The 288,358-nt window shown below is 47.8% G+C and overlaps 2 protein-coding genes and 1 long non-coding RNA gene across 7 annotated transcripts; 1 reads left to right on the forward strand and 2 right to left on the reverse strand.

Moving 5' to 3' along the window:
- Positions 1-4,954: 4,954 nt before the first annotated feature.
- MDFI (MyoD family inhibitor) lies at positions 4,955-44,863 on the reverse strand. Of its 2 annotated transcripts, none has more exons than XM_038380098.2 (5): positions 44,156-44,863; positions 43,680-43,784; positions 22,180-22,395; positions 8,583-8,852; positions 4,955-6,875 (listed from the first exon to the last, which is right to left on the reverse strand). In XM_038380098.2, exons 2-5 carry the CDS (start codon positions 43,771-43,773, stop codon positions 6,622-6,624), a joined length of 834 nt encoding a protein of 277 aa, XP_038236026.1. In that variant the 5' UTR covers positions 43,774-43,784; positions 44,156-44,863; the 3' UTR covers positions 4,955-6,621. The 2 variants fall into 2 exon arrangements, with proteins under 2 accessions (XP_038236026.1, XP_043356408.1); XM_043500473.1 differs by having other exon boundaries at positions 4,958-6,875; positions 44,152-44,567.
- On the forward strand, positions 11,334-27,872 carry LOC119846429. The gene is made up of 4 exons (XR_005289879.2): positions 11,334-11,625; positions 13,296-13,522; positions 26,788-26,904; positions 27,783-27,872. It is a non-coding gene; the product is annotated as an uncharacterized LOC119846429 (long non-coding RNA).
- A 24,794-nt stretch (positions 44,864-69,657) lies between the features above and the next one.
- On the reverse strand, positions 69,658-203,270 carry FOXP4 (forkhead box P4). 4 transcript variants are annotated; one of them, XM_038379963.2, is made up of 17 exons: positions 202,766-203,270; positions 159,460-159,658; positions 137,823-137,912; positions 118,207-118,329; positions 115,701-115,787; positions 103,201-103,351; positions 101,857-102,061; positions 101,339-101,446; positions 95,295-95,382; positions 91,997-92,080; positions 90,352-90,553; positions 90,186-90,262; positions 88,637-88,738; positions 75,349-75,470; positions 74,074-74,140; positions 72,729-72,889; positions 69,658-72,061 (listed from the first exon to the last, which is right to left on the reverse strand). In XM_038379963.2, the coding sequence occupies exons 2-17, from the start codon at positions 159,640-159,642 to the stop codon at positions 71,917-71,919; spliced, it is 1,995 nt and encodes a 664-aa protein (XP_038235891.1). In that variant the 5' UTR covers positions 159,643-159,658; positions 202,766-203,270; the 3' UTR covers positions 69,658-71,916. The 4 variants fall into 4 exon arrangements, with proteins under 4 accessions (XP_038235891.1, XP_038235892.1, XP_043356290.1 ...); XM_038379964.2 differs by having other exon boundaries at positions 101,339-101,443; positions 202,766-203,243; XM_043500355.1 differs by having other exon boundaries at positions 101,339-101,443; positions 103,201-103,348; positions 202,766-203,220.
- Positions 203,271-288,358: the final 85,088 nt, after the last annotated feature.

Raw genomic sequence — 288,358 nt, forward strand, 5'->3', positions numbered from 1 at the left:
CAGCACACAGAGTGGAGCTCTTCTGAAAAACTAGCCCCAATTTTGGGTGCTGAGCCCTTGAAAATCTGGCCCCACAGCTCCCAGACTTCCGCCACAACCAGCGGGTCGCAGGAAAGAGAACTCGAGGGCCAAGGCTTTGGCCGAGGGCTCCTCCCTGCAGAACCATTTGGAAGACGCACAGGTCTGGTGTCAAAGTCAATGTTTCTCACCTTCTGCTTCCTTGGCTGGAAAGCCAGCTCCCGGGGGACTCCAGGACAGGCGGCGCTTGGGAAACAGTAAATCCCATATGAATCCCAGGAGCGCTTATCCCCATGTCCGCTCTGTTCAGACCCTGTGGCTTCCCTCCTGGATTCTATTCCACGGGCCAGTGCAGGGTTCCTCAGCTGCCAAAGGAGAAATCACAGGGTTGGAGCTAAGACTGGCAGGGAGGAACAGAGGTGTGTGATGAGTGTCAGCTGCAGCCCCCTGGAGACAACAGGCTATAGCTTTGCTGTGCAGGAAAGGAGCCCGCCAGATCTGCAATTGCAGTAGACCCAATTTTTAAGCCTTGCCTTCCCAGAAGGACCTGGCAAGCTGTGGTGTGCGACCGGCCGACAGTTGCTCTCAAAATCCTGTTAGATTTCAGGGATAGTCCATCAGTGCTGAAGCAGGCAAGCGAGGTGAGAGTTACACCAGAAACCAGCTGGTGAGCTGATGCCAGAAACAAGAATGAGGCCCCTATAGCTTTCTGTTTAATATTCATGAGCCAAATTTCCTCTGTGAGCTCTGGAGATTCAAGCCCCATCCCAAGCTGCTGGGTTATTAGGGAAAGGAATGGGGATAGGCTTGCTGAAAGACCGGGAAGGATAACCAGCTTAATTAGTGGGAGCGGCAATTCTGTATCCAAACTTGCTCTGAGAAAGGATGAGAAATTAGGGAGATGGTGAGAAGAGAAAGGAAACGAGGGATTGGGAATAGAGTCTGGTAGTTAGAGCAAGGGAAACGGGGAGACTGAATTTCTGACTCCACCACTGTTTCACTGGGTGACTTCGGCCAAGTTACTTGGTGTGACTTTGGCCCACTGCTCTGTGCCTCAGTTTTCCCATCTGTAAAACAGTCGCATTACTCTCTTTCATCGAGAGATTTGACATTTTCTCATGAAAAGTGCTAGGTGAGTGCAACTTGTTACTCAAAAGGAGGAGGAGGAGGAGAAAGGGAAGCAGGTGAAAATGAGCCCAGAAAGGAGCAAGAAAACCCAAGATGGGAGCTAGAAAGAGAAGAGCAAAGAGAGTATAACGCAGATCAAGCGGGAGAGAGTTGGGATAAGAGGGAGAAATCATGCCGAGCTTGCAATGGCACACAAAAGCTGGGGAGAGGCATGTCCTCTCAGGTTTTATACCCTGGCTCTCTAAAAAGAACACCTCCTGACTCAGAAATGCTGCCCTGTGGTGTTAATTCAGCATTGTTCTGTGCTTTGTATCATCATTTAAAGCTATAGGTTTTAAATGCCACCAAAGGAGAGCAGCAGCATTTAACACCCACTTCGCACACGTGTAAATGATGACACCAGTTGCACTGCAGTAGTGAACCTGTATGTATTCACAAGCAGATCTGCTGACTGCTCTTTACTCCTGTGAACTCCACAGAGCCGGCTCGGCTTTGGGTGGGCGTGAGCCGGAGTCTAGCATGGTTCGTGCACTGTCAGCAGTTCTGATTGCTGGATCGGAGCAAGAAGGAAAGAGGCCAGCCTGCCTCTGTGCAGGGCTGGCTGGTAGGAAACAAACATTTTTCTTTGCAAGCCAAGTAGATTTGATCTGGAGTCACAGAGACACAATAAATCTGGAGCCTTCTGATTAGAGCCGGGAGAAAATCTTTGACACAAAACTTTTTTCAGCAAAAAAGGCAGCTATTGCAACACTGCAACGTGTCACAAATTTGTGTCAGTTTCATGGAATTATTCGTTTGGACACCAAAACAAAACAACAAGAACAATAATCAGAAAAAAACCCATCAAAACGTTCAACGTTTTCAGAATGAAACATTTGGGTTATTTTGGTTTCAAAACATCCTTTAACGTTATTAAAGAAACACCCAAGAACATTAAAAAAATGGGCAAAATTGAAAGGAAACCTTTTGTCAAACCGAAACACTGCCTTAGCCCTGAAACGATTTTTTTCTTCCACTTTTCCAAATTGCCAATGAACCAAAAAATGTGTTGTTTGCCCAGCTGTGCTCCTGAGAGCATTTTTACAGTGTCACTTTTCAGCATTTAGCCTCACTTTCACTTAGGCCCAGCTCCAGTGAGCAGTGATTTTTATTTGCATTTTCTAGTGCAGCCGTCACTATAGCGTATGTCGGCGTTAATATCACATACATTTAGAAATACATCATTCCCCACCACACAGAGAACCCAAACTCCCCTTCCTTACTCACGAATTTTAAGCCACTTATTTAAGGGGCTGATAAATCAAGGTGGCTGTATATGTGTTTGCCAGAAGATCCCATTTGCTCATGAACACAGTAACATCAGAGGTATTTAAGGGGACAGGATTTCAAGGGCTCATCACCCATAATTGGTGATGTACTTGCCACAGAGCGCAGCACCCAGCGTGTTGAGCTCTTCTGAAAATCTGGCCTCTTTCTCGTTAACATGCGTGTCAGGGTGTGTGGCTGGCGTGCATGCTGTTTTTACGAAATCAGGCTCAGGGTTTTTAACCCTGCACACAGGAGAGGCAGTATTGACACAAGGGTGGCCAGGCTAAGCTTCCATCTGAGAACGGACAACTACACCACCTCGGGGCTGGCCAGCGCGTAAATGCCTCTCTCTGCATACAGCAGCAAGCGATGCAGATGTGCAGAGCTCGGGAGAGGCACAGGAGGGTGGGAATGAGTGTGGGGGGCGGCGGGAGAGCGTGGTATGTGCTCATTCCCACCCTCCTCTCGTCCGTCCATCAGACAAAAGCATGCACTGTGCTTCTGACAGCAGACCCCGGTTCAGCTGGAGAAATCTGTTCCCCATTAGCGTCTCTGGCAGAGTTCGTTACCACAGCTGGCACGCTGGCCGGCCGAGGGGAGAGTGCGGGAGCTGCCAGCAGTCACTAATTAGCACCACAAGTGAGGCCGGGGATTGGGGGGCTGGGGAAAGGCCTTGTCCCGGCCCCCCTTGCCAAGGATGCAGTTTCAGAGCTTAGGGCCTGATCCAGGGCCCAGTGGACAGGCTCTTGTTTACGTATATGGACTTTGGAGGAGGCCCTCCAGGAGTAGGGTGACCAGACAGCAACTGTGAAAAGATGGGATTGAGGGTGGAGGGGGTAATAGGCACCTATATAAGAAAAAGTCCCCTTTTAAAATGGGACATCTTGTCTCCGTATCCAGTAGCAAGAACTGCCTTCGGCTCTTCGATTCCATCCCCACCTCTCCCCATCTAAGTTCTACCCTGGTCCTCTACTGTGGGGCTGAGGAGGGCTCTCCAGCCCAGCCACAGACTGTACCCAGCTTCTGTCTGCTACGCTGGAGATGGGATTGGATCGGGGTGCCAGGACGAGCCTGGGGGTCAGCTCAGAAGGCTTGCAGAGCTGTTCTGCCCAGCCTCAGGGGCTGTGCCTGCTGCAAAGCCCACCAAAATCAAGTAGCGTCTTTCCATTGGCTTCAGTGGGATTTGGATCAGGCCCTTGGTGCACTTGTAGCCTTTCACTTTGCGAGGCTCGGGCTTAGTGCTGCATTCAGTCAGCACTAAAAATAAGTTGGTTCACTGAAACTTTATCCCCAGAGAGCAAGCAGCCCAGAGCGCAAAACCAACGTGTCACTCTGGCCAACTGACCCATTTGGCCCGGTTTCCCCCACCCCCGAGATGAGTTTGAAACCAGGCCACCCTTAGGCTTTGACTTCGCTATATGCAGAGATCTCCAAGGAATATCCAAGCAGGGAGTGGTGTGGGGGATTCAGTAGGGAGAACTCTCCCCTCTGAATGATCCAATGTCCCTTCCAAGGTACTAGGGGTTGCTGGAGGGACTGTCTTCCAGCATGCTCATGATCTTTATCCCCTGGCCCCTTTCTCAAGAATTCAGGGTCTTAACCCCAGTGTCTTGGTCAGTGTTGCCAACTATTGCAATTTCACGGCAAGTCTTGCAATATTTGCTGTTTTCCTTAAAGCCCCAGATCCTGGAGGCCTGTGATTTTGTGAGAAACTCAGCTTGCATTTTTTAAAAGAAACGTTCTAGCCTTTGTGATGGCAGAGAAAAGCTAGAAAACAGGCTCGAACCCCAGAAGGCAAACAAATCAAATTCAAAATGCATCATTGAAAACTCACGATTTTTAAGCTAATCTCATGATTTTGGGGGCCTGACTCATGCTTTTTGAATGCTCAGGGTTGGCAACCATGTTATCTCCTGCCTCCCCAAGTTCCCTTGCAACTGTTTTAATTGCAGCCGCTGTTCGTGGCTTCCCCTCATTCAGAAAACACTGCGTGCACCATCATCGCACAGACCAGCTGTTGCGTTGCAGCCCCCAGAGGTGGGTGAAGTGGCACAGGTACAGAGCCTGGAAATAGAGGCTTATTCCCTGACTTCCGTAAAACCAGTTCACCTTTCTGTGTGGCCGTTTCCAAACCCTAACAAAGGCAGATCCAGTGGAACAACCCATGGAAGTGTCTAGATAGAACCATGGGGAGGAATCCCAGGAGATATCTAAGCAGGCATCCATCCCAGTACCCTGTCTCAAAGTGGGGGACAAAATACCAGCAGTTCTGTGCCCTGGGGGCTCTCCCTTAACACCCCTACCATGATACCCAGAGGAATAAATCCCAGCGGGCTTCTCTGTCCAGCCTCCCTCATGTCCCTGAAGAGAGAAGAAGGAGGATACACTCCAGACTGCTACTGTGGCCCCACTCAATCCCTGACCCCGTCCTAAGCAGGGACAGAACCACTGCTCAATGGCACTGAGGATGGTGGGGGGCAAAGTTGTCCTGGGGGACGTTTGCTGGGCTCTAGGCCTTGGTCCCCTGATGCTGCCCCAGGCCAAGCACATGACACAAGAGACGTTGGGGGTCAGAAATGCAGGAAGATCTTTATTTACAGTAACAAGTCAAATAGACAAAACCTCACAACCCCCCAGCCTTTGCAGGGCACATTTCCTCTCGGCCCTGCAGCTGAAGGCCCAAGCAGGGTGGGCCGGTATAGCCTGTGCTCCCAGCGGGAAAGCGAGCCGGAGCCACTGGCCCTCCCAGCAGGTGCAGTGTCCAACAGCCGCTGCTGCATGGCTTGCACCTTTGAGACAGGCCCGGAGAGCTCTGTCCTTCCCCTTTAACTAGGTGGCCAGGAAAGAAGGCGTTTCGCAGCAGGGAGAATCTGGAATCTCCTCTCCCTACCAATTTGTGCACGGACATGCAGCTTCTCTGCGGGGAAGACTCTTCAGGGCATCCTTTGTCAACCATCACAGGGGCAGTTAAGGAAAAGGCTCTGTGCAAAAGTGTGTTTGTGTGTGTGTGTGTGTGCATGCGCGTGCACCCGTGCACACACGCGTGTGAGAGCCCAAGTGCTGGGGCCACAAGGGAGCAGCTGGTTGTGTTTATTGCACTTGCCTGTCTTCCTCAGCACTGAGAAGGGGGCGGGGAAGCCACTTCCAACTGCAAAGGGAGGCCGAGGTGTTGGAGCTCCAACTTCCCACCACAGCTGGCCCCCTGAAGTTCACGGTACCTTGCTGCCCAGCACCACCGCTTCCTGCCCGGGGCGGGAGGATGAGGCTGGTGCGTGCGTTTTGTGCCATGTCTTGGGTCCCGTCGCCTGAGTCTGCAGGGCGTGAGGTTAGACGGGCCTGTGGGAACCCTGTGAAAAAGTCCTGTCTTTGTACTCTGGGTGCTGGCAGGCCAGCTGCAAAACCCCTGTGGGCTCACAACACCCAACTGCTGGCCAGGGGACACCAGCCTATTCCTTTGAGTTGCAAACTAGCCTAGAATACCAGCGAGCGGGCACCAAACCCTTGCAGTAGTTGTGCACCAGGAGCCTGGGTGCGCCTGCGATAGCTGCCAAGCAGCTGGCACCCATGCACCTGGGACACTTTTCTTTGCCAGCCAAGGGGCACCCGTGCCGCTACAGCACTCCAGCAGCCAGCCAGTTGGGGGGGAGGGTGGATTCCTCAGACAGCTGGTGGCTCAATGCACGTCCGATCTTTGGCCCAACAAGGCAGCTCAGGGTCTCTGCCAGATGGGGCGTACGACTTGCTCTCCTGCTCTTGGCTCAGACGGCAGGGAGCAGCTACCGCTTGGGGTTACCGAGCTGGACAGCATGGGGGGGGGGCGGGAGGTAGAGAGAGAGCGTGTTTGGGTCCTGCAGGTATCCAATCAATCTTCCGCTGTCCCATGGCTCTAAGGCGGTGACTCCCATCCCCGAGTGCTTTCCAGCCTCAGGTTACCGGCTCTGATGGGGTCTCTGGACTCCTCCCTTTTCCATCTCCCTCTCAAGTGTTGGCTCAGGAAACCGGCAGGATCCTCCGAAGACCCCGACGCGGGGCAGGTCAGGGAAAATGAGAGCCCAAGGAGTGGCCGGGGGGGGGGGATCCCCAATCCCAGGAACTCCTGCCCCGCCCCGTCCCCTTCAGTTTATGCCTGGGCGAGGGATTGGGCTCTGGGTTCCTTGCCGCCCCGCTTCAGGAGGAGAAGCACAGGCCACAACACTCCATGCAGATCTCCAGGCAGTCCGCGGACTCGCAGCAGGCGTCCACGATGCCGCAGTCCATGTCGCAGGGGAGGTCGCAGTCGGCGCATTCCCCAGAGCCGCAGCAGCAGCAGATGCAGGAGTCCTCGGAGCTGCAGGAGCCGCAGGTGGCGCAGTCCAGCACGAGGTTGCAGAGGGTCAGGAACTCGCAGAAGAGGCAGGAGAGGATGCAGTGGACGCAGCAATCTGAGAAGGGGGACGGGAGAGGCGAGGAGGGAGCGTGGCGGCGGGGAGGGGGTGGGCGGGAGAGGACAGGAATGAATGACACTGTTATTCACGGACACTGCCCGGCACAGCACCATCCCAGGGCTTGGATGGGAACGCTCCCAACAGATGTTTGAGGGTTCCAGGTTTAACCCCCTGCCCCCAGCTCCCACAGAGACCACCACAAAGAAATCGCTTACACTCGGGGCAGAGATCTGAGAGCAGCCCGGGGCTGCTGGCTCGGGGTGGTCGGTTATTTGGGCCTTTGGCTTCGGCAGACACACAGGCAGGGGTGGGGCCCGCGAAAGGCACTAGAGGGCCGACCAGGGCTGCCCGGGGAGCTTAGAGACTCCATGGAATCCTCTCGGGTCTTGGCCATTGCTGATGATTGTGTGTGGAAGGTGCCCAGATACTACGGTGATGGGCAGCAGAATAAAACCCTGAGGTAGGGCGACCAAAACCTGAAGCCAAACAAAAAACTCTCCAAAAGTCAGCAGTGAGAAATGGACGGAGCGTTACCAGAAAGGGCTGTTTCATTTAAAATGGGGGTGGGGATGCAGGAATGGGGAAGAGCGCATCCCAGAATCTATGGGGCAGGTGTGAGGCCAGTGTGAGGGGGAAGAGAGCATCCCAGAATCTATGGGGCAGGTGCAGGGCCAGTGTGAGGGGGCAGAGGGCATCCCAGAATCTATGGGGCAGGTGTGAGGCCAGTGTGAGGGGGAAGAGAGCATCCCAGAATCTATGGGGCAGGTGCAGGGCCAGTGTGAGGGGGCAGAGGGCATCCCAGAATCTATGGGGCTGGGGTGAGGCCAGTGTGAGGGGGAAGAGAGCATCCCAGAATCTATGGGGCAGGTGCAGGGCCAGTGTGAGGGGGCAGAGGGCATCCCAGAATCTATGGGGCAGGTGTGAGGCCAGTGTGAGGGGGAAGAGAGCATCCTGGAATCTATGGGGCAGAGGTAAGGCCAGTGTGAGGGGGAAGAGAGCATCCCAGAATCTATGGGGCAGGTGCAGGGCCAGTGTGAGGGGGCAGAGGGCATCCCAGAATCTATGGGGCAGGTGTGAGGCCAGTGTGAGGGGGAAGAGAGCATCCCAGAATCTATGGGGCAGGTGCAGGGCCAGTGTGAGGGGGCAGAGGGCATCCCAGAATCTATGGGGCAGGTGTGAGGCCAGTGTGAGGGGGAAGAGAGCATCCTGGAATCTATGGGGCAGAGGTAAGGCCAGTGTGAGGGGGAAGAGAGCATCCCAGAATCTATGGGGCAGGTGCGAGGTTTAGTTCTCCCTCCTTAGTGAAGGGGATTACTGGAGGGCTGGGCGGGACATTACTGGGACTGAAGAGGATCCAAAAACTATGTGAGGGTCATGAGATTAGAGGGCAGGGGATCCCAGAACTAACAGCACCAGAATGAGGCTCGAGGAGGTGGGGTAGAGAACCTGGCAGGGAGGGGGAGGCCAGCTCAGAGCAAATAGGGAGAATGTGTGCGGGGGGTGGAATCGGACCAGGATCCACACATCTCCCTGGCTTGAACTGTAGCATGGGACAGTCGGCACAAAGCAGTAACTGTGGGCATCACCCCTTTCATCCTGGGGGCTCCCATCTCTCTCTCGAGCACTGTAGCTCTTGTTCCCATTAGTGGACATGGAGGTTTGGGGAGCTGGGGGCTGGAGGGGGGGGGCAGGGACAGCCGGTACCTTGCTGCGCCTCCACAGGGATCTGAGAGGAGGCAGATTTGGAGCTGCCTTTGCTCTTCTTGCTGCCCTGGCTGTTGATGGAATAGTGCGAGTGCAGCTTCCGATGAGGCTTCTGAGAGCTGGGCAGCGAGCCGAGGACGCCGTTCCCTGCATCTCGGTTTGCGCCGCCCAGGTCTGGGACACACCTGGCGCCGTTCTGCAGCAGAGGGGTGCAGTCCATGGGGCTGGACGGCTGGAGACCCCGCAGGGGTGTTCGGATCTGGGGCTGGCCTGCGGGCAAGAGACAGCAGTACGTTGGAGAAAGCTGCACTCAGAGGAGCATCCCGCGTAGCAGAGAAAAGACCGGTCCTGGCTCTAATGCATATAAAGGGGATTCTTACTGATGCTGCGGGACACAGAGGGGGTGTCTAGGCTGCACTCTGAACCCGGGTGTGTGGATGCATTTCCAAGCCAGGCTTGAGCGTCCACACTGCATTGTAAAGCTGGGTTAACAATTGCTGGAAGGGTCTCGCAGCCATGTTAACGCGTCTACACTGCACCACGCAGACCTTCGGACTTGGGTCTATGGCTTGAGCTGCGTCCATGCTGCTAAATGACAGGGCTTGGACTCGAGTCACAGCGGAACTCGAGCTCTGACCCACACCCCTTGCCCTGTCCTCAGACCAGGGTTATTTCTATTTAGTTTAAATCGATTAGGAACATGTTTAAGCTACATTGAAATAAACCACTCAGACCCAAATATTAGTGGTTTGTGCGGGTTTAAATAAATCGGTTTAAAATCACACCTTGAATTAAACTGATGCAACTCTGCATGTAGCTACAGCCCAACCCTGTGTGCTCACGATTGGGCCAGAGGAGGCTTTTTTGTTCCTCATACAGCATCTAAGGCTTTGTGCTTGACAGCCTCTGCAAGGTTTGTCAATCTCCTGGCAAACATGGATAGCAAACACTGTAAATAAGGTGACTTCTTTACAAAGCTCAGAATTGGAGTGGGTAGAAAAATATATAAATTCTAGATGGGGAGAGGAATGGGCAGGGAAAATTTCTCCCCGTCGAAATGCAGTTAAGCCTGTGTGTAGACATGACTAAGTTAATCAAAGACATGTTTGAGTGGAAAGTACAATCCAGCTGGGCTGGCTGAAGGCTCTGCACATCTAGGGGGAAGTTTTATAAAGAGAACGTTAAACAGCCCTGGTCCAATGGAACCATCTGGGAACATTTTACTTGAACTGCGGAGACACGGGAGGGTCCTGAAGCCATTTTTTGGCTGGAAGGTATCTGGAAAGGCCATTTCTACTGGGTTTAAAGGCCTTTCACAGAATCACAGAAATTTAGGGCTGGAAGGGACCTTGTGAAGTCACCAAGTCCAGCCCTTGGCACTTAGGCAGGACCAAGTAAACCTAGACCATCCCTGACAGGTGTTCGTCCAACCTGTTCTTAAAAACCTCCAGTGACAGAGATTCCACAACCTCCATTGGAAGCCTGGTCCAGAGCTTAACTACCCTGAGAGTTAGAAGGTTTTCCCTAATATCTAACCTGAACCTCCCTTGCTGGAGAATAAGCCCCTTACTTCTTGTCCCACCTTCAATGGACATGGAGAACAATTGATCACCCTCCTCTTTGTAACAGCCCTTCAGAGACTGGAAGACTTATCAGAGTTTCCCTCAGTCATCTTTTTTCAAACGAAACACGCCCACTTTTATTAAGCTTTCTTCAGGTTTTCTAAACCTCTGATCGGGTGTGTTGCTTCCTCTGGGCTCTCTCCCAATTTAGCCCCATATTTCCTAACATTTGGCACCCAGAATGGACACAATACTCCAGCTAAGGTCTCAACAGTGCCAACAGAGCAGGACAATTACCTCCTGTGTCTTACATACAACATGCCTGTTAATGCACCCTAGACTGGTACTAGCCTTTTTTGCAACTGCATCACTTTGTTGACTCACATTCAATTTGTGATCCACTATGGCCCCCAGATCCTTTTCAGCAGTACGACCCCCTAGCCAGTTATGCTCCATTTTGTAGTTTTGCATTGGATTTTTCCTTTCTAAATGAAGTACTTGGCACTTGTCTTTATTGAATTTCATCTTGTTGATTTCAGACCAATTCTCCAATACGTCAAGGTAATTAGCAAAACTCGTTGCCTACTCTGTCCCCATATCTACTCTAGCGACACCATCAGAAGACCAACCACATCAGCCACACCATCAGGGGCTTATTCACCAGCACATCTACTAATGTGATCTATGCCATCATGTACCAGCAATGCCCCTCTGCCATGTACATTGGCCAAACCAGACAGTCCTTATGTAAAGGAAGAAATGGACACAAATCGGACATCAGGAACGGTAACATACAAAAGCCAGTAGGAGAACACTTCAATCTTCCTGGATATTCTATAACAGATTTAAAAGTAGCTGTACTTGAACAAAAAACTTCCTAAACAGACTTCAAAGAGAAACAGCAGAACTAAAATTCATTTGCAAATTTAACACCATTGTGTTGAATAGGGACTGGGAGTGGCTGGCTCATTACAGAAGCAGCTTTGCCTCTCCTGAAATTGACACTTCCTCATCTATCATTGGGAGTGGACTACATCCACCCTGATCGAATTGGCCCTGTCAACACTGGCTCTCCACTTGTGAGGTAACTCTCTTCCCTTCATGTGTCAGTATAATAATGCCTGCATCTGTAATTTTCACTCCATTCATCTGAAGAAGTGGGTTTTTTACCCATGAAAGCTTATGCCCAAATAAATCTGTTAGTCTTTAAGGGGCCACCGGACTCCTTGTTGTTTTTGTGGATACAGACTGACACAGTTCCCCCCTGATGCTTCAGGTCATTTTGAACTCTCACCCTGTGCTCCGAAGTGCTGGCAACCCTGTCCCAGCTTGGTGCCATCTGCAAATTTTATCCGCGCTCTTCCCTCCATTATCCAAGCCATTGATGAAAATCCTGAATAGTATCAGACTCAGGACTGACCCCCATGAGACTTCATTAGATAACCCCCCCGGTTTGAGAGCGAACGATGGGTAACTACTCGGTGAGTACGGTCTTTCAACCAGTCGCACACCCGCATAATAGTAATTTCTTCTAGACTGCACTTCCCTAGTTTGCTTATGAAAATGTCATGTGAGACCTACTGCTTCCCCCCATCCACTAGGCCTGTAACCCCATGAAAGGAGAAAATTAGCTTGGTTTGGCATTATCTGTACTTGACCAATCCATGCTGGTTATTCCTTATCACCCTTTGTGGAGGGCTGTCAGCAACGGCCATTTCCAGATTGTGAGGCTCTCTTCCTTCTCAGCCTAACCAGGCAATCCTCTGCCTCCAATCCACCCCGATTTCAAACAGGGAGATGTGAGGCTGCTGGAAACTAGATCCTCCCCTGGTGTCATTGGTGCAGCCCCATTGGCTTAGCTATGCTGATCTGGCCTGATGCATCAGGGAGGGGGAAAGGGAAGCATAAAGGAGGGAGCCGGAGAAAGGGAGAAGATGACATAGTAGAGCAAGGGGGACAGGAGGAGGAGGGAGGAGAAGGGATGGAAAATAAAGGGACAAGCAAGTGGAGTCCTTTGGTGGAAGAATGGCCCAGTGGTTAGAACACTGACCTGGGATGTAGGAAACCTGGGTTTCACACCCTGCTCTGTGTGACCTTGGGCAAGTCACTTAGTGTCTCTGTTTCAGTGATAGCCCTGCCCCCTCTCAGAAGGGGGCTGTGAGGATAAACGCAGCCCAGATTGCAATGCTATGGAGATGGGGTCATCTAAGATATTCATGCCAACAGGACGGGAAAGAAGAAAGCCCAGAAAGCAGGTTTTTAAGAGTGCTCAACACCAAAGAGGCAGAGCTCTTCTGAAAACCCGGTCCATATAAAAGGATAAAAGCCTACTGCTGCTACCAAATAATGAAGTTACTCCTTTGGTGGAGGCGCTGTCCACCACCAGTTCAGCTCTACTGACGGCAGTAACGTGGCCGGACTTGGGCTGCCACCACTGCTCAGAGAGGGTCTAAATGACACCCTGGATAAAAACTCCTTTGGACTGAACTATGCGAGCATGACCCTCAGAGCAGCTGCCCCCACGGGGTGATTTCCCAAACCAGGCTAGCACAGACACAGCCCAGGCTGGTCAGCTGTTTGAGGCACACAAGTGGGCTGCTGACCTCAGGAAGGAGTTGTGTGTTCACATTGGAAAATCCAGGACAGATCCCATCTTGCTTCCCCCCACCCCAACCCCAGGGGCTGAAAGTCAGGAGGGAGCTTGAGAAGACGATGCCCCGTAAGGAAGCTGGGTATGGATCTCTCTCCAAACAAATTAATGCCATAATTAAAGGGATCCACAACCTCTGGCTGGCCGTCAAAGGGGAGGAAAACAAACATCTGCTTTAGCTGCGATTCCCTCTTGTCCTCGCATTCTGCAGAAACAAGGCAGGCTTGCGAATCTCCCTAGCTGGGGCCAAAGGGCTGTACTTTGCCGTGGCCGAACAAGGCATTGTTGGGGGGCAGCTGGAGAATAATTTAATCCTGCCTTTCCCCCCATGCCTGGTTAGTCGGCCTGATTATCGACCACAGACAGGATTTGGAATCCAGATCAGGAAGGGTTAAACATCAATCTCACCAGCCCGCAACATAACCAGATAAATAGAACTCTGCCTGCCCTTGTCTGTGCCAAATCTTGAATTTCTCTCTCTCTCGCTCTCTCTTTCATCAGTAAACAAGTGATGATTCAGCAGAAAGGCTTGAGGGCAAAGGCACCTAGAGCCAAGCCGGGGAACAGTAGCCGCATTCTGTTCGGGGCGTCAGTGGGACAGGGAGCCTGAACTGCAGGGACAAGAAGGGCCGGGACTGCATTGAGCAAGACCTCCAAACACAAGGTGCTTCTGTCTCGCGTTGGCGGGGATGCCAAGCCGCTCCCAGGCAAAAATAAAATCGATGGAGGTAAGAAAAAGCATCTTGTTTTCCTAGCCTGTGTATCCTAGCAGGGCTGCGAGCGCTACACTCGGTCCGGCTAGCAGAAATGTGGAAATGGCTGGCAGGGAAGTAGCGGGGCTTGCAAAGCAGGTTCATCACCCACAGAATAGTGGGGGTGGGGGGGTCCCAGGCAGTCACTAGTGCTTAAGGCTAGGTTTAAGAGCATGAACGAGGCCGGGGGGGGGGGGGGGAAGTTTAAGCAACTGGATCTTAAAGGAGGGTGATGGTGTGAGAAGCTTCATGGCACAGCATGCTGGGAAAAGCGGGACTGAAAACAGAGGTGAAAACAACTGGGTGAAGTGATCCAGAAGGAGGGGGATAGATAGAGGAGGAGTGAGAGGGGGATAGGAAGGAAGGGGAGGGGATGAAAGAAAGAACAAACCGAGCTTGGATTAAATCAGACTCCCGTCCCACAAACTTTTCCTCTTTGAGGTGCTTGGTGATTTTCACTTTCAGTTTTCAGCTAGGAGGAGAAGTGCCAGAGAGCACACGAGCACCTTGTGAGATCCCCAGCCTGAATGTACACACCAACAGAGAGGAACAGGATCCGAACTTTCAGCTGATTCTCCAAACCAGGAAACCTTTAGATGCTCTCCCATTGCCACAATGAAGGCCTGTGTTGAGGGGAAGGATGGTCTTGTGGTGAAAGCATCAGGCTGGATTCAATACCCATTTTTGCCGTAGGCTCCCTGTGTCATCTTAGACCAGTCATTTAAAGGAGGGAGTTCTCAGCACTTCAGATAAGCAGGCCCTTAACTCCTTCCCCATCTGTATAGGGACTAGGGATAACACCACTTCCTTTCTGCCTTGTCTAGTTAGACTGTCAACTCTTTGGAACAAGGACTATCTAGTACTGTGTCTGTCCAGCACCTATTACATACAATAGGGCCCCTATCTCAGTGGGGGTCTCTCAGTGCTAGCATAATAATAAAATAGCCACACACGGACATACATTTATATCCTTGCCTAAGCTCCAAGTGAACTTCAACAGTGGAGTTTAAATCCGCCCGAGAACATGGGTTTGCGCTGACATGACCTTAACCCCAGTGGCAGGAGTGAAACTGCTCATGACCGTTTCCCCAGTTCTCCCAACACGCTCTCCCTGCAGAGGCTGGGCTCATGGCTCTTCCCCCAGGCGCACCGCTCACAGGTGTGATTTGTTAGAACGGCATCTCTCCCGTCATCAAAGGGACGAGAAGATACAATAGCCCAGGGGGCGGGTGGGGGTGTTTCAGGACTGTCATGAGACTAGTGTTCGAAAGGCAGGGAGGGTGCAGTCCTGCTCGACCCTAACTCATGTCTGGGCCCAGCCCCTCTAAAAGGCCCCATCTTCAGTTCAACCTTGTCCAAAGCCCACTGCGGCCAACAGAAGTCTTTCAAGCCCAGAGTCAGCCAGTTACAACCAATGATTGTCCCCTGATCTTTTTGCAACTTTTAGCCTACTTGTAACTAAACTATTATTTATCGTACGATCGCACATAGAGAGACCCCACCAGCCAAAATCCAGGCCCCATTGTGGTAGGTGCTGTACATACCCAAAGTAAGGGACAGTCCCTGCCCTGAAGAGCTTACAGTCTAAACAGAAACACAGAGAGGGGAAGTGAATTGACTGCGGGTTAAAGGCAGACCTGGGAATTGAACCTACGTTTTCCAAGTTCCTAGCAAAGCACCGCATCCACTAGATTACTCTCCCTCTTCTAATACACTAATCTTTTTCACCCAGTTACGGGAAAACAGTCTCTATTGCCCTGTTGGAACCAGGTCCCCGCCTTCATTTGGTGTAGACAGAGTCTAGCAGTGTGTGTTCCAGTATGATTTTAGTATGCTAGGCTTCAAAAATCCTGCTCAATCTGATGCAAGAAAGGCCCATTGGGCCCATAAGTCTGACGCAGTCCACAGAGAGAAAATCAGAAGCACAGGTCAGGAATTTCAGACATGCCTCTCCAGCCACTCCCCACAAGCTTCAATCGTTAAATGTTTTTTGAAAATGGCAGGGTTTAAAAAAGTGCCTGGTGTACATGGTTTGGCTTGCTCTGTTTCTGTGCATTCCTCAGATTAAATTGTTTGTAAATCAAAATCATTCCCTGATTCAAACAAGCACTGAGCAGCTGAGAAGCCAGGCCAGAATTTCCCATCAGAGTTAGTAATAATATCTTACAATTATAGGGCGGTTTTCTACTCAAAGGAACCCAAAACACTCAAAAAGAGATGGAAGAATGACTTCATTCTACCTCTGACATGCAGCCGCCTCTGGGGTGGAATGCAACAGCTGTTTAACAGCACAATGAAACACTGCACGACATGTGAGTCCAGGAGGGTCTCGTATCCAATTTCAAGTTCAAGGAGAATTTAGAGAGTTAGAATGCAATTAACTAGTTAGAAATGGTCCAGGAAACTAAGACCAGTGCCCCTATTTTGGGGACATTGTCATTGAATATTTAATGGCCTAAAGAGGCCAGGACCTTGATTTTAATTCCTATATTCCTTTAGTAGCTCTTAGCACTATGTAGATTCGGCTCTAGTCACGTCACCAGGAACTTTGAGTGGATTGAGGATTTGACCACAGCAGTGTCTCTTCCTGCTAAGACCAGGTTTTAGGAACAACAATCAACTTTGCTGAAGGTCATTTTTCGGAGTCCCTCACAACACTGGGATAATACCAGGACCATGGAACAATTCTAAAGCCCCCTTCCCAAAGCCCCCTGCCTTCCCCCATAAGTGCTAACTCTCGGATAATAAATTACAAGATCCCAATGCTATAACCATTCCTATACTTCACAATGCACCATTTCACCTCCTTCTGGTATTATCCACAGGGGGATAAATCAAGATGCACCTGAGATCTGTTTGCCCTGCACGACAGATCAGATTTTCACAGGAACTCAGCCCCCAGCTGCTCCCATTGTGATGTTTATGGCCAGACTTTCCCAATAACTCAGCACATTGGGTGCTGAGCAATTCTGAAAAATCTGGCTATTTACTTAGGTACCTAAAAGGGAACTGAACTGTTTGGAAAAATCTGGCTCCAATTCTGGGTCCTGAGCACTTGGAAATTAGACCTGAGCTCTTTGAAATTTGGCCCAGGACTTGAAAGCCTGAAGATATTTGCAGCTCATTGTTGTTTCATCATTAGGGAAAGACCTACACCTTCCGGACAAGGGATTTTTGATTGGCCATTAGCGGAGGTCATCATTAAAACAAACATTCACCACCTTACTGAGATACTCCCTTTACTTCCCATTCAAAGCACAGTGAATTACATGGGTGTCTCAGATAGCAGCGTGGGGTAACTGCTGGAAAATGATGACTTTTTAATGGCAGCTTCTGGTAGAACAGGTTTCACTGTATTTAATCCCCACATGGTAAACATGAAGTGTCTGTTTAAAGGTCCACCCTGACTGGTTGTCACACGCTCCGGCGTAACTACCCCATAAAACAGCATAACTGGAGAGTGACAGAGTTGGCGCGGCTGTTGGAAAGAGCAGCTGGGAGAGGAATTCATCAAAGAAATGCAGGGCTGGACGGGACCTCGACAAGGCATCAAGCCCAGCCCCCTGCACCGAGGCAAGACCAAGTGAACTCAGACCGTCCCTGCTGACAGGTGTTTGTCCAGTTCTTAAAAACCTCCAATGAGGGGGATACAACAGCCTGTTCCAGAGTTGAATGACTCTTCATTGAGGTTTAAGGCAGATAGATAGCCTCACTCTTAGAGCTCAAGTTTCCTGGTGCTAGGTGAGAAGTTACACAAACAAATCCAGTTCATGGTTGCTTGTCCCCCACACCCCACCATTATATCAGATTAGATCAGAAAAGGAGGATGGGCCAGGGGTCTGGGTGCTAATCTAGGGGTCAATTCCCTGCTCTGCCACAGATTCTCTGTGTGACCGTGGGTAAATCAGTTAATATGGGATTTCCAAAGCCACCTCAGTGGGCTAGGCACCTAACTCCCATTGAAGGTCAATGGGTCTTAGGCACCTAACTCACTTAGGAATTGCCTCTGAGCCTCAATTCCCCACCTGTGTGATGGGGATCCTAGCAGTCCCGTACTCACACGGGTGCTGGGAGGATCAATATGTTAAAGATTATGAGGGGCTCAGATATTACGGTATGGGGACCAGATAAGTACCTAAGATCATTGTTCCGTCCAGTCCAATATCATCCTTCCAGCTGCATGGCTGGAGAGTCAGAGGAAAGATTTAACTTCATCTCAATGCAGTTCACCAATGTTGTATTTAGCGGGGAAAATTCTTCCTGACTCCTGCTGCAATCTGATGATGCCCTGAAGCATGAGGCTGGATTCCCCCCTCGCACCCCCAGCCTGCGTACCTGTCCACTGCCCTATTGTTGTTCATCCACTCCAAAGGGAGCTTGCTCTCTTTCCAGGTAAGCCACCTAGGGGCTGATGTGGAGGCCGCACACGTGAGCCAATCCACGGCAAAGAGAGGGGGACGGAGAACCTGCTCCCCATGCAGGGCACAGTGACTCGGACGCCTGAAAGAGTTCCAAGCTACAGTACAGGAAGCACGTGATCTCTTCGCTCCTCATACTCTCATCCTGTCCATCCATCAGCATCAACCCTACTTCGCTATCCCTTCCCCGGCTGCCCTCCAGCCTACCCGCTAGTCAGCACCACGGCAATTTGTCCACTGCACTGAGAGCCTCAGCCCCCACCGTCCCTCTTTCCAATGGGAAGCCTCAATCCATTTCTTGCCCCTGGAAATGTAAAGACTCTCCTGAACTATCTAACGAAAGGGGATTTACTGTTGCGTGCATAAGGGCCAGACTGAGGGCAAGAGCTCAGATCTCAAGTTTGAAACTGCAAAAAACCTGAGTGTCTCTGGATTAAGTTTAGAAGTGTGAGCAACCAGGGTGATGTCGTGGTGGGAGTCTGCTATAGACCACCGGACCAGGGGATGAGGTGGACGAGGCTTTCTTCCGGCAACTCACGGAAGTTACTAGATCGCGGGCCCTGATTCTCAAGGGAGACTTCAATCACCCTGATATCTACTGGGAGAGCAATACAGCGGTGCACAGACAATCCAGGAAGTTTTTGGGAAGTGTAGGGGACAATTTCCTTGTGCAAGTGCTGGAGGAACCAACTAGGGGTAGAGCTCTTCTTGACCTGCTGCTCACAAACCAGGAAGAATTAGTAGGGGAAGCAAAAGTGGATGGGAACCTGGGAGGCAGTGACCATGAGATGGTCGAGTTCAGGATCCTGACACAGGGAAGAAAGGAGAGCAGGAGAATATGGACCCTGGACTTCAGAAAAGCAGACTTTGACTCCCTCAGGAAACTGATGGGCAGGATCCCCTGGGAGAATAACATGAGGGGGAAAAGGAGTCCAGGAGAGCTGGCTGTATTTTAAAGAATCCTTATTGAGGTTACAGGGACGAACCATCCTGATGTGTTTCAGAGTAGCAGCCGTGTTAGTGTGTATTCGCAAAAAGAAAAGGAGTACTTGTGGCACCTTAGAGACTAACAAATTTATTTGAGCATAAGCTTTCGTGAGCTACAGCTCACTTCATCCCGATGTGTAGAAAGAATAGTAAATATGGCAGGAGACCAGCTTGGCTTAACAGTGAAATCCTTGCTGATCTTAAACACAAAAAAGAAGCTCACAAGAAGTGGAAAATTGGACAAATGACCAGGGAAGAGTATAAAAATATTGCTCGGGCATGCAGGAGTGAAATCCGAAAGGCCAAATCACACCTGGAGTTGCAGCTAGCAAGAGATGTTAAGAGTAACAAGAAGGGTTTCTTCAGGTATGTTAGGAACAAGAAGAAAGTCAAAGAAAGTGTGGCCCCTTACTGAATGAGGGAGGCAACCTAGTGACAGAGGATGTGGAAAAAGCTAATGTACTCAATGCTTTTTTTGCCTCTGTCTTCATGAACAAGGTCAGCTCCCAGACTACTGCACTGGGCAGCACAGCATGGGGAGGAGGTGACCAGCCCTCTGTGGAGAAAGAAGTGGTTCGGGACTATTTAGAAAAGCTGGACGAGCACAAGTCCATGGGGCTGGATGCGCTGCATCCGAGAGCGCTAAAGGAGTTGGCGGATGTGATTGCAGAGCCATTGGCCATTATCTTTGAAAACTCATGGCGATGGGGGAAGTCCCGGACGACTGGAAAAATGTAGTGCCCATCTTTAAAAAAGGAAAGAAGGAGGATCCTGGGAACTACAGGCCAGTCAGCCTCACCTCAGTCCCTGGAAAAATCATGGAGCAGGTCCTCAAGGAATCCATTCTGAAGCACTTAGAGGAGAGAAAAGTGATCAGAAACAGTCAGCATGGATTCACCAAGGGCAAGTCATGCCTGACTAATCTAATTGCCTTCTATGACGAGATAACTGGCTCTGTGGATGAAGGGAAAGCAGTGGACGTGTTGTTCCTTGACTTCAGCAAAGCTTTTGACACGGTCTACCACAGTATTCTTGCCAGCAAGTTAAAGAAGTATGGGCTGGATGAATGGACTATAAGGTGGATAGAAAGTTGGCTAGATTGTCGGGCTCACCGGGTAGTGATCAATGGCTCCATGTCTAGTTGGCAGCCGGTATCAAGTGGAGTGCCCCAACGGTCGGTCTTCAGGCCAGTTTTGTTCAATATCTTCATAAATGATCTGGAGGATGGTGTGGATTGCACCCTCAGCAAGTTTGCAGATGACACTAAACTGGGAGGAGAGGTAGATACGCTGGAGGGTAGGGATAGGATACAGAGGGCCCTAGACAAATTAGAGGATTGGGCCAAAAGAAATCTGATGAGGTTCAACAAGGACAAATGCAGAGTCCTGCACTTAGGACGGAAGAATCCCATGCACCACTACAGACTAGGGACCGAATGGGTAGGCAGCAGTTCTGCAGAAAAGGACCTAGGGGTTACAGTGGATGAGAAGCTGGATATGAGTCAACAGTGTGCCTTTGTTGCCAAGAAGACCAATGGCATTTTGGGCTGTATAAGTAGGGGCATTGCCAGCAGATCGAGGGACGTGATTGTTCCCCTCTATTCGACATTGGTGAGGCCTCATCTGGAGTACTGTGTCCAGTTTTGGGCCCCACACTACAAGAAGGATGTGGAAAAATTGGAAAACGTCCAGAAAAGGGCAACAAAAATGATTAGGTGACTGGAACACATGACTTATGAGGAGAGGCTGAGGGAACTGGGATTGTTTAGTCTGCGGAAGAGAAGAATGAGGTGGGATTTGATGGCTGCTTTCAACTACCTGAAAGGGGGTTCCAAAGAGGATGGATCTAGACTGTTTTCAGTGGTAGCGGATGACAGAACAAGGACTAATGGTCTCAAGTTGCAGTGGGGGAAGTTTAGGTTGGATATTAGGAAAAACTTTTTCAGTAGGAGGGTGGTGAAACACTGGACTGTGTTACCTAGGGAGGTGGTGGAATCTCCTTCCTTAGAAGAGTTTAAGATCAGGCTTGACAAAGCCCTGGCAGGGATGATTTAGTTGGGGATTGGTCCTGCTTTGAGCAAGGGGTTGGACTAGATGACCTCCTGAGGTCCCTTTCAACCCTGATATTCTATGAAGATCCTTAAATCCAGGCTCAGGGCCAGGGATGCAGTCTGGTGGCTATGCCATCACGGCTATTCATAGCTACGCTCACTCGATTAAAGCTAGTGTGGGTAGGCCTGCCTGAGCTGCAGTGACCCTCCGATTGCAGTTCAATAGCATGGCCACAGACAGACAGAAATCTGGCGATCTTCCCACTGTGTCATCTGACCCTTCACAGAGCCAGCTTTAGACCATACGGTGCTAAAAACGCTCTTGACCTGCCTGTGCCACAGCTTTCGTCATTGCTACCCCAGCTGAGCAGTACCCACCACTTTGTGCCACCTTGTGTTGTCCCTCTGCAGAGCTGCTGGTATCAGATCTCTCTCAAAGGACGTGACCCGTCTCTCCTGTGGGAACTGCAGATCTTCATCCCTACTGTGACCTTAGCTGTGTTTGGGGCAGTCAGAGAGATGCCCTTTAGCCTTAAACCCACAATCCCTGCAGGTTGGTTCTGCCACGTCTTCAACTCCTAGTTGCTTAACTCACCTACATGCCGGTGTAGGAGGGACAGTCTGTAACGTTAGCGAAAACCCTCTCATTTTCCCCTTCTGTCCCTCCGGGGAGCTCTCCCTGTCCGGTGCATTTCACAGGAGTTAGAAGGCATGTCCCGCATTTTTCTTCCCACATGTCCCTGTGTATAACTTTGGCAGGTAAGGTTAACACTACTGACAATAGCAGCAGCAATTACCCCCTCACTGGATGCCACTCCTACTTTCACCACTCGGACTAATGCCACATACTAGTGTACGGGATAAAAATACAGCTCCCTGCTTTTATCTGGGAGCGGGAGGATAATGGAAGAACAGGGATAGTGTCCACTCTTGCTAGGAGCCTCTGACATTATTTTTGTCTGTATTATGGTATTTCCTACAAGCCCAACCTGGGACTAGGCCTATCGTGCTAGGTGCTGTACATACCGAAAATGAAAAGACAGTCTCTGCCCCAAATTGTTTATGGGTTTCTTTGAACCCATGACTGAGGGGAGAGGGACCATCATGAATTCAAGAACCCGAGCCCACAACGCCGATCCTGCCCCAGTAGAACCCATGGGAAAGAAGCAGAGACTTACGTGTCACGGCTTCGGGAGTGACCAAGGACTCTGATATGATCTCGCCTTTGGGAGGTGGTGTTCCATTTGCCAGGAGGTTCGGGGACTTATCTTCTGGCAGTTTCTCCTTCTCCTCCGTTGCTGGGGCCTGAGAGTGAGGAGCTGAGATGTGGCACAGAGCAGATGGTGCTACCGCTGGATTCTGCGCGGAGGAAGCGCTCGAGATCTCCTCCTGATCTGAGAAAGACAGTAGAGTTCTAATTATTATATGTGCTTGCATACCACGGACCAGGATCCCATTTTGCTAGGTGCGGTACAAAGACAGAACCTAGACAGTCCCTGCCCCCAAGGAGCTCACAATTGCAATATAAGACCAGAGACAACAGATGGAGTCAGACAGACTGAGTGGGGAGTCCCAGGAAACAATAAGCAGCTCTTCCATCACCCGTTCCACCTTCACAACCCTTAAACAGTGTGAAGGCAGCAGGCTTCCCAGATTCTAGCCTGGGCACGCTATTCACAAGAAAGTTAAGAATCCTAGGGCCAGATCCTCTGCTCGCATAAACAGGCACAGCTCCATTGAAGCCAAGGGAGCTACATCGATTTACACCAGTTGAGGATCTGGCTGTTTTGGGTGGCATTTTCAGAAGCGCTCAGCACGGTCCGACTCTGCTCCTCACTTAGACTGTAAGGGCAGTAGAGACCATCATGATCACTTAGTCTGACCTGCTGCACATCACAGGCCACAGAACCTCACCCAACTATGCCCGGAATAGACCCGTAAACTCTGACTGAGATACTGAAGTCCTCAAATCATGATTTAAAAGACTTCAATAAACATCATTTTGAAAGTCCCACAAGATTTTCACAATTCAAATTTAAAAATCATACAAAATGTCTCAGGTGTTTTACTCAGAAACAGGCTGGTGTGTCGTTTGGTTTGGTTTAAATCCACCCCCTGCTTATTTTCTAATGTTAAGATGTTGTGTGTATATGAAGGTCAGTTTGCTCCTGGGAGACATGCAGCAATTTGAAACGGTCATGAGGTCTGAGGTCCGATGGGCTACCCTGTGAAAAGCAAAACTACTCTGTCCCATACGCGGCCTGCAGCAGTGAGCTCCCAGCCTTGGCCTTGCAGAGCTCACATGAGCGCTCTCCGAGTACCCCCGTAGACAGCACTTTGAAGTTATGGCTCCAGCCCTGAAGCCCATTTCCCGCCCCAGGCTCCAGAGCCTGAGCTTCGGCCCAAAAGGCAACAGCGACGCAGCTATGGTTAGTGTGGTAGCATGAGCCCGAATCTGTTGAGCTGGGCTGGGAGGCTCCCTGCCGCGGACAGGGTAGACATACCCATAGCGGCCTGGTATGAAATTGGAAAGATGGGTATTTTCCGCATGATAATTTGTGGAAAAAAAATATTTGACGTTTTTACTCAGAACCTACTGGAGTCCCGCCTGGATACTGCTGGGAGAAAGCCCACACTACCAAAGCTCCAGCTAGCAACCCTCAGGGCACTGCTGTGGGGAAGCTCACACTGCCAGGGGTTCTATCCAGCAGGGATAGGGCACTGCCGTGTGGAAGCTCCCTGGGACTCCTGCAGACTGCACTGCTTTCTCACAGCAGCATCCTATCACAGGGTGAATAAAAAGCCCCATGCTGTGGGAGCCTTCACCGGCATGGGCTTTGGGCACTTCCACAAAGAAGGGCCCCGGAACCGTAGCGGGCATTGCAAGGGCACTGCTCTGAGGAGGATCTCCCCAGGGTGATCCCAGATGGGGGGAAGAGAGCACTGAGTGATAGGCAGCCCATGCTGCCGCAGTCCCAGTTGGCACCCATGAGACGCCACTGCACGAAAAACGTGGGAGAGCTGTTACCGCAACTGAACAGCGGAAAAGAGGAGGAGGCCATCAGGCACACGCCATCTGCTCCCAAAGCCTGCTGGAAAGGTACATCTCCTTCGCACCCACACAGACTGAGCAGCCGGGTGTCACACATCCCAGCTTCAGCCAGAATCCTCTGGATTGCCAGGTTCCTGAAATTCCCTTGGCTTGGCTTTTTTCTGACAGGTCTCTGTCAAAAGGGCCTGGCCCACAGGAAATGGACAAACCAGACCTCCAGCCCTCGGCACTTGGTGGAAGGTATGGATGAGGTAGCCTCAGTGAGGCGGACCTCAGAGTCCCTTTCTCCAGATGGGGGAACAAGATCAGGCAGGGGTGTCAGTTGGTGTGCAATGGCGTTGACAGACGGATCCCCCAAAATCCAAGCCCTGTGCAGCCTCATCCTTACCACCTGTCTGGGGCCCACTGTGAATGAAGCGTTCGGTTAGCTTGATGGCCAGAGCGGCACTGTGGGACAGCCCGATGAGGACTTCATTCGGCTCTGCTGCTGTGACACGACACGGATGTCCAGCCGCATGGGCCGAAACACGATGGATCGGGCACTGTTCAGCTTCAGTTCTGGTTAGCCCTGGGGATGGGCGGGAACCCTACAGCAGCCAGGCGCGGCTTGCAGCACCCTGAGATGGCTTTGGTGTCTGAATGCAGGACGCGTTAGAGGGATCGCGTGATGTTAGACACGGGTCATTCCTCTCGTGCAGACAAGGCCGTTGGAGACCCTGTGAACGTGAGGAGATGGCCCCTTTCTGCCGAGCCCCCCTCACTTTCTTCCACTGGCCTCCCAGTCGGCCTACCCACCTTCTACCCTCTCCCATGCTCCCTTGGTTCCCAGAATAGCAACCGTTTACACAACGGGCTGGAGGTGCAGCAGCATCGGGGAGGAACCACACTTTATATAAAGCTAAATTATACCTTCAGAGGATAAAGCTAGACCAAGCACCCATAATTACACTGACCATAGCAAGAGGTCCTATAGGCACGCGGGCAGGGGCAGAGGGCAGGGAGAGAGCAGCAGGACATGGAGCCCTCATTATACTCAAGATAACAAGAGATCCTTCATGCAGGCAGACAGGGCAGGAGGCAGACGGGGAGGAAGGGAGGCAGACCTCACACATATAATTATAGTGGCCATAATGACATGAGGGAGGAGAGCCTGATCCAAAGTCTGCTGGGGTCAGCGGGACTCTTCCCTGACTCTAGGGGACTCTGGACCAGATTCCGAGAGGCTGATGGAGAGAGAAGCAGGGGAAGAGCGCAACCTCATACACACAAAGCTATCCAACAAAGAGAGTGGGGAAGATGGCTCATTGGATAGGGCATGAGCTTGGTGCTTGAAAGACCTTGATTTGACTCCCAGCTCTGCTACAATTTTCCTGCATGGTTAACTCAGCTCCCCATCGGTAGAATGGGGATAACTCTTCCCCACCTCACAGGGCTGTTGAAAGGATAAAATCCATTCAGGATGGTGAGGTGCTTGGAGATGGATGGGGGCAATATAAACACCTAGACAGACAGTCAACAGAGGCACGTAAGCTTTTGGTAGGAAAGGCAAAAACATGCTTGATGCTATCCTGGCTGAAAAATGCAGCTGAAGATTCTTGAGCCTTTCAGCCTAGCTAAGCCCTACTTTTAAGTTCAGAGGGATTCCACCGAATTTAACTCCTCCGGTGCTTGGAGGTGGAATGTGCACCCTGGAGACTTTGCTTCCCAGCGGTTTTCAACGTACCAGCAAATCTGGACTGGTTTATGGTTTCACACGAACATCAAGATTAAATCCCCTTATGGGACAGGCCATTTAATAGACAGAATTTAATAGAAAACAGTGATCTTTCTAGATGTTTTTCAAACCACCCTGTAGAATCCAGCAGAGAATTCTCTCCCACCTTCATTCTTTATGAAATCTTTGAGTCTGTTAGAGTAATTTCTGTAGAACCCTGTTTTCAGCCCTCTTCCATTCTATCAGACTTTCCCGCAGGCATGTGATTTTGCCTAGTTTTGATGTGAAACCAGGAGAAATTCAGCAGCTTCAGGAAAGATTTGAATTGAGAATTTGGGTCCAACACTCAGAGTGAGCTGGGGCAGGAAGTAGAAGTGTGTGAACTCCTCAAAGCAGGGCAAAGGGGAGGAAATGTTCTAATGCTTCCTTGAAAACCCAAGTCCTGGGAGAAAGAGGTGCATGCCTGGGTGTAAATAAAATAGTGGCCACACAGAGCTAAATGCTGCAGTCATTTGTCTGGTCTCAATCATGCTCCTCTCCTATTGGGAGTTTGGCCTGAGTAGGACATGCAAAATTTGCCTTATAGGCCTGATCTAAAGCCAATGGCAAAAATTCCATTGACTTGAGTGAGCTTTGGTTCAAGCCCTTAGTCACGCAGGAACCTGAGGTTACCTTTCAGGCCATGTGATCATAAGGTTCTCCATTGCATTTGTGTAAACCCAGAACTGATATGAATGGAATTACACTGTCATACATTAGTGCTATCAGACAAATGGATCTGGCCCAGAGGTTATTATTCACACACTTTGATAGGGTGCCCTAAATAGACATAACACTTCAAAAATTAGAAAAGACATGATTGCCTACTCAGAAAAGCTTACAATGTAATATATTATCAGGGGCTCGATGGTCACATACACAGGTTTCCCCCCCTGTAACTTCACCGACTTCAGTAAAGTCATTCCTGGTTCACCCCAATGCAAGTGACTAAAGGATGGGACCCAACATCTGAAAAATTAGTCTTCCAGGTAATTGGGGCCTACCACCTGCCAGAAGATGAGAGAAAGGATGGCTTTGTGGTTAACACCTCCTGTGGGAGATCTGGTTTCAATCCCCAGCTCTGTAACAGACCCCAAGGTAAGTCACTGCCGCAAATATAAAACGGGGATTGTCCATTTAGAAGATAAAGTCTTTGAGGCAGGGACAGTCTCTTATGATGTGCCTGCAGTGCCCAGTACAATAGAGGCTGTTGACGCTAATGCAGAACAAGTAATACTGACAGACAAACAGATAGCTGTCTGGGCGGCACACTGTTCATACGTGGTTTATTACACCAAACACAAGGTCTCCTATACAGAGAGATGGAGGGAGGAAATTGGCAATTAGATTCATTTCCATTGGAACAAACAGGCCAGACAACAGGCAGAAATATAGAGCAGGAGAGAATTTGGACAAGTTGGTTCTCCCCTGTGTGAGATGCACTGACTCACTCCCTGGCATCTCTTCAGCTGCGTGCCCACACGTGAGACCCGCTGTGATGTGCTTCACAAACATTCCACAGAGCACTTGAGCTCCCAAAGCAGGCCAAAACCTCTCCTGGCACTGAGACCGAGTGGCAGGAGTTGCTCCTACTCTCTGTGGTTCTGTGATTGGCATGATGCGGCGTCAATGCACATGTCTAATCGTTAACAGCTCAGTGCCTCATGAGCGTGGGCACCTTTGCTGGCTGGAGCTCAGACAGATTTCCTTGCAGTGGTGTCAGGGAGACTGCCCAGACATGCTCACACTTCAAACAGGCTCGAGGGACCCTGCAAAAAGGCAGATCAACGCCTGCTTTGATGTCCCTCCTGCATCTTCTTCCCTGCTGGGAGCTTTCCAGACCCAGTCAGGGAAAACAATACTATTAACTAAACACCCTACACTCATACAGCAGCTTTCATCTCAGGATCTCAAAGCACTTTAGAAACAAGCCTTGTGAAACAGACAGGCGGGTAATTATTATCCCCATTTTACAGGTGGGCAAAGAGAGATGATGTAACCTCCTTATGTTTGCATGGCGAACCATCTGCAGAGTTGGGAGTAGAACCCAGGAATCCTGGCTCCTAATCATCCCTTGGTGAGGTATCCCAGGAGTTATATGCCTTCTGGGAGGAAGTAGCAATGTGTTACATATTATTTCAGTCTCATCAAGTATAATGTTCAATAGAACTCGCATACTTCTTGCATCACTGAAATAGATACTTGGCATAACAAGGTGCCCAATATTGTATTGCAAACGTATGGGTTTGGTGCCCAGCGGGGGTCTGTCTGGATCAGATGCTCTATGAAGACAAGGAGCTAAAGACATGTTTACAGCATTTGCTGTCCCACACAGTGTTTGTGAGCAGGTGGCTTCTACCTATCCTTGTTCAGCCCTGGGGACTCTGATCTGCTTGACAATCCTTTGCACAACACACCTGGGGAGACTGATGCTACAAGGCGTTGAGCAACCCTCAATGACCCCTGAAATCCATGCAGATTTACCTCTTTGCTGTTGTAATTATTTGTATTATTGGCAGCACCTCAGAGCCCCAGTGTGCTGAGGGCTGGAGGCACACATGGTGAGAAACCATCCCTGCCCCAAAGGGCTTTGGGCCAGATTTTTTGAAAATATTTAGGCACTGAACTCCCACTGAAATCAATGGGAGTTAGGAGCCTTAATGTCTTTAAAAATCCCACCCTGACAATCTAAATAGACACGACAGACAAAGGCTGGGAAAGGAAACTGAGGCACAGAGTGGGACTTGCCCAAGACCACTCAGCAGGTTCAGCGACAGAGCCAGGAACAGAAGCCAGCTCTTCTGACTCCCAGCCTAGAGCCCTGTCCTCTCAGCCACATTATCCTTCACTTAACACCCCCTGGCCAGGAATTGGTTGTTTTCCTCTCACGCAAAGCCAGACATTCCATTGACCTCCAGGGAGAGAGCTGTTCACGGCACTAGAAGCAGACACCAGACTGAGGCTGCCCTGAAATCTTCTGGGGTTCTGAGTGATCTCCCCGGGAAGCTGCTGAGCCCCTGCAGCAGAATCCAGAGTCACCCCTGACAAACAGCTCTGAGCAGACACGGACTAGATGCTAGCAACTAGGGATTGATGCATTAAGTGCTAACAAAATGTCAGACATTTTGGGATTGGGGATTGCCTGATCCTAACCTCTCTCATTTCCTAGTTACATACTGATATGTATATGCCAGATAGCTGCTGCATCCACCGGCCTCCCTTTACCACATGGGGCATCTTGATATCACCTTTCATTCAAGCCTCAGCACCCAATAGGACAACTATTATCCTCATTTTACAAGTGTGGAAACTGAGGCAGAGCATAGCACCCAGGGGTCGTGAAGTCCAGCCCCTTGGTCTAATCACTGGGTTACTCTGCTGACTAAAATCTCATTTCTGCATCTTCCCCAATTTCACTTTTATACAAATGCTGATACTGTCTGCACCTCAATCAGGCCCAAGATCAGAGAGCTCGTTGCTTAACCAGGATAGCACGCTGTCAATTGGCCTCATGCAGTTCAATGGATTTCCCCTTCCATTTTACAAGTACATGCCTGAGTCCTGCTTAGATAACAAAATGGAGACGTAGTGAATCATTAACGAAGCAAACAACATAACTTCTGCATAATATTTTTAAAATACATTGGAGGGGAAGAAAATGAATGCCAACTGGGCATAGGAAACCATTTTTGTTTAAAAGCACAGAAACAATAGGATGCAATAAGCATTCAAAAATCATGAATCAGGCCTCAATCAATCATGAGATTGGCTTAAAGAGTGAGAGATTATTTTTAAAAAAATGTTCTTTTCAATTGCTTTCTGGTTTCTGAGCCTTTAGGATGCACTTGGATCCTATTTTCAGGATTTTTTTCCTTCAACCACAAGGACTAGAAACTTACTTAAGAAAAAAGGAAAACCGAAATGTTCATGACATCATTAGACTCCAGAAGCTAGGACTTTAAGAACAAACCCAGGATTTGCAGGAAAAACAGAGCTGGTGACACTGAGTAATGTGTCAGCCATGTATCTTCACCTAGTTAATTGGGCACCTTGTACCATTCATTCAATATAAGGTGTGCAAAAATAATACCTGTTACAAGTAGAAGGGCATTCCATTCATTGGATGGATTTATTTTGTGGTACTACATTCCCACTGGAGCTCTGAAACTTATGGGCCAACATTTGGGCCTGGTCTTGAGTAGGATAAAAAGGTGTGTGTGTGTGTGTAGGGGAGTGGGGGGAGTTAGATTATGTTTAGCTATCATGATCTAGTCAACATGTCATAAAACTCTTTTGCAAACAATTGGAAATTGCACCCTGTCAGCAATTGGTGGTCAGTAGTCAAGGTTTAGCTGAACCAGGACGGAACTCAGTTTAGCTTTGAGTATAAACAAGGGACAAGCTGTAGTCAGCACAAGTTCAGCTAACCCAGGTTAACCCTTGCTCTGTCTTCAGAATGACCTCAGATTTCATACAAGTCAAGGGTCACGAGGACAACTGGCATACTTTCTTAGATTCCTCTTTGTTTTCTTTTGTTCTTGTGGACCACAATAGAGGAAGTGTCCAAGAAAGACTCTTATTGCCAACATCCCAATTGAAAAGCGCTAAGAAGTTTGGCTAAGGGTCAGAGGAATTGCAGAAATGTATAGCTAGAAGATACCTCAAGAGGTCATCTAATCCATCTCCCCACACTGAGCAGGAACAAGACCTAGACCATCCCTGATAGGTATTTGTCAGGAATGGTCTACATATACATAATCCTGGAGTACTCAAACTTGTGGGTACTTAGCTGAATCCCTTAGAGGTCTTCCCATCGCTAATTACTTAGTTGCCCCAAGCATGTCTGAAATACAACATAGGAACGACCTTACTAGACCAGAGCCGCAGTGGAGCTAGACCAATGTCCCATCTCTAATGGCTAGTGGTACCACCTGCTACAGAGGAAGGGGCAAGAAATTGCCTAGTGGACAATTCAAGAATAACTTCCTGACATGTCAGAGGCTAGTTGTGTCTGTTTCTACATTACTGGAACGTGCTCAGGCTTTGGTGATGAGGGCGGTACAAGAAACTATATAAAATTAAAGAGGGAAAGTTTCTCCCTAATTCTCTGAGCTAGAGGTTGCCATGTGCCCTGTAGTTAGAGATGTATTTTGATTGCCAAAGTCCGAAGCAAACCTCTTCTTTTTGCAAAACTTGGAGTATTTGGACCTAGAACATTGGTTTGACCCATTCCAAAGAGGACAGGGAGGGGGAGTCACCATGGATGGATCCAGATTTATGCCCTTCCAAACTTGAAGGGCATCTGTATCTGGCGTGTTGGCTAGAGTCCATATGGATGAAGGCATGGATTCTCTTGCGATTTTTGTCTTCATCTTTCTCTTTCCTTTAATCTCTCAGGCATGACTAGTCAGAGGAAAGATGATGGCGGGTGGAGAGATAAACAAAAATATACTCCAGTGAGGTACTTGCCATTATCAACATGCTACTGTGCAACAATATATGGTTTTGGAGCTTTCTAATCTTTTTTTTTTTTTTGCAGATAAAATGATTAAGTGATCTCTCTTGCTTTTTCCACGTATACTGCCTCGTCCATCCAGGTGGTTTACTGACCTCCCCAAATGACTATTTTAGAACTTGATTAAGCAATTTAGAATATGGTGGAGGGAGTGCAGAGAAAAATCCTCCATTCCCACGTGCCAGATTGGAGAAGGGGAGAGAGAGAGAAAACAAAACAAAACTCTGTTTTGAAAGTTTGCTTGACTGGGAGAAATCCAAATGGCTTATTTACATTCAGTCTGAAATTAATGCACTAAAGCCTTTCAGATTCAAAGATATTCAGAGAAAGGAGGGGGAGAGGGGAAGAGAAATGCCCAGAAAACCTCAGCACAGCAGAAGCTAATCAGTGAGCTCCTGACACATCAAACACAGCTTTGCTTTCACCAATTTCCATACCTCGCTGGTTACACTGGCGATGTTTGCCCTAGTGTCTCTCGGCATGCTTGGGTGATGGTTTATAAAACATTTTGGCTGCTGGACCATGAGGCGTTTGGTCACAAATGTTTGTTTCTATGAAAAGTTACTTCCTTAGCAAAAACACAAATAACTCGCCAGCTCCACACCAGGGTTATTATTATTTGTTATTTATAGTGCTCTGGTGGGTAGAGACATAAAGGCATAGGAACAGACAGACTGGTCGGCCCACAGGCCCCTCTCTGACAATGGCCAGTGCCAGCTGCTTCAGAATCACTGCAAGAACTCCTCTCATGGACAATTTTGTAATCCGTTATGGGCTGCAGCTCCCCATCTGTGAAATGGGATATTAAAACAACCTATCCCACCCCCTTTGTCTTGTGGACTGAGGTTGGGCTTTTAAAGGGCATTCAACTCCTACCGAGTATAAAATAGAATCTGGCCACTTTCCTCCCTTTGGCTCCTTGAAAATCCCACCTTCAGACTGTATGCTTTTTGGGACAGGGAGGGTCTCTCACTGGCTATATACAGATCACCCATGGAGCCCTGAGCTGAGTAGCAGCCTCTAGGCACTGCTGTGATACAAATAAACAATCAAGGTTAATCCATTCAGGTGACTTGACCCAAACCATGTCCCACTCCCAGCATGGTACAAGGAAACCCTTTTACCAAGGAAGCGCTCACAGTTCGAGACATGGCAGAAGTCTCATCATGGAGAGGTATGAGAGGGAGAAGTCTCAGCCACGGTATTAGAGGGAGAGAATGTTTGTGGGTCTTGGAGCAGACCTTCCCCCTCAAATTAAAGAGAAGGAAAGTGAAACCAGCATGGCTAAATGGAGACCCACATAGCTAAAACACCAGCTGTTTGAACACACAACACAACATATTTCAGGACAGGTTAAAAACTGGAAATAAACTCCCATATGAGACACTTCATTCTTCCGCTACCTACAACAGCTAAAACCCCATTGCAATTCCTCCTGATTTTCAACACTGTCAGTGGCTATGTCTTCACTTCAAAAACAAAGTGTGTCTTTACATGGAGAGAGCTACCTTAGTGCAAAATCCTCGTGGCAACAAGGCACAGGTAGTTTGTCTCTTTATTTAGCGAGCTGAGATCAAACCTATCTCCCCTACCTTTCTTGAGGTAAAAACACACCTTCATTTGCAATGAAGACAGCCATTGATATGAGAATAAGTCTCCATGTGACAATCAGCGAGCCAGACATGAACAAAAATAATCGTTTCCCAATGTATATTTGAAGCAATAAAGCTGCCTGGACATGACTAGAGACCCGGGCCCCCAAGGAGAGAAGGTTTGGTGGAGAATTAGAGAGGATGATGTAGTAGCAGAGGAGTGAGCTGAATTCTTTTACTGTGGAAAGTCATGGGGAAATTCCTATTCAAAGGATATTTCTTACAGGAAATCAGAATGCAGCCTTATTACTATTTATTTGTATTAGAGCAATGCTTAGAGACTTCAACAAGCTAGCTGCTGTACATGCACAAAGAGACAGTCCCAGCCCTGCTGAACATGCAATCTAAACAGACGAGAGAGGGGTTCTCTATGGAGGAGCTTACAAAACATCTTGAGATGCTGAAATGCAGTAAGGTCCCGATTCAGCAAAACATTTGTGCACACGTTCAGCTTGTGAATGGTCCCTAAGGGCTTTGCTGGATCAGTGCATGTGTCAGCAAGACTGAGGGTTGTGATAAAACCAAGGGACCCAAGATCATAGAACCACAGAAATGTAGGGCTGAAACAGACCTCAAGAGGTCATCAAGTCCAGTCCCCTGCACTCAGGCAGGCCAAAATGCACATCATTATTAACAAGAAGAATAATTTGCACCTATCGAGCACCTTTCATTCGAAGATCTAGCTAGCCATCTTAGGGTTTTGTACAAGGGCCCAACTTTACAGTACCTGATCTCAGCGCACTTTACATTCATACAATCTCATGCATGTATCAACAACCCTGTGAAACAGAGAGTTATTACTACTCCTACTCTACCAAGGAAGTGAAGGGGAAGCCAGAGAGATGTCCATCCAAGGCAACATAGCGGCAGAGCTAAGAACAGAATTTTGCAGTCCTTAATCCCAGCTCCCCCTCTGCTCTAAGAGTAGACGACACGCCCCTTTTAGAAGAGGGAAGAGAATCCAGAATTTCTGGGGCGGTACTGAGTATAGACAGATCAATCTGGGCCTGGGATCATAACATTTACCTCAACTGGGTCAGGGCAATATGGAAATAAACTCCTTTTAAAAAGGCAGCACAAAGCTTTTTTGGGCCACAGATTACATAGTTGTTGATCTAATGACTGCAAAGCAGTCCAATGATTATGCCATTTGGGTGGAGCAAGTCATTTCTCATGAAGACGTTAAATTGCCCAACTTGCTTTCTGTGCAAATTTGCATTGGCTCCTGAGAACACGTTGCACTGGGTTCTTAGCCTTGGAATTGAAAGTTGCCAAACTGGGTGAACACAATCCTGCTTGGTGCATCAGAATTGACACTGGTTGCAAGACAGGCTGGACTGACGGCTGTGCAGCCTGAAGTCGTCTATTTATCCACAAAACAGGTACAGCATGGGAAGCAACAGGGCCAGATTTCCCCACCCTGCCAACATGCCTGAGTCCTGATCTGGAGCGGACACATATAGTGAGGTAAGAGCAGTTCAGTCTCCAGCAATGCCTGTCAGTGCCACTTGGGATGGCTATTTCATGATGAGGGCCCCAGCCCACTCGGAACCGAGCCCTGCCATACATAGAGAACACCAAACAGTCATCATTTGATACCATCTTTCTGTCATTCCCAAGCAGGGCTAGAGTTAGCCCAAGAGGTGAGACATTCCAGCTCCCATTGCTAATTCCCTAATCCACCCAGTCCCGGCCTCTGCATTCCTCTTTCAATCAGATTATTTATCCTGCAGCTGAAACAGTACCTAACAGGCTGGTCCAAGAGTGCCCATCAGCAAAGCCAACAATAAACAGTGGTCAATTTGGGCACAAAATTCCAAAGCTCAGCACAAGAAACTATTGTCCTACATGAGACGCTGCAGCCCGTGACCTCTACTGATACCGCGTTCTCTTTAATCTTCAACCTCCTTATCCAGGGGAGACATTACAGCCAAACCTGGAATGTACAAGACAGAGTGTATTCCTGGGTGAGAGGGCAATAAACATTCCAGAATGATATGGGTGTTAAGGTGCTTATGCAGAGTTTGGGGGATTAGACGAAACCTACAAAGCACTGGCCAAAGGTCAAGCAGAGGCCCCTTTATCTCTCCCTCCCTTGTAGGGATGAGAGAAGCTTAGTTCTCACCAGATTTCTCTGCTGCTGGTTGGAGACATCCCAGGGAAAGCTTTGCTCATGTTCTTTTGGGCACGCATGTTTCATGTCATCTGAGATGGGCCTGAACCGAAACACGGGGTTTGGACTTCAAGGTATTTGGAATCTGCACCTTCTTCTGGATTCATCTATCATCCAGAGCCTCAGTGGGTGTCAATCAGTACAGTCAATCAGCTCTGTTGAAGTCAGTGGCACTATGATAGTTGCCACCCGCTGAGGATCTGGCCCTAGCTCTCCAAATGGAAACAAACCACAGATCTGACTAGCCATGAGCTCTGGAAGCTTGAAGCCTGGGTTCAAGGCTTGGGTTCAGGACTTTCACAAGACCTCGCTGAAAATCAGAAGTGACCATAAAAAGCCACAAACACTGACAAGTATCAGAACATTTCAGAACCTCAGCAAAGGTTTGGAGAGGATGAGAGAGAGGGTGTTTCTCCTTTTCTTCTTCTTCTTTGTATTAGACCTACCCCAACCAAGAACAAGGCCCCACTGTGCTAGGTGCTGTCTGTATTCATATGCTACATCTATACTGCACAAAAAAACAACCCCACAGCAGTAAGTCTCAGTGCCCAGGTGAATTGACTCAGGCTCATGGGGCTTGCGTTGCAGGGCCAAAAATAGTAGGGTAGATGTTTGGGCTTGGGCTGGAGTCTAGGCTCCGAGACCCTTCCCATTACTAGGTTTCAGGGCCCAGGCGAACATCTGCACTGCCCCGCTTGTTTGTTTTTGCGGCATAGACTACACGTAAGGAAAAGTCTCCACCCCAAAATGCTCACAATCTAAATAGATAAGAAAGGCAAAAGGTGAGAAAAAGGGAGTATTGTCACCCCATTTCACAGACGGGGAAACTCACACACACACACACACACACACACACACACACACACACACTAAAGTAGGCCAAGACTTTGCAAAAATGATGAATGATTTTGGGTTTCCAGCTAGAGACACCTTTAAAGGGACCTGATTTTCAGAGATTGGGTGCTCAGCTCAGTCAGGAATCAGGCCTCTTTAAGATGTCTCCAAATAGGGTGCCCCAGAAATGGAGGCACCCCAAAAGACTAGCCACTTTTGGAAAATATTGGCAGCTGTGACTTGCCATGGGGCACCGTGTGGCAGTGTGAGCTACTGAACCAAGAGCTACCGAGTCGCATAGTAATGCTTCAACCAGAAGACCATGTTTGGTCACGGCATCTCCACCACACTCCCATGCAGCCTGGCATTGAGAAGCCAAGGACAGGACAGCCCAAGCACAAAGCAGGTGAAAGAAACGAACGATGTCCTGTACGTAGGTCCCATGTTGAACCCAGTCCCTGACACAAAATCCCCCAAGGAGGGATCAGGCTATGGGGCACTCAGATGGAGAGATCACAACCGCCATGCACATCTTGTTACACTACGGGGAAAATATGAAAAACTCCAGAAAAAGCAAAAGGGGCGTTATGCGGTTTCTGCAATTCTCGGAATCTCAGCAGGCGATTTCAAAGGAAATTCAATTAGAAGCTGGAGGAAGAACGTGGCGCTCTAGGGGCAAAAAGCAGATCCCAGTTGAGGGATTGTTTTGTTTTGAAACTGGAATCTTTGAAAATGCCAAAAAGCATCTTTTGTTTGTTTGTTTTTTTTTAAATTTTAAACAAATGCAGCAGTTTCACTAATTGCAACGAAACTTGGAGAAGCAAAATATAGATGTTTGGCGCGGGAAGTTTTTTGTTGTTTCTTGGGGGGGCAAAATAAAAAAAACTGGTTGGTTGTTTCTAATTTTTTTTGTAAAGAGGCTGTTTACACACGCATTTTGCAATCAAGTTACTTAAATTGGTGCCAACTTTAGTGTGCCAACTTTCTTAATTCAGTTTAAAAAAGATTTATTTTCACTTAGTTTAAACCTGTTCCTGATCTGTGCAATAAGTGACATGGCAGGCAGGCAGAGCTGTAGAAAGAGATCTTCACTGTGCATGCAGAGAGGCCAAGGTTACATACTGAGAGGAAAAAGAAAAGGAGTACTTGTGGCACCTTAGAGACTAACAAAAGTGCCACAAGTCCTCCTTTTCTCTTTGCAGATACAGACTAACACGGCTGCTACTCTGAATACTGAGAGGACTGGCCACTGGTTTGCAGTCCTAAGCTCCGAATGTAACACAAAACTAGGTCCCCCCTGAAATCTGGCCCTCCTTCTCTAGTTTCACTCTAATATACAGTCCTACATAATCCTCCAACATAAGCAATTTAAACTAAATCACTGTAAGAGCATCCATACATAGATTTCCACCAGTTTAATTAAGGGTAGGTCTATACTGGAACTGGAAGTCACTTGGTATTGCACAACGTTTTGATTAAAAAACTAGAGTGATATATAATTAATGGGTCACACATTAAATGGATTAAAAACTGGCTAACTGATAGGTCTCAAAGTGGAATTGTAAATGGGGAATCGTCATCAAGCAAATGTGTTTCCAGGTGGGTCCTGCCAGGATTGGTTCTTAGACCTTACGCATTTAACATTTTTATCAATGAGCTGGAAGAAAACATCATATAATCACTGATGACGTTTGCACATGAAACAAAAATCAGGGGAGTGGTAAATGATGAAGAGAACAGGTCATTGATTCAGAGCGATCTGGATGGTTCAGCAAACTGGGCACATGCCAACAATATGAACTGGAATACAGCTAAATGTAAATGTGTACATCTAGGAACAAAGAACGTCGGCCATACTTACATAATAGGGGACTCTCTCCTGGGAAGCAGCGGCTCTGAAAAAAGATGTGGGGGTTAGGGTGGATAATCAGCTGGCCACGAGCTGCCAGTGTGACACTGTGGCCAAAAAAGCGAATGTGATCTTGGGATGTATCCATGGGAATCTCAAGTAGGAGTACAGAGGTTATTTGAACTCTGTATTTGGCACGGGTGCAACCGCTGCTGGAATATTGTGTCCAGTTCTGGTGCCCACAATTCAAGGAGGAGGTTGATAAATTGGAGAGGGTCAGAGAACAGCCACAAGGATTGATTAAAGGATTAGAAAACCTGCCTGATAGACTGAAAGAGCTCAATCTATTTGGCTTAACAAAGAGAATGTTAAGGGGTGACTTGATTACAGTCGGTAAGTATCTACATGGGCAACACAGATTTAATTATACACTCTTCAGTATAATTAGCAGAGAAAGGTCGAACACAATTCAATGGCTGAAAGTTGAAGCTAGACAAATTCAGACTGGAAATAAGGCATAAATGTCTAATGGTTAGAGTAGTTAACCACTGGAATAATTTGCCAAGTGTTGTGGTGGATTCTCCATCACTGGCAATTTCTAAATCAAGACAAGACTGGATGTTTTTCTAAAAACTCTGCTCTAGGAAATATTTTGGGGAAGTTCTCTGGCCTGTGTTATACAGGAGGGTAAACAAGATGATCATAATTGCCCCTTCTGGTCTTGGAACCCATGAGTCTACCCAGTGCTAGCTCTGATCAAGCTAGTACACAATAGCAGTGTAGTCGTGGCTGCATGGGCCGTGCGATGGGCCAGTTGTGTGAAGACGTACCTAAGCTTTCAGACAGGGATGTAATTGGGGTGGCTAGCTGTCCTGCCACCTGTACAGCTGCAGCGATACTGCTATTTTTAGCACGTGAGCTCAATCCGTGTGGGCGTGGGTATAGCTACCCGAGCTGGAAATTGCACCGCCAACCGCCGTGTAGACAGAACCTAAATCGGTTTCAGGCTGCACCTGGCGTTAAACTGGTGCAACTCAGCAGGTAGATGAGTCTTAAGTACAAATTTAGGGGTGAGGACAAGTTGTCAGCCCATCTGACAGAAGGGTAGGTGGACAGAGCCCACCAAAACAACAAAAGTCCCCGCCCCTCAGTCCCCAATACTGTTTGTATCCCCGACTGTCAGGATCGTGCCAAGCAGCAGGGCTTTCCCCATACGGCCTGACAGCAGTTTGAAAGTGGTGCTGGCTTGCTAAAACCAAATGATTCTGGAAAGGCATGATGGGAGTTGTTAGTTTGTCCCCAAGTCCCAGGATGCCAGCAGGTTCCAGACGGTACCTGACCATGCAACACGAGAAAAATCCCTGAAGGCAGAGAATGCAGTGGTGGAATAGGGCACCAAGGGAGATCTGCCAAGAGTGCAGTTATTTTGAAAAAGCACAGAGCTGCATGACTCACAAGAGAAGCGGCTTAAGCCGGCGTACACAAAGCAGTGTGGATGCAGTCTCTTGGCATAGTTACACCAGTCGAGCTGTAGTGGAAAAATGTATCCTGGAAAAACTCTCCCATGTGGACAAGGCCTCCAGTCCCAGTGCCTCCTCCATTGCTCCTGGCTGCGGCATGGGCAGGACAACGGACTGGGAAGAGTGACCTGTGGTTTGCGCCCCAGCAAACCCAGCTCAGCAGAGCTCCCATTTCCAGATAAGTTCCACTCCGAGGGAGGTGTCTGCTGCGCCCTCTATGAAAGAGGCATTGTCTGGGCCTGTCACAGGGGCTGGGCTTGCAGTACAGGTGGGCTGGGCTGGGGCCTCGAGACAGAACTGTTTCAGCCCCGTGTTATACCTCAGGGCAAACTCATTGTAAATGATCAAAAAAAACCATTGTGTGTGCGCACGCTCACATGGTGAGTACACTCCCCCTTCCCCAGCTCAGACTGAAGTAGCCACAGAATTGCTGGCTACTGTAGCCAAGCCGGGAAGTGGAAGTCAAAGGGGAGCCAAGAAATGAAACACCCTGGGCCAAGACCTGCTCCCAGTTGTGCTGGGGTGTCACCGGCAGCTGGGCATGCCTCGGATAGGAGCAGAGTCGAGCTCACTGGGTCTGAGATGCTTACAATGAGTATGGAGTGGCCAGAGAGACTATCTGGGGTGCACAGGACAAAGAGGGGAGGAAAGGTTTTGTGTGTCCTCAGGAGAAAGAGGGCAGGGGAAAGAGAGAGAGGAGGAGCGTAGAACTTGTCGAAATTTTTCCATCAAAACCAATTATTTGATGGAAAATGGCTTCCCCCCCCGCAAAAAAAAAAACCCTCTCAAGTATTCCGGTTTCAGAGTAGCAACCGTGTTAGTCTGTATTCGCAAAAAGAAAAGGAGGACTTGTGGCACCTTAGAGACTAACAAATTTATTTGAGCATAAGCTTTCGTGAGCTACAGCTCACTTCATCATTTCTTTTCTACATTTTTCATTTTTTCTTCAACCCCTCCCAATCTTTGTGTCAGCTGTCTCCTCCATTTGTTCTATTTTGGAAAAGGAGGAGGGAAATGAAAAATCAAGAAACTGGAGATTTTTGTGGGGGTGAAACAATACATTGTTTTAAAGTTCTCTTCAAAAACCAAAAAAAACCTCCAACCCACCCCAGATTTTCTTTGCCCCTAAATGCCACATGAGAAAATAATTGATATTTTCCAACCAGCTCTAGGGAAGTGAGGGAGAAAGAGAAGTCTGTACGGTATTCATGGTAAAGTAAGGTCATAGAAAGACTGGCCCGTACGAGCCAACCTGCTGCCATACAAAGGTGGCATCTAACTGTGTATGGACTGCCTGTGTTTACTCGTTCACTACTGGACATGAAACCAGAGCATTCTCATCTTTCTCTAGTGCTGCCCTCTGGTAATTCAAAGGGTTTGCTTTGTTGGTACCTAGTGGGAGCTGGGTCCAGCTCTCCTTGCGGTGAGAAGAAGGTTGTGATAACCTGGGATCCATCTTCAGAGATGGCCACTAAGAGAGGGGACACAGATCCCAGAAGAAATATCCAGGTCACGTCATTTTTCACAAGGTAGAAACCACATGGTTTCATGGTCAGGAATGGGACTAAGAGTGGGGAGACCTGGATTCTGTCCCCAACTCTGCCACAGGTTCGCTCGCCTTGAGCCTCCCTGCACCTCAGTTTCCCCACCTATTTTATCAACTCAATCTCACCAAGTTAATTTGGCTTTCTTAATTATATTTGAAAGGGTTATTGGGTTCAAATCCCCATGATCACATCCTAGATGTAGGAACAGGGAGGCAGACTCGCCGGATGAAACTTCCGAAGAGACGAGGCTTCTGCACTGAACTGTCAGCAAACAATATTGTGTGGACAAACTGGATGCCGTCCCCAGAGTGCCCTGCAAACACGGATGAAAATCCTGCAAAGTGAAAGACCGCAAGGAGCAGCTGCTCTTACCTTGATGGATAAAAAAACAAGAACAAACATCTTACCTCAGTCCTCAGCAAAGAGCGGGAATGGACTCTTCTTGGTGGAACTCTGGGTCTGCATGGACCAGTGAGCATCTTCTGGTAAGCAATGGCACTTGGTGCCTTTGCAAACGGGGTAGGAGCTTCTGGTGTTTTGAAAGCTGAGAACTCTTGCCCTGTCAAACCTCTGCTATGTAGCAATCTAGAGCTAGGCCAAAGTCCCATGCCCCAAAAGCAGGCTGTGAAGAGTGGTGAAGGTGCTAGCATGGGACATTGAAGACTTGGATTCAAGTACCAGCGGAGGCTCGGGCTAACTTCCCGAGTAAAACCCACCCAGCCCCGCAGCAGTTGTTATGGACTGCTCACCCACCATTGAAATGAAGCCACCTCTGGGGTGGAACATGTCAGCTGCTGAACAGCAAACAGCAACAGCACACAAGAGTGTGGGACAGGAAGTGGGGAACACAGTATCCAGTAGGAAATGTTGGGGGAACATAACAAGGGAATGTATTCTCTGAAATCTGGGCCCTGGCACATTGCAGGATAAGTCCATCAGTGGAGTTACACCAGGAATAAATTTGGCCCCTTTTGTGTCTCATTCTGACAGCACACACAGACTGTGTTTCATCTTTAGCTGTCGGTTTCCTGCTCTGACCCATTCCTCTCACTCAGCTCTTCAGTCTAGTTTCTCCATGTAAATATCTGCAGAAGCCAATTGCGTTGATGATGGAGGTCCTCCAACTGTGCGTGACATTCCCCGGAAAAAGCCAAAGACCCCGGCCCGATCAACATTCTCATTATGGCAAATGCAAATGAAGGCGTTATGGTGTTGCCATAATACCGACAACAGGACAACATTTCCGTAGAGTTAGAGTTCTACAGCAGGTAACATTGCATTACAGGAGACCTTATTATGTCTACAACAACTCGCTCAGAGTCAGCTGGTGAAGAGTCATCATTTGGTAGCCTGGAAACCTCTTCTGGTCCAATCGATTCCCCTCCCCACACACAATAGCTACGCTCCAAGAGGAGGCTTTCGCAGAGCCAGCACATTGCAGCTAACGTAGCACGATGCATGGAACCAGATCAGGACTCTCACGGGGAGTGGAATTTCACTGGATTTGCTCCAGGTGGGAGGAGGAGATGGAGGCAATCGGGGATCTAGGGAACCCACTTATTTAGGGCCTGATTCTGCAGCCCTGACTCCTCTTGAGTAGCATTTACTGAGCGATCTTAAAGGCATCAATGGGACTCAGCACCACGTGCCATGAGCAAGGGTGGCAGGATCAGGCTCTGATCTGCCCCATGGTCTCCCAATGGTTTGCCACCGGAGCACCGATCTTCTCTGATCTTTGGCCAGTCCATGGGCATTGGATGGAGCCCCCTACATACAGCCACCTTCCGACTGTGGGGCTTGACACCCGATCTGGGGAAGGAATAAAGGAGACAGCTTTCTCCGGGTACGGAGCAGGGGCGAGAGAATGTTATTAAATTTAATAGGATCAGGGCCCAGAGTGAGGGAGGGGGGAAGCCGCATCTCGCAAGGAGCTGGCCCAGGCCCAAGAACACGCGGCGGCTGAATAGAGACAAAAGTTATTGTGAGAAACCAAAGCTCTAGTGCAGCTGCATCAGGGCTCCCGCTGTATGGTCTGCAACACAGGCAGGAGGCAGCAGAAAGAAACCTAAGCTCCCTTTCCCCCCCCTCCAGAGAGGTTCCATCCCACACAGCCAGCTGTGTGAGAGCATAATAGTGTCTTTGGAGAGAGAGAGAAAATGTGAAAGGAAGTAGTGGGCTTTAAGCCTGGCGGTGAGCCCCTCGCCAATAAGTCTCTGCCACATTTAGTCTGCCTGCTCTTTAACCCTTTTGGCTCTGGCCTCTCCCCTCCATGAGCCAGGAAAACAGCTCAGCAAGCACCTTTAATCCCCAGCGCCCTTGCTCCCCCGACCCTGGCTCTTGGTGAAGTCCCATTGGAAATGGGAAAGTTGCAGAAACTTCACGGGAAAGTTTCACACAAACTTTCTTGTTGTAGTGGCACCATCCCCTTCCACACACCCACAGACCATCAACTGGTGTGGTTCCATTAGCTTCACTGGATTTCACCAGCTGGGGTTCTGATGATCCCCATTGTGTGGTGGATATATGCACATGGCGGCTGGTGTAAAGCAGCCTAGCTATTTTAAGTCCAGAGGAGCCATGCTGATTTCCACCAGCTGAGGATCTAGCTCACATTGTGCTCAGCCACAAAGAACTACAATTCTCTTTCTAACCCAGAAAGTTGGACAAAGACTTATACTTAACAAATAAAAAGAACAGGGAAGTCTAGGGCTCCTGCCAGTGGCCAGAGAGAAACAAGTCCCTGTAAGTTTAAAGTGAGAGAGACAAAAGCCCCTTGTGCTTACCTGTGCTAGTGGGCAGGAAGGGTGTCTGATCCGGCATGGGGTCTCCATTGAGTGAGTCAGAACGGCTTGAGAGATCACTTCTCACCTGGGACATCTGACTGGGACCTGCCAGACACACCACATGCAGAGAAAGACAGCGAGAGAGAGAAGCTCACGGAAGATGGCTAAACAACCCAGCCACGAGGAACTCTCACATGGAATGAATCAGCATGAAGACGTTAGGTGGGGAGACAAGAATGAAACCACATAACCCCAAGAAGGGATTTCTAACTCACCCAGGCAGGACACCTCTCCCCAACTGTCGCATCAACATGCACAAAAGTTTGCTTGATTGTTTAGCTGCAGGAAACTCCAGCTCTGCATAAGCTTCCCTCCAGACACATTTCAGTCCCAGCTGCGCTGAGGAATCCTGTGATCGGACAATTTCCCCCCCTTCCCCCCCCCCAAGAATACAGAGACACATTGGAGAAACTCACTTTTTTTGTTTACACTTTAATGAAGCTCCCACAAGTGGGGTGTCATCCTATCATCCTCTCCATGTGAAGGTCTCCTTCAGGTCTTTGCAGCTGCTCCCTTCTCCAAACACCCTACTCCTCCAGCCCTCTTCAACTAGATTTCTTCAACTTGTCTTCCTTCCTTTGTCTTTACATATTCCTTCAAAGCGTCCTGTCCTGCCTGGTGCCTTGTCCCTGCCAGGAATGTCCTGCAGTTTCAAATAAAGAAGACACTTCACTTCTCTTTATCTGTGCAGCTCTTTCTTCAGGGCAGTGTTAAGTTACAACTGGACAAGTTTGTGCAGTCTATCTCCAGACTGTAAGCTCTGCCTCCCGTCTCTCACACAGGAAATTGCATTCAGGACTGATTACCCAGTTTCCTTCATGCTGGAGATATTTGGAGTTCATGCAGCCTATAATAAGCTGGTTGGCACTACGATTTAAAAAAAGCAGCGAGAACAAACAAACAGACACCACAATCCACAAAGCCACTTTAAAAAGGAATGAAAAAAAAAAGTTGATTTCTTTTTTGGGGGAGTGGAGCTAAGCAGTCAAAGTATGGTGTGGGGAGAGGGATACGTGGGACAAGCATGGGCTTACTATATCCCTCTGCCAATGCTCAAGTCTTTGAGCTCCACATTTTTAATCCACATTTGTTTTTCTTTAAACTCAAAAGATCAATTTTCAAACAATAGCAAGGGAGCGAAAAGGAACAGCGAGCCTAAACTGAGAAATCATCAAAACCTCCCTTGCGTTGCATGAACAGAAACAATAGCCTGTCTCCTCCAGCGCTAATGCTCCCAAATACCGATGTAGATGTGGCCCAATATACTTACACTACGACTACATATTCTTGTGTGAAGGATTGTCATGGAACTAGGACACACGCCAGAAGTCAGGAAAAAACAATTTTATTTCTATCTCTGCAACTAACTCACTGTCCGTCCTTGGACAAGTCACTTTCCCCATCTACAAAATGAGGACAATATTGGGTTTTGTGGTTTAACTCACTGGCTTTGAGATACTCGGATAGAGGGCAACATATGATTAGACTTATCAGTACTACTGTTTAAAGTGACAGAATGAAGTCAAGTCTCAAATTCCCTTTCCTAATGTAATATTTTAATTACAGGAGCAGTTTACATTTAGAGTCACTGTTTCCACACTCACTCGCGATATTACTTTATATCTTGTTTTAGTGGAACTGACTTTGTAATGTTTTTAGATAAAATATCTACTGCCACATTTTTTTTAAGACTGCTTTTTACACCAATGGCTTTTTCCTCGAACCTGACAATCCAATATTTCCAAGTTTATTAAATAGGCCAGATTCTCCACTGGTGTAAATCTGGAGTAACCCCAGTGATGTCAGTGGAGTTATTCTGGATTTAAACCAGTGTCAATGAAATCTGAATTGACGCAGTGTCAGTAAGTGTGAATGAGTGTGGGTGTCATTTCCATGTAGTGGCTAGCACAGATTTATAATTTAGAGAGAGTCATCAGTGTGGTTCAGTGGATAAGGTGCTGGCCTGGATTCAGGACCTCAGCCACTGCCCTGCTGTTACCACGTGTGAGTCATGTCTCCTCTGTATGTCCCTCTTTCCCTTCCCACCCTTTCTCTTGTGTATTTTGTGTGTGAACTCTTTGGGGGCAAGGGCTGTCTTTCTATGTGTATATACCGCACCTAGCACAACGGGGTCCCGTTGCTGTAAGCACCTCTAGCCATTGCTGAAATATGACAGCTACTAACTGCTGTTCCCAGTACAATATACATAGGCTATGGTCCTGTCCAAAGAGCAACCAGCACAGAGTGTTTGGATTGGAGCTCTTTATAAAATCTAATTCAGACACACAATCCACGGGAGAGAGATCCTGGTGGAAGAAAAGTCGGAGGTGCTCTTGAGGAAGCAAGCATCTAAAGGAGAAAGGGCGAGAATAGTATAGAATTTAGCAAGGATGGAGGCTGGGGTTTTGAAAGGCAACTCATTAACTGAGGCTTCTGTGAAAATTCCAGCCAAGGTGTATAGAAATTAAACAGAGGTATGAAATTGCTCTAAAATCTAACAGGATCCAATAGAGAACGAGGCCCTCTCTATGGAGGTTTTTTAAATTGTCCTTCATGGCGATAGAATTCTCTATTCAATTCTACAAGGTGGTGCATAAAAAAACCTAGCAAAAGTTGATCACTCTTTAGTGATCTATCCTAATTGGAGAGCACTGCTTTACCACTGGTATTGCAGGAGCACCCAAAACACCAGATAGGGCTGTGCCCCGTTGTGCTAGGCACTGTACACACACAGAGTGTGGGAGATAGCATGACCTGAAGAGTTTACAATCTAAACAGACAAGCCCGACAAGAGAAACATTATTATCTGAGCTAAGAAACTCCTGGTGTTTGAAACAGTGGCTATGTTATTCCTCTGACCTGACACCGCTCCGGCCAGCTGCTGCACTCGCCATAAAGACCCAGCCAGTTTTCCACTAGGGTTTGTTTCAAACAGCTACAATAGAGGAACTGGCCTCGCTCGTGAGTTGTGAACACCTGGGGAGCTGGACGTCTGACCATGTCTCAGTGGGTGTGCCTTGAATTTCCTGACTATGAGGCAGTGAATCACTCTAGGTACAGGTCAGCCCTGTGCTTTGGCAGGAGCACATTCCTGTTTGCTTATCTATGCCCCCATGTCTTAACATCCGCTGCTTTCCTCCCATTTCTGCCGGGGCAGGGGGCTTCATAACTGACATCAGAGCACGAGTTCCCCCTTTACCACGCCCATTCCCAGGGGGGGATATATGAGACCCTCACTCTACCCTCCTGCTTCCTGGTAGCTACAGATAGGAAGTGGCCCAGGTCCATGAGAACGAAGGCCGACACTTTGATGATGAAATGTCAGCGCTGCACTTTCATCCGCTTGTAAGATTCATGCTGACAAGCAGGTGAATCCACTGGGTTTTTTCCTTTGGCCCTGACAGTTCTTTATTTATGCCAAGAGGAATCTGGGTGTGCTCCGCCTCTTTATAATGATACTTTGCAGCTATCCAGCACCTTTCATCTGAGCACTTGATAACCATTCATTAAGCCCACACAGCCCTCCTGTGAGGTGGGTAAGTGTTATTATCCCTGTTTCACAGATGGATAAACTGAAGCACCGACAGGTTAACCCGGCTGTCCAAGGTCACGCAGCAGATCAGTGGCAGGGCTGGAAATAGGATTCAGGAGACCCGACTCCTACTCTTTTACTCCAAACATCAGACAACACACCTTCCCGAACTGGGAACAGAACCCCCAGCTCCTGACTCCCAGGTCTCTGCTTTAATTAGCAAACCCCACTCTTTCCCCAAAAGGTGGGGAAAGAACCCAGGAGTCCTGCTGGAACACTCGCTGAGAGTCCGGACACCACGTCCTCCATTCCAACCATTTCTCAGTTCTTTAAGAGCAGCATTTCCTTCCCAGCAGAAAGCTCAGTCTCAAAACAACTGGAGGGGACATTGAAATGGAATCACAATTTCATTATCGTTCAATCTAGAACTTACCTTGCAGAGACTTTGAAAATCTCCTCCTTGGTCATCCATTCAAATGGGAGCTGCATTTCTCATATCCTGTCCTATCTCACAGGACCCAGGCTACCTGCATGCCTGCAGCGGTGGTGAAGTGATCCTTGAACACTGTGTATAAGCTCCGGTGCTCCAGCACCCTTTGGGACGAAAGGTGCTATGTAAATGTAAGACAGTATTATAGAGGGGTCATAGGAGCGGTAAAAAAACAACCAGCAGAAAGATGCTTTCTTCAAAAACTGAACTTTGTTAGACTAGGGGAATAAATATTACCCTGAAAGCTACTCTGTTGAGCGTCTGCCTTGAACCCACGAGTGGCCTACCCTCTGGGGATAGCAGCTCCCCCTTTGCAGTTCGCACTGCCATGAGAAAAAGAACTAAAACTAGTTTTCTTAGGGCTTAAAAAACATCACAGGCCACATCTAAGCCACCCCCCAGTTTCCCAGCGATTCCCCTCCCTTGATCTCAAATGATTTCCTCATTGATTTTCCAATGGTTTTTCTCACTGACTCCAAATGATTTCTCTCCTGATTTCCTCCCAGCAATCCTGGTTCAATTTAATGGAGATACAAAGGTGTAGTTTAGGGCAGGATTTGCTCCTATGAAATATCTTTATAGCAGCCTTCCCCTTTCTGCCCTCATTCCATCTAAGTTAATCGAAGACACCTGTCATCCTGGTATCTGATCTAAAGGCTGCTCTAAATTCCAGCAGGAAGCCCAGCACACTCCCTGTGCCCCGAGGGGCACATCCAGGACAAGTCACAGAGGCTTGGGAAAGCACAGAGAGAAGGACTGGAGCAGGAACAGACAAAGGGATGGCCCAGCCCATAACCTCACACAGCTGAAGATCTGGCTTTGCGGGAAGGGGGGCAGGGAGGAATTTTCAGGGCATTCCAGCTTCCCAGCTCCAATGTGTAGAGCATGGGGCTCAGAGCAAGATTCTGAAAATCGATGCTTTTCTCCCCTACATCCCACCCCCAACGGAAAGCCAGCCTGGGAAGCAGCCACCTCACCCCAGCCCTGACATTTTCAGGGGGTTTCCCAGAGTAAAAGATGTCCCTGCAAGGCGGCTGGAAATCATTCTGCCACATCAAAGCAGAGGCACTCATTGAGAGGAAACAAATAAATCCGTCACTGAAGGGAAAACGGCTGCTTGTGGGTGGGAAAGTGCTGGGGGTACTGGGGCGCTGGCAGGGAGAGTGGTCCAGGGGATAGAGCTATGGACAGGGAATCAAGAAAGTTGGGCTCTGCCACTGACCAGCTTGGTGACTTCCCTGCTCTGTGCCTCAGTTTCCCTCGCACCCGTTGCCTGCCTTATCTATTTAGACTGTAAGTGCTTTACGGTAGGAGCTGTCTCACTATGAATTTACAGTCCCAAGCATGATGGGGCCCTGATCTCAGCTGGGGCCTCTAGATGCTGCTGTAATAGAAATAAATAATAAGGGTGGGACGGACAGTGGATTCAATAAGACACACAAGGAATGAGACAGGCCACCCAGCAATGCCCGGAGTTGCCTCACACCACGGCCAGGGGTGAGCTCCCCACACCAGCTGCTCCCCTCTGTACGAGTCGCCCCCCTCCATAGACAAACTGCTTATTCAGGCTGAAGATCCCAGCTCTAGGGGTGGAGCAGAGTGAGCCAGGGCCGGTAAAGGCCAAAGTCAGGTTTGTTTCCTATGGTCCACACCAGAATCCACTCTGCAATCTCTGCACTGTCTTAGACCCTACCCAACACCCTCCTCCCACCCATGCTTCTCCAAGTATTTGCCCACAGGCATTTGGAGTCAAAGCTTTCTTCCCTATCTTCATTACAATCAGCAGCAGGAGGGGAAACACAGCCAGCACATACATACAGTTTAACAGGAGCCTCTCATTAACACACTAAGCCAGGGTATTAGAACAAAAAGCTACAGTCAAGCGTTAGTAGACTACACTTGAAAATTCTCATAAAAATGCCTGTATTATTATCATTACCTGGGAGTGGCTATCACTTCCCAAAACTACCTGCCACAACATGTGTGGCCCAGGCTTCATGTTTTACCCCAGCAGCTAATTATCTGAGTACCTTACATGTGTGTTAATGACAGTACCAGATGTTTTGATTGGTAGATTTAGTCAAATGGGGCAGGGGTGGGCTCAGAACTGAATATTTTAAAAACAAAACCAAAATTAGATTTCAAAATCCATTACAAATATGCCACCGAATTTTTTTAAACAATAACAAAAAGAAAGAAAGAAATCAGTTCCTTATAGAAAACTGAGAACTAAAACGAGCTCCAGAATTTTCACAGAACTGATTTCGTTTTTGAAAACTCGCTCTAATTGCTAACATTTAAGCATTTTCTTAAGAAATCCAAGTAGATACTTTGAGGTTGTTCCCTTCTCAACACCAAAACCTGTAACAAAGGAGTGACACATGGGAATGCTGGAAACCTACATTTGGTTTCCTGGCCGTAGTCACCTGGCATGGATTAGGGTTACAGCCCATGACTACGGTCAGGATCTTCTCTTCTCAGTGGCTATGGTTCTATCGTCCCTTATTCAAAATAAAATAAAGTTCAAATAAAACACAGTATCAACCACAAACTAATTCAGCCAGTTACATGACACACACAAATAAAGGCCTTAAAGATGGAAGTCAGAGTAGATTAATTTAAATCATCTCCCCCCGACTGCTGAGAGGATTTTTTGCGTGTGCGCTGTATTGGACATCTGTCAGTAACGTCTTGATCAGACAACCACTTCTTGGTCTTAACACAACTTCTTCGGTGGTGGCCTATTCAGAGAGAGAAGCGCTACTGCCACATGGAGTTCGCACTTGCTGCTTGGGGTGTTTTTCGCTGCCTGCAAAGAGGAGCTAATCAGTGCCAATGCGCCTGCCGGTTTTGTGAGGAGTCTTACGCGTGCCGCAAAGGAAGCCATCTGCAGCACCAGCAACAACAAACTTCATTGGTCCTACCAAATCCACGGCCAAGGCTACATGTTCTCAAGCGCCATCTACAGGTGCACGTCCTATGCACGAGCTATTTACAGCGGTACAGACACGGAGTGCTCTTGTAACAACACGGACACCTGTTCCGATACTACTGGGAGGGGTTTAAAAATCCCAAACACTTGAGGTGGGCACCACAGAGGGTGAATATTGGCCCTGCGCCTCTTTAATACAGAGGACAACTTGAGACGTTCCTTTATTGCGGTTTTGCACGTTCCATAGACTGTGGAGGGCCTGTCCCTCTAGGAGCAGAACGTAGCTGCAGCCACGTTGAAATAAGGCCTCAGTGCATTAGCTGGCAATTGTGGCAGGCGGCCATGCTGTGTGGAGCAGGCACAGAGCAGGATGGGTAACCCCCTTGTCAAGTATATTACACAAGGATCTCAAAGCACTTTCCCAACTATTAACAAACCAAACCTTGCCACGTCTTACTACGTTGGGATGCCAACATTGTATTTCAAAAATAAGAGACTGTTTTCTTAGCACCTCTGCCCCACCCCTCCTCCTGATATTATTTATTAATTATTATTATTAATAATAAGCAGCACTCACCTACATTCGCCAGGAGTTTCTGCTGCTGCTTTTTGTGGCACTCAGCAATTCCTGATCTTGTTGTACAGAGATGAAGAAATAAGGGACTGTTGGCAACTGAGGCAGGTGAGTATCATCCTCATTTTATAGGTGGGGAAATTAAAGGGCAAAGATGTGAAAGAAAATTTGCAATCTGGGTGAGTAATGTTAGACACCTACATCCATACTTGGATGCCTAAATAAGCAGTGGGATTTTCCAGGGATCTGTCTTCACTGCAGAATTAACTTGGGGTGACCAGCATCCAGATCTTAGCCTGCCATACTGCACAGTCCGGCCTGAGTTACTTTGTCCTCCCTAATACTATGCTCTGCAGTGTGTGTTGCTAAGATTTCTGGAGGCACATCGCGTGGTCCTTTGTGCTGTAGTAAGCTGAGCCAGTTTAGGATTCTTTCCCAGTGAATTGTGGGAGAAACTCTCTGTCCTTCTGAGTACTTGAGTGATTTAGCCTTCATCCTGGGTGGGTTGCCAGCCCGAGTGAGAGATCACTTGGCATGGCAGGTCTATAGTCCCAGCCGGGCCAGCTAGCTGGGGTAGAAAACACCACTTAACTCAGGTCAGAGGGTTGTGTGTGTGGATCAGAAGGGGGCTCAGGATAATACCTAAGTAAGATCTGAGTTAAGTCTGCAGTGAAGACAGATCCCACAAAAATGCACCAGTTAATTGTACTGAAGCCAGTGGAAGCTGCAGGTGCTCACACCTCTGAAAACTAGGCCTCTTATTTAGGAGGCCTACTTTATAGATACACGTTTGCAAATCTTGGCATAAGTGACTTGCCTAAGTCCACACAGGAAATCTATGGCAGAGCTCAATTAAGCACAGCTCTCCCAGGGCTCAGCAGTGAGTTAGTCACAAGACTGTCCTTCCCTTCTACTTCAGGGTGGTATTTTGCACCTTATCACCCTGGAAGATTTCCTCCTCTGGACCACATCCTCAACTGGTATAAATCAGTGTCGCTCCATCAAAGTCAATGCATGAGTCAAGATTTACACTAGCTGAGAATCTGATCCTTCCATTTGTCACAAGAATTTAGCAACAGGACTTGACTTTTCGTTTTACAGGATGTTTTGCAACATGCTCTAAATCTAACCAGAGGCAAATTCTTCTCTGTTTAAAAAGAGAGAGAAAAAACAAAACCCAAACCAGGCCATCTGAGAAACCGCACTGCAGCAAAGCGGTTAACCTCCCATGAATGGTGCCATACATTTCAGTCTATGTCTCAATACAGAGAGGAGTTGTAATAGGCTGAGTTGTGTTTGAGTAGGGCCCATGCCATAACTGATCTGTCTACATAATTACCGTTCTTTGCGTGCACACAAACTCTCTAAACAAAATTACACTCTCAAATCATTCTGTTCGGGGCAGGATGGGGTGAGGGGTGGAGGGAATGCGGTTTTCAAGGTTTTGAGTGAATGACCCCACTGTTTTATATTTTCAGTGAAAATATTTTGATGGATCACGAGTTATTTCTGTAAATAGTTTTTTTTTTAAAAGGAAATAGACAAAAAAAAATTTAAAAAAATCCTCCTTCAGATATTGAAAAATTACTTTGCCCCTACTGGCTTTGTGCGGAGTCTTCATCATTAGAGAGGAAAGACAGAGCCATACAGAATGATGGCAGAGCAATGTGCCTGGTGCAATAGGAACATCTCACAGTTTCTCAGTTTCTCCCAGCACGAGTCATTGTGGGGAAAATGATGCAGATGACTAGCAGTGGGAGGAGCTCTCAAGCTGGAATCACTGTAGAGAATATTATTCAATGTTATTATTTGTATTATAATAGGGCCTCCATTGGGGTAGGTGCTGTATAGACACATGGTAAGAGACATCCCTGTCCCAAGGAGCTTACAGTCTAAATAAACAAGACAGACGGGTGAGGAAAGGAAGAATATTTCCTTTTACAGATGGGAAACTGAGGCACAGAGGAAGTAAGTGTGGAGAAAGTAAATTATTTACTCCTTCTCATAACACAAGAACCAGGGGTCACCAAATGAAATTAACAGGCAGCAGGTTTAAAACAAACAAAAGGAAGTGTTTCTTCACACAACACACAGTCAGTCCGTGGAACTCTTTGCCAGGGAATGTTGTGAAGGCCAAGACTATAACAGGGTTCAAAACAGAACTAGATAAGTTCATGGAGGATAGGTCCATCAATGGCTGTTAGCCAGGATGGGCAGGGATGGTGTCCCTACCCTCTGTTTGCCAGAAGCTGGGAATGGGCAACAGGGGATGGATCCCTTGATGATTCCCTGTTCTGTTCATTCCCTCTGGGGCACCTGGCATTGGCCATTGTCGGAAGACAGGGACTGGGCTGGATGGACCTTTGACTTTAAGAACGGCCATACTGGATCAGACCAATCAGCAAACCTATGGCAGAACTGAACCCAGGTGGTCTTGACTGATACTCAGACCCTCAGTGGTTCAGGAGCCAAGTTAGAGATCAACATTACCCAAAACAGCCACCGCAATGCAAATTCATTGCTTTATTTACTCTCTCTCCCTAATTATCCTCAGAGCAACATGACTGATCAAATAGTCTACAACTGGTTAATAACAGACCAAAAGCATCCTGATTAGTTAATCATTAAATCGCTCAGTGTTTTAATATCATGTGCTGCAAAGAGCCGCAGGAGACATATTAAAAAGCCACTTGTGGTTCCCGAGCCTCAGTCTGAGTATCCCTGCTCTAGTGTATTAACCACACTAGTGTCAATACTTAAAATATTGACACTGCCCAAGTACTCCAGTCCCAATTTCTCACAACTAGGTGTCCCTGTGGAAAAATGGTGCAGGCAGCCAACTGCATGGGGGAACGCTTTCCTACTGCAGCCCTGGCCTATACCAGCAGGAGGCACTGTATGGAACTGGTTGCATGGGAATTCTGGGCTACGTCACTCCCAGCCAGAATCACCATCGGTGATGGGTTGTATTAAACTGCAGATCGATTTTCAATGGTTTTTACATTCCCCACAGATTGTGTGTGTGTGTGCGTGCGTGTGTGAGAAACTTCACAGAAATGTCACACACACAAACAAAATAAAAAACAAAACACTCGACAATTTGGCTTCAAAATTTAGACATGTCTTGTGTTTTCAAAGTGGAAAAAAAAATTGACAGAGCTCATTTTCCCTGAAAATAGAGGTACCATTGCAATGAGATATGGAAGCGATCAAGTTCACAACACTTGGACTTCCATTGCAATTACTTTTGCCCACATGTACTGCAGACGAGAGTATGAGTGTTGGTTTTGGGCGGGAGCTCACATGTGCTCCGGTCCCCACCTGTACCAGAAGGAGTGAATAGAGAATCAAGAATTGATATAAGAAGACTGAATGTGAAGAGCTCTCACAGCTAACCCAGCCCCAGCCTCTTCCAGCAGGAGGCGCTGTAGAGAATCAGAAATTGGTGTAAGAAGACTGAACGTGAAGAGCGCTCATGGCTGCTCCAGACCCAGCCTCTTCCAGCAGGAGGTGCTGTAAAGACTCAGAATTGGTGTAAGAGGAGTGGGTGTATGGGCAGGTATCAGCTACTCTACGCCCAGCTTCAACCAGCTAGAGAATTAGTAGCTGACTGAGAATCATTGACTGTATGGAGCTCACAATTACTCTCCGGCCTGTTTCCCAGTTCAGAAAATGGAGATTACGAGACCTTGCTACAAATGAAATTGAAGGATCAAAGCAAAACCCAGTTAGGTTCGGGACATAACAGCGTGAGGCCTGTCAGGTGCTTTCTTCATGCTCAGTGATCATGCAAATCCCCTCTGTAAAAACTCACAAAGAGGCTTGCCTTCAGCTTCAGAGCAACCATTGCCATGTCCATATCCCTGAGGGCTGGCTGAACCAAACACTGCCTCATGACCCAACCTCCCCTGCCCACCCCCAGCCTCCACCTCGGCTGCCCAGCGCACCACTTCATCTGCTCTGTTCCCCCACTCCCTCACAGCTGGCATCTAGGAGCCTGGGACATTTAGTCTGAGCGCTGCGTGTTTGCATCACAGATGAGAAACCTGCAGGTTCTCCCAGTTCCGGGCTTTGTGCATCACAAGGGAGCTGCGAGAGAGTGGTTAATTCTATAGGTTTCTAATAAGTTTTTTGGTTATGATTATTCTGTGAGAGAGCGGGTAGCAGGCAGTGGTGGTAAATTAAAGAATTTATACACATTCTTTTTTCTATTTTTTAACAAAGGGCTCATTAAGAGATTATTCTCTTCTCCGATCCTCCCAATTTTACCAGCAATAGCTCTAACCATACAGTCTTTACTAAGGGGGAAAGAAACCTGGTTTTGCAGGCCAAATTTTGCCTCTTGGCTTCACCGGTGTAAATCCAGACTAAGGGATTTCCATGGAAATCAGTGGGGTTGGTCTGGCATGCCATAGTGCAATTGAAAGCAGAATTTGGTCTAAATGCAAGATTCCAAGAATCCATCCTTTCTCCATTTTGCACAAAGTGACATTAATGTTCAGTTTGGTTTGCCACCTGGAGACTCACATCCACAGTAAACCCAGCATTGCATGCAAATAGCTAGACACAGCAAGCACATACCCTCCTAATTCTATGCACATACCTCGTGTGCATATTCACAAGTCCTTGCCTACTGTGAAATCCCCATCCTTGGCATACTGAGCCCCTCCAACTCTAGGTGCAAGAAAAATAGTTCCATCCCTCCACAGAAATAACATGGGCCAGATCCACAGATCACATAAGTTGGCATAGCCTATATCAACCCTCTGCCAAGCACTAGCAAAAATTTCAGGGCCTTGCAGTTCTGCTTGCCAGTGGAGGAGAAATCGGAGCATAGAATCTGGGTATATTCTTAGCATAGTTTACTTTATGTTTTACTATATACACCAGTCCTTGAATAGAGGTGGTCATGAAGGGCACACAAGCAATCCCCTCTTTCTGAAATTTTGGCCCAGCCATTGCCCATTTCTCAGGCCCTAAGAATTGACTCTAGTTAGCGAGATTAAGCCAGAGAACAAACCCTCTTGCTGTTTGCAACAGCTCCCCTGCAAGAAACTACATCACGAAACTAGTAACAATACAGTAGGTCTTCAAAGACTGTACCTGCTTGCAGGCTGAAAAAGAAATTTGTCAGACCTTGTGCGCCATCTGGTGCCTCCTATCATAACAGCCTTATTGAGATCAATGCTGCTTCTCTGATTTACATCAGCCAAGGACTGATCCTGTGTGTATCCACCATCTCATGCCCCATAACAGCCCAGCCAGAGCGGGAGAGAGGGAAAGCTTCAGAACTATCCCCCATATGACACCCTAAAGTTAACTGGCTTCACCCTGATATAGCTACAGATCAGAGGTAAAAATGCTTTTGCTCTGACATGGTCATTGAAGTCCTCTGTCATCCATTTAAAAAGGTGTTACTAGATGAAATCTTGGACCAAAGTACTGCTTTCCTTTACAGATAAACTCACTGCAACAATCAAGCCCTGCCCAGACCCTCCCCTGGTCTTTGTTCAGTGCCTCTTGTAGCAACACTGGTAGACCAACTACAATACTCAGAGTTCAGAGATGCAGCTGTGTTAGTCTGTATCCGCAAAAAGAAAAGGATTACTTGACACTTTAGAGACTAACAAATTTATTTGAGCATAAGCTTTTGTGAGCTATAGCTCACTTCATCGGATGCATTTGGATACTCAGAGTGATAAAGGAGGCCAATAAATCAGTAGAGAGCCGGAATGAATGACCCTTTGACTGTAAATGAACTCCAAGTGAGAAATGATGCTTGCTCAAAAAGCAGGGAGTTGATCTGAAGCAGGAAGTATCTTGGGTGGGAATTTGCACTCATTTGTTACCACAGGCATAATCTGTTAATTGAGCGACGATCGGCAATGCAATGTACTAAGAGAATGAGACTGGGGTCATGACAAACAGAAGGGTGAATTCGCTGGCTCAGATGAAATAAGAATCAACTCCTCTATACTGTGCTCTGAGCCAAAGTCTAACTTTTCTTTCTCGGGGTCAAAAAGTAATAATCCTATTTGCCCTTCCTCCCAAAGTGCTTCTCAAAGCATATGCTGAGTCACTAAAACACAGCCACCATTGGGGTGCAGGGCAGTCCCTGAATAACAGGCTGGATAAAAATGGCGGGGGGGAGGGGGGAAGAGATTTTGGTTAAGGGTACAGGGGCAAGCCCTGTATTCGTACATACGGTTTGGGATTATCACAGGCAGTCAACACTGGCCCAGCTCTGCTCCCATGGAAGTCAATGGTTCAAACTTCCATTGGTTTCAATGGGAGCAGAATTAGAGCAATACTGAGTGTTTCTGAAAGTCCATCCCAAGGGGCAGAGAGTATTTGAACATCCACACAGGCAGAACCTTGGTCTTTCATGATGTGGTGATCAAATGAGATCTTGAAGTCCGAAGGGCATCTAAGATAGAGAGAGGGGAGCCGGGGGCCTCCAGCTGCCATTTTGCCAGCTCCTGGTTTCATTCTGGCCCAGGTGCTGGGAGGGGGTTGTACTCCAGTCTCCTTCTTGAGCCAGACACTGGTTTAGCAATCAGACAAAAAGAGCTTTCATGTCTCAGGAAAATGTTTATGGTTTGACAGTTAAAAAGCTCTTTCTCCAAGCGTTAAATCAATCCAAGCCGTACATTTCCCACAACAACTGACAGTCTGTATGGAACGAAGAGCCCCCCTTTGCCATGTGCGTGATGCTGAATGGTACACATGAAGACGGGACCCAATGTGAGGTTGGGCTGAGTCTAAATTGTTTAACAGCTCTATGGCCACATAGGGCACTTGTTTAGGAAAGCTTGTGTATGTTTGAACCAAGGGATCCAGGGTGAACAGGTCTAGTAAGGCACCTGAAATACTACGTTCAATTCCAGGCACCAAAAGGAAGATATTGGCGAGAGTTCAAAGAGTGCTAAAAGCAACCATTGGGCTGGCAGGGTGGATTTAGGAGGAAGGATTTAAAGAGCTGAATAGACACAGCTTGACTAAAGGTCAATTGAATGGGGAAAGAGTCAGAACAGTTTCCTAATAGTGGAAAGGTCTAAACACTGACAGGAAATTGTTATCTTGGTGCAAGCGGTGCGGTGTAAGCACGGCTCATTGGACGAAATTCAGAAAAGGAAACAGTTCTACATTAGGCAAAAGTTCCCAAGAGCGTGTTGTTCAGCTGTGGAATAGGCTCCCCCCAGGAAGTGGTGGAAGCCCCATTGCTTAAAACTTTTCCATTTGCACGCAGGGTTTCAAAGAGCTCAGCTTGTTCAGTGCTGGGTGCTTTTGGAATTCTGACCCTTACTTCACAGCCTCAGTGGGAGTTGAGCTCTTTTGAAAATCCATCCCTGCTTGTCGGTGCTGAACCACTGGAAATTTGGGCCCTAGATTGAACAGATCACTAGGGGGAAAAAAAATGTACTATAGGGAACAATTCCACATGAGCAGAGGCATGAAGTAACTGATCTGATCTTTTCCAGCTCTGTCTTCTGGGATCCCATCTTTAAAAATAAGGGGGGGGGGGCATGAACCAAACTTTTCCAAACTCTGATAAAGTTTTGGGTCAAGTTTAAATGTGAACTGAAGGTTGGTTTGGGTTTGTTCTTAGTTGTTTATCTGAACTTGGAACACCCCCACAAAAACGAAAAGTTTATTAGAAATGTTATTCAGTTTCTAGAAATGCCCCACAATTGATGAAGATGCTTTCATATCAGAGAAGCTTAAAAAAAAAATACAGAAAAAAATTGCTGCCATTTTGTCATCAAACCTCTGAAATTTTTGTAATTGGGTGCCCAACTCTCATTAACTTCTAATAGGAGTTAGGAGCCCATGTGCTAGGATTGCCTTCGAAAAGCGCCCCCTAAACGGTTTTCTGGTGTGTTGGGAGGATAAGTTAGAAGGGTCCCCTCCCTCATTTTATATTGTTATGCTTTTCCCATGGCTGTTGATAGATCAGTGAGGTGACGCTGCTGCTTTAAGAATAGGGTTATTTTGGCATTTAGGCATGACAGGCAGGTTGCACTGTAACAAACATACATTGCTGATTCAAAGCTGGAGGTTTAAAATGATTTTTATAATCAAATTTCAGCACGCTCGTCAGCGTAGCATGAGCACCTTCCAGTGGCATCTTGAGCACGGCAACTAACAGCTGTCACCTTCGGTCTCTCATCCCCTCCTGTTTTAGATGGTTTTAACAACATACACAAACATAGCGCAACATGTGCGTCAAGAAAACAAGGTCAAAGACGCGCCCCTTGCACTGACAGTGGGAGGTGGGGATGTTTGTAATGGGCCTTTGACCCAAATCCTCAAAGGTATCTAGACTCCCAACTGCCACTGATATTAATGGCCAAGTATCTTTGGGGATCTGGGGCATAGTTCCTTGGGGGAAGTTTATTGCTGTAGTCTTGGGCCACCTTTCCTCTGCAACACAAAGTCTGCTCAGCTACAGTGTTGACAATCATTGCTGTCAATGTCTTAAAGGATATGTTCTGACCCCTCCTCCCTCTTCCTTACCGTTTTTAAAGACGGAGTGGATTTTGATTCATTGAATGAAACAAGTGGGATTCATTTTTTCTCCTCCATCCCTGCTCATCAGGTGTCATGGGAAATAAGGGCTGGGTGGCTAAGCCCAACAGTGTCCTCTGCTAGGGGGCCATGGAGCAAGGCTGGAATTGGCAAGAGCCCAGCTGTGGAGATTGGCAGGTACTTCATGCTGTGTGGGGACTCCAGCTGATATCCCTGTGGGCAATTCCAATCTCTCACCCCTCTGTCTGTTGTACCTACCTGTTGTTTCTCATCTCATACTTGGAATGGAAGCTGTTTGGGGGATGGCCAGTCTCTTTGTTATATGTTTGTACACCTGGCACAGCAGGACCCTGCTCTCTAGGTGCTACTGTAATACAATATATATCAGGAGGAACTTTAACTGGGAGATGCATAGGGCCTTACCAAATTCATGGCCATGAAAAACGCCACAGACTGGTCTTCCCCCATGAAATCTGATCTTTTGTGCGCTTTTATCCTATACCATCCAGATGTCAGAGGGGAGACCAGCGTCTCTCAGATTGGGGTTCCTGGCCCAAAAGGGAGTTGCAAGGGGGGGGGGGGGTCACAAGGTTATTTTAGTGGCAGGCGGGGGGGGGGGGGGGAGAGTTGTCACAGTATTGCCACTCTTACTTCTGCACTGCCTACAGAGCTGGGTGGCTGAAGAGCAAAGGCTGTTGGCTGGGTGTCCAGCTCTGAAGACAGCGGCACAGAAGGAAGGGTGGCAATGCCACACCAGGCCACCCTTACTTTTGCACTGCTGCCCGCAAAGCTGGGTGGCCAGAGAGTGGCAGCTGCTGACTGAGGGCCCAGCTCTGCAGGCAACAGAACAGAAGTAAGGGTAGCAGTTCTGCAAACCCTCCCACTCCCCAATAACCTCTTGACCGCCCCCCCACCGCCAAACTCCTTTTTGGGTCAGGACCCCTACAATGACAACACTGTGAAATTTCAGATTTAAATAACTGAAATTATGAAATTTATGATTTTTAAAATCCTATGACTGCGAAATTGACCAAAATGGACCGTGAATTTAGTAGGGCCCTAGCAACAGGCCAACGAGGAATCATGCTAGTAAGAGTGGTGGGAGCCCCAAAACTAGTCAGGACATAGTTCTGTTTGTACAGCATCTAGCACAATGAGGTCCTGGGCCATGACTGGGGTTCCCAGGCCTTACAATAATATAAAAAAAATCATGACCCCCACAGCAATGGACTGGATGATGCAATCGCTCTTTTCCCACTTCGAATCGCTCTGGTTCTGTCATGTAGCTGTACTAGGAACGGGGGAATTCTGCTAAAAACACATCTGTCTGACATCCCTGTGCGCATTGTCTGGCGTGTTCAACAGCTGAGGCGATTACCAATTACGTGTGTTTTTAAAGGCACTGCTGTGAGCATCCAATCCCAAATAGCCCTAAACCCCTGTAAACACCAAGAAGATAAGAAAGTTCCCCCCCGCCCCACCCCACAAAAAGCACAGCCAATACATTAGCATAGGTAAGTTATTTTATTGCATTTTATAATGCCGTTGTCCATACAGATTACATGCAGCTAGATCTACTGTACAAGGGTTTACCGTCTGCCAAAGCAGACACACGGAAGTTCAGAGTACAAATACACAGCAATGCTATTTCCTTTATACAGCACGGGCATATGGCAGTGATGGGGACGGCGGGAGAGGAAGGAGTCAAGGTTTATGCACATCCTCCCGTCACCTTCCCTGTCCCCTCCCCCATCTCATATCATCCCACTGACCAACACTGAGGAGGAGGAAATAATAAAGTTACCATCACTGCAGGTCTAAATCCACCCCCCCCGACTTTCCTTTGAACCAAGAGCAAAGAGGAATGCAGGCTTCACGGTCTGAATCGCGGGTAGCTGAGCAGGCAGCTGGAACCGTAGTTTGGGTGAAACTCGGAAAGCAGGGTTGGTTTTCTCCTTATGCAACAACGCCACCTTTTCCAAAGGCTAGGGACTGTGACCAGGGAGAACAAAGTCCCTTTGCAACCGAGGGTGCTTAGAATGAGGACGTGCCGTGGCCATGGAGGGTACTACAAGTGCAAGCTGAGGTCAGGTCAGCTCAGCAGACCCATGCTCCCTCCTCCATCCACCCACTGAGACCAACAAGCCACATCAGGGTCTGGCTTCATGGCTTGTGCAGAATGGCTAAGCTGACACTGATTAGAAGTCACCAGTCATTGGTTTTTGGGTGTTCCTGCCACCTGAGATTCAGCGAGGGGTTTGGAAGACTATTGCCAGGGTTGTGCAAAGATCAGAGAGGCAGAGCTCTGACTGCTGTGGAGGGGGAAATGGGGAAGGATGATGGGACAACTGGCTAATTGTTCTTCTGTTACAAGTTTGGCAGAAATTCTAAAAGGGTTGGGGGAAAAGGCTGAGCTGCCAGTCCCCCCTTTGGCCAGCCCAGGTTTCTCACGTGTAAAGGCAGAGGGTGACCCCCTGCAGATCTAACCACGCCTTGGGGTGTTCCAAATCTCAACGCCCAGCAGAGGCCCCTATTTTGCAGATGGTGCCTATGTTTACAACAAACTGAACCCTCCATCCGAGTATCCTGGAACTTTGGGGTCAGTCAGAATCCAGGGCACAAAATCCCGCAGCTGGGTCCCATCTCTTATTTTTTAAAAGCTTCCAAGAACATAAAACATTTTAAAAAAAAAAGGTGACACTGGATATTTATGTAAACAAAAGACCTTTGGTTGAATTAAACTTCAGCTGTCTCTGTCCTCCCTTCCACCTCCTCTAATTCCCAGTAAACACCGACTGGCAATGGTTAGACCAGGGAGTCCAGTTCCTTTCTTGCACTGGTTGCTCTGCCCCCTCACCTCTCTACCACTACAAGCTAGTCGCACAAAAAACCCAACAAAAAATAAAACCCAAGACAACATGGAAAAATCGAATAATCTCCAAGCAAAGCCAATGAGAGATACCAGAAGAGCGCCCTAATTTACAGAAAGGGGTTCTAAACTTTCTGGGCTATTCCCTACCCAGAATAATGCCATTAGAGAAAAAGGAACCAACAACAGAAAAAAAAACTCATGGTAGTAAGTTTAAAACCAGTATATATATATCTCAATATATACAGACACACACACTTCTGCCACACCTTGCGTTTGGTCCTTTAACCCTCCCACCCCTGCATTGACCGTGTTTTGAGGTAACAGACATCGAATTTTAAAAATTCAATGGGTGAAAAGAAACCACCCCCACTTAAGTACTGTACGTCGTTTGGGTGAAACGCAAGAGAAGGTTTGTGTGGTATTGTACCTTAATTATACACAACTCTGGAAAAAGGCTGGGCCAGGCAACGAGGGGTAAGAGAATGAAATAAAATTACCCGAGTATCAAACTGGACACATTTAATGTGACACAAATACTTAATGTTGTTTGAACGATCGGGGCAAACAAAAAACAGGAGAGCTTGGAGCTGTAGGATATTCCAAACCTGCAGAGAGTTTAAAAAACCCTTTATATTTATATATATTTATATATAATTTATATAGTGCTCTTCTGAGCCAGATCATGGCATAACAACATACAAGGACACACATTATGTTTGACGAGCAAAGAAAAAAGCACCACAAGTCAGTTGCTTTTTGGTAACAGTACTTGTGTGCATCCTACGGGCGGCTGCGTATGTGTGTTTTGCATACAGTGGTTTTTTGTTTGTTTTTGTTAAGTAACATCATCAAACTACTAAAGTAATAATAATGAAATTGAACTTTTTTGGCTTATCTAGAATGAGGTGGCAATGTGCCAGGGGCCTACCAACTTTCAGGATCAGGCTAATGTTTTGGCAAGGCTGTAACACAAGGACAGTGCCAGGAGATAGACAATGGTGATCTCGGAGAGGAAATTACAGCTTTGGTACCCATTGTGTCAGGGTGTGTTCCCTGTTCTGTGCGCACACATCTTTGGGTGGGTGTTTATTTCCAAGAATACAGGATCACATTTTGCCCCATCTCTATAGCTTGATATGTGTCTGTTAAGGAGTGCTGCCCACCCCCAAACTAATTTCTGCTACAGCCTTGTCTACACTGAAAAAACAACACATTTTATTAGAGCTAACATGAGATTAAGCTCACAGGGTTGTCACTCACACTGGTGTAACTGTGCAGACTTTACTGGAGTTACTCTGGATTTACACCAGTGTACTACTATCCGCATCTGCAATGTAGACAAAAAGACGTTGGGCCACATCATCAGATGGTGTACATCCGCATAGCTCCACTGACTCTTTGCCTACCTGAGCACTAAGTCATGTTAGTTAACATGTTCTAACATGATGCAGTTTCTCAGGGCAGACAAACCATAAGGTGGATGCATCTGTTCTAGGAGTTCACATCTTTGTTGGCACTGGGCATCTCAGTTGGGAAGCCCCTCTTTGTTCAATTCCAGATCCGATTTTCAGGGGCACTGCAGCTCCCACTGGCTCCAGATAGAGCATTTTCAGAGTGCTCCATGCCTCGAAAAATCATCATATCCTAAATATCCGAGTGGAAACTGGCATGTAGTTTAGTTCCAGCCAGTTTCAGGTGTGCTTTTTTCAAGGGGGGTTTGGAATTTCACTAAACAGAGCCTCAAAACTATTTTCATACAATTATTTTGGAGAAAAAAAGTTCAAAGAGCATGAGAAAGTGAAATGGACCATAAACAGAAAGTAAAAAAGGGAGCAGGCCAGTTTCACTCGCCAAGCTGAATGAAGTGCCAATATCAATATACAAACAGCATCCATGATGAAAAAAGTTACCAGATTTTGAAACTCCCTTTCAAAATTTAATCATTAAAAGGGGGTGGGGAGAAGGGACGGGGACAGACTAATTAGACTCACTGGAATCCATACATGGGAACATTCTTGACAGCAATTCTTTAAGGAACACACTCACATTTCGATGAAGGTGGCATGAAAGTCACAACTCTTAGCCAGCAAATTTGTAGCCCATGAAAGAGACATGGCTTTTTAAAATCCAATTGCAACTTGAGATTCTGAAGCAGGCCAGACCTATAGGGAGCTAGGAGACAGGAAATCTCTTGTCTACAGCTTAATGAACACAAGAGCCTGTTTGGAGGCTAGATCTTGCCACTTGATCTGTGCAGACAACCCATGAGGTCATGTGAAACCTTGTTAATTTCCTTGTGACACAGAGGTTGGGGCGCAAACCCAGATGCAAAATCTGCTCCTAGGAGAAACATCAAAAGTCATGCTTGTTCAGGGCATCTTTGCTCCGCAGGGATAGTACTGCGTTGGTGACACATCCAAATGTTACAGGGAGTGACGTGAGACTCAGACAGTGCTATGAGATGAGGCAAGATAACCACATCTCCCCAATGAGCGACTATTTAAAATAAAAGCAAACAAACAAAGGAAAAAGAAAGGAAAGATTGTTCTGCCAGAGCTGTGAAAAAATGCCTCACGCTCACAGAAGCATATCCGCTTTCAGGGTAGGTTTTCCTCATGTCACACAACGGCCTCTTCTGACTCCTCACAAAGATGTCCCACCATGTTGCCGTCCATGCAAGCTGATTTCTCAGGAGAGCCCAAGCAGGGATTTTACACTCATTCATTCATATTCTCTCTCTCTCTCTCTCTCTCTCTCTCTCTCTCTCACACACTCACACACACACAATACCAACTTCTGTCTCTAAGGCAGTTAGAGGATTTTTTTTTTAAACCCTTGATGTGCTGTTTTAAAGCTCCAGTCAGTTGCACAGCACGAAGACACACCTCTCTGGCACTGGGCCCGCAGCGGGCTAAGGATCACCCTAGGAAATGAGCATTTTATAGAATGTCTCCGTGGCCTGTCCCAGTGCATAGTCGCCTTACTGGGAATACCTGCACGGGTGATATTTCTGAATGCAAACCCCATTGAGGGTCTGATCCTGCTCTTATTAAGGACAGTGGAAGGGTTCCCACTGATGTCAAAAAAAAGCAGGATCAGGACCCTAAAAATGGTTAGATATGGGGTCTGACTTGATGCTAGAGAGAAGCCCTATTTAGACTTTCATGGTGGGGCCAGGCAGCCTGGCTTGAGATGCAGCAATGCATTCTGGGACCCGTGGTCTCCTCCTACACCTCTGCATATTGAAAGTGGCTGGAGCCTGCTTCCATTTTAGTCACATGAAGGGTCTCATCCAAAGCCTGTTTAAATTAATGGGGCTTTTCCTATTCGCTTCAATGGGCTTTGGATCAGGTCCTACTGCTCCTGACAAGATGTCAATGTGCCCCCCTCTGCTGGGCAAAGGTCAGGCACTGCTGCTTTAGAGCACAACAAATCCATCCTTGCCCAAACCTCTCCTGACTGGCTTGCAAGGTTAGCGCTATTCCCCCAAGCACTGGCACGTTCCCGTAGCCTTTGGTTTAACCCACTCGAGGGTGAACAAACTCAGACCGAGTGGCAGAGACTTTGGTTTAAACGAACAATTCTACTTCGAAAGAGAAATGTCTCCCTCGAATGGGGATGATTACAGGTCAAATCCTCACCACCCTGACTGCAAAGTACCAAGAGCCACCATATTAATACACCCATGTCTGTAGTGGGCCCCGCAGAACCGGCTGTGGGTGCCCAGTGCACACAATGGATATTGTACCAGGCAGACAAATAAAAACGAGAACAAGTAGAGACAGAGGTGACCACGCCAGGAATATGGTTTCAGCTTGAAAGGATAATAAAACAACCGCGGTGGCAGAGAGAGAAACTCCGGAAGAAAACAGTGCTGAAGTTTAAGCTCCCAAACCTGGTGCGATCAGTTTACAAAGGAACCAACTGGCCAACGCATCCAATGCGGGACACGTTCCGAGTGGAACAGCAGCGCGTCTCGTAGACCTGGGCTCGCACCTGCACTGAAGTATCTCAAGTACTGATAATGCTCGCCACATCCTCAACAGAAGCTACAATGACCTCTCGGCCAAACTGGCTGCCCAAAGCAAACGGGAATCTTTGCTAGAGAGCAAAAGAAGAGAGAGAAAGGATCCCTAATACTTTGGGGGGGGGAATACAAAATAAAGGGGAAAAAATAAGCCCTTTTTGAAATAAAAGAAATGTTACATTCCCCAAAAATGAAGCAAAATCCCCAGGGAAAATCTGGATGTATGCAGCAAAGGCAAACACTGAGGGGTTTGGGGTTGAAATGAGGGGGTTACAAAGACCTATAACAGACAAGGGTCAGAGATGTGAGACAATAGCAAGAGATGGCACCCTGGAGACAGATGAAATGGGAGCCATCCCCAAGCCCCTCTAGCACACCCTTTGTTGAGAACACAGAAATACAGCAGTAATGCACAATTCCGGTCTACCTTCATAAAAATGTACACACAGCACCTGTAAACTTTGGTTTAAAACAATAACTTAAAAGTCAAAGTCATGGAAAGGGAAAAAGCTCTGCAGGCCTCTTTTTTTGGCTGGCAGATGGGACAGAGCAAAGTGAACGTGCACACACACACACACACACACACACACACACACAAAAGAAGTTTAAAGGAAAAGTTTTGGCTTATGCTTCTGGCCCAGGAAAAAGTCTTTGGTCAACAGTTACGCCAATTGCAAAACAGCCTGTACAGGGAGCTGGGGACGGAGTTAAGAGCGATCTCAAGCTGAAGAGGATAGGCCAGGTGTGTGTGGGTGGGAACCTAGTTAGATTCTCAAAGGTCCCTATTCCCTAGCTGTCTCTGGAAGGGAATTGTGCCCAAAGGAATGCAGAGAAGCCTGGGAGAGGAGCTGAGGTTTTATTCTCAGTTTCTACACTTCGTCAGCAGGTTGTCTATCAAACATGGTCACCTTTGTATTTTTACAAGGGGGGGAGGCCTGGGGATCAAGCTTGCTTCCCATGGCTATTACAGTCTCCCTGGATGGCTCCAAACAAGTAGCTGGAGCCCGAGTAGTATTACAGGTTTCAGAGTAGCAGCCGTAGCTGCAACCCTTCTGGAACTGCCCCTCCCACTCTTGCCTTTCCCCACAGGTGTGAAGCACTCTTTCTCTGTAAGGCATCTTCTCCCCTCTTTACCCCCCCCCCCCAGAACTTTCCAATCTCTCTGCAGTTTCAGAGAGACATACTGGGAAGCAGTGGAATGGGGGAAAACTCGTACGTTCAGGGGAGACATCTAGTGTGGGCTCTGGGGAATGCTAGCAGCAATTCTGATCTGGGACTGTGGCATTTCTTTCATGAATACCAGCTGCAAGAATAAAAGAAGAGACTGGTTGTCACTCCCCTGCCCCAGACTTTGTCTAGACTGGATACATCTCCATAGTAAAGCAGTCAGAACATAGGTTTCTGTGACACAGAATTTAACAGAGAGGATGAGGAGAAGGGAGATTCTGTTGCAAGGTGGATAATTTTCGTAGGTTACTGTGGGGAATCCTGCTGCTCGCTGATCTTAAATAGCCATTCACGACTTTGAAAACCTGGGAGCGGGAATGCAAAGTTGACCAAAAAGCTGGGTTATCTACAGGCTGATGCTCAACAAGTGCTTTTAAAAAGCAGGGGCCAATGGTGTGAACCGGGTAACACCTGGCAGTTATATAGCACTTTCCCATTTTAGGATCTCCAAGAGCAGCAATAGCAAAGCATGGGAATCTGAGTTCTAAACTCTCGTCTGGTCCCTTGCTCATGGATGGGCAGGGAATACAGTGGGTGGGAATTACTAGTGTCACTCTCCAATGACCCTTCTGGTCAATACTGGAATCACCCTGACTGGTTCGGGGCAGGGATTCATCCTTTTTGCTTGATTGGATGGTCAGCTGTTGCTCTATTAGGCAGCAGAGAGGACAGGGATTTCTGGGTCCCAGCTGTTGGTGGAAGGAGACTCTAAAGGGATTTAACAGGAAAGACAGATAGACGGAAGGTTTGCGACACCTAATCTGGAAGCTTCTTCTGGAATGATTCAGTCTGGGCTGTACGGAGGGACCGAGCGCCAACTGCTACCCACCTATCTCAGCAGAAGAGAAGGGGCTGGAGTGGGGAATCAGGCTATAGAGAAAGGGTTGTCGTATATTCTTGGGTTACCGAGTGTCCATTTCTGTGCATGCTGCCTCGGGTGCTTTGTATTTGAATCACATCATACAGGAGCGGATACTCTGCATGGGGCCCGTCTGGAGGGATCCCAGGTAAAAGCTTGCGAGTGGGTGGAGATGGGGGGATCCGAAAGCATCAGCTGCCATTAAGGAGCCGGGGGGGGAATGAGGGGGAACGGGGATGGAGAGGGAGGTATTAGTTATGTCCAACCCATTTCCCTCACGTGATCCTTGTCAATCCCCCAGCATCCTCCCCAATCCTGACCCCGCTTGCCCCAAGCTGAGGGCACTTCCCTCGTGAACCGTGACTCCATCTTGCATTCTTAAAGAGAAAAAGACCGCAAAGCGAGACAAAAACTGAATTACAGGGAGCACAGAGTTATTTGCCACAAGCCCCTGGGGCAGGGTTGGGTGTGAGAGGATTGATTCGACAGAGAAATCACTTTCAGTTATACCCTGCCGATCTTTGAAATGGGGATATAAAGAGCGGGCTAGGGTTTTAGTTCCATCCAGACATGCTGGAGTGGGAGAGGTTATTCGTGGGGCAGAGCATGGTGAGGGGAGATTTTGGGCAAGCTTGGATCTGGATCCAAACTGTGAGCAGCTGGGTCCCATCATCACCCAGAATGCATCGTTCTATGATGTCCCTCAATGGCACATGGTGTCTGCACCAGGAGAGCGTAGGAGAACCAGCACCGAGAGGAACTTTAGAACACGTTAAAACGTGCGTTGCCACGCCGACTGCCGCTTGCGGCCTGCATCAGTAGGAGCCATTGGGTGTCTGGAGCTGCACTTAATTCTGCATTCAGCTTGGCTTTTGCAATTTGCCTTTAGGAGATGGAAGGGAGGGGAGGGGAGGGGAGGGTTGGGTGTGAGGGAGAGAAAGGCTGAGGTGAGGCAAGAACCAGATAGGGGTGCCGTGCTGGCTTTGGTGACAAGCTCCTTTGCTGAGATAAGCTCCTCGGGGTAAATCCACTGGCCTGAAAGAGCTTGGAGAAAGTCCCAGAGGAGAAGCAGGTCTGCTCTGGAGATGCACCAGGAGACTAAACCCTCTCAAAAAACACACCCACCTGCCTCCATCTCCCAACACTCCCCAAACAGGATCCAATCCTATAACCAGACAGTTCAGCTTGCCAAAGTCTCATTGGTGCTGGAGGGTGGGTAGCAACGTCCCATCCGGGAGGCTGGACAGAGGAACCTTTGGAAGTTTGCTGCTTTCTGCAAAGAGAAAAGCCCTTGGGCAGTGTGACGTGAGGTAACAAATAACCAACTGACAAAAATCAAGAGGGGAGAGAAGGGGTTTGGTGTTTGGAATTTTTTTTCCTTTTTTTTGGCATTAATACCGTCTGTTCACCTGAACTATGGACCTTCTATCCCTAAAAATCTTTTGGTATCTTCCTGTCTTGACAAAAAACAGCTTATGCCCAGTTCGCCATGGCTCTGGGCCCAGGTCTCTGACATGGTGAGGGTGGCGGGACCGCAGGCTGCCCGCTGTCCAAGCCAGTGGGCTAACTGGAGCCAAGTGCCTGGGTCTGTCTGGCCACAGCCGAGGAAGGGCCCCACGGCTACCTTTCAGTACATATTGCTTTAGGATTGTCCCGGTCAGCTCAGGTGGCCGAGCTCCTGTTTTGATTCATAGAGCCGAGCCAGACCCCACGCCCGCTCCTTTTGATTCTCCTGTCTCGTCGCGCTCAGCTTCACTAATACGAACCAGCACACATGATAACCCAAGCCAGGATAGCCCAGGGGACGTCTCTTCCATTCACCGCCCTTTCCTTAAAATGCCCTGACCCTGGGAAGGGAAGAGGGAGGCTTCACAAAGTAGGCACAGACCCTGCTCAATGTTTCACCCCATGAGAACTTTTCATCGGCACAGAATGGGGATGGAAGGGGAGCTGGGAGGAGAAGGAACCAGATCCATTGTTCGGCAGAGAAGGGCTCAAGTCTTTCCCTGAATTCAAACTGGCATTCGGCCCTCATTTCAATCTCCGATGCCTGGACCCCGCTGCTGTCCTTCCAACATTTCCACCACACGAGACGGGGCGGGAGAGATGTCCTTTCTTCATTTTCAAGGGAAACAAAACTCAAGGGCAGAGTATCCGCCCCTGCTGTGGAGTGTTTGCGTTTGTCCGGGTAAAGTGGACCGCCACCATGATGCTACCATGCCACTGTAGAGCAGGGCAGAGAGGGAACAGGCGTCAGGAAGGAGGGAGATAAACCCAGGTTGGCTATTCTGTTCTCCAAGTGGTTTAGCATTTGGCGGTAAGATCCGCTGGAGGCAGCAGCATGATGGGGCTGCGTAAGGTTACGCCAACCTCAGGCTCCTATGGACACAACCGATTCTTTTCCTCCATAGCCAGGAAAGGAACCAAGATGGGGATGAGTGGAACTTCCAGGCCAGCCACCGGGTGGATATCTGCAGGTGCCATCTGTGAGGTGAAAAGTTTCTCCTAGTGCAAAGCCCACTGAGGGGGAGAAAGACTGGTGGGTTCCTGGCATCACAGATGATTTTTTCCAAAAGGGAGGTGGCAGTGGGGTGGGGTGGAGTGGGGGGGAACGTTCACGGAGGGGTGTAGCTTGGACGTTGCCTCCGGCTGCGCGGAACGTTGCTTGGGGAGAACCTCGCACGGAACAGAGTAGTCCCGTCACCACTGGAAAAGCCCAGAGCATGGACCGAGACCCACCAAAATACTGAGAAAACCAACGTGACAGGAGGCGCCTTCCTTTTGCCATGAAGTTGGAAAACGGGGGGAGGGAATAAGGAGAAATTTTCGGACAGAAACAACCTACCATCCTCGTTCACCAGTCACTAACCAAAGGGAGAGGGATTGTTGTTTTTTTTTTTTTTGTTTCTCTGCACGTCCCCCATTATGGGAGTCTTAAGAGTCACCGGGACAGGGCTGGGAGGGTCTGGGGGAGGAGGGACGTGCCTTCAGCAACAGGTTGCACCGAAGAAACCCTTTTTGCTTTGTCAGGTTAATGCTGAAGGTCACCTTGAGGAGATGGGAGCCGATGCTTGGTCTCCGCCTGGGGTGGGGGGTAGGGGGAAGTGCTTGCCCCTAGGTGAGGAGGGAGAGCCCTTAAGACAAGTCTTCCACTGGCAGCTCCTCCTCCAGGTCCCTGTCCTCTGGGATCGTCACATTCTGATTGGTGGTAGCCATGAGAGAGATGGGCCTGCTGTCGTCCTCAGCCTCGGCAGGTTCTTCCTTCACGTGGACTTGATGGCTGAAGAGAGACAAGGGAAGTTGAAGCTTAAAGCCCGTGCTGAGGGAGTGAGATGGTTTGGGGGATGAGAGATAGGGCCTGTTTAGCCTCCGGCAGTCAATGCTGTGACCAAAGGCAGTTACTCTCCAACTATTGTCCCATGGCCTGTATGAGATGTGGTGGCAACACCCTAAAACCCCCACAATTTGCACTCTTTGACACGGAGGCTCATCTCCCCCATCTAGAATAGGTGCCCCTCCCAGCTGGGGAAGAGACCCAGGAGCAGAGAGAAGCATGCACTGCCATTGCACGGGCTGAATGAGCTCTGTGGATGGCCAGAGGCTTTCAGTATCCAGAGCTGTCAATCCGGCACTGCTCACCAGCCCTATGTTCGCTTGAAGTCCCTCAAAGCTCTACGCTAGGATCCTGGCTCTGCTCATTAACTGCAGAAACGGACCTGAAGCAAAACCTTACCCCCGACCCCTCCTGCACGCAGGCATTCCAACATCTAGTTCTGCGGCATGGGCCCCTATCGATCCACTCCCTGCTCCGCCTCGTCCTCTTGGCTTACGGAGTTTCATAAAAGCTTCCGATGTCTCCCCTTCCCGCAGCTCTGCGTTCCCACCTTCCTCCTGCAGTGTCCACGGCTGTGACCGTGGCCGGAAAGCACTCAGGAACCGCTGCTCACCTGTACTGCTGCGGGGAAAGCCGGGGGCTGCTGCTGCCGTTGACTTGTTCCACGGTGCTGCTCACGTCGTCGTGGCCGATGTGCAGCATGCCGCTGGTGGAGCTGGTGTTGATCATGGTGGGGCTGTTCAGGAGGGGGAAGTTGCTCTCTGCCAGGGCTGCCTGTAACAGAGGGACAGAGAGCAGGTGAATCATAGAATATCAGGGTTGGAAGGAACCTCAGGAGGTCATCTAGTCCAACCCCCTGTTCAAAACAGGACCAATCCCCCAATTTTTGCCCCAGATCCCTAAATGGCCCCCTCAAGGATTGAACTCACAACCCTGGTTTAGCAGGCCAATGCTCAAACCATTGAGCTATCCCTCCCCTCTGACAGCAGCACCGTATGACAGTGATACAGCAGGGCTGGCCAACGACATACGAGTTTGGGCGCCGTGCGGAGAACAGCTAGACGAAGGCTACGTAGAAGCTGGCTATGCCATGCCCCACCTTGGCTGCCATCCATTAACAGCTGCTCCCCAACCTACCATGGGCCCAGGAAAAGGAGAGAAAGACTCCGAGGGTCCAACGTCTCTGCGATGGGCAGGACACTGGGGAGGCTAGGACGCCCAGCTTATTGGTAGCCAAGGAATAGGGAATCACTGGGATGATCCAGGCGCGCTAACCCAGGAGCAACCAATCGGGGGGCTCCAGTGTTATGGATCACGGGAGACAGGGCTCTCAAATGATTGGTATTAAAAAACAACGTGTTCAAAGGGGTTCGCATTCAGAGGCTGAAGAGTTATGGGATGACTGGTGTCAGTGACCCAATAGTGCAGGGTTCTCAAACATCATTGCACCACAAACATTTTCTTTCTGACAACAAAAATTGCTACACAACCCCGGGGGGCAGGGGTGGGGGGGGGGTGAAGAGGGTGGCAAAGCTGAAGCCCCCAGGTGGGGGGGCCTGTAACCTGAGCTCTGCCACCAAGAGCTGAAGCCCAAGTGCTCGGGCTTCGGCTCTGGGCGGTGGAGGTCAGGCCTCTGCCGCAGGTGGTGGGGCTCAAGCTTCAATCCTGGGCCCCAGGAAATCTAACACCAGCCCTGGTGACTGCATTAAAATGGGGTCCGGACCCACAGTTTGAGAACCACTGCAATAGGGCAAGGTGTTAATAAACCCAGCTTAGTTGGTTTGATAGCTGCACTCCACGTTTTTCTCTTGCTGAGCAAAGTTGTGGGGCTTGTGGAGCGTGTCTCTCCTGGTTTGGTTTGGGCCATTGTACCACAGAAAATCTCTGGCAAGGAGGAGAGGGTCTGGCAGGAGCAGAGGACAAGCCCAAGCTTACTGGTATCAGTGGAGGGGCCTTACCTGGTAGCTGGCATTAAGTGCTCCGTAACTGAGTCCTGAAATCATGTTTTTGACTAAAGTCGGACTCCTGCAAATGAGAAACAAAAAGAAGTGGCTCTTAGCTTCCGGCCCAGGGAACGGCACGGTCAGAGATGGGGCTCCACTGCGGAGGGCAAAGCAGTAGCAGACTCCTGGCACTTCAACTTCCCCATGGCGCTGCCCTGCCCACAGGCCAGCCTGGACACATGCCCTGCTGCCAGCAGAGGGAGGCAGGGAAGGAATGGCCATTAGACATCTCACCATTTTACCATCTCTCCCTTGATCCACGCTGGGCTTGATCCATCCGAGCAAGCCCGGATCCGCTCGTGGCTTGTTCCTGCCACCCACAACTTTCGGATAAGGAAAGGGGGTTGGCCATCATTTTAAAGGACAGTCTTTCAGGCCCATACCCAGTCAATAACAGCATTTCCTTTACATTTTTGTCTCCTTCCCTCCCTCGTAGGTTTCTTTTTCCTCCCTTTGTCAGTTTCTTTCCACCCCATTTCTTTATCCGTATTGCTCTTTTCCACCCCTTAATTCCCTTCCCCTCTTCTCCTTGTTTCTTTGTCTTGTCCTCTTCCTCTCGGTCTCTGCTTTTCTCCCCTTGGCCCTCCAGGAGGCTGCCAGAGGCAGAAGATTAGCAGTCAAGCCCATGCCTCTGTCAGCAGCTCTTCCCTGACAGTGCCGGCAACAATGCCTTCACACAGCTAGGGATTCTCTGCACGCTGCACGGTATGCACCCCAATGCACTTGCAAGGGTGAGCGTGGCTAAGCCCATGTACAAGCTGATGAATGCTCAAGTCGCACGTTGGCAAGCGTGAGCATTGTGCATACATGCCCGTCTGTGAACGTACGAGGGGCTGAGCATGCTTGTGAGCAGTGCATGGGGTTTAGCTTCAGAAGCTGGGTGCATGCATGGGAAAGAGGCATGTTCAAGGAAGTGCCAGGGTGGGTCAGTACCAAAGCCTGGGTCTGAAGATCCCCAAGCTGTGGGGGGTTTCTGATCCAGACTTGGCAGTTCAGGCCCCATCTCAGGGTTAACAGGCTAAGGGGTGGATTGCTGAAAGAGCACGTGCTAGGTGAGGCTTGTCATGGTGGAAATCCTGGGGCGGCGCACTGCAATGATTCCTGTGTGATTGGATTCGTCTGCCACGTCTCCTCGCTAGTGCCCTGGAGGCAAGCTAGGATCCTGCCTTTGCAGCTGAGCTCCCCACAGAGGAGGTTCTCAGGGGCAGGAGGGCAAGAAGAAAAACCCACCCCGTCATCTTTGGTGGCCTTCGCTTTTGGTACTCGACTTCATCTACCGTCCAGACGGCTCCCTTGACGTTCTCCACTCGCACAAAGCACTTGTGCAGGCTCAGGTTGTGACGCACGGCATTCTGTAGAGGGGACAGAAGGGAGAATCAAAGCGGATGAAAGATACGCAGCAGACACCTCCCTGCCACCCACAGCCGGCTCCGTCAGCCAGTACGCTCCTTCTCCCCTACAGCCCTGCTCACCAGCAACCGAGCCTCCCTAAACCCACTTCCCATGCTGATGGGTGACTGGCAGCAGTAGGGGTGGGGAGCTCTCAGCCAGCCACGTTCTGCTCAGCAGCCACTCAGGGAGGGTGGGGGACAGAACTACACACTAACAGCGACCACTGCATAGAACCACACAGAGGCTGCTCTGGAAACAGCTCCCTCGCAATTTATAAGTGGGGTGGACGGCAACCTACAGCACTTGCCGAGCTAGATAGTCCTACCTCCGGGATCGTCCCTAGTTCTGGAACATTTGCCATCTCCACCTGCGTGCTGGGCTGATCTGGGGGGCTTTAAGTGACAGTAGCACTCGTGAATAGCGTGGCACCGACAGCCCAGAGATGGAAGCCCTCCAGACACTACTTGGCCAACATCAGTGCAGGCCTCTCCCACAATGCAATTCTCCCCTCGGGGCATCATCTCCAAGGAGGGGAGGGGGCAGGGGTGGCGGAAGGGGTTTAGTCTTCATGGCTACTTGAGGTGTTTGGGGATTTTGTTTCATGCCAGTTTGCGTGGGCACCTCCCTGCCAGCATCTGGCCTGAGAGCCATCCGAGATGGTAAATTCTAGTCATCGATGGCCTGCCCACCATAGCCCACTGCCGATCGCTGAGCCCCAAATACAGTGCACTCGGCTAGCCATTTGAGACAAGGAGAGTCTCACGCTGCTCTGCCGATGGAAAGCGGCATCCCCCTCCGGGCCCCTCGCACTGAGGCGAGGAGTAGGCTTGGGGACAAGCCCCTACACTATATCTCACCCCTCCAAGGCAGGCAGGCGGCACCCTTTCCGATACCCTGCCCAGATAGCCATCTTAGGCCCTTCTATGGCCCCTGTGACCCTGGCATCCCAGTCTTTAATGCACTTCTCATCACACCCCTGGGAGGCAGGGCAGGGCAAGAATCCCCCTTCAGCAGGTGGGGAACTGAGAGGCACAGAGACTAATTGACCTGCCCAAAGTCACACAGGAAGCGAATCATCAAGCAGGGAACGGACCCAAAGTCTCCCAAGTCCCAGGCAAATGCCCTAACCACCATACTCAGCACCGCCCTCTAGTCACATCCCTTAGAGGGGATATATGACCCCCCTCCTCCCCAACCCCCTCAACAAAAGCAATTGCTGCATCTTACCCCAGCCAGGGAGAGGGGGAGGAGAGACGGCGGGCAGGATCCTGCAGAAGGAATCCCCACCTCCCGACTTCTCATCTCAGCCAACCGGCCTGGGAATAAAACAGCCTCCCCCCCCAGTCCCCGTCATCCTTTTCCTTCCCAAGGCCCAGCAACCTTGATCCTGTGAGACTGCCCAGCACCCCGAGCTCCCACTTGCACCAACAGGAGCTGAGGGCACTCAGCTGGTGGCAAGTTGGGGCCCTCCACAAGTCTCGGCTCAGCCAAATCCGGAGCCATTGGCAGGTGGCGGAGGGAAAGGAAAGGCAGATGGGGACAGGGAAGGGGTGAGCTGCATCAGAAAGGCACACAAGAAGCAGTTGTTGCCACTCTTAGCTTGGAGACGCTTGGCAAAGCAGGCTTTTTTTTTTTTTTCCCCAAAAAGTCTGTTCCTTCCCTTTTTTCTTTCTGTCACCCATCTTTACATTTCTAAATGTAAAATAAAGAGACACACATGTAGGCAGACGGCACAGCCCCGAGAGACACCGGCTCCCCCTTTCCCCTTCCAACTCCCTGCCATTTGCTACTGCCCCTATTTCATTACCAATTTTAATTTGCCTCTAATTAAATCCTGTGTATTTTTCCGACTCACTTGCTAATCCATGAGGGAGGCAGGAGGCTGGAGTGGAATCTCTCCGAGCTATAATTACAAAGGGCCTAATCATGCCGGGGCTCTGCCTTTGAATAAATTTCCTTGCATTAAGGTTCTCAGATTCTCTGCCTTGCAAATGAGAATGACCCCAATTTCAGGAAGTTGGCCTCAGAGGGTTTTTTTTTTTTTTTATTTCGAGTCCTGATTCGTGATGAGAGACTAATTCGTTACGCTAAAACATTAACAGCAATTTAAAAGGTCGAACAGGGGCCGCATAAACAAAGGAACCAGCCAAGACAACATGGCAAAAGCAGAGACAGGGACCGGGACCAAAACCTGCTCCCTGGAAAGTGTTACAGTTCCCGAAAACTCATCCAATTGGACCGTTTCCTCCTTTTTGCATTAAAAAACCCCCCAAAAATCAAACAAAAAGTGCGACTCCTCCCCGAGCCCTGAACAAATGCATCTGCTCTTGCCAAAGCAACGCCATTACCCGATACATCCAGGGTGGATGCTGGGTCAGCAGCCTCTCTGCATTATTCTTATTTCTAGTGCAGTACTGCCTGGAGGTTCCAACTGAGATCGGAGCTTCATTGCGCTAGGCGCTGTACACACAACCAGCGGGAGACAGTGCCTGCCCCAAAACAGATAAGGCATGGGAGAGAGGAAGGATTACTCCCCCTACTTCACAGATGGGGAACTGAGGCACAGGGAGATTAAAAGTAGCATTCTCAAAAGCTGGGCATGTTTACACTGCATTTTAAAATCTCTGACAGAAAGTCTCAGCGCCGGTGTCTACAGACTCGGTCTCATAAGGTTCACGCTACAGCGCTAGAAACAGCTGTACAGACAGTGGGGCTTGGCCTCTGAAGCCTTGGAAGGGGTTACAAGAGTCTACACAGCTGGTTTTCAGTGCTTTGTTGACCTGGGCTCGGAGACTTGCCGCTGCAGGTTTTAAAGTGCTGTGTAGACGTATCCCTAACAAGCCAGCAACCTTTTCCTTAGGAAAATCAGACTTAGGGCCTTAGGAGAAAGTTAGTGGGACTTTAAGTTTCTTGGCGACTTTTGAAAGTGCGGCTTAGGCTCCTAACTCACTTTGGGTAAAATATTCAGAAGTGCCTAAGTGACCAGTCGAAGGTCACTCAGGGAGTCTGTGGCAGCACAAGAAATCGAACCCAGATCCCTGGTCCAGTGCCTTAACCACAAGCCCGCCTATCTCTACAGAGGTGCAGGACCTGCATTTTATTTCTAATGTGGAGACTGATCCATGCTCCTTCCCCATCCCCTTCCGCAGCTGCGCCAACACTCATGGGAGACGGTTCCCACTGGTGCCTCTCAGGTCTCATATTGCTGTTCCCACAAACAGGAGACACATGCAGCAAGCTCGTGGCCACTGGCAAAGAAAAACTCTGCCATTCTCATTAGAAACAAATTTGGGGGGAGAACGAGGGCGGTTCTTTCACTGGGGTTCCCGTACTTGAGGCCTTTGCTGCAGACACCAAGCAAGGGGCTCAATCTGCAGCGAGCCAAGGTCCCTCTACTGGTTCAGGAGCCCCAAGAAGTCGCTTTGGGAACCTCTTGCCCTCAGCTCTTCCATACAGCAGCACGTCCCACTGAAAGAGACTTTGACCAGGGAGGCTTTGATGAAGAGGAGTTTGGGTTTCTTGTCTCAGGAGGTTGGATGCTCGGAGCGGGATTTTTTTCCCTTAAGGTGTCACTGGCAGATGGGATCTGCACTGGAACCCACTATCCTTCAACCCATGCCCTCTGGCTAGCAAACAGAGCTCTTCCTTTAGCACACAGCAGAATGAATAAATCTCCTGGACAGCTCCCACCTCCTCCCTTCCTGTGTGTATTTGGGATTCCTCCTTCAAACAAAGACCAGATTAAAGGAGGGAGGCACAGCAAGGCCACAACCCTTATTAAAAAATAATATCCCGGCACTGTACAGTAATGACTCAGGAACCCAAATGTAAGCAGAATCCCACCATTACTGTACAATGCTGTCATGGGTGCGTGTGTATATATATTAATAGGGGCACGAAGTGGGAGGAAAATGAATCAAAATCATTCGGAGGGCCAGGCTGCGGGGAGAGTGCTGAAGAATTGAATGGAAAATAAAAGAATTTTGTTTTGTTTTTTTAAAACCATTCTATGTAATTTAACAGAGAATTCTCTTCCTTGCTGTAGAATTCGACAGGAGGGTTCAAAATACCTCCAGAAAGGATCACATTCTCCATTCAGTGCGGCGGGATTTTAGGGTAGAACCCCCATCACGGATTCACCCCTACTGACTTCAACGGGCTTTTCCAAAAAGGAAATTTTGCTCTGAGGGATGCAGATATAAATCCACGCAAATCAACAGAGTACCCAGATCACTGGCTGAGAGTCGAATGGTGCCAAGGGAGTTGAATGGTATTTGAAACTAGGCCGCCCATTCTGCTAGGTGCTATACAAACACATAAGGTATGTACAAAAAAACCCCATAGCAGCGAGTATTAGAACCTGCGTCAATTGATTTGGCCGCATGAGGCTCACGCTTACGGGCTAAAAATAGCAGGGTAGAGGACTAGGTTTGGGCTGAAGCTGGGGCTCTGAGACCCACCTGGCCCCCTCACTAGATTTCAGAGCCCGGGCTCCAGCACGAGCCTGTACATCTAAACTGGAGCACAAGCCTTAAATCAGCTGATCTGGGCTCTAAGATTCACTGACATGGGTGGTTTGGTTTTTTTAAGTGTAAAACGCACACATAGCGAGACACAGTCCCTCCCAGAACCCAGCTTTCCTGATTCCCAGACCAATGTCCTAACCACTAGACCAGCCTGGTTCTCAACAAAAGCAGCTCCTTAGACAGTGACTTGTATGCAAATACATTTCAACACAACACCCCACAGGTAGGAACAATGTGGCCTACCCAGGAACAGGTAAATCCTCTCTCTCCGGAAAGCCTACCATGTCTATCTAGGTGCCACTCATGGCTGGAGCTCCCTTTTGTCTTCCACCGGACAAGGATCCAGATCCCATCACCTAAAAAGCTGCATTTTAGGGCATAGCCCAGTGTCAGGGCTTGCCTGAATGGGCTCTTATAGGAGATGTCTACACAGCAGCACACATAGGCATATCTGACCTAGATTTGATCGAGCTCGCTCGCTACAAATAGCGGTGAGGGTGCAGCAGCGCGGGCGCTGGCACAGGGTAGCTGTCGGAGTACAAGCCCAACCGATACGACCTAACACAGGACACTGTGGCTTCTCTGCTAGCCCACCAAAATAGCTCAACCAAACCTAGCTCGGGGATGCCTACACATGCTGCAATCATGCACCCTGACTGTAGTGTAGATAGACCCACTGTGGCTGTTATAACACATGGGACTGCAGGCCAAGAGAGCAATAACCCCTTGGAAGTGCATGGCCCCGTTAAGAACTCTTAATGATTCTCTTGTGAAATGGACATTGGGATGGGTGAGGAAAGCCAGGTTGAGATACAAAAACCACCTGGGCAGTTTATTGGCAGGGGTCTGACATTGCTAGGTCCAGACTCCTACAAGAGGTTAAACCACCCAGTGTTTCGAGTACACCCATCCTGGGGTAAGGTCACACGCCTGCTTAGCCGGGCTGGTGTTGGGGTGCTGTTTGAGGTGGGGGGAGGTCTCTCCCGCCTCCTCTCAGATCCTCTGCTCTCGGGCAGCCTCCTTGCCTTATTGTGATGTGGCTTTTGCATTTTGACAGAGTATTTATTTAGTGCCAGGCTTGGCTGCTCTGTTTGCCTCTCATCTTTGCCTTGTCTAATGATGTTTGCTTTATGCCCCGGCCCTGATTTCCCTCCCAAACCCCATCATGCTCGAGATTTCTCTGCTGTTGCAGCTGCATGCACAGTCACGCCGAAACACGCCACTACCCCTTCCTCGCCTCTCTCTTCCTTGCTTCTCCGTGCGCTTTGCGCTTGCCCAGCGTCTCCTACCTGCTGATCAGCGGGGATTCTAGGAAAGAGGTGAAATGTCAGAGCTGGTTGGTGGGGGGAATGTAAGGGTTTTTATTATAATGTTTCCCCTCCAAAACAAGTTTTTTGCTTTTAAAGACTAAGACTTTTTCCCCCCTCCCCCACTTCTGGCCCCGCTTCTTTTCAGGGGCAAAACGGAAAAAGGAAAACAGCAAAAAGGAGGAGGAAAAAGACGGGGGGGTACGAGGGTAGAGACCCCCTTCCAAAACTAGAACATTTCAGTTTTTCCCTTAAAAAAAAACCTGCAAATTTAGGGGAAAAAAAAAAGTTTTCTGCAAAACATGGGCGGGGGGGGGAGATGGAGAGAAGAAAAGGCAATTTTTCCATCCTCAAATGTTTCAGAATGAAAAATTTTGGCCAGTTTGGCTAAATTGGAATGTTTCTGTTTTACAGGTGGGGAAACTGAGGCAGTCAGGAGAAATAGAACACGCCCAGAGTTAGGAATAGAACCCAGGTGTTCTGACTCCCAGTCTCTAAACCCTGGACATTATTCCTGACTCTGGGTGAGGAGGGGAATCCAGAAGTGCTGACTCCCCGTCCCTTGTTCTAACCATTATTCACCCCCCCGTGAACGGCGCCAGGTTCTAATGAGAGCGACGGGTGTGGAAGTGGTGTTCCCCCAAGCCAGAAACAAACCTGCCAGCTCTGAGGGTGCGATCGCTGCGGGGGTGAGATCCCCAGTGTGACCCGTGTGGGGCAGTGCTGGCCGAAGTGCTCATACACTGTGCTGGCCTGGCGTGCAAAGAGCTGTTCCCCTGCAAGTGCAATGCTCCACGTGAACCATCAGGGGGAAGTCGATGACTGGTGCAGGAAACTCACGAGCCGTTCAGACGACTGGAGTCCTTCCCGGGCTTGTTTAACTGACCTCTTACCCAGAGCACTGGTTAATGCCACAGCTCACTTCTGTGCATTGGAAGGGAATTAAAGGGTCAGGCTAAACAGGGGGCACATTTCTACAGTCCACTTTCTCCCATCCACAGGAAGGGATACCCCTCCCTCTCACCCCCCGGGAGCTATGTTCTTGGTACACTTGCACAATGGCTGAGACGGATCGGCCATGCACAAAGGCCTAATTGAGCTGAAGAAATTAACTTTCTAACACCTTATCTCCAACGGGGGTGGGTTCTAAATCCACGCTACCACACCAGGCAGGCCTCTCTGGGTTGTCAGATCCTGACAAGCAAGTGGGTGAGACAAAGTGGGAAGAAAACGGAGAAAAGTTCAAGTGATAAAGGAAACAAAGGGGAAGAGAGAGTGAGGTGTGTGCAGATGGAGAGATGAGGAGTAGGGATGTCCAAACAAAGGAGAACTGGAACGCTAATCCCTAGTCTAGTGCGCAGGGTAGCACCAGCCCTTGTGCCCCTTGAAAGGCATACGAGAGTGAGTGAAGGGGACTAATTGTTGAAACAAGCTCTTTGTGATGTACCATCACAGCCTAAAACAGTCAACAGTAGCTCAGAAGATTTCAGGACAAATTAGCTCAGGCCCTGCAGCCCCAGCGAAGGGCCCTGAAAATTTGCTTTGCCAGCCCGAGACATTGCAATGCCCTGAACGCTGACCTGTGATCCTGCAGGACACGCACACGAGGTGGCCTAGGCTCTGCCTTCCCTGCCCGGACACCATTATTCATGGTCAGTCAGCTAGGCGCAGGCAATTTGGGAAAGGGGACCCTTGTCATCTAGTTTTGGGCCTGGCCTTTCAATTTGTTTTTAATAAAGCGAGCGAGCGAGAGATGTACAAGAAACTTTATGGGAAAGACTTCCAAGCTTTTTCCTGTCAGTGAAATTCTATGACCTCTGCTAGGTGGGAGGTCAGATTAGACAATCACAATAGTCCCTTCTGGCCTTGAAGTTTGTGGACCAGATTCTCGCCTGATGTAAATCAGCATGGCTCTGCTGAAGTTGGTGGAGCCGCACCGATCTATGCCAGCTAAGGTACGGGGCCTTTAATCCTGCAAGTGCCAAGTCATCTGGTGCACACCTCTGGTATTGCCTGAGGTCCTCAGGTTGCCAGAAATCGGGCTCAAGGGACTTGGGATGTTTTCATGTCATAGCCCCTGGTCTTGGTCACTGATCTGGTGATGGACTAAGATCAGATGTCCATGCCAACTGGCCAGCTGCCTTTGAGTCTGTTTCATCTCTTGGGTATCAATTCGTCTGTGAACCCTTTTTGTCCTAGAGATTGGGGGAGGATTGAGGGGAATCCCTATCAAATGACACTTGTTTGACTTGTATGAAATCATACTTTTAAAAATATATAATGTGCACATGCGCCTGGGAGATTTCCTTGACAATAGATTATGATAAATAAAAAACAACCCTGGCAGGAAATGAACTTAACCAAACTATTCCCCACTATCCCAGCTGAGAGCATGAAAAGTAAAGTGGGACAAATAATTGAAAAGGGAGAGAGCTTATTAAAATACTTTCAGTCTGAAAGGTATGAAAGATGGAAGGTATTTTTGTTCATGGTGCACAGATAAATAGTTATAAAAGATTAATAATAGATGTTAGAAGCCTGTTATAGACATGAGTAATATATGTTCTAGACGGTTAGAAGCATGTCAGCAGATGGTGTTATAAGCAGGGCTGGTGGAAAGTTTTCTGTTGAAACTGTTCTCCAGTGGAAAATTGGGTTTCAGAGAGAGTGTGTTTTCTGCAGAAAATTCAATATTGAATTTTAAAAAAAAACTCAACTGCCTAGAAACTGAAATGTTTTGCTTTAGAAATGACACCACAGTTGTACAATTCCCATGACGTGCAGCCTTCTTTGCCCCTGAGGGACGGCAGTAGTGCATCATGGGAGAGGCAGTTCAACTAGGGACCCTGGCTTATAGAGGAGAATGGGGGCATGAGACGCTGAACTACAAATCCCATGAGATGTTGTGGTGGCATTTCAGAATCAAAAATTTTTTTTCCAATGAAAAGTTAAAATTTTCCACAGAGAAAAAAATCCATTGTGATAAGCTCTAATCATAAAGCATGGTTATAAGTGACTTATTGAGCTGCTGGAATCTATAATAATTGATTAAAACATCTAGCAATCATTTATTAGAGCTTCAGGAATGCATCATTAGTATAAAAAGTGTGATCCTAAAATGTGTTATTTGAATCACAGATAAAGATATTTCTTTTAAGTTTTATATTCATAGTGCCCCTCTAAATGCTTTGATCCATGTTACTTTGAGTTAAAGCAAATTGAATTTTATTGTAATACAAATATACACATACCAGGAAAAAAAAACAAACAAACAAACTATGGTCTCAACACAGGGGAGTTTCTAAAAAACGGTAACAGAGAACTTGAAAACCAAAGCGACGGCTCCTCATACTGACTGAGTGAGTGCTTGTTCTACTGCAACATGAACAAGTCTCTCTCATTAATTATCCCCATTATGGCAGTGCCTAGATGCTCCAAATTGAGATGGGGTCCCATTTTGCTGGGCACTGCAAACACACATAGTACAGGACAGTCCCTGCCCTGGACAGCTCCCAGCTGAAACACAAGGCAGATGAAGAATGGATTATTAAACCCATTTTACAGATGGGGAACTGGGGTCCAAACTGATTACCTGACATGCCCAAGGTCACACGGAGTCTGTGTCAGAGCTGGGAACTGAACCCAGGTCTCCTGAATCCCCATACAGTGCTTTAACCATTGGACCATTCATTCTCTTCTTATACTCTTGAACGGCTTCCTATACAAACCACTGCTAGCCAGCCGTAAAACCAGCAGCAAACTATTCATTATAAGAGGCACATGCCAACTAAGGGTGAGCGAACTGGGTTGGCTCAAATAAGAAGCCTCACCCCCACCAGCCGAACCTTCTTTTGAATTTAATATTCCCACCCCCTACGCTCTCAGCAGCCCCTGAACTTCTGTGCTCCAGAGCTGGAAGCAATGAAAGCTGTGAGAGAGACGGCTCTGATGGGACTTCTGATCCAGTGGGATATACCAATCCCAGCACAAGAACCCACCTACTTGAGCGATTCCCTGCCTGGTGTCATTCAAGGCTGGGATTATTCACCTATACTTCTGGGCACTGACCTGAAACGAACCTTCTGAGCTTTGCACTAATCGAGGCCCGCTTAAGACCATGCTGTCCGGGGCACAGAGAAGCCAGCTTGGAGAATTGCTCACCCCCACTTGCATTAGCATCGGATGCCATTAGGAACATTTGGCTTGGGTTGTAAATTCTTTGGGGGCAGGGACTGTCCTTGTTACACAGAGCCTAGCACAGGAAAGTCCTGGTACAAATAATACAAGGGATCAACGGTAATAATAAAAGCAACCCAAAAGAGGATGAGGCCCATCAGTGGGGGAAGGGGCAGAGAAGGATCAAGCCATAAAGGGCCATGGGGGGGCAGATGGGTGAAAACCAAAGAGCCACAGCCCTGAACATGGAGGTTCACTAGGCTTTTGAGGATTGTACAGGGAGGTCTTCCAGCGCCCAAAGCTTCCCAGCACTCAGTTGCACAGGCACTAGCAATATTAGGCATGAGCAATGTGACTATCCCCACCGGCCCGGGGTCAGGTGCACTGAGAGGAATGCTGCTGCAGAGGACTGGAGACCTGGGTCCCAACCCCGGCTCTGCTGCTGACCTGCTGCGTGACCTCGGGCAAGTCACTTCTTCCCCTCTCTGTGCCTCTGTCTCCCCCATTGTATTCGGATTGTAAACTCTTTGGGGGAAAGGGCTGCTTTGTGCTACAGCTACGTACAGCGCCAAGCACAAGGAGGCTGTGATTTAGCCAGGGTCTCGCAGCACTAAGACCCATGATAAAGAACTGCCTGGAGCTTGCAGGTGAGTCAGGGACTCCCTACTCCATTGGAGACAATTCCCTTCAGTTCATCCCACCTCCTGCTCTTCCTCTCAGTTCAGTTAATAGGCAGCTGGCTGGGCCGAGCTCTTATTAGGGTTTGAGGCTACACAATGACTCTGGCTTCCCATCTGAGGGAGCGATTGTATCAGGGGCTGCCTGTGACATTGGCAGAATTAGGTCATGTCTGGAGGATGGGATCATGGGGGCGGGTGACTGAAAAGCGATCCCTGTGCCTTCCCCACCGGAGATGGCACTCCCCCGGCCCTTCCCTATAGCCTCTCCGTGAGGGTCTCTCCAGATCTAGACCTGAACCGTTGAATGGAAAAGGCACAGAGAAGGAGTGGAGCCTGAATAACGGAGGGGAGGTGCATGGTGAACCGCAAGGCCAAGGGGCCAGCTTCAGGCCTGGGGTAAGTGGGTGCAAATCTACTGACATCCCAGGGTTAATACTGCATACACCTGGAAGCTCAGGTTTTGGGGGGGGGGTCTAGGCTTCTATGCAGATTCGACTTCCATGGCACGTAGAGATCACAGCCCCATTGCCTTGCCTGGGGAGGGAAAGCTGAGCAGCCCCTACTGACCTCTGGACTCCACTGTGCAAGGCACTGTACATACACAGTAAGAGACAGCTCCTCCACCCCAAAGAACTTACAGTCTGAACAGGGCGAGAGAGGAAGGACTGGTAGCCTCACTTGACAGAGGGGACACTGAGGCAAAGAGAGATGAAGTGACTTGCACAGGGTCATGGAGCCAGGCTGTGGCAGAGCTGTGAACTGAAGCCAGGTCTCCAGAGCCCCACGCCGGTGCCTGACCCATAACACCACCCTCTCTCAGAACAAGCCCGACGTTTCCCCCGCTTCTTTGCCAAGGTGAAAGACGGGCTGCAGCCAACTTATACAGAACCTCCTCCTCATTCTCTCAGATGAGAATCGGTATCCTAGCGAGAGCTGCGGCGGCTCTGGAGACTTTTACAGCCTGCATGAGGCGTCTTTATGTGCAGCAAAACACAAGCCCCCGGGTTATCATTAACCTTATTTTCTATTTCTAGAGTCTAGCTTTTTTTTTTTTTTTTTTTTTTTTTTTTTAAATACCCTTCTCCTGTACCCAAGACCTTCAGGTTTAGCTCAAGACCCAATTCCTGAGCCTTTTTGAGGGAGCTGCTCACTCCTGCACGATGCCCTGGGGGACTGAACAGCCCCTACCTGAGAGCACAAACCTTAGTGAGCGGCCATTCACATCTGACCTTCCCTGGAGTTTGAGGACACTTGGGGCAGGGGGGGGAAAAGAGATAAATGCTTAGAAAAAAGAAGAGTTTGATTTTGCAGCAGAATGAAGCACTCGGGGCTCCTGCTGATTTCATTAAGAACTACAGGTGCTCAATCCCTCTAGGGATCAGTTCAACAGCGCTCAAGATGCTACAGAGATGGGCGTTACAGGAAAGCCCTCAGACAGACAGAGAGATAAGTTAGGTGCTCGCATACTAGCTGCTCCGTAACCCTCTTTGGAAACCCTGCAATCTGCCACCCCAATCCCATAATCCTCCCCCCCGCCAGGGGCACCCTGGCACACATCATCCAGTGGCCCACAAAGCAGGTGTAGTTCAACAGAGTTCCATCTTTATACAAGGCCAGATGATGCAAAGTCAACTCTGCCAGCTGCCGAGTTGAGCCCATCTCTCTGGCACATAGGGTGTTTGCCTGCATGACGGATGCATGGGGGTGAAGTATAGTTGGGAAGTCCAGCAGGGCTGTTTTGCCCTGTAACACTGGCGAGCCGCGACATTCTGGTGCACTTGGAAATGTGAATTTCTCTATTAACCCGGGGGAACAAGGGGACATTTGCTCCTGCGCACCCCTTACATCCTAGGACTTCAGAGGGACCCCTGTGGCTCACAGGCCTTGTGCTGCGAGGAGAATCATGCCTATCCTGAGTCATACTCCAACTACTCAGGGAAACACAACGACATCCTTCCACTCACTCCTGCCACTCCCGGCATCTGTCTCAGACCGACGGACCTGTGTGTGTGTCATGGGTTTACACGGCGCCACTGGGTGTGAGAAATGCCACCAACTGGAGGGGCCATGAAGACAGACTCATGAGGCAATGGGACAACATTATCAGACCGCGATTTGCTGAGGATGGGTCAACTCGGGGACAGCTCAAGGCCATTCTCGGATGTATGTCTCAGCTAAAAATCTGCAGCAAATAACCCCCACCCCCCATATTCCAATGTCAAGAAGCCGCCAAAATACCACGTCAATAGGTGAGAGTCGGAGGGAAAAGTACTTCTCCAGGATGCATGCATAGCTGCCCTACATAGCTGTGATCTGGAGCCCACCTCTAATGAAAGCCACCCTGGCAGCAGACCCTGCCATGTACTGCCAGTGCTCCGAGCGAGTTCTGCTGCTGATGGAGAGGAGGTGAAGAATGAAATCCCAGGTGGGGCTTTACCTTCCAGGTGGCGGTGTTCCTCCTGAAGTAGGCAAACATCCGCGTGAACCAGTTGTAGATTTCATTCAACGTTAGCTGCCTGTCTGGGGTCTCCAGGATAGCCTGGAATTCAGGGTGGGTGGGGCAAAAACCAAACCAATTACTCAAAGCATCAATCCAAAGAGTCTGTATCACTGATCATGCCTGTCAACAATGATGGGCGAGCTGTAGAAGAGCCAGAGGTTGATGGGGCTCACCCATGGATCTCAAAGCACACAAGCCCTGCAAGCCTTGCTATTCGGGTGCAGAGGGAGCGTCTTATAGACTCATACATATTAAGGTCAGAAGGGACCATTATGATCATCTAGTTTGACCTCAGAATCTCACCCACCCACTCCTGCAATAAACCTCTCACCTATGTCTGAGCTATTGAAGTCCGGGGCATGCAGCAGTTCAGTGGTGGTCTCCTGACTCCCAGCGCAGTGCCCTACTCACTGGACCGTGCTGCCAAAAGGTTACATGCGCTGAACCAACTATCTAACTCCAGAGAAAGCTCAGCTAATCTTGCTGTCCAAAGAGCTAAATGGAGTTAAAGTGGCAGAAATCACCCTTCTAAACGAACCTTGTCTGTGTCAGGCACGGGCTTTTGAAGACCCCCCCAGAGTGAAAAATAGGAGTGCTCAGATTTGCCTTTCTTCATTAGCATATTTGCATATGCAAATCAAAGGCTCACACATTTGATCCGTGGGGCTGGAGGGGTTGAGAGAGGCTGACTGAGTGACACAGACTATACCCAAAGCCCCAGAGCCTGTCCTTGGATTTGCTCCATGGCACCTGTGCTCTGAATGCTACACAAATGGCCAGACAGCACAGAGCCACTGGCAGGGATGCCAAGGCTCTCTATGCCCTATCTCTATGCCCCATCTCTCCTGGATTTTAAGGTGTGGAGTCCGTGGTGACGGTTGATGACCCTGGAGATTGGAGTTCCCCAATTATCCACAGAACAAGTATAGCACAACAAGGCTGGCCTCACTCCAACACTGCATCAGGATGGATCAACACTATAGATGAAGAGAGGATCTCCACCTTCATGGACCAGTTCTTGGGCCTCTCTGATGAGACTCACAGTAAAAGCGGGCAACCAGTGTCCAGTGGTGTTGGTGAGGCAGATATCCATCCACTGGGAACTCACTTTGCAGAGGCAGGTCTTTAAATGCATCCTCATCATTTTTGTGAAATAAATATTAGAACAACAACTTACACAACTGAAGTGCTTTTTCCCTGAGGATCTCCAAGTCATCTGGAGACAACCAGAGCAATGGAGCTACACCAATTTACACAAGCTGATGATCTAGCCCCTAAGGAATTAACCCTCTCCATGCTCCCCTGTGGAGTTTGTTATCCCGATTTGCTAATGAGGGCCACGGAGATCAAAAAGTGAGTCGGTTGCAGAGTTGGGGATGGAACCCGGGAGTCCTCCCTCCCAGTTCTCAGCCCTAATCACAAACAGCCTACCACATCAGGACATAGCTGCCTTCACAGCTCCCTGGAGCTGGAGGGGGTTCCTCACCTGCCGGATGAGTGAGGCATACGTGAAGGGCGGCCGGACGTCTGTGTTTTTGTAAAACTCATGATTCTGTGCAAGCTCTGGAGAGAGAGAGAGAATATGAAGGAACCGTACCACCTAGTAACTCATACCACATGAACATCAATGACCCACCTACTGCTGCTCTTACCTGAAGATATTGGGGGACAGAATTTTTCAGGGTTTCTCCTGCGAATGGCCCCCATGGTCTGTAAGGTGGAGGAGCTGATGACGGATGGGCCCTGCCGCAAGGGAGTGATGGGGGCGGTGGCGGAGGTGGGGGGATGAGGTAAGCCATCTGGAAAGGTATCTGAAGTGCTCTTGGAGAGGGTGGCGCTTGAGACCAGGTTCAGCTGCACAGACAGGGGCGGAAGAAATTGAGAGCAGTTGGGAACGGACGTGGAGATGGTCTTAGGTAGGGAGAGCGATTTGGTTCCATGCTGATGGGAGGGCGCACAGGGCCCTCTTACCCAGGGGGATGGGCACTAAAGGAGGATCTCATGGATCAAACCAGCTACAGGAAAACTCTGCTATCAACACATTACAGCTCCATGTGGGCCTGACCCAGCTCCCTTCACAGTCACTGGAAAGGTCCCTGTGGGACTTGGATCCAACCCCGAGTGTCTTAATCCCGAAGGACTTTGCAAGCCGACATACCAACTATACCCAGGGACCACTTCACCCCCCCGCTGAAATGCAGCCAGCTCTGAGTGGAGACTGTGGACAGCTGCTGAACAGGACAGGAAGTGAAGCATTATGCACAGGAAGCAGAGATTCCTGCCTCTCACAGAAAGAGCAGGTGGAATTCAGGAGTAATCACCGCAACGTGGTCCGCGTCAAGCCCCTGGCGTTACAGCTCACCTTAGAGGGGGCACTGCTAGAATGTCACATGGGGGCAACTCAGGAGGAAACACGGCCGCCGAGTCAACAGGACTTACTCTCTGCAGCACGCAGGGGTTCCTTAGGGGTGTCTGACCTGGGCACTGCCCAGACCCTTGTGAGAGCTGAGCTCGGAGCTGGCGAGGGATCAGGTACCGAGATATTAAGGGCACTGTGTATGGTTTGCGGGGGATAGGTGCAACGATCCCGATTTCTGGCCTGGAATTTTGTTCAGCGAGCTCTTTAACGGGGACAGGGGAGTGGGCACTGATGGGGACATGTTTGCTCATGCCCCTAGCCAGGTTCACTACTGAACAGGAGCAGAAGGACCTGGGGGGATGAAGCCATGAAAATATAGGGAGAACAGGTGACCAACAGAGAGAGAGAGAGAAAGGCCACCCTTCCAATGAGTCAACTCCTCAGGAGCATGGGGTGATGGCACCAAGCAGGAGGGAGCAGGCTGGGGAGAGGCCAGCATTCCCCGGAGCCTCCTTAACACAGAGGACGTCAGCACCTGGGCTTTTCATGAGCTATGCCCTGCTAAAGCATTGGATGGCTAGTAAAGGGAGCCGCATGGACCAGAGCCAAGCCCAGGTCCTCTAGGGTGGAGATCACCAGATGCGGATCACTCGGGGATCATTGCTCCAAGGACATCATAACTGGGCTTGAGACACTGAGTATGTTGTTGACCCTGCCCAGTTTGGACTGCCACCATGCCACTAACAGGGACATGGTCTGCACAGCTTGGCTCAAACCCCTGGGCGAAGCGAGAGAGGAAAGTGGCGATAAGACATTGGGAACGGGCTTTGGAAGAGCTGGACGGGGATGGGCGGACAGATGGGACAGGGATGGAGGCACTGAGAAGGAGGAAACTCGAGGGGATGAGCGACAGAAAGAGAAGGCAGGCTGGTGCTTACAGGTTGACTGAAAGGCTTCGGCTCCGAAGGTCTCATATGGAGGTGGGCCATCATTGCCTGGAGACGCTCGCTTTCTTTCGCCAGCTGTGGGGCGAAGCAGGAGGGAAGACATTACTTGTTGCTGCAAGGTAACTCCCAGGGCTCTCTAGCGCCCAGCTTCCCAGGGAGTGCTCGCTGAAACGTGCTTCTGCTCCAAGCTTCCTCTCTCATCCCTTGCTTGGCCCCCCTGTGCCTGGAACTGTCTGGCCAACGTTCCCTGAGTGCCGCTATGTAACAGAGCAGGGCTGTTCTCTTCCATCCCGGGGCCTTTCTTCTTTTCCCATGGCAAGAGGCTGCCGCTGCTGTGGTCTACACCCCCCGCTAGCATCTTCCAGGCAACACCGAACATTCCAGAAAGCCATGCACTTGGCCATGGGATTGCTTCCCTGGCACGCTAAAGAACTGCCTTTTCCTATTGGGGAGGAAGACCTGGACGTGTGCCGACGGCTGCTGGGGTGTCTGCCTGCCATGCCCACACCTCTGGCTGCAAAGGAAGGCAGCGGCCCCAGCCCTCTGGCTGGATGGGCGTCGCTCTAGGTGCTGGGATGAAAAATCTATTGCAAAATAGAGCAATTCCATGCCTCTTTAGATGTAGATCCATCCACACCTCCTCTCTCCCATCCATCCACCATCCCCTCCTACCCACCAAACTCCTTCCCTTCTCCCACTCCTCTGTTCTCTGGGGTCGTCTCTCCATGTTTCCCAGATGGCTGTCACTCCGCTCTGTATTCATGCCTCCCTCTTCCATCTGAGGGCCGGTCCACTTCTCCTCATCCATCTTCTTGCTCTCTCCTTCCCATCATCAGCCTCTCCCATCCACCCCTTCTGTTCCCTACTAGTGAGCCTATATTTTCCCTGCCCAGAGTCAATGCATCAGATCCTACCTCTCTATTCCCCCCCACCACACTCCATTTTCCCCTACCTACCCGCCCACCCATCCGCCCACTGGTGCAACATTGCTTTAATTGTGTATGTTTGTTTCTCAGAGTGCAGGGAAGGGTGAAATATTCGCTGTGGCACCAGGAGAGATTTTGAGCTGTGGAGAGGCAATGGGACCTGACACCATCTCTCTACGTGTTACCTTCCCTTTCCGCCTCATCCCCTCAAACTTTGGGCCCTGCTTGCAATCCAGGAGGCACCCAAAGAGGCTACCTCCCCCCTCCTGCCCCTGCTGAGGAGGATCCTTCGCTGGGAGTGGAGCGGGAAGCCAGGGGAGGAAGGAGTTAAAAGCAGCAGTCGGAGCAGAGTTGGCTGGAAGTTTGAGTGGCTCCAACACTCTCATTAGAGCTGACAGATCTCCCCTCCCGATGCAGACACTCTCTCCACCGACACAGCGGGAGCGCCGCGCTGAAAACTTTATAATTGGTAGCTCTGGTGGCAGCTTCTCCTCTTCGCGCACAGAGCTTTCTGCTATCCCTTCAGATTTTTTTTTCCCACCCCATCTCCTCCCTCCCTTCTCCCAGTTCCAGTAATTGCTTTCAACCTCTTGCTTTAGTGAGCGTTTGGGAACAGGATGGAATCACACGGTTTGACTCAGGTGGCTTTAGAATCTCAACCTCACTTTCCAATCAGTGCTCCAGGGAGGTTTTTTTCCTCTAATTTTTTTTAAATGTCCACCCCTTTCCCTCCCTCGTCTCCCCCCCCCCGCCATCAGCTTCATCCTATGTTGCTTTAACTCCTGCCAGAACTCTGCATTACACCAGCTGGCCCACCCCCTCCTCGAGCAGAGCCTCCTCTGCCACCCCCACCCCCCAGCACAGGTGTGAACTAGCAGCCAAGGCAACCTGGATGACAAGAGTACCCCCGGAGTCAGTCACACAAGCTCCAGGGCTGGTATTTCCCAGGAAAGGGCAGGCAGAGAAGCCCATGGGAGAAACTGTAAATAAATGGCAACATGCGTGCACACTCCCCGTGCAATGGATACACACGTGTCACACGGCACTACAGTTCCTACGCATGGTCACACGCACCAGGCATCTTTGCATTCAGAATGCGTGCAAGAGATGTGGAGACAGTCGCCTACGTGCCATATATAAGTCATTAAAATAATCAGCATAGACAGTTCTCATAGATTATCTCCTTCTCTCTTCACCCAGCTGGCACCACCCTGTCCCTTTACCCAAACTTGCCTGCGCTAGTGAAAGCCTTCTGCAGCTGCTGCTCTCAACAGCTACCCCGTCTCTCTCTTGCCTTGAGCCTCGATCGCTTCGCAAACCTCAGCGGAAAGCCTACATTTCTTCTGATTCGCCCTCTTTTGTTAACTAATTACACAAGGCACGTCTGGGGGGAGTCAGCTCGTATGAAATGCACAGGATAAATCAATCAAGGTCAAGATTTCCAAAAACAGGGGCCTGATGGGTGACCACTGAAGTCTGCATTCGGGCATCTAATACACGGCCTGATATTTGGAAGTGCTGAGCACCCACCAGCTCTCCTGGCTTCAGGATGACTAGAATTTGGCTCTAGAGTTGGATACAGAATATTGCATGTCCCATGGGTTGCAACCGTTACACAACATTCACGTACACATGGTGCCATAGATAGCAACACACACACACACACACACACACACACACACACACACACACACAACACACTGGTTACTGTGCCAGGGTCAAACCCCCACATGCTATAGAAGTAAATGCACAGTACATGCAGATGAAATCTGGATGAAATTTTCAGAGAAGTCTGCAGAAATCAGGTGCCCATCTTCCACTGAATTTCCACTTGAAATACCCAGCCTCCATTTCTTACGTTAGTTACAATGATAGTCTCTCTTTTTTGATCTAGCCATTCGATGTGTTGTTTCATATGTACATGAATGTGTCATCTACCAAGGTTTGAGCAGTTGATTCCTTCCCCTGCTGCCCATCCACCTGCACCTGGTTTTGGGACAGGACCCTTCTCCTTAAATTAGGTGGGCGACTGCATGGCAAAATTTGCACCCAATTTTCAGGTGCAATTGGAAACTATTTTTCTGCCCTAAAGGCAGCTATATAAGATTTCAGGTTGTTGTGGCTAAGACCTCCTAGATCTGCTCATCTGAGCCCGACAACAGTTTGTCAAACATCACGTTTCCTGGCTCTCTAAGTCACAGCCCCAGATATTGGGACTGTTCCTATAAAATCGGGACATCTGGTCACCCTAGACCCAGCTATTCCCTCCCGATCGAGAACAGTTTAATTCTGCCATTTATATCCAGGGCAAGTAAAGAGTTTGACTCAACACCACCCTTCAAGTCTCTTTGGTTTGCACCTACCTGTATTTCCAGCTGCTGCACCACTTGCATTTGAACTCGACACTGGGCCGTGCTTCGGTCATCAAGTGCGTGTTCTGTATTGAGGTGTCTAGACAGAGAAGGATGGATTTTATATGGACAGTTCCCAGAGCCCTCCATGAAACATAGCACCTCCTACTGGCCCACGTCCGCACCTACCTGCAGGCTGCAAGCACCTCTTATCTGTATTACAGGAGCACTGGAGGCCCCAATCTGCTAGTTACGTTACATGACAGTCCCTGCCCTTAAGAGTGTGCAATTTAAACAGATAAGACAAAGCATGGGAGGGGAACCTGAGCCTCAGAGCAGCAATGTGACTTGGCCAAGGTCACACAGCAGGTTGTTGGCAGAGCCAAGAAGAGAACAGCAGGTCTTCTGCCTCCTAGGCCAGGGCCCTACCCCCTGGACCACACGGTCTCACAGCCCCTTCCCCAACAGCACTTGGATCACCTCAGCTGTAGTTTGCCACAGAGAGTCCACTGAAATCCAAAACAAACAGCTGGTACCTGTGGAGGGTGAGCCTGCAAGCCAAGCCCCCGGGGGAGGTGTGCGTATGGTACAACCGTTGGCTCATTAAGCTCAGCTGGAGAATCCCATTTCCAGGATGTACCTGGAAAGACTGACTGCACCCAAGGAGCAGGTTTCCAGGCAGACACAGGCAGCCTCGTGGGGATTCATTTGCATTCCATAAGGAACTCCCCAAAGGCAGGAGGTGGCATTTATGAGGTGCTCTGCATCCTAGACTCTCAGTGCCTCATGAACATTCATGCATGAAGCCTTTCAAACACCCTCCCCCAGGCAAGTAAATATCATCATCCCTATTTTACAGATGGGGAAACAGAGACCGAGGAGGGGATATAGCCAGGTCAACGGCAGAGCTAGGACTAGAACCCAGAGCTCCTGACTCAAGGTCCCATGCCTTACCCACAAAGCCTTCCCCTTCCTCTCTCTCTGCCATCAAAACAATAACCTCATGGCCACCTTCGGCAGCGGAGCCTTCTCCTTACAAAGTCCCTTGTTGGGACACGTGTATGGCATCAAAATGGCCCATGCTTGCTTTCATGGAAGAACATACAGGACCAGTCTTAGTCATGATTCCAGGTTGAGTGCTCCCTGCCAGCCAGGAACTCTCCTCCCTCAACCACATGGAGATCCCAGCCACGAGCACAGACAAGCATGTCAGGACAGGCAGAGAAACCCCTGGGTCTGGAACCCAGGGAGAGCGGAGATAGCTCAGTGAGAGGTGCCGGGCTATGGGCTCTCTCTGGAATAGGGGAATGCCTTGCTCTTCCCTGCCTCTTGGACTAGGAATCAATCCTGCCTTACACAGCTCTGTGACGTCTCTCCTCCAGGCCTCACCTTGCTAAACCCTGGGCGCTCAAAGCATGGCCTTCTGAGCCTGACAAGTCCTGCCTCTCCCTGCAACCGAGGCACACAAGGAAAGCTGGCTCAGGGCACTGGTGAGAGCCGAATGAGCAGGATAATTCTCCGCCGGGGTGAATTCAAGGTGCAAGAAAACATTAGGGCTGCATTATGTTTTGATGTTTTAACTACACCTGCCACGATGGTGCTGTCTAAAGCCACCCTAGGTCTTGCAAATGTGGAAACCCCTCGTTTCAGACTCAGCGGCAGGCGAGGGGATTTGGTAAAGAAACAACGTGCGGATCCCCGTCAGCTCCGCTAACTAAACGAGCACAGAAAGTGAGCCTCCTCAGCCCTGTGCGGCGAGTGCTCTGCACTGTCAGCAGCCTGCCATCGGTGTCTCCTCTCTCCTTTTCCTGAGCTCTGAGTCCCCCTCTTTTCCCTTCACCTCGAGCTGTGCTGCTCTTAGGCCTCTGTTCTCTCTCCCCCGACCCTGCCACTCGACAGATCCCTGCTATCAAACCTCTCCCTTGACCATCAACCAGAGCCATGCAACAAACAGCAGAGAGCCTGCGTTCCTGGATGCTGCGGCGTTGGGAAACCGAGCTCCCTGGGCTGGGGGCAGCTGCTGCTGACATGCCGACAGCAATATCAAAGTTAGAATCCGCGTATCCCACACTTCCCAGAGACGCTGGGCTGCACACTCCCCACTCCTGCCCCATTTGCCCCCCTTTGATCTCTCTCTCTCTCTCTCCAGTCTCTCTGACCAGTCAGTTCTATCCCTTGCTCTTCCCCTTCCACTTGCTCTGGATCGTCCCTCTGCTCCCATCACACACGGTATGAACGTGGCAGGATCCTCAGATGGTGTCAAGCCAGCCTAGCTCAATGGGCTTACTGGTACCAGCTGAGGATCTGGCCCACGGTCACCCGAGCTCCAACTTGCAGTGTAATTGTCCTGCTGCTGTAATGTGACTCCAGAGGGCAAGTGAGGGGAAAACCCTGCTCTCTAGTATCTGGGATTTTACTTTATAGGGGTGACGTTTGGCATCTCCTTTATCGTTCCAGGACTTTAAAAAGTCCCTTTAGGGGCAGGTTAATCAGATCAGAAATATGTAAATCACCTGGCCTCGCACTGATCTTCCACCTAGGGTGGTGTGGCCCAATCAACAGGACACTACACCGGATCTTGAGACATGGTTTCTATTCCCAGCTCTGCCGCTGGCCTGCTGCGGGACCTTGGGCAAATCCCTGCATCTCTGTGTCTCAGTTTCTATAAATCAGCGGCAGTGATACCGACCTCTGCTGTAAGAGCCATAGATGAAAAACACTCCATAAGAGCTAAATATTATTAGAGTCCTCAAAAGCCTTTACAAACATGAATTAATTTAGCTTCCACTCTCCACCCCCGTGAAGTAGGTATTGGGGAAACTGAAGCACGGAGAGGGGAAGTAGCTGCTCGAGGTCACATGGGAGAGTCGACGGCAGCACCAGGAATAGTTTTATAGGTTATAAAGCCAGAAGGGACCATTGCGATCACCTAGTCTGATCTCCTGTACAACACAGGCCATACAACCTCCCTGAATTAACCCATGCCTGAACTACAGCAGATGGTTTAGGAAAATAGCCAGTCTTGGTTTGGAAATTGCCAAGGATGGATTCTCCATCACAACCCTGGGTAAGTGATAAAAAAAGAAGTCAGGCTCCCAAGCACTGTGCTCTAGCCAGCAGGTGATTCTTCCTGCGGAAGCCACTGTAAATCTCCTCAAGGATTGTATTATGTGCAGATAACGGTATTTCATTTCTCTTGACTTCCGCTCCATCCCTTCTGTTTGGAACTCCCTGCATGCTATGCCAAGCAACCTCCCTGTCTTCAAAGCCATTTAAAACTCATGCCTTCCAGGAAGTCTTGCTACAATAATCCACCATGGTTTGGATGATTGAACCCTCTCCACTTTCCAAGAAGCACAGATTTGGAAAAGGTGGTTCATCTGGGGCTCTACGAGCCCATGTCACATTATGGGCTAGATTTTCACATCAGTGAGGTGTGTAATCCCATGGCAAAATGCATGTGTAATTTACAGGTGTAATTACCAGACACACAAATCAGGTAATTGTATGTGCAAGTGACATTTGTGAATGCAACCACAGTAACCACGCAAGCAAATTAGTTGTGAACTGCAAGCACGCAATGCATGCCTAACTTGTTAGACAGTCCAGGGCCAGATTTTGTGTGTCTGATTTAGGTCGCACGCTCCTAGGTGTAAAGGCAAAGCCTCTATCCATGATGGAACCAAGCATACTACTGGTGTGCAAATGATGGTCATTTTGGTGACTGTCTCCAGCCAGGACTGGGGACAAAACACAGAGATACCATGGGAGAAGCTGTCCAGATGGGCTCTACCCACCAACCAGCAGCAGGAGGTACCAGGATTCTCACTGAAAAGCCTGTTTATGGGAGATTTCCAGCCCTATCTTGTAAGAACAAGTTGTTAGGGACAAGCTTTCAGACTTGTATCTGAACTAATCCAACAAAATGTTTGAGTTTCTTTCATCAGGACTACCTATCCAGCTGGAGACGGACTAGGGGTCTTTACTCCTTGCTCCTCTGCATGGTCGGACTAAGACAGGAGTACTTCTGCGAAGAATAAGCTGTCAAGAGTTGTGCCATTCTCTGCCGAAGGAGGAAAGTGTAAAATTGAGGGGGGGGGGGGGGGAGAGAATCTTATCTCAGTGTCAGAAAGTTTCCATTCTTCCTTCCTGTGCCCAGGGGTGGAGTTCCTCAAACTGCTCCAGCATGTATAAGAAGCCCAATAACTTGGGTACAAATTGATCCCGTGGATTCAGATGCACCCAAAATTCAAGCTGTTTGAAACATTTCCAATTTAAAAACAAAGACAAATTTTTTACAAATATCTTCGCAAAAATTCTTCCCCCACTTTCAACCGTCTCTACCCAAAACATTGGAGAAGCTCAGGATTCAGACGGGGACTTCACAGATGGTGCCCCTCTCTGCATGAGTCAAACCAAAACCAGCGATCCAAACACTACTGAGCTTCTGATCTAGTTTCAGTGATAGTGGGTTGGGCCCATCCCTGCTTGCAATCCGCTTGTGAGGTCATTTAAGTATTAGACCCATTGTACAGATGGGGAAACTGAGGTGCCGAGAGGCAAAACCTTACCTAAGGTTAGCAAGCCAGAGGCAGAGAAGGGAATAGAACCCGGGAGTCCTGAGTCACCACCAGAGTCTTGCTCTAACCACTAGGTGGCACCCCTCTCTGTTCCTTAGCTGCAGCAAGGCACAATGCCCCCTGTTCTCTCCTCCTGGCCCTTTCCTTTGAATAAAGATGCTTTCTCCTTCTTAACCTATCTCCCCCAACACACAGCAGTCACTCTTCCCTACGCCCTGACTGAGCCTGCCTTGGTATTCACTGCAGCTGGCACCTATTTCACCCTCCGGTACTCCCTGCCTGAACAAAGTGGGGAGGCAGGCCGGCCCATGGCTGGTGAGATCGGCTGACGCGCTGTTTGTAAAACAAAAGTCTTTCAGACACAGACACACACACGCACAGTGCATCTCTGCCCCAACTCCCACAACATTCCCTTCAGTGCAAAGGGGGGGGGGGGAAGAAAAAAAAAACACACCTGTCAGTTTCTTCTGATGTCTTTGCTAAAAATCCCGGCTACAAAAGAGATCTAATTGCAAATGAACTAATTAAGTACACCTCTGACGAAGCGTGAAAACAATTTGTTTGACCCCGACGCTAGCAGAGGGCTCTTAGACAGCAGAGTTAATCAGCCAGTGACAGAGCCCACAAGCGGTGTCAGCAAGCTGCCGCGCTCCCATCTGTTTCTCTCTCTCTCTCTCCCCCTCCCCCCCCCCCCCTTACTGAGGGCGAGCTGCTAACTTTCCTCGTTTGTCTTCTCTCGCCCTCCCCCACCCAAGTCCTGTGATTTCTCTAGATCTCTTACAGTCTCTTCTCCTCTGGCACATACTCCCCACATCCCTCTCACATGCCCCTGGATGTTCAGACTAATCTCCTTGTTATGGGATGGGGGGCCCCCCCAATATAGCTATTACTCTTGAATCTACTGTCCACCCGCTGGCTGAATTGAGAAGTTTCCAACTCCAAGACACAGGGAGTTTATCATCCCCCTTGTACAGATGGGGAACTTGGGCACAGAGACACTAAGACCCAGAGTTTCCAAAAAGGGACGAGTGATTTTGGGGGCTCAATCTGAGACACCCCCCCCCAAAGAGGCCTGACTTTCAGGTAGTGCTGAGCTCTCTGGAAATCAAACCCCTGCAAGGTGCTAAGTTGGGTGCCCCTGCAAAAAATCACTAGCCACTTGTGGAAAAATCATTGCCAGAGATGATTTAAAAAAGGCCATACCTGTAGCCTCTGAAGAGACAATGAGCTCTGCCTAAGACAATTGGAAGTCATGGCTTTTCTGACCTACCTCTACTGCCCTTAGCCTGGGGTGCAGGTGCAAGGACCACCCCCTTCTTCCCAAAGCAGTACTGAAGTACAGGGTGCCAGCGACAGGTAGGGCTGGACAGCCCCCAAATGCAGGGCAACTTGCAAACCACCACACTGGCTGCACAACCTGGGGGAGCCAGGAATGAAACGACAGCCCTGGAGACACACAGCAGGGGGGCGACCTACTTGACAAACTGTCCCAAGTCCTCACAGAGGGTTTCACAACCCGGCCACTTGCATTCTCCGTGTCCATACAGAGGGTGGGATCCGGGGTTCTCTTCATGAGAAGAGCTGCTGAGAGAGAGACAGTCAAGGGAGAAGGAACGAATCATTACATTGGGGATCTTACACATGTCAGGCTGGCTACTGCAGTTCCAAAGAAACTTCCAGACCAGGACCACCCCAAGATATTAACACATCTCCTAGCACCTTTCAGCCAAGGCTCTCAAATGCATCAGTCAAGCCTTAGGAGGCTGGTGAACATGATTACAGCTCATTTCCCTGACGGGTAAGCTGAGATGCAGAGAGGTTAAGTGATTTGCCCACGTAGCAACAGAGCTGGGAACAGAGCCCAGCTCCCTCAATTCCTAGTCCACTGGACTATGCTGCCCCCACTCCCAAGGGCAAACAATGGACCCATTAGCCATCTAGCCTTTTCTTAGATCTACAGGGCAAAATAAAAGGCTGCCCCAGCTCGGTTCTACCTGTCCCTCCTTGGCGTGAGCATGGCGCTCTGTCCATTGGGGAGAGAGTGGTGGGAAATGGGAGGCGAGACCTTGGCGGCCGAAAACGAGGTAGAGTTTGAAGTATTGGTGGTCAGGTCGAGGCCCTCTTGCTTGATGCTGTCTTCTACAGGCTGGGTAGCGGTGACCTCTTTCCAGAGCTGCTGCAGGTCCGAGGGACACACAGCTACACGCCGGATGGGGTCAAGGGAGACAGGAGGAAAAACACATGCACAGAGACAAGGGTGAAGATATGGACCGGAGAACCACCGCTAACCAACAGTAATCCACGCTAAGAACCCAGCGCAGGGCAGCTTTTAGTTTCATTGAAGGTGGGTGAAGAACATCAGCCTGACAGCCCTGGAGGCCCGAGCGCTATCTAGCCATGCTAGCAGCAGCACCAGCTTCCCTCTCACTGCCTCGGCTATCGCCACAGGAAATTCAGTGGGTCTGGTTTGCAGGCACACGAGGGAACCTTACTTTCAGGCTTTGCTCCGCGAGGCACTCAGACTCCCCTGCAAAGTTTTGTTCCGAGCGTGGGGGTCCAGTGAACCTACCGCTCAGTGGAAATGGCACAGTTTCACCTGGCGGTCCGTCCCGCCTGCTGGAGCCGCACACTTTCAACAGGCAGGTGCAAACGATCATTTGGCCCTGGCCCCAGGCTTGCTTCAAAAGGATCATGAAGCTCTCGGAATGAGCTGGGAGGAGTTTCCAGTGCGTCAGTCAAACCAGGGAGAGTCCTGAGTGAATCTAGGGGAAGTCGTGCCTTGCTCTGGCCTCTGCTCTTCACCCAGATGGGCCACCCTTCCATAGGCAAACTGGGCATTCATTCTCCAGGCAGAAGAACTCTGTCTTCTGGGCACGCATCCCTCGTTCCCAGCATCTGCCTGTACCACCAGCCCCACACAGGAACCTCTATCAGCCAGGGCATTAAACAACAGACAGGAACCATGTACGCAAACTCAGGGCCTGGTCCTGTTCCCACTGATGTAGAAGGCAAAACTCTCATCGCCTCCTTCATTGGCAGCAAGATCGGGCCCTGAACTTACAGAATACACCTCAACTGCTCCTATGCAATTTTACTGCTATCGAATCTACGAATCACCGTGACCGCTCCTGTACAGCCCACGACGGTGCTGGAATGAGACAGACTCAAGCAGGCCTGAAGTGGGTTGAAAACCACCCGGTTGCTACTAAAAGCCTAAGAGTTCGGAGGCTGCGTTCGTAGCAGCTACGCAGAGGGTGACGCCCACCAGGCCGACTGGAGCGGAGGGCTCGGGCTTTAAAGGACGGAACGAGAGCGGGGAGGTTTGCCACGCGCTTTACCTTGAGGAAGGGTCTGCAGGGGAACGGTGCCTTGTCCCGGCTGAAGGCTGACCAGCCCTTGTCGCTGAAGGTTTAACAAGTGCTGCTGCTGCAGCTGTTGCATCTGTAGTAGCTGCTGTTGGAACGCCAGCTGTTTATTCCCTAACGGCTGCTAGGAGACAAAAGGGAAAAAAAAAAATCAAAACATTATTTTCCACACTGCAACCGAGGCCTTAAAGGGAAGGCGGGCCCCACAGAGCGTCGCGGAGTGCCGGATCCCAGCATCAGCCCTATACCTGGTCAGCACAGATCTTTGTCCTAATTGCTGGTCCTCGGTAGCCAGTCAGCATGTAGCCAAGACCGTCTTTGATCTATCGGAAGAGGAGGAGGGGAAAAAAAAAAAAAGGGGAGAGAGCGAGAGAGAGAGAGAGAGAGACAGAGTGTGTGCGCGCGCGCACTTGCTTAGAGCACCCGAGCGCTCCAGCTCCATCTGTTCGATGAGTATTTCCAACGCCTGTGCATTGGGATCACGCAGGGGGCTAAAGAACACCACCGCTGCTTTGCGCTACTATTCTGTGCCTGGCTGAGGCTCTCCACACACCTTACAAACATTAGCCCATTGAGCTTCCTGGGAAGAAGGCAAAGTTATCATTAACCCTATATTACAAACGTGGTTACCAGGAGTGTTTTCCCAGGGCTGGAAAGAGGCCAAGGTGGGTAAATAACATCCCCGTTTTACAGAGAAATAATTATTTTTACCAAATAATTAGCTAAGCATCACAAACCCGCCGTCAGGTAGTTTTTGGACAATTTGTACAGAACATGGCACAATGGGACCCCCCCCCCCCATTCTTGGTTGGTGCCTAGGCACTGCCATAAAAGATAACGTATAAGAACTTGTCCTCTAGGAAATGTCCACTTAATCTCCTGAGGCTAACAGCTGGTTTATGGCCTGTAACAGGATGGTTTGTATTCCTTGCTAAACAGATTTTTCCCCCCTCCTCTTTGAGTATTTACTGTTGTAACTCTGGATAGTCTTGCTGTTCATACAAGTGTTTAATCTCTTCTTGAATCTTGCTCCGCTCACGGGCCTTCAGGCTAGCTTGTGGCAATGAGTGCAACAGGCTCCATGTGGAGTTGTATTCCCTTTCCTCAGTTTTGAATGTGCCACCTCACAGTTGCAGCAAACATTCCCATGTTCCTGACTGATGAGACGGGGCGGAAAATGGAGGTTCCCGATCGCCCTTCTCTATCCCATCTGTTAATTCTGTGTGTTATTATTTGTATTGCAGCAGCACCTAGGAACCCCAGTCCCAGACAAGGATCCCCTGGTGCTAGGTACTGCACAAATACAGAACAAAGACAAGGTTCAGCTGCACTGTAAGGTGGGCAATCCCACTCTTTATACCTGCTGTTCAGGTCGCAGTGTTTCCAAGCCCCTAATTGTGCTCATTGCCAGTCTTTTGTCCCCCCACCTCTTTAATTTTATGCCACAGAGAAGGAACCCAGATCCTCAGTTGCACCTGTGGGCTGGGAGAAACCAACACAGAAAGGTAAAGCAATTGCATGGAAGACCACAGACGGTACCGCTCAGATAAGACATACCCTCCCCACCTATCAGCTGACTAACTCAGTGGTTCTCAACCTATTACCACTCTGGGCCACATATGCAGCTCTCCATGTTTAAATGTGCTGCATCCACATAACATATATATGACCTATATGGCCCTGAAGATGTCACACGGGCTGCAGCTGTGTGCTGGTTGAGAACCACTGCTCTAACTGGTATAACTCGGCTAGGCTGAAGCCATCTCTGGGGAGGTGACAAGAAACACATGAGACATAACTAGAGGGGGAGAGGTTTGAACGGGGGAGGAGGGAAAGGGCAGGTGCTGATCTGTGGCAAGGTGGGAGAGAGGGAGCCTGTCTGTACCTGCCCACTCTCAACACAGCAGTGGGCTTTGCCGTAACCCTTCCAATTCTGGATTCCTTGGACCTGTTGTCAGCACACAGGTAGGCCAATGTCAGGTGTTAAGGAGGCATTGCCTCTCTGAGTGCAGAGAAAGCTGGGAAACTTACAGTTGCTGCTCCAGAAATCTTCTCTCATCTCAGATACACATTAACCTAAGACAGGGAACTCCTGGAGAAGTAAAAATCCACAAGGCCTGGTCTTCACTGCACAGTTCACTCAAGCACTGCCCCTAACTTGAGTCCACACAGAGAAACCTCACACTTTTCCCCCAAGTTGGCTGGCCTGAGGAAAAAGGGGGTTTTTTGTTTTTGTTTTTTTAACACTCAATGTTCTCCCTTAGGTTGCAAGCTCTTCGGGGGCTTGGACTGCCTTTATTTTGTGTTTGTACAGCCCCTAGCACAATGGTGCCCCAGTCCAGGGCTATGGCTCATAAGCGCCAGGGTAATACTGGTAATAAATTATAATTATAATAATGTTGGGTGAGGATTCACAGCTTGGAGCCATTGTTAAACAGTCATCCGTCCCTGCCTCATACTGAACACGAAGAACTGACCCAACTTGAACCTCTGCCCAACTAAACCCTGAGCTTTTAACCAGGAGCCAAGACATGTGGTAAATCCTGGGAGAAGAGACTCTTCTTGGAAGATTCCCAGGTAGGTGCAAGAGGTTTGGATCATTTTGGACAAGACTCGGATAAACTCAGGAGCTTCTTACCGCAAGCAGGAGGGCGGTTAAACAGCACAGCTGGGAACAAAAAGCCCATGGCTCTGTCACCAACTCATTGCGTCTCTCTAGGCAAGTCACTCACTTCGCTGTGCCTCAGTTTCCTCATCTACAATGGAGATAAGGAGGTTGACTCACCTCAGTGCTGGGCTGTGAGGGTTAATCATTAGCATCTGTAAAGCAAGGTGAGCTCTTGGGTTTCCTTGAACAACAGTAGGGTATTTAGATCTTTGGTTCTCAATCACTGGGCCAGAGTGGATGAGACCCTGTCTTGCACATCTCCTGGCCAGGATGGCTCCCAAAGGAGAAATCAACAGGGCTTTATCCCCCAAGTTTCAGGGTTTCCTGTGCTTGGTGACCAAGGCACAGACTATAGTGATCTCCCTTCGGAGAAAAAAAACAAACCTTCATCTTCTAACTCTTGGGTGTCTGGGAGACAGCGCATGTTAGGGTAGCCTGCGCACTCCAAGGCAAGATCAGGAATGTAGGGGTAAGAGACTCCTAGCCAGGGGACCAGGGAGGACTATCTTCACAGCACTTTGGTGGGGAAAAAGATGCGAGGAGAGCAGATTCCTGAAGGCCCCAAAGGAGACAGAAGTTGTGCTCAGTGGTTGCCAGACAGTCATTCGTTGGGAAGGGTTTTATGGGGGTGTGAGACGCACACATGTAGGCCTGGAGGGGAGGGCGGGGAGCCCAGCCCTAGCCTTTGTTACCAACGGCAGCCAGAGTTTACTTTCTCCTTTCCCCATGGGCCTTTCGGCAAGCACAGGTTCCTGCCTGTTACATCAGGCCACCTGAACACTGCCTCATTCACTCAACTTCCAGGCTGTAAAACAGAAGGAAATTGGGAGCGGATTAAGTCATTAGGATCCCCGGGGCAAATCACTTTCACCTCATAACTCAATAGGGCTCTTTATCTTTTCCATCTACCTGCTCCAGAGTCCTAGGAACCCTGGCGGGGGCAGCAGCTGCTGTGACACCACCTCCAAAGGGCCTCCGGCGTGTGTACGTACAGGCAACAGCATGGCAGCTGCAGGGACTCAACGCACAAAATCAGCAGGGTGAGACCACCTCTCTGCGGCACCCGCCAGCGGGGGAATCTCAAAGCACTTGCGACTCTACAGCCCTGCATGAGGCACTGGAGGATGGCACCCATTTTACAGACGGCCGCACAGAGAAGCGACTTGCCCGAGATCAGGGGTTGGAGCTGGGAACGGAACCCAGGAGTCCTGCCTCCCAGTCTCCTGCTCTAAAAACCACAGCTGCACTGAATAAATACCAACCTTTGCCCTTTGGGAGGGGAGGGGGTCACAGACATTTTTAGGCCAGTCACACTCAGCTCCAGGTTTGAATTTAACCATCAAACTGCTGAGCTTGGGAGGGAGGGAGGGAGGGTGGGTGTGTGTGTGGGTGTGTGTCAAAAGTCACATCAGCTTTGTCTGGCTTCAGTGTCATTCAAAATTGATAACACCGTGGGGCTTTGGCTGGTGCTTGGGCCACGTGTGCCCCAAAACGCTTTGTGAGTCTTGGATGGTTTTATCACTTGATGATTACCTGTTCACACCCTCTGAAGCGCCTGGCATGGGCCATTTTTGGAAGACAGGATAGTGGGCTGGATGGGCCATTGGTCTGACCCAGTATGGCCCTTCTTATGCAGGTTTTCTAATAGCGCAGCCTCCTCCCCTGCCCAAAATCAGGTGGGTTAGTTGCAAATATGTTATATATATATATATATATATATATATATATATATATATATATATATGTATGTATGTATGTATGTATAGCACAAATTCTGCAAAAGACCAAAAAAAAAAAAATCACCCCCAACACCCGACTATACCCTCTACCCCCACCCTTTTGCCCTCCAGCAAGCCACATCCCTCCAGCTCCCTCTTATAGCAGTAGGGAGGGGGCAATTCATTCTGCCAGGGAAAATAAAGTTTCCTTCTGGTGTTGCCTGGCTGCTTGTGTCCTTCCCTCCCCCACCGCAAGACGTGCGGCTTCCATAGTCTGTGGGTTTCTCTGGACACTTTCACTTTCAGAGGTCATCCGCGGTGCGCTCTTGATAGAACCAATGAAGTATGAAGCTTATCTGCCCACCGATAAAAATCTCAAACACAAAGAAAGTAATTCCTGAGCTGCACTCTGCCAGTCACCAGCGCCCCTTGGGGCGCTCCGTTTTCTCGTGTTGCGGAGGTGGGGAGATGAAACGGGGAGAGAGAGAGTGGGGGGAGGGCTAGTAGGGAACAATCCAGGATCCTGTCCCTCCCCCTCCCCCTCCCCCACGTGATCCCCATACTCTTCCCCAGAGACGGGGCCCAAGTTCCGTACCGTGTTTTGTCTGCACTCTGTTTACATTAGACGCAGCTGAGTGGGTGCAGCTACTGGGGTAACAGGCGCTGTCACTTTGATTTATGAGCACATCAAGAGGAGTTTCGGCGTGACACTCTGGACTGACAGGAGCACTTCATTAATCTGACGCCTAGGTTACTTGCTAGCCAATCCCCGCGCGCCGCCTCCCCCCGCCCCGCCAAGCTGTACAATATCAGCCACTACACGGGGGCCAGGGTTGGAGAGAAGCCGTTTAAAAAAAAAAAAATCCCCCTCTCCCTCCCAAGTTCTTTGGAAGCACAAAGGGACCAAATTTGTAACAATGGGGACTGCTGGGTTTACCCGTACCCTGGCTCTGTTTAGAGTAGCGTTGTTTCAAAAGACAGCAGCAAGAAAATTACACCCGCCTGGACATCACTTCTGCTTTGCCTGCACTTATCAAGTGAAAGAGGAACATGGCAAGGATACTAATGATGTAAGTTTCCCACCCCATGAAAATAAAACTACTCAGGCCAGGGTGGCAGAGCTCTGCTTAGAGGGTCAGCACTACAAGACGCCTTAGTCTTATTTCAAATGCGGTAGGTGGAAAATCCAGCCCAACTCCTGACTCAGTTGGACAGGGTCATCTCATGATTTCCTCCAGTGTGCATACCTGGTCTCTCTTACGCACCCACCCACCCCTCTTTGCTCGCTCTCACCCCATTGCTGCAAAACAAGGAAGTTGAGACAGCAGACTCTGCTTTGTTCAAACCTCGAATTCCCAAGGTCTATCCCCCACCTCATTGCAAGTGATATCTGGAAGAGATATATATGGCACATCACTGCATCTGCCTGGACAGGATATAGTCCTACACGCTTTTTCGCGCTCTCCTCCATCCTCCTCTTTTCCTGTTCTTCTCCACTCCTCAGGAGGTTTCCAAATATGCTCTGGTTCCACTGTTCCAGCTGGAGAGATCTGAAACTCTCCTGCATGGCAGGCTGCTACCTGTTCTGAACCTCACTGTACAATACAAAGACCCAGGCAGAAAGAGATGCCCACTCGCTGATCCCCTGACACCTGAAGACAAGTTGGTAACTTATAGTCACACCACACTAATCCATGAACTCAATTGAAGGGAAAGAAGTCACTCAGTTTACAAACGTTGTAGTGGGGTTCGTAATTAAATACTACCATGGTGGTATCTGCAATAATGCAGTTATTCCCTATTCCTTTAGCAAACAGTGTTATCACAATTTACCACCAAGTGCTTCCTATTGGCAAATGTTGACTTTTTAATGGCAACCACCTAATTCACTTTGTGAAATTGATCTCTATTCAGAAGGGCCGTCCCACGGCCTACACACCACTTACTCAGCTGTAAGACAACAGGTGCTTGCCATATTAAGTGAGGCATCAGACTGGTGCTGGTCCTGTGCACAAGAGAGTGTACTGCATCATTTCCAGATAGTATATTGATCATGAAACAGGTCCCAAGGCCCACTTCCAAGTGGCAATTCTTTGGGCTCAGACCACTTCAAAGTATCTCTAAAACACATCCACTTTGCCCATAATTCCAAAGCTCTTCCTTTCCCAGCCAACTTGTTTTTGTCAGTCACTCAGGGCATTGGTCCGGAGCCCTTTCCTTGCGGCAACTCTCCTTTCCATATTGGGATTCCTTCGGAAATCTCTTTGCTGGATTTGCAGGCAGGCTTCATGGCTGTACTTTAGTGGTGTTTAGGAGAGTCTTTTTCCACACACATGCACCTCTTTGATTACTTAGCATATAATGAATAATCCCCCAAAACACAGTAGTAATTTTAAGGAATCTTTAGAAAACAACAAGGCATTGATTCCTGTTGGATCATTAATCAATAAGCAGCTTTTTAAACTAAGTAAATCCCTAGGTGAGCCCTTTGCCAGAGCTTAGTAGAGGCACTGCAAAATAACGTCTGTGGCCCATGGGAAAAGATGCTCTGGGAAATGCAGATTTAAGCCTCTTGGGTTTCTTGAGCATATCTGGATATGTCAGCTACCAGGTCATAGTTTGGATCAAGTCTGACCCCTCCACCTTGTAGGTCAATGCTACAACAATAAAGGGGATGGACTAGATGACCTCTCAAGATCCCTTTTCAGCCTTACGTTTCTATGGTTCTCCTTTAAGGGCTTGATTCAAAGCCTATTGAAGTCAATGGGAGTCTTCCCATTGATTTGGTCAGTCATTGGCTCAGGTCCTAAAGCCTTAATTTGGCAAAGTGTTTAGACACATACGTAAGTACAGCCTCATTCAGTAAAGCACTCAATCACATTTCACTTCTAAGACCTTGCCTACACTGCCCCTTACAGTGCTGAAACTTTCTTCGATCAGGGGTGCGAAAAACTTTAATTTTGACTGTGTAGACTTACCCTAAGTCTCGCTGAAGTCAAAGGGGAATTGAGCAGATGCACAAAGTTAAGTGTGTGCTTTGCTGAACAGGGATGGACTGCTGAATGGGGATCTCTGGGGCATATATTCCCATGGCCTTGCCATATCAAGAGACGGCACAAAAGCAACCCCCAGGCAGGAGACTGACAAAAAGCTCCCCACAGATACCAATGAAGGTGTGGCTTGTACATAACATAAGAAATAACAATGGCCATGCTGGGTCAGACCAATGGTCCACCTAGCTCAGTATCTTGTCTTTTGCCAGCAACCAGTGCCAGGTGTTTCAGAGAGAGTGAATGGAACAGGGCAATTTATCGAGTGGATGACATCCCTTGTCATCCAGTCCCAGAAATGTGGGAGGAGTCCAGAACAAACCTTGTTCCATACTACAGAAAGACAAACTATATTTTTTTGGCCTTTTTTTTTTTTTTTTTTTTTTTAAAAGAGAAACAAACCTCAGAGACACAGAATACGCATGAAATCATTTAACAATTCAGTCATTCTGAGAAGACTTTCAAAGTGGCCTTCTGGAATAAAATACCAATGCTGTAATGGACTCACAAACCATAACCCCCTACCATTAACTTAATTCTCCACTTTGTCTTTTTATTCACCTGGGTGTGTGAGAGTGTGAGTGTGGAATCTGGAGAGTCAGGCACCTAACTGCCCTTTGTGTACCTTTGAAAGGCTCCCCCCCACACCCCATTGCATCTTGCCCAAATCCTGGATTGAGAGCTCTCTGGGGCAGGGACTGCCGGTGTGTCATTTGTTTGCACTGAACCCAGTAAAATGGGAGCCCAACACCGGCTTGGGATTCTTTGGTGCTATCGCAATAGAAATAACAGTTTAAAAGGTGCCAGGCAGATCTAAGTGGGCCGATAATAGTGGCTTTATCTCAAATATGGCAAGTTGAGATGGTTTATTCCCCACCCCCTGATAGATTGTGGAGTAAACGAATACTAGACAGAATAAAAGCAGCGTGTGCAAAGAAACATACCCCAGAATAGTAGTGATACAGTAGAACCTCAGAGTTACGAACTGACCAGTCAACCACACACCTCATTTGGAACCGGAAATACACAATCAGGCAGCAGCAGAGACCAAAAAACAAACAAAATGCAAAAGCAAATACAGTACAGTACTGTTTTAAACGCAAATGACTAAAAATAAATAAATAAATGGAAAGCAATATTTTTCTTCTGCATAAAGTTTCAAAGTTGTATTAAGCCAATATTCAGTTTGAAAGAAGAACCATAACGTTTTGTTCAGAGTTACAAACATTTCAGAGTAACGAACAACCTCCATTCCCGAGGGGTTCGGAACTCTGAGGTTCTACTATAGATTAAATGAGAGATGGGGACTAAGGGAAATATAAAGGAATAAATAGAATAGCAATACTCAACGGATGGCCCCAGCAAGCCAGCAACTTGCCAGATCCTGGCATTTGACATCAAACTGTGCCAAGGAGAAGTTACCCCACAAGTAAGGGCTCGTCTACACTTACAGATGATCCTGGCATAACTATGTGTGATTTGTTACTAGATTAGCTGTGCTGGTAAAAGCCCACAGACACAACAGATCGACAAACTATACCAGCCTAAGCATTTTTAAACTGATCTAACAGCAGAGGGTTGTGCCATGATAGCTATACCGGTGTAACTATACTGGCAAAAGCCTCCTAGTGTAGACAAGGCCTAACTCACAATAGGCTGACATCTTGGAGCGGGGAGGATATTCACACTTCATTGGCTCTTGAGCATACAAGAGCCACCTACAAGGAGCACATGGGGAGGGCTTCATCTCACATCTGTGGTGGTCTGTGATTGCAGACAAGCTTTGCATCTTCACCACTGGGGTATCCACACTGGGTCTCTTACAGGTGTTTGCATCTAGGCTGGTGTTGGACACTAGATGGCACGGCCATGTGTCAACTCCATTGTCCAGCTGATTTCTCAGGCTATCAGTCTTTCCCTTCAAGTTTTCATTCAGACACAAGCACGTGGCTCTAAATTTTCGACTCCAGAAAGATCACTGCCAAAGCAGGGTCCATGCCAACTGTCACCAAACACCTTCCTGAGAGGCAGGTCAGCTTTTCCTGGACCTCTGCCCATTCTCATCGAGTTAGTGCTTACAGGGGATAACTTTGCACTGCGTAGGTCAGTGGTGCCTGGCATGACCAAGAACACACAACGAAGAGCCCTCTTCATAGAAGGCAACAGGGCAATCGCCTCTGTGGGATTATTCTGAGGATGCTTTTGGCCCAATGGAAGTAGGGTAACATGGACACCTTCCTACACCTCTGACCATTGTTCTCTTTCCACTTCTTCCACTCTTAGAGACTGTGTCCTCAAGCTAGGAGAGGCTAGAGGCCTTTAATGGATTAAAGCATCAACTGGAGTAAATGAGACAACTTAAGTCTGCTGTCACTCCAGACAGGGGTAGATTGAGTGAGTCCAGATAGATAGGGGAATTCTAGGAATGAAGACAAATAAGATTCTTATCCCCACACAGGAACCTACTGACCCTGATGACACAGTTATCCTGCAATCACCTTAAGAGGCTTTCTTATCAGATAGAACAAAGATGCAGGTTTAGAGCGGGTGGAAATTTTTTTGATTTCCCTTCTCCCTGCAAAATGACCCGATTTTGAAAATGATTTTTTGTGCACGCAAAAACTTTGATTTTCTCAAAATGGGGGTGTTGAAGGGCCCTTTGTCTCTTAGGGTATGTCTACACTGTCAACACACCCGCTCCCCATGGCAGAGAGTTTCAGAGTCCCGGGTCAACCAACTTTGCTTGTGGGGCTTGGCTATGCGGCTAAAAATAGCAGTGCAGTAGTTCCGGCTCAGGCTCTGACACCAACCCTCTCGACAGGTCTTAGAGCCAGAGCTCCAGCCCAAGTGGGAATGTCTACGCTGCTATTTTTAGCCTTGTAATGCAAGCCTCATGAGCCTGAGTAAGCTGATCTGGGCTCTCAGACTTACTACTGTGGGTATAGCTTTTTTTTTTTTTTCCCCCCTTTCCCCGCTTCCAGTTCAGATGTACCCGTACTCACAAGAGGTGGGGGATGAAACAGCAGATATTCTGGGGAAACCACATCTATCATCAAGACATTACAAGTTCAACATGTCATCTGTACTGGGGATTTTGTTTGGTTTTTGCAATGGCACTGGAATATTGGTGCAAATGCCCAGTGTAGATGTGCTGTACTGATGTGACTTACCCTGTTAACTTATTGGGTTTTAACCACACTAGTGCAAGATCCATTTTTCAGTAGTTCAGCGTGCCTGTATTAATACCACCTACTGAGCTTTTACGCTGTGTTTGTCATCTGCAGATCTCCAAGTGCTATACAAAAGGGAGTCCTTATGCCCATTTCACAGATGGGGAGAGAGAGAGAGAGAGAAAGAAAAAGAGGTAAAGCGATTCGCCCAAGGTCACTCAGCAGGCAGAGAGTAGGAATAGAACCCAGGTCGCTTCAGGCACAATCCACAGTCCTATTCACTAGACCAGACTGCCTCCCTTTGCATTACAGCACGTTAGAGGTAGTAGATAACACCAGCGCATATTCCCCCTTGTGTAGACAAGCCTTAGCAAGGCTAGTTAAGTGGGCAGCCACAATCAAGGAACAAAACACATGTCCCATCCCACCCCACAAACAAGGAAGAGTTCCAGCAAGAGTTGGAAAGGTGGTTTCCTGTGGGAGCTTGTGCCCCAGATCAGGGGGACCCACAGTTGCTGCGACCTCATCCACCGCATGCTTCTGGTCCCTTTCACACGGGCCCAAACCACTATGCAGAAGAAGGTAGGAAATAGAGACACTGTCACTAGCCATGGATGAAATCTCAAGAGACTGAATAATTCTCTCCCCGGTGTCTGAGCCCCACTAATCCGAAACTGCAAAACTGGGCAGGAGATGTCAGGAGAACAGGCTTCCCATGCCCGATACCCAGCACCTGCCGCCTCCACCAGGGCGAGGAATACAAGAGCATTCTATTACATACTACTACTCGTCTTAACCCAGACGAGGGTGTCACCTCCTCCAAATGTCACCTCCACCCCATCCAGGCCCTGGTCTTCATTGCACCTTTTACTCAAGTGTTCCTCCTGAGGCCTGGCCGCACACAAACTCCTCGCCTGAGCGCAGCGGTGCTTGTCACTTGGATAAAGGATGACACGCGGGGGCTGCTAACACTCAAGGTGCAGCGTGGGCACAGATCAAGAGTCCTGCGTGTCCTGGACCCATTGGACGGGACATCTCTCAAACACACTGAATTTCAACCTTTCCCTGATGCCTCGTTTTTTCCAACTCTCCCTCTCTGGCTCAAGCTAATATGAGGAAGAGAAAATGGCTCATGGTCTCCAACTCCAGCGGTTCAGCTCTTGGCTCTTCGGGACTCACGGGGGAGAGGGGAAAAGAAAAGATTTTTCCTCTCCTCTTCTTGAAAAGATCCCTCTTGGATGAAGGGAAGGAAGCCCAGGGCTGACAGCCGTTGAACATATTCCACTTGCACAAAAGCACACGCACATGCAACCCTACGCACAGCCAGAGATTGACAGCCACCGATGAGCAGAATTCCATAGAGAACGGAAATTTGTTCGGCTAAGAATCCACTCAGCACAGAAGCCTCCAGCAAAACATTGACTGTGGGTTGGGCAGTACGGGAGAGACGTTCCTACGTTGGACACGGCATACGGACACTGCGGCTCTCACACCCAAGTAACCTCATCACCTCCGACACTCCATGCATATTTTATAGCTGCATCATCCGGTAATAACTTACTCTGAGCTAAGAGTGACGCACCTGATGTTGAATTTTATGATAGGGTAACCACAAGAAAAGGGTGTCGCAGGTGGCTTAGGTCCACCTGCTCCACCAGCTCCCAGCCCCATTGCACCTCATTTATCCACTCCACCTCTATAGCCATATGCCCCTACGCCCTGGGCCCCTCCCTCCACCGACATGCCTGCCAGTGGTCTACCCCAAACACTAGGATTTACACACGCCACGCCCTTTCCTCCCCTTCGGCTTGCACCCGTTCCAATCTGTGCCTGCATCTGTGCCCCGAACCTGTGTGGGCGAGCTCACCTCTTTGGGTTGCTGCTTTCCGGCTTGCTGCTGCGTCAATAGCTGCAGGTGAAGCTGCTCTTGTTGCTTCTTGTAGTATTCCTGCAGCTGAGGGGAGGGAGAGCAGAAAGCAGCACACATCAGGAAGGCAGCTGGAAGATCCTGCCCATGCCGAACCACTTAGGTTCTTAAACTGGGCTTAGCACAAGACTGCTAACTCTGGCCATGTTATTGCCAGGCTTACAATGTTTGTTGGTTTGCTTAAATACCCAGCTCCTAAAGTCAGGTGAAAGAACATTTCAGCTATTTAAAGACAGCACTGGCAGTCTGCTGCTCTCTGCCCAACTCCATGGTAGAATTGAGACCCACAATCAAGATATTGACTCGCTGAGATAATTAAAATGCACAATTAATAATAAGTATTAATAATAAATACTCCCCCTTCTCAAGTGTCTTTCACTTGAAGCTCTCAAAGCCCTTTACATATACAAATTCAGCCTCGCTTGTTTATTAATCATCGTTTGTATTAGGGTACGATCTAGAAGCCTCAGCTGGGTCAAGGCCCCATTTTGCTAAGTGCAGCAACAAACATGTACTTAATTCAGTATTATCGTATGTATTAGCAATTAACTATCTGTGTTTTAGAGGGGGGAAGTTAGGTGCGAGGAGGTGGAGTCTCACCATCAGCTCGTGACATTGTGGGAAAGGAACCCAGAAGTCCTGACTCCCAACTTTCTGCCCTAGCCAGCAGAAGTACCCCCCCATAAACCCCAGGCGACCCTTTGCCAAAGGGTGTGGCCGAGATTGATGAGCAGGTCCCAGCAGCAGTCAAATTAAAACAGCCCATCAATGGGAATGAGACATGTTCCCAGAACAAACAGCAACATGAGTAAAGGTGACTCACTCATAATGGCTAGCGTGAGGGCAGAGAGGCTGAAATACTATGGTGACGATGAGAGGGGGCTATAGGAAAGTCTCTTCCCCCTTTCCTCTGGCTGGTATAAGCCTTGAGAATGCACTCCTGGCCTTTCTGAGTAATATTTCTCTCTCACACTGCTTTTCCTCCTTCAGATTAGACTCGCTGCTCTCACTTTGGAAGGAGCTGTGGTCTAGCAGCAGTTGGGGCAGGAGACAAGGAGCCAGAACACATGGGTTCTACCCCCAGCGAGCCACTTCCGCTCGGTTTACTCATCTGTAAAATGGGGACAATTATAACTACACAGGAAGCTTAATTAATGCTTGTAATGCACTTTGAGATCATCTGATAAAAGGTGCTTTTGTTCCATATTTTGGATTTTCAGGCAGGGGTAAATTCCAGCTCTAAGATTCCCTCCTCCCCCAACTCCCGTATCCAAATAAACTGTTCCCGATGGATCTGTTTTCCATAAAAGTAGCATCCACAAAGCCGGGAAAGCCTTGGCTTCTGCTGAATGCCTCTTTGGATGCTGGAAAACCTTTATCAGCTCAGGGATTGACAGCAGCAACTTTGCTTTTTCTGTCTGTGGAACAGGTTTGGAAAGCCAAGCTGTTTACCCGAAAGCCAATCAAAACCAGGTCTCTGTAACTCAGTTGAACAGGGTTCCGAGAACATTGGGTCAAGAGGTGAGAGGTGTGATGTTTAGTTTTCTTCTGGTGGAGAATGCAAGCTATTCTGGCCTGGGCTGTTTAATTTGCAGTCAAACATGTTTCTTTATCCGGCTCCCAAGAGGCTCCGAGAAGGACTCCACCCAGGTTAGTGTTTACCCTTTGTTCTTTCCCTGGGGCCAACCTTGAATCCTTATCAGCATGTTTGGAGTAAACAGGTAGGGAAGGCAAGAGAAGGGTGTGGAAGATGCTTGTGAGATTTCTCTTGCTCCCCTTCCCCCCACCCCAGCTGGAGAGATGTTTACCCAAGTCTGTGTGTATGTGTATGCGTATGTGTGCGCGCGCGCGCACGCACGCACTCGTTCGGGAATGCAGAGAAAGCTCAACTCCAAGGAACAAACCTCAGCTGCTAAGTCTGGGTCTGGATCCAGATCCAAAAAACCTGCCCCAACTCAGGGAGAGTCCAGAGTTGAGCTTGAGGCTCCGGGCCCACTAGAGAGACTGGGGCGAGCCATGAAGCCTGACCCCAGATCCAAACGTTCCCGCCCATTGGGCTTTGGCTCAGGCCTCTCCCCACTGAAAACCAAACCCTGAACAGGTTTTAATGTAGACGCTGTTGTAGGGATTTTGACGCAGCAGAATCCAGCTGCACTGGGATGATTGATAAATTACAATTCTTCCCATTCCATGGTGCCAACATGGTTGGGATCCCCAGGGCAAGCAAAATGGGGGACTGGAGACAGCCCTAGAGAGGGAAAGGGCCAGGCTGCTTGCAGGACGGCCTTAGAGGGGCTTCAGGCTCACCCTACACAGAGGCCAATGACACTGAAGAGAAGGGTGTGGCGTGCCGGCCAGTGCTGACCCTATTTGCATCCACGGGGCAGAGCTCAGTGAGCCGGCCACATAGGGCACATGGAGAAATGGAGACCTAGGCTGGCCCTACCTGTTGCAGCATGATCGCCTGCTGCTGCTGCAGCAGAGCTTGGAGCTGGGGAGGAGACAGGATCTGCTGCATCTGCTGTGGCGTAATCATCTGAGGCGACATCATAGCGACGGACACGGGGACCTGCAGAGACAGAGAGCGAGCGCGCGTTAAACACAACCCCACGCTGAGCTCGCAGGAGGAAGTTCTCACCTACAGCTACAAGCTCCATCGTGATCCGCATTAGCGGTCACTCCCTCGTTAAGGCCACAACAAAGTTTCCCTCCGTCTTAGACCCTTAAAAATCCTCCCCCAAATTTCCATCATCCACAGACTTGGTAGGCTGGGCCTGGGGATGCTTTAGGAACGTTCTACCCACTTTGAAGGCAAATCAGACACGGGGTTGTTCCCAGAATGATGCCCCCTCAATATACGGCTGTTAAGCTCAGCTCCAAAACCCCTCAAAAACTGGTTTGGGTCCCAGCGCTCCAGTGCTAGCAGAGAGGATTTAAAAACGTAGCCAGCATCACCAAGACCAAGCATTCAAAAGCTACAAGTTAGGCCCAGAAGAGCCATGAGATTTTTAATATACAGGTTTTTTTCCCTTGGGGAAGGGGTATTTCCCTTCTTGGTTTTGAGCTTTTAAGGGGGTCATGTTTTCAAGCTTTTCTCCACAGCCATGAAGGCTACAATCCTACTTGTATTTTAAATGAAAGCGGAGCTTCTCATGTAATCACGATTCCAGGAGCTGAGGTGTTAAGCAAACGTCATGAATCTCCAGAAAAAATTGCAAGCACTGATGTCATTGCCTAAAGGCTCGATTTTCAGAGGCACTGCACACCCATAAATCCAATTGTAAAAGGAAAAAATAAAAAAAGTCAGTGCTCTGTATCTTTAAAATTAGGCCCTCGAACCAGCAGAGGTTTGGGTTTTGCAAAAGCGAAACCATGTCTGGTTTGGATCCGGACTCCATTTTATCTAAATCTTAAAAGCCACGGGGGAGAGAGGTCAGAGGTTTTCCCATCTCTAGGGTCCTCATGGCACGTTTTGCTGAGAACAGTAGCCAGAACTTCTCTAACCCACTGCTGCTATGCAGCATGTGTTAGCTTAGAGGTAGCTGCAATGGGAAGATGGGGGCAGAGATTCTTGAGCTGCAAGGCGTACGATTTGGAGAGAATGTGGTGCGCACCGTGGGCGTGATCCTGTGAGATGCTGAGCACCTTCTGGGAGCTACAACTCTCATCCAGCCAAAGGAAGTTGTGGGGACTCAGAACCTTGCCCAGATCTTATTTTAGGCCATTTAGGGTAAGGCTGCCCTGAGCGTTACAAATGAGACGGTCCAAAAGCAATGGAGTTCACAGTCCTCAGGCAGGGGACTGGGGTTCCCTGAAGGAGAATCCAGAACCCAGAGTCCACAGAGAGTCTGGTGGCTCCCTGACTCAAAAAGCTGTAGCCGGAGGCCAGGGAGGGCTAAAGGCTGGGGAACGGTAGAGGGGTGAACCCACCCATGTCTCCAGGTGAGAGCTGGAGCCAGGCCTGAGAATATAACAGGATGGAGAAACACCCCAGCTAGAGGGGCTAGGGTGAGGCATGGTGAGATGCTGGAGCTGTACCCGGCCTCTCGATGTACAGTTGGGAGTTGAGAATAAGTAAATGTACTGTTCGGTCATGGCTGAGGACATCTGGACTATGGTTGTGGGACTTGTAAGAAATTACTCCTGAAAAGGGCTCTTTATAGGGGGAAAAAAACTTGTGTGGAGTTCCCGGGGGTCTCTGGAAGAAAGGGGAAACTGAGGCAAGCATGCTTGTAATGCCACTGCTGGAGGACAGTCAAAGTGGGGGTTGCCTTATCACATACCGTGGAGACTGCGGGCAGGCAATCAGCCCCCTGGGAGAAGGGAACTGCAAGTGCCCAGAAGAGGGAAACCAAGGAAGGGGGCTGCTTGCAGGGCCATCCAAGGACAGGATGGCTCTGAGAAATGGGGGAGGCAGGCCCGTGGCTTTTCCCAGGTGAACTGCTGTCACCTGCTCAGGTGTCGAGTCCCAACATCCCATTTTCAGGCCCATAGCCCGGACCGTCTCTTCCTCACCCTGCTTTTGTGCTGCAGCATTCAGGGAAGGCACTGGCAATAACTCGGGGGGGAAAACCCACAAACCAGGTCTTTTGCAACAGCTCTAGGGTAAGTTCAGTGTTCGCTCCCCCAGCCTTGCCTTCCCCTTCCTTCATTGCTTAAATTCTCTAAGACAAAACACACATAACAAGCTCGGGGCCTCAGAAGAAAGGGGAGAAAAGGGAGGCATTTGGACTTGTCAATCAAATGTCACCTCTTCACCTTCCAAACTGGTTCTAACAGCTGCATTGAAACATAGCTGGTTGGAAGCAGCCGGGTCAGAGAGCCCGCTGCAGCGGGGGGCGGAGGGGGAGCGCTGACCCCAGGCAAGCAGAAGTTCTTACTGGTGATAAGCCGGGAAGAGGTGGGAACAAGGGCAAGGGATTGAGTAGCAGATCCCAATGTGAAAGGTATCAAGAGATGCCAGTCCTGGATATTGCTGTCCGCGCGGGCTCCAGAACGACCGAAATAGAGCAGCTGCGGCTCCCAAACGGGGTCGTCGTCACTCACAGGAGCTTGGAAGTGGGTCGGAAGAAGACGGCGACCAACCTGCAGCGAACGCGCCCCCCTTGGGGGTTGCCTGAGCCTAGCTGCTCGGAGTCTGATGTGGAGGCAGAAGGGAAAAATGGCTTTCCTTTCCACCTGATGTCCACGGGTAACTGGCATGTCTGGGGTGGGGGCCCTGCAGGTGAAGTGGAGCACTGCAAGAGCTTGTGCAGAACAGATTGCACTTCCTGACCTGCAGCCCCTCCTAGCAGCAAAACCACTGGGACTCTAGCTCACAGGCTACGTATCACAAGCAGCTTCAAATTGTTTGAGTTTCATGAGATACGCACGGCTGCCGAGTCCCCTCCCTGAACTACTATGATTTTTCCAATACCTGGGGCTGCTCCTGGGGGAGGTTCATGGCTGACCCCATCCCCATGGGGTTGGGGGGGGAAGGTGGTAGCCAGGCTTATCCCAGGGGGAAGTGGTGTACGTGTGTGTCTCACCACACAGTGTCAGCAGTCCTGGCTTAGCTTAGCCCAGAGCAGGGATTGGGGCCCTGTGCTCAGCACGGAAATTGGGCTAATTTCATGATTTCCGTGAAATTGTGATTTACATGGGGCCTTATTCACAGTATGGGCCTCACATCTTGAGAGGTTCTCTCGGGGACCTTCCCCCGTCCCCATTGGCTGCCATGCTGTTCCCCCACCCTCCCCACTGGTGATCTTTTTCAAGCTTCCTTTAATATCATTTAGTCACTAAGAAATGAGGAGGAAGAGCCAGCACCGAATGGGCCAACCAGCTCTCCAAAAGCCACACTTAAGTGCTCCATGGACCACAGTCCTAATTAATCTGACTCACAGCAGTCACCTGAGCTGGGCACAGGGCTTTACAGCACAGGTGCTGCTCCTCTTCTTTAGGCACTGATCTAAACGTAAAGGAGGGAGTGAGAGAGAGCTGGAAAGAGAAAGGGGGAGGGAAGGGGACACTGGTGGCCAAAACAACTTCTAACAAAACAAAACTTCTAAAAATCAGACCATGGAGAAGTTATCAGGCTTTGCAGAGACATGAGGAACGTATCAATCATCTCTATCCAACTATTATTTCCAGCTGACATTAGTAACCCATATAATTATCATGCCACGGATCGAGTGCGCTACGAGAGCTTGCCAAGCTGACTTCTGTTACGTTAGCATGCACGTGTCTGCGCCCCCTGTGATTTGGGGTAATATTGGATGTCAAGTCCTGGGCATTTGCTCAGGAAATGATTTTCGCCCTGGACCAGTTTGGGAGCCAGAAAAAATTGGGGGGGGGGTCCTGAAAATTTCAGTACCCCCCTATCATCCTCCCCCATGTCCATGCAGAGGGCAGAAATCACCCCAGAATAGCTTCCAGGGGTTTGAGCCTGTAATGCTGGCCCAGGGGGTGAGCTGAAATCAGCACCTGGGAATGGAACGTAAAGCTATTGTACATTCCATGTTAACCCTGCACCGTTCGCCTCTACGTGGGACTGTATGCATCACGAGCCCTCCCTGGACATCTGCAGAAAATCTCTTCCACCGAAATCAACTCTCCTAGACGCTTTCCGTCACCATGAGAGCATGTAACCTCGGCAGGCCCACAGCAGGGAAGCCTGCTTCTCCAAGGAGGCTCCACGATAGATTGGTCTTAGCCAGAGTGACCCTGCGATAGCTGAGGGCTAAGTTACCAGGAGGCGGGGGGGGGGGGCTTAAAAATCAGGCTGAAGATTTTCCTCACTCTCTGGTCCTGCTGGAGGCAGAGCACGTGTGGGGCATGGGAAGAGGAGATCTCAGTTCCAGCTGGTGGTGAGTTACCTCCTACTTTGGTCCCAGCTCTGTATGGGGAGATTTAGTCAGGCAGGGAGCAGCTGAAATAAAGCACAGGCCCCTGACCACTAAATAGCTGCTCACAGCCAGCACTGTTAACATTTCTGGCAACCTTCCCGTGAGAGAGCTGCAGTAACCTATTCTCATCTGTAGGAGGCGCTTGGCCTCAAACACCACCATTTACACTGTTTAACCCTGCAAATGAATGAGGCTCCCCCCAAATCCTTTTTAACTTGCCCGAGGCCATATCAACCACAGACTACAACTGCCCTCCCCACCATGCAAGGGCCCTGGGCCGAAGGGAGCCTAACTCTTCCAGGGACTGTGGCTGAGGGTATTTGATGTGCGCCCCCCCCCCGGCCCCTTTTCAAACAGAGCCGGACATGCGTTCATTAGGATTTGTGCTGCCAGAGTGCTGCAAAGAACCACCAGCCCGTCAGGGCTGGAGTTTGGAGAGGAAGGTGGCTTGCTTATTCTCAGCAATCCGTGCTTCTTTTATGCAACATGTTTGCAGGTATATCTGAAGGTATTGCTTTGGACTTAGGGAGTAACTCTTTGCCCTTACAGAGCTGTCTGCAATCAAGGGTCTCAGAGGCAGGTAACCACTAGCCCCATTTGACAAACACAAAGAGGTGAAGCAACTTGCTTACGGTCACTTCACGGCACAGCTGAGCACAGAACCCAGGAGTCCTGGCTCCCAGCTCTAATGACTCCAGCACACTTCTTCCCAGAGTTAGAAACAGAACCCAGGCCTGATCTCTGCAATATGGATTCCCACCTACTTAAGAGACCTGCTTCTTCCCGTAAGGCTCATCTCAGCAGCTGGGCAGAGCCGGGGGTGGGGGGGCTCATCGAGGGGGCCACTCTCCATGGAATTTGCTCCACTTCCACCCTATTGGACCAACTGAGCCGGAGTTTGCCGACCTTTGAGAAAGGTTGCAAGGCTTATCTATTTACTCAGGCTTTTTGCTAGAGGGAGGTGCCCCGAGTGGGTGGAGTTTCATTTGTCATTTCAGATCTCTCTCTCTCTCTCTCTCTCAGCTGACTTCTTTTAAAGTTATTTATTAATTGTTGCATGCTCACCCAGAGGCTGCAACTCAGGTATCTTGAATGAAAGTCAGCCTGGGAAAAATCGAGGCCACAGGAGCGCTTCATCCGGGCAGAAGCCGGACTGCTTGCCCTCCTCGCTCTGGGAGGAAAAGTGCAAGCACTCCGGGGGCAGGGAGCACCTTTCGGTTCTGTGTCTGTACAGCGCCTAGCACAACGGGGTCCTGGGCCATGACTGGGGCTTCTAGGTGCTATGGTAACACACACAGAAATAGAAAGTGCTAAATTAGTCCCTGCAAATAGCTGCACAGCCCTCCCGCCATTGGGACATCTGCAAACACTGGTCACCAGACCAAATGCATCACTGAGGGGGCCTCAATATGGGCTGTGGCAAAGCCACTGCCTTGCAATGGGGAGTCCAGGCTCTTTGGCTACCAGGGCAAGGAAGCCATTAAACAGCCTTAGTGGTAGCCATGGTCTCCACTATCTGTTTTCCTAGGAATTAAATGAGATGACCAGTTTGATAAGCTGTTGTTAAAACTCTTCCTAGCCTGGTTGATGATCTGACCAGTTGGGTATTCTCTCACCCAGCAGTGGGACACTTGGAGATTTAGAGACACAAATCCATGCAATGGCGGCACCAGGGTAAGTGAGAGCGCAGAGTCCGTGCCCGCTACCGGGGAGCTAAGCCTCACTCTAATTTCCCTTTGCCATTCATCAGCTAGCAACATGCTTGGAATGAGAGCCTATAATTAATCGCTCATCTGCAGCCCCCATCCAAAGTCTTCCCCCGCCGCAACCACCACGCAGCGTGTCCTATTTGATACACGTTTGCTGGCATTTTCAAATAGGAGGCATTCTAATTACTGGAGAGTTATAACACCTTCCATTTCTCGCCCGGCGGACTGACACCCTGTCAAGAGCAAAGAGAATTGCCAGAGGTTTTGACAACACTAATTGCCCCTATAATCAAAAAACACAAAGGAGAAGCGATTAGTCGTGAGGACCGCAGCTCTCGATCCGACATGAGGTTTTCACAACGTTACAAGAAAACAAAAGCGGCGCCTTTTAGAGTTTGATGGCTGCTAACAAAAGCAGAATTATATTTTCATACAACCTTTGTCTGCCTTAAATGGCTTTCCCCCTTTGCGCTACGATGCTAAACTGACACGGGGAACGGTTCTTGTGGCTTCTTGAGAAGTGGGGGCGGAGAGGTACCTGGGCTTTGGTTCCCGCAAGATGTGTATTTGGAGGCTGAAGATTTCTTGTTCCAGGTCTTACATTATGTGAGGGGACAGGTTCTCACTGCACCATTGGCTCAGGTTATCTAGCTAACGTCAAGTCCCTTCAAGACACCATGGGTCCGGGTACTACAACTGGTTGGAAAACGGAGATTTCCTTCTCCCTCCCCCTCCCGCAAATTTTCAGGTGAAAACCAGAAGTTTGAGGTTTGTTGACAAAAAGGTCACAATTTTCTATGAAAAGTGGAAAACTTCCACAAAAGTATTAGTTGAGTCAAAAACTCAATTGTCCATTGCAAACAGTTTCGCCCAGTCCTATTGGGTACTTATATGATCCCTATCACAGAGGTACCTGAGCACCTTGTAAACGGGTCAGTGCCCCTGAAACATGGGGCGTATTGTCCCCATTTCACAGATGAGGAACTGAGGGAGAGAGATGAAGTGACGCATCAAGCAAAAAATATAAACTAGGCGAGTCAACAGGGTTACCTCACACCACATCCAAGATTTCCCCAGGAAACAATGATCCTCATGTCAAACCTAGAGGCAGATGAGCGACATGGAGTTGTCCCCAAAAGGGCTTGGACGCAGGACTCTCTTATGAGGGGCTCCACGAGCATCTAATCTTAGCCAGCGTGTCCGTGAGGCCGTTGGGAGAGTCAGTGAAGAGACATGAAGGGTTTTCAGTTTGCTGGGGACGCCCAGCTCTACGTGCCTGAGAATGAGGCCAAGGATCTGGACGAGATTGGGGCACGCACGAGAATGCAGGGGGCTTAGCCTCAATCCTCGGATCACTGTGCACGAGGAGAAGCAAACAGAAGCACTGGCGGAGGTAATATCACCCTCTCCAGCCCCCATCGTTCGCAACCAGTTCCTGACTCAGGGGTCTAGTTGGATTCCCAGCTGCTCAAACTGAACAACTGTCCTGGTTGCCACTGCTATCCGTGCACAGGAGATGCATGCCAAGCCATCTATCTCCACAGGCCTGGTAATAGCCACGCTAAGGCGCCTAACAGCATCTGAGATGATAAAGAGGAAAGCGAACTGAGCAGCACGTATCCAAGGGATGTCTAAAAACATGGATGCTGAACAGCTTATTTAACCCAGAGCCCTTTAACGCACCGCTTGGGACAGTCTTAATGGGAGATTTCAGAGTAGCAGCCGTGTTAGTTTGTATTCACAAAAAGAAAAGGAGTACTTGTGGCACCTTAGAGACTAAAATTTATTTGAGCATAAGCTTTCGTGAGCTACAGCTCACTTCATCGGATGCATTTGGTGTATTTTCCACCAAATGCATCCGATGAAGTGAGCTGTAGCTCACGAAAGCTTATGCTCAAATAAATGTTAGTCTCTAAGGTACCACAAGTACTCTTTTTCTTTTAATGGGAGACAGTCACATGAGCCATGCTGCCAAAGCATGACTCGCTTGCACAGCTATTGCAATACACCCATCATGCGGGCATTCATTTGCAAGGGCCACGACCAATACCTAGGGATGTGGCTAAACCGGAATCTCAGCCATCGGGCTCCTGGTTTTCTAGGCATAGGCTTTAATGAGCTATCTACCATGTTCAAGTAAGAGATGAACCCTTGCTAGAAAGATCAGCACTGAGAAAAATAAACTGTGTATTCCCGGGACACAAGGGGTTAATGCTCAAATGTGTCAGATAGAGCACTAGGGTCTCAAATCCCAGCCAGGTTGAATGGTTCTCCCATCACATAAAGGCAGTGAGCCATTTGGCATTAATGGCCACTCCCTTAACCTGCATCTAAGCAGTGGTAGATGTTAACAGTAGGAGATTACTGGGGCATGGGGTTGGGTTTTATTCTTTGTACAGCACCTAGCACAGCGTGGGCGGTATAGAAGAGCAACGGCATACCATGGTAACGTGGCAGGTCCAAATCAAGGCGAAGGAACCAGCATGGCCATTTGGAAGCCTACACAGTACTCAACGGCTCCCTCCACGCCTCTTCCTACTCAGGATTATCTCCAGCCACCCCAATGCCTCCCCTCCTTGGGAGCTGAACTTTTTCCTCTCTCCGAATATTAACTCTCCAAGAACCACCACAAAAGCTTTGCCCGGGCAGCCCGGGCTGCTGGATTCTTCTCTCCAAGAATGGCCTGTATTATGTGTCATAGCTGGCATCTGCCAGATAGCGAGCTAAAGAAGGGAATGACGCACTCCTTGGCCCACTGCCATTCCACAAAACTGCTTACTAAACAGCTTTGGCCCTTTAGCAAATGCCTTGACGTTGTATCTCCGATATGAGAACAGGATCGGTGGGAGGAGGGGGATGAAAAGGTGATTTTCTGAGCTGTCTTGGCTGTAATCCCACCATGCCAGAGACGGGAGGGTGGCAGGGGAAATAACCAGTCTGTGGGTGGAAAACAAGTCTCATGTTAAAGGGGAAGTTCTGGTATCGGTGTAAATCTGAAGCAAGTTCACGGAAGCCAGTAGCGTTCAATGGGATTTTACACTGGCGTCACAGAGCAGACTCTGGTAGGGAGGATTCTTACAGGAATGAGATTTCAGGACTGAATGAGCATTGTGAAAAATAAACCTTCCTTTGCAACCCAGAAGAGAACGTTCCTTCCAGATAAGGTTCATTAGTGAAGCAGAACAGGGGAAAGCCGCACACTGAATGACTATGTTGACTGAACTGCCTTCTTGCTTGGAGTTTGACTTACTGGAGCAGCATAAGGAAGTCCGAAACTCAACGAAGGAGGAAATTAAAGACCCCCTTCATTCCTGGAGTTGATATCCCAGACAGGAACCTTGCAGTAGTGGAGAAGCAGGGGTGGTGGGGACCAATGATTCAACTATTGTAGCGAGTGAATCCTCTTATCTCAGGAGACAAAAGTTTGAAGCTTGAGAGATGCAATTTATCTTCACAAGTCAGGGCTGGGGCCATTCCCCACTAGCACGTGGAATATTAGAAAACCCACAACTTGCCCAGCCTCAAAGAGTTAATGGATACATCTTCAGCTTCCGTTAGAAACAATGTTAATCATAGGAGCATATTTCCAAGAAGTTGGGAAACTACATGAAGCGCAAAGGGTCAGGCATCATAATGAGCAAGCTGGGAACAGTAAGTTAGAGCATTGAGAGAGAAAGGTCTTTAGTCACTTTTCTTGCTCATCTAAACCCTTTCCTGTATATCCCAGTCGAAAAGCTAACACAGAAGAGCAAACCCAGCTGCCCATCCAGCTGCACAGCTACGGCCCTGATCCTGTAGTCTGTTGCATGCAGACGCCAGAATCCCATTTACTTGAGTGGGACCATAACACAGCACATGGGCCAATCATGTGCATCTCGCTGCACAATCAAGATGTGTATTTAGTTATACACACTATATATTTATACACACACACACACACAAGCTTCATTTGAAAGCATGTATGCTGGCCACACAGCTCAGGGCACCATACGATAGGAACTCAAACCCCATGATTAAGATAAAGATAATTTTAAGAACATCCTTTTTGAATCCGAAAACAAAACACACATCAAGTGGGTCTGTGATGGGGACGGGACGAGCTAGACGAGGAAAGAGAATAAATACCTGGCCAACACCAATCTTACAGTGGCTTTTCTTTAAGTGGATGGACCATGATAGATCCGTAAGCCATATATCCCCCCTATAGCGCAGACATTCTCATCTACTCTCTAGCTGGGATACTGCCCCATGCAGGCAGATGGCCCAAAGCATTTCACTTTGAATTTGGACTAGAAGAACAGATTGTAATGATGAATCCCCACCAGATACACACACCCCACTCGAGAGCAAGCCTCGGCCCAAGCCCCATCACTATATTTGCTGGCTCCCAAGAAAGCATCAGGCCGACACATCTCCAGCTGTGCTGCAGGAAGCGGCTGCCTGTATTTCAGGCTCTGGAGTTTATTTGGTCTCGACTCCGTTTTAAAAGGCAACAGCGAGGGCTTTAAATACTCATACCTGGACTCTGATATTACACTGCAATAATGCCACGGACTTCCAGGGAGTGACTCCCAATTTAAAACCCACTGAGTAAGACTGGAAACAGCCCCTGGAATCTACTCTGTTGTTTCAAGTCAATAGTAAAACTCAACGGAGGCAAGATGAGGCTTGAAGTGAGAGCGTCAAGCAACATACACATACCATGGAGAATCAGAACGAGAAAGTGAACTTTGCGTATAGATGAGAACAAGAGACTGATTCTTCATTACCTTATACCATGAGTAGCTGGTGTGAGTATAAACTGCTACAAATGCAGAATGGTCTCTCTGGATAGATCTCTTAGGTATTTATATGGTCCCTATCACCACAGTATCTGAGCATCTCACAATTTCCCCATGTATTTATCCTCGCAGCAGCTCTGTGAGGTGGGGAAGTACGGTTATCCCCATTTAACTGATGGAAAATCTGGCCTCAGATCCCCAAGGTATGTAGGTGTTGCTGCGCTCAGCATTGCAAGGCCTAATTGATTTAGGAACCTAAATCTCACATTCCAAAGGGGTTTAAGCACTTACGAGACAACAATCCCATTGAGAGTTAATGGGGTTTAGGCCCTTAAGTGCCCAAATCACTTTTTAAAATGAGACTTAGGCATTGCAACGCTGAGTGCCACAACCGCTAAATACTTTTAAAAAAACATCTGGGCCAGAAAGACTACGTGAGTGACCCAAGCTCACATGGGCAGAGCAGGGAGTTGAACCCAGATCTCCCCAGCCCCAGGGTAGTGCCCTAGCCACTGCACCATTTAATGCTCTCTCTGCACTGCTGAGAGTGATTTCACAGGGTGCAGTGGCAACTGGGAACGGATCCAGGGCGAGCCCGTGGAGCGCACCCAGGAGAGGTGGTGCGCGAGGGAGCCTTTCCGGGCAAAGGTGAAGGCAGGAGCAAGTATGTGGGTGAATGGGAGCGAGCGTATACACCTGTGCAGAGGAGAGCAGGCGAGTTTGATGTTTCAGTCAGGTGTAAAAAGCTATGAATATGCTGTATGATCTCACCTGCACACATCCTCGCCAGTGCCAGGCACCCCAGTAGGTAGAAACTAATAGGACCCCGCTGGGCTGAAAGGCCATACGAGTTAAAAGGAAGATGGCTCATGTATCCCTAGAGCAGGGAAGAGCGCCCTTCATCTGAACATTTCCCGTGCTGAGGATCCCTTTCAAAATCTGCCACACCCCAGAGAGAGAAGGCATCACACCACATCCCAGCCTGCCCCCGCCTTGGGAATGGGCATCACTGACAAAACGTACGCAGAGGATCAAAACCCAAAGGCAGGTGTCTATCCAGGGTGGGGTTGGAATCTTATTTCCCTCAGACAGATACCCGAGCAGGGCGCTCTCTTCCTTCATAGGATATCAGGGTTGGAAGGGACCTCAGGATGTCTAGTCCAGCCCCCTGCAGGACCAATCCCCAATTTTTGCCCCAGATCCCTAAATGGCCCCCTCAAGGATTGAGCTCACAACCCTGGGTTTAGCAGGCCAATGCTCAAACCACTGAGCTATCCCTCCTTACCCTTTGACAACACTTGTCTAGCTTGTCAGGCCAACAAAGTCTTACAGAATTGAAGTGACTTCTTGGTCATCCGCTCTCCAAACACCATTGCTCTCCTTGGAGCAGCTGGGCCCCTGGGCTGGTGTTATTCCTGTAGCCTGCAGGTGTGGACCAAGCCACTGGTTAGGGATCACTATTTGGCAGAGGCCAGCCAGCCAAAGGGAAGGGGATATTGGAGAAAGGGGCCTAAGACCTCGGCGCTGCAGGTTCAAGTGGAAAAATCTCAGCGCTGCACCAGCAGAGTTCAAAGGGGCTGTTCTATTTCTCCTCAAGAGGGAACGCAGAGGAGCCGGTATTGATCTGTCTTCATTACCCATTTCACTCAAGTTTCAAATCAACAAAATACACTTTTCCGCTCCAGCGCCCTCCCTGCCGCAGCCGACAAAAGAAAAAGCAATTTCCTCAAGTTTGCTCCAAACCCTCTGCTCCTTCCTCGGTACCCTTCCTCCCTCTCCCATGACAGACACATTTTTAGCCCGAGAGACCTTGTCCCACAGGGGACAGGAGTCTCCCCCCACCCCCAGCAGGCAGAGAGCAGGATGGGATGTTATCTCCTAGCCGGCCACCTGCTGATCCATGCTATGGCTTCTAGGTTGACAGGAAGGGGGGTGGTTCCTGAGTGAAATTGCTATCTTTTTGCCTGGATGTTCACAGCCTCTACTCATCCACAGAGCAGCATGGGACAGTGGTAGTACAGGGATCCCAGCTGCCTAGTCTCTAAAAGGGACTGGAAACAGGCTATACAGCTTGACACTTCCAAGCCTTGGGTACAATAGTGCCTAGGATGACAATGACACAAAGTAGTGCCCACTGAATGGCTGTTTGACAGCTGATGGGAAATGAGCTTGGTGGGTCTTGGGCCAGATCCCAGGAGGCAACTTCCGTATCACAAGTTGCTCCCACCGCAACTGGCGCTTGTTGGCAGTCCAAAGAGCGAGTGGGAATAGGGATCAAATCCTCTTTCTTACCTCTAGAGGGCGTCCCTTCCAAGGCACCCTAGGGGGTAGTTGTCAATGTCTCTCTTACATCTGTTCTAAAGGTCAACGGGGATTTAGTCTCCAGGTCCATCATTCTGGTAATCAGCACTAAACTCACTTTTAAAAGAAAGTCGGAGGGGCTTCCAGTATCCAGAGCCGTGGTTCTCAACCTATTTACCATTGTGAGCCGCATATGTAGCTCTTTTACGTGTTATGTGGGCTGCATCCACACAATATCTACACTATCTGTATGGCCCTGAGGATGTCATATTGGTTCGCAAGCGTTGCAAGCCATTGATCCAGAGTCACACCTAAAGGGATACAGACTGAAAACCCCCCACCCACCCAACTCATCCCACACAGAGCCAGTGAACAGCCACCAAAAGTTAAATTTCATCCACTTGGTGACATGGGCTGGATCTGAACCAGGGACTTGGCTCAAACAGCCCATGACTGATCCCCAGCCTCTTAACAGCTGTAGCAGTTCACTGGGAAAGCTCAGTGCTAGAGGGTGACCGCAGGCACAGAGTTCAGGAGAGTGTGGATCTAGAGATGTCATTCAGCAAGACCTGCCCATGGAGCTACGAGATTCATCCTGAGATTCCCATTCAGATCAGCTAGGATTGCAGGTACTCAGCCCGTCATGATCAACAAGCTAAGACTTGGCAGGCTTTCACTTGGCATGGAGATGGGAACACATATGGGAACCAGAAAACACCAGCCTTGTGACACCACACCCCCATTGAGGCTGGAGAGCACCGTGCATTAGGTGTTTTATCAAACACCTCTTGAATTGATTCTTCCAGCATCATCTAGTGCCCCTGCACTGGAGCAAGGGACTCTGCAGGCAGTTTCGTTATTAAATTCCTGGGGGCGGAAATGTAGGAACACAAACCATGCCATGATGGGTGAAGAAACCACTTACAGTGACAGTAACCACCCACATGCAATTTCTTTTTAGGGGAGAAAAAGGGGAGGTTTTGTTTTAATGGTGCAAAGCAATTTCTTGTAATGTTCAGACTGCATCTCTGGGTATATCGAAGGAAAGAGGATTGCGGGAGGCTCCACATTTGAAATACAGAGTCCTAGCAAGCTCAGCAGCTACTTATTGCTTTTCAAATACACATAAGCATCATTATCTTTACTATCACAGCCAGCTCGATGCCCCAGATGTACCCCTATCAGCAAGGATCCTTAGAACAGGGGCCGGATCCTGACATACTGAGGCCCAAGTTCTCAAGAATGGCAGCTGATGTTGGGCACCTAAGAATGGGGGCATCCCAACTGAGATCTGGGGCCTGGTTTCGCAGAAAGTGCTAAGCGCCCATCTCTCTCACTGGCATCCCTGGGAGCTGTGGATCCTCAGCGCCACTGAATAAAAATCAGTCTTGTGTTGGGGAGAGTGCCCAAAAAATGAGACCCAAAAAAAAAAAAAAAATCTATTTATCAGTGGCCACCTTTCATGATATCCAAGGCATGATGAGACGGACACTTCCCCCCCCCCCCCCTGTGCCTCAGTTTCCCCATTTGTATAATGGGGATGATGGCACCGATCTCCTTTGTAATACGCTTTGAGATTGACTGATGGAAAGTGCTATAGAAGAGCTAAGTATTATTATAATGGACATTTCCGCCTGCCAGATATCAGACCTAACCTCCATGCAGTTTTTCTATTTAAATCCAGTAGACCCCGACTCAGCAAAGCATTTAAGCATGTGCTTAAGTCCCACTGAAATCAACGAGACTTGAGTATGTTCTTAAAAAGTCAAGCATATGCTTAATTCCTCTGCTGTATGAGGACGGACTGCTGAGTGAGGGTCTCAGATGCCAGCAGGGGGTTTGGGGGACTGGTTTCAGCCTGAATGGGGGATTGCATCCCCTTCATTTTGAACAAACTCCAAAAATCTCCAAAGTGAAACTCAGCTGAAAGAGAGGAACTTTTTATCTGGATTTAACCGAGAGCCGCAAATCAGGCCAGCCTGAACCCCCAGAGTCTGTTTCATCCAGTCCCCTATTAAACAATGGTGTGTGTCATAGCCTTAACTTGACAGACAGAGGGCCCTGCGTGAAAAGGACAGGCGGTGCTCACCAGAACAGAGCCCGGCTCACCAGATCACTGCACTAGGTGCGCAGGAGGAACCAGTTTCTATGGCCAACTGGACTGTGCTTCCACAGGGTGGTGCTGAGCAGGTCTGAGTGCCCTCAGCTCCCTGGGAAGTCAGCACGAGCTCAGCAGCCCAGTGCAGAATCAGGCCGCTAGCCAGACAAAGAGCAACTTGGGGAGCCAGGCCACATGCCTAACTCCTGCCCGACAAGTGAGACAACACAAGGATTGCAGGAGCCATCCCTCCGGGGCCTAATCCTGAACAAGTGCTGATCACCTGCATCGCCCACTGAAGTCAATTGAAGTGACGGCTGTTTAGGAACCTCACTCACAAAAGTCTCCCCAGGCCTCTGATTCCATAGCGCCCTCCAAGAGCGGTGTGCTTCCCTCATTCACTCCATGCTCTCTGCCCCCCCACCGGATTTGGTGGTGGTGAAGCTCTGCTCCCTGCCTGTGCCGTCTCACCATACAAGAGCCTCTCTCCTTCTCCACTTCAGTCTGAAGAAACCCTCCTGGTCAATCTCATCCACACCATTCCCCGTTAGATAAACTTCCTTTCAAAGGACTCTGCTTAATCCTCTATCTCCCCTCCTTCAAATCCTCCTCCAGCTGCTGGGCAGGGGCAAGCCGGGAAGGAGGGGGCGGGGAGACAGGCTGCTATTCCTGACTCATACAGCCTACAACTTTCACAAGTTCTTTTGCAAGACAAAGGGGCGGGGGCGGAGGTGGGGGGGGGGCAGAAAGCTGGACTCTTAATTCAGAACAAGCCAGCCAGATGGATGGACAGACAGCTGCGAAAGGGCGGGGTGGGATGGAGGAACAGAGCACAAGAGAGAAAGCAGATCATGAAGAACTGAAGGTGAAAGGGAAGATAAACAGGCAGTGACAGAAAGAGACACACACCATGGGAGAAGAAACAGGAGGAGGGAAAACAGAACGTGAAAGAGAGAAATGGAGAAATACACACACACACACACACACACACACACACACACACACAGAGAGAGAGAGAGAGAGAGAGAGATATGTAACCGGAATCTGACTTCACTCGTACTGTCTTTGTTCTTTCAAGATATTTTCCATCCAATGACTGCATTTCCTTCCTGAAAACACTATTGGAAAAAGCTGGCTGCTTGCGCGAGAGAAACCCTGACTAATTATTACTGTTAATACCGCAGCTGTGATTTCCCCTCATCCCCTTCACTTTCAAACCCATTAAGGCCAGGCGGCAGCAGGTCCGTTGTCCCTACGGGGGGTCTGTGCCTCTGAGGCAGGTGGGACGGAAATGGAGACCTGTTTCAGAGTGGTTCTGGACTCCATCCTATCCTGCTAAAGGGATGGAGGTTTTCTGGGGAGTTTCAAGCCTGCAGCTATCAGACAGGAAAGATCTATTAGGTCATCCAGCCCAGTCTCCTGTCCCTGCCAAGGTGGGATTCCTTCCCCTAGTGCTTTGTCCCAAATAAAAATTTAAAAGGTTTCAAGGAATGGGACTTCCAGTGCTCTTGCAGAGAAGCTATTCCAACCCACAACACACCACAGGCCTGATCTGAAGCACACTGAGGTCAAGGGGAACGAAGGCACGAGGCGAGGCAAACCCCCTCTATTTGTAATGCGCTCGATATCAGGTTTGCCAAAGAGGGGAAGGGAGGTGGATACCCCCAGCCGCTCAAAGACACCCCCTGGCCCAGCCCCAGCAATAATGCTGTCGGTGCAGAGAATGAGACAGATCTGACAGAGAGAGATGGGGGAAAAAGATCAGGAGGCAATTATACAGCTGGCAACAGAACAGGAGGGAGGAAGGAAAAATAATAATAAAAAGTGAGGCGGGGGCATGAATTTAATCCCATTCCAGGCACGTGTTGCCAGATCAGTGGGAGGAAAACAAATGGCAACAAAACTGTCCCGAGGATCTCGCTCTCTGGGGCACCTGGGTGAGCAGAAACTGACCTTCCTTTCCTCCCTCCTGCCCCAGGTTCCCCCTCCCACCTCCAGTGGGCTTCAGAGCCAGCTCTGCCTGCTATAGGAAGGACCTCCGGCTCAGAGAGAACTCGTGCTAATTACTTTCCTTTGTTAATTAAAACCCACGTGGATCTAATAAGGTAACCTGCTGTTTGCCCGATAAATTTAATTAGCCTGAAGGGAGAGCCCCTCCACACAGCTATTTAAATTGTCACTTTACATTCACTTGGGCCTTGCTTCTCTCCCCCTCTCCTTCTCTTTTTGGAGTTAGGGCCCCTTTGCTGACCCCCTTGGTGGGAGGAACCTCCCATCAACAGGCTGAGGGTAGAGAAGGGCGCTGCCTGTGAAAGGGTGCAGGGGAGAGGGGGGTCCATGACCATGGTCACCCCCTTGTAGAGATTGAGGGGGTGGGGCCAGGCTTCAGCCCCCTTTCCCTCTTGCCACGATTTTACTCCCCCTGCCAGCACAGTTCTCCCGCTCAGCAGTGCCCTGTCAATGCCAGTGTAAAGCACCCTGGTATCTCTCTCCCTATAGCGGCTGGTCCCTGTAAGAGGATAAAGACCTACTACCATCTCATGAGTCACTCTTTTAGCTCATGCTTTCAGTGCGGCAGGTCCCAGGTTCAAACCCCACTGCCAGTAACCGCCCCCCCCCCCGTAGTGCCAGTGACCCCAGCAAGCTTCCTGGGAGGAGCCAGGGTATCACCCTTTGCCCCACAGAGCCACGGGCACTAGCTGTCCTAGCATCTCACCCCAGCACACGTGCCTGCTGGCCCCAAGAATGCTTTCCAGGGGACTCTCCCCCTTGGGTGGGGTGTCTCAGATTCCTGGGACACTCTTCCACTGCCATATGAGACAGACTTGCCCAGTCCTTCCACAGGGTCCAGCGCCCTACAGACGTCTGCTTCCATCTCTCTCGCCAGGTCCTTGGTTGCCAAATCCAGGGTGGTGTCCAGACAGCTACAGAGCAACAGGACCACTCTGGGGGGAAAGGGGCAAGTCCCAGCACGTTCCCTCATGTTTAATTTGTGAATCAATTGAGTGCTCAAGAAAAGAGGGATGAACGGGACCGGCCTGAGCCGGGGATACTGAAGTCGACTGTTGTTCCCTTGCTCCGCAGATGTGCCAACATCCCTCATTCCTGACCCATGCAGCCCCCTCCCCTGCTTGGGATTCCAAATCCAGGCTCCCGTTGAATTGACCACTGGTTGCTTTGCAGCCAAGATGCATTGCGGGTTTTATGATGCAGGCAAATGGGGCCTTACAGGAGTCCACCAAATGCAACTCCATTTGTGACCTGAGCCGGGTTTTAAAACCTGATCTGCAGAGGTGAAAGGCCAGGTCATTAACCCATCTCCCTCCCTAACCTGGCAACATCCACCCACCCCACCTCCTTCCTGGACCCTTGCCCGTCATCCTGGGTCAGACTATAAAACAAACAACTCCTTATCCCACACCTACCCTGATGTAAGCCTCTCCATGATAGCTACATGGCCTTAGGATCATATCCTTCCATATGGTCCCATGACATATGTGAGTACCTCTGTTACTCTCACACACACTCTCCCCCAACCCCAAATCTTCCACGTACACCAATATTATGCCCCCGCAACCCTCTCCCACCACAAACATGTGCCCCTTACACACAGCTCATTAATACGCACCTACTGAAAAACAGCCTCCCACTACCAGAGTCCCGCCTCTGCCAGCCCACCCCCCACAACCCACATAAGCAGAAGACCTTCTCCTTGGGTGAAATGAAGAAGCCACAGGCTAGCTGGATTTGCAATAGCTGTCCTAATCCTCCCCCTAAGCATTTACCATCTGGCACCAGCAGCCCAAAAAGAACAAACAAAGAGAGAGGGGGGAAGACTCCTCTCCTGAAATTTAACCTGTATCCCAAGTATCGGTGACATTGTCCCCTCCTTCCCCCATTGAATTCTCTTATGGTGAAGCCCAAAGGAGACGGGCAGGGACTCGACAGGGACTCTACAAAGTCGTTAAAAATCGTATGGAGTCGTAATGGAGCCCCAGACCACCCTGTAGGTGATTTTAAGCCATGGAATCTATGGCAGGGAGAGTGAGAGCTCGCATGTGTGTGTGTGTGACTGGATGAGCCTTCCCAAAGCACCTGCAATCACTTAGGAGCGCCGTCCTGCTGAAAGTCAATGACGCTCCTACACTGCGGAGGTGATCTTGGGAAGCCCACCCAGGACACACAAATGATTTTCTGGAGGTTGTGCCAAACCCCAGCAAAGGAGTTCTTTGTGCTAGGAGAACGCTTCCCACAAGGGTCTGGATGCAGGTGCTTCTCTGCCTTACCTGGACTGCGGGCTGCTTGTTCTCATTGCTGCTAGGAGAGGTCAGCCCCGTGGCCTGCTGCAGAAGGAACTGTCTTGCCACCTGGAGAGCCTGAAAAAAAACAAAGAAAAGAAAAGATAAGAGGGTGGTGGTGGAGAAGAGATCATTTCTCTTTTCGAGCTCCTTGTGCCTTATCTACCTGAGTATGCGCTCACTGCCTAGACACCATCCAACTGGAGACAGACCCACTTACTGGTACAGCCAGCAGGACAAAGTGGTCTCAGGAAGCCCCTTATGGCATGTCTATGCTGCAACCAGACACCTGTGGCTGGCCCATGCCTGCTTACTTGGGCGCTCAAGGCTCATGCTAAGGGGCTGTTTAATTGCGGTGTAGGCGGTCGGGCTGGGGCTGGAGCCTGAGCTCTGAGACCCTCCCACCGTGCAGGGTCCTTGAGGCCAGGCTCCAGCTTGAATGTGTACACTGCAATTAAATAGCCCCTTAGCCAGAGCCCGAGTCAGCTGGCACGGGCCAGCTGCGGGTGTCTGACTGCAGTGTAGACAGACCCTTAAGGTTAACTGGATGAAAGAGAGAGGGAGGGATAAGGCAAGGAATAGCACTAAAAGAAAGCAGCTCACTTGTTGGAACTATCCTTCTCTGCTTGCCTTAGGAGGAAGATGGTCTTGGACTCAGGAGAGGCAGGTTCTATTCTTAGCTATAGCACAGATTCCCTGTCTGACCTTGGGCAAGTCACTTTGCTGGTTTGTGACTCAGTTCCCCATCTGTACAATGGACATGCTCATCTTTTCCTACCTCACAGGGGTGTGGTGATGCTAAATCCATTTGTTAGGTGGCTGGAGGGGAGCAGAGGAGTAGATCAAGTAAAGAGCAGGATTTCACCCCAAATGAATAACCAGTGAAAGAATGTGGACATTCTGCAGATAATTTTCAGCAATGCAGGAGAGGAGTTTAGCGGTACTTACTAATGATCGCACATGAATCTGTTTATTTTATGGGCATCTGCCTGGAAAGTGTTATTAGTTTCCTGAGCATTCACTGGATTTGTTTTCAATAATATTTAAGTCACTTGCATTAACTAAAAATGAAACGCTTCACTGGTATTGGAGAAAAGCACAAGTTGGCGAGATTGCCAGTCAAGGCGCATGCAAAAACACGCTGTGAAAGCAAGCGGGGGAAACGGTGGGTGAAAATGAAGGCAAGCCCAATCAAGCGAGTGCACCAGGGCACGAGGAAGAGAGCAACAATGAGAATGAGTGTGTGAGCATGAGGAGCGCACAAGAGAACACACGCGTGCAAATGAGCCGAAGAGCCAAAGCGTCTACCAGAACTGGTGAAACGTGCAAAAGAAACCGAGAGGGTGTGCAAAAGAGCAAGGGAAGCACAGGACAGAGAGATTTCATTCAGGAGCTGAGAGCAGGCAAAGAGAAGGGAATAAATTCTAACACAAACAATCCTGTGGTACTGCTCCCAGGTCCGTTTCCTCATACGTTCCTTATTTTTTGCTTTTAAAGATTTTTTTGGGGGGGGGGGGTGGAGGGGAGGTACCTTTCTGAACAACAAAGTCATTGTAGTCCTGCCTGCAAGACAGGTTTTTATTACAGCGCAGAGACAGGAGGGGGGAGTGGAGGGGGAGAGGTCGGAGGGTCATAGCCCAGCTTGGCGGTGCTGCAAACAGCATGTGGGTTCCAGCGAGCTGTCAACGCCACGGCCGTAAATCAAGGCCCTGGCTTCCAAGAGGCGGCTGTGTGCTCCAAGGCGGTGGAGGCACTTGCAGGGTGTGTCCCAAAGAAAGAGCCGCTTGTTAATTTTCCACATTTCCAGCTATAAAGAACAAAGTTACTTTCCGTCAGGCATTTATACAGTATATACTGTACCGTACACACTGTTTGGAGGGGCAGCTGAATTTACACTCGAAAGGGGAGAGATTAGCATACTCCCTTGCATATACCCAGAGTAATTACATATACAAATGCATGTGGATAGGAGTAAGGCACATAATATAGTTACCTACATAATTACACATACACAGTGTCATTAAATTAATGAATACGCCATTTCAATGTAATCCGTGTTGTTGTGTGCGCATTACACAGGACACAAGCAAATCAGGTTGTCCATCACATATATAGCATATACACAGTATAATTATATGTTCACACACATACAGTCAGCATAATTATCTATTTAATCTTTGTCTTGCGTTGATCAAACACGCATAAACATTTAAACCCCTCTCAAGCAGCCATCCAATGGACCATCACAAAAAGATTAGCTGGGTACTGTTTAAACCAAGGGTCTAATTTAGGTCTTGTCTACACCAGGAAGTTTTCTGCAATAAGGCAAGGTGTGATTTGAAAGTGCATTACTTATTCTGGATTAGCTCATTGTGTGCACTCTCATTCCAGAGCAGCAGCACCTTTTTCAGTTTGGCTTAATCCGCTTCCAAAGCGATAGCTATCCCAGTCCATTTCTCCATGTAGACAAACTGTAAGATGCAAGAGACAAATCTTCAGATTATTTCAAAGTGGCTACTGAAGCTGGGGGTCCTTATTGCAGGTTGCATCTACTACACACACAGAAAGAAAATTATTTTATGCATCCGATGAAGTGAGCTGTAGCTCACGAAAGCTTATGTTCAAATAAATTAGTTAGTCTCTAAGGTGCCACAAGTCCTCCTTTTCTTTTTTCGGATACAGACTAACATGGCTGCTACTCTGAAACCTGTCATTTTATACTTAGACACCATTCTCCAGTAAACACACATGCACGCACACACACATACACTGTGGTACAATACATCTCGATATGGTGCGGTTCCAGCTACACTGTCAGAATATACCACATCAAGAGACGCAAACAAAAAGGAGTTGTGTCCCAAACACAGCTAAAAGCACATGTCAGTTTTGCAGCACAGACAGGAACTAACCTGTGTTTTTAGCTGCGTTTGTGAATCATGCAACTGCTCTGGAGAGTGGCAACCCAGTCTCTCTTATTCTCCATTTGGGGCACACTTACATTTTAGACTCCTGAAGACCAAAATGCTTTAGTCTAACCCAAGTTATTGGGCTCAACACAGGGGTAACAGGGGGGAATTGAATAGCCTGGGATATACAGGAGGTCAGACTAGATTTAATTTCCCTTCTGGCTTATACTCTATGAAATCAAAGAAAGTCAAAAACCAAAGATCTTCAAAACACAACACATGGAAGGGGAGGCTAAAATTGGTCTCTTAGGACTGTATTTAGGCACTTAAGTCAATCCACAAGCCCTGATGGACTCCCAGCACTTGGGAAAACACAAGACTACAGAACAATGAACAATTCACCTACCTACCTTTGTGCACTGCTGGGCACAAATCAAGTGCTTCAAGGCCGAAGCGGAGGTCGGAGGGGCAAGAAATTCGTCAGAGGGACTTAAAGGGCAGGTGGGAACCAGGAGAACAGTAGGCAGCCAGTGCAAAATGACCACAAGGAAATCATGCCCAGAATTCACCTGGTTTTAGCTTTCATCATCAGAAAAACACAACCCCAAAACAAACCCTCTGAGGGCACATCTTCACTAGGAAAGATGGTATTTTCTTACCTCCTGTTAGTACATGGAACAAACACGAGGTAAAATCCTAGGGAAGACAAGGCAGTGTGTTTTCTCGTGCATGAGCACATCAAGGCAAACCCTACCCTCTCCTGTATTCTTTACGTTGACCTGATAACTCATTATTATTTGTATTACTGTAGTGCCCGGGAGTCCCACTCATCGGGCAGGACCCCAATGTGCTAAGCCTTGTACACTCAGGACAGACAGTCCCTGCTCCAAAGAGCTTCCAATTGAAGTATAATACAAGACAGGAGACCAGCAGATGGATCCTGACAGATGGAGGAGACCAGGAAATGATGAGACAATGTTGGTCAGCGTGATGGACAGATGTCTCAGGGCACCATCAGCCTAGCCATTGTCAAGGCATCACGGCAAGGGAGAGAGTTTTGAGGAGGAATTTGAAGGTGGATAAAGAGGTAGCTTTGCAAACGTTTATAGGGAGCACAGCATGAAGGGAAGCACCAAGGTTCTTGTATGAAAATGTAAACGTGTTTAAACTATCACTAGCATTTTAACTTGTGGTAGCTAAACAAAACACACAATTCCCCCTCCCTCTGCCAGTGAACACAAGATCAGAGGGTTCACAAAACTTCTTTCTCAAGGAACCCTGGGTAGACGGGTTTATGCAAAACTACCAAATGCCTGTTTCCACCTGAAAATTCAGGGCAGTTTCTACCCAGTTTCACGCTGAATTTTTTATAGTTTGTTCAAAAGAAAACTTGGTGGGGAAAGGGGAGGGGGAAAAACACACACACACACACACGTGAACCTGCTGCAGGATGATCAAACCCCAAAGATCTTTGCACAAACGCCCAGACTAGGACGAGGCAGATTATTATGAGTACAATTCCTGCCAGCCTGCAGTAGGGACAGAAGATGCATCATCGTCCACTTAGAAATTGGTCTGAAATTCTTCTCATTTACCTACACTCAAGGCCTGCTCTACACACAGATCATGTACTGATGTAACTAGATCAGTTAGGGGCATGATTCTTACAGAAAAGTTAAATCACTGCAACAGCTTGTGTGGAGACTGTTAGTATCAAGGTCCTTAATCCAGAACAGCAGATTCCCTTTCCCACATGGAAATTGATATTCCAGTCTAAAATATCTTTAAACTGCTATTAGTCCACACTAGGAGGGTTGTGCCTCTACCTATAAAATTTGTGTGTTCAGACAAGCTGCAAAATAAATGCTGAATTCTCCACTCCTCCCATCTGACAGTAGTTTGTGCAGGCTCAGTATTCCAGCTTCCCCCACGGAGACAATTTCCTCTGTTTGTGAGGGCCTTTCACACAGAAAAAGGTAGAGAAAAATCAAACCTCAAAAAGGAAAAAGAAAAGGAAAAAACTGGCCAGAGGATTCAGGGACAGGTTTAGAACCTGAAGCTACTTTTTAAAATTCCTTTTTTGAAGCTGACTAGATTTCAAGCTGGCAGCATCTCTGTGAGGAGCAGAAATTCCATGTCAGCTGCAAGAGGCACTCCAAAGGTGCATGGGAACACACAATCAGGCACTAGCAAGTTTGCACAGATGTAGCACGGGGCAACACGGCACAATTCTTTGCAGTGGCACAAGCAGACCTGGACACCCTCGTGGCTGTACCTCAGCCCGCTCCCCACAGGCACTATGTGTAAAGATCAGCTATGTCACCTTTGACTATATCCCTCACTGGTCTCGCACAGTGAGGTTATTCTGTAGCCACTTTTGCCCAAGGATCTCCACGCTTCACTGTATCTTTGTAAGAGGAAGGGCAGATTTTCGTTTGGAGTGAGACCTTGGGTTTTATCCCCAACTCTGCTGGCCTACTGTGCAACCTTAAGCAAATCCATTAACATGCCTCCCTCCCCTCCCCCCAAACCTCAGTTTCCCTCTCCTTCAATGGAGACAACACTGAACTCACTGGGGGAGCTGCAAGGCTAAATTAGCTGACCTTGGCAAAAAGTGCTTTGAGATCATTTTGCAGACCAGGGCAGGAAGAGGCATGGAGTGAGGAGGAAGTGGCTTGCTCCAGGTCACACAGCAGGTCAGCACCAGAGTCCATGAGTGCCAGCTACCTGTCCTGCCCTGACCTAACCACTAGGTAATGCTGCCTTCCCAGAATTCTCTCTCTCTCTCTCGCTCTCCAAACTCTCTGAATTATTTTCCCAACAGCTCTCTAGAAGTTAAGCACGAGACAGAAAGGAAAAAGCAGACACACAAAAGGAGAGAAGCTGAGCGAAGGCAATGCCGCAGCATGATGGCTGAGCTGATCAGAAGCCTAGTTGCCAAAGGAGACCGTGCTGCTGTAGCCAGCAATAGAGGGCTCCGAGATACCCATTTTTAACTGCACGAGCCAGACAAGGAGAGCTTTGTTCGTGGGGTAGATGCGGGGACAGCCCCTAGTTTTATGAGGCTTTGGGAACCCTGTAAAAGTCTGCATGGGCTTATTAAGATGGCAAATTACTTGAACAAGAAGAATACGGCTCGTGCCAACGCCAGACCATGTGTCCAAAGGGCACCGAGCCCAGCTGATCCGGGGGAGACGGGACAAACCCCTGTCACTTGGACACGGGGACGCCCGTGACGTGTAGGCACACGCACGCCGAGGGAGGCAAGGAGGGGTGGATGGAATGCAGGAGCCAGGCCCATCCTGAACAGGTTCTCATGGGGCAATTTAATTCACTCCCTGCTGACTCTCTCACTTTGTTGTGCTCTGAAGCACGAAATTACAAGATTTACAGGAAAAAAAATGGCATGGCCTTCCAATCTCGCACAGAGGCCTCCCCATGACAGCCCTGCAGCTCGCCCAGAGAAGCATCCTCCTTCTCTCCTCCCACCCCCCCGGACCCCCGGCCCTGCCAGATAGCCAGGGAAACCAGCAGAAGAGTTACAGAGATATCTGCCAGGCGTGGGGGTTGCGGGACAGCTCTCCATTCCAACCACCTGCTGCTAAGACGACTGGTACCAGTTTTGTTTTGGTGCATTTTTCAATCAGACAGCCAGCGGCATGCAGGCACGACCAGGAGGCTGGGGTACGGCACCTCCTGACTCTTCTGGGTGGTGGACACCAGCATTACACTGCCAGTGCGCTCACCCAATGGCTCAGAGTCACCGAGCTGGTCACGTGACACAGGGACGGCCAGGCTGGACCAGACCCGGGGTCCATCTACTCCGTCAGGCTGTCTCCACCAGCCCCAGCTGCTTCAGTGCAAGATGCCCTGCAGTGACTGGACCTGCCCCCAAGGAAAGTTTCATTCTAACCCCGCAGACTTGACTGACACTAGCAACTTGCACTCCAAGCTTCCCCTCCTACCTCGGTGACAAGAGCCATGCCCACAGGGCCCACTTGAGTGTGATTTAAGTCACCACAAAGCCAGGGCTGAGGCTGATGGGTTAGAATTGAATGGGAGATGACTGGCACTGGCTGGCAAAACCCAAGGGCTATCTCTGAGACAGCCATCCAGGAGGATGGGGACCCACGGCATTAGCCTTTCATCCTTCGCAGGGGCTTAGCCTTCAGGTCAGCTACTCCATCACCACGGGGCAAACGGGTATTGAGGCAACATCCACTACTGAGGAGAGACTGCTGAGATCTTAAATAGCTGCTGGCCAGAACTGAGATGCATTGGCTTAGCTGCATGGGCGAAAACCAGCACTTTACTCCTACTTACCAGTGGTGGGAGTGAGGGTAATAGCACGATCAGAGAGGGAACATCATTCATCTTCATCTTGTCCCCAGATGACCCATTTTGCCAGTGTATGAAAGGTTCAGAGACCAGCCCAAACCATAATCCTGGTTCTCAACACCCCAGAACCTTGCGGGAGCAGAACGGTGCAGCTCTGGCCCATCTCTAACAAACTCAGTGGGAGACACTTGCCAAGCAAAGAAAGCAGGTCGTCATGGGATATTCACTGCCAACCAGAGATGACTGTAGTCCATTGCTGTCTTTCCTCAGGAAACAATGAAGCCGCGCCTACAAAAATCTTGCTTGATTTATGACGGGTGCTTTCTCTACCAGATTCCAACCTGGGGCTCCCACCAGGGCCAGAACCACCTTGAGATGGGAGTAGAGATGAAAGGCAAGTTTTTTTTTTTTTTTTTTGGACAGGTCACCTGCACTTGCTAACCTTTTTCAACAGGCCAGAAGATTAGCTTCAAAAAGCAACACTTGAAGTTACCAGTATGGAACCACACCTTAAATCTAGAAAGCATGGAGTCCAAATTACCCATAATTCTTTGCTATTTAATTTTGAGAACATGTGAAAAAGAAAAAAGGTCCCCACTTAGAAGAGAATTTGCCTTCACCTCCCGCTAATGATTTATGAAATGGGAAGGGGGGAGGGGGAGTTAAATTGTACCCTGCTCCACAGTGCTATTCAAAGAGTCATTAGCGCGATAGCCACAATTAGGAACAAATAGTTTGTGTCCAATTTGTCTCCTGGATGATTGTCTTTGATCAGTAAATTAGCCCATTTTAAAAAGAAGTTTGTAAGATTTAAGACACTCACATCAACAGCTGACACCGCCTGGCTTCCTCATTTACAAGACCAGTAGCAGCAACTGTTACTGAGCAGAGGGAATGCAAATGTTGAGGTGGCGGAAGGGGAAGGGATCTGACCTATGTAGTGGTTTTGTGCTGATTTAACTGTATCCGTGAGGAGTGTTTACCCAACAAAGCTGAGATCAGGAATACCCCTAGTGGGGATCCAGTTATACCAATATACTGGTACAGTTTGTACAGCTTAAGCACCTTTGTACTGGTATAACTGTGTCCACATTAGAGGATCACACCACTTAACAACACCAGTTTCTAAACAGATATAGTAAAAGTAGTATCAAAAAGCCCCTTGTATGTATACAAGCACTTTGTTTCTTGGAAAAAAAGAGGCTTCCCCGATTTCTAAATTCCCATCTAGATCCAAATACAAAACTGCCCCAAAGCCCAGAGCTTTCTGAATCGGGGTGTCTGGATTTCTTTGTATACGTTTTATACTTGATTTTCATCTGTTTCTTTGCAGCTAGGCTGTACAACTCCAGAGCAACAAGAACTACTAGGAAAAAAAGAGTCTCAGATTAATCCCGGGTGTGGCGAACACAATGTCCAGACAACAGAAGTGTTATGCTAGTATCAGATCCCAAGAAGAAATAAGAGATTCTGCTGTAGCAAAGAATTTCCCACCAGGACGCACTGGAAAAATTGAATAACCACAGCTCTATTGCCTAATGAATCTGGAGAGGCTGTTCTCTTTTCACCTGAGAGCCTGATTCCTTTGAGTTCATGCTATGGTTGAAATAAATATTACATGCTGTATTCCCCCCTCTAATTTCAGAAGAAAGCAGGTCATCACAAGTCAGTGTGTGGGCATCCCAGAGCGGGAACAGTTTACTATCCAGCTTTCCACCCAAGACACATGGCATTTTTCTTCTTCCCTGGAATAATGCACCTTCTTTAGGCCAGATTTCATATCTATTGGTGAGCAAGCCAAGGAGCAAATGAACCTGGTGATGAAGTTGTCCTCCTGTACGAGATGGATCTGGTGCATCTCATCCCTCGTTCCTAGAAGTCCTATTTCGATCTCAATCACAAAAAAACACCACCAGTGAGAACTCTGTGGCCTCCATGTTGGCAATCCCAGGAGACTAAAAATTGAACAGGCCCTAGAGACTGAGCTTCCACACAGTCTCCAATGGGCATCAAATCTGTGCCTTTCGTCAGCCCTTATGGCAAGTCGATTTGCTGAACAACCTTCTTGCCTAGCGGTTAGAGCAGCAGCCTGCCACTCAGGAAACCTGGGTTCCATTCACGCTGCTGGCCTGCTGGGTGACCCTGGGCAAGTCACTCCCCCTCCCTGCGTTGCACTTTTGTGCCTCGGTTTCCTCCAAGTTGTAAAACAGGGATAATGATGCTGACCACCTTTGTACAGCACTGAGAACTAGAGAGGAAAATTGCTATGCAAGAGCCAGGCATTATTACTACTGCCAGGGAGAGCTGGGTCCCCGCAGAACCAATGAATGGAGAAGCCCCAGAACTAACCAGCATGGAAACGCAAGAGAAGCGCATCCAAGTCAGGACTGGATTAGATAGGATGGGATGATCACTTAGAGGGGAGGCCAGGAATGGAAGGCAAGGTGTTTTCAGTAGAGGCTCTCTCCTTAAGGCTCCCTCCATTCTTCTTTGGGCTCTTCAGAACTTGATAACCTTCAAGGCTCAGCATTAAGGATGGACGCAGGCGGTTAAATGAATTTCTGAATTAGGAGAGGGAGGACCTTACGAGCCAGCTAAGGTAGCCACTGGGCTAACAGCAGTGCTTAAGCATTCAGATGCTATGGTGATAGATGCTGGTACATATAGAATCCAGATGGATAGTACTTTGGATACTCCAAAGAGGACAAGCCTATGTTTTCAGAAGTGACTTATGATTGGGGATGCCCAACTAGAGACACCCCCCAAAAGGGGCATGATTTTCAGAGGGGTGGGTGCTTAGGCACTTGAAAAATCAGGCGCCTTGAAGGGGTCTCAAGTCGGGGTTCCAAAATCACTGGGTCACTTTGGAAAATCTTTGCAGAATAAAAGTGTAAAAAGTATTAGGGCCAAATCTTTTTAAAAAAAAAAGCACATTTTTAATTAACAGTAGTCACCCAGACACTACAGTATGAGATACCATAAGACCAAGTGCTCTCTACTGCAGCAGGAGGGTGTGGATTTCCATACATCATGGGGGTAAAACATTGGCTGAAACTAACCAAAGGGAATTCCCTCCTGGATGGGATCAAAGCTTTGAATGGGGCCTTAACCTCCAATGATAAAAAAAACAACCACCACAGAAGTTATATTAATAGAGCGGGGGGAAAGAGGGGACTATAAAAATGATACTACATCTTCTCCTTCCCTCCCTCCCAGTCTCCTTTTACCCCAAAAGAGCTTTTTGGGAATAAAAAGATTATAAATTATTTTTACACTACCCTCATAAAAATGACATTGTCACATTCCAGAATTAGAACTATTAAAATAAAACACACACAGATATTTTTAGATGGATATTAACAGTAAATGATGCCATATTGAAATCCACTCCCCCACTCCACTTCCTTCATCCCCATTCTCATATAATAAGAACCAAATGGCTCCAAGAGATCTAAATTAATAAAAACAACAGAATTCTTTACAAAAGGGAAAAATCTTTTTCAACTCTCTCTCTTGGCCCCAGATGTTCTCCCCTTTGCCGCACACACTCTAACGCTTCTGGACTTCGATCCTCCTTGGCTAAAGGGGTTAAATCCATTTTCACTAATGAAGAACACAAGGAACAAGTCTGACCATTGATCCCAATAATTCACTTCTCCCCACGATTGGGGAGGGGGGAGGAGAAGAGAAAAAAAACAACAACAACATTTATGCTCAGTCATATATGAAATATAAGTCAGGCAACCTAATAGAGAGATGAGTTTCACTTAAGTGCTCTCGTCTCATTTTTATCTGAAATACCCTAATAATAGCATATGACACAATACATTTGAAATGTGACCACATGCTTTTATAGCACAGTGTCATCCACACCAGAGTCTCCCCACCTCCATTCCCTTTTAAATATGAAAAACGGCTGATATGGTTATAAGTTTGGTATCTTGCTTTTAATACCTTAACATTTATTTTACATCTGCCTGCAATAAATAGTATTTTTATTTTTATTTTTTAAAAAAAGCACAGAACAAATATTACAGCAGAAGGATGGGATGGCTTTTCCAGATGGGCCCTTTCTATATAATTGCAATTTGGAAAGCGTGCTACCAGGAGGCCTCAGGCTGACAGGTTCGGAGACAAAGAGAGGAGCAGAAGGGGGTGCTGATTTTGGGGATGGAGGCAAGCATTGTGCAGTCTGAAGCTGGGGTTTTCCAAAGGAGCATAAGGAGAGTTAGGTGCTCAAGTCCCAGTGAAACTCATTCAGATTTAGGAGATTTCCATGGGCATCAGGCACCTGACTGCACTGAAAATCCAAGCCTTCAATCTGGACTAAGAGGGTTCACGGTCTCGAACCTCCCGTATGGGTTCCCAGACGAGTGAGCTCTACTTGCTGATTGGGAAGTTGATCTTCCAGGATGCGCTGCCAGCTGGTTTGGTTTTGGTGTAGAGGGCTGCCTTTAAAAGTCATTTTCGAAAACCCCCATGGGTTAATTAAAAAGGCAGGTTTTCTGATGGTTTGTCCAAGACAAAATCCTCCCTTATTACCCACAAAACTTCCTTCTTGTGCCCTACCTTCATCCCACCATCTCCCCGTTCCTGCTGAGATCTCCCCCTCCTCCTGCTTCCCATCCAGACACCTCCCAATCCTTCCCTGCCTCCCTCCACCTCCTCCTCCCTGTTTTGAACCTTCCTCCCCTTCTCCTTCCACCTACCCCCTCTTCTCCCTTTCTGGGTCACTGCCTCCCTCCTTCTCACTCCCCTTCCCCTACCCCCTCTCCCAGCTGCCTGAAGTTGGAAAGTTCCCTTGTCTGGTGTGAGTCACACACACACAAAAGAAGTGCCTACCCATGCCGAGCGACCTGCTGATGGCAGCGACGCCCTCCTCCCTTAAAGCCCTGCAACAAAGGGACTTCAAGGAGACCAAGTCTTCCCTAACTCCTCAAGAGCAATGTCAGAGTGCTGGCGCAACTTGGAGACGAAGGTTCTAGGCACTCCCTCCCCCTCCCCGCCCGGGGGGACATTGTCCCTCCCGAGCCCTGTGATGCGTGGATAGCCATGGCCGCAGACATTCCCCGCCTGCTTCTTGGCCAAGTCCTGCTTTGGGCCCCACGTTTTGGAGGAGCTGGACTTGCCTGCCTGGGGCAAGCAGGCAAAAGCCACAGCGAGGCTCCCCATTGGGGGGCTAGATACAATCGTGACCCCAGAGGTGCCTAAATATACTAGACATCATAGGGCCAAGCAGCTCCATCGACTATCCTCAAGTGGTGCCTAAAGGCACATCTGGCCCCCTCCTCCTGAAGCATTCCACTTACTCATGAGTTGGATATCTCCTGTGGAATGGCGAACGAGAGCATGGGGAGGGGAAGCAGGGAAGGCCCCCCCCCCAATGGTGGAGCTGGCCCCATTAGTCTCCAATTGTCCCGGAGAAGCCCCCTCTAAGCCAGCGCCAGAGCCCCAAAATACTCCTGCACAGACAATTGCAACTGAATGCTGGCTCATTGATGGGAGACACGAGACAGCGGGAGGCTGCATGAAATGTCACTCCATCCAGACCCAGCTGGGAAGCAGAAGTTTAAACAGTCTGTGACATTGGAATAGGTTTACTTCCTAAGGCTGCTTCTGGAGATGAAATGTGCTTGCTGCCCGTTGGCCTGCATTCCCCACTGGCTACAGGGCAAGGTCAACTGGGTTAGGCAGGACGAAGAGAAAAGAGCTAAACTTTATAGGAAGCAAGACACATGGAAAAACATAAGATGGATCCCTTACATTCCACTAACACCTTCTCTCCTGAGGGATTCAAAAACACCCCCCCAAAAACCCCTCAATCTTTCCAGATACATTTTACATTAGATACACACACCAATCACCGGAACGCAGCCACCTCTTGAGTGAGGGCTGGCAGCACTTTCGACAGCTCACAACTGGTTTTGATAGGAAGATTATACCCTAACTAGCTCAAACTGCAGGGAGAGGTGAGGGAAATTGCAGGAGGCAGAATGGAGCGAACCAAGTTTGGAAAAAGTCTAGCCAAAGTACGAGAGCCACTTTTGTTGGGGGAAATGCTAGGACAATCACTTTTATGACTCACCTCTGAAGACCCAGCCTGGTCTCCAGGCTCACACAGCACAGAGGGCTTAGCCCCCATTTTAAGAGGAGATCTCTGGATCCAAGATTATCAGAAGACATTGGGGTTCTTCACCTTTTATGTATTCAAGTGGAAATAACCTTCAAGGGGCCTGATTTCCAGAGGATGGGTCCAGCACTTTCTGGAAGACAGGTCAAATTTAAGGCTCATCCATTTAGGTACCGAGGAGGAGAGACAGTGAGACGTCCACAATCACTAGATCAAAATCTTGGCTAGAAGCCTGTTAGGTGTGGGAAGAGCAAGGTGTCAGCCCAGCCCCACCACAAGCCTACAATCAGTATCAGCACTCAGAGAGGGACAGGAGCTCCCCCCGAGATTCATAGAGCCAGCCACACAAGATTTAAGACAACAACATGGAGCATGAAGGAACGCAGGGGAGGCCAGACGCGTTGCTCGGGCTCAGACCAGACCCATCCTGCACCAGGCTTTTCAACCCGTTAGTGCCACCATTTCCCAGGCAGCCACCTGACCAAGCGCCTGGGATGACAGCCAGAGTGGGCGTCCCTGTGAGATTCGTCTCCTCCTTTGCCCCCTGCGGGGTTCCTGCCCCCGTGAAGCCAGCGGCAGTCAATGGGCAGCAGGGATGCACTGAGGACCTGTGGCTGTGGTATCCGGCACATACCCCCCGCCCCCCAATCACTCATCCTGCTACGGGTGATTCTTCTCCACTCACCACCTTAGTCCCCAGTTTCCATCCCAACCTTCCCCCCCGAGGGCCATAGAAAGGGAGGAGTTTCATAGATACTAAGGTCAGAAGGGACCATTCTGATCATCTAGTCCGACCTCCTGCACAGTGCTGGCCACAGAATCTCACCCACCCACTCCTATGAAAAACCTCACCCATGTCTGAGCTATTGAAGTCCTTAAATCATGGTTTAAAGACTTCAAGGAGCAGAGAAGCCTCCCTCAAGTCACCCATGCCCCATGCTACAGAGGAAGGTGAAAACCCTCCAGGGCTTCTCCAATCTGCCCTGGAGGAAAATTCCACCAGTCCTCCCAGCTTCCCCACCTGACTGGTGCCTTGTTGGGTGGGAGCAGGGTGGGGACTAACCCCCCGAGTTAAAAACTCATTAATGTGCAAAGACCCGGGTCCTTTTGAATCCCGTTACAGGATGTTAGCACGCTGGAGGTCTCTTGACGTTCCCACAGCAACCACTGTGGGAGTTCCCAGATGCTAGGCAACCCTCCCATGACCCCGGCTGGCCTTTCCCCTCCAGCGACCCTTGCCACAATGTAAGCGCGCGCTATTGAATCCCAGGATGCTTCTCAACTGGGCCCCACCATTGAAACCCAGGGATTTAGGCCTAACGGCATCACCTTGCTTGGGGGATGGGGAAGGGAAAGATCTCTCCCTCCCCTCCACCCTGTTCAGAAAGGGCCCGCGGAAGCCAGGCAGGAAGCTGTTTCCAACGCTCCAGGCGGAGAAGGCTGGGGGCTGTTGTCTAGGGGCCTGATTTCAATCCCCATTACCCCAGTGTAAATCCAGAGCAAACCCACAGACGGGAATGCATTTACTCTGCATTTACCCAGCAGGGCTAACCAAGATCAGAACCCAGCCCTCGGACATCGACCCAGACTCCAAGGGCTAGATTAGGATCTTGGTTAGGCCTGTTAGGTTAACACAGATATTATGCTACTCAAGACACGGGACAGCACGACAGGTACTGAAACTGGCACGAGATCCAAGAGCAAAATGACATTCAGACCGTCTCTAGAACCATCGGCACCTGGGCTGAAGCTGCAGAGTATGTGCACATCCTCCCGTGCATACAAATTGGGCATGTGCGTGCAAATTGGGCATCATTGCACACGCCGTCCCTCTTTGCATGGTGCATGCCCATTTTGCACAACCAAGTGTGCAATCTGCATGGCTAGTAGGTTCAGCTCAAGCACCATCCATGTATAAAAAAAATAAGAACATCCACGGTTCAGTTAGACCATACACAAGGATGGAAGGGCTGTGTTAATCCTCATGTGTCAGGGAATAAACCAACCATTAACTGCCTGAGGTCAGGAAGAGAGGCTTTGCCTATGGGCAGGTTATTCCTTAACTGTCCATGATGGAGTTTTCTTGTACCTTCCTCTGAAGCAGCTCAAGTTAGCCGCTGCCAGAGAAAGGGCACAAAACTAGATTGACCCCTGGTCTGACCCTGCCTGGCAAAACCTAGGTTTGAAAGAAACAAGAACATGGAATAGTGGTTACAGCATGGGGCTGGAGGGGTGGGGGAAAAGAATCAGTCACAGTTAAAGATCCACAGGAGATATTACATCTGATGGCAGGGAAGCCAAGCCATCTGTCTCTACCTGCACACATTGGGAAGGACTCAAGTTAGTCAAGCCCAATGGGACGCCCAAGCTGGTGGGACACACGTGTCATGTCACACTGAGCCGTGTGCAGAGACTGTCCTGCACAGAGTGTGGTGCAAGGACTCTCTTGGGCCCCCAAATGGTTTTGGCACCTTCCCAGGCCCCAAAAGGTGTGCCCATCGGGACACAAGGTTCACCCCACCAAGTGAAGGCCCTTGCTGGAAATAACTGGACAGGTGAGGTCTCTAGCAGGGCCAAGGATAGGAGCTGCCCCTTTTACGGGAATGGCTGTTTCAGTTCTTTAGGGAGGCATTCAAGCTGAGGACCCTGTCCAGCTTGGGCAAGTCCAATCTGCTGGCATCTTACCCTGTTATGGCAGTTTCAATCGTAACATCTCTTCTTCCCTTCCCCTCCTAAACCACAGTGTATAGCACTGCAGGAACAACATGGTAACTTGGGCCAAGAGCTCTGGTGGAGAACGGGGTGATCACCTCCTGAGTGGGATCCCTCTGTAGCCCTTTGGGAGGCGTCTGCAGTCTGCAAAGGGTTAAGAGAGTCCCGAGAACGACAGACTAGTTTCCTAGCACAAAACTCGGGCAGGTAGCTCTCAAGTTGTCCCCCGGACTGGACCAACCCCCTTTCCTGCACTCAAATTCTGCAATCTCTCCCGGGACCAAGTGCCGGCTGCAGGTCGCGCAGTCACCTCACTCCTTTCATCTCTGTTTAAACAAGCTCTTCAGCTCTGCCCGTTGCGTGGAAACAGACACTCCGTCTTGTTCAAAAATGACGTGCACGCTCTCTCCAGCGCTGTTTGTTTCAGTCTAAACTCCTGTCAGATGCCTGACTTCTGACTCTCTCTGTTTATCTCTCTCTCCTTCTGTCACCTCATTACTCCACAGCCTAGCTCACGTTTCCCGGCCTTGTTTACTCTGAGCTCAGGAGACGGGCACTTGCTCAGCGCGGGAAGAGAGCGCGCGATATACCGGTGGCAACCGGAATGAACGCAACGAAAAGCTCAGGCCGGGGCCTGGCCCAAAATCCAGACCCACAGGCAGCCCAATTCTGGGGCTTGAACCCGCCTCGGCAAAAGAGGAACTTCCGCCCAGGATCCTCCCCGTGACCTCTCTCACCCCCCACGATCAGTTGGAAAGCCACACGCCTTCTGGAGAGACAAAGAAGTAAAATCTCGTAGTGCGAGCACCGCACCAGAAGCCAAGAATTCCCCAGTTCTCGTCCCAGTTCTGACTTCTCTTCCTGCAGTGTGCAAGTCATTTCACCTCTATAAATGGAACAACCCCTTCCCTCCCTTCCAGAGGTTTATTCACGCCAGGCTTGCAAAACTAAGTGTAAATAAGGAATGCACATTGTGTTAGGCTGGGGACAATTTTGTGGGAACTCCCCAAGCATTTAAACCCTAGATGATTATGTGTTTTCAACCCCCTTTCAGGGATGGCATCAATCCAATGATTTCCTCCCCATAGACCTCAATGGCCCATAAACGATTTTTCTAAACTCTCCGTGGAATTCGCATAGTTAAAAAAACAAAATCGACACATTTCAGGAACTGCAGCACAAGCAGGGACATGGGAACCAACAGAAAGGAACAGCCCAGTGTCCAGTATCCTGCTTTCGACAGGGGTAAATGCCAGATGTGTCTGAGGAAAGTAGAAAACCTTCATAAAGCACCTAATTGTGCAAAACTCTATATATGAGGACATTTAATCCTGACCCCAGCTGGTGCTCCACTTGTTCCCTGAAGCACAAAGATTGATGGGCCTTAGGAAGCTACTGTCACTGCAGATGTCATTCATGTTTGGAAGCTCACCAAGTAAAACCTTGTGCCAGAGAGTTCCACAGGGTAATTACATACAGCGTCAAATCATCATCATCATCCCGCTCTCCCTTATTCCTGGGTTATATGATAAGGAGGGAGGAGCGGGGGGAATAGTTTGTGACTCCAAGCACATCCCCTATTGCCTCATCACTCCCGACTAGCAACCCAGATGGGCGGTGGTGCCTGCAGGGCTGGGGCAGCTGGGATACGAACACCATTGGAATGTCAGAATGGAGAGAATTTGCTAAGGCCAAGAAACCGCAGCATCAGGGATAGGATTTAGGCCGACGAGGGCTAACGGGATGGGTAGATTCTCCACCTCAGCCCACCAGCCAGTTCTAAAGGAGCACTTTGTAATGCATTTAGTGATTCAGCGACCAGATGACCACAATGGCTGGAAAAGATTCTAAGAGAATTTTAAAATCCACATCCCGAAAATCGCCTCTCTGCTACACGGGTTGCTCTTCCCACCGCTGTGTCCGACAAAGATCTGAATTACCCTCCATTAGCACAGCGTCACTACGGGGTGTCTTGATCATGGCATTCTCGATCTGGGGGTCAAGACCATCCCGCCCAGCCCACGTTGCTAGGCACAAGGGGTGCCTGGGATGGGAATGGGGGCCCAGGTATGGAAAAGGTTAAGAATCACCCATCTAGATATTGACCTAGTCAGAGACCATGTCTGGTCTAGTGGATCGCGGGTTCTGTTCCCAGGTCTGGAAGGGGAGGGCTGCCATGAATGCTGGCTTCCATTCCCCAATTCTGAGAGGGAAGGGCAGGCTAGTGACTAGAGAACAGGATTAGGGCTCCTTGCCACTGGACTCATCACATGGACTCATCACTTGGTCCAGTCACTTGCCCTCTTTCCCCTACCCCACACATGAAACAGGGATACCACCAGCACTTCCCTGCCTCCAAGGGTGCGGGGATGCAAGCCTTGTGTTCACTAATCTTTCTGACGTGCTTTATGAGCCTCTGGTGCTAACACACACCTGCCTGACCCCCAGCAGCCTGCATGTAGCACCCGGGGACGTGTGAAGGGAAGTGAGCGACCCAGTGCACACGAGGGGGCAAGTGAGCATTCACTGGCGGGGGGGAGGGGGTGTTTGGCAGCGGACAGCAGGTGTGATAGGAATGCCAGGCATTAATGGGAATTAAACAGCCTTTACCCCATCCCCAGCCAAAAGCCACCAGTGCTCTGGCAAAGTCACTTGTGCTTTCCAAGCACACAGCCCGCCATCCCCTTGCCTTGTCCCAGCTGTGAATGAACAAGCGGCTCCTATTTACCATAGCTAGGCGAGTCTGAAGCACACGCTGCCACTAAGTGAATTTCAGCGTCCTCTCTGCAGGGCACTGCGACGGCAACTGCACCCCCCCTTCCCCGTCAGGGAGGGGAGAGGACGAGCAGCATCTCGTTCGGTGGGGTGACTTGGAGAAGCATTACATGCATGATTACCCTTCAGATCAGGGGAACAGTGGCTTAACTGCGTGAGAAACGGCTGTTATTCAGGTAATGGATTTACAGCGCTCGCTACTGAAGTATCAGACACAGCAATTTTGTACAGCTTTCACGCTGGAATTTATGGCTCAGGGAGGCGATCTCCACACGAGGCTGGGATCATTGCCTTATTTAGTATCCGAGGAGGAAAATTTATGTTTTCTCAGAAGTTTGTTTTGAAAAGGTAACCTGCAGGCATGCACGCAATCCCCCCCACCCCTCCCCAGCCTAAACTATTCATGCGCCATCCCACCCCTGGTTGCACTCAAGCACAGTGAGCGAGAGTTGTGCGCACACACACACACACAAACTACACAAGCATGGCTGCACGTATGCACACATACTCAGCAGGCATGTGCATAACTCGGTGTGCATGTATCCCCCAAGTTATGTGTGTATGCACATCATGCAGAGATCAAGCTATATGTGCACCAATGCACCCCAGAACTCAGCATGGGCAAAAGGGCCTATGTGCACGAGCACAGCGATGCACATAGAAATACATGCATGCACACAGGTTGAGACATATGCACACGTAAGCTGACTGGCACACCAAGCCCAAGACTCATGCACACAAATGCATTTGCAAAAAGACATCTGTGCAACTACCGACGTGCTCAGACACAGATTCACACAGGCAGGCCTACGCACACTCTCCAGCGTGCCCCTCCTTACAGGGCTGCGAGCCTCAAAGCATGGAAGAGAATGAGCAGACCTTGGTAATCTCCAAGAGTAAAGAGGAAGAGCCCATGGAGCAGCAAGAGAAGCAGCTACCTACATTATGCCCAGTGGGTTTTTGCAATCATTTTGAACTCACAGCCCTTTCCCTCCCCTGATGTGGCACCACCACGCATTCAGCTTTTGACACCATCTTACATTTATTCCATATGAAAGGATCCCAGAGCCACACGGACTATAGCAACACAGGAGTCACTCTGCTGGCACTGAAATGCAGCCATCTCTGTAGCAGAGCACATCACCCATTCGAACAGCGCACTGCAACACTAAAGAACAGTCAGAAGTGCAGATTACCATCTCCAGCTGAAACTGCAGGAGAACCGAGGGAGGTGGGGTGCAACTGCCCATGCCGGAATTTGGTCTGAGCATTGGAGCTAACATCCCAAAACTAAGGTGACAAGCGTGCCAAGGGGATCTTTAGGGTCCACAAGGAAGGTCCTTGGTCTGAACTTCCCATCGATGAGCAGCATCGGCGTCCTTGGAGACTCATGCTTTTGGCTGAGAGCAAGTGACAAGCTTGGCCCAGAGCAAGGCACGCACGTTGAGGTGAGGTGGGGTTTGCTGGACGGCAGAAGCTTACTGAAGTATTGAGAGCTGCAGCCCCGCCCCACCTGCCTCCTCTTTTGTGCGGCGCCTAGGTCAGGTGGAGCAGATGCAGCTATCGTGTTCTCCCAGATGCCACTGCAGACAATGCTTGAGAGGGATCCGATTGAGTAGGTCTTTCATATGAGGGTGCACTCAAAGAATAGTTACCAATGGTTCGTTCTCCAACTGGGAGGAACCAAGTGGGGTCCCGCAGGGTCAGTCCTGGGCCAGGTACTACTCAATATTTTCATTAATGACTTGAATAATGGAACGGGGAGCATGTTACAAAATCTGCCGATGCTACCAAGCTGGGAGGGGTTGCAAGCACTTTGGAGGAGAGGATTAGAATTCAAAACCATCTTGACAAATTGGAGAACTTGTTTGAAAATTAACAAGACAAAGTTCAACAAAAGCTAAATACAAAGTACTTCACTTAGGGAAAAAAAAAATCAAATGCACAACGGGGAGTAACTGGCTAGGCAGTAGCTCTTGTGAAAAGGATCTGGGGAAGATAGTGGCTCATAACTGAAATGAGTCCACAGCGTGATGCAGTTGCAAAACGGACCAATATCATCCTGGGGTCTATTAACAGGAGTGCCATATGTAAGACATGGGAGGTAATTGACCCGCTCTACTCTGCAATGGTGAGACCTCAGCTGGAGTCCTGTGTCCAATTTGGAGTGCCAGCATTTAGGAAAGATGTGAACAAATTGGAGACTCAAGAGGAGAACAACAAAGAGGAGAAAAGGTTTAGAAACCCTGGCCTCTGAAGAAAGGTTAGATAAAACTGGGCATGTTTAGTCTTGAGAAAAAAACAACTGTGGGGGCAGGGGAGCCCCAATAATAGTTTTCAAATATGTTAAGGCCCGTTACGAAGAGGACTGATCAATTGCTCTCCATGTCCACTGAAGAGTCGGGCAAGTAGCATTTGGCTTAATCTGCAGCAAAGGAGACGAAGTTAGTTTTTCCTGATATTTAACCTGTAAGGGTAGCGAAGCTCTGGAATAAGCATCCAAGGGAGGCTGTGGACTTCCCACCATTAGAAGTTTGTAAGAACAGGTTGGACAAAACACAGGTCAGGGATGGTCCTGCTTCAGCGCAGGGGATTGGACTGGATGACCACTCGAGGTCCCTTCCAGCTCAACATTTTTAGGATTTCCAGTGCAGGTCTCCAGATGTCCCAAAAGCCCAAAGACTGGGGGATGCAAAAAAAAAAAAAAACAGGACACAGGGAAGAGAGAGAGAGAGAGAGAGAGAGAGGGGCTCTTTCCTACCTGCTGCTGCTGAAAATGCAGGAGTTCCACCGGGCTCATTTCCCCATTGGTTTCCCCGCCGCCTCCTTCCCTTCCTCCTCCACCGCCACCGCCGCCTCCGTCTGTCTGGTTGGTGAGGCTGCTGACCCCATTCTGGCTGGAGGGAGTGGAGCGTATTGTCTCCGAGGCAGATTCAACCATCATGACTTGCTCGCAGGACCTGAGTGAGCAATGAGAAGCAGCAGCGTCCCTGAGCAGAGCGTTATTGGAGGTGCTGGAAGAGGCTACTCCCGGGCTACGAGGGCTTGTGGGGAGAGCAGCCCCCCATTGTGTGTTGCCTGTACTTGCTACCCTGGCCTCACCAGGGCAGGGTTCCCCTTCCCTCCTTGCATCTGCCCTTTCTACAGCCCCCAGTATCGGCACGAGGCAGCTGGTTAGCAGGAGTTGTAGGACCATTGCCCTTGAGCAGCGAGCTCAAGGCGGGGCCATGCACCATTTCCTCCTCCAACACCCCACCATCCTGCCTGTCAAGATCCACCTGGGGCATCGTCTCACCACGACCCACCTCCACCCGCTCAGGTCTTCCCCACCCTGCCAGGGCTCTCCTCACCCCGGATCCACCTCCATTCCCGCCACTGACTTGGAGAAGTGCCCTTCTTTCCTCCTCTGAACCCCTCCCTAAAGCCCACTCCCCACTGCCCCCCAATGAATCGTCTCTCCAGATGCCTGGCTGGTGGGTCATGCTCACATGCTCAGGGTCTGACTGATCACCAGATCTGGGACTGGGAAGGTCAGACTAGCAGGGACCTTGGGGTGTTTTTGCCTCTTCTGCAATGTGAGGAATGGTTCACCTGCTGGGATCACCTAATCATTCCCTTCCATTGCAGGAGCCTGGGGCATTGGTGGCACCCAGGCCTCTCCTGTGCTCTGGCAGAGGCACGTAGTCTAGTTAGACTAACATTTCAGTCCTCAGGCACCTAGAGTCTTTGGGATCAATAGGAGCCATGTGGGTGAAATTTGGTGTTCCGTGGTGCAGAGCAGGTCAGACTAGGTAATCTGGTGGCCCCTTTCTAGTCTTCAGAGCTATGAAATTATGAATCCTTCCTACCTCTGCCTATCCTGCACTTGAACCATTATGCTGTGCTTACTCTCACCTGCATTAACACCTGAACTCTGTGAGGTTGTGCCTTAACCTGTGAGCCTGTCTACATACAGAGATGCACTGCTTCAGTTACAGCTGTGATTTTTAAACTGATTGAATTAAACTGGCCCAAGAGGCCATGTGCGCAACCTCTTCTGATGATTTAAGAGTAATTTATTTCACTTAAGTTCTAGTGGAGTAGAAATCACTTTACTCTAAACCAAAATAAAGCCATCCTTAAACTGAAATACGCATGGCTACAGAGGGGTCTGTGGGTAGATTTGCACACAGGCAGCCCCAACCGTTTGTGAACGGTCTCGTACAACTCCAGCACCATGAGCAGACTAGATTCTCTGTGTATTTATTGTATTACAAACAGCAGGGCTGGTCAAAACACAGAATTTCTGTCTGGTGGGAAATTCCAAGATTTTGACATGAAAATGTATTTCATCCTGAATTGGGACAAAAAGTAGAAATCTTGAAATTTTTCGCAAAAAAACAAAATAGTCCAAAGAACTTTGTTTTTCATAAGGTCAAAAGGTTGCATTTGGACTCGATCATTCAAATATCATATAAAAGAGATGAAGCAGGACATTTTCCTGTTGAAAATGTTGACAAAAATTGAGATAGTCCAGCAAAATGTTTCAATTCTCTCAAATGAGCGTTTTCAATGGAAAATAATGTTGCATTGGAACTATTTTCAACCAGCTCTTCTAACCAGAGAGATGGCGCCAAGTGCAGACACAAAGCAGAGCGTGTTGAGAACAAACCATGCACAACTGAGCGCCAAGCCAACGTGGGATGCAGGATTCAAATTTGAGGAGCAGCAGTTCTTCAAAAAGATGCATCAGACACCAGAAGTGACCCTCCCCTCAGACTTCTCATCACCCTCGCCCTTCAATATCACACATGCAGCAGTGGTTTTTGGTGTTTTTCTTTAAGCCTCAACTCCTGGAGTCAGTTTATTATGTGAAAAGAAAAGGAGGACTTGTGGCACCTTAGAGACTAACAAATTTATTTGAGCATAAGCTTTTGTGAGCTACAGCTCACTTGCTCAAATAAATTTGTTAGTCTCTAAGGTGCCACAAGTCCTCCTTTTCTTTTTGCGGATACAGACTAACACGGCTGCTACTCCGAGACCTTTATTACGTGAGAATCCCAGATTTTGGTGCTTTTTTTTTTTTTATTATTAAAGAAGTAAAATTTCTAACCCTTACAGTTGTGGAAAAAGGCTCGAGAACATGACCCGAGTGCCCCCAAAGGCTCAAAAACCTCCAAGACGAATAGAGAGAATCCCAAACTTATTCACTTTTTTATGATCTCATGATTTTTGGAGGGCTGCAGTGCTGACTCAATGCTGGAGCCAGTCTGAGGAGGTGAACAGCCCCACCTCCCATATAGCTGCCTTTTCTCACGCTCCCGGCCCTTCCCATTTGCCCCCTCCCCTAACAAATTCATGGGTAAATGCTCAGGGATGGGAAGGGGAGTCAAAATGGTTTCTTTCTTAGGGGGCCATTACGTAGGGAGAACCTACCCATGAATCTTTCTCTCCACAGAGGTAGGAAAGCTGGCGTGTGTCATCCTGGAGGGGCTACAGAATAACTACTACGGATAAGTCTACGAGAAGTATCTCCTCTAACTGAAAACCAGCCCCTCCACATGCCCCACTCACACATAGCAAAACCCTAAAGGCTTGGAGAGACTAAAATATCCCAGCCCATAAATTTCCTCAGTTCCAGCAATGGGTTTTAATCACCACCATAGGAGGTGCAACCTCCCCCATCCCCAGCTTTGTTTCACTGTCAAGGAAAGCAAGCCAACCAGCACCATGCAAAGCAGAACATGCTCCTGTCCACTGTGGAGGGAAGAGGGTAGGGGGTGAGGACTCCAGGCTAAACTCAATGAAACGAGACATCAGAACAGGCTCATGGAATAGTCTCAAAAGGTAATGGTCAACAGGGAACCGTCACTGAATGAGTATATTTCTGGGAGGGTCCCGCAAGGATCAGTTCTTGGCCTGACACCATTTAAACATTTTTACTAATGAGCTGGAAGAAAAACATAAAATCACTACTGATAAAGTTTGCAGTTGACACAAAAATTGGAGGAATGGTAAATAATGAAGATGACAGGTCAATGATGCAGAACGATTGGGAGTACTTGGTAATCTGGGCTCCAGCAAACAATATGCGCTAAATGCAAATGTAGGCATCTAGGAACAAAGCATGCCAGCCATCCTTACACAATAGGGGACTCTACCCTGGGAAGCAGGGACTGAAAAAGATTTGAGGGTGGGTGGATAATCAGCTGGACATGAGCTCCCAGGGTGAGCCTGTGGCCAAAATGGCTAATGCGATCCCAGGATGCATAAAACGAGTAGAGAGGTTGTTTTACCTCTCTATTTGGAACTGGTGTGACCACTGCTGGAACACTGCGTCCAGTTCTAGTACCCACAATTCAAAAAGGATGTTGATACACTGGAGAGGGTTCAGAAAAGAGCCATGAGAAAGATTAAGGGATTAGAAAGCATGCCTTATACGGATAGATTGAGCTCCTTTAGTCTATTTAGCTTAACAAAGAAGGTTAAGGGATGACCCGATTGTAGTCCGGAAGTACCTACTTGGGGAACAAATATTTAATAATGGGCTCTTCACTCCAGCAGAGAAAGGTCAACATGATCCAAGGGCTGAAAGCTAAAGCTAGACAAATTCAGAGTGGAAATAAGGTGCAAATTTTTAACTGAGAACAATTAATCATTAGAAAAATTTATCAAAAGGTTGTGGTGGAGTCTCCATCACTGACCATTTCTAAATCAAGACAGGTTGTTTTTCCTGAAAGAAGATCTGCTCTAGGAATTATTGTGGGGCGGGTCTCTGTAGAGGTCTGAGAAGATGACCAGAGTGGTCCCTTCCATCCTTGCAATCTATGAACTTGTCCCTTGAATCTGTACAGAGCCCATCAGCAAGAGCAGGGGGAAAGCGTTTACAAGCTCTGCAGGTTTGTTATTGGCAGAGCTTTGCCCTCTGAAGTGCGCCCTCCTCATCCAGTTTCAGCATCTGTCTCTTCCTTGGTATGGTTTGCTTGTGCAGTGCAACCTCCCACCTGGCTCCAAGGTGGCCTGCATGCTCTCCAGCAATCATGGGACTTTCTGGGGGAAAGGAAAAGGTTATACAACCTCTGCTCCCCCTGGGCACCTGCTAGGTCTCCTAGAAGTCCGTGCTCAATCATCCACAAGGCACCATGGTTTGGAGCAGTGCTGGGACGAGTGCCCAGAAGACCATGCTGCCTACACAATTGTGGGCAGTACTAAATACCTGTGTGAGTACAGCATGTGGCTACTCCAACTCACGTTAAGTATAACAAGTACTGGCATGTCATCAGAGAAGGGGTGTGTGTGAGGATTTAGGAGCAGAGCTCGGCCCAAACAACCCCCACCCTTGGACCCGAACACATAAAAGTTTAGAACAGAACTTAACAGCCTGAATTATGGGGAAGTTCAGATCTGGATCGGAACAGGGCAGCCTGGATTCATTTGTGCTTGGGAGCTCCCGCCAGGAAGCAAAGAGATCGACAAACACTCCTTGTGAGATTTCCCATGCTTCTTGTTTGCAGTCGGCATCACCACCACTGGGACAGAATTTGAATTGCATTAGACAGACAGAATTTACTCGTAGATGAATCACAAACTTTTCATTTTCTCTTCTACACCCTGGCAATGAGTGAGCTGTTGTGACAGAATCTTCCATCCCAGAAGACTTTATTTTGTCTAGCTAGAGGTTTCTCTATGGCCTTCATTATTGTAGCATCTGAACTCCCTGCAATCATTAAGGGATTTTATCTTCACATAGAGCCAAAGGAAGATTATTCCCATTTCACTGATGGGGAAACTGAGGCACAGAGGGATTAGGGGCCAGATATTCTAAAGAGCTTAGCTCCCATTTAGGACACCAAAATAGGTGGCCAGATTTTCAGAAGAGCCCAGCACACCACATGCAGAGCTCTATTGAAAATCTGCCCAGAAGGGTCAAAACAGGAGCCACTGATGCTGAGTGCTTCACAATCTAGTCTTCATTTAAAGGCTTAAAAGAAAGCCAAGCTCTCGAAAAACGGGGAGCATATAAACTTGCCCATGGTCATAGCAAGTCTGTGGCAGAGATGGAAACTGAACTCTGAATTCCTGAGTCCCAGTCCAGTGCCTTAACCACTAGCTCGTGCTTCCTCTCTATCGTTTACATTTACACAGATGGGGAATGTGAGAGTTCTGAAAAGTTACACACATGGTTTCGAATAGATCGGATTAATAATCTTTATGCAATTAGGCTTTACCAGCGAGCGACTTGTTAGCTGTAATGGAGGATTCTCTTTCAAAACCATGGGATGTGTGTTACAGGGCATTTGTATGAAATTGCCTCCCTTCAGAGATGTATCTGACGAAATAGCCACGTCATCAAGTAAAAAAAAAAAAAAAAAGAGATATATATCCCTAACAGGCTGGCTGCACGCATTAAATCGGGACAGATGTACATAAGAAAGGCCCTACTGGGTCAGACCAATGGTCCATCTAGCCCAGTATCCTGTCTTCCAACAGTGGCCAATTCCAGGTGCCCCAGAAGGAACGAACAGAACAGATAATCTTCAAGTGATCCATCCCGTCACCTATTTCTGACTTCTGGCAAACTGAGGCTAGGGACACCATCCCGGCTAATAGCTATTGACGGACCTCTATCCTCCATGAACTTTTCTAGTGGGGGGGAGGGGGTTAACCCTGTTATAGTCTTGGCCTTCACAACATCCTCTGGCAAGGAGTTCCACAGGTTGACTGTGCGTTGTGTGAAAAAATACTTCCTTTTGTTTGGTTTTAAACCTGCTACCTATTAAATTTCATTTGTCTTGTTACATAGCATGGTGAAACTGCAACGGAACTTTCTATTCCATATGTATGTGGGGGCAGCAGTATGATCAAATTGGGGGACAGGATGCCAAGACTCCTGGGTTCTACTCTCACCCTGACTTAGGCAAGTCACTTCCCTGCTCTGTGTCTCAGTTTCTCCTTCTGAGAAATTGGGATGACATTTATCATGCTTTGTCATGTGCTTTGAGAATCGCGGATGAGAGGCTCCTATGTAAGAGCACAAGATTTGCAGTGATCTGAGGACTGAGGAGGTTTAAAGAGTGGCTGGACACGGAGCTGAGATGGGAGTTCCTGCTTGGTGGTATTATTGACAGGTGCATGCACGGAAGGTGCATTCTATCAATATGCATGATTGACGAAGCTGGGGTTGGGGGCAGCCATGGGAGCTGCTGTTGCAACATGTAGCACTAAGATGCTGCAAGGTACAGACTCGAAATTGATGAATTAAGCCCGATAAGATAATACTTTAGTCCAAACACAAGTCAGTGGGCTTGAAGCAGTCATTGCCAGATGCTATTCTCTGGCCCTGTGCTAAGCAGTTGGAGTAGATGGTCATAATGGCTTCTTCTGGTTAGAAAGATCTATTAATCCAACCTACTGATACAGATGAGAAGGGGTTGAGCACAACACTGGACTCCCCTCATCTGAGGGCATCATCTGGGATCCCGGACACTGACCCATCAAGCAGACTGGAGAGAAGTGGTCCCTGATAGGAAAATTGTTTCTTTCGCTCCTTTGCGAGGAAGACAGAATGCAGCAGTTTTGCTTCATTCAAGCCAGCTCCTTTCCTTGCCAAGTGAGAACTGAAATAGACACGGTGCTCGCCAGTTGCTGGTCAGAGAGATGGTCAACAAGTTTGAAAGAGAAAAAGAAAAAAAAAGGGGCCGAGAGGGGGAGAAAAAAAAAGCTGTTTGTCTTTTTTCCCCTCCTATCCTCTTTCTTTTCTGTCTCTTTTCTTTCTGCAAGACAGAAAGACAAACCGCGAACAACATAATTGCTGAAATGTGGCGTGTAATAATAGCTATTCAAAAGCTGATCATTCATATTAAACAGGGTGAAGCAAGCTTCTCATTTGCATGTTTGAGATTATATGCATTTCAAAAGTCATTTCCGCAGGGTGTATGAATGACATTAATTCCCATGTGGAGTTGCCGACTCCCTCCTGTAGTCCTCATACTATCAAATACACACACTCGCGTGCACGCACACGCACAAAGTGACATACTTGTAGCTACGGGAGAATTCAAGGTTAAAAGGGATTACTGTATTTTATTTTTGTTTAAAATATATGAGAGTCACTTGCAGGGATGCGAGGGCACACACGTGAGATCGAGGAATGTTGCTCCAAGGACTGAGACGCTTGCTGAGAAGGGATCACAGACATTACCAGAAAAAGAGACTATGTTTGTCTATGGACATTGTGAGCAAAACATAGGCAGATCCATGTGCTGACTGCATTCAGCTCCCGAGCTTGTGCTCAGAGCTGTGTATTGATCTCAAAGCACCTTCCAAACAAATCAATCCATGCATCCACACTTTGGTAGGTAGAAGCATAGCTAATATACCTATATTGGAGATAGGAAGAGCAAGGTACAGAGCGGTGAAGCGACTGGTTCCCATAAAAGTCTGGCCAGAAGCAAAGCCAGGAAAAAGAACCCAGGAGTCCTCGCTCCAAGTCCTCCAGTCTATCAATCAGATCACACTCCTCCTTACACAGTCATGTAGAGAATAGAAAGGCATATGCTTTATAATCTGCTCTAACCACTGGCTCATGCTGCCTCTTCCCCCTCCATTGTGTCTCAGTTTCTCTTCCCCTGTATTTTTTCATTCAATTCACTTGCATTCTTCTAGCCTATATGGGTTCTTAACCCAGGCTCATCACTGTAGCAGTTGAGTACCTTCCCAAGATGATAGCTATCGATGGCTCTTGCGTGGTTCCCGTTACCCCATGGCATCTGAGAACCTCACAATCTCATGTATTTATCCTCACCACCCCCTTGTGCTATTACCCCATTCTAGAGAGGGGGAACTGAGGCACAAGCATTAAGTGGTTTAGGATAGTTTACAGCTGCGGCTGGCTCAGCTCTGCTAACTAGGGCTAAAAATATCAGTGTAGAGATTCGGGCCGGAGCCTGGGTGCTTTCTCCCAGTCCCAAATCACTTCATTCCATTTCTGCCCCGCTTTAAGGGTTCAAGCCTGTAACAGCTGAGCATTCCAGCCAGAGCATGTTAAAGGCAGAGCTAAGCCAAATATGTCACTTAAATTTTTTCCCTGAAAATGAGAATTTTCATTTCTTTTGACAGTCTTCAGGTTTCTTTTTTAAATGATGAGAACTTTTCAATTTTCAAAAAGCCAAAATATTCCAGAAAACAAAGTTTTTCCATCTCTTTCCATGTTCCCCACCCACCCCGAGACTACTAACTATTTTCCAACCATCTCCAACAGTAAGCACTTGAGTACTGTAGTTTCAATGGGAGAAGGAGAGAGAATCCTGGGGGTCTTTGTTTGTCCAGAAGCCATGAGCTATCTTTGAGGCCATGAGATTTAAAAGGGCTCAGAGTTGGATTAGACTTTTAGATGGATAACAAGAATATCCAGAGTTATAATAGGAAATGTTAAAAAAATAAATAAATAAAGAGTATTGGAGATTAAGTAAACTTTCCTGGCTTCAGGGCATAATTTCAAGTCTAGCTATTGAGAATTAGGAGGAAATCTTTCCCTATTGGTAGCTTATTGCATAAATATAGCATTTTTTCTTGCCCCTTCCTCTGATAGCTGAAGCATCTGATGCTAGCCGATATAGGGTACTGGACTAGATGGGCCACTGGCCTGGTTCAGTGTGGCAATCCCTCTGGTCAATAACACCACGCTGGTCAGTTTCACGAGTCTAGTAAATTTCACTTTTCTGTTCTCAGTGCTAGTGGGAGACTGCTGTGTTAGTTTCCTAACACTGCCAGGGAAGGCTAAAATATTTTTAAGCTTTATTTTAAAATATACAATAATAATGAAACTCTTCCCAGTAAGGATTTGTAAAACCTTTAAAAAAATTAAACCGATGGTGTGTGTATTAACTGATACAACCTTGCTTTAAAATTATGAATCAGAAGCTATTCTGAATCTTGGCTCAGTTGGGGCTGGTGGATCCACGTATGATGCTGGAAGATTGAGAGAGAAAAAACAGTCCGTCTATCCCAACATGTACGGTCAGGCCCTGATTATGCAAACACTTGAACACGTGTTCAACTTACGCACAAGCAAATGGACAAATTATGTGCGGGATCAGAGCCTAAGGCCTGGTCTACACGGGGGGGGGGAGGGGGGATTGATCTAAGATATGCAACTTCAGCTACGAGAATAGCATAGCTGAAGTCGACGTACCTTAGAATCACTTACTTCGTGTCCTCGCAGCGCGGGATCGACGGCGGCTGCTCCCCCATTGACTCAGCTTCCGCCTCTCACCCTGGAGGAGTTCTGGAGTCGATGGCAGAGCGACCGGGGATTGATTTATCGCCTCTACACTAGATGCGATAAATCAACCCGATAGACAGATCACTACCCGCTGATCCGGCGGGTAGTGTAGACATGGCCTTATTCTTTAACCTGGTTTAGCTATCTCTTATTGTTAAATACTTTGATTACAGCAGCACCGAAAGGGGCCAGTCAGGATCAGGGGCCCATCCTGACGGCCACTGTATGGACACACCTGATATACGGGCCCTGCCCCAAGAAACTGCCTCATGAGACAAGCCTCACAGAAAAAACAAAAAAACATGTCACTGATTACCATTTTCCTGCAGCCAGAATCAAAGTCATTTTGTTTAAGAATTGTCCTTCCATTTTCCTGTCTATTTTTGCCTGCTTTAGCGTGCACCTTTCATATGACAACGAAAAGAAAAGAGAAACAAGAGAGAATTAGAGAAAGGGCAAAGAGAGAGCGCTCTGTCTTTAGCAGTACCATATGGCAGAGAGAGTATTAATTACTGTTGCTTTTTAATTAACAATTGTTTAATCTGAGCAGTAACATTTGCCTTGACATCTTTTGACTTGCTGCTAACCTCTAAAGCACACGCGCCATGCCAAGTCATCAATTAATTTTTATTGACATTTTCTTCCCCCAAACAGGCACAATACCAGGCTTTTCCAATTAACACCTCCACACACTCTAATTAGCACGATTAACAGACTGATGGATGCCCAGAGTTTCCCTGGGAGAGTGAGCGCAGATCAGCTCTTTTTGCTATCGGGGACAGACCTCCTGCTGAGCGTGCACAAAACATGTCTCCTCTGTGATTTAAAGAGAGGCCACTTATAGGATGCATATATGTGCAGCGCTAGGCTCTTGAATACACATACACATCACCATCAAGCATTTATATGCATCTATACAGAGGAGGGAAGGATAGTACAGGGGTTAGAGCTTGGGACTTTAGGACTCCTGGGTTTAATCCTCTTCTCTGCCACAGACTTCTTGTATGGCCTTGGGCAACTCACTTAGTCTCTCTGTCCCCCATCTGCACAATGGGGATAACAGCACTGCCTTGGCCTCACAATGAGATTGGGAGGATGAAGAGAGTAAAGACTGAGGTGCTTGGTAAAATAAGAACCTGTTTTAGCTCTTTTTCCTCATCTACCTCCTGTTTTATTACAGCGATTCCGAGAGAGCCTGTAACTTTGTAGTGCATTTTTCAGAGATTATTACTTCGATTACGGTATACAGACCCCAACTGAGATCAGGGCCCCAGCGTGCTAGGCGCTGTACAGACACATAAGAGAGCCCTTCTCTGAAGATTGTACAAACCCAATTAGAACAACACAGAAAGGAAGACACACAAAGTTAAGGGCTCTGGCTCACATTACCTAGGGAATGGATCACATAAAAAAGTGTTGATATTGTTAAGAACAGTGGGAGACAGGGCAGGAGCAGATTATCCAGGAGTGGAAGCTGGCAGGGTACTATTTACACAGGGGGAGCGGAAACTGCAGTGCAGCAATATTCCCCCCCCACGCCCCCCTGAAACTATGTAGTCTAAACTGCACAGAAACTTCAGGATGTGCCTGGGCCCTGGAACTGGGGGAGATCTAGGATCCAAGTCCAGTCACATTTGAAGCATTTGACGGGGAGATCAGCCAGCCCACTCACTGTGTTCCCCTCCCCACCTTGTCCACAGTGATAGTAAGTTATTCCCTCCCCACTCTATGAAGTGGGATCAACGAGCTGGCAATCGGGTTTCCATCTGCCTTGCCAGCACAGCGTTCTTCTCCCTCCTCACCCGGTGCAAGACAGTATTTGGCATGGCAGAGCTTGGAGCTCACTACCCTGCTCTCTGCTGACGGTACCGATCAGGGGCCCGACAGCGGACCCTACGCAGAGCTATGTGCTGCTGCTTAGTAATGGAGGGCCTCCCCAGCTCCTCTGTTCTTGGCTCCAATCTGCCGTCCCTCCCCTCCCCACTACTGCAGGCAGGGCAGCAATATTTGTGCTACCCCCGTGAACATGGCCTCTAGTAGGTGCAGTAATTACAGCAATTCAAAGATGTGCATCCCCTGCTGGAGCCTTGGTAACTCACCTCCCAGCCTCTGTGATCCCTAGGTAAATAAATTCGGTTATGGTGAGATGTGTGACACACAATCTGCCCCCACCCCTCCATAGGGAGAAGCCAGGGTACAGTAAATCACTCATTTAAAATCCCTTTCTCCCTCCAAATCACTGTGGTTAACTGCCACAGGACCTTCCACTTAGATGATTCTGCCCCTTCTAGTCACCTCCAGCACCTTTTGATCATCATCTGAATCACAGTAGAAGGAAAAGCATCTGCCACCTCCTTACCATTATAACTATAGCAGTAGGAGGGATGCAAAAAACAGTGAAAACAGCAACCGTCCATTAGGTGGGGCAAGTTACTTTTACCCCTCCTGTCAAATAAGGGTAAGGATGCTGGTTCACTCCCTGGAAAAGCACTCAGGTCTAGGGAGAAAAAGCAAGCACTACCGCAGCGCTAAGTATTGTCAGCAGGTAAAATTCCACACCTCGGAAGTGGAGGGGGGGAGGGAAGCAGGGGTTCAGTGCAGGGAAAATCCAAGCCAATACCTGCCTGTCACAATAAGCTCCCTTCCACGTGGGCTGCAGAAAATGCAAAACTGGCTACATCAAAAAAAGGAAGTCTGGTAAAACGAGGAGGAGGGAAGGTTAGCAGCGTGTCTCTCTCCTCTTCTCGCCCCAGCCCCCTGTAACCAAAGGGGTCTAGGCTTGCAAGGGTCAGGAAGTATCTGGCATTTCAGATGCTCCTCGGAACAATCTGTACTTCGTCGGTCTGCAAAAGTGAGCTGAAAATGTAAAAAGCGGCTTGGCCAAGTGTTTGCAACATGCCTGCTGCTGTGACTCACGAGAGAGGATTTCTGGCCAGGCCAGAAGCAGCAAGAGGCTCTGGTGAGCTATTCTCACTCACGGTGGGCCCTCAACCAAGCTGCTCCAGATCCAAAAAGCCGCCTGGAGAGCTTCCCATCTGCATCCCAACTCGGCAGCTCAAACCCCTCCCTAGGCTTTAACCAAACCAGTTTGCCTAATGCATTCTTTCTGGCTCCAGCCTCACTGAGGCTCGAAGGCAAGGCAGACAGGAGGAGACGGAGGCCCAGCGTCGTGCTTGGGTCACTGCCCCTTTGAGCGCAGCGAGGTCTTTCCCTGAAGCACCAGTTTCCAGGGAGCATGTTCATCTTACTGCAGCTACTCAGAAGGCGAGCAGTCTTGCAGATAGGTACCCGCGGCACAGCTGGAAGCACTAGGGGAACCAATTTTAGCACAGAGGCTAACGCTGTAGAGGAAGCACGTTGGTGTGGGGGAAGGAAGATTACATCTAAGATGCCCCGAAGACCTACAGTTCACAACACAGGTGCTTCCAGGGAAAACTTTATAACTCTAACCCGGGAAAAAAAGCCCCATGCAAAGCGAGAGAGGCTGCTGGAATGTCTCTGACTCGCTACCGCAAACCCAGATCTGCTCTGAGCCATAGAAAGCGGAGCCAGCCTGCCTCCCCGGGTCTGGGCACCAGGAACTCTTCAGGAAGTGACTCGCTAATCTTAAAAGGCTTTGGGCTCAGGAGGCGAAAGCGAAGCCGGGATTGCTCGGAGAGTGGCTTTTTACCCTTTAATTAACACGCAAACACATGGAAATGTGGAAAGGGGATTAGAATAAACGGCTGGCAAAGCTAAAACGAATTTAAAGCATTACCGTAAATTGGAAGAGATTGAAGGAACCAGGGATTGGCTAAGTCCAGGCACCCACTTTAATGGGAATTGCACCTATGGGCAGTTTCATCTCCCACTTTCATCTCGCTCCCAGCAATGTATTTTGGAAGGAGTCAACCTCAGCAGCGTCCCCACCCCACCACATGAAAGAACACCGAAGATAAACCCCTCAGTGAGTTCCCTCCCTGCCTCAAGTACTCAGGTGCTCAACTATTTCATCAGCTTTTAGCCTCTTCCAGTGGAAGCATTTCATTGAACCTTCCGGCACACGTCAAGCAACCTCTATGCAGGCCCGGCAGCGTATATATACCCCACCTCGGGTATAAGCATGAGCGGTTGCAGATGCTTATGATCCCCAACAACACGGCCCCTCTCAAAGGTAGTGGCAAACTTCCAAGGTCTACACCCAACTCCAAGGTACCTTGCTTTTCATCCTGGGCTCTAGAGACATCTAGCAAGGGACCGCAGGCTCCAATCCTCCTGGATGCAGCAGCTGATGAGAAGAGGCAGTGTGTGCAGGTTTCAAATGGAGCACTTAGTCTTCCCGCTTATAAAGGAGTGAAGTGAGAAAAACCTGCGGAAGAGCATCCCCTAGAAAGCTGGGTCCCGCTGTTTTAGAACTGCAGAGAGTCCGGCTGGACATGTGAGCTGAAGGCCCCAAGCACAACCAACAGATCTTGTTGCTGTTCAAAGCAGCAAGAGATTGACCCATAGAAACTGCTGGCTAGCAAGGATTCGGCACGGTGAGCAGATGCCAGGCTGGAAAAGCTCACGAATGAGCGAGGCTGGGGATTCTAATCTCACCCTGCACAGAGCGCTGGTAGGAACGGAGACTTCTCTCCAAAATGAGCTTCTCTGCACTTCAGTAGTGGTCCCTGATTGAGCCTGCCCAACAGAGAGTTGTAGTGAGGATTGTCCCCGCATCGCCATGGTTTCAAGGCTGTGATGATTTAGAAGGGGGCACTTTTCGCACCGAGTCAGCACTGTATCACTGCCCCAGAAGGTCAATATGGGGGAAATGCCACAGTCCTGGGGATTCGGTAAGCAACACTACTTCTTCTCCACAAGGCCGCAGGATGCTATGTTAGTGTCCCTCTTCACCTCTGTTTGGGACAGGAAGTGAGCTGCTCAACAAGCCGCCATCTTCCACCCCAGAGACAGATACGCTCCTGTCTCAAGGCCATCCCAAGCTTGTCTATCATTTTGGATGCAAGGTGCTCCAGGAAACACTGTTCAGATGGATTATTCAATTAATCCCTTCATTTATTTCCCAGCCTATCCCATCCCCTTTCCTCCTAATCAGCTCTAGGAACCATTCGTCCATCTTTAAAAAAACCCTCCCGAGATCTGAGCCTAGCTGCACGGATGTGGCACCCCAGGTCAAGCCTAAGAGTCTACTCTGGCAGCGCATGGCTACGGATGAAAGCCAAAGAAGGTCCAGGGCACTTGCCAGGCACTGGGACTCTAGTTTCACCCACTGGCTTCCTTCTGCTGAGCTCTTGAAAAGATTAAAAAAAAAAAAAAAAAAAAAAAGCCCCACTCCATCTCATTAAGAAAGTAAACACAAGAGCCATCTAAGTGTCTAATTAAGCTTCTAATTAGTCCCTGCTTGTTACTAATGCAAATTAGATTATGCCACTTAACTACAGCATGTCCACAACACCCTTGTTAATTGCGGCCTTTTGAAATTAAATTACTCCCTAATTAGCATATCAAAGCCATTGATTCGGAGCCAGGAAAGATGAGGGCAGGAGGAAGCCGAACGCCAAGTTTTGTTAATCAGGGATGTCTAATTAAATAGTGACGTTGCACACAGGGGCTCCTGTCTCGCTGTTTGGGAGCGGTATGTGTGGGTGACTGGAGGGATGCCCAAGTCCAAACAAGGGATGGTAGCTAGCCACAGCCTGCTGGGTAGCAAGGGTGCTGCTGGCACCCAGTCCCACCCCATTCATAAAAGGACAGGACTACAGTTCCCAGGTTCCCTTTGGTTTGTACCCCACTCCCGAGGGCACTTTATACAATAAACAGCAAGTGGTCCATTCCCATGGGCCCATCTACTGCTACAGCACTAGAATAAGCACCTGTCCAGCACTGCACATGTCTGAGAGAAGGCCTATCAGTGTGAAGATGGGGGAAGGGCTGGGGAAGGATAAAATGAACTCAAATCCCAACTGAAATACACAGATCTGGTTCCAGACTGACTCCAAGTTAGAGTGTGTTCAGCCAGGCTCCAAATTTGAGTCCATTGCATGAGCTGCCCAGATGGGATGCAGACCCAAGCGGTCCCAAAGCTCGGTGAGGTGGGGAAAATGGGATTCCGATTTGTGCCCATTTCATCTAACTGGTTCCAATTCTCAACAAGACCAGGAGTTCGCTGGAACCACACTGCACAAAAGCCACAAACGATGCCTTGGAGCAGAGAGTTTATATCCGGAGAAGTGGGGAGTTTAGTTTGTATTTCAATAGCACCTAAAGGCCCACATTGAGATTGGGGCTTCATCATGTTAGGTGCTGTATAATACATGCCTCAATCTTTACGAAGGGGAGGGGAAATTGAGGCACAGAGCGGGGATGTGACTTGAACAAGATGACTCAGCAGTTCAGGGGCACATCCAGATCTCCTGCATCCCGATCCATTAGATCCTGCTACCGAACTGGAACACTCTGGCTGCCTAGAAGAGGTGGGGCAGAGAATTCTGAAGCAACAGACAAACCAGAGTCATTCCATACCATAGATATTATAAATTATTTATACTGGGGTAGTACCCAGGTGCCCCAGTCATGGCCTAGGACCCCATTGTGCTAGGCACTGTACAAACAGAACAAAGACAGTGCCTGCCCCAAAGAGCTTGCCACATTTTCCCCCCCAATACCCTTCCTGAAGGCACCAAGACCAAAGCACAACTCTCTAGCAAGCAGTACAACTCCGACTGCCCTACGAGACAGGAGTGGCCCTGTAATGCTAAGAGCCCCTCAGTGCCCATTGGCAAACGGTTCACTGCCATGTAACAGCAACGCCTGTTAAGCCTGACAAACTCACTACACCTAACAGTGCGCTGAGGTATCTGTTGATCAAGAACGTTACGCAAGATGTCAGATGAAAACTTACATGATACAGGCCACCAAAGGTGTTTATGATGCACGTACAGGTGTTAAATAAAAAAAGTAGTCTGTACATACTAAACATATGTTTCAAACCAAGTAACCAAGCAGGGCTGCTAAACAAGTCTCCCCTAGATTGAGGATTTACCTGTCTGCCAAGGTACCTGTTGTGAATCAAGTATTGGGAAACCAGCACAAAGAATGCTGCATTTGCATTTTAAGTCAACAGAAGAGCAAGTTATCAGGAGGGTGAGAAAACAACTGGAGCACAAACAGCAGGAGAGAACTTTCTCTGGGGATGCACTTCAAAAGAACTATAGGAGGAAGGAGAGAGAGCCCCTTCGTTATCCATCATTCAGAGAATAAGGAGGTCGGTGCTCTTTGCACTCCCTGGAGCCTCAAGTATGTATATATATATATATTGGGAAGGGGGTCTGAAAGGCTGCTTTAGGTGAGAAACCTACCTTAGACAAGGATTGTAACCTATCGGGTCAAGTTTTAAGTTATTAGAAATCATGATTTTATTTATAACCATTTTCTGTTGCTATTATCTCTGCGCAGTATCACTTCAAACTCTGTTCTTCATTAATCAGCGTATGCTTGTTTTATTATAAATCCATTGCAGTGCTGTTACGGTTGAGTGAGGCGTGCATCCTCAGCTGAGCCAACAGGCTGGGGGGGTGTAGTGTGTCTGCAGCCAGCGGACCTGGGATTTCTGCAGGCAGTCAGCGACCGGGGCTGGATGCTGCAGGGAGACACTTTTGGAGAGTTTGGGAACTGACGTACACCAAGGGTTAACCTGCAAGGCAAAGTCTGGACTGGCAGAGTCCTACAGAGCTTGTTGGGCCAGCTAACAGCCTGCAGTGGCAGGGAGCTCCTGCACAGTTCCTTGTTTGTGGGGGCAGAAGGGTACCTGGATTTACAGTGCTGGACCCCCTGAGAAAGTGTCACCGGCCCATCAGACAGGTAGGCCTGCTCCAAAGACCTTTATACCTCAGGGCACCTTTTCCTCTCTCACAAAGCTACTGCTTTTTCCATTTGTTTGGAGGTGCTGCAGAGGGACATTAAAAGCCTGGGAAACTCCAATCCACCCGTCAATGCACAGCAGATGTTTCAATCTACTGGGAATGGCATAGACATGTGGGGTTTAGTCATCTCCTATACAGCTTCACCAGTGTATGGACGGTTTATAATCTATCGAGGGGCAGCCCCTAACCCAACTGTGTGATCTTGGGCAAGTCCTTGTCCCTTCCCAGTGCCGCAGTGTCCTCAGCTGTAAAGTGGGGGTAAATGCGACAATCCCACCTTGGAGATACAGCAATTGTCACCTGTAGGTAAGTGCTAGTTAGGATACACAGCTAAGAGCAGGGTAGAGGGAGACAGGTTCATGAGAGCTCTGTCCTTCATCCCTCAGGTTGTAGACAGAGTACTCATCCCAATGACACACCATTTCCTATCCACCCTCTCCCCTTCTGAGCAGAGGCTACCCCTCCTCCTACCACTAGTGATCAGAAAGACTGGGATTAAAGCTCTAATGATCCACCTTTACCCCTTCCTGAGTCCAGAGGGTTGCAGTGCTCCTGGCAGGAAGGAGCTGAGAAAGGCCCAGACTTCAAAGGCCAGCAAGCTCCTAGCAAGCGGGATCCAGAGAAGCAGGGAGGGAAATGGTGGGGCATTATAGCTGGTGGTCTCTCCACTGACTTCAATGGAGCTATGCTAATTTACACTGGATGAGCATTGGGCTCATTGTTCTCTGTCATATCAAATAGGAGGAGCTTACAGTAGGCCCGGGGTGTCTGCTCTTGAGAGAACCACTTGCCCTCCACCCAGAGGAAGTGCAAGTGGAAATTTAATTCAACAAAAAGTCACAAAGCTAAAGGACACAGCCCTGCTGCCCTCACATTTCTAAGGAGGCAGCGTCACCACTCGACCCCCAGCCCTCTACCGCAAAGCAACATTCACACCCCCTTAGGGAGACAAAAATCGAGACTAGACGGTCCACTGCGGGTTGGTAATAGGAGACGCACCTTTCACCTCTAGGACCCTAGTTCAGCTCCAGTGAACAAAGACAGCTACCAGCTAAAGATTATTTGGTGAATCTACAAAGCAAGTCTGGTGATCTCACTCCAGCCCCTACGGGAGCAAAATTCACATTGTACAGGGTCCAGTGGGTCAGCCACTGTGTGGGAAGCCAGGAGAGCTAGAATCTATTCCTGCTTTGCTACTGACCTGATATGGGATAACAGACAAGTCACTTCCCCACTCTGTGCACTGTTTCCTAGACTTGCTTACACTGACTCTAAGACAGGGAATGTCTCTTACTATGTATTTGTACAGCACCTAGCACAATGGGGCCCCTAGCTGCCACCACAAGACTAATCACAAAAGCCACCCTTCTCACGGGCACGTTCCAGCAAAGATATCAAAACAGGCAGGGAGGATGAATTATCCCACAAGCTCTGGGCAGGCAGCTTGGAGAAAGCTGAGCTTGCTTTGCAGATAAACAGACGAAGCCAAACTTCAGGGATTTCAGTTATAGTTTGCCAGCTTTCCATTCTATGCACACTCTCCAGCAACAGAGTCTCAAGCAAACTGGACAATAGGTATAATTTAAAGGATTTTTTTGAAAATGCTCCAAAGGGGAAGTCCGTTCAGGGTATCCAGACTCCTTTAAAGACACCAAAATCGGCTATCCAAGAGGAAGAGGGGCCTGCCAGCAGTTGGGGAACGGGGCCGAACAAGCATGGTGGGCAGTCATTCATACTGAAGTTAATACCACAGGGATTTCTCACTTCAGTTACTTTGAACGGGACTAGGGTATCCATGAGAGAACAAAGTCTAAATGAGGTCTAAATTAGCTGTTACCACTCAAGAAAGATCCGGGAGCCTTCATGGCTAGTTCTCTGAAGACATTGATTCAATGTGCAGTGGCAGGTTCCCCCCCGCAAAAAAAAAAAGCAGCTGAGAGAATATTAGGAAACATTAGAAAAGGGATAGAGAAGATAGAAAATATCACAATGCCACTATATAAATCCATAGTGCACCAAGTACTGCGTGCAGTTCCAGTCAATATAAAAAAAAATTGGAATTGGGAAAAGTACGGGGGGGGGGGGAATTTAGGGGTATACAACAGTTTCCATTTGAAGAGAGATTAAAAAGATTAGGACTGTTCATCTTAGAAAAGAGATGACTGGGGGGGGAGGGTGAAGACAGAGGTCCCTAGAATCATGACTGGTGTGGAGAAAGAGTGCTATTTACCCCTTCACAGAACACCTGAACCAGGGGTCACCCAATGAAATTAACAGGAAGCAGGTTTAAAACCATCCTAAGAAAGTACTTCTTCATACAATGCACAGTCAACCTGTGGGACTCGTTGCCAGGAGATCTTGTGAAGGCCTAAAGTACTAGCAGAAAAGAATTAGATCCGTTCACAGAATATAGGTCCAAGAATGGCCATTTGCCAACATGGTGAGGGACACAGACTCATGCGCTGGGTGTCCCTAAACCGCCAGAAGCTGGGACTGGACGACAGGGGATTGATCACTCAAAATTGCCCTGTTCTATTCATTCCCTCTGAAGCATCACACACTGGCCACTGTCAGAAGCCAGGCTACTGGGCTAGATGGACCATTGGTCTGACCCAGCATGGCCATTATGTTCTTATACCAGTTAGAATCAGTTTAAAACTCCCCAACTAACATCCCCCAATTCCCAAGAGTGTATTAACAAGGAGTTTATTAACCGAGGAGACATCCAAGTTTGAAATAACTTGGCAGATTCAGAGAAAGGAGAAGGAAAGTTAAAATGAAGTGAGTTCTTCTACTTTAATTATTATTTAAATAACCTGTGAAAAATCTAGTTTTTAATTTTCTAACTTTTTCCTTTTTTTGTTTAAGGTGGTGAGAGGGGAAAAGAAAGGAGGGGCAAAGATTGGAAAAGTTTAATACAGAGGGAGAGAGTCTATTAAAAAAAATGCAGCCAGCTCATCTCAGGGGAAGAGCTGAAATATTAAAGAAAGGAAAATCGCTTCTCAGGCTGCAGAGACAGAGGAGGAGAATGGAGCGGGTTTAAGAGAAGGAGCTGTGTGCTTTTAATTGAAAAGAGGGAGATTCGAATGAAATATCCAATATCCCCGTTTAAAGAAAGGAAGAGACAGACAGACCCCGGCTGCTTTGCTACGCTGCGGAATTGCTAAGGCACTAACTTTATTTCTCCTTCTCACCCCCCCCCTTCCCCACCCCCGTGAAGTTACAGGAAAGGAGGCTGAGAAAGAAGAGGTTTTTCCTTTCATACAAGAACTCAAGTGAGTGGGGGGGGATGGGAAAAGAGACCAAGTTTTATTCATTTATTTTATTTTATGAGATGAGTAAAATAAAAAAGAAGACAGTTTTATAATGTCACAGTGTTTGGAAGCAGCCGCAGAAGGGGAAAAGGGGTGGTGGGGGGGGAAGCAGCTAAGAACAGAAGGGCCAGCTCTAACCACCCGCCGTACAAGCCTCTTTCCCAACGAGATTCAATTAATTGATAACAAGAGGCATCAAATTAATTTTTCAAGGATGTTAGATTTTGATGAAGGAAAAAAATCTCTCTGATTTTAATCGGGGCGGCGTTTAAAAGGCATAAATGAATATCCTTTTCTAATCATCTGAGGCGCCGAGGAAGCGCCAAGCGGTTAACGTGAAAATTCAAATCGTTTAATTAGGGGGGTGGGAGGGGAGGTGGCAACATCTGAGGGGGGAGACTGGGCTTCTCTTTTAAGGAGCTTTATGAAGAAATTTTTTAAAAAAGCACCCTCCCAACCATCTCTTCTCGAATACGTGCGTACATACACTTGGGGAGGGACCGGGAGAAGGCATTTCTCAGCGGTTTTGTTTTTGGATAGAGACAGTTCCCCATCACAACCTAAATTAACAAAAAACAACAATGAACGAGGGAAGGGAAAAAAAATCATAGGGAACAAAAAGCCAAACTCCAGGGGGAAGGGAAAAACAAAAAAACAAAAAGAAAAAAATATGGTTCTCCCAATATAGATAGGAGATGCCCTAGGATCCCAGTCACAGCAACCTGCTATTTCCATTTACATGGGGAATGGGACATGAAATATGCACAGTCCCCCCCAAAATAAAAGGAAGCTTTTTTTTCCTTCCCAGTTTTAGCACTTATGTTTTAAGGGTAAATATTCTGAGCCAAGTGAGGATTAACCCCACAAGAGGATTAACCAGAATTTCATGGCTAAACATGACAGAAAGCCGCAAATAGAGCCAACATGCACGTATACATATATGTATATACAAATATAGTATATGTCACACATGAATCACATGGCAAGTAACAGTCAGCGAAGAGCCAACACACGTCAATGGAGTCCGAATTCAGTGCTTGGAGTCACAAGAGAAGCCTGGCTGTTTTATCACGTTGTCAGACCCATGGACACAGCCTTATTCAGCTCTTTTCTCTAGTTTATTTCACACCACACCACACCAGGGGCCACACCAGATCTGGATCAGAGGGGAGGTTTTCATGTAGTCTGTCACGCATTGAACGTGTCCTCCTCAAAATCCTATTTGGAAGTTGGATTGAAATGATCAGCATAAGAAAAAAAAATCCTACAACTACAAACGTGTCGTCCTCAAACTTTTCTTAAAAAATAAAAAGGGGTGCGGCGGGCGGCACCCGGTAGGTGCCACAGTTTAAAACCCACACATCACTCTGGCCATCACATACAACTGATGTTGGAACATTCCACACAAATTTTGATTGCTTGTCAGTCCGGACCCAGGTTTAAGTATCTTTGTGTGTATGCACAAGAAGTGTCCTGAATGGCTACCTCGTTATCAGTGATGCATGCATATATCAGAGAATACAGATTTCTACGGGACTGACGAGTCCAATAAAGTCTTTTCAATGCCACAGGTTTTGGGTCAGGCCCAGATTCAACAAAGTGCTTGAAAACACATGCTTACCTTCCATTGCAAGCTTTAGTCAGTGACATCAATTAAATTTAGCCCCGTTACAAGTGGATGCCACTCCACTGAAGGCAAAGAGGATGATCCACTTGATAACAGGTCTAAATGTCACCATTTGCAAAATATCTACCCCAAATTTTAGAGATGGGAAGCTCATACCTACACATAGGCTCGCTATTTGTAGGAGGCCTCTGCCAGGAGGGACCACCCACCCCTCCCGTTCAGGACAGCAGGTGTTGGACCAGCATGTGGAGTCATTTTGAATGGGCCTCGTGCTACCACAGACATGCCGCCCAGGCAATCGCCAAGAAAGTGAAGCAGCCTTGAGCATCAGAGGAGAAAATCTCAGGCAGCAGCGTTGCCTCGCTCCAGCCCACCCAGCTTCGCTCTCCCCTGGGCCTTCTTTCGGGAACAGCCTCATGACGCCACTCGATGACCCAACCATTGCAGCGCCCCTCCGCCCCAGCACACCACAGCAGGGGTAACATAGCAGCTTCTCTGGTCGCTCTGCATCTTACGGGGAACAGCACCGCACGCCACTAGGACGGGGGGTTCTGCTTCAGCTTCTCGTCCTGGAGGGATCCGCCACAAGCCATCTGTGACTTCAAAGAACCCCGCTAGGGATGGGAAGCCGGAGACAGTGGAGAAGGGAAACGTCCCGTCCCCTCCCCTCCAGCACATGCCAACAGCAAAGGGCGACCCCCGTCCTCATCAGGCTGCGTGTAATTGCTGCCTTTATTACCCATGGGGCTACCTGCAGACACTTTAAGGCATCTAATCAGGGAGCTGAGGAAGGCTACATAGCTCTGTGCTAGGCAGTTAGGGGCTGCACAGAAGCATCCCAGCTCATCTGGGTTGATCCTTCAATAAGATGCGCTTTGCCTCGTGCACTCAGCCACGCTGCCAAGTCTGCTCCTGCAGGGCTTCGGACCGGCGCTGCGCCTCCCACCGCCCTGGGAACTCTTAGGCCAAGCCGAGACCTGAGAGGAGGAAGGCTCCCAAGAAGGGTGTGCTCATGGGAGAAGAGAGGGCACCAGCAAAGCTCCCAGTCCCAGGGGACCCAGATCCTAGGTGGAAGCCCTAGGAGTCAGGGATGGGATCACGGCAAGGCGAGCGACAGCAACCAATGGAGGGAAAGAACAGACGAGAATAAGAGTAACCAAAAGGGAGGCAGAGGGATAGGGAAGAGATGGAGCAAGATGCTTAAAAGGACAAGAGACTCGTCACTTGGGGGCAGAGTTTCAGGAAGGCCCAGCACGTTGGGTGAGGAGCTCTTGGGAGAAATGCAGCTGTAAAGAGTCTGCTCGGTGCTCAATACCTTGGCAAGTTCGGCCTGAAGAGTGCAGACCCTACCCTGAGAGCAGCGAAACAGGCCCGAGGAGAGACCCATAAAGTTAGGCAATTGGGGCGCACTGGACCATCGGCATTGAATGTCTAAGAACACAAAGCACAGAAAACGTACAGCCTTGGGAAAGGTGCAGGAAGTCAGGCTTGTGCATCAAGAACACAAGCTGAAGCATACGGCCCCATCCGACTCTGTGCATGCTAGATAGGGGGCGGATGGTTTCCTAAACTATGCTCTAGCTCAGTCCAAAGTTATGGGCTCAGTGCAGGAATCACTCAGTGAGATTACAGATGTGATCTACTGCTTAACACGGATCACACCAGCTGGTAACTAAAAAGGCCCCTTCTGGCTTTTAAACTAAATAAATAGATCTATGCACTTACAAAATAAAAGGACACGCTCCAGCTGTGGAGATTTTTCTTCAGAATATGTTGGATGTGGCCTTGATATATCAAAAAATATGAGAAAACAAACACCCCAGAAACATTTTTCTGGCTTGCAACCCGAACTCCTGATCGTTTCCCTGAAGCAAGGGCCCTCTTTTAATTCCAAAAGGATGTTATTTGGCGGGGGGGGGGGGGGGGGGCATTTTCACCACTTCTAATTGTGAGTTTTTTGATCAAAAGTCATTTTTCGCATCAAGGCTTCAGAAGGGAGGGCCCCTTGCGCCCTCTCCTAAAATATCCCGAGACAGGTGTTACAGATGCAAAGTCACCCATTAAACGAGACCACCAATGCCACCCAAACCTAGTTATCTATATTAATAAGTACCACTTGTGCTGGACTTTTCAGGCAATGCAATATGCCACCGAATGTGCCCAACCTCTATTGAGAACTGGGACAAATTTTTCAGCCACAACTTTTTTGGCATGAAATGCTGATTTGACAATACCACAAGGTCTCACCCATTCATGTCGATTTCACTGAGTTGTTCTGAAAATACCTGCCAAACAATTCCAAGAGAATCAAAATGTTCTAACATCGTGCAAAACCAAAATGTTTCCAGTTTTTTGCATTGAAACCACTTGGCATCCAAACTTTTTTTTAAAATTTAAATAACATTTAAAAAAAAAAAAAAAAAAAAGCTTGGTCCAAACAGAAACAAAATGCTTTGTTGGACTCCGGAGGAAACAAACAAACTTTTTGACTCAACAAACATTTTAGATCCAACCTGAAGCAATTCCCCCACCCCAACACACACACACTTTTCAAAATTGCCAATGGACCACAACATTCGTTATTTGCCCAGCTCAGTCAGCAGAATCTGTGACCCACCCTTCTAGCTTTAACACTGAGGAGGTGGCGTGTGTCCATCTCTAGCCCCCACTGAAGAAGCTGGCAGCTGCCAAAGAAGCTTAATAAAAAACCCCTAACCTGCTGTAGCATTAAGAGCCTTTTCTGCCAGATGGGTTATTTTAAAAAATCTGCAAGGTCCCACATATAGCATAGGGAAGACTAGAACTTTCCTAAGCTTTGTGACTTTCAATTATACCATCCAGCCAAGCACACGGCCAGATGGGGACAGCTGTGCACAACGATCGCCAACCAAAAAGATAAAGTTAAATGCAAGTGAGATTTAGGCCTCTGGTATCCAGATTGGAGTCTCTCTCTATCTGTATTCTGTCTCCCTGAAATTCCCTCTCAAGGTTCAGCTGGATCCCACTATTCTCTCTGCTCCTGCCCTGTTGTAGAAGGCTGCTGTGCATTGTCAAAACAGCTGCCGCATTCTACCGCAGAGGTGGCTGCATTTCAGAAGCTGGGGGAAGCTAGGATGACCAGATGTCTCGATTTTATAGGGACAGTCCCGATTTTTGGGTCTTTTTCTTATATAGGCTCCTATTACCCCCCACCCCGTCCCGATTTTTCACATTTGCTGTCTGGTCACCCTAGGGGAAGCAGTTTGTGGGTATGTATCTGTGAAGGTAGCAAGGTGCTTTGTAAATTTACGATGTTGTCCTCCCCACTCTCCTGATCACCTGTTTGACAACCAACAAGGAGCGCTACAACGATCTCTCGGTGATAATTACCCAGGGAGTGAAAGGGGGAATATGGGGGACAATTTCTCCCTTCAACGTCTAAAGGCTGCAGTACATGGGAAGGGAATGGGAGTTCAAAATTAGGGGGGAGGAAGGCTCAGAAAAGGGGTGATGTCTTAGCTAGGAGGAAGAAAGCCCATCTAGGGGCTTGGATGATGTGGCTATCTACTAGATGGGGCTGGGGGGGAAAGGGAGAGCTCTTCATTGTTTTAGCAGTACTTTGCGGGGGGGGGGGGGGAGAAGAGGGAGGAAAGAGCACTTGTTGCTCCCTATCATCGGTACCAGAGGCACTAGCGTTGTTAGCAGCTTGGTAAGAAGGAAAGCGATTGCAGCGAGGGTTCACAGGCTCCATTCCCGGCTACTAGCAGCCGGTGGGAGGCAGCTGTGTAGATCACCTGGGAGCGGAGGCTGGCGGATGGCAAAACACACACACACCCCAGCTCAGAAGTTTCAGTGTCTCCCGGCCACACCTACTACACTTCTCACTTACGAGCAAACAACATTCCCAGCCCTTTTCCGAAAACCTGGTCCTGCCGAGTCCCATCTCCAGACAAGCAGCAGCCAAGGGGTTAACACAGCCGGGTGGCCTCCCTACCCTTGCCCCCATCACAGCGAGGAGCTGGGACCAGTGCATTGCCGACGTTAGAACCCCACCGTCTTGAGGACAGACGGGCCAACATGGAGCCAAGGCAGGTCCAAGCGTCCGATTTAGGGCCTGTTGACCTGTGCGGAGTTGAGCTTCATGACATCAAGGCTGAATTTGGCTGAGCGTCTAACAACCCTCCTCCCACCCCCAGCCATTTGCTCTGTGCCGCCTGCCATGCAACTGATCCTGCGCGAGTCTGGCAATGCTCCTGCTAACTTCCATCGTGTGCACGCACCAGAGAGAGAGAAGGGGGCCCAATCAGCAGTCCTGGAGTGCACAGACCTCTCTCCATCACAGAGCACGGGCAGGGCAAGCTACATTAATTGCCAGGTATAGGATGCGGAGCTGGTGAAGACATATCTCCTCCTTCAGACTCCCACTGCAAAGTCTGGCCATTTAGAGAAGCCAAAGACATAAAGGCCATTTACACCTTCTCAGCTTACAGTCAAATACCACAGCATTGGAGGTCTAAGGTACTTATGAGACACCCTGTTAGGATCGAAGCACCTCACAATCTTTAATAGGAATTACCTTCACAGCACTGTGAACTAGGGGAAATATTATTCCCATTTTATAGATGGGAAACCGAGGCACACAGCAACTAAGTGACTTGTCACGCAGCGTGTGGCAGAGCAGGGATTTGAACCTGGAGCACCCTAACCATTTGACCAGCCTGCCTCCCAAAGAAGAGAGGCTTCCTAACACGCTGAATTTAACAGTGCACAAACATTAAACAAACGAGGGGAGGGAGGGAGTTACCAGCATTCCACCCCAGAGGTGGCTGCATTTCAGCATCAGGTGAAGCCATCCCTCTATTCCATGTAGTTTGTAAAATGCTTCAGGATGGAAGACACTGTATAACTCCAAGGGATTATTACCATTAATGTGGCGTCACTGATAGAACCACAGCAGTGTGGCATTACAGATGCATCCTCATTTCAGAGCGTACCTGGGGGTGGCGGGGGGGGGGGGGGAAATCGCTTTCCTTTTAGGGGAAAAATTGGCTCCTTCTCTAAAATATTAATTTATGATGCATGGCTCGCAAGCCGCAACACTCTGCATCACGTCTCCACCTGCCATCACTGCCCACCAATTCCCGGCACACGGGGTGTCAGGGGCGGAAAAGGGCATTTGGGTTTACACTGAATATCAGTTCCACCCTTTCCTCCCCAAGAGGAGGATTAGTCATCGTTTGCATTACAAACCCCAATCGGGGATCAAGCTCCATGGTGCCAGGTGCGGTACAGGCAAATGAAGACTACAGTCTCTCATCCCAGAGAATTGGTACGGTCAGGACACAGCAGGTAGACAAAACAGATGAATTAGAGTGGATGATGATTGGGGGTGGGGGGAGGAGAGTAATAATAAAAAGAGGTTAGCATGAAAGCTGAGGTCTCCGGGTCTAAAGCAGGTACCTCCGTACCTCAAAAGCACCAGTCTCTGCGTCCTGTTTGCCTGCCACTCCCATAACCATCTCTAGGCCTTATGCAGCACGCCTCTTCCTTGGGATGCCTTCCCAACCCAGGTCCACCATGCCAACACCTCCCCACCCCATACATGCCTCCTCTTCCCGATGCCAGTTGATAAGAATTATCATCAAGGGGTACGCGGGCCCTGACTAAGCAACCGTGTTACAGTGCAGCTGTTACCCAGGTCACCCTCGCCGCGTTCTCTTCGCTTGCCATGGCTTAACTCTTCAAGACAGGGACTGTCTGCTATGTACTTCTATGGCACAGAACATAATGCGGCCTTATTCACATCAGGGCTGTCAGGCATTACTCCGATCAGAAATTATGCATCCCATTGCAGCTCTTGAGTAGGGACTGGGTCTTCTGATTCCATCAGCCAGCCCAGCACACCTGCTGGCACTGAAATAATCAGACAGCTCATCAGCATTGCTAGCTCACATTCCTCGCACACACCCAGAGCTCACAGATGGGCTGGGATTGCCCGGGCACCGGACCCAGCGCAGCCTTTACACACACAAGCCAGCTGGGATTTCCCAAAGGAGCCCATCGGGACTTTGGCACCTTGTCCTTGTCAAAATCCCAGCCTATGGGCATGTAAAAGCTGCAGGATGAACCTGATCAAGGGATTGTGCCACAAACAAGAACAGGAGAGAGAATCCTAAGAACACGGGCTAAAGTTTTTCACCACAACAGCACAGCATCCAGCCGTGAGCCTGTGCTTGGACCAGTCTCCTCGCTGGCTACCTCTTGCCCCAGGCAAGTCAAATCCCATCTCTGCATGCACGCATGCACGCACACTCAAGAAGGGCAATCAGCTACCAGGGTTGGTGGTTCCTCCCCAGAGGTTTGGAAGCCGGGCAGGCTTATGGCCACTTAAGCACAAGCTTTGCTGCATTGGAGCTCAACTGATGTTCTCTGGCGATTGCTTTAGATGCAGGAAAGCCTGGAGCACACAAGTTGGAGGGTGCTCAACCTCTTTAAGGGCTCCAGGGAGGAAAACTCCAGGGTAAGGTCCCTCTTCACTCACTGCTTCCCAGGCTGACCAGACCAGGATGGGGAACTTTGACGAGAGAGAGCAGCGAGAAGAAGACAGACCATCCCTGCGATCAAGGTCTGGGGGAAAAGGACAGGAATCCCTAGGAAAATGGTCCAGATCAGATCACAGAGGCTGCTGTGCTGGAGGGAGGGACGGACAGACACACCGCCCTCCCTCCCCCAACTTCAAATCATTGCAAAACAAGACAGACGACTGCAAGCTGTTCAGAGAGAAAGCCAGGGAATTTCCATCCTAGCAACAATTTAGACAGATACACACACAGCCCCCCGCCACACCTGCCACCTTCACCCTCCAGCTGCAGCCACCTCTGGCCACCTTACACCCAGGGAAATGCTGCTGCCATCGCTACAAAGGAATCCTTGTCCTGTCCCCCCAATAGAAGTTGTTGCTCTCTTTGCACTTACAATCCCTTCCAGGGGGTTGGGGTGCACTTCAGCAAGTCACATTGCAGATTTAAATTCTTGGGGAGGTGCAAGACATGGGTCACACTCAAAGAGCCCGATCTGGCCGCTATAGTAAAGAATTAAGCCGAGACTGTCTCCCTCTCCACTGGCCTTCTTTAGGCACAAGGTTCTGTCGTTTGCTCAGTACCCCCATATTTGACAAGACCAGCCCCCAGAGGCCGCTGGAAGCTGCTACAGTCAGGAGCCACAGCCACTGCGCAAAGGGGTACGTGCCTGCAAGGCCGAAAACTCAGCAGCACCAAAAGTCTCCACCACCAGCTTCTGGGTGGGAGGCTGCCAGGCCCATCACACAGCAGGTAATTGACTAGATGGTGCTGACGATCAGGGTTTCACCAAAACTGGCTTCATTCCTTGAACAATTGCCCACTGCCGCCCCCCCCCACCCCCCACCAACCACCACCACCCACACTTTACTTAAACTTTCTTACTGCCTTTCTAAACAGACCAGCCTTTCAGAGCTTCTTTTCCATCAGCTCTGAAACCCGGGGGGGAAATAGGCACTCACAACCAAGCTGCTTTAGTCTCACCCCCCCCCTTCAAATGAAGCAACGAAGGTTCTGCTCCCTCTGTGACAGCCACACAGGCATGATGCAGGGTTTGAACTGGAGAGGGGCTGATCAGACATCCCCTAATGTCAGGGCTGTCAAAATTAAGACTCAAGGCTTAGGTCCATTCTTACTCGAAACAGAGTTTCATCAGGGGCCTAATCCAAAGCCCCCTGACCTTGAGGAAAAGACATCTATTGACTTCAGTGGGTTGTAGATCAGGCCCTTAAAGCAGGTCCCCCCGCTCCCATGCTAGGGATAGAGGAAACCCCCATTATAGGGGAAACTGTCCGTGTCCCAAAGCAGAATGATGCTGAGCCAGGAGGAGGAATAATCCTCTATCATCTATTCCTGCCCCACAGGGCAGTATGGAGAAAGGCTCTTGACTGTTCTTGATGCTTGGATACCACAGCTACAGAAAAAAACTGCTCTAGATCAGCTTGTCCGTCCAGGTAAAGGGAGGCAGGTCCGGTCACTGCAGGGTTCAGAGTCAGTCTCTCCCCGTCGCCCCTGCAGTTGAGAGATGGAGCCAGGAGGACAAATTCAGACCCAAATCTCTCTGAAGTTTGGGCCCACAGTAAGGTCCAGGAATGAACTCCGAGGTCTGGAGCTGGACCTGAACTCTCCCTTGAAGGAAGGATGCTGGGGGGCGTGGGGTGGTGGCTAATATAGACCTGGGGTTCTGATCCGAGTCTCTTCCAACTCAGTGTAATCACAGCCCACTGAGAATCCCTTAATCCTGGATCTATTCTCCTCCTCCGCCGTGGTTGGCTACAGAAGGCTAACAGAAGTCTCCGATTAGGAGCTCTTCCAAAGCAGCATGTTTCCCCTTCTGGAGTACAAGGGTACTGACAAGCCCTTTCTGCCTGGCTGGACCCTCCGGGGATGGACAGGAGATCATGCTTCCCTTGCTGCTGGGAGATGGGGCAGGAGGCGGGCGGGGGGGAGAAGGGGAAATCGCCTCTTTATTTGGTATTAATTAGTCACAGGCAATGCTGTCAAAAGACCAAATGCAAGGGAATGCTTAATGTAGCGGGACGTGCCCCCATCCCTGACTCTTTCCCCCACTCAAACCCTGTCCACAAGGAGAGGGCCGAACAACCTGTCCCCTTACTGATGAGATACACACTCCACATGGACAGGGATGTTGTGGCGGGGAGGGGGGAAGCACACGATGTCAGACATCCAAGAAGCTGAACCCCTCAAGTCTCACCCCGCATGGTGACGCTTTACCTTTCAGACAACAGATCCACACACTCGGCAGCAGCAGGAGTCGGTTTCAACGGACCAAGATCCCGCAGATCATCTCTCCCAGACAAATCAAAGCCAGCAGCGGGGGGTGGGGGGGGGTCTCCAAGTGGCATTCACTAGCTCCCTCCCCATTACAAACCCAAAGTGCTTCTCCTGGTGCCCTGTTCAGCAAGGACAGCTCAGCATGTCCCAGCTGGAGCCATTGGACATGCTGCACCCGAGACAAAGTCACAGAGATCGAAACAGTGCTAAAATACTCTGCAGGATGGGATCCCAGCTTCCCTCACACAGGGATTTTGACTTGGTAACGTGTATTTGGGTATCCTGGCAGTCGATAAATATTTGGGTTTGATATTTAAAAAGCCACCTGGAAGTGTGGCGAGTTTTCTGCTGGAACTCGGTACAGTATCTCCCTTCAGCAGTTCCAACATATTCATCATCAGTGGGCCAAATTCTCTACATAAGAACGGCCAGACTGGGTCAGACCAAAGGTCCATCTAGCCCAGTATCCTGTTTTCCTACAGTGGCCAATGCTGGGTGCCCTAGAGGGAATGAACAGAACAGGGAAACATAAAGGGATCGATCCCCTGTTGCCCATTTCCAGCTTCTGGCAAACAGAGGCTAGGGACACCATCCCTGCCCATCCTGGCTAATAGCCATTGATGGACCTATCCTCCATGAACTTATCTAGTTCTGTTTTGAACCCTGTTATCGTCCTGGCCTTCAAAACATCCTCTGGCAAGGAGTTCCACAGGCTGACTGTGCGTTGTGTGAAAAAAATACTTCTTGTTTATTACTACTTGAGTAAGCGGACACAGTTCTATTGACATCGATGGAGCAGCCCCAATTTACACCAGCAGGGAATTTGGCCCACAGTATCTAAGTACCGCTGGGGCATTTCGCACCAATTTCACATCTATTTACCTTAAGGTTTTCAACAGACCCTGTCCCCATAGTCTCATGTGTTCTGAATCAGAGTGCCAGGCACGTCCGCTTAGTCTCATCGTCTAAACAAGAAGCTTCCAAAAATACAACCACAATCAATCCACTAATTTTTAAAGCCGGGGGGTGGGGGGGGAGAAAAGAGAGAAAGAATCTGAAAGACTATAAACCAAGACAACCCGGGGTGCGGTGGGGGAGCTCTAGAGTAGCACAGCAATTCTGAAAGGATGCTGAAATGAAGTCAGAGCAACAGGAAATACAGAATACTCCTCAAACACACACCAAGGAGTCATTGAGGAATACTGTCTCCCCCTCCCTCGACTCACCCCCCCTCAACACAACCCTCAAAACCAGAGTTACTAGCATGATAGGAAACAAATGCGCCTTTTGTTTTTTAAACCAGAAGTCGTTTATATTGGAGGTTTTAATTTATTAATGGCAAACATCTGGGCTCCATCGAGAAGCAAAATCTCACATCGGTTTTTCTTTGCTTATATATGGAGCTGGGTCCAAACATCAGTTCCTTTTGCTGGGGGTGGGCGAGTGGGAATATACCACCCTGGGCCCATTAAAAAAAAAACCCACTAAAGATTTTTTGCTTGTGGAAGTAAATAAGTAAAAGTTTTTTCCTTCCGAAGTGAGAGCTATTTTCTGTCAGAGGCCGTGGGAAGCTGAGAAGAGGGGAGAAGGGAAAGTGAGAATATGCTGGAAATCAAGCTGACGAAAGGCAAGGAGCGCATCTTAATTTTAAAAGCCTGTGGCTTCCCCCCAACCCGAGCCCATCTCACCAAGGAAAGTGTTTATTGTGGCGGCGTTTGGCACAGTGTGTTTTAAAAATCCACATTTCCTGCCTCGTTAGCCTCAAAAGTTTGAGGGTTTTTTTTTTTTTAAACTTGAACTAATTTGCTTTCATTGTTATGGATTACTACTTGTTTCAGGGACTTGCTCCCTCCCCCATTACCTTCTTGCCACTTAGAGGGGGATCATTTGGGAGACTTTATTCTTCAGAATAATAAAAAGAAGCAACTGGTGGGCAGACATCTTGGCATCACGCCTCCCCACCTAGCTCAATCAATCTCCCCCAGCAAAGAACAGGGAGAAGGAAGAAAACCAGGGAACTGTACTCAAATGAGCAACCTGTTGGGTCCCATGGCTGCCAATGCTGCCGCCTTCGGAAAAGAGGGAGCTCCAACAATAAATTATTTGATGCTGGTGGGGGGTGGTTTTAAGACACCATCTGGCTCCTGATAGCTTCGAAGCTCAGTTAGGAATTAAAAAAAAAAAAGTTCAGGGATCTAGGGAGAGAAATGCCTTCCTTTTGCTCACGCAGAAGAAGCCCGAGACAGGCGTCTCTCCCTGGACTTGGCCTGGATGGCTGCTGGAGTTTTATGGTGGAGACAGGATTATATGAGATAACTGGAGGGGAAGGGGGGGCCTTATCCCGGCAAGCAGGCAACGCAGGCCCTAGCTTTGAAACCAAGACACCAGGAGGGAGACAGGGACCCCCGATGAAACAGGAGCCTGGCAAAAAGGTGGCTGTTGGGCTGGGCAGAGCCAGGACCAACGCTTGGGACCTTCCCAGCATGCTTGCCATGGCTTCTTAAAAAATGCCATGCTCCCCTCCTGCCCCTCAGCGTCCTTGGGTCTCTTCTCATCCGCCGCCCCTGCGCTCCTCCAGCCAGTCTCCCTTCCCTCGGCTCCCATCCCCAGGAGCCGGGTCCGGAGGAAGCGAAGGCTCCACTGACACTTGACAAGAAACCGTTCTGCCTGGTATTTCTCGCCACAAGTCAGCCCACCCGCTGGGGAGGCCTGGTGGGCGGCCGACGCCTACGTTAACTCTTTCAAAGCCCCCGGACAAACACTGCCCAGCACAGGGCACTCAGGTGGGTGGGAGAAAGGCCATGCTAGGGCCCGACAGCCCTACCCGCTGCAAGGTGAAGGCCTCAGGAACTTTTGCCGTGGGTAGCGGCAGTGCTGCATTCCACTTGGCCTGCCGCAGCAGCTGATGGCCGGCCGCTTGCTGCCACCACTTTTAGGCCACCCAAAGCCAGCATGTCCACCTCTCCAAAGACACGGTCTAGCCATGAAACCGTCTGTTTCAGAGCCGGGCACCCCTTTCCGCCAACATGGCTGCATTCCCCGAGCAGAAATGTTCACGGAACCCGAGGAACGTTTGCAGAGAGCCAATGACCAACTTGTAAAAAACAAGACACAAGGAGCGTTCGTGCCAGAAACCCGACCCCACGAGCAGCTCTAATTCAATCAGAGAGCAGAGACAATACCACCTGACTCTCCACATCCAATTGAAACCCACCGACCAAGCTTGAATTCCAACATACTTGCAAACAAGCCACAGACTAAGAATGATTTGCGGAAATTCACAGGGCAAATGGATTCTGAATAATGAGTATGTCTGAGCAAAGTCACCATGTGCTTGCCAACGACTCGCAGGCAGAAAAATCTAAATGAGGGCCACGAGATAAAATGCCTAGACAGACAGAATTTGAATACACTCTTTGCTCAGCTCCAAACACGCTTGTACAGATCTTGGCCTAGATTCTTGAGGGGTTCTGTGCTCAACACTCCATCTGACTGCAACTCTCTCCATCAGCCGAGTAGAGCATCACCTGTGCATTACGGTAGCATCCCGTGATCAGGACTCCAGGGTTCATACACACAGTTCCACTCCAGTGCCTTCGTCACAAGGCCGCATCGCCTTTTATATTCTTATAAAATTCTGCTGAACAAAATCACAGCCCCCCACACCAGCCAGCCAGCCAGGACAGGGAGCCAATACAGCGTTCCGATCGGGGAGGGCAATTAGAGAATTCTAGCCCTGCATGACTTCCCACCGGTTTTGGAGTTGGACTGGGGCACGGGGTTGGAAGGGTGGGCAGGAGAAAGGGGAGTGCATTCAATCAGGGTTGGTACCCTGGATGGTGGGTTGGGTGTGTGCAGTGCTGAAGCTTTCTGTATTGATTAACCTCAGTGCAATTAAATCCCACTAGATAAATCTAGTTATTCTGCATGCAACCTGAGTGGTGTTGAAATTCGTTATTTCAACACGGTCTGCAATGAGGGAGCAGCTCATCTCGCCCTGGACTGCCCGTGCCTTGGCGATCCATGCTGTGGACTCTACTTCTTAAGAACCTGGCCTCTCCCTCTGCCTGTTTGAAAGGAAGTGCTGGGGCCTGAACAAAAACACGCGTGGAGAACGTGGGGATGGAATTGCCTCACGTGTGCTTAAGTGGCTTTGTTCCCCGGGGCACGCGTGAGCCGTAACACGTGCCAACAGATCCTGAACCAGTGCCTGACACCCAGTACACCCTTCATTCTATCTACTAGATACTTAGCCATGTTGCCCATCCAAACCTCTCTGCCTCACACACACACACACACACACACACACACACACACACACACACACGCAATACATTCCCCGTGCCTCCTACATAACATCCATATACACATGCATTTACTGTGTAAATCCAGCCCGCTTGCAGTCATTATTTAGATACAGGGAGCCAGGGCTAAATCTTGCTCTAAACTACTCCAGGGTAAGTCTAGAGTAAAGCCGCTGATTTCAATAGTATGAGAAAAGAATCTGGTCCACTAACATACATCAGCCCCTCACATTCTTATATTCACATAGAGAAGGAAAGAATATGGAATTTTCCCTCACCCTTGGAGCTCCAGTGTTCCTTTCAACTGAACGGGTCAACAGCCTTATCCCTACTATACTTAGTGTGACCAGACAGCAAATGTGAAAAATCAGCACAGGGGTGGAGGAGTAATAGGAGCCTATATAAGAAAAAGACCCAAAAATCAGGATTGTCCCTATAAAATCAAGACATCTGGTCACCCTAACTACACTGCCTGGCAAAGCAAGCTGAAGGGACTTGCCAAAACTCTCGCAACAGTTTAGGCAGAGTGAGGAGCAGAACCCCAGGTCCCGACTCACAGTCCAGCAATTTAATCACCAGAGAATGCCCACGCTCTACCCAGCTGAGGTCACACGAGTGAGGTTTGCCAGGGAGGCAGAACAAACAGCTTTTGAGTGACCTCCAAAACAGGGCCCCCCCCATGGCATTTTTTCCCCAACTACCTTTTTAAAAAAAGGCCCTCGCGTGTTTTCACAGCTGCCTATGGTTTTCAAAGTCCTCTTATTAGAAGAAAAAAGTTGTATTATTCCACTCTTCGCTACGACAAACACACACAGAATCCATACGACTGGAACCAGAGCTCTCGGCTTCAGCACAGACCGGCAGAGCAGCAAAATTTTCCTTCCACTTGCAAACCCCCCTCCTTGAAAATCAATTTTTTTTTTTTTAAATTGCTGCTGCTCCTCTGGCTCCAACAACTGCGACCTACCAGGAGGGTTTCCGTCAGAGTTGAGCGAAAGAATCTCGGTTTGCCAACTTGCCAGGGCACAAAACACAGGAGGCACTTGCAGCTGAGAGTAAACATGGATACCAGTTTCCGTTAAGAGGGAAGATAAACTCACGACCTGGCAAAAGCAGATTTTAGGCACAATTTTAAGCAGCCAGACACACTGTGCATGCCGCTTAACGAACACGGGGCTCGACAGTTTCTCTATCTACATAAGAGCATAGCTACATGGTACCTATGTCCCAATGCAATACTTTTAGTGCAATCCTTTAACAACTACCATCCTATCCCTACATAGGATCTCTCTTCAACCAGGGAAGCAAGAACTTTACAAAACAAAATTGGGGACGGGTGGGGGAAAAGATGAACTGTGCCCTATATTCCATCTCATCCAGATCTCAGATGAAATTACTTTTTTCTCCACCACTTGTATCTCATCTCCCTCCCCACTGTTGCTGTCTGACTCATTAAAGCATTGAGGTGGGGACAAGGAGGAAGAAGCGTGGATTGTAAGAAAGATGTTGCACCCTATGAAGCTTTGCTGGGTCGATAGCAACAGTAGCTCGATCCCCAGAAGTGGCGTCGTTCAGGAGGGGAAAGGAGACTTAACAAAACCAGACTCACCGCCGTTCCCCCTGCATTTTAGATCATCGCTTCTTCTTTTCAGTTAAAAAAAAAATTACAAACAAGTTTTTAAGAATCAACAACTCTTTGCATTCCCCAACCTCCTTTCCTCTTCTGGAGGGTAAATTTCACTAAGAAAAAGATAGACATAGGATTTTTCCCAACCTAAAAAAAAAGCCACTCCCCAAACCTTTTCTCCCCACTTCTATAAAATAAAAGTTCTATCTCCAATGAGCAAAAGGGGTTGCTTATGGGGCACCAAAAGAACCAGCACCCTGGTGCGTAAGCTTGTTCTAAAGAGTGAGCAAAATGACCTGATGTAGGGTGGAGGGTAAAAGAAAAAGAAAAAAAAACAAAAACAACGAACAGATATAAAAGAAAATCACTGAAAATGACAACAAATTTTGCAAGGTTGATGTCATCTCAAATATTTTAAAGAGGACTTTGCAAGTGCACAGTTAACCCTTGTGTGTTTTAGGGCAAGTTTGGGTGATTTTTTAAGTCACATATACCAGCATTCTCTCTCTTCTGCAGAGGCTGGATGCATTTCCCTGCTCTCAGTATATCTACAGAGTCCCACACCCCCCCTCCGGGTACCACTGAACTCCTCTTCCCTTTGAGAGCACAGCTCTGGAGGTGTGTATTTAACTTCCCACGTGGCCAGTTCTCCCGGGGCGTGAGGGAAAGGTGGCATCCTGTTCTGTTTAACAATGCCACTGTGCCAAATGGAGAGAGAGATTAAAAATCAAAGAGAACAGGAGTGGAATTTCCAAGTTATCGCTTTAAGAAGCGGCAGGTGATAGAGACAGACTGTTAACATGACTTAAGGACACTTGGGGTGTAGCAAATTAGTGTGTGGGGGGGTGACTAAAATACATGGTCACCCAAAGGGAACAGATAAGAATCCTTTCTGGCCTGAAGGCCAAATCACAAGCAGAGGTAGAGGTTGATTCTTCTATCCGACTCCAATCCCCTGAAGCACCAATCCCCTGAAGCACCAGGTACATACATGGCAGTAAGTTGCCTTGTTAACACAGGGCAAGAAACCTAGGCTGGCATGGAGCCCTCCCCTAGCCCGGCTGCAAAGGGCATATTCATTAGCTACCCACCCTCTCCAACACACCTGCCAGCTAGAAATAGGGGCTGGGAGGTGGAAAGAGAATGACAGAGACATCTTTTATCTCCACTGAAATACAGATAGCAGAGGGTAGGGCTGGGGAGAACGGTTGCTGTTTGGGCTGAAAATAAATAAGAGACTTTTCCTAAACACATGGGAGCGAGGCTATGAAATTTCGCTCCCTGTTGGAAAACAAAACCTCAAAAAAAAAAATGAATGCAGAAGAAGGGGGGAAAGCTGCAGACACATTATCCCTCCTTTCTATAGGACGGAGAACTGCCCTCCCGCTCCACAGCACTCGCTCCCCCCATCCACCCACCCACACCTTGTTGCTACAAAGGGAAAAATCTTTGCTGTACCTCTTCCCCCCTCTGATTTTCCCCTTGCTCCCCCTGCACCTACTCAGCAAACAAAAAAAAAAACAAAAAACAACCCCTCCCCCCCAAAGACTCAAAGCCAGCCCCCTAGCCAGACACAAACCTTATCAGATTCAAAGCATCCCCTATCCACCATGAGAAAAGAAAAGCTTTTAGGGTTCTCTGGGCAAGAACTTCACAACCGAGTGCACTTGGATTCCAGCCTGGTTATTAGAAAAAAAAGCGAGAAAGCGCCTGAAGTGGATATTTTAGTGTCACTCGATTTTATAGATCACACTGATTTTTAAATAAACTCGGCCCTTTCTTTCAGAAGGGAGAATCTGAATTAGAAATTCACCAGATTCCTCCGGTGTTGCATTGCTGGATTTTTTATTATTATTATTGTTCATTTTATTTCCCCATGAAAATCAAGAAGTTTAATAGATTTTATTTTAAAATCCTCTGCTCCAGGTAAATCCACTCAGGAGTAACAACAACAACAACATCATCTACTTGGCCCAAACATTTTTCCTTAGCATCTCACTTTCTTTTCCCTTCCTCAAAACAGATGCAACAAACAACTTTTCTGCTTAGATTTACTGAGCCACGACATTCTGAATAGTAGATGTATTGTGCATACTCCTTTTTATTGCTTTTTCTGAAGCCATCAGCTTGGGGACCAGCAGAAGGAATTGCTAGCTTCCTTTACAGGTGCACATGCAACCGGGCTGGGAAAGATCAGTCCACTGGGTGCATCTCGCTGCAAACGGAACATTTTCACTTAACACCAGCAGCAGAATCTTGGAAAGCACAGAGATGCATCCCATCACTCTCAATCTAGACACTTAACAGGGTAGACAGGTTGGATGGAGTTTGAGTGCATTTTTGATATTCCATGATGCTCAGATTATTTTCCCCCCCAGCCAAGACTAGTCAAACTTTCTCTTCTGAAATGGGGCCCATATGATAGAAGTGGTTTTGCTTTTAGTATCCTCATCAGTTCAAAGCATAAAACAAATTATTTGCATCAGGTTTTAACCAGAGGGTTTCCTCTTCTCTACTTTAGAATCCCACATTCACCACAGAAGCAAAGATAGAAGGGGAAAATGATTTTTTTAATAATAAAAAAAGAGCAACTCAAGAACATTAGTCCAAAGTTTTAAAATACAGGGAATGTGGGGGTTTAGAAAGTCTCCCCTTTCAAGCCCCACTCCACAAGGAGTAAAGAATAAAGACTGGAATTAGAACCATCTGACTGCTTCGCAGAACTGACAAATGCTCCCCGACTCACTCAGTCAGCACATACAATTTTCGTCCTTACGTGCACCGTATTCCATCCTGAACTCTCAAAGGTTTTGATTTAGGGGGAAAAAAATGGGGGCTACATTTGACAAATAATTTTTGCATCTGCATAAGCAAGGCTGATTTTAAAAACAGACTTTCCTCAAAATAAATCGAAAAGTGAGTTTGATTTCATTAGAATCCGAGAGGTACTTATGTTTAGTCAAAAATATTAGTATGGCATGAAACACACTCACAAATATACAACTGCCAGGCTCACACTGTCTGTCTAAGATGTGTATTGATTTGACACCAAACTGCCCATGCTCCAGCATAATACACTTCTTGTGTAAATTTCTAAACTCACAGGAAGAATTTTCACTCACTAGAAAATCCTACTTCTATTTTAGGTTAAAAACACCCCCCTTAATGGAGAAAACAACAACATTTTTATTGTATACCCCACAGCCTTTCCAAAAGCATTGTAAAGTGAGGTCTTAATCGGACACCAACTTGGTTCTGACTGTGGTAAATGACAAATGTATGTACATTTTAGTCTCCAAAGCAAAACTCATCTGGGCTGATCAGTTACTTCCAGCCGGCAACAGATCCTGGATAGGAATCTGTGCTGAAATTCCTCTCTAATTCCTTAGCACTATATTAGGAATAGAGAAATCACAGTGTGTTTTCTCTAAATATATGTGCTTTTGAACGTTGCTCTGAGTAACAGTGCAAACGAAGTTTAGTTTTTAGATACTCATGAATTATTCCTGTTCTCCCCATTAACATTTTTATTTGAATTAAAAAGGAGGGAGGAGAGAAGAAAAAATGATACATTTTTCTTTTTTTTGTTTTTAAAAAAGCCATTCCCAAACGGAAAGGTTAACTGAAATTACAACCCACTTGTTCTCCTCCATACACACCTTAGAAATATGCTTGCCAACTCAAAACAGTTCCCTATCCCCAAAAGAAATATTCAGAGTAATCTGCTGCTAACAAACCACTTACTAAACTTTTTTTTTGGGGGGGTGGGGAAAGAGAGCAGACAGAAGCCCGAGACGGGGAAGACAATTTTGAAAGAACCGAAAAAATCATTAATTTTGCCAAGGTTTGCACTTGGAATTTGTCTCAAATGCAGCTATTCGCTCTATTGGGGAGCCGACGAAAGCAACTGACCAGAATTGTCCTCACACCCCTCACCAACTAGCCAGTAGTTTTAAAACAAGGTCTGCCTGGGATTTCTGAACTCCCTAAAGAATACTACTTAATAATAAACTCTTTCCAAATGATTGTTATTAGCGATGGTTTACAGGGGTTCAGCTAGACACCCTCATACAGACTACCATGCATTGGATGAAAGTTTTAGGGATTCCCCCCCCCCCGCCTCAAAAGCCCTCATCACACTTTTAAAACAAAGAAATATAGAAAGGCTCACAAACTGTGCCATTAGGGGAAAGATGTGCACAAGCAATTCACAATGTGGAATTTCACTGTACAGCTGGCTGAGTTAAAATCTTTGCCCTGTAAGTTTTCATAATCAATATAAATCCTATTATGTTTTAGTCTTATTTTTACCTGCTCTCTATTTATTAGATAAATATTTTAAATACTTTAATTTTAATCTCACACCAATCCGGGTATTCATGGATGGAACAATTTCTCTGCGGGTTGTTTAAGGTTTGCTGGGGCTCAGTTTGCTTCTTTAGGAAATTTTGAAGAGATTTTAAAACTTGTTTTGTTTTGATTTATTTCTAAGCGGGGGACGTTTACTTTGTTGGCACATCACACGGCCCAGATCAGCAGGTTTTATGTTGAAATTATTTTTTAAACACTCAGCAATAGACAACATTAAAATAAAACGGCCTATGGGGGAAATAAAAAGGCAGGTACCAACAAAGGAAGACCAAATGCAACATGCCCCCGCAAAGTATACTGAAATACAATAGCTATTGAGGTTATTCTGCATTACTTCCCCTAACAGAAAGACGGCTAATTTAAACACTTATTTCTCAAGGTTAATTTTTTTTAAAAAATAATTAATTAAGGAAAGTGAAAGCAATTTCTTAATTGCTCAAGATGTTCCCCACTCCCTTGGCAAGCATTAAAAACAACACAGAGCAAAGCAGGTTCTGGGACTGAAGAGAAAGAAAAAATATTGTCAGCAAAAGTTTCCTTGGAGTCGAGAATCCAACAGGAAAGACACTGCCAGAGAGCTGATTTTCTTGTTGGAAGTTTCCTGTTCATCTCCACAGGCCTCCCGGCTCCCAGGGAAAGTTGCTTTGTGCGGTTGAGAGAGAGGTGGGCAGAAATACAGCTGTCCCCACATTATCTGCCCCCCCACACACACACACACTTTCTACTCAGAGCTCCATACATGTGAATAACTTTGAATCTGCCCATCCTGTCAATCAGAGCAAATTGTGAGATTCCCCCCAAAGCAAATGCCACACACCCAGGGCTGATTGATCGACACAAACCCCAGGAGCAGTCTCCTATAACGCCCCCCTCCAGGCACCCAAAAAAAAAAAAAAACGTGCACACAAAATAAGGCAAATCAATACTGTCCCTCCAATTCCACTCCCCCCCCCGCATGCACACGCTTTCCCAGTTCCCCCACCTCTGAATTTCATTCCCTTGTCCCCCAATATAAACAATTCAGACACACACACAAATCCCGTTCCCTAAATCCCTTGCTTTTCACACCACTTCCATGCCAAGTCTCAGCTGAAAAGTTGCTTCTCCCAGAGATTTCTCTTTGTCTGAAAGCTCTTTGATGCAACTTAGCGATCCCTGGGACCCGACGCTCCAAGCGATCGATGGGGGTGCCGGGGGGGGGGGGAGGAGGAACAGACTACAAAGCCTTTAACTTCGACCCCCTTCTTTCCCCCTCCCCAAAGGGGAAACCGAGACCAGACCCCTAGAAGTCCTGCGGATGGCGAAGCCAAACGGAATGCAGGGAGATTCCCGGGGCTGGCTGCTCCGGAGACAGTTCAAACGAGCAGGTTGCACAATTCGGAACAACACAGCGAGGACAGCATAAATGTCTTTTAAAGCGTTTGCAACCCCCCCCCCACCCCACCCCACGCCTCCTTTACAAAAAGGGAACTGGGGCACCCACCACGCGAGCCGCTCTCGCCACCCCCCACCTGTTTGTTAAAAAAAAAAAAAAAAACCAAAACCCAAAAAACCACCCGCCTCTGCGAAGAAGAAAGGAGGAAAGAAAGAAACCAGCTGTTCAGCCTGTTTAGCAACTTTCTGGGGTTAGTGGCTGAGAAATATTTAAGGGGAGGGAAGCCGAGCGGCGGTGTAAACAGGCCGCCTTTGCAAGGGTGCGGGGGGGGGGGGGGAAGAGATCTGGCGATTGAAACTCACCCACCTTGAGAGTTCAACAAACGTAAAGCGACACACACACGAAACCCCACAACACACAACCCCACCAACCTGTTTGGCTCGACAGCGGCTGGAAACAAGGCTCAACTTTAACCCCCCGCTTGGGGCATGGGTAGATCTCCGCTGGGGGGGGGGGCGGGGGGGAGAGGCAGGGGCGGGGGGGGGGGAAACTTCTCCAGTTCCGGGGGAGGGGGTGTGTGTGTGGCGGGGGGATCCCCAAAGTTCGCCGTCTCGGGCAGAGCGGGGAAGAGCCCCTAAACCCGGTCCCGCATGACCGCACTGCCCGGGGGTGCTGCCAGCGCCCCCCTTTTGCTGGATGATTTCTTGGGGGGGGGTCTCCCTCTTCTTTCCTCCCCCCACCCCGGCTCCTCTTCCTCCTCTGCTCAGGGTAGGGTGGGGGGCTCCGCCTGCGCCCTCCTCTCCCTGTGTCCCATTCACACGGGCAGAGCGGGCGCTAATCAGCGGGGCTGCGTCCGCACGGGAGATGTGACTGGAGATCGGGGAGGGGAGGGAGCGAGAGCGAGAGAGTTACTTCCACTTCTACCATAATCCCTCTAAAGCAGGTGCAGCTCATTTCCAACCCGGCCGCGCCTGGAGGAGAGGGAAGGGGAAGGCGCCACATTGGGGATGAAGAGGTGATGGGGCGGGGAGGCTTTGGAAAGGAAACCCCTCTCTTCTTTTTTATGTCTGAGGGATCCGGCGGGTGGGATCCTGCTGAATAGGGGCAGCGTCGGAATAAACTTGAAGGGGTCAGGCTAAGCGGTGGTTTCATTTCTCTTCCCGGCTGTGCCATTATGATTATTGTTTTATTAATAATCATTATTTCTCTTGAGGTCGCACCTAGACTGATATCTGCGCCAGGCGGTGCTAAGCCCTGCACAAACCTGCATGGGAACAGGCAGTTCCTGTCTCCCAGAGATTATCATCAAAATAGACAAAGGAAGGATTATTATCCTCATTTTACAGAGGGGGGAAACTGAGGCACAAAGCAATGGCCCAATGTCCTACAGGGAGTCTGTGGCAGAGCCAGGAACTGAACCGAGATCTCCTAGATGCATACACATAGCAAAAGGCAGTCCCTGTCCCAAAGAGTTTACAATCTAAATGGGCAAGACAGACAAAGGCTGAGAGAAAGGATTATCATCCCCATTTTACAGACAGGGAAAGTAAGGTCCAGAGGCCCAGATCCACAAAGGTATTTAGGCTCCTAACTTCCATTGATTTCAATGGAAGCTAGAGACCTTAATACCCTTTGTGGATCTGGCCCTGTAATTCCTTCTCCATGGGCCCTGAACTATAAATTACCTTATTAACCCCCTGCCTCAGCAAGAGAGAGATTTCCTGGTGCTAAACTGTGTGTCAGCTCCCTGACACTCCAGTCTGTTAGCCAGCCCAACAAAGTCCTCAGGACTCTGCTGGTCCTTTCCTTGACTTGCAGGGAATCCTGGATGCCTGCTGTTCCCAAACCCCCTGGGAGAACATTCCCCTATAGTATCCATCCCCTGACACTGGACACTCACAGCAGTTACCAGGTCTGCTGTCACACCAGTCTGCTGGCCCAGCGTGGATGCGCACCTCCCTTTAATGTAATAGCACTGATATGGATTTATAATAAAACAAGCTTTAAATGATAATAAAAACAGAAAACGGTCACAAATAAAACAAAAGTATAATCACGCTTTCTAGAAACTAAAACCAAACTCAACAGGTTACAAACCTGCTCTATGGTAAGTTTCTTACCTAAACCAACCTTTTAGCATCAGCCACCCACATGGTTGGGGATCCACGGTTCAGGGACACACAGAGGGTTGGTCTTTCTTTTCCCCCAGTGATGGATCACAAAGGGGTTCTCTCCAATTTTTTGACCCAGTAAACCTTTGGGAGGTGTTCTTTTAAAGAGTATCCCCAGATAAAGTTTTTCTCCCATGCTGTTTGCGTTTCAGGAAGTTGATGGCCAGGCTGATAACTTGCTCTTCTGTTGACTTAAAATGCAAACGAATTGTCCTTTGTTCTGGTTTCACAATATTTGATCAACAACTGATTTCAAGGCAGACAGGTAAAGCAACTGTGCCTTTGTCTAGGACAAACTTGTTTATCAACCCAGCCTCCAAAGCATATTTGAGAAATACATTTCCAGCACACGTACCTACCGCTTTACACACCAGCCAGCCATATATCATGCAATGATATTAACGACCGGTGTGTCGCCAGTTTTCATTTGATACTTCACATGACACTCTATACTGATAAACGCTGGGGCAGCACTGTGTTAGGTGTAGTGAGTTTGTCAGGCTTGACAAGAGTTGCTGTTATATGGCAGCGAACACTTTGTCAGTGGCCATTAAGGGCCAGAGAGATAAATTGAGAACTGGTTACTCTATCAGACTATTGCTCCTTGTACCCAAATTCTCCCCTCTCCAAGCCTGCTCTTTATTAACCTTGCAGCCAATCTATTTCCCCACCTCCCGCATTCATCGGCATTATCCCTGAATCTCCTTTATCCCCCACGCTGGGGAAAGGAAGGAGAGAAGAGAATCTCCGGGGAGAGGAACAAATATCTAGCCACCAGCTGATCCATAGCACAGAAAGCCAGGCTGAATGCCCCATTGGCTGTATTCGCAGTGCTGGGGCTTATGGGGTGGTGGGAGGCTCCGTGGAGGTGGTGAGAAATATTTCATCAAAACATTTTTTCAACAAAAAAAATGCGATTTGCATCAAAATTTTTAGAAAAAGGTGTCAATTTCAACAACATTTTGTTTTGAAACAAACAAAGCAAAGCATTTTGATAAGGTCCCTTTTCAGAACCTAGTGTGTCCATTTGTTCTGTTTGAAACACTCTCTGACATGAAATTGATTGTGGTTTTTTGTAATAAGACAGACATCTGAAAACATTTTCAAAGGTCAAAACTGGAATGCACTGGTTTGGTCTCATCTAAAATGAAACCGTTTGAACGACCTGAAACAAATTTTGTCAGAATTTCATTTCACAGGAAAATTCCTTTTTTTTTTTTTTTGCTGTTTTCAGACTGGTTTGGAGTGGAACGTTTTTCAAAATTGTGGATTTTCCTGCAAATCAGAAAATCCAGTTGCCACACAGCTATAGGTGTCAGCTATGCCCTCCTCTAAGTTCCTGGTAGGGCATTAGTTTTGTCCCAAACCTCTTTCATTACATAGACCGGGAAAAGGGCACCACCCCAGTTGTAAGAACTGCGAGGGACCATCAGCATCTGGTCTATGGCATGGGGGTGTTGCAGAGACAGAGAGAAACATAGGCTAGTGGCCTGTACTACAGGAGTGGGGGTCAACTCTTTCTGAGATCCTTTAAACTCCTGAATCAGGGCCAGATTTAGCTTAACATCCATCATGGACCCACTTCTGAAAATCTGGCCCCAATTGTGGATGATGGGCCTTTCTGAAAACGTAGCACTGAGGGCCCAACTTTTGGAAGCCCTGGGCACCTGTGGCTCCAGACGAAGGCCGCCGGTAGGACCAGAATTACATTTTTGCACTGGACTTCTTTGGGTCAAAAAATAGCTTTTTATTCAAAACAGAAACTTTCCACAAAAAAGTGTTGATATTATCCAAATTTCCCATTGTTTATACATTTTCCATGCTTGGAAACAGGAATTGCCAGACTGGATCAGAACCAAGGTCCACCTAGCCCAGTCTTTTCTCTCCAACGTGGCCAGCTTCGGACAAAGGGGTAATCATGCTACAGTGGCAGATGTAAAATAATCTGCCTCCCCCCACCTTCAAAGTTAGGGCTCACCCTGAGCTCTGTTAGACACTGTTTACACTGTTTTATGATGTATTTCAATCAAAAGCTTTAGTTATCACAAACCATGTTTTCTTACTGAGAACCGGACTTTCAGTAAACAAAACATTTCCAAGGTCATTTCAATAAATAAAACCTGTAACAAATATTTTGAGACAGCTTAGAAACTGAAACATTTCACTGAATCCTTTTCCCCAGCACCAACTCTGGGTACTCAGTGGAAAAAATCAGGTGCTTACCCCCTTCATGTCTGCTCCCCAATGGGGCTAAAATAACTCCCTCCCTACTGAATGTGTGCACTAATCAATGTGTGCAAAGCACGTTGCAGATGAACAGTGCTAAGTGCTATGACTGAGGCTGGCTCTCTTTCTGAACACATGGCACCTGTGGTATGATGTGGTAGTAGCTGTGCTTTGGCCTCCCAAAGTGAATCCTCTGAGCCAATGGGTCTCGACCTTTTGGTGCTCAAGGATCTGCTTTCAAAGGATTTAAAACTAACAATTTTTAAAAGTCCCATAAATAATTTAGGGGAAGATTTTAATTAACTAATTAAAAGAACCAGGGTAAAAAAATCAAGACTCTTCACACACTTGGGGTTTTAGGACGTCATGGGCAGCCCATTTCAGGGCTAATTTTGGGACTGATCCTGCCTCAGGGTTGGTGCAAATCAGGCTGCAGCTACCATTGGCTTCAGCACCTCGTAAGAGGTGCTCAGCTGTAGGATGGGGCTGTTTGTCTATTACACGAGGGGAGCAAGTGGGAAAGAAACACCCCCCACACATGTCTTGAAGGATGCTGCAAGAAAATAGGGGATGACAGCTGGGAGTGTGGGGGCGTGGCTTAGCCCCCCCAAAGGGTGGAAACATAACCATCACTGTGTGCTCAGAGCATCAGCCTGTTGTGGCACCAGCGAGGAGACAGAAGAATGAATCAGACTATCTTATGTGCAGTTTCAATTGCCTATGGGAGCCTTCTTCACTCTCTCTCTTAAATGGCATGCAGTGTTGTGCCGCCTTGTTAAACAGCTGCCATGTCCCACCCCAGAGGTGGCTGCACTTTAATAATGGGCAAAGTGATTCCTGTAGATGGAATGCTTGTAAAGTGCCGTGGGATGAAAGATGCTGAATGCACAGGTAATCTCCCTCCCTGTCTAGGGTGCACATTACTCTTGGGCAGGGCACAGGCACGGCCCAGCCAGCATTTAGGTAAAGGAGCACCCAGGACAAAGTGTTCCCTGGCAGTGGAAACATTTGCTCGTGAAGCCCGGTGCTCCTCCCCTTTCCCCAGAGTGTGGGAAGGGTGAGTGAGACACTGTTTGGATGGAACACAATGGAGCAGAGTGCAGAAGGAGCTCTCTGCACCCTGTCTTTAATGGCCTTCCAGGCAGCGCTGTTCTTCCCTAGGGATGGAGTCCACGGTCCTTGTCATCACATTCAATTCTGCTTCCCCTTATATCTTCCTTTCCCCCCTACGCTCTTCTCAGTCCTCTGTCCTCAGTGCCCCCTTCATGTCTTTCCCCCATCTTCACATCTTATTCCTGCGGCCCCCTCCACTTGGAGAAGTGTCTCAGTTCACACTGAGACACCCCCCATCACCCTTCTGCCTCAGCAGGCCCAGGGTCGGCTTACCTCTGCTTTCCCCACTGGGGAGCTGTGAGTGGCTAGAGCACTGGAGTGGGACTCAGAAGAGCTGGGTTCTATTCCCAACTCTGCCATAGGCTTGCAGGCTGACCGCGGGCAAGTCATTGCGCTGCTCTGTGCCTCAGTTTACCATCTGTAAAATGGGGATAAGGATACTGACCGCCTTTGTAAAGCATTTTGAGATCTGCAGATGAAACGTGCTATACAAACACTAGGTATTATTAGCTCTAGGCTTCTGGGGACAGTTCAAGAACTGGTTGGTCTCTTCAAAGCCCTTGGCATCCTGTTATTTGATTGCCTCAATTTCTGTGTCCTGTTGCAGGAGAAGTGATTTCTGTAGATACCTGGAGTGAAGCTGCCCCGAGCTGGTGGCAGGAAATTCCTAGCAGCGTCCCCCATGCACTTCCCCATGGGAATCATCTGCATCCCTGAGCTTGGGGAGTTTCTAGAAACATTATTTAGCAAATAATATTTGCTCAGTCATCAGGTTGACCTATAATTTAATGGCCTGATACTGCAAGGGGCTGAATGCCCTCCCCTCCCTTTCAAACCAGGAGTAGAGGGCACTTTAGCCACTTGCAAGAGGCACTCAGCTGCTTTCAGTGTTGGGCCCTAGTTTACCATTTGGGAGTGAGGAGGTTGTGCCATTCACATAATGGGCCAGATCCTCACACCTTCTTGAATCCCCTTTGTGTGGGTCCAGCAGGGCAAAAGGGACTTAGTGCCTTAAGGCAGCGACTAAGGATTCTCCTAGAGTAAGAAGCAGCCAGCCCCAGTGCCTCCGCAAAGGGGCCATTCCAGGGTGGGTTTTGCAGGTGCAGAATGGGGCAGGGCTGAAATCTGATGTGCTCCCGCAATACCGGGTGGCAAAGCAGCCCCTTGGGAGCCATTATCTGCTTGTGCAAGTTAAACAGCCCTTGGCTTCAGTGGGACCACTCCCACCTAGCGAGCAACAGAGCTAGTTGGGCGATGATTCCCCCCTGAAATAATTTGATGAGCGGCAGACATATTTTCACGTTGTTGAAAACCCAAAAATTTGAGGGGGGGAGGGGATGTTGCAAAAGAGAGAGAAGAAAGTTTTCCAAAAAAATTTTGGGAAAACCCTGGAATCTTTCCCCGCCCCCTCTGCCCCCAATATTTTCCATTTTGTTGGAGAGTCATTTTTCCATTCGAAGGAAACGTTGACAAGACCTTTGATCAGTTCCATGAGCACGAGTGAGTATACGCTGGGTCAGACCCGAGATTTGCAAATATCTCTGGAACTTTCACAAAGTTCCTAATGAATTCCATGCAGGCAAAAGGCACACGATACACTGCCCTGGGGACTGAAGGCCTCTAGCGATGAACAGAGCAGGGACAGCATGGGTAGTGGCAATGCTAGCTTCCCCTACCTCAAACTTGATCTGGAGGGAACACTTCTAGGGGTTAGGGAACAGCTCATCATTCATATCCAGTCACTCCTTGACCTTTCTGCTGAGACCGCCAGTTAATGTCCATGGTTTTCAACAAGATGGACTGTGTCCAAACTCATTCCACTTTGTCCAACAGCCACAAGTTGGTAATAATCTTCAATCCTTGTTGAAGGCTGGATTCAGATCAGCAGCTTCCTGGAGAAGTATCTACTTATATGGCCATCCTTCATCACCCTTGCATCAAAAGCTCCATACTCCATTGACACCCCCCTAGCATCCCCATCTCAGCATCATAGTTCAAGCCTCACGTTGCAGCCTGCAGGTGAAAACAAGAATCATCTTCAGTCCCTTTCCTCGCTGAGCTTTTCTTTTCTGCAGGGTAGAAACTGAATGCACGGGACAGTTCTTACAAGCCTGGGAGATGCCTCTGCTGCTTAGCAAATGCAGAGCCAACACCAGAGAAGAGAATCCCCCAGAGAGGCTGAGAAGTTGGGTTCTCCTGGGAATCACCGCCACCAGTCACTTCTCTGTGCTGCTGTTTGAAGGCACCGTTGAGGTAGAACATTGCCAGGGGATTGGTATAAGCCAAAGGGGCCATCTCATCAGCCAGGGCACCTAATAAAACTCCCAACACTGGCAGAATTTCCATCCCTGCCTTTAGGCAGGGGTTTATTTCCTAACAATCCAACATAAATTAAACCAGGTCCTGCTGACTGATCCCTGACCCAGGATCTCCTACAGAAGCCTCCCTACAGATCTCACTCTCAACTGAGTGGCGTATAGGCCTTTTTTCTAAGGACCAGGTCACTTGCAGCCTCCGACTGGTCACATGAGAGGCAGCTAATAAGTCACAGGTGAGGGCCAGCCCCAGTCCCCGTAAAGAGCCAAGAACCAGCTGCCGCCTCCCAATTGCAGTTGGTTTGTGCATGTTCCAAGTGCTAGTTTGTATAATTCGGGCTGAAATTCCGACCTACATCCCAGTTTTCTCCTATTCTGAGAGCTGTCTCAGCCTCATCACTGAGTGTTGCATTGTTGTTTTAAGGAGGGGTGTAAGGTGTTCCTAGAGATATGCACACCAGCGCAGAATTCAAGATTTTTCACATTTTCGCAAACTGGTGAAAGACCCAGCGTCTGAATAAAAGGTTATAGTTTCGTGAGTTAGTTGACCAAATGTGGCCCTGTTTTCCTGTGAAAATGAGGTGAATTTTTGATCCAAAATGAGCCCCATTTTTGAATGAAAATAACCCTCTTTGAGTGAAGATTCCCATCAAAATGCATGTTTACCCCCATTTCTCAACATATATTTAACCACTTTGGTGACATATCAAATAGTGTTTGTTACTTTAGAAGTGAGAGGCAGGAAGGAATCACAAGACAAGAAATGGGCCCAAAAGTCCGGCTATGTTCAGCTATGCCAGTGGGGGAAAATATTAATTCAAAGGTATTTGGACGAGCTAAAACTTTGCTTCTCTGCCTACACTGTAAGCTCTTTGGGACAGGGATCATATTTTTGTTCTGTGTTTGTACAGCGTCTAGCACATTGGGGTCCTGGCCCATGACTGGGGCTCCTAGGTGCTACATAATACTGCCATCACTTGTAGGACATTAAGGCTGGCCATAGTAACATCAAGAAGATTTCAGAGGTATGTCTACACTTCATTTGGAGGTATGGCTACAATAGCAGTGAAGATGTGGTGACACGGGCTTCTGTGTAGGTTGTACATGCCTGCCCAGAAGGATGTCAAACTGGGAGGGTGTATTAAGTGGAGTCCCACAGCCATCAGTCCTGGGTTCGGTACTCAGTATTTTCATAAATGACTTGGATAATGGTGCGGAGAGCATGCTTATAAAATTTGCAGGTGACAGCAAGTAGGGAGGGGTTGCCAGCAGTTTGGAGGATAGGATTAGAATTCAAACCAACCTTAATTAGAGAATTGGTCTGAATTCAACAAGATGAAATTCAATAAAGACAAGTGCCAAGTACTTCATTTATGAAGAAAAATCAAATGCACAACTACACAATGCAGAATAACTGTTTGGGGGGTAGTACTACTGAAAAGGATCTGGGGGTTATAGTAGATTACAGATTGAATATGAGTCAACAACATGATGCAGTTGTGAAAAAGGCTAATATCATTCTGGGCTGTGTTAACAGGAGGTTTGTATGTAAGATATGGGAGGTAACTGTCCCACTCTACTCGGCACTGGTGAGGCTGGACTACTGTGCCCTGTTCTAGGTGCCACACTTTAGGAAAGATGTGGATAAACTGGAGAGAGTCCAGAGGCGAGCAACAGAAATGATGAAAGGTTCAGAAAACCTGAACAATGAGGAAAGGTTAAAAAAACATCTTGAGAAAAGAAGACGGGGTGAGGGTGGGGGGCGCGGAGATCTGATAACTGTCTTCAAATACATAAAGGGCTGTTACAAAGAGGACAGTGATCAATTGTTCTCCTTGTCCACTGAAGGTAGGACAAGAAGTAAGGGGCTTAATCTGCAGCAAGAGAGATTTAGGTTAGATATTAGATATTACATCTATAATGACAGTTAAGCTCTAGAACAGGCTTCCAAGGGAGACTGTGGAATCTCTATAACTGGAGGTTTTTAGTAACAGGTTGGACAAACACCTCTCAGCCATGATCTAGGTTTATGTGGTCATGCCTCAGCACAGGGCGCTGGACTTGGTGACTTCTCGGGGTCCCTTCCAGCCCTACATTTCCATGATTCTAAGAGTATCTATGTGACCTACGAGCCCCTTTATGCCAATTAGCAAAGGGCACACTGTTGTCAAAATACTTAGCCCCACAACGTCTTGTAAGGTAGCGTATAAAAACTGATGACATGCTGGTCATGAATAGCATTACGTGATGCATGCATGGGTTGTGTATAAAGAGTTGTGTGTGCGCTCAGGAACTATCTTCTTAAAATATGTTGGGGACGCAGTGAATAAACAAGCCCACCCTAGACAAAGGAATGTGGAGTTACCAGTCTGCCTGGCTTGATTACAGGCAAAGGACAAGGAAAGTACATTTACATATAAGGTAAACAAAGTGATTAAGCCAATTAGAAAAAGCAATTTGCCCTGAGGATGAAGAAGGGGCTTGGTGCCTGTATGCTGAAAACAAGCAGCAGGGGAGTGGAATTTTGTCTGGCTTTACTTTTCAGAGAATACATATCAAAAGTTGTTTAGACTCTAAAAGGGAAGGAAGAGAACCCCTTTGTTATCCATCACTTAGGGAACAAAGAGAACAGCACCCTCTGATTCTGTGAAAAGTGGGTCCTCCTACCTGACGGGCTGGAGATGCTGATGGCTTCATGTAAGTAAGAAACTGTTTTTGGCAAAGATCTATCTTGCTAGAACTAAGCTTTAGACACTAGAAACTGGGTTATTTTTGTAAACAGACCAGACTCTTTTTCTCTTGCTTAGGACCACTTAAATCTATGTTCTTTATTAAGAAACTTATTCTAGGCCCTGGTCTACACTGGGGTGATCGATCTAAGTTGCGCAACTTCAGCTACGTGAATAACGTAGCTGAAGTCGACGTACTTAGATCGACTGACTGTGGCATCTTCACCACGGTGAGTCGACTGCTGCTGCTCCCCCATCGACTCTGCCTGTGCTCCTCGCGGTGGAGTACAGGAGTCGACGGGATTGATTTATCGTGTCTAGACTAGACATTCCCTGAATGTTACCTGCAAGGCAAGATTTAGACTGGTGGAGTCTCGAGGAGTCTGCTGGCAGAGGTAACACAATGATTTATGCTACTGTTGGATCAGGCCTCTGTCACAGATTTTTGGTAAGACTTTGGGGCAATTCACTCCACCCTTCTATGCCTTGCTTCGCTTATCTATGAAACAAAGATAACGCTAATACCTTAATGTACCATCCCGTAGTGTTGTGAGGCTTCATTCACTGATCGCTATAAAGCACTTTGAGATCCTCAGCTGGGAGGACAAAGAGTTAGTATCGTTTTAGCAGCAGGAGAATGCGGCTCTTCCCAAAGGCAGGCACAATCCAGTAATTTTCCAGAAAAGGGCAGTTTGAGCCCTTTCCAGAGAGACAAGCTTCTTCTGTTACCTGATGTCAGGGCTGGGTCATGGGAAGCCATCCCTAGTGGCCAGAGCCAGAGTCCACAGTCAGGAGTCAAGAGTCAGCTGGGTCAGAATACCAGGAAATCAGAAGCAGGAGACAAGCTTGGGATCAGAACCACAAGTCAGGCCGGCTCAGGATAGTAGGAGGTCAGAGGCAGGAGACAAATTGGAGACCAGAACCACAAGTCAGAGTTCAAGAGCTAAGCCAGGTCGGGATGCCGGGAATTCAAGCTGGGGGAGCAGGAGGCACACGGTATGCAGTCCAGAACAGAGTGGATCACAGTTGTTCAGATAGCTTCCTGTTCCTGTTGCTGGCTTAAGAAGGGTCACCGGGCCCATAGGCGGCAGGCATCCACCATAGGGCATCGGGGCAGAGCCTCAAACTGCGGCTGGGCTTCCTGGATTGCCAAATGGAGGGTTGAAGCATGGCTGCTCCTGTGGGTCTGAGTTTGAGGCCTGTGGGTCATAACACCTGAGCCTCTTTCAGGCAACACTACTGGGGCTGTTCAAACTTCTTCCATGAAATTTTCAATGGAAAATTCTGTTTTCAACTAAACTTGAAAATGTTCATTTTTCATCAAAGAATGGAAAGTTCAAACCCTGAAAGTTTTCAGACCCTTTGCTCTTCAAGCCCGTTTTAATCTAGCGCCAAATCCCAAACCCACTGAAGTTAATGGAAAAATTGCCATGATCTTCTCGGGGCTTTAGATCAGGCCCCTATGGTTGGCTCCTGGAAGGTTTATCTACTCTCAGACAATAAGGCAGAGCGTCAAAGTGGGGAAATCTAAGCGCAGTCAGCGGGATGTTTCAGAGAGGACAGATTGCATCCTGAGTTCACAGTCTCCAACACTCTGCCGGTTAATGGCTCATATGTGTGTTGTCATCATAAAGGTTCACTGTGACCCTAACAGCCCCTCAATGCCCACTGGCAAAGGGTTCACTGCCATGTAAGAGCAACTCCTATCAAGCCTGATGAACTCGCTACACCTAACACAGTGCTGTCAGGGTATTTGTCTGTGAAGAATTTCATGTAAGATATCCAATGAAAACACATCATCTTGGTCATCATAGGAGTTGCATGACGTGTGTATGGCTGTTAACGAAAAAATTATCTGTGTACCCTAAACATTTGTTTGAAATGATGCCATCAAGCCTGGCTGATAAACAAGTCTTCCCCAGACAAAGGAAAGTGGATTTACCTGTCTGCCAAGATACCTGTCGTGAATCAAGTACAGTATTGTGAAACCAGCACAAAGGCTTCTGTATTTGCATTTGAAGTCAACAGAAGAGCAAGTTATCTGGAGGGTGAGAAGAACAGCTTGGTGTCTGTTCCCTGGAGCACAAACAGCAGGGAAGGAGAACTTTCTCTGGGGATATAGTCAAAAGAACACCTCTCAAAGGGTTATGGGACTATAAGAGGAAAGAGAGAGGACCTGTTTGTTATCCGTCACTGAGATAACAAAGAGATCTGTGCTCTTTGCACTCTATGAATGGTGGATCCCCAGCCAGGGTGCGTGGGTGACACTGAAAGGTTGCTTTAGGTGAGAAACTTATCCTAGACAAGGATTGTAACCTGTTGGGTCAAGTTTTAATCACTGGAAAGCATGTGAAACTTTTATTTGTAACCATTTTCTGTTTCTATTAGCTCTGCTTAGTATCATTTAAAGCTCTGGTCTTTATTAATTAATCGTTGCTTGTTTAATTATAAATCCATCTCAGTGCTGTTACAATCAAGTGAGGTGTGCACCCACAGCTGAGCCAGCAGACTGGTGTGTGTATTCTGTCTCTTTGGAGCCAGTGGATTTGGTCATTTCAGAGAATGACCAGTGATAGGGGCTGGATACTGCAGGTGAATGCTCTTCTGAGGGGGTTGGGAACTGGGGGCTCCCAGTGTAACCTGCAAGGCAAAGTTAGGACTGGCCATGTCTTAAGGAATCTGCGGGGCTGGCTAACAAACTGGAGTGGCAAGGAGTTGTCACTGAATTTAGCACCAGCAGATCCCTTTTATACTGAGGCAGATGGGTAACAAGGTTCTGGAGACCCCGAGAAAGCGTCACAGCAAAACACTGGCCACATGAGTCTCTGTCCCTTTAATGGTTAATGTACAGAAGAGCTGCGACTGCTCCAGCTAGTGGACTCCATTCTTTTGCTCAAGTGCAAGAGGACTGTGCTCTGGCTGGAGCAGTTCCCACTGATGACCCAGCATGTGCACAGTGACACCAAAGAATGGGGTGCGATCTCGTGGCCCAGCTGCAGGGATGGACGGATTTCACCGGGTTGTGACTCAAATGTGCTGTGGAAAGCAAATGAGCTAGAGCTGGTCCAACTTTTTCATTCAAAACTTTTTCTTATTATTATTAAAAATGGCCCTTTTTCAAAATAAAACTTTTCAGAGAAAATTTTCAGTAAAAAGGTAAATTTCTGATTATTTGACAAAAAGATAAAATCCACTGCCCCCCCCACCCAAATATTCAGTTTCATGTCTCTCTCCCCCTTCCCCGTTCTTTCCCTTTTTTCAGTGGCAAAATGGAAAAAAAAAAACACCCAGAAAGGTAGAAAGGAAAAACAGAGAGAAGGTGTGTGTGTGTGGGGGGGGAATAACTGAAAATTAACAAACTTTTCTGTTTTGGTTTTGAAAAACAAAGTATTCTTTTTATTCTTTTTGGGGAGACAGAGTTTAGAGAAAAATCTGAAAACGTCAATTTTTTAAATAAAAATGTCAAGTAAATGACATTTCCTTTTTTCCACTAAAGACACTCCCCATTTTTTGAGCCGCTCTAATATCAGCTCCAGAAATTGCCACGGAGCCAAGTCCCATGTGTCCTCGACCCGAGAGGGTGACTGTGCACAACAGCTGCATTGTGCTTTTTGACATTTCCTGCTTGTCCTTTGGTTCTCATCAACATCCTGGCCATGAGGGGGGTTAATTGTGGAGCTGGGCCAAAACCCAGAACCTTTTATCCCGATTCCTTGCCCCCAACTTTAGTGGTTTGGATCAAATGGGAACTGGATTCAAGCCACGTGTACTTCACTTTTGCAAAATCCAAACCCAGCCTGCTTAGCTTCCACTCCTGCTTTGCTGTGTCTTCAGGAGACACTCTTTTCTCCTATCTAGGAGACTTGGCTCCTTTGAGCTTTGGCTGGAAAAGGAGCTCTGTCTTCACCCGAGGAAGCCAGAATCATGGATTCACAGGAGGATTAAAGAACTGGACGAATCTCCATGGCCCCAGTGGAGGTGAGGGGAAGATCAGTGGAGCCCAGAAGTGTGGAGCCTATGGACTCATTGGATCTTGGGAGATGCATGGGAGGTACAGAATCACGGGACCAAGGAGAAGTGAAGGGTGGTTTGAAGCCAGGGGCTTCTCAGATTTCCTGGGCCTCTGAGAGAGCAAAGGTGGCTGGTGTCTTTGCCATGTGCAGCCACGTCCCTTGCTCACACATCCCCCAAGTGTGTGGCTGCTTCTGCGAGCCCTATGTAATCCATGTGAAATCCTTGCATTTGCCTGGGATCTGCCAGCTGGGTTTGTGGCCAGTGCTTGGACACTGAGCTCATGTTGCGTAAGGCAGTGAAATGATGCGATACATTTACTGTAAGTGATGAGAGGGCTCCTGACTCCACATTTAAAGCAACAGACTCCTATTTGCAGTGGGTTAAAAGTTGATCTCTCCCTCCCACCCCACTGTTCCCCCATCCGCCTTGCCTGCCTTCCGCTGGCATTAGTCAACAAAAGTTTCCATCACATTTTCCCAAGCTAGCATCCTCAAGTGATGTGGTTCCCCTTACAAGCCCTGAAACTAGGAGAGTGGGGTGGGGGGGGGGCAGGGACAATCCAGTGTATCTCCAGCACTGAGAGCAGTAGTTTATCTGCCCTCCGTGGAATATGGGGTAAAGGAATTCATGAGACTGCAAGCCAGCACATGAATTGGAATGCAGGTCTGACACCGACTCCCTCTGTGAGCTTGGGCAAATCCCTTCATCGCTCCTTGCCTCACTTTCCCCGTCTGTAAAATGGGGCTGTCAATATTGACCTGCCTTGGGGGAAGGGAGGTTTAATTAATCCATGCCTGCAAAAGGCTTTTAAGTGCTACATATTAGTGTGGGAGTGGCAACAGGTATCAAGGCAATTGGTTTACAACCAAGTTTATACTGAGGAGGGCAGAGGGAAACATTCCTAAAATGATCATCCCTTTAATAATAAACCCTCTCTGATTTTGCTCCTTCTGCCTTATAACTCCAATGACAGCCATTTCTCCCACGCCCCCAAAGGCCACTAGCCCTGGGCTCTCACGGACTGGAACGTTACCCTCTAAACCTCCCTGCTTTACCTGAGAATCCTCATCCCTGGATCAGGGGTTTAAATCAGCCGGGGGTGGGAGGGAAGGGGAGAAGTTTTCGTCCCTGACTGAAAGAAGAAAAGCTGGTGGGTTTACGGGGGCTGTGTCTGAACACGGGAGAACGATGTAATTCCAGAACTATGTACAGCTGACCAGTGCTTAATGCTGATGCTGTGCCAAATGGAAAGGGACCAAGAGCTGTGGTACCACCTGCCTGGAGTGGGTTATGCTTTACCTCTTGCTCATTTGGACACAGTGAGCCAGGACAGGGTTCCCCCCACCCCTTTTCATTTGTCTGCTTTTCAAATAACGTTACTCATCCATATCCTGTACACACCATTCAATGTTTGTCTGCATGGTTTCCTTAGGGAGCGATCTTTTCACACAGGGAGTAGTACCTCACTCTGTGAGTGGCCTCCCCTTTTAAAAGGAGTGGGATTACTCACAGGGCAGCACACTAGTCAGAGCGAGTAAAAGGAGCCGATTCCAGCCCTTTGGCTGGGAATTTTAATATCTCTCCCTTTGATTTTCTCTTTCTTTCTCTCTCTAACTCTCCTTCATTCTGTCTCCTTCCTGCTCTCTGAGTCTAATCCTCCTCTCGTTTACACTCATGTCTCTGCAGTGGGACAAATCTCCACTGGGTGTAAACTGGCATTGCTCCCCTGACTTCAGGTACATCAGCTGAGGATCTGGCCCACTGACGTCAATTGGAACTGTGCCACTTTACACCCGCTGGGGATTAAGCCCATTGACTTTGAAGGAGCCCCTGCTGATTTCCACCACTCAGAGAAGAGAATCAGGCCCTTTATTTCCCTGCCTCACTCTCTTCTTAGGCACTCTCTGCCCATTGTTCTCCTGACTTCCTGCTGCTGCTGGCCCAGCTCCTCATGCCAGCGCTTTCTTCTTCACCTCATGTTCACCTATTTTCCCTTGCTCTTAGTTCAACTTTCTCCCCATCCCGGGCTGCTTTGGCACAGTGTTGCCCCAGACATCAAGGGCTGATTCCTCAGTTGGTGTAAACTGACCGCTCTCTAGCTCTGCCAGCAAGCTACACCAACAGAGCAGCTGGCCCCTGCATACTTCCTTTATGCCATCTAAATGGGGGCCCCCGTTTCCCTCCAATATAGGCCAGTCACCCATCCCACTTTCTGTCTGCTACTGTCTGTCTGATGTCTGCTTTGCTCAGAAGAAGACCAGGGTACGGTGTGTAAAACCTCAGTGATCACTAGGCATAATGGTGAGACAGAGAAAAAAAAAATCTTTGCTTCATCCCAGGGGTCTTGGTTGGACTCCCTGAAGGTCATCTGACAAGGTCTGATGTATGAATTACCATGTTTGTAATGCTGGGGCACAATCCTCTGTTTTAAGAGCGTGCTTGGGAGGACTCCGACAGAAAAGCATTTGGGACGTAGTCCTTTCCTTTCTCCATGCAAAACTGCAGCAGATCAATGAATATTTTAACAAAGAAATTTTTCATTAAAAGAGTTGATTGCTTAATGAACTGTCCCTGTGAGCCATCAAAATGCAATGGTTTTTTTTTCCCCTCCCTTTAACGAAGGCAAAGATTCATATCACGAAGAACTGGCTTATCAAATTACCGTAATAGCCTGTGTAGAACATGCATTTTTCCAGAGCAGCTCCCGCCGGTTGGTGTTGTGTGAATTTGGGAAGGGGGCATTGGTGATGTCTGGTAGTTATTCTCTTCCCCTCGTTCCCCACTATGTCCCCATACCTGGTATATAACTACTCCAGTTTTAGACTGGCCATAGCAGCAGCAGAGACTGTCTAATATATATTTATTTGTACAGTATCTAGCAAAATGGGGCCCAATTGGGGCCTGTGGGCACTACCATACATACTACAAATAATGAACAATAGTGAGTGGGGTAGTGTGAGGCAGTTCTGGGAAAATTTCAGTGGCCAATATATGAAGGAAAAGAAAAGTGTGGGTGTTTTATTTCTCTCCCAAGAGCAGCATGATAAAGGACAGTGGCTAGTTAATAATCCCATCTTTTAAAAACCAGTCCTGTTCTGACACCGTGTTTTTACTGTTATTACAAGACCACTGAGATCAGTAGAATTACTCCTGATTTACAGTGGTGCAAGTCAGATCAGAATTGGACTGGAAATCTCCTTTACCTGCATCACCAGTAACACCTTACATTATTAAAACAGAAAGGAATTTAAAAAATCAAATTGACTTTTCACTATTGACTTTCTTTGATTTTTGTTTTGTTTGCCATGATGGAAATAGATTAGTCAGTTTCATTCTGTTTCTTGTCAGTTTCACAGTTGGATTTTCACTGCACTAGCAAGATGATGCAGTAATGTTGGCAGTAGGAAATGTATTTATTTTTTAAAAAATATTTCCATTGGAATTTTCATTAAAAGTTTATTAGTGGACATATTTCTGTTGGTTTTAGGTTTTAGAACAGCTACATTTAGGATCAAATTTGACCTGACAAGGTTACTTGAAAGGGCAGCAAGTAATGTACAGTTCAGTGGCATAAGAAACTAGAAGAGATTTTATGGGATCCCTGTTCAGAGTCCTGATTGGTAGAAAACACAGTCATTAACGACCAGGAAATGAACAATAACCTGACAAGAAACGACCAATTTTCCATCAATTAGAGCGCAGCCTCTTTTTGTCTTTTTGTAAAATTAAGTTTTGCTGATTGGCGATTACTTTTGTCTGATGACAGTTCATTAAAGTTTACATGGAGAGAATGTTAACAGGGTAACTAAAGAGAAAAGGGAAAAAAAGTCAGCAATGCTGAGAGAAAATGGTGTTATAACACTCACAGCAGTCTGGCTGGGTGAGATGCATGGGGGCCAGATTCTGATCTGTGATGCCAAGGTGTAAATCCTGAGTTACTCCAGGGTTACTGAGATCAGAATCTGTCCCTATGGAGTGAAGAGGTGGGGAAGGATTTGCTTGGGAATACATAGTTCACAAAACTTCTTATAACATAGACAGACAAGGCAGGTGGGGGAATATCTTTTATTGGACCAACTTCTGTTGGTGAAAGAGATGAGTTTTCAAGCTACACAGAGCTCTTCTTCAGGTCTGGGTTCTGTGTAGCTCGAAAATTTGTCTCTCTCACCAAATAGAAGTTGGTCCAATAAAATATATTACCTCACCCAGCTTGCCTCTCTAATATCCTGGGACCACCATGGCTATAACAACACTGCATATAACACCGGCAGTTTTTTTAAAATAGCATTGCCATTTAGGAATAACACTCAGTTCTTATACAGACCACACTGCACTGCCAATGTCTTTGTCCTCATTTTGGAGATGGGAAAACTGAGGCAGAAAGGGCCAAATTTTCAACGGTATTTAATTGGCTAAGGATGCAGATATGGGTGATATTATGTCAAAGCACATTCTTGTCAGAAGCATCACAGGTTTTTGTGGCCCCTGAAAGTTATTTTGGGACTTGCTCATGTCCCCCAAGTTAGAGCAGCAGGACATGAGATTGCCCTGAAAAAACAGAGACAATCCTCCCCAAAATGGAGACAATTCCAAAACACCATTGTGACAGGAAGCAATCATAAGTTATAGGGGTGACAAAAGACTGTTTTGTTCCATAACTGGAGTTAATCTACTTACCGTACAACAGGGATGGGGCCTGGTTCTTCTTTCCCTTTGATTTTATGCTGCTGTAACTCCATCGGCTTCCATGGCACTACTCCAGATTTACACCAGTGTGAGGTCAGACTCAAGTCCATACTCTGTATTGACAATTTATCTATGCAGTTCTTATAGGCATAGTGTCAATATAAATGTGTTACACAGGACAAAACACACCCCATTCCAATGGCACCCTTGGCAGCAGAGCTGGTAAGAAAAGAGATTTCCATCCCCCCAGATTTTGACATTTTTTTCATCCCAAATTGGGACAAAAAGGCAAAATTCCAAATTTTGTTTTGTGAAACAAAATTAGAAAGACAAACAGAAACCAAACAAACAAAAACTATGTCAAGTCCATTCAAGGGTTTTGCTTCAATACATTCAAAACATTTCATTTCTACTTCAATGCTTTTTAATATAAAATGAAGTAAAATTTCAAAATAAAGAGATTTCAAAAAGAAAAATCAAAACTTTTCATTCTGTGTCAAAATGGGACATTTTTGACATTTTTGACACTTTTCCCCTCCCTTTTTTTTTGGTCAAAATCAATATGATTTCACACACAAAAAAATTGATTTGATCAAAATGGCATTTCCCAGTGGACATCTGTTTTGTCAAAAATGTTCTGTACATGACAGTTTTTTAGGTTCCCATGCAGCAAAGCCCTTATGCATATGCTTAAATCTGTCCCAGTTTAACAAGCACGTAAACACATGCCTAAATCCTACTGTCCTCAATGCAGCCTACTTGCTTAAAGTTAAGCATGTGCTTAATTGCATGAGTAGGGATGGACTGCTGGAGCTTAAGCCATTGCTGGCTCACGCAAACTGAAGGCCAGGCTGGGAAGCAAAGACAAATCTCCGAAGCAGTAGCGCAGAGTAAAACAGCTCCGCTACTGAGCCCTCCCTTTTTGTGTCAAATTTGACATAAATCAATTAGACCAAGTCTCTATTAAAGAGTGTGGGAGAGCACATACAAGTATTAATGTTTGAGATTCTTAATTATTTGTTGCAATAAAAGGGAAAACCGGAGAATTTTGGAAAAAATAGAGGTTAATAGGAAATTGTTCCAGCAGAGTGGATCAGAACTCTGATTTTTCTGATTCACCCTGGGATTAATCAAATTTCCCTGATTCTTCTCTTCTCTTCCAAACCAAGGGCAAAACTGAGTTTCCCCACCTGATTCTCCCCATCTTTGCACCGTTTATGCTTGTGCAGAGGACAAAATGCTGCCGCATTAGAAGGGTAATGCTTCACATCCATGTTGTCCGGGACTGAATGATGATGGAAAAGGGGGAAAACCAGGCCCTTTGTCTCCACTCAGCAAAATGAGAAGAGCAGCAGGGCAGAAATCACTGATGATGTGCCTTTTCACACATGGATACGAAATGCGCTACAAACACTTCAGGGCTCTCCTCCCTACAAGTGGCCCTTTCAATAACCCTTTTGGGATTTTTAAAACATGATTTTTAGATCTTCTTTTCAAAACACCAAAGATGCTGAATTCAACCTACCTTTGGTGTTGTTTTGGGGTGGTTTTTTTTTTAAAAAACTGTTTTTCTTCCCTGTTTTCAAACTTAGTGTTCCTCTACCCTCAACTGATTTCAGAAGCAATGAGCGGCGTAAGACCATACATGAGCAATCACTTGAGAGGAAAACCTGCAGTGATCAGACCTAATACGATTAATATGATAGGTATGTACTGTAGAAAGGTCCTGATTCGGCAAAGCACATGCTTTAAATGCCATGTCAATGGGACTTAAACATGTGCTTAAAGTTAAGCAGATGCTGAAATGCTTTGCTGAATCACAGCCAAGGCCAAATTTTCTACCCTGGCTTCTCACTTGGGGGTGGTGCTGGTCATTTTGGGTCCCTGATGCTCCATTACACTAAGTGTGCTGTACATTGCACTATTAGAATAAAGGAGCCTTAACGCAAACATAAGTACAATTTACCACCAGATCTGTGTAATCATGGCCTGGCTAACTGTGTACGAAGGAGTTATATTAGACTGAAAAATCAGATCTGGTTTAAACATAATTTTTACCAGGGGTAATTTTAGTCCTTTCCTCCAAACCCATTGGAAAATACACCAGTTCCAGCACTGGTGAACTTTCTAATTTGTTCAAGCTGATTTTTTTAAGACAATCCCCTAGCAGGAATGGTGGGCCAATCCTCTAACAGATTTTCTTTCACACCTTTTTTGCAACTCTATTTGTAACTTAGTTTTGGGAGATTTCCATAAGAAGTCACTAAACCAGAATTTTCCCATAGGGAAAAAAAACCCATACAAAACGTTTCCTATATTTTCATGGCCTTTGCTCAAAACTGACCTAATTTCAATCAAAAGGTGGCCCATTTTTGCTAGAAATGTTGCCCTTATTTGACTTGAAAAAATTGGGCCAATTTTCATTCAGATAGGTCTGTTTACAAACACATTTCATAAACGACCAAATGTCATTCAAATTATTGCTCATTTTAAATGCAATGTGGCCCTTCTTGACTTGAGAAACAGGTAATTGTCACTAAAAGTGGCCTGCTTTCATTAATTTCGTGGTACACTTTCCCCACCAAATTCAGGCCATTTTCAATGTTTCAACGAGATGCTGAAATGTTCACACTTATTTGCTTATGATAATAGGCCTGGCTCTGTTACTGGGCAACCCAGAGGCTGGGAGACTGACTGGCCCTAAGTACAGTGTAGAAAAGCCTGGAAGAAGAGATGTCTCTGCCGGGAGTCTCTGACTTAGCACTTCTCTCCTCATCACTATTCACGCTGAAGATTGTGCAGCTCTCGTCTTAGCTGAAGCTGCTTTTTGCAAGAGTGTTTACTGGCCCTGTGTTGCAAGTGGCATGTAGGTGTGTTATGGACTCCTGTTCTCGGGCTTACTTGGATAAGCTACCTACTGGGGAGTAAAGACACAGAACTTGGTCCCATTGAAGTCAGTTGGAGAGGAGCCATTTTTGGTATTTACCATGGGAGAGAGATGGGTGTAAAACAGGAAAGCAGCTAGGGGTAGAGGGATGAAACACCACAATATTCTGACCTAATTAAGGGCCTGATCCAAAGTCTATTGTAGGCAGTGGAAAAACTTTCACTGGTTGTAGTGGGCTTTGGGTGAGGCCCTTCGAGGCTGATCAATAAAGACAATGCTAAATCTCTCATGAGCCCATAGGATCTGATCCAGCACCCCTGGAACTCAGTGGAGATTTTCGGTTCACTCCAATGGGAGTTGGATCAGATTCACAGCCAGTGAGCATGATCTAGTGGTTAAAGTACAGTCACGAGAAGCAGGTCACTTGCTCTAAATCTCTGGGGTCGCACAGCGTTTAAAGAGTGGAAATTGATTCTGGTTCACTTTCCCTAGCTCACAGGACAGGGAGGGTGGTAAAGCTTAATTTGTTAAGGTTTTTAAAGCACTTTGAGATCCTGGGATGGGATCCTGCTGGGGGGGGGGCAGGTGCCTCCCCCCATCTCTAATTTCTATAATAATGAGAGATCAGTTTAAAAGAGACAGATTAAAGTGCATGAGACAGCTCCAAAAAAGATACAATAAAATAAAGTATCTGGCTTTCCATCATCTCCCGGCTTGGAACACATTTGTGCCACCAGTTCCTAAATGTGTGAATTATGTAGCCATTTCACGGGACACTTAGGAGTCAATTTGCAATGTGGTGCAGGGGGGAAATTGGGCACATAATTCCCCTGAACAATAACAGGGAGTTGCGTGGTTAATTTAACACCAAGTCTGCAGTTAGTTAGCGCTCAGTCAGAGGAGAATGCCGCAGGCACATTGCACAGGTCTGCATGGCACAGTTTGCACTGCACCCATCCTGCTTGGGACAGTGATAGCATCAATCCTGCTTGTACCAGAGATAGCTTCAAGCAAACGGGATGGAGGGATGGGGGAAAATGAGTGAAAAAGAGGAACAATGGACAGCAGTAGCAATGAGTGAGAGGAAACCAACCGGAGATTTGCCTCCGTGGACCCTGTTTACTGTCCAAGACAGTGGCTAGGCGAGGTGACACACACACAAACATGCACGCACACACACACTCCTCACACCATTGGAATCCAGCAGCTGCATGCACAGTGGCAGCAGGCTGTTCTCATTACAGCCCAATGAGGCTGTTTACTCACCCAGCTGGAGATGGTTAGAGAGTGATAAATAATGAAAGAGAAAACATGATTTTCCCCTCTGTGGTTTCTATTTGTGTAACCATATGTCACAGCTCAATACGTCGGCATTTTTTCTAATGCTTTTTTTTTTTCCTTCAGGAAAGAGTTGATTTTTTCCATACACTGTCTATTTTTCTGGTCCCATGACTAAAGTTTTTGGGTTTGGATTCCTCAAACCTGATTGCTCTCGTGGGAGGGTGGAGTGGGGAATTCCTTGAGGCAACATGGCTCTTTGGAGAAGAAATCCAGTTGAAAACTGGGCACCCAGATATGATGATGAGCACCTCAGATATAGAGGGCCTGATCCTCTACCAGCTTGCACCAATTTTACATTCAGTTGACTTCAGTGGTATTACTCTTGATTTATGTCAGCATGAGAGAAGAAACAAGCCTAAATAGATGAGAGTAGATAATAAACAGCTCTTCTATAGTATTTCTCATCCAAGGATCTCAAAGTGCTGCACAAAGGCAGGTCAGTATCACTACCCCCATTCTACAGGTAGGGAAACTGAGGCACAATGGTCAAATGACTTAATCGAGGGGAGTCACTGAGTCAGCGGCAGAGGTGAGGAGGTTTGCTGACTCCTGGTCCCAGGACCTGTCCCCTGGCTACTGCACTGTTGCTCATTATAGGATACTGGGAGGACCAAAGAACTCCTAGAACATCCAGATCGCTCTCAGACTCCCAGAGAACCCATGTTGGGGTGGGGGAAAAAAATCTTCATTTTAGCACTGAAACAAGCAGCAGTGATGGTGTCAACAGAGGAAGAGAAGGAGCAGCAGGGGTGGCGAGGAGAGGTAGTCGTGGTGGTGGAGAGGGAAGAAAATCTGACGTATATATAACTCCTTTCACTCTGAACTATCCCAGAGCACTTTTCAGACTTTGGGTCCAGTCATGCTCCTGCTCTTCAGTGGAGCTACTTTTATCATTCTGTGTGTGTGACTGCTGTGAATGGACCACCTTAGTCTCTCTGTCGCTTTAATAGAATTGTCCATCTAATTTGCCCATGCACCATCCCTTAGCAATCAGTGTTTTCTCTTTTGTGATGCTCTTTGAGTGCAGAGCCCACATTCTATGGTAGAGAAGCCTTGCTCTGCCCTTCTGCTGGTTTTCCCCTAGTGGCACTCAGCAAATGTTTTCCCTCATCACACCCCTTTCCCACACATAGTTCTGGGAAAGCAACTATCTGGTGACATCAGACATGTCTACAGATGAGGTAACCATTGTTTACAGGTGGTTTGCACTCTAGATAGCATCACATGACATGTGCCAGTGAGCTTGAATCAGCTGTTCCAGCCCCATGCATCTCGGCTTGTTGCTTTGGAGCCCAATCCCATTGCTGAGTAAATAGTCAGTGAATCGTTACATCGTTTTAGGGCCAATTTAGATACCAGGCACTCCGATACCATGGTGATAGATTCCTGGATTGAACTGGATTGAATAGGAAAAAACTGATCTCTAAAGTAATTTAATGGACTTCAGTAGAATTACACCAGGGCCAAATGTGGGTCATTGTCCTGAAATAGCTTTAAGTGTCATGTCTCCATCACAAATGCCTCTTGAAACCAGGCTCCCTGACCCATCACGTGGTCCACCTTACACTGAGGTCTAGGTCTTGTTACTTAGCATTTAATCATACCTTTTACATGATGTTCGATATGACACCTACTCTGTATAACCATTATCTGAAAGTCTCTGCTGTGTTTGAATTACATCAATTAAATTTAGCAAACACACCTCCTCATATGGCTGATCAAATTTTAAAATGTATGAAAAACATTCTCGAGAGATTTCATGTATATTAATCTTGACGTGCCTGGCAGGAACACAGCCAGCTTCCCCCGCCCCACATACACACATTTGGCATTTTGATTCTCTTGTTCCTCTGCTCTGGACTTCTCTGCCTTTCTATTACGAATTCTGCACTATTCCAGAAAGGCCATGCCATAGTTTAAGACACCAAAATATTTATCCTTTCTGCGCTTAGATTCAAGCACTTTAAGTGTCTTTGAGTAGCCTAGGGGACCTTTGACTTTTGAAAGTTGGAGGCAAATCTTAACAGGGCCTGATGTATATTGCTAGTTCTCCATCATTGCCCAAGCTGTCCTACAACCATTCATGGTCAATAAAAGCTGGAATCATATATGCACTACCAATTAAGAGTATGTCTAGTACTGTATGTCCAATTTAGCAACAAACCCAGGATGAAGGCTAGCATTCCATCAGGTAAAACACCTGGCTGTTACACCTCTAATTATTCCATTGCCTTACCAAACAGTGGAGGTCTTTCATGGAAAAGGGAATTTTAAAAAAGGGCCATTGTCTAAAATAAGGCTTGTTCTCTCTCTCTCTCTCTCTTTTTCACATACACACACACACACACACACACACACACACACACACACACACACACAGACACAGAGTGACCCCGAGTCTGTACCATATGTTTAAGGGCTGGGAAATTTATTTCACCAGTGGAGGTCTCTCTATTTAAAGTGATACAGGTCACTCCCATTGAAGATTGATGGACTTGACACTGGAGTGGGAGAAGGTAGTTCCTGGGTTCCGGTCACAGGGCCACCCCCGATTCAATGTGCAACGTTGGACTTTTTGTGCACTTTCCCTCTCTGTGCTTCGGTTTCTGACTTCACAGAACTACTCCCTTCCCTGTGGGTATCGTGAGTCAGATCTGCTGACTTAGAGATGAAAACAAGTTGGCCGCTGCTTTTTCCTCTAGCTAATATTGCCGAACCAAGATGGCCCCAGGAGAGGGAGCTGTTTTCCATTCTGGCTCACACATCATCCATAGCATTGTCAACTAACTAATATGTGTAGGGTTCAATCTGGCCCTCATTTGCTTCTGTTCCACCATGCTAAAGGCAAATGGGCTGCCCAGGCATTAGGGCAGGCTTTGGTCTGTTGAATTTGTATTACTGCTGATGGTCCACAAGAAGGAAAGAACCCAATTTGACTCACAGATCCCAGTGGGCCTTGGTAGGGCTGACAGACAAAAAACATCTTATTACAGGTAAGCTAAGCAGATCTGAACTCAAAATCACTGGGATAAAATAATCATGGAACCCAGTAAAGGGCAGTTTGTAGAGGATTCTCTTAGGTGCTCAGATATCATGGTGATAAGGCACAGTACAAGAACCTGAATAGACTAGAATAGAACCGTGGAGCTTCAGCCTCTATTTAAGCACGGAACAAGCTGCACACGTACATCTGCAAATATGCCCATCAACCCAGTCCTGGTGGGCCCATCTCTTAGGGCAAGAAGGGCTCAGTCGCCATGTCCATTCAGTCCTTGGCCTCGATGATGAGATTGCCAGTCAGCGCCAGCCCTAGTGGTGGTTTTGAGATGAGGCCCGTGAACTCTAAGGTCTGGTCGGAGACCATCAGTTCATTTCAGCATTTCCAAAGACATGACGATCAATTAATCATTATTATGTGTATTCTGGTAGTGCAATTTCCCATGGATACCTGAGCATCCATCAGTTGATTGTAACTATTATTGTTCTGGACTGGATTTGAACAGTTGACTGGTGAGTAAGGGGCCTAAAAGGTGCCTGATTCCAGATCTGAGTACCTAATTCCCTTGTGACCCTTTGAAAACTCCAGCTCAAAAGGTCTCATATCCCACTACTAATCTGTCTAGTCCCTTATTATCGCCTTCCTTGAATCTTCAGAGTTCTAGGTTCAAATTCAACTCCCGTGTAATTATACTTGCTTACACCAGGCTAAACTTGGTTCTCTAGACTGCAAAGCATCTGCAGCACCAAGGCAAAGGAGCTTCCTAATTTTCTTGGTTAGCTTCCCTGGGTGTGTTTTAAGGGAAGAAGAAATAGATCCTCTAGCCTCAGACTTTGAGGTGTGGCAGGCCCGCGAGACACTTGTCCCGAGATCAAGACAAACCGTCACAATCAGAGCAGAGCAGGAGAGACAGAACGTATGATAATAACCGTTTGCAGGAGAGAACAACAAGGTCTGTCTATATCTAGCAGCCTCCATAAAGAATTCCTTTTATATTCATTATAACTGAGCTCTGTTTTTTCTCTATTATTTATATGACCACAATGCATGGGAACCTGAGTCATGGACCAGGGCTCCATGAAGCTAGGCACTGGAGAAACAGAGAACCAAATGATAGCCCCAATCCCCATTCTCTATCATGAAGAACACTGCAGGTCGCACATCACATCCCTCATAAAATATGGAGGGGGCTCTATTTTTTGTATCTTTATCTTTATCTTACCTTTTTGTCTCATCATTCCCCAAGTCATTTTTGGCACCATCCATTTTCAGTGCATCCCCACTCCTGTGCCACCATTTCCCAGAGTGAACCCGAAGAACAGCAGCAAAAGGCTCCAGCATGTAAGAGAGAAGGGTGGGCACATGGAACTCGGAAGGGGACGTGAAAAATATTCATTTCATTCTAAAGCTGCTATGAGTGTTTACTGCAGTTTGCAGGTTCAGATTGGCTGGCTTTTATTGAGGAAACTTGCTTAAACTGCAAGCGTGTTACTTCTTCTAGCTGTAGAATTATTTTGGTTTTCCATTGTCCAAACCAAGGGGATGCTTTGGATCCAGCATTCCATTCCCTCTAGTCTCCAAATACCTCCTGCATACAGACAATCCCAGACTTTGGGAAAGTTTGGACCCAACTTTGTGGCTGGAATCTGAACCCACAAAGTTAGGTGGTTTCAGGTAATAAACAAGCCTGCCCTAGACAAAGGAATGTGGAGTTACTGGTCTGCCTGGCTTGATTACAGGCAAAGGACAAGGAAAGTACATTTACATATAAGGTAAACAAAGTGATTAAGCCAATTAGAAAAAGCAATTTGCCCTGAGAACGAAGAAGGGGCTTGGTGCCTGTAGCATGCCGAAAACAAGCAGAAGGGGAGAGGAACTTTGTCTGGCTTTACTTTTCAAAGAATACATATCAAAAGTTTTCTGGACTCTAAAAGGGGGGAAGAGAACCTCTTAGTTATCCATCACTAAGGGAACAAAGAGAACAGCACCCTCTGATTCTGTGAAAAGTGGGTCCTCCTACCTGACGGGCTGGAGATGCTGATGGCTTCATTTAAATAAGAAACTGTTTTTGGCAAAGATAAAGCTTGGTAGAACTTAGTTTTAGACACTAGAAACTGGGTTATTTTTGTAACCAGACCAGTCTCTTTTTCTCTTGCATAGTATCACTTAAATCTATGTTCTTTATTAATAAACTGTCTTTTACCATAACAATGGTGTTATATTGAAATAAGCTGTGCCTCCCAGTTGAATCAAAAGACTGGTGTGTATTCTGTCTATTTGGAGACAGAAAACTTGGTTACTTTCTATGAATGTCCAGTGAGAGGGACTGGACACTGCAGAAAGATGCCTCTGGGGAACTGGGGTTCCCTAGATGTTACCTGCAGGGCCAGGTTAGACTGGCCATCTCGAGGAGTTTGCTGGCAAGTTAGGTACAGTGGGGAGCTGTCACATTGCCTCAGCAAGAGCTGAAACAGAGAGGTAATACGGTGACTTACGGTACTATGCTCCCTGAGGACAGATGGGGATCAGCGGCACAGAGACAGAATGACTTGCCCAGAGTCAAAGATGGAGTCTGTGGCAAAGCCAGGGACCGAACCCTGACTCCCTTCTCATTCCCTACCTCAATGCCTTAACTGCAAGATTATCCTTCCTTTTGCTACAAAAGACACTGACAGTCAGTGGTATCCATCAATTTGAATACAGGACTGGGAGACGGGACTCCTGGTTCTATTCCTCACTCCGTCACCGACTCACCACATACCCGTGGACAAGTCACTTTGCCTTTCTGGTTCTCATCCCCCACCCCCGTCTGTAAAACGGGGCTGATAACATTGCTCTACCTCACGGGCGTTGTGAGACCCAATTAATAAATGTTTATGAAGTGCTTGGAGATCTTTCTGTCTGGTTCTAGTTATTAGCATGATTATCGACCTACCTACCATTGAACATATATGGCATCAGCACGAAAGACTCTGGAGAAGGGCAGAGGATCGTTGTTATTGCTGCCTGACAGCCACATCGGCCAGGTGTCTCCATTATGACCGTCTCTCAGAATCAGGTATCGATTGTGCCAAAATGGACCTGCCCCTCAATGCAGAAGGGAGGCCCAGGTCGCAAGGCAGTAGCGAGAACGGGAAGAGAACACAGCCGCCGCTTGTGCCGTAGAGCCAGCTCTGATGATCAACTTCTGCAATCAGACATCTCGCGTACTGCACCGCATAACCCGTATCCCCTTAGCATGGGATGGCGTTACACTCCCTCCTTCCCCCCCTTCCCCCCACCCCCCTCCCGCTTCTTCCCCCCAGGGACCCGGAGCACTTTGCTTGAGGGCACTGAGTGAATCATCCAGTAACACAGAAATCTCGGAGTCCTCTTTAGACATCCCAGGAGGAGGCAGATCTGAGGGAAGTCAGCAGAGAAGATGCCTGCAGCAATGTCAGTTCTAGAACAGTCGGGCTGACAGGATTCTGAGCAGGGATTACGGATGGGATCAGGGAGGCAGAGAAATGAAAAAAGAGTCTGGCTTTCAGGCGGGCTTCTATTGCGTTTGTCTTCTTGTTTGTTCTTAAGGAAGATTGAGTCCCTGGGCATTCGACTTTAAAAGGCCCCAGATTACCTTCCTGAAAAGGCCAGGCGTTCACCTCACCACCACTTAGATTCTGCTGCCGCCAAAGACTTACGTTAACATAACAAGTGCGTGGCGGGCAAACCTCTGAGGGTTTACACCTCAGGATAAGCACCTCACCTTCCAGCTGTTTTTCTGAACCTCCCAGAACCCCTGGGCCTGGATAACTGGGCTGGGCAAGCTCTTGAGTAATGATTCTCTCTGGGCCAAATCCAGATGTGATGTGGAAGAAGTCAAATCCATCCGCCATGCAGCCCCACCAGGGATGAATTTGGCCCTTGGTGTCTAAAATGGGGGTAACTTACACCTTTTTCCAGCCCCTCGGCATGCAAGTTGGGCCCATTTAGGTTTCTTTAAGCCTCAAGTACACCTTCACTCTTCATCAGTAAATCTCTAGACATACAACCATATTTTATAGCTAAGTCATGAGTCACAACCTCCTTGCCCAACCTGGGTACAACAACCCAGTTCAATTGTGTTCACCTGGAAACTTTTTTCCCAACTGTGAACATTTGTCAGTCACATTTGTGAGTCCTCGCTGCTTCCCCATGCATTCTTGGAAGACATGGGCAACTATCCCATAATGCCTCAGCAGGGGATGGAGTGCCAGGAAGACACAGACACACACACACACATACACACACACCCACAAAAGCATCAGCAACACATGGACCAACGGACTCTGGGATGTCCTACCTCAAAAGGAGTTAGTGTGAAGGAAGCCAGGCCAAAGCAATTACACAGGCATGGATAGGTGCTCCCATCTTAAGTGCAAGAACTGGTTACAGGAAGACAGCTCTGTGCCAGGCTGTTGGCAAAGTCAACACATGGTTAGCTGTCATGGTTACAAACCAAGGATTATTGTGTGTGCACACAAACTAGATCACTAACCTGTCACAAACACATTGAAAGTTCTAGTGTGGACAGGGTCTGAGGCTCACTTCACAGCCATGCATTGACGTACCTCAGGGCTGGCCTTACCATGAGGCAAACTGAGGCGACTGCCTCAGGTGCCAGACTGTCGGGGGGGGGCACCACTAGGACCCAGAGTTTCAAAGTTTTGACCGCGAGGGAGCATGGGGGCATCATTTGAGCTCCCCGCCTCAGGTGCCAAAATATTGTGGGCCAGACCTGACATACCTCATGCCTCAGTTTGACGCTCGTTCTCAAGACTTCCAAGTCTCCCTGCTTCCAACATGGAAGCATGGAACTTCCATTCTGGGGATTTATTTTGGCCTTCATTGGGCTCCCTGTAGGAACCAGAAAACAAAGACGTGGCAAAACAATGAAAACAGGATTCGGAAGGGGCGGAGGGATAAGTTAACCAACCTTTTGTGAACCTGCACAGAAGGTTAGTTTGAATCTTGGATCCTTGCTTGCTCCTTTCTTACTTTTTCTGAGACGTTCTCTCAGGAGTGGCTGAAGACCCTGCTATGAAACAATGGGTGCCCTGCAAATAAATCTTCAGTCTAGCTAAGATACTGGCATGGCCCCCATTCCAATAGTATCTAAGGACATCATAATTTTTACTGTTTTCATCCTCACAGTGACCCTGTGAGGTAGGGCAATGTTATCATCCCCATCTTACTAGGGGTGGGGAGGAAACTGAGGCACAGAGAAACAAGGTGACTTGCCTAAGGTCATACAGGAGGTCGGTGATGGAAAGGGGAATTGAACCCAGGTCTCCCAGGTGGGAAATGATTTTCCCATCATGAAAAATTTTTAAAAACTTCAAAATGTCTTCCCATTGCACATCAAAACAAACCCCTGACCTTTCATTTTCCCCCCACAAAAACAAACAAAAATGAAATAAAATAAAACAGAGGCAGAATATGTGTGAGAGACATTAGAATAAGCAACTGGTGAGGGCCGGCACCTGGGATGTGGAGACCCAGGTTGAAGTCCTCGCTCCAAACCAGGTTCTCTCTGTTTTGACCAGAAATTCCTTCCAGCAAAAATTCTGTTGAAACCAATTCCTTTCCCACAAAAAGTTTTGGTTTCAAAGAATTGGCATTTTACAACAAAAAACAGTTTAGTGAAAAAGAATCCCAGCCAGCTCTGCTTCCACGTCCCATGCTGGTGCTCTAACCACTGCACCATCCTCCCTCAGGACAGAGAGAAGAGATGGGCACTGTGTACGATGGCCGATATGGTATCCCAACACTCCCAGCTGCGGCTAGCTTCCCTTTCCTTCAAGTCACGTAACCTCAAGATGGCAGCAACCACACCATGGACTTCCTCACCCACTGCTGGCCATGCGCACTTTGCCTGCTGTCTTCTGACCCCAGCTGCCTCAGGGCCTTGTCTAGCCACGGGGCCTAAATCTTGAATTCCAATGAACCTGGTCTTACACCCATTGACCTCAATGGCAAAACACCCCCTTGACTGTAACAGGAGCTAGGTCAGACCCCCAACTCATCATTAAACATCACGGCCCCATGTCCGGTCTTGTTGCAAAGAAAGGCAGCTTTCCCTAGAAGAGGTCCGTAAGCTATCCACACCCCAACAAGCTGAACTAGAGAAACAGCTATTGGGAAGTTCATTTTATTCCTTAGAGGGCTTTCTCTCTCTAGCTTCAACCAAAAAAAAGCTAAAGCCACAGCATGATTGGAGGGGAAGTTTTGGAGGAACTATGAGTCCTGGATTTTATAGCACTTCCCAGAAAAGAAATGTCCCACCTCACTTCAGGCAGGGTTGTGAAAGAGAAAAGGAAGAGCTTATTGCTAAACCCAAGGTTTCCTTAACTTCAAAGCAGGCAGGGGTTGTTTTCATGTCTCCCACCTTGAGATCCTCCCATCCTACCATGGGAGGGGGCTATCTCTGTGCATTTCACCTACAGGCCCTCCTCTACCCCATACTGAGACCCTGCTTACCATCAGAGCTCATTCTGGTCAGCAGCAGAGGGGTTTTATCTCCTCTGGCCTGCATGAACAAGCAATTATTGCCAGAGCCCACCTGGCCTGCCTTAGGAGTCTGGCTATCCCAGACCCCCTCTAGCCCACATTAAGAGCTGTGCTATCCCAGAGTCCCCCCGGGTTTGTGAGCAGAGAGTGTGTCATCAGAGTCCCAGCTGCTGTGTCTTACTAAAGAGAGAAGGTAGCAGTGCTTAATTTGTGCCAGGGCTAAACCCCAGCACCTCTGGGCTTGGCAGTTCATAGCCCCGGCACCTCTGGGCTTGGTGCATCAGTTATGAAAATTTAAAAATTGCTTGAGCCCCAACACCTAGCTGCTCGAGCGCCGACATCTCTTTCATTACAAATTAAGCATTGGAAGGTAGGATAGTTCAAACGCCCTTTCCAGAGCAGTTACTGGCCCCTCTGAACCAAACACTGCTGCAATCACCCGTCATTCAGTCAACGTTTCCATTCAAAGCAAATCTGGATTCTCTTCCCTCCAATCTATTTCTTTCTTCCTTCTTCTTCTTTTTTTTTTTTTTAATCTCTTATCTTCCAACCAACCATTAACTTTCTCCCCCTAGTCCTGCCCACACACCCGTCTTCTCTTCCTCCCCCACCCCAATCCTCATGACCCATTTGAGCTCTTTTGTTATGTCTTCAAACTGATGGCCTGGCAGACACAACTCTTTCACTCCATCATTACAGTCTGTGCAATGTTGTGTCAGTTCCACCGTGACTCTTTTGCCTGGGCCTATCCTCTGCATTTTAATGGTATAATACACCTCACAGCCCCATCAGAACATCAATACTGCACCAAGAGCTGCTCACGAGATGGGCTGTAATGCTTTTGTACTCAAATATAATTCTCCGCTTTGCCACTCTGACACTTTCGGTTTAGGCCCTTTTATTCCCCCCCCCCCTTTCCCCTTCAAGATACAAAAGACACCAAGTTTTTTTTTCTCTCCCTCTTCCCCCCCACCCCTTCAATCTACAATATTCAACCCTCTGTTTTCAGGGTGGATTTCCCACCCCCCCCCTTTTTTTATTTAAGTTTTTCTTTTAACTTTCAAGGTCAACAGGGACAGATAATGCCACCAGTGCCTGTTTGATATGTGAGCGCTATTGGCGTCCATTGCCACGGTTTCCGTGGTAACACAGTAACCATTAATTTTCAATTAAAGTAGACAAAAAGCCCGATGACAGCTCCAGGTCTGCTGAAGATGTCAAGAATCCGTATTAATATACAGCAAGAGAGCATAATTGTGTGTCCATCTTCCCGAGCAACGAAAATGGGGGGATAATTACCAGCTAGAAAGCCACTCTGTAATTTTGTTCTTACTGTCACCACAACCCTACATATTAGCATAAATTAAAAGCAGGGTTTATTGTTACCAAAGTGCATTGATATTTCCAGCCTATTTTCTTCCTTTTAACTGTTTGTTGTTGATGAGTGACTCCTGGATGCGTGGTGAGGGTGCACCCCCGGGAACTATCTGGATGCAAAGAAGTAAGGAATGAAGTCTTGGGAAGGTGAAAGGAAGAAAGAGAAAAGTTCATATATGTATAGGGACTATTCTTGGATCAAATGCCCAGCTTTCTTCCATCCTCATCAATTTCTTCCAGGAATTAGAAATCTCAGCAATATGCTGTCTCTCAGCTGGGGATGCTCAGGTCTGGCGTATCCTCCAAATTCTCTGCAGTTCCCCACCCCTTTCTTGGATTCTCCATCCTAGACAGTCACAGGATGGAGATAGTCCTCTGGTTTACTCTCTCAGTTATGGAATATTTTCATTCTCTGGACTGCAGATCCAAGACTTTTCCGATAATTCCTTGGGTACCTCCAAACCAAAGCATCTTTCCTTCAAATGTCACAACCTCCACACCTTGGCAGTTCGAGGAGAGAAAGCCTTAGCTTTCGGCTTTCTCTTTCATTGGGTTTCCTGGAAGAAAGGTATTTCCATTGCTTCCCTCTCCATTTGCAAATGCTTGTAGGGTCAAGTCATATCCATTCTCCGCATTCACCATCCCAGGACAATCTGAGAGCCAATGGCTTTCCACTCTCCACGTTCTCAATCCAGGATGTCCCAGAATTGAGACATTCCCATTCTCCACACTTGCCAACATAGACCTGAGAAGATGCTTCCCTTCACGCTTTCTGGTCCCTTTTTCCCTTCCAAGCAACTCAACCAATGTTAAATAATTAGCCCCTCGGTCTCCAATACTGTAATTACCTCCTCTTCAGGACTCACCTTGAAGTTGGAATAGATGTAAGTCTCTAACCGTTGGGTTCTTAGTGACAGCTGCTGAATCTATGAATTTAAGTGAATGGAAAAAGCGGATTCCTTATATCATATCCAGAGAAAGCTGTCCTTCAAAAGGGAATTTAGTGTAATTACCCTTAAGGGAGCTATCCTCACATAGTCAGTCACAACACTGACCTGCTGGCTGGGATCTGACAGGGAAATTACAGACTGTATACTCAACAGAAGGGGCTTCCTCCCTTCTTAGGAGAAAGATGAAATGCAGAGTCTTGAAAAGAAAAGTATCGGCTTCTAGGTTTTAAATCAATTTCTTACACGGGGTTTTCCTTTGTACAGAAATTAGTGTGTGTGTGGGGGGGGGGGAAATAGGTGTTTTGTGAATGGCAGTAAGAATCCCAGAGATATGAATTCCAGTTGCATGGGGAAAGATGCTTCTCAGGAAGTATTGTCTTAAATAAATATACAATTAGAAGAGGAGCGTGACAAAGACCAGAGCAGGGGCCACCGCCCGTTAAAGTGGCTGGCTGGGAATAAGTTTGGTAGGTTTCCATCCTTATCCTAGTAGATAAGTGTCATCCCCACAAAACCATTTAAATACTCACCCGGCCCTCGCCACCATATTAACTAAGCTCCTAGCCATCAGCAGCAGAGAGGCTAAGGATCAAATGGACGAGGCTGGGGATTGACTGGCTAAGCGGCAGTTCTGCAGAAAAGGACCTGGGGATTACAGTGGATGAGAAGCTGGATATGAGTCAGCAGTATGCCCTTGTTGCCAAGAAGGCTAATGGCATATTGGGCTGCATTAGTAGGAGCATTGCCAGCAGATAGAGGGAAGTGATTATTCCCCTCTGTTCGGCACCGGTGAGGCCACATCTGGAGTACTGCGTCCAGTTTTGGGCCTCCCACTACAGAAAGGATGTGAACAAATTGTAGAAAGTCCAGCGGCAGGCAACGAAAATGATTAGGGGGCTGGAGCACACGACTTATGAGGAGAGGCTGAGGGAACTGGGCTTATTTAGTCCGCAGAAGAGAAAAGTGAGGGGGGGATTTGATAGCAGCCTTCAACTACCTGAAGGCGGGTTCCACAGAGGATGAAGCTCGGCTATTCTCAGTGGTGGCAGATGACAGAACAAGAAGCAATGGTCTCAAGTTGCAGTGGGGGAGATCTAGGTTGGATATTAGGAAACACTATTCACCAGGAGGGTGGTGAAGCACTGCAATGGGTTACCTAGGGAGGTGATGGAATCTCCATCCTTCGAGGTTTTTAAGGCCTGGCTTGACAAAGCCCTGGTTGGATGATTTAGTTGGGGTTGGTCCTGCTTTGAACAGGGGGTTGGACTAGATGACCTCCTGAGGTCCCTTCCAACCCTAATCTTCTATGATTTTCACAGACTGCATCTCCTCATGCCCATCGTGGCAGTGTTGGAGAAACTTACACAGTTTTTTCCTGTTCCTTGTTCTACGGATAAATGCAGGACTTCAGTCTCCAGATGCTTTCAAGCCAGCATCTTTTGCTAGCCTCAAACTTACTTTGAACTTTTAAATATGGAATCAGTGATTAAACGACAACAGTGACAAACTCCACAATTACTTTGGCGGACACATGATTTGCAGTTATAGATCTGGACGCTCACAAGGCCACCTTGGCAAGGTAGGATAGCCCAGTAGTTAGTGCTCCAGTCCAGAGCTTGGGAGACCCATATTCATTTCTGTATTCTGCACAGACTCTTTGAGCGACCTTGGGCAAGTTACTTACACCCAAATCATCAAAGACATTTAGGCACATAAAGATCTAAACCTGGGCCTTAATTGCTCGGGGAATAGTACTACTTTCTTACCTCGCAGTGGGGTTGTGAGGATAAATACATTAACTGGGGCCAGATAAGGCCACAGATAGATAGATTCAGCTGCTTAATTCCAGCTGTTAGTTTCAAAACCTTTTATCTTCAGTGCAGTAGCTGGGCAAACCCTCCAGCCAATAGGCACCCCAGCTTTGATGCTTCTATCTACTCCCATTCTTCTCTTTGGCAGGAGCCTTTCATTCCTTCCTAGCCATGTTCTACCTTGGTGTTAGGATCCAAAGGGAGGTTACTGGGATTCTGCCCCTGCAGACACTCTAGGCTCAGTCTAACCTTGTTCCTTGCTATTCTTACTGGACTTGAATTAGGAATGATCATTTACTGAGATATGTACAATGCCTGTGACAAATGGAACCACCACCCCCGCCTAGTTGAGGCTGCTCATGCAATATAAACGATAAATAATAATCTTTCGATTAGGGCCAGGAATTTGTGGAAGATGTTTAACTGGTTATAAAGCCCCAGGTATAATTAGGGTGATGACTTCCTTACTCATGCGAGGCATTTGGGGCTCTGTGCATTAGTACAATTAGATCATCCAGGTCACTGCTTTCAAGGATGGCTTTGTGGCCAGGAAGCCACAGAAATCACTCACCAATTCTAAGAGAAGTTAAGATGAATAAGGCAAGCCAAGACAAAATCAAATCACCCTCCGTCCCTGGATGGCGTTAGTATTCCCAGGATGCTGGAGGCTCTATCTTTCTGATGAAAAAAGAAAAGGAGTACTTGTGGCACCTTAGAGACTAACAAATTTATTTGAGCATAAATCACTTCATCGGATGCATCTGTAGCTCACGAAAGCTTATGTTCAAATAAATTTGTTAGTCTCTAAAGTGCCACAAGTACTCCTTTTCTTTTTGCGAATACAGACTAACATGGCTACTACTCTGAAATTTTTGTGATGAGACGTAAATCTGAGGTGGTGACCCTTGAGAGCCATTGGAAATCCCGTGGCAGGTTTGGCAAGAGTGTGAACTCTGGTGTCCTTACCAGATTCCAGTTTGCATAATTACCTTCTTTGGGCTTGATGTAAATTGATTTAGCTCCATTGAAGTCAGTGGAATTATGCTGATTTACACCAAATAAGGATGGTCTAAATTCCATCCTACAGATTCACTTGCATAGAGCATTTTCCTTCATGTCCCTATCCTAAATGGTTGCATAGTGTTGTTGTGTGCTGTTAAACAGACACCGTTGCCCACCCCAGCAATAGTAGATGAAGTAGTACCTGTATATTTTATCTTTGTAGAGAACTCTGCAGACCCTTTAGGATGAAAGACAAGATAATGTAAGCCATGTGGCACTCTGTCCCCTTCTAGTAGTGGCTAGGCCAACTAGCGATTGATGAGACTGCTACAATCTTAGCTAACAGAGCTGTCTTTTACCTCAGACATTAAAGGCTCATGTCTTAAGCTTCAGAGGTCCCAGGTTTGATCTCCATTGCTGGCGTCTCACATGGGGCGTTGGTGTTATAATAAGGTATTACAACTGTTGTTAATATGCCTAACACAGCCTGTGGGACTCCACATACCATCCAATCTCAGGAAATGGGCCAAATTCTGCTCCCAGTTAAACCAGTGTAAATCCAGACCAATTCCATTGAGCCGGAGTTCCACTGAGCTAATCAGCCGGAGTTCTTCTGAGGCCAGGTCTATGCTATACACTTCCATCAGAATAACGATGTCGCTCAGGGGTGTGAAAAACACATCCCTGAGCAACATGGTTATACCAACCAACCTCCCGGTGTAGACAGCACTCTGCCAACGGGAGGGCTTCTACCATCAACATAGCTCCCACCTCTTGTGGAGATAGATTAGCTATGATGACGGGAGAAGCTTTCCTGTTATCTGCAGCATCGTTTTAAGTGTAGACCTGCCCCAAGAGCACAACTGGGCTATGTGTCATTAGGAGACAGATGGCCAATATTGATGATTGCTCTCTATACGGCAGGGTGGTAAACACCAGGGAGGGCTAAGAGCTATTGAAGCTAAAGGACAACGTTGGCCCAAGAACAAATGGGGGATAAATGGGCCACGAATCAATTAGTGCTAGAAATAAGAGGTTTGTAGCCACCAGAGGACTGAGGTTCTGGAACAGTCTCCCAATAGGAGTTATGGGGAGGGGAGGGGGGAAAGAACAGAATTAGCTTTAAGATAGAGTTTGAAAAGTTTATGAAGGGGATGATATGACAGGTTTGCCTGTGATAGCAGGGGACTGGACTTAGTAGCCCACGAGGTTCCTTCCTGTCCGATATTCCTATTTTTAAAAGAGCCATCCAGACAATTTGCAGGGGCAGGTATGGGCAGGAGGGTTACAGAACAGGCGTGTCACCCAGAGAGTCTGAAAACCTTCTGTCTTGGCTGATCGGGCTTTCCCAACCCGTCAGACTAGGGCAATTTGACCTCCTCAAGCCTCTCCCCAAAGCCTTTGCTGCACAGAGATTCAGCACCAGTAATTTACAGGCTCAGGTGCTCCGCTGGCAGTGTACAGCAGCTTTCTCTGCCATGTCCAGCGTGTGTGTAGTGTGAGTGTGTGTGTGTGTGTGTGAGAGAGAGAGAGAGAGACTCACACACAGAGAAAAGGAAGCTGGCTTCCCAGAGCTAAATTTAGCCGGCAATGGAGGGAAGCATAAATATGACTCAAAGGAAACTCTGGGCTTGCCTCAAACACCTCTCTCCTCACCTGGTTTGCGATACAAGTAAAGCTGGTCAACATTATTTTGGGGTGAAAAATGGCCTTTTTTTGGAAACCAACTTTTTTGGGGGGGGAGGCAAAAAATTTCTCTCTCTCTCTCTTCCCCGCTCCCATCTTTTCCAGTGATTTGACAAAATCCCAATCACTTCAGATGTGTTTGGTTGGCAACAATAAAAAAAAATCAGTTTTTCATTGAAAAAAAATCTGAGAAAATTTAAACAAATTTCCAAACTTTCCCAAGAACCACAATAACCATTTTTTGAACTACTCTGCTTGTCGGTCTCTGTTTTGCTGTTGTGAATTTTGTGTCTAGAATGATGGAGTCTTTGCTAATTGATCATCTCACTTCTCATCCCTTTCACTGCATTAAATTCTTTGGGGTAAGGATCTGGAGCCAGGCTTTTTGTTCTGGTTGTACAGTGCCGAACACCATGGGGACTTGATCTGTGACTGGGGCTCCTAGGTTCTACCGCAATACATATAATAAATATAATAATAATATGATCTTCTACCATGTTCACACCCTGTCCAGATTATGGTCACTGTCCTCTGTTACAATGCCTATCCATTCTACAATGCTGCTGTTCCCCTATAATTGCTAAAATGGGCTCTAGTCTCATTCTATTCTATCTGGGTTCTGTTCCTCACCCATTGTCTTGGTATAGTCCCTCTGGAATCACATCATCTACACCCATCAAAGCAAGCTTGGACAGCCGGCTGCTAGGCTGTGTCTAATCCCGTCCTGCATCTCGGTCCCAAAAATCTGTTTCACTCAAAATGGAATAATCTTGTATGAACCTTAACCCTGGTAGCCCCAGCAAAGCCCTTGACGTTCATTGTAACGAGGATGGTCACATGGTTAAGGCACAAGATCGGCACCCATGAGATTTGGGGTCAATTCATAGCTCTGACACAAACTCCTGGTGTGATTTAAGGCAAGTCTGTGCCTCAATTCCCCCTCCGTTAAATGGAGTTAAAGATACTTTCTCCTCTCTTGTTGTCTATTTAGATTGCAAGCTCTTCAAGGCAAGGAGTCTCTTGCCATGCATTTGTTCATACAGCACCTAGCACAATAGGGCCCCGAATTCAGATGGGACCTTTAAGCACAACTGTAGGACAAACAAATAACAGCAATCACACAAAACCGGTCAGTACTTCTCAGAGGTTCTGATCCTGCTGCCTCACTTCACACACAGCTACATCCGGGTTTCCCTTCATGACACCCAGAGGAGACTGCCAGTGCTTTATGCTAGAAGGCTGGAGTCCCTCCAGCTCTTAAAATGCCCTGCTCATGCAGTCGGAGCTAGCAAAGGGTCAAAAGGATCCTGGCTCGCCTTCCTGCCCCCATTGATATAAATACCGGCCTACCAGTCGACACTGAGTACATACATCTTAAACAAACACTTGGCTGGGCTGTTTATCTCCGCAGGCTTTAAACAAACGCTTTCAAAGGTTTCTGCTGATATGAGAGATTTACTGAAAACCATTCGCCCTTCTTAAAAGCCTCTCAGTTTATGCTGCTATGGGTGAAACGAACAGTGTTTTAGCCTAGAGTTTTCTGTCTTCTGACCGCATGTTTATCCTAGGGGCCGCCACTGGCTTTGATAGGAGAGTAACACAGGCCCAAACCTTATGAGGAAAAATATAAAATAAACCCAGAAACTGTGTGCGCGTGTGGGGGGAAGGGTGAGTGAAAAGTTTGGTTCTCATTAGTTTTGCACACAACATGCTTCCTCCTTGGCTACAGCATCCCGTGTCATTATGCCGCAACTTCCATTCTTCCTGTGAAATTTTTCATCTCAGCAATTGACTAAGATAACTCTGAAATTATATTTAGCATCTCGTGGCAAATTTGTAACCTAAGGTCTGGGCTATACACAATGTTGCACTGGTTGAACTAACACTGGTTTTTAAAACTAGTTTAGTTAAATCAGTGAATACCCCTGTTGGGACACTTAAATCATCGTAATAATGTTGCCTGGCTCTTATAGAGCACTTTTCATGAGTAGATCTCAAAGCACTTACAAAGGAATCACTATCATCACCTCCATTTTACAGATGGGGAAACTGAGGCAAAGGGCAGTGAAGCAACTTATTCAAAGTCACTCAGCAAACCAGTCGCAGATCCAGATGTTGAACTGAAGTCTCCTGAGTCCCAGCCCAATGATCCTTCCACTAGGCCACACTATCTCCAATAAGCTTATACCAATTTAGCGTAATTGAGTAAGGAATAGACACACTAAAATTGAAAAAGTCAGGTCTAAAGTCATTTAACAGTGTCTACGCCAGGGCTTGCACCAGATTAATCACTTTAAAAAAGCACACTTCTAGTTAAAGCAGAGTAATTTTGTGGCTAGCCATGGCCCAATTTGCAATGACGACTCAGGGTATGTCAACACAGTACACAAAGCCCAGGTCTGTGGGACCCACACTTGTGCACCTGGTTTTTCCAGGCCCGTGCTTGAGCATCCATGCTACATTGTAAAGATGGGTTTACAATTGCTGGATCTAGGTCTCATAGCTGTGTTAATGTATCCATACTGCGCTATGCAGACCTTCTGACTTGGGTCTGTGGCTTGAGCTGCATCCACCCCTGCAAAATGACAGGACTTGGACCCAAGTTCAGCAGGACTTGGGCTCTGACCTGTCCCTGCAGCAGGATCCTAGGGCCCAGATACCAAGTGCTTGCTGACCCAAGTTAAACTGATTTGTATATGCATGGACGTAGAGCTTGGGCTCAAACCTGAGTCAGAACCGAGGCTTTGTGGGCAGTAGAGACATATCCTTAGAAGCTTTTTCTACATGCAAATCTTCTACAACTTTAATTAGACTAGTATAATTAAAGCAAGATGCTCCCTCAGTGTGGATGCAGTTATACTGCGAACACCGGGGTGACACTCGTATTTCAGTTTAGCTTAAACTGATTCCTAACTGATTTAAGCTAACCTTGTCTACATACACCGCTTTGATGAACTGGTATAGGTAAAGCAGCACAACACCCCTTGTGTGGATACAGGTATAGGGAAATAAGCTCCTTTAAACCAGTGTAACTGTTTCCTGTGGACAAGCCCTAGTTTAGTTTTTATTTGCTAGACGGTTCTAGAGCAGGTATCTCCTGAGCCAGACGCAGTGGAGAGCAAGGAGAGAAAGAGGGAGAGAAGAAACATGTCTGGCTTTTAATTTCCCCCGCCCCTTCCCTTCAAGTAGATGGAAGCCGCTTTCACTCTCAGTGTTTACATGAAAACATCCAGCCTTTCCTGCCCATAGCCCCTTTTCTGGCTCTTACCTGCTGGCCCCAGGGCAAAATACTTTTGCGTTCACCTCCAAAGAGACTTTTCAACACCTGAAACCTCACAGCCAGTTCCTCCGCTTCTGGAGACAAGCTTGGGCACTTAGAGGAGGAGGTAGGAGAGTCAGAGCAAGAGAGACCAGAAAGTCCTGGGAATAGTAGGAACAGCTGGATAGGAAAACCTGACGCATTAAAGTGCATTCAGAGATAATTTACTGCAGAAGGTAAAGATTGCAATGGATCTGATTAAAAAACAGGCAAGGAAGGGCACACTCTGAGGTTCCCCCACTGCTAGAGGTGGGAAATCCGTGTAAGAAGGGGACAGATATTGCTCTCATTTACACCAGTGTAAATCCAGAGTAACATCATTAATTGGATTGACTTCAGTGGGCTTTAGCTCACCCCCTTGCAAAGTAACTTCACTGAAATCAGTCAGGTTAATCAGGATCTGCACTGGTGGAAGTACAGGCAGACTGGGGCACAGATATAATTATAATTTATTAGTTGTACAGTGGTAAACGTTGGCTGGGAAGGGAAGAAGTGCTATTGGGGACTGTGCCTTTAAGGGGTGAGCTTCCCAGACAGAGAGCCTGAGTGGGGTGCTGCAGCGTTCTTGTTGCTATGCCCAAGCAAAGAAAAAAGCAGAGCTCTTGAAAACCCCCTGAGCACTAAATGATTGCAGAACACGACTGTGACCCTAACAGCCCTCTGGCGAAGGGTTCACTGCCATGTAACAGCAGTTCCCATCAAGCCTGACAAACTCACTACACCTATCACAGTGCTGTCAGTGAGTATTTGTCTATAAAGAATGTCACGTGAGATATCACATGAAAGCTGGGGACACATTGGTCCTTAGTATCATTATGAAATGGATGTATTAACACTCTGGGAGGAATTATGGAGACTTACTGATATTATGCTTCAAAGTCTGTAACTAAACAAAGGGAAAACCAGGTTTTCTTTCAGACAAGAGGGATGGCGAGCGATGGGCAGTTCATTTGCATCTGAGGTGAACACCAAATGCCAGGAGGATGAAACAGTGTGGTGTCAGGACATACTGGCGTCTGAATCCCAGGGGATCATGCTGGCTCTTGAGACACAGACAAGGAAACTTTGAGGAATATAAGGAGAAGCAAAAGGGCATCTTGTTATCCATCACTGAGGGAACAAAGAGGTCAGTAGTGGTCTTTGAATGGTGGCTACTCAGTCATGTGAATTGGTGACGCTAAGAAGTAGCTGTAGGTGAGAAAGTTGCCTGAGGCAAGGATTGCCGCCTGTTAACTTTTAGTCACTAGAAAGCGTGTTACGTTTTTATTTGTAACCATTTTCTGTTTCTATTATCTCTGCATACTATCACTTCAAGCTCTGTTCTTCATTAATAAACTAACTCTTGTTTTATTATCAATTAATCTCAGTGCTGTGGCATTCAAGTGAGGCACGTAACCTCAGCTGAGCCAGCAGACGGGTGTACGTATTCTGTCCTTCTGGAGACAGTGGGCTTGGTAATTTCTGTCCCATGAAAGCATTACAACAGCCTGTAGGAACTCCAGCATGGACCTGGACCCCATTGTACACCCAGAGAACAAAAAGCTAGCCCCGGCCCCAAAGAGCTTCCAATCTAAGTGTAAGACAAGACAATATATTTCCATATAAGATAGTACAGTTCCCTTTTCAGTAGTCCCTCCTTTTTGGTTTGTTCATGGAGGATCTGACCTGAAGTTCAGTTTGCTTCCGCTGCAAAGTGTTTCAAGGGGATAGGAATCTTTTCCTTCGTTTGAAATGGCCCACAGGTGTGTAGCATTACACAGCATCCTTTTTACAGCCCTTGCCGGCCCATCACATGCTCAGATGACACCCACATTGGTAAACAAGGCATCCATCAGGGAGTTATCAATACCGTGCAACGCTTTCCAACAGGGAGACTGCATGGATGGGGTGAGATCTCTAAATTAGAGATGTTTCAGAGTAGCAGCCGGGTGAGTCTGTATTTGCAAAAAGAAAAGGAGGACTTGTGGCACCATAGAGACTAACAAATTTATTTGAGTATAAGCTTTCGTGAGCTACAGCTCACTTCATCAGATGCATTCTCTAAATTAGAGAAAAGCTTTGTCATCTAATAGCCTTGGATTTTTCCATTGGAGAATCAAACGACACGGGCCCAATTCTGCTCTTACACAGGTATGAATCACGAAGATGAGTGATGCAAAACCAGTACAAATGAGGCTCAGAATAAGGCCTATTCTCTTTAAGAAACTTTTTAAAATGCTCTATGAAATAATAAGTTATATTGATCATACTCTGCCCTTCCTTTTAATCTGTGGATCACAAAGCACGTTAGCAGCATGAACGAATGGAGCCTCACTACACCTCTGGGAAGTAGGTAATTTTTGTTTCCCCTGTTTTACAGACAGGAAAATGGAGACACCACAGGGGGAGGGAGGGAGTTACAGCAAGCAGTTTGTACTAGAGTTGGTCAGAAATTGTTGGGGGTGGGGGGGGCAGGTGTTTCAACAGAAATTTTCAAGTTTTTGGTGAAATATTTTGGCCCCAAACTGAAGTCGTTTGATTCCAAAATGCTGCAGTGGTGCCTCATGGGATCTGTAGTTCAGCTGCCTCATGCTACTCTTCTCCTCTATAGGCTGGGCTCCCTGGTCCAACTACATCTCCCATGATTGCACAGCAGTCTCCTCTCTTGGTGCGTCATAGCAGTCACACGGCGGCTGCATCGCAGGAGCTGAATTCCCAGGCATTCCAAAATCTTGAAGCAAGGCCCCCATACTCACGAGATTGGCTTAAAAATCCTGAAATTTTAAAAACAATACATTTGTCGATGTCTGCTACTTGCAGGAAAGTCACCTCTGACCTCAGTTTGGACTCCGGTGGGTATGGGGCTATGATCAGGCATTTGTGGGCCTTCTGTTCTTTCAAGAAGCTTATGTGATATATTTGTATCTGCTTTTTCCCCCCTGGGTACTGGATCTTTTTCTTCTTGAGGTATGACAAGAAGTAATGGGCAGCAAGGGAGATTTAGGTTAGAGATTAGGAAAAACCTTCTAACTATAAGGGTGGTTAAGCTGTGGAATAAACTTCCAAGGGAAGTTGTGAAATCCCTATCATTAGAGGTTTTTAAGAACACCTGTCAGGGGTGGTCTTTGTTTATTTGGTCCTGCCTCAATGCAGGGGGCTGGACTTGATGCCTTCATTTCTACATGTCTTTGACTATGTAAGCTACCAGTCCCACTTGTCTTACTACTTTTAACGAGCTTTCTGGCTTTTGAACTTTAGGAGTCACACTTTCAAGTTTTTCTCCGCAACCGTAAGGACTAAAATGTACTTCTTAAAAAAAAAGAAAAGAAAAGAAAGAAAGCTGAGATTCTTGTGTATTAGCAAGACTCCAGGGAGCCAGGAAGGTTAAGAAATAGACCGAACAGCATGAGACTCGTAATAAAATCAGAAGCATTGGAAACACCGAAAATATGACGTGAGTGCACCCATCAGGTTCAAAAAACAGAAAGCAGATAAAAAGAACCCCAATAGCATTAATTTATTATTATTAATAATAATTTTAATCTCATGATTTTTAACCCAATCTCAGGATTTTTGGAGGCCTGACTCATGATCTTTGAATGCTGTAGCTGACAGTACTCTAATATCCTTCTTCCCATGGCCCAAGAATAGCTCTGGACATGCCCCTGCAATTGCTCTGGCTTGTAATCACACACACAAAATAGAGTGGTGCAGTGCTCCAGGCTTCTTTAATGATAAAAGGTTATTTCGTATGCTCTGCACTTACAAGAAACCCGGCAAGAGAGTAAAGGTCAGAAGAGAAAATGGTGGGTATTTATTTATACAGAAGAGCTTGGTGAACAACGTATTATTTTGTGAGACTTTGGAAACAACATATCCCATCCCTAAAGAGTTGTTAAACCTGTTTAGAACACACACACACAAACACACACCCCTACACACTGCATGTATACACACCGTCACACCAAAAATTTGCACGGGCACACAAACACACACATATACAAACGTACACACACATAGGCTACGAGTGAGAGGGTGTGATTCCCCTGCTTGTGTATACATGCTGGCGCTAGCTGTTACAGTGAGTATAAATAGCAATGTAGCCAGAGAAGAACAGGTAGCGGCAGTGAAGGCCTGGCTGAGCTGTGGTGAGTGCGGTGAGCTGAAGACAGTGGGTATGTACTCGGCACATCTCAGCTGCCACCCCCCCAGCTCCATGGCTATTTCTACTCACGCTAGTTTGATGAGAGCTATGCGAGTAGGGGAATAACACTCCTCGTCTGTAGCCATCCAGGCAAACACACACAAGGAAAATGTTAAAATAAAAGCACTGATCAGCATAAAATAACTAAACCCAAACCTTTAGGGGCTAAAGGCATTCTCTTGCAGCCTATCTAGGCCCATCTGGGTAAACAACAACCCTTTATGAGAGCCAAGCAAACCTTTTGTTACAAACCCAGAACTTGTGCTGCATTCTTGGACATTTCACTGAACCTGGGACAAGCATGGTGTGAACCTGGGTCAACAGTGTGAGTGAATCTGAGTTGAGGTTTGGGTAGCCGGCGGACTATATATGGTACTAGTTGGAAACAAAGCAACATTTGGTGGCCTCAGAGAGTTTGAACCTGAAATCCAGCAAAATGGAGCCATATCATCGGAGGCTCCATTTGAGTTTTATTGTTCATTTGAAGTCAGAGTGCAAAGCAAAACTTGTGAGGATGTGGGTGGGTTCGCAACATGGACATGGCACCAAGATATCAAACACAAAGGGACAACATGGAACTTCGGAGCCTCTAGTGTTCAGATCCTGTAGCCATTGCATTTCCTCCGATGGGATTAGAGGGGCCAACGCTGCTGGAGTCAATGGGAGCTGCATGCGTGCTGCAATGGGCGTTCCACCTGCCTGAATATCAAGATTGAGATGCCACAGGTTGGGCAACCCTGTGGCCATTTTTGAAAATTTGTGGCCTTAATGAAAACGCTGAGAAATCTTAGACAGCCAGGTGTGGATCTGAGACTAAAACACTGCTAAGTAAAGGCTGCAGATGGCAGACAGGGCCCTCTGGTCTGCTACAACTGCATCTCTTAAAATGGAAACTTTCCCTTCTTTTATTATCTTTTTACTGCTTTGAAACAGCATGCGGATTAATACCGCAGAAGCACAGCTGGGCAAAGCGAAGGATACAAGTCAAAGCCTGGCAAGGAGCTGCTAGCTAGATTGTGGCCATGTTTTCAGTAGCACAGAGGGAAGTATTTCAATCATAAAAAGGGATTTCTCTTAGGCCTCTCACTACACTGCCGATCCTGCAGAACTATGAGAAGTGTACCCAGCCTCTGATGTGCCCATCTGTCATGGTTTTGCTGAACATATCTGCACAGCACCATTGTTCTCAAGGCAGGAAAGCTGCTCACACCCACCATGCCTTTGTGCTAGTGAATTCCGGGAAAACCCGGGCAAGTTCCCATGTGCTTTGGGCATGTCTAGACTCCTGGGAGGGCAAGAGGACCCATATTGGTAAAGGATTTGGTATGTTTCTGGGTGCTATAAAAATAAATATACATATATTAATTAATCAATAGCCTAGTGACACAAATATGATCAGATGGTCCTTTCTGGTCTTGGCTATTAGAACATGTGGTGGGGGGAAATTGACTTTTCAGCAAAATATTGAAAACCAAAAATTGTTGACCAAAAAACTGAAAAAAATTGGTGAAAAGCTTTTGGTTGAAAAGCAAAAATTGCAATTTGGATATACCACTGTGATGCCTCGTGGCAGTTGTAGTTCCAGTGCCATATGCCCCAGTTTTCCTCTGTGCACTGAGCTCTTGGCAAGACTACATCTTCCAAGAGACACCACGGCCTCCCTTCTTGCTGAGATGCAATAGTGCATCACGCAAGTCCCTCACTTTGGTGCATCTGAGGTTACAACCATATCAAATCATGGTCATGGCTTCCATAGCTTCCCTGAGGACCATGCTAGCCAACCAAACTATGAGCAACACCCTTTAGATCATCTATAATATGATTCAGAGATGACTCTCAGACAGAGAATTCCTGCCTGCCATCCTCAAGGAAACCTAGGTAGTAACAGGCGTAATGGAACCTCACTTTAGGTGGAACATGAGTTGCATGGACAGGGATGTAAGTGTAAATTAAAGAGAGGACTTTTGTTCATATGTGTTGGCTTGGCTCAGATAACTCATATGGGACCAGAGCGGCGGCCTGGAACGGGAAGAAACTCTCTCCAGATGAAAGGATGTCAGAAAATTGTATTTAGTCAACTCTGTGGGTGTGTGTCAGAAAAGGGAGGAGGGAGGAAGGGGCCACTAAGGCTGTTACTGTGACTGACTTTCTGACTTCTTAACTTGTCAGCATATCCTAAAGTTAAAAATGCACATGCACACAGGACTGCAGCCAAAGAGGCCGTCTAGCCGCAGCTCCAGATGTGGGGGCCACTGCGCAGCCAGCCAGCCCAGCTCTCCCTGAAACGACTTTCAGACTAAACAATTGTGACTTGGCTGTGAGAGGCAGTGCGATTCCAGATGCTGCTTTCCTTTCACGTTGTTTTAATTGGGCTGGCAGGCGCAAGGACTCTTTCACTGAGAGGAAAGCTTCCCCGCGGGACCACAATGTTTTGGCAAAGCTCCCAAGCTGCTACCTTAAGAGAGAAAGGGGAGGCGGGGAGGAGAAAGAGAAACTGGGAGCAAGTTTCCAAGGTGTTTACTGCTGCGAACGGCTGCTGCTTTTCAGTTTTATCTTCTGAAATTCTCACCTTTTTATATTCCCCCCCAATCTGAAGCAACGGCACATGAGGCCTTGCTTGTAGCTGGGGGTTTGCCCCGATTCCAGCCACCAGTGTAGCTGCAAACCTCTGGTGCAGGCAGGGAAAACCACTATTAGCGCTGACGCAGCTCACCCCTGCTTGAAACGGCATCAGTGCAAATCGCAGCTTGTAGTGGCTTCGCCCAGTGTACGTGAAGGGGTTTGCAACTGGTGCAGTTAGGCTGGGAGCTCAAACGGGGGCAAATGCCCAGTGCAGACAAGGCCTGAATCTTACATGGGAGGAAAAAGGAGACCTCACCTGTGGGCTGGGTCACACGTTGAAGTGTGAGGGGCTCTCAACCTGCGGCAGGAGGTTGCAAGCGTCCTGTCCTCCCCATACTGGGAGGTGGGTCCTGGCTAGAACTCCCCTTGATGGGATGAGAGCCCTGAGGAAGAGGCCGTGGCATGGAAAAGGCTGAGAACCACTGTACTAGGTCATTGCTTTTGGTTTCGGACTTGGATCAGTGACGAAGGACCCAGGAGCTCTCTATGCTAACATTTCACATTGTGGTAGGAAGGTGTCATCTTTAAGTCCATCTCATTGGGATGCTGGGAGGATGTTATAGTAGGATACTAATGTATTATTTGTATTACGGTAGCATCTAGAGACTCCAACCCAGATCAGAATCTCATTGTGGTAGGTGCTGTACATACTTTTGGTCCGAGACTGTCCCTGCCCTGAAAAGCTTACAACTTAAGCAGACAAGATAAACGGTTAGAGTGAGAGTATTATTATCCTTTATAAAGCGCTTTGGACACATCAAGTGCTGTGAAAATGCTAAGTATCGTTAAAATTGCTTCAAATCTGGTTCAAGGTAAACAGGTTACAGTACTAATATCATTACTGATATAGATGAGTTAAATCAGATTCTTCTAATACACTTTGGCCCTGTCCATACTGGCTATCCAAACTATGTTACAAACCATGTTTAACCATTGAACGGTTCCTAACACAGTGCGGACAGGAGCAAAGGTCCTTGGTTCCATCTGAGGGCCTTGACTCAATGCAGTATCATCCTCACACGGTTAAAACAGAGTGTGGTCTTGCAGTGTAGATGGACCTGAATGGCGTTTAGCTGTTGGAACTAGTTGTGTGATGGTCTCTCAAAGTTCAGTACTGGCATGTGATTCAGGCGTGGTCTATATTTAAAAGTTATTTTTAAAAGTAGCTACGTTGGGCTGGTCTCATCTCCATAAGTAAAAAGAAAACGAGTACTTGTGGCACCTTAGAGACTGTTCCTCAGACGTTCTTGTCAACTGCTGGAAATGGCCCACCTTGATTATCACCACAAAAGGTTTTCTTCCCCCCCCCACCTGCTGGTAATAGCTCATCTTAAGTGATCACTCTCCTTACAGTGTGTATGATAAAACCCATTGTTTCATGTTCTCCGTGTGTGTATATAAATCTCTCCACTGTATTTTCCGCTGAATGCATCCGATGAAGTGAGCTGTAGCTCATGAAAGCTTAGGCTCAAATAAATTTGTTAGTCTCTAATGTGCCACAAGTACTCCTTTTCTTTTTGTGAATACAGACTAACACGGCTGCTACTCGGAAATCTCCATAAGTGAAACCAAAAGGTTCTTTAGAGAACATGGGCACTATTATGTTGCATTTGGGTCTATGGACATGGTAGAGTTTGGAAGGTGAACAGGAATGTAGGCAGGTTGTAGGATCTCTCGGTCACTGTACTGCAAGCTGAGGGCTTGGAAGGCTCCTTATCACAAATGCACAATACTTCTGATAAGTCTGAATATGTATACAACAAATGACCCTCAGAAACGAGCACCTGGCCCTCTGCGGCCAACACTGTGGCAAGTGAAGCAGGCTGGGTAATGTGGTTCCCTGTGGGCCCAAAGTTGAAATGTGCTGCCAACCTGTTGTGAAAAAATGCAGCAGAGATAGGGAAATGTCACTTTGGCTAATGGGACCCTGAAATACAGGGAGAAAGTGCAAAACCAGGAGGCACTTTCCAGGGCTCTGACCCCTGTATCTCTGCTAGGGAGACAGAAAAAGCATCTCTCTCGTCTTCTCTCCTTTGGATGCTACACACAGGATGCTGGAACAGAATGTCAGGAGAGTGGGCATTGTCCAAAGCAGGGGAGGCCCAGGTTTAAAAGAATGCAGAGACTGTGACTTGCATGGTGGCAGGCCAGCTCTTTGGGAGCTGCTCTGACAATCTTTGCTTTGTTTGTTTTTCTTAAAATTGGGAGGTCTGAATTCCTGCCGGATACCATATTTTTAAACTTGGGAAAGGCAAGTCAACTTCCCCTTTTCACACGAAGCTTCTAGCCGTGGCAGGTACTTCCTAGGAAACGCAAAGAAGCACCTTCTGGAGGTTTAAGAATGCCAATAGAAGGCGAAAGGTGAGCAAAACCTGAAATCTGCGGAGAAATCCCTACCGGGCTTGATAGGCTGAGTTTTCTGTGAATGTTCAAAAATAATCAGGAAAGTTTTTTAGACCGGAAAACAAAAAGTGCTTCACACACATCCTTATCCAGAAACCTTATGAGTGCCTTTACTCTCTCCCCTGCTCTCTCTTGTTAAGGGAGGAAAATAGCAAACTTTTTTTTGTTTGTTTTAAAACTTTGGCCTCATTAATTTCTAAAAATAAATAAATAAATAAATTAAAAAATTCCCCCCCAATTAAAGGAAAACATGGAAAGAAAAACAAACTATTAGAAAAGAGAGGAGGGAGGAAATGTTATTTAAAAGGTTACCAGACCACATCATTTTCCAATGATATTATATACTCCCTGCAGTATCCAAAATATATATGGGCCCTGGGCCAAGAATGTAAAAAAAAAAAAAGAAAGAAAAAAGAAAAAAAAGGGGGGGGGAACCCACAACGTAGACACAACATCTGGACGGAGGCTGAACAAAACCTCCATTTATCACACTTAATCCTGCAATGAAGCAGTCAACAGTTTACTTCTGTTTTGCTAATTTAGCTGCTTTCATGCTTCTGAGGTGGAAAAGCCAAAGTAAAAGCTTTGAATTAAGTGTCACTTGGTGAAGCTACTTTTCCTTTTGAGCTTTCTTACTTCTGTTTCTTAAAAAAAATTCCACTTTTTATTAATTCCACTGTTGTTTTTTTCTTTTGCTAGCAGGGCCGCTGGAACAATTTGTCTAGTGGGGGTGCTGAGAGCCTTTGAACCAAACTGTAAACCCTATACGTGATGGAAACCACTTCAAGCCAGGGGGTACCCCCAGCACCGCTAGGTCCAGCACCTATGTTTGCTAGGATCTGTTTGAGGGCTCCAGTGAATAGCATGGCACATGCAGTATGCATAGTCTATGTGGACAAACACCCAGCCTGCATGGGCCCTCAGACATATAGGCAAACACACGGAGTGTATTATCAGACACATGCACAAACACCCAGAGGTTTGATTTCAGCTCTGGCATATGAAGGCACCACTCTCATTAACTTCAGTGGGATCTGCAGGGGCTCAGTGACTCTGAAAAGCAGGCTAGTTATTTAACTGCCTAAATATGGATATAGGTGCCTAAGTTTAGGCACCCACTCTGATTGGAAAGTTTTGGCCTTTCAGCTTATAGACACATAAAGGTATAAGAACATAAATATAGCCCTCAGCCCAGACTGACCATCAGCTAAGACCAGCCAAAACTGTTTTTTGGATGCAAAATTGTTTTTTGACTAAATAATATTTCCTGCTTTCTGTGGAAAACTTCAAACTTTTCGTCAAAAAAACAAATGCCTGAAAACAGAAATATTTGCAATCAAAAATGCCACCATAGTAACTTAGCTGTAATTTGCTGAGCTCTGATGGGTTGGACTCCCCAGCCAGCCCCACAATCTCCCATGATGCATTGTGGCCAGGCAACTCCTATGAAACACTGGCTCCTCTACCAAAAATGGTGACAGTAGTGCATCATGGGAGATGTAGTTTGATCAGGGAGTCTGTCCTATAGTAGAGAATGGGAGTGTGAAGCCCCTGAAATACCAGTCCCATGAGGCTCTATGGCACCATTTGGGAATTGAAATATTTCTGTTCTCAGCTGAAATATTTCAGATCTAGATTTTTTTGCTCAAAAGTCAAAATTTTCCAAAATTGCCACCATTTTCTGACCTGCTCTCCTGGAAACACAGAATTCACACCCACACATATACACATCTGACATCTCATCAGTCCTGTGATTTATTGTTTATGTAATTTTCAAGCTCTTCGGGGTAGAGAATCTAACAACCTGTATTGAACTTGGTGGGAGGAGAACAGGTTGCAGAAAGGAAAAGTTTTGGAGGAGGGACTCAGAAGCCAGTCTACATGCACATGGCTGGAAGGCTGGCTTCCATGCCACTGTAGCATTTCTATAAACAGTTCTCTTAATAAGAGGCAGTTTAGTTTTAGAAACATGGCATCCTCTCATGTTATTATCCAAGCGGCAGTGCTTGAAAGGAAGACTTTGCCCTCCTACTGTGTATAAAACTCCTAGCACACTATTGGCATATTGGTGGTGATAAATAATAATACCACCACAATAACAGAGCACATATCTATACGGACAGAAATGTTGAAGATCACATAGAAGGGTAGGGGTTTTTGGTCCAAATACCAGTAGCTTATTAACTTATTTGAAGGGCCAGAAAAAGGTAGGGGTGAAATCAATAGGAGTTTTGCATTGACATCAGTGGGGCCAGCATTTCACCCAGGGCATTTAGCAAGCCACAAATGCATATACCACACAGACAGCACATGTAAAGACATATAACACACGTGCACATTCGCATTAGCATCACAAACTTTCCCACGAGCATATTCAGACATCCTGTACACACAGAATACATGCACAAACACACACACACAGTTGACTGGAACCAGTGTGGGAGAAAGACTTCTGTGAATAGGTGATGCTCATATTAATTGTTTCGGAATAAAATGCAGAGCTCCAGTGAAGTCAATAACTGTCAGGAGTGAATTTAGCCTGATGTCTCCCAAGTTAGGCCAGAGTAGGGATAAGAATGGAAGAGATACCTAGCTGGTTGAGCCGAGCTGGGATAGGAGACACATGCAGGAAGAATGTACAATAGAAACAGATGCCCAAGTCATCGGCCATGTGATGTTTCAAATCACATCCAAAGCCTGACATCCCCTCTCTGGGGGAGTAGAGTAATCATTAAGGGGGGCCCTGATTCTGAGAGCCCAGTTGAAATCATTGTGGTGCTGAGAGCCCACGCACTCCCACTAAAGTCAATAGGAGCACCTCTGAAAATCAGGCCCAAGGCGCCCTCAAAATTGAGGCAACTAGAATTAGAGGCCACTTTTGAAAATGCTGGCTTTTAGCTGCTTTGGGCCTCAGCTCCCACATCTGTAAAACAGAGATAATACAGTAGCATAGGAAAATAGAGTAGCATCCCTTTAAACAGTTTGTGAGCCCTCTACAAGTGCTCACCATGTTCTGTGTTTTAGAATCCATCAGAAGAAACCAGCCAGAGCAACAATATGTATGTAGCTAGGTCTGCATGTTTGTGTGTATGTAGCAAACGTGGTTATCTGGGACCCAGCTGTGCCTATGTGGTTTCTTCATATTGTTTTTGTTGTGTAAAGAGCAAAAGCCACAACAAATACCTATCTCATGATGCTTAATTAATGCTTGTTATGTCCAAAATAGCTCCAAATTGCTGACCTTCAGGGACGCCTGTACCTTCTTAAGAGAACTACTGAAGAAGCAAATGTTGCTGGGCAATTTAATGTAATATGGGGAATTTGGTTTATTTTTTGGACCTGTCTGGTTCTTTAGCATTGTTATGTGTATGGTGTTGCTGTCTCTTTCCTTGATTTGAAGTGGTTTTATGTACATGTCAGAGGCTTCTACTGTGTCTTGATGTTACTGTTTTATAAATCTAAAGGCTAACTAACTAACTAATTACCAGTGCTTTAAAATCTGCAAATAGAAACCTCTATGTGGCAGAAGTGCAAAGTATTAATAGCTTATCCAGACTGGTTCACCAATCCCAAATGCCAGCATTCAGAAGTGACACACGCTGCATACCTAGTTTAACAGACACATCAATACCAGATTAGATAAGAAACAGCACATTCAGACTGTCTAGAGCAAAAATATATGTACCTAGCTTTGAAAAACAGGAATGGAAAACCGCCAGCATACATGATATTATTTGAGTCCCTAACATTGTTTAAATGGATTAATTTTGTGAAAATATGCATCAGTCTTAAACTAAACAAGTCATCTTTCAACATGCAACTTAATAAGAATGATAAGATTTTTGATGATCTTTTGTGTCAGCCATACTGTATATAGTAAAGTGTCCAGATTAAAGTGAGCTGTAGCTCACGAAAGCTTATCCTCAAATAAATTTGTTAGTCTCCAAGGTGCCACAAGTCCTGCTAGTCCTATAATACTAATTTGAGGAATTTCCTCATTTTGACGCAGGATAAGGTTATAAAACTGAAATTAAGCTATTTGAGGAGGTCTTGTTTGGTTATGGAGGAGACCTATCATGCCTTTTCTTTTCTGTGTATTGCACCTTTAAAGCTCTACAGACTCTTCTGATCTTATGGCAGGCATCCCTTTTAGATTCAGTTCTATGCAGACTGTCAAACAAGAGACACACACAGTACGCTCTCTCATGGACACATTACTCTTGTTCTTTCTTGTTTGTTGCTTTGATTAATCTAAAATAAAATTAATTCAGAATGAAATTAAAGGGTTGCCCTTTTTGTATGAAATAAAAATAGTAGTCCAGAAGCCAGGACAAGCCCAATTCAGACATTTTAAAATACATAAAACAGTATATTATCATAACAGAGTCAGAACTCAGATCTCTTGCCTTCTGGACCTGCATGTTAACTACAAGGCTGTGTTCCCTCTCTGAAACTTCACTCATTCCAAAACTCAGTTTAACCAAACCTTTTAAAGGCTCCAAACTGTTTGGATATGAGTCCCCCAGTTGCTTCCAGTTTCCATCTGGGACTAGAACCAAGAGCATCAAATAATCATGATCAAACCTGTTCTCCTGAAATATCCAGGGCAGTTTTGGAGACCAAACAAGTTTGTAGAGTTTTTTTGGATAAGTCTTTTGGGTCACTAGGAAAAAAGGGGTATTTTAACAGGCGTTTGCTAGCACGTTAGTATCCAAGTGTAGACAAGGCAGTTGTCGTTTTAATCTGTATTAGCTGGTTGAGGTTAATAAACACACCTTTTTGCATAAGAAAGACAAGGCCTTTATCCCAACAGAACCTAAATGCCAAACCTTAAAATCTGCCTTTATCACTAATCGGCTTCTGTATTAAAAATCACCCTTTCAATACAGTATCAAATTGACTCCTGTTGACTATACACTTGAAACGAGCCCAACTCAAGAAAAGTTGCCCCTGACCCGAGCTTTCCTATAGTCAAAGAGTGACTGGTTTTGGGATTCTGATTTGGACTCACTAAAGAGAAGGGCCCAAGTTTGTTAAGTTTGGCTCCAGGTCAGGGGATAGGCCCCAGGTTCTGATTCAGTTCTATCTAGTCCGCTTGCACACAAATATGTCTAGTATGCATGGATTGTGTTTGCAGTGCTGTGTGTGAGAGGCACTTGAGTGAATCAGAGACCCTGCTGGTACAGAGAGAAGAGCTGTAGCTCTGACTCACAGGCCACAGTTACAAATGTGGTCCCCGAGGCTGCCCTGTGTCCCCGGCATGACGTAACCGGCTCTTGCATTCCCACGCCTCTGCAGTGCACAGACAGACTATTTCAAACCCTTGCATGCTGCTCTGGGGTCATCTGTTCATGTTTATTGTACGAGGAGGCCGCTTTCAAACATTCCACGTTGCTGCCTCACCCTCACTCCAGCCCTCCCACCGTGGCCGACAGCCCCTGGTATCCCTGGGAACGGCTGCCGGGCTAGGCTGAACTCTGCAGACCCGATTCTGCCCTTGGTTATCCAGGTGCAAAGAAGCCCAGGGCATCAGTGAGTCCCCAGGTGGAGACCGGGGGCATTCTGTAACCTCTCCAGCAGCACTGGGGCTGGAAGTGTTTGCAGGATCGGGACCTTAGATGGGACAGAACGCACCACAAGCCCTGTGGACTAGACTGAGCCTCTAGGCCAAGCTCTGAGTAAGGTGGGGACATGTAACTGCTCCTGCCTTGGAGCGCCCCATGGAAGGGATTGCGATACAGAGTCACAATTCCTCCCTGGCTCCTCTCTTGCTCATGGGAGATCAGTGGCAAGTGGCTACAGCCCTGGAAAAGGTCACCTGGCCAGTGATTAGCCAAGCTTCTACTCTCTCCACACCCCCACTTTCCAGCCGCAGAGTAAGGGGCCATGCTGCGGTCCCAAGGCTGAGTTGGGGGTGTGTGAAAGGGACCTTATTCCCCATCTCCGCTGAGTCAGACAAGGGTACAATGTGGCCCTGTATAAGCGACGAACAGTGATCCAAACAAATCATCGTGGCTCTGCTGCTCGGCAGTCGGGATCTTCTCCCAGCTACAGCTCACGCAGCTGCAGTCGAGGGCTGTCTGATGTCACTGAGCAGGAAAACCCCTGGATGGAGCACATTTGGCAGGGGAAGCCCCCCCCGCCCCTACCTCCCTTACTACCTTCCCCCCCTTTGGAGGAGCAGGGAGGATGCAAGAAGGAACCGGAAAGGTCAGCAGGGAGATCAAACGTCCTATTTGTGCCAGAAAGGCTGGTTGTTTGTTCTTCAGACTTTGCCACAAAGAGCCTGCTCAGAAGTCAAGTTCATTATCTTTCTTTTCAGGAGCTTTCCATGCTGGAGTTCTGGCAGGAGGAATTGCACCGAGAGGAGCCTTGAGGGGCTGATGTCTGCTTGCCTCAGAGAGGGGGCTTGGCTCCTGGGTTGGGCTCTAGAGCCAGGAACGCAGCAAGAGATCTCTTCTCTAGACCTCCCTCCTCAGCATCCCGGCCTCACTTGCTCCGGGAATGCTGGAATGGCAGAGTGGGAGGGCGTGCAGTTGAATTGAGCTGGGAGTCACATTCACAACTCCGCTTCTGGAAAGACTGCAGCAACTCTGCTGGGGTGCGTGCTGCAGGAAAACACCGAGGGCCCAGTTATCCTGTGCCTTTGGGCCCCTTTGTGTGAGATAGGCTGGTGCAGAAGGGGACACACGGTAGACTAAGAGAATACTCCTACTCCCTCCTCCCCCAGACTAAGAGAATACTCCCACCGCAGGAAGCCCATGGGTGTAGTGCAGAGCTAGCTAGACCAGCTGTGTTGCCATTGCAGCAGGTCCAGGTTCAGAGACATCCCAAGATGGGTCATGGGTGGAGCACGGGTGGGACGGGAACAGGCTGGAAGAGGGAGGGAGCGGATTGGGGATGAGACTGGACTGCCGGAGGGAGGCGGGAGGTGTGACTGGTTTACTCTTACAAGGGTGCATTGAAGCAGGGCAGAGATACCTTGGCAGGGCAGTGAATGGGGTAAGAGGGTTTAGGGCCTTGGTAGAGCAGAAGATGCTCTAAGGTGAGGGGGCAGAGTGGAGATCCTGGAATAGCAGGAGGCACTCCATGCCCAGGCTCAAATGTGCTGCAAAACTTAGGAGCAGCTTCACCATGCTATGCCTGCTGCTATCGGCTCCCCGACAAGTTATTTCCTCAAGTCAGTGCCAGAGAGGAGCAAGAATTGCTTTGGAGGGCAATGGTTAATTCAACCCCTCTTGCCCCACATTCATCTCCCCCTCCTCCCCCCCCGCCGCTGCACACCTGCCTCGAAGGCTCCCACCAGAAGTGGCTTCCCTCCCCTCCCATGTTCAGAAAACACACATGCACAATGAGACCGGGCTCCCAAACTTGCCCACATTACTGGGTGTCCACCGGCTCATGCCCCAGTGCACAGAAAGCATTAGCCACAGGCAACCCGCATTCCAGAAACATGGTCTGTCAAACAGCAACAAAACCAACCCCTCCCGTTGCTAGAGAGCTCCTTTTATTCATTGTTTGTGCACCCAGCTCGGCTTCGGGAGGAGGGGCGTTTGGGAACTAACCAGTGACAGCTGAGATTCACCTCCTACAACTTGTCCAGGCCATGACCCCTATTATGAAATGCCCTCCTCTACAGATTCTTAGCACTTAATTAATATTATTTTGTATTGTCATAGCATCTAGAGGCCTCTGTTGAGATCTGGGCCCTATTGTGCAAGGTGCTGTACAAATATACAATAAGAGACAGTCTCTGCCCTGAACAGCTTACATTGTAAAAAGACAAAAGAAATGCTATTCTCTCTAATTTACAAATGGGGAGATGAGTCACAGAGAGATGCAGAGACTTGCCCAAGGTTGTCCATTGAGTCCAGGGCAGTGCCAGGCATTGGATCAAGATTTCCAGCATCCCAGACCAGGGTATTAACCACAAATCCACTCTTCCTCTCCAGCAACCTTAAATCAATCTGCGAACTGAGGGCCAAATTCATCTCTGCTGTAACTCTCTTCACGTCTGTAGTGTTACAATGGGAACATATTAGCCCCTTTAATTAAATAATCTTCATGACCTGCCCCCCTGAGGAGGGGCTGTGTGTAGTTGAAAAAAAATGGCTGAAAGTTTGTAAACGTTTCTATTATTTTTCTTGATTTTCTTTTCCTTAATTCAAAATTTTGCAACTGGAAATGTTAACAAAATTTTGAAATGTAAAAATTTCCAACCTGCTCGATAGTTGGTTGAAAAATTCAGAAGAGTGAAAATGTCAGAAATTTTCCTGTTTTTAGTAAATTAAATTTTAAATGTCAGATTTTTATTTAAATTACCAAATATTTCAACAAGCACCAATGAGTATTGTTATGTCCACTCTGCAGACAGAGAAACTGAGGCAGAGAGATTCAGCCTGTGAGCGCCTCTGGGCAAGGATTGTGTCTTTCTATGTATTTCTACTAGCACAATTCATCTCTGATCCTGATTGGTGCCTTCGGATGTTTCTGCTATATAAGTAATGAATAAAGAAGTTGGTTGAAATTATTCACTGAAACTTTTTTTCTCTGAAAAGTGCAGATTTGGGTGGACGCTAAACAGACTGCAAATTTGTGTTGAATCTGCTGAATTGTTTCAATCACAAAAAACCAGAATGAATGAATAAATAAATAAATAAATAAAGCAACAGGTGTCATTCTGACATTTGGATTTTTCAGTTCAAAATCATTGTTTATTTCGAATGTTACTGCTGGTTTAGTGTTTTTAAAAGATTTTAAAAACTCAAAAACAAAACAAAATGTTTAGTTTGACCCCAACCAATTATTTTTTTGCCTGAATTTTCGCTTTGGCCAGCCAACCAAATGATCGTTACTTGCACAGCGCCAATAACGAGTGACTTGTTTGAGGTCAGAAGAAATGGGATCATTTGGATTAGAACTAGCAACTTCCAAGCCTCCAGGGAATATTCAAGATACTAGGCCCTGTTACCTTTTTTTCTAGTTGGCTCAGGAAATCTATTGCCTTGGAGAAGGTTGATCTTACATACAGTGGGTCAGATTCAGAAGGCTTTACATGGTCTTCTCTCAGTCCAACCTTCCAGCGAGGATTTTGCCTAAGAAACAATGTCAGGAATTGATCCTATATTATATGTTGTTATCCCGGTATATGGCTAGGAACTCCAGTCAAGGATCAGAGCCTCATTGTGCTAGGCACCGGACAGAGTAGTAACAAACAGTCCCTACCCCTGAGCGCCTGCAGTCTCAAACACATAGAATAAATTGTTTACCCCAGCGGTGAATTTGGCCTGCGTTGCCAGCTTTACCTCTGAGTCTGCTGGTGCCTTAAGCCAGCCCCGTAAGGTTGTTGTCTCACTCCGTTTTCTTTTTTGTATTTCATATTAATAGTAATGACTGTGGCAGTAAGATAATAAGCTTCAGTCAGATTAGAAGGGGGTAGGTTCTTATCTGTGACTGCTGAAGACACATGTCTTTCACCTGCTCCTTTAATATTCCCCATCTTTCATTTCTACCGCCTACCCCCCTCCCACTGGCTTAGAACAAAAGGGGTATTATTGTCCTGGGTCTTTTCAGGCTGCAGCCAGGAAGACCTCCTCCTCCTCTCCCCCAGCCCCGCTCCCCAAATGTGTAGCAGTTTGAAATAAGGCTTTTTCCTCCCCTGCAGGAGATTAGCTTGGTTTGACAAGGCGGTGAACTTTAGGCAGGGTGAAATAGGGTCTCCTTGGGGAGTGGAGGCAGTTGAGCCCTGACTAATTCCAACAAAGAGAGGCACAAAAAAACAAGAGACAGAAAGCAAGGCGGGGAGGCACTTAAAAGCCGCTGAAGAGAACAAGGTGGCCAAGGAAAGAAGGAAGGAAACACAGAGGCCAAAGAAGGAAAGGGAGAGAGATAGGACAATGGGGAAATTTCCAAGTCACTTGAATTTCAGAGCTGGGACTTGTGTTTAATGTGGCTCCTTGCAGATTCCATGCACTGCAAGATGGCCCAAATACTGTCACGGTTGGGAAGGATGAGCCACGCCCCATAGGCCTGAGTCTTGAATCCAACCACAGCCTTCCGTCACAGAGACAAGAGGTGCCAAGAGAGCTGGTAGATTGTAGTGTTGCCATTCCCACAATTTTGTTGCGATATTCAGTTGCAGGGGGTGGGGGGGAAAGTGGAGTCGGGGTGGTTCTTAAATCCCCAGCTGTTGCAATCATGTTATCACCAAAGACTCTCGGCTTTCACTTAAAAAGAAAGTTTCTAGTCCTTGCGGTTGCAGAGAAAAGCTTCAAAACATAACTCCTAAGCATGCAAATATTGGAAGGTAAATGAGAAAACCCCCAAATTGTATTTCTTTTAAAAAAAAAATCTCATGGTTTTTATGTCAATCTTGTGATATTTTGGGGGGTGGGAGGGGCTTAAGTCATAATTTTTAAACCCTTGGGGTTGTCTATGCTGTAGACGGAAGAAGAGGGTGTGGCATAAGAACAGGATTGAAGGCGAAAGACTAGCAGAGGAAGAAGAAGAGACTTAAGTAGCACAGTACCTAGCACAAAGTGGTCCTGGCCCATGACTACGGCTCCTATGCCCTACAGTACTACAAATAATAATAAAATAATTATAATCGTAACGAAGAAGGAGCAAGAGAAACCCTGCAGAATTTGGAATGGACAATGCAAGCTCAGGGAGTAGGCATAAAAAGAGAACAGGAGGAAGGAGAGCAGATAGGAAAAGAGGAAGGCGAATTGCTCATGAAGGAGCTATGATCAATGGGTGCGTTAGTTCACCCTGAATGAAGCAATCTAGCACAAAGGCTAATGTCTTGCTTATTTTGAGGGCTTGTTTGGGCCTAGTTATGCATGTGCCTTGTGCCAGGCCCTCTGCAGAGGGGTGAATTTCACCCCGTGAACATTGACGAGGGGTGGATCTGGCCAGGGACACCGTACGTGTAAGTTTTACGTTGTGTTCCATGCCGTGAGATGTGTTCAGCGTTCTTTATGGAAACATCCTGAAGTAATTTCCCAGGGGTGCAGCCGAGGTGGGGGAAGCAAAACATTCTTTAATAGCTGAGCAAGTTTTATGTTTAATGAGCTCTTCAATTAATTAGTGAATGTTTGCAAATGAAAAGTACTATATATGTATATACGCACACACACACAGAGATACATATACATGGCTGCTGTGAAATGTTTTCTCAGCCTGAGTCAAAGGTGTAAGGCAGGGAGGCTAGAAAAGGCTGATACACAGAGAGAAAACATATTAGAAATAGCCCTCTTTGTTCACACTAAGTGGTACCTTACCGCTGAAATCAATGGGCTACACTATTTCCTTAGGCAGAGCCTAGAACAAGGGATGCACATAAGTTGCAAGACCCCAGGAGGCGCGGTGCTGTAGGGATAACCCTCTAAGACTCATTTCCCTCCCTGCTTCCTCTTTGCTCTCGCAAAGTGGTAATTATTTGCCGCTGACCTACACAAGCAGCGAATTGCTGGCTGGTGCATTGGAGAGTCAGAGTCAAAGCTCTACCTATTCGCACCTTCACTACTCCAGGATGAATCCTGGATGCCTGGCCCCAAGGTCTGGGGAATGGATGCAATGGTGGGATGGGGTGGTGGGGGTGTGTTCTGACTTCCTCATGGTCTCCTATGTTGGCATGGAACCTGAGTCTCCAGGTAGCTCAGTGGGATTGCTTGCACAATAAGGTGCTGCTAAGTGTGAGTGAAACTGGATGATCCGGCGCAATGGTAGCCAGCCTGAGCCCAGTCCTTGGCCTTTGTGCTGAGACAGCTGACGGGCCACCAGTCATGACCGTGGCTTTTGAGTCCACTGGAAATTGGACCAAGGCACCAAGTCGTTCCATGGAGGCCACTGAATTGTAACAGATTCAGGTCGCTACTGATCCAGTCGGATTTGAACTGGGAAGTAAAAAGCACCATCTTGTCAGTGCCCTGGCTCATTCGCTCATCCCTGCTGGCCGGGTTTAAAAGGCTTCAAATCTCATCCAAACTTTTTGTTAACTTGGCCATCTTGACTTCCCCGCATAGGAACCGATTCAAAGCACAGTTGGAATCTTCCCACTGATTGCCGGGGCTACAGATCAGGACCCTAGAGCGCAGAACGTGAGCTGTCACCCCACCTCCTGCCCTGGCCTTTCCTCCCAGTGTCTTGGATTGAGTTCCCCACAGGATGCACTGTGCTGTATGGGACATTTCCTGCCACTGCCTCAGCAAACCCCTGAAATCACTCTGTCCTGCCAAAGATTCCTCCCTAATGCTCATTAAGCCACTTGCAAATCCAGGGCTGAACATAGCCTGGCAAGTTTAATAAAGCAAAAGACAGATGCCATCAATCATGTGAGCCCACCACACATCTGGGGGAAATTCAGAGAGATTATTCTCTTCTCCCCGCCTCAGGGTCTCTGTGTAACTCTGTAGACAACATCCCAATGTGGAGTACGGCAACAGCAGCTGGGTTGCTTTCCTCTCCTCCCAGGGACATTGTGCAGCCCTGCTAGTGTTGTGAAGCTTCCCCCTAGAAGTGATCTGGCCATGCTTTATACCTCCTGACATTACATTCAAACCTAGACTGCAGGAAGGCACTCAACCCAGCTCAATAATGTTTGAAACTAAAGCTTCCACCACCCGATGGCTCTTTGGTGGCCTGTATGAAATGAGCTTGTGTCTTAGCCCCAACAGTGCCGGAACAACTTTTAGAGTGGGGGTGCTGAGAGCCATTGAACCAAACTGTAAACCCTGTATATGATGGAAACCACTTCAAGCCAGGGGGTGCGGCAGCACCCCCAGCACCCCAGATTCCAGCACCTATGCTTGGCCCAGTTCCCCAGCATCCGTGTCAAAAAAATCCACCCCCATCACATACGACAGTGCCTTGCTGGCAATCTCAGCAAATGGTCAGGGGGTTGAATGAGCTTGGAGATGACCATCCTGTCCCCACTAGAGAGACCATCCAAACCAGGATTGAGGCCATCAGCGGGAAGCTCATCTTGCCCCTGCCCATTCTGTCCCTTCTCTGCTTCCTTGCTTTAACCCTATTACCTACATCCCCATAATTTTATTGTCCCTGGTCTTAGACTGATGCCTGGGTTCTGGGGCCCCATGACGCACGGGCCTTCTGTTGCTTTGACAGGCTCCAGCCCCTAATACTAGGCTCAAATAGGCCAGCACATTTCCGTGGTGATAAATACACTTTAAAAATGAAGAAAAGAGTCCCCTGACATTGTCCTCCAATCAGCAAGGCTTTCACATCCCTCGGACAGGTGGGGATTCCTCTCAGAGCCATCACTGCTGCTGTTTGGAATGACCAGAGAGGTCTCTGCTGAGCAATGCAAGGCACTAGATCCATAGAGAGATGAGAATGGAGGGGAGCTACACCACCTAGAGACTGTGCAAAGAGAGCTGGGAACCCGAGACAGAGGGATGTGCAGCAAGGGGCGAAGCCAAGATGGTGGAAAGAGTCTGCCTGGTAATTTATAGTCCCACTATTTCATTTGATCTCTCTGTTGCTTTCTTCATCACTCTCATCTCACCTTGGTTCCTGCTTGGAATCCATGGCAGAGGGGAGGGAGAGAAACAGGAAGGGATCTGTTAAAGATGAGTTAAAGATGAACCATCAGAACAGCCAGATTGGCTCAGACCAATGGCCTATCTAGTCCAGTCTCCTGTCTCCCAGAAATGGCTGGTGCCAGATGCTTCAGGAGGAATGAACAGAACAAGGCACCAAGAAAGGTGTGTGTGTGTGTGATAGAGAGGTAGATAGATAGAGCTGGGTATGTTCTCCTTTGTGGGTTTGGAGATAACTGAATTGCCTTAATTGACGATTAGAGAGATGCACATATCAGGAAAGTGCATCTTGCTCTGTGTGTGTGTTTATGGTAGGAGGCTCTATCTCTGCTAGTGATAATCAAAAGTTTGGGGTTCCCTTTAGTTTGGGTGAGCACTCTGAACTTCATCTGCTCTTCCAAATACATCTGGCATCATCAACCCGCTTCAGCCTGCAGGCCTCCTGGTCCAGCTGGAAATGCAGCTCGTACATAGCTTCTCATAGGATCTCGCAATTTCCACCCTTGGGGCCTCAGCCAAGAATAAAGGTGAAAAGGGGTTCGGGGTATGTGTGTAACCTCACTGGGCCAAGCTCAGACAAAGCAGCCTGGATAACTCTCACGGATGCCTCCAGTCCAAATTCAGCACCAATGTTAACACTGGTGCAAGTGATGCATCAGGTGTAACTGGGCCAGAAAACAGGTGCATTCATGGCAGAGTAGAGTAACTTGCGCCAATTTGTCATTCCCTGGGTGTGCAAAGCGAGTGTCTCCATTTCACAGACAGGGAAACCAACGCACAGTCCTCACCTGAAACTGCCTTCCTGCTGAGGATTGCTCCTTACCTACCGTCTCCCCATGGAAGACTTCCCCGACTTGCTTGATTTGTGCCATCCTCCTCCCCATACTGAGGATTGCCTCCTCTCGTTCAGTTGGCACCTGGACCCCCCTTCCAACACTACCCCAAGCCCTTTTTCATCTCATCATGCTTGCAGAGCATTTGAGGTCTTTGGATAGGTGTTTAGAAATGTAAAATATACATTATATGGTTAATACAGGCTGCTCCCCCTGGATCAGGATGCATTTACCTACAACATCCATTCTGAGCTGGAGGGACAGGGGGCCGGAAACTTGGGTTCAGGTCCCTGCTTCATCATAGATTCCCTGTGTGACCTGGGCAAGTCATTTACGGTCTGAGCCTCAGTTCCACATCTGTATAATGGGAATAATAGCACTGCCCTACCTCACAGAAGCGTTGTGAGTGTACATACACTAAAATGTGATCAGCCACTACACTCATGGGGCCCCAATAAGTAGCTCTGATGGACTCACGTTCCCAATTGACACAGAAACAGAAGCAAACTAGAACCGCATGGAAGGGTGCCACATTCCAGGGTGCAATCCAGACCAGACTGCCTACCTCATAACCTTGGATGCCTCACAATGCTTTGTTGTTGAAGTGCCCACCCTGGAACACTCACAACCAGCCTACCGGCATGCAGGTCACAGCCTAAGTATCTGGGTGTAGCCTGCAGACCTGGTCCAGCGACTCTGACCCCAGCAGCTTGTCAGCAACACACCAGCCACACTCTGGCTTCCAGCAGCCTTGGTTACTACCTGCAGGGTGACTCCAATCCATTCCCAGTCCTGAATTTTCCCCAAACATGTGTTCTGTGCTGTCCAGATATTAAGACACATATTCTGCTCTCCTGGGCAGCCCAGATATTAAGGTTCATTGCCCTGCACAGAGTCAAAATGCAAGAGTTTGCTACTTTAACTGGAGTTACCAAACAGTTTAGTTTAAACACAGCCCTGGATTGGTTTAGATTAATAAAACAAGTTTAGTAACTAAAAGGAAATATGCTTGAATTCACTTAAAATCCTAAGAGATAAAGTTAGAAATGATTACAAGCAAATAAAAGTGAAAGCATGCATCTAAAAGTCTAAAACTTATTCCAGCAAGTTTTGGTTCAAGGTTTTGTTCAAGATGGACTTTCTCACCTACAGTCTTCCAGCCAGATGGTGACTGACCCTCTCCTTGGTCAGGATCTTTCCCAGAGGCCCAAAGAGACAACTTGGGGTTCTCTGCCCCTTTCTTTTATAGTACAGTGAAACCTGAAAGTGGATTCTTCTGAAGATTACCCTTCAAAGCAGAGTTTATTGAGATGGTGAGGAAGATGACATGGACTCTGGTGGGGTAGGAGACTCCATGTTCTTTCTTCTCATCTGTGTTTGCTGAAATGCAAATTTGCTTTATTTCCTGCCATTTCCTCCCCTTGCTGTCTTGAGGATCCTGTTTACTACTTATATGTTAACTGAGGTAAACACACATTCCTTTATTTAGGATAGACCGAAAGTTTAACAACTTTTGACTAGACAGGACTATTTGGTTTTGAAGGTGTGCTAATAATTTCATACAGGGAGATTTCATAACTTTACATGTAATGTTGCTACAAACATCTCTCCATGATATTATTGACCAGGGAGTTGTCAGGTTTCAAATGATACCTCACAAGACATGTTTCCTACAAAGATTATTACAATAGCATGTAGGGTGTAAATACAGAGAGGGATGGTTTTGTGGGTAAGACACTAGATGAGGAGGTCTTGGTTTGATTCTTAGCTCTTCCACCAACTCCCTGTGTGGCAAGAGCAAGGTCTTTAATTTCTCTCTGCCTCAGTTTCCCCATCTGTACAGTGGAGATTTTAGCCTTGCCCTGCCTACAGGGGGATTGTGTAGGTAAATTCCTATATGCTTGTGCGGTGTTCAGATACCATGGTAATGGGAGCCATATAGTCATAGACTCATAGAAACCATCTCTTAAATAAAGTGATCTTACTAAAAGCTTTAACTGACCTCTACTCACCCCCAACCTCACTAGCAGTCTCCAGGGCCTGCTTTGTCAGCCTTCTTCCGGGGAACGTAAAAACAGCCAGACTGGGTTAGACCAAAGGTCCATCTAGCCCAGTAACCTGTCTCTGACTGTGGCCAATGCCTGGTGCTTCAGAGGGAATGAACAGAACAAACCTTCACTGAGTGATCCATCCCCTGTATCCCTTTGACTGGCATCTCAGCGGGATGGAGAAATAAATCTGACTGACAGGAGTTCAGTCCTGCCAACTGCCAAAAACACTTTCATTTTCTTTTTTGAAAACCTCAAATATATATATTTCAAAACAGAGAGAAAGGGTGGATTTGGCCATCTGAGCTTTCTCTGCATATCTATTCTTATGATCAAGGGCACGTTTACTGACTAATATAGCATCACGTGATTGCAATAGTGCATGTGGTTTATTTCTCTTGTATCCCAGTTAGCCGCAGAGGGGCCTAGTGGGTTAGTGCGTAAGGCCTGTGAGTCAGGACGCCTGGGTTCTATGCCCAGCTCTCTGAGGACGTGTTCTCTGGTGGTTGGAGCAGGCTCCTGGGTATCAGGATGCTGGGTTCTCTGTTCTCAGCTTTGCCACTGACTTGAGCTGTTTGACCTTGAGCAAGCTGCTTCATCTCTTTGCCCCTCAGCTATAAAATGGGGAAGACGACACCTATCTCATAGGCCCTTGTGAGGATTAATTCTAAAGCGCTTTGCTATCTGTGTGTGGCAGGTGCTGCAAAAGGACAAAGAATACTTTGCCTTCCCCTGGAGCACAGGGCATGAATCACCCGGGTGTATCTCCCTGAACTAATTCCCAGGGGCCTCCGGCATCGGTGCACCTCAGTCTCGCCTAGTCTCTGCCTGTAGCACACAACAGTTTAGCCTCCAGAGGACTGAAATCTCTTAGTCTAACTAAAATGATTGGGCTCAACATATCTAGGTGAAATGTTATGGCCTGTGCTATGCAGGAGGTCAGACTAAATGATCTACCAGTCCATTTGGGCCTTAAACTCTATGAAACAGAGACAGAGTCTAGCTGTAAAAAGCAGATCCATGTTCAGCTTATGAACCCACAAAATATGGGGGTAGTCAGGGCTGGGTATTTGGTTAATCCCCCAACTATAACCTCATATTCTTCTTCTTTCTTTCTCTTTCCTTCTCTCACTTCTGCAGCCCTGTCTGTTCTCCTCTGTTCCCCGGGTTCCCTTAAATTGATGTGTGTTATCCCCCAAAGCAATAAGCCTTAATAATAAATAATAATAATAAAGATACATGAAATAAAATTTTGGAAGTTGCATCCGTGCTTCTGCTTTCCTCCAGCCTGAGAGGAGAAGCGTCCGGGCCAGAGCCTGTTAACGGCCAAGATGATTTCAGCAGGAGCCGTGCAATCCAGCCCAGTGCTGGTGGTGGAACGCCTGCCAGCTTGCACATGTGGAATAGATTATCCACAGTGGCTTAAAGAGGCTTCTCTCCCTGCCACTCACCTATCTGCCCGTGTGACAGAGGAGATGGCAAAAAGGTTTTCACAGCTGGAATAAATTGAGGGGTAGGGGGAGGGAGGAGGATGAGGAGGGGTTTGAAAGAGACAAAAACCAACATTGAACTCAAGATGGAAGAAAGACAGTATTAGCCGAGGTAATGGAGAAAATATGCACATGTGTGAGAGAGAGGGTATTTTATTTACAGTCTGTTTGTTTGGGGTTGCCCACACACGCTGAAAGCCGGGCAGTGGCTGGACTCCAACACCCCAGCTCCTTCCCGTCAGGCACTTTGGCTCAGAAAGGTAAAAGAGAGAGAAAAGAGGAAAATAAGGAGAGCAAAAGCAATGAATGGAAAAGGAAAAGGAACCAACAGAGAGGTGTGAGGTTAAAGTGGGAACAGGGCAGAAGGAAATTGCAGGGACTGCCTTTGCTTCCAGTCTAGTGTCTTAATATAGGATGGATAGATAGATACTTGTGTGTTTGCTCTTTCTCGCCAGTAAATCTTGGTGATTAGAATATACTGGTCTTTATCTAAGGATCTCAAAACATTTTGCAAAAAGCATGATCCACATTTTTACAGGTGAAAATCACAAAGAAGAAAAAAGACTTCTGTAGCATCACAAGACAAATCACTAGCAGAGTTGAGAATAAAACTCAAGAGTCCTGACTGCCAGGCCCCTGCTTAAAGCATACGTAACTTCTTGTTGCCCCATAGTGATCTGCACTTCTGTGGCGAGGTGATCTAGATCTGTCTCTCTGGGGAGCAGATTTTTAGAGGCCCTGAATACACACGAGGAGCTACCAGTGTGCAGAATCTAAGAGGAAATCTGGCACAGGTCTCTTCCTCGCTCTCTTCCCCAGTGTGCCTGCAACTCCTTCTGATGCCGCTGCAAAGTTCCTCCACCCCGAGCCCCCTCCATCTGCTCTCCATTGACTCAAACACAAGCTTTAAATGGTTGGTCATTAGTCACCAGGCTATTTACCCAACCTTCCCGTCTGAACCCGTCACGCTTCAAACGTGCCAGAGAGCTGCCCCAGGGCTGAACCTCTCACCAGGACCCTGACCATCTGTTTGAAAAACGAGGGGGAGCCTTCAGTGACGATGGCCCGGGAAAGCTGGCCGAGGAGGTCCAGCCTAGCTGGAGAGAACAACCTCCATGGTAGGTAAAAAGGCAGAGACGTAGAACTCTCCAGCAAAAGGGCTTTATTCTCCCACCACCCCAAACTTGTGAAACACCGGAATTAAGATAATAACACACCTTAATAATATTATCCCTTGTCAAGTCCATAAAAGCTCCTTCTTGCATTACGGCATTTGAGAGACTATTAAGTTTTAAGGCCACGAGACCTCCGTGAAGGAGAGAAGTCATTTCCTTTTTTTTTTCCCCCTTTTGAGGGCGTCGGGGTTTATGGGACAGTCAGTGGCGAAGATTGACGAGGTTTCCACTTGCAGGCATGCGGACCCATAAAGCTGGCCTTGGCGGTGTGAATCTTGGAGGGCAGGAAAGGGAGAAAGGCCGGGGCAGAAATGACGGGAGATCCCAGAGCTTCGACCCTCAAAACGCCAGCAGCTGAAAAGAAACTGCACTCTCAGCCATTGATTGCTTTCTGAGCATGTTCCTGGTTAAAGCCCAAGCCCTCTTGCAGCCAAGGAATTCTGGGGATGGGGGGTTGCTGCAGTCCCAGCTGCTACTATCACCCACGGGTTAGGGTGGGGGTAGATCTGAGGAGATGAGGGTTTAGGCCCCACTCCAGCAAAGTATTTAAACAAGTGCTCAGCTTTAAGCATGTGAGCAGCCCAATTGACACCAATGAGACTATTTACATGGTGTGCTAGTTCAGGGCTTTCAGTGGGATCCCCATTACGGTAACACAGACCTAGTCTGGCCCCATGGGTGGGGCACTGGATTCAAGAGACTTGGGCTGTATTCCTGGCTCTGCCACTCACCTGCTGGGGTGACCTTGGGCAAACCACTTCCCCACCTCAGTTTCCCCTCCCACCCCTTGTCCGTCTTGTCTATTTAGATTGTGAGCAGAATGGGGCCCTGATCTCGGTATACACACAATAATAACAAAGGCATTGAGCTATCCACACCTGGCTTAGGTCTCACTCCTGCTGGGAGGCAAGACTAACTTGTCAGTCATTCAGCAAAGCAGTACTGGGATCCCCCTGCATTTACCCACCCAGGACACTAGCCTTGTGCGATGCAGGCCCAAGTCCTTCCTGTAGAAAGTGCTTCTTTTTCAGGATCTTAAAACATATGAGCAGAAGAAGCCTCTTAGCCTGCTGCCCCTGCCCCCCCCCGAAGTGAGCAACTTTATCCCCATTTTACAGGATGGGAAACTGAGGCACAGCAAGGCGAAGTGACTCACCCCAACACAGTGTCAGGAACAGAACCCAGGAGCCCTGGTATGCAGTCCCCTGTTCAACCCACTACATCATGCAGCCTCTCCAGTGCTTGTCTGTTATAAATCAGATGATTATGAAACCTGTTCAGCTGTCACTCCCATCGCTTCCAGTATCCTTAAGACCCCATGATGGGGTTATAGCCTATAATTTGCACCTTCTTGTCTCGATTTAATAGCAGAGAGCAAGAGAGAAAATAAGACAAACCCTCGTTCAGCAAGTAGGGGAAAAAACCAGGTGTGTGTCACGGTTACGAGACCATGCAAGAGCTAAAAATCACGGGCAGGCCACAAATTAGGTCTTCTAAGAAATGAATCCTGGATTCCTTCGCATTTGACCCAATGCCAAAGTGGAGTCAGATCAATGGTGCTGTCCCAGGTTGCTAATTCAATCAAACCACTGAGACAACAAAGATGTACCTGACTGAGTAGTAGAGATTGTCTTTCACATATAGGCCCTGATTTAGCCTAGCACTTAAGCATGGACTTCACTTGAAGCCTCAGAGCAGTCCCTTTGATGAATGGCTGCCTCTGTTTATGATTTGGCTCAGCTTCGACAAAAGTAAAGCATATACTTAGTACTTAAGTGCTTTGCTGAATTGGGGCCATAGGAACCAGGAAAATGGTGGGGGACACCTTAGCCACCCATCTCTGACGGAGACATGAGACACTCAGTTTTGCTCTTTCACACTAACATCAAACACTCTGATCACAGGGTGCCTCCAATCCCATTGCTTCCACTCCCCAGCCAGTGCAGCTCTCTGATTAGGATGTGTAAGGTTTTGCCTGAAACTGGTCAAGGCAATTCTGTGCAGAAGCAGTTGGGAGCTACAGCAAGACTGCAGTTAAATTAAGTGTGGGGTGGGGCGAGGAAATGCAATTTTGCAGAGTGATTAAAATGAATGCTCCTAGCTTGCAAAACCTGCAAATCTTGCAAAAACCTGGAACTGTCTAGATTGGAGGTAGGGTGTTCAGACAGCAAGTGTGAAAAACCGAGACTGGGGTGGGGGGTAATAGGTGCCTATATAAGACAAAGGCTTGAATATCGGGACTGTCCCTGTAAAATCAGGGCATCTGGTCACCCTAATTGGAGGTAAGGGAAATAATGGCTGCATCCCTGCTTTTGCATAAAAATGTTGAATGCAGAATGGCTGGAGCCAACACGGGCCGTGGTTCAAATGCACCTATTTCATTCACCTTCTAGAAAAACCAAGCAAAACACATAGGCAAAGATGTACTCGCCACCCCGACCAACAAACCCTATATTGAAGAAACACTGAGGCTAAGAATTTAAGGATCTGGTACTGCTCCCATTGAAGTCACTGGAAAAGCTTCCATCTACTTTAGTAGCATCATAATGCAGGAAAGACAAGGGGTGTGATCACCTCTCACACTGGTGTAAATCAGGAGAACTCCTGAAGTTAAAGTAGTGTGAGAGGCGAATCACATTCAGAAGTTTCCCAGAACAGTAACTTGTCCCCAAAGCACAAGTATAGTATGTTAAAAGGGCAGTCCCAGAAGCGCTTTTTTTAACCAAAAAATGTTTTCCAAAGCCTAAAATTAATGTTTATAGCTTAATAAGATTGTTTTCAATTTTTTTACCTTTAAAGAATGTTATTGATTATTCTGTTCAAATACAAGCATTTTCCCTTGTGGTCTGCAACCCAACTGCTTAGAATTTTTTTGATTAATCATTTTCCCCCCTCAGAAATGCCAATTCGTCAAAATTGAACCTGTTTGTGAAACAAGGTCAGGTGCAATGAATTTCCCCAATTAAAAAAAAAACTGCAAAAAAAGTTTTGAAATAGTCAAAACATTGCAGTTTGACATTTTCAAAAGGAAAAATTCTGGTATTCTGGATCGAAATGACAGTGTGGTTTCAAAAGTTAAGCCATTTAAATTGAAAAAGGGGGTTTAAAAAAAGTTTGAAATTGAAATGAAACATTTTAATCAGCCCAAAATAAAAAACAACATATATATGTATATACAAGTATCAGGGGGTAACCGTGTTAGTCCATATCCACAAAAACAATGAGGAGTCCAGTGGCACCTTAAAGACTAACAGATTTATTTGGACATAAGCTTTCATGGGTAAAAAACCCACTTCTTCAGCGTAAATCTGTTAGTCTTTAAGGTGCCACTGGACCTCGTTGTTTTCAAATGTATATACAAATATTTTTAAGATTTTAACATTTTGTCCGAATCTGAGAAAGAAGAAAAACTTGAACTCTTGAAAATATTTGCAGGTTAGGAAATCCTTTTTCCTCCCATCTTTATTTGCAGCTCTGCTCTAGGGTGGGAGAACCAGAAAGTGAAACTGACAAGAAACCAAAGTGAAACACACACATTTGTATTTACAGTCCCCCTGGGCTGAGTGAAACTGAAATGAAAAGCAGAGTAAATGGTGAAAAGTAAAGGAGAGTTTTAAAATTCTTTCACTTTTACCAGTCTCCGCTGTTATTATTAGTAAGGATATTTTTTAAAAATAGGGCTAGATGGTGATCTTAATTTACTCCAGTTTTACTCCTGTGCATCTCCACTGCCGTCATCAGAGTTATTTCAGATTTTCATCAATCTAAATGAGAACAGGATCTGACCTGCAATATTTAACCTGACATTGTCTCTTTTAATATTATTGTCTATGCAGTGTGTCTGATTTAACATTGTTGCCAGGGATCTTAATTTTTCAATTTCCTTACTCCTGAATCACGGGGTTGCCAACTCTTGTGATTTTATCTCTCATGATATTTGGCGTTTATCTTAAAGCCTCAGTTCACAGAGCCATGGAATTACATGAGAATCTCAGCTTTCATTTCAGAAATAAATGGTAAGTGTCTAGCCCTTGTGGTTGCAGAGAAAAACTTGAAAACGTGCCCCCTCAAGGCTCCAAAACCAGAAGGCATATACAAAGACCCCAAAATGCATTAGTTTTAAAAATCTCATTATTTTTAAGGCAATCTCTTGATATGGGGGGACCTGACTTGTGGTTTTTGCTTGCTTGGTAATATTGCGCATGTTTTAATTTTGACCTTTAACAACGCATTCAACATAGTGAGGTTTTTTATTTTGTTTTGGCTTTTTCTTTTACATTATTTTTTTTTTCATATATAATTTTTCTAGACTCTACGTGTCCACCTCTACCTGCCATCCACCATATACACCCATCTATACTGGACCAAATAGTCAATAAATCTGTTAAATGTACCAAACTCAAATGGAACACAACTTTTTCTTTAGAATCACCACAATAGAGACCCACAGAGCACAGAGCTCCCGCCTCTGTCAGCATGCCGAGCTTTTTCAACAGAATCTTGCATTGTTGCTAGCAGACCTGCAAGACTCAATTCCTGTTTCATCGACCGAAAAGAGGTGCTTTCATCAGTGGCATTTAAGCAGCTGGTGCATTTGCCAGGTGGACATTTTTGCATATTTGAGAGAAAAAAAGCCCACATCTCTTTTTGTCTATATTTTGTTTATTTTTCATTTATTTTTTCATTGTCTAAAACATCCCCATACCTATTCCAACCTCTAGCATTATATATATTTTAAATTATTAAAATTTTCTTATGTTCTTGCATCATTTAAGCACAAGTCAATGAACAACCATGAAAATATATTTCTTTATCTGCAGAATGTATCTACTGTAAATAACAATTCTGCCTCCGTTTTTTGATCATTTTTTGCAGAGCAGCTCATATATTAACTCTTCCCCTAAATGGCTTGAAAGGTAGCCTTGGTGCCTAAAAATTCCACTGGATGCATTCCATTGAATAACTCTGAGTTCCTGCAAAAAGACATTCTGTTTCTGCAGGACCGCTGAGATGTTAAAGGGTCAGTTGCGCTGCATTATGGGGCAGGTTGTAACCCTTTTACTCACACTGGTTAGCAGTTACTCACACACATTGAAAGTAATGGGATGATTTATGGGAGTAACTGCTCATCAATGTACACAGGCTTGCTATCCAGGATTAAAACTCTGATCACTTGTTTATTTCACAATAGTTGACTGTCAGGTGTTTAGCACCTTTCACACAAGCGTCTGATACTGGCTGCTGTCAGAGACAGAATGCTGGAGTAGTTTTTAAATCTAATTGTTCTGATCCAGGGTGACGATTTCTATGTTCTGGTTTATTAATATTTAGTGGGGGGATCATTACAGACCCGAGGAAGTTGCAAAGAGCCTGATTCTGCAAATACACCAGCTTCACACCAACAAAACGTTGACTTCGGTGGAGTTGCTCCTGCTTTACACTGGGGTGAGGGAGAGGACAATGGGGCCCATTGGAGGCCTGGTTTATGCCAGCATCAGCAGGAACACATCAGGCTGTCGGTGTATCGGGATGAAAGGGGATTGAGGTTTGGTCCTGCTCCGATTTTATACTATTCTCCTTAAAACAAATCCAAGCTGTCATCCTGGCGATTTCCCTGCTGAGACGCCCCTCTCTGCCTCTGTGTCTGTTGCCCCTCGCCCTCTCCCATTGGAGGTGTTTATTTAATTGTTTTCCCTGCTCCTCGGTGGCACAGCTCTTCTGCCATTAAACCCTGCCATCCGCATTCTGACTGGGTAATTTAAAGCTATAGTTAAATTATGACTTCTCTGAACCTGTTGTGGCACTGACGCATAACCCTAATTAAATGATCACATCCATTCTGAAGCCAGTCTTTTCTCCCCTCAAACGTTAATTACAACATAAGAGGCTTTAATGGCTCGCCTCACCTCCAGCTCCTCGAAAGAAAGGTCATGCGATTAATTTTCATCATTAATCTTTTCCCAATGTGGACATTGTGCTGTCACTGAAGCCTATTAAACCCCCTTTGTCCCCCCTCCCCTTTTTCTCGCTTCCCCCCCCACCCCGCTTCCCCAAGTGAATGGTGAGAACAAAAATATTTGAGCTTCGCTTTGGCCCTTGTATTTCCTTGGAGTTTTGTTGGGCTTGGCGAGATAGAGATGAGGTGGGATGGCGGGGGAGAGTTGGGTCTTCTGGAAGGGGTTGGTGCTCCTGGGGTCTGGGCTTGGGCCTGGCAGATGGACAGGTGGGAGGATCCTGGACTGCAGGATGGGGAGAACTGGTTCGGCTGCAGGGTGCAGAGATCCTGCAGTGAGAGGGTCTGCTGAGCGGGGAGGTGCATGGGGGGAGGGGCAGGGTGTGTGTCTTGAGATGGGAGGGCACGGGGACTGCAAGAGAAATGCAGGGATCTTGGCATGCAGAGCACTGGGTCTGCTGGATGGCTAGGGCAGGAGGCCTGGTATGCAAGGGGCACTGGCATTGCAGGAGAGATGGTGGTTTTCAGGGTACAGAGCACTGAGTTGGCATGGGGCCTGGTGGAGAAATTTATGGATCCTGGGGCAGAAGGCACTGGATCTCCTGGATGGGAAGGAGCAGGGGTCTTGGGAAGTCAGAGGCATGGGGAGTGCCGGAGAGATGGAGGGATCCTGCAGTGCAGGGCAGAGGGGTCTGCTGGTTGGGAAGGTGCCGGGGTTGGAAGCATTGGCACTGCGGGTTCTCCGTAGTGCAAACCAGCTGCTCGAAATGCCTCTCGTGGTGGGTCTTGTTTTCAAAGGGTTTTTGTCCCCGCCCAAAGGAAATGGGTGTTTTTCTAAACCCCACAAAATCAGTTTCAGTGACTTAATCCCCTGAACTTTGGAGCAGGTTTAATTTCAACCTGCCCTCCTCATCTGAACCAGGCGGCCCTTGTCTCTTAGAAGATTGGGGGGAAGGGAGGGAAGGAGAGTGGAGCACACGTTTAGCTAATTTGCAGTATTGTTTTAGCTGAAACCAAGGTCTGAATAATCCCCTTTTATGCAGGATGACGTAATCGGGGAACAAGTTGCTGCACGGTGGGGCTGGCAGCAAACACGGGGCTGTTTGAAACTGCTGCTATTGGCAGAAAATGCCTCAGGATCATTTGTTCAGCTGAAGCCAAAACACCAAGTCCCCGGACTCTCAGTGTGCTCCACTTTGTAAGGTCTGAGAACTTTCCTGCAGGGTGTGACCCATTTCCAGTTCCTCCCTTAAGCTGCCTTCCCTCCTTTCTTTCTGTTTCCGAGGAAAAGGGCTCATGAAAATCAGGGGGCTTTTTAAACAGAGAGGTGTAGACAGCATTAGGTAGATGGAAGAGTTCTTCTGTCAACCTAGCTACCACCTCTCGGCGCAGAGGATTAGCTACGCTGATGCGCAAACCCCTCCCGTTGGTGGCGTCACAGCTGTGCTGCTGAAGCATTTCAAGTGTAGACAAGCCCATAGACTGAAGGGTAAGAAAGTCTTTGGTACGGGATTTACGTACAATTAGAGCAGAGTGAACAGTGCAGAATAACATCAGCAAACATTCATCTGAATAGGATTTGTGACTTAGACTCTTTGGGGCAGGGCCAGTGTCTTTGTACAGCACCTGGCACACTGGGGCCCAGGTTTCATCTGAGCTCTCTCAGCACGACTGCAATAAAAATATATTAATATGAATTCTCTATTGTTTAGGAGCTCTTTTATTCACTTTTCACAAACAGTGCGAGTGAAATGTGGTTTGCTAAGACATTCAGAGGCAGGGTTGGAAATGCTTTGTGAACATGTATTTGCCTGGGTCCTCACACCTGAGATGTCCATGTGGCTTTCTTAAAAGCTTTCAGTAGGTTTCGCACTCATCCAGTCAGGGAGCAGAAACAACACCGTGTGGCTTAAGTGACCAATCACGCAAAGGCCAATAGCAACTTCCATCTGGCTACAGTCATGGTGACTAGTCAGTGTGCGATTAGAGGTTGCAATGCATTCACATTAACAGTCTGTGGAACCATTTCAAATCATGAACGGATCCTGAGAAAACTAAGTGTGTTTACAGAAAAATCATGAACGGAAAAGGGGCTAAATTTGCTGAATAAATTATTCACCCAGGTCCACTCATAATCCAGAATTTATTTAAAATATAAATAAAAATAAAGAGGGGATGAAAAATGGCAAATGAAGTTCAATGCTGATAAGTACAAGTAATGCACATTGGAAAACATAACCCCAACTCTCCATACAAAATGATGGGGTTTAAATTAGTTGTGACCGCTCAAGAAAGAGATCATGGAGTCATTGTGGATAGTTCTCTTAAAACATCCACTCAATGTGTAGTGGCAGTCAACATAGCTAACAGAATGCTGGGAACCATTAGGAAAGAGAGAGATAATAAAACAGAAAATATCATAATGCCACTATATAAATCCATGGTACACCCACACCTGGAATACTGCGTGCAATTCTGGCCGCCCCATCTCAAAAGAGATATATTAGAAGTGGGAAATGTACAGAGAAGGGCAAGAAAACTGATGAGGGGGATGGAACAGCTTCCTTACGAGGAGCGAATAAAAAGACGGATGCTATTCAGCTTAGAAAAGTGATGACAAAGTGGGGGATATGACTGAAGGCTATAAAATCATGACTGGTGTGGAGAAAGGAAGAAGGAGGTGTTATTTATCCCGTCACATAACACAAGAGCCAGGGGTCACCCAATGAAATTAATAGGCAGCAAGTTTAAAGAAACCAAAAGGAGTACAATGGCAGGTGGCCCATCTTCAACTGCGAGTAGTGGCCTGAGATTGGGGCACTAGATGAGGACGGCTCTGAGTTATTACAGAGAATTCTTTCCTAGGTATCTGTCTGGTGGGTCTTGCCAACATGCTCAGGGTTCAACTGATCAACCTATTTGGGGATCAGGAAAGAATTTCCCCTCAGATCAGATTGGCAGAGGCCCTGGGTTTGTTTTTTTTTTTGCCTTCCTCTGCATCATGGGCACTTGCAAGTTTAAATTAATGTAAGTGGTGGATTCTCTGTAACTTGAAGTCTTTAACTCATGATTTGAGGACTTCAGTAACTCAGCCAGAGGTTATGGTCTATTACAGGATGGGGTGGGTGAGGTTCTGTGGCCCGGGTTGTGCAGGAGGTCAGACTAGATGATCACGAAGGTCCCTTCCTGCCTTAAAGCCTGTGAGTCTACTTCCTCACACAATATATCGTAACCCTGTGGAGCTTGTTGCCAGGGAATGTTGTGGAGGGCTACAGTATAACTGGATTCAACAAGGAATTACACATGTTCATAGAGGATAGGTCCATCAGTGGTTATTAGCCAAGCTGGTCAGGGATGCAATTCTCTGGGTGTTCCTAAACCTCCAACGCCTAGAAGCTGGGACTGGATGGCAGGGGATAAATCAATGGAAATTGCCCTGGTTCTGTTCGTTCCCTCTGAAGTACCTGGCACTGGACACTGTTGGAACACAGGCTATTGGGCTAGATGGACCATTGGTCTGACCCAGTATGGCCGTTCTTATGTGATGTTCTAACAACGAACACATTTCCTCATGTCTTTATCAGTTAGAAAATAAATGCCTGATAGATAAACTCTTCTTATAAATTCCTGTGTAGGGTAGACTAGGAATGTAAGTGTGCTGGTATCAGTGCATAGCTATTTAATTCCTGGCCAAGCACAGGATGTAACTATTGTGTCTATAAAAAGATCTGAAAAGAGGGCTTTTCCTGCTGATGATTTGGAGACCTCAAATTAGTTTATGGCCTGGGGGTTCTAGTTTCTTATCCACTAAGTGAATTAGATTGGAAGAGAAAGGGCCACTGGAGATGTCATGGTGAGAACGAGGAGTCTTCTTTCAAGACAATCAGCAGAGATGGGCCTGAACCAAATCTCCAGATCCAAACTTAGCTGTTGGTTCAAAGTCTGGTTCCAAATTTCACGGCCAATGTCCATCTTGACTTGCCAAGCATTTCCAACCGAACATTCTTGAACCACAAATACAATTGGAGGCAACTGGGGATTCAGGAAGAATAGGACAATTTCCAGGATGTAAGAGAAAAATTCTTCTGGTCTTGGTTCTAGGTTCATTTATTTTTATTTCAGTGGCCCAGCTGGGGGTGGGGAGCGGGAAGGAATCCTGTATGAAATGTTTGTGGCTCCAAATGATTTTCAGGAAATTAACTATACAGTTACCATCATGAATTAGGAATACTTCTAAATCACTGGGTAAAACTAGCTGGCCAAACCCAGAGGTTGATTTTATATTATTGTTATTACTATGTATCATTACTGCAGCAGCCCCTCGGAACCCGAATCAAGGTTCAGGGTCTCATTGTGTTTGGCAACATACAGACAAGGAACAAAGACAGTAGTGCCTGTCCCAAAAAGTTCTCTGTTACGAAACCGCACCCAGGGGATCTGTGTCCTATATTTATCCAGAGCTCAGCTCAAGGACACAAAGTCCAGATCAGGGTTTCTAAAACCCCAGCTGTTTGAGATGTTTGAATACAGGCTTATTTACAAAATTCAGATGACCTCTTCTGGCCTTAAAATCTATGAAAATTCAGATCTGGATTCAGGTTTAGATTTTCAACCACCTCTGAGTGTTTGGATGCAGTATTTTGGCTTGGCTCATGATAGAAGGTGCAGTAGCAAAGTCGGGGTCCGGTTCTGAGTTTGGATTCTGAATCTCCTGGAAGTTTGGGGGAGGCTCAAGTTTCCTGATTATTTATTTGCGCTCATCTCTAATTTCTATCCAAAAGAGTGGGGCAAAGAAGCACGGCAGAAGGGGATAAGCAGATCCCATTGGTTCGCTCACCCTCCAGCAAACACTCCTCCAACCCAGGACACCCGCTGGTACCCGCAGCAATGAGACTGCCCAAAGAAAAATAAACCCCACTTAGAAGGAGGTTGTGTTCCCCATCAACACCTAGAAGATCCTCCACTGCTTCGGAACCAGCATGCAAAGAGCCCTCCCCAGTATGGACACCCTGCTTTTTTTTTTCCCTTTGTCCCAAGGACATTGGGGACATCACGTCCGCCGTGCACTGTGCAGCAGGATAATAATAATTAATAACCATTAGCAACAATAAGAATAATACCAGCGGCCGGACGGACTCACTGTGCAGAGGAGACACTTTCTTTCTTTCTTATTTTCCCCCCCACTTTAATGAAAACAATGATTTGACTTTGAAGAAAGTGACTTTTTTTAAGTGAAAGCTGGAACCAGTCCTCCTCTGCCTCCCCCCCCCGATTCGTTCTTCGCCCCCTCCCTCCTTTTTTTTAACTCTCCTTTTTTCTTTTTCTTTTAATACTCTGCGTTCTATCATGCAAATCCCCTTTCAAATTATGAGAGTATTAGAGCCATCAGCGGTAATGTCACCGCCACAAAATGAGAGCAGGGACTTAAGCACCTAACGAACAATGAAATGTGCGAGCCCTGGGACAGGACAATTAAGAACTGGGCTTAGCCAGCCAGGGAAATTTATTGCTATCAAATCCATATTTCTATTTTCCCCCTGAACAGTAACCTATTTGAATATGATTAAAGGGTTTCATTAGAGCCGAGAGAAAGGCCCGTGTCCCGCCGTTCCCTGTGAGCTCACAAACACGCGCTCTGCAGACAGCACTTTGGGTGGGGGAGGGAGGTGGGAGGAAGGGAAGGAAGGAAGGAAGGAAGGAAGGAGAGGCATGTGGGACTGATGCCCCAGGTCACCAGCTCCAGAGATGGAAGAGAGAGTTCTTTGGGAAGCTGGCCAGCCGGCATGGGCTCCCCGTGGCCTTACAACAGAAACAGTGTTTAGGCCCTGGTCTTAAAAGGCTCCAGGCATCTCTCAATGAGCTCAAGTGTTGAATGGAGGAGCCTCGTGTGAGAGCTGGGCTAAGGCACACGGCCACCTTATAATGTGGGCACAATGCAAAGGGTGCCCACCACAGTGCCAGGCAACAGACCTAGAACATGTGGTGCAAGGTATAATGCTAGGAGTACCCAGGCCAGTTGGAAAGCGGCAACCTCAAGACATGGGGCGTCGGACATAATAGAAGGCTCACCCAGTCTGGTGCCATGCAAAAGCCTTCAAACTTGGGGAGCAGGATATCACATCAGCTGTGTGTCCCTCTGCAACCTGAAACCATGAGGGTGGTGGAGCCCTACCCTGTACATCCAGCACATCTAATTTAAATATGTGCAATGAGATGTATGCATTATATTTGCAATGTGATTTCACCCGATTGGCCAGAGCCAGTGACTGCTAGCTCTGCAAGCCCCAGTAGGAGTCATTGCAGAATGATGGCAATGGAGACTGGTGTAGAGCAGGGCCTCTGGCACTCCTGGACCTGCTCTCCCAGTAATGGAGAGATCCTTTATGAAGCTGAATGAAAATGAGCTTTGATCAGGAAGGAATCAATATCTAATAACACTCAGCCTTTCACCAGGGTATCGCAAACCACTTTACAAACATGACCTAAGGAAGGCTCACAATATTCCTGGTAGCTAGGTATTATCATCACTAGAGTCTATTTATCACTAGAGCTCACTATTATGATCACTACAGTAGTTTTATCATGAAAGCCTGCTTTTATGCTCACTAGAGCAGAATTTCTACTGCAAACATTTGATCATGTTTATAAACCAAGCTGCTTCCTCTATTTTTGTGTTTCATCTTTTGGCTTTGCTTTGCCCCAGCATTTCAGACATGGCGTTTCAATGGCACAAACTTTGGCAGATAGCAAATTTCAAAGCTGCGTGTGCAAGAATTCCCAAACACCAAATTTTAAATGTCTAGGACTGGACACTAGAGGGGGACAAAGAGTCACATGTTCTTAGGGTGGGTTGAATTAGTATGTTCATCCAATCAGGCAGAGAGAAACAATACCATGTGACTTAGCTGACAAATCATAACTAACCACACAGCTCCCACTGTGAAAACTGTGTATCTAATTCTCACAGCCAACTGTTCATGATCAACCCAGTGAGTTTAAAACACTTGAAATATAATCCATGAAATAAATGTGATTAATGAATAAAATAGAGGAAATCACTATCTGAAGGTGGATTTTCTGTGAACAGAAAAAGAGGCTGAATTTGCTTGACACATTATTTGTTGCTGTTTATTCACTCAGCTCTAATGATTCCTATTTTACAAATGTACACAATGAGGCAGTGAGATTAAGTGACTTTCCCAAGGTCACAAGGGTAAGGCAGTGGCAGAGCTGGGACTTAAAAAGTCTGGGAGTCTTGACTTCTAGTTTTCTGTTCTAACAAGTAGATCTACTGAGACCTTGACATGCTGATTGTATTTGGTTCGGCACCTGGACTCTCTGCACTTTAGCCTTGGGGCATTGCTGCCTATACTACAATGGAAGGAAGGTAAAGTAAGCCCTTATGAAAGGTGCTGGGTTGATGGGCCTGGAGTCTGTATCCTCTGTCTACCCACAGAGCAGAGAGATCATAGAGCATATTGCCTCCATGATGACCCCTGCTAACATGCCTCTCTCCTGAGAGGGGAACATAAGAACATAAGAATGGCCATACTGGATCAGACCAAAGGTCCATCCAGCCCAGTATCCTGTCTACCGACAGTGGACAAACAGAGGTTAGGGACACCTTCATGCTCCATTCCAAACTTAGGCTTTCTGGTCAGCTATAGTGATGGGTTTGGTGACATGGTCCTCAAGAAAATGGACCAAGACCCAAGTAGGGGCTACAGGAGAGCCCTCAGATAACAATGAAAAAGTGGAACTCTAGGAGGTTATAATGGTTGGTTAGAGAAAACAGCATTTCTTTTTATAGTTGCATTTAGTGGTCTGGTACTGGACTTTCAACATCTCATTAGCACCCCGCTCTCACGGTCCCAGCTTGGAACCCAGTCTTCCCAACTCAGCAAGAACAACTCAGAACTCTGCAGCTTACAACCAGGGTTTCTACTCGGGTTGGCCCATCAGTGCAGTACATTGAGGGCTTTTCAAAAGTGTTTTCTTTACGATCTGGCCCATTTGTTTCCCTTTTCTTCGGTTGTGTAGGGAATCCTGGGGCGAGTCAGATGCCCCAAGCACTGTATGGGCACCTATAGATGGATTTGAAAAAAATTAACAAGTAAATGAGTACATAAATCAATCTTTGGGATTACTTAAAGAAAAACCCCAGGAGGAAAAGGGAAGCTCGATAGGTGCCGATATTTGCTATCAACTACCCAGGTCTCCTCTGCACAGCATGGTGTCTTTAGTTGACATCAAATTATAATGCAATTACCAGGGGAGGAATGGGAGAAAATTCAATGACATTTTCCCTAAAGCTTTTTGTCCCTTGTTTTACAACCAACAGTGGAGCTGGTGGAAATGTTTCAAATTAGGGGAAAACAAAAACCCCCAAAACAGAAACCTTTAGGTGTTTTGACTTTTAGCAAGTCCCCACCCCATCTGTGCCTCAGTTTCCCCAAGTGTATAGTATGAATATTATTCATTTGTATTGCATAGGTGCCACAGCCATAGATCAGAACCCCATTGTCCTAGGCAATGGATAATGATACATATTCACCGAACAGGGGGAGGAGGGCAGCGAGGCTTAATTTATTAATGTTTGCAA

This window comes from Dermochelys coriacea, chromosome 21 (genome assembly GCF_009764565.3).
Source record: "Dermochelys coriacea isolate rDerCor1 chromosome 21, rDerCor1.pri.v4, whole genome shotgun sequence".
Taxonomy (NCBI): domain Eukaryota; kingdom Metazoa; phylum Chordata; order Testudines; family Dermochelyidae; genus Dermochelys; species Dermochelys coriacea.

Bases quoted from the DNA above. Each gene is read 5' to 3' on its own strand.
- MDFI (XM_038380098.2), bottom strand. From the start codon at position 43,773: ATGTCCCAGGTGAGAAGTGATCTCTCAAGCCGTTCTGACTCACTCAAT. The intron at 8,853-22,179 runs GTAAGTCTCTGC...TCTTGCCCGCAG, and splicing joins CACTCCCGAAGCCGTGACAC to GCCAGCCCCAGATCCGAACA. The intron at 6,876-8,582 runs GTACCGGCTGTC...CCCCCTTCTCAG, and splicing joins CCCTGTGGAGGCGCAGCAAG to ATTGCTGCGTCCACTGCATC.
- FOXP4 (XM_038379963.2), bottom strand. From the start codon at position 159,642: ATGATGGTTGAATCTGCCTCGGAGACAATACGCTCCACTCCCTCCAGC. The intron at 90,554-91,996 runs GTAAGCACCAGC...CTGTCTGTGCAG, and splicing joins CGAAGCCTTTCAGTCAACCT to CTGAACCTGGTCTCAAGCGC. The intron at 88,739-90,185 runs GTGAGGAACCCC...CCTGAATTCCAG, and splicing joins ATGCCTCACTCATCCGGCAG to GCTATCCTGGAGACCCCAGA.